Below are 288,358 nucleotides of genomic sequence, written 5' to 3'. Positions count from 1 at the left end.
AAGGGATATTCCATAACACCTGATGTCACACTGAGCAGTAAAAGGGGGGCTCTCATGGGGGAGGGTCTCTCCTGAACAACCGGTACGCGTTTTGAGGCCCTGCTTCCCGGGACGTGGCCAAACATCGCTCGTTGATGGGAAGTAGAGAATAACTTTTTTTTCCTTTCTCTCTGTGCTTCCGCGCGGCCTTGTTGTTTCTTTTGTTTCTCTTTCTCCCCATTCCCCTTTCCTTAATTAAATCATTCTCATCTCAAACCTCGAGCTCTTTGTGTTGTCTTTTCTCCCCCTTCCTCTTTGAGGAGGGGAGGAGTGAGAGAGCGGTTGTGGTGGAGCTCGGCTGCCCACTCGAGTAAAACCATCACAGTACCCCAAAATAATTTTCCTTGTTTTCCCATCCCTTCCTTTCCTACTTCAACTTTGCATCTCAAGAAGATTCTGACTCCATCTCTTCTACAGCAGCCCTTAGTTTAAGGCTAATGGAAAATGATCCATTCTTAGCCTTTTTTTTTCCAGGCTCAACAAAAACAGTTCTCTCAGCCACTCACATCTTTCACTGAATCCAGTCACTCCAGTATGCTTATGTTTTCCTTGTAGCCAGCAGCCCAAAAATGTATGTAGTATTGCAGATACTCTCTCACAAGTATTGAATAGGATAAAGAGCTCAGGCCCTTTTCTACAAAGCTACTTTGTAGATGGCTGGTTCCCAGCCTGTACTGTTGCATGGAGTTATTTTATTCCAGATGCAGGACTTTGCACTTACATTGGTTGAACTTCATAACATTCATGTCAGACCATTCTCCAGCCTCTGGGGTCAGTTCCACTCACCAGAATATTCTGTTTCTCCTACAACGCTGAGCTTGCTGAGGATGCGCTCCATCCCATTGCCCAGGTCACTAATGAAGACGTTAAGGGCACCTGCTTACCTGAATTTTGTAACAATGTGAGGGATAACTGTTCTTCTCTTTTATGATGTTCTCCATCAGAAATAAAAGGAAAATATTCCTACTACTACAGCAAAAGAAATGGAGGGTTGTTAATCTTGGATGTTTACGCATTTAGCCAAGCCACCAAAAAGGATATAGTAATTTTTGTGACACAACTGTTTCTTTCCAAGTTTGACCTTCAGATGGATGAATGCAGACTACTGTGGGATTTTTATTATTCTGCACACATCAAGTGTTTCTTGACAGAATAATCTGCAGGAAAAAATCTATTAGGAAAAACAAACAAACAAAAAACACAACATTTTTTTTTCCAGATTATTTGAGAATTTTCATGGCATAGTATAGAGTGGCTCATTCATAGATCTGACAAGAGGGGGCTACCTGGGGATGTCAGAGCAGGGCCTGGCATATAGGGCCCACCCATTGCCTCGGCCTGGAGCACAGCAGCCAGGGATAATGGGGCAACTCCAGCACCAGGCACTGGGCACCCTGGGGACAAGGACAGGCTGAGACCAGGTCACCACAGAGTCATGGAAATGTAGAAATATTAAGGTTTGAAAAGACCTCCAAGATCATCTGGTCCAACCAATGTCACCCACTAAAACGTGTCCCTAAGCACCACGTCCTACCTTTCCTTGAACATCCCCAGGGACGGTGATTCCACCACCTCCCTGGCAACCCCTACCAATGCCTGACTACTCTTTCTGAGAAAAAATGTCTCCTAATTTCCAACCTAAACCTCCCCTGGTGCAACTTGAGGCAGTTCCTATCACTAGTTATCACTATCACTAGTCCTGTCACTAGTTATCTGCAAGAAGAGGCTGGCCCCAGCTCCCCACAACTTCCTTTTCAGGTAGTTGTAGAGAGCAATAAGGTCTCCCCTGATCATGTGGGCCTTGGTGGAATCGATGGTCAGGCAGAGAAGAACTGCTTGAGACTGGCCTTGATGCAGTCTCCCAGTGATGGGGACTGATGGCACCAGGGTCTGAAATGAGGTCTTGGGCTGTGAGCAGAGTTGGGGGTTAGCCAGGTGGCTGGTGAGGGCCACTTGGGGCTGCTGGTGTCCTCAGGACCTTGGCACAAGTAATGATGAGAGGTGTCTGCACAGGTTCCAGGATGTTGGAGGTAAAAAAGGACTAGGAAAGGAAATTCTGACTATATGAAAGAAAGGGAAAGAAAAAACATCATCCTTTTGAGTGCTGTTCATAAACAAAAGTTGGGCAGGCTTTGCAGACCAAAGTAATTTCTGTATGTGAACTGAGGTTTAGAAAAATATGGAGGGCAAGACTTTCTTCTCTCTGTGATGCTCATTGGTACCTGCTAAGCACTATGTTGTAAAGGACTTGGACGCTCACCTGGTCCTGCTGCAATTGATCACTTCAAGGCCTGAGTGTACAGGCAGGAGAAAAGCAGAGAAAGCTGCAGTTGCTGATTATAAGTGCCTTCTGCCTGCCTCCAAAAGAGCCATCTGGATCATCATCACACTTTTAGGAAGAAAAGCAGGGAAGACAGCTATTCTAGTTTTATTCTAGTTTCTACTTTTTTAATTTTTTATTTTTTTTTTCTGTTCCTCACTTGTGATTCACTTCTACAGAGTAGATATAAAGAAGCCTCTGCCAGCAGTTATCCACCGCATTATTTGGGCAATCACTTTGCACTAGGCAGCTTTTTTTGCTTAATTTGTCCTTGAGACCCATTTCCTGATATTTTCTGCTTTCCAAGATCAATACTTCCAAGAAACATTACATATTTTTGTATGGCCCATACAATTCACTGTTTGATACCAGAGTAAAGTTTTTGATGTAGGATCTATAAAAATGCATGAATAAGTAAGGAAATGTGTATGCCTTACATGTGGTGAGAGAAATGGTTAGAAAAAAATCTTTAAATAATACAATGATGAATGCTTTAAAGGGAGCATTGTGCCCATCCATAAACATAGAATCAGGCAAGGAAATCTGTTATTGTCAACACGTTTGATTCTTGGCATTACTAATATCCTGTATTTCCATACCGTCAGCACAGTGCTCAGATAGATCCCAAATGACATGGGATACTTGTTATAACATGTGCAGAAGCACTTTTATCATCTCCTCCCTCCACACCTCCAGTTTAGGAATTTGTTGTCAAGTATCAAGGGGATTAGTTTCAAATGTCAAAAGCAGATGTGGGGTTATGAGCAAAGACCTTTTTTTTAAAAGAAATATATAAACCTGCATTTCAGACACCTTAGATAAAGGATTGTGAATCGCTTCAAACAATTCCTGTTTTGCAAAGCTATTTAATATTCTAGACTGCTGGTCTGCAGACATCCAAAAGGAATGCTAATTATCCACTTTTTTCCTCAGCTAAAATCTTCACAGAGGCTGACAGAAGGAAAGGCACTAGACTGTTGAACAACAATACCATGCTTTCAGAGGGAAAGACAACTATAAAATGTTTCCTGCAGCCTAATTCTTCTAGCATCAGCTGATCCTTTACCAGTCCCTACTTGACACCAATTAATCTCTTCTCTGTGGCTTACTATTCCTTAGGGCTTTAGCTGATATTCCTTTACTTTATGTTGCATTTAAAATAGAGGTTGGGTAGAACACATTGAGTCTTGAACACAAGAGTAATACATTTGAATTCCTCCTAATCTTATGAAATGTCTTTCACTGTAGACTTTCACTGGCCATCAAAGGTATTTCCAAGATTGCTAGTTCACTGGAAGATCTCCACCTTCTTTTTCTTAAAACAAGTGATGTCCCAACTAAAAAGCAGAGAAAAACTCATCTCTTACTATCCATCAAGCTAACAAGACACAGAAGTAATATAGCATAAGTTTTAACCTGCCTTCCCATCTAACTGCCAAGTTTAATTATTTGCTGATGGACAAAGCATAGTTCTGCTGTTCGTAACATGATTGAGGATTTCATAAAAATGAAGAAGAAAGTCCAGAATAATTCGGCAAGGTTTGTCAGGAGAAGTAATATCACCTCTTACATTCAAAAATACATTCAAAATTTGGACTTCTCATATCAGTAGCACACATGCACATAAGATTTTCTAATTTTCTGCCAAAGCATGTTAAATCTTTTGACAATATCACTTCATTTCACTTTGACTATCATATTGAAAGCAGTTTAGCTGTAATTGAGTAAGTATCAATATCAATATCCTGCAAGAACACTCTTATATATTAATGTCCTTTAATAATATACAGGTTAATATACATAACATAACCTATTGCTAATTATATTTTTCTATGAAATGTAGGCTCCTTATAGATTAGACTTTAAATTCACATTCCAACTATTGTTACTAAACTCCCTATTAGATGCACTTTGAGATCAGCCTATAAGTAGACTTGCAGATATTAGTAGCTTGAAGGTGTCTCTAATCACTGGAAAAATAAATTTTCATAGCACAGCCTTTAGGTGACACATACTCAAAGTGATATGTACTCTAAGTTGAATCCAAGACAATGCTCAGACCTACTGTCAGTCTTTCCTCTGTCTGGAGAAGTAAGGATTTGAACTGAATCCTTTTATATTGATGTAGTAAGACTGCAGCTTCAAGAGTCATGGTGATCTGATCTGATCTAACAGCTCATGTTCTCTGAAATAAAGAGTTTGGGCTTCTGTCTCCCTTTCTCCTCTTCTTCTTGGTCCTGGCCAGATACAGCCATCTCTCATCAGTTCTGAGCTGAACTAACTTACCAACTCTTACCAACCTACCAAAAAAAAAAAAAAAAAGGGCAGAAAAAAAGGATAACTATGAGCAAACATTGGACTATGACACAGAATTGTTTATGTAAGAGTTCAGAAAGTTCAGAAAGTGTCTTGCCAATGCAAAAATGGTGTAGGTTATGATGACAGGAGATGAGAAGGGAGAAAAATATCCAAGAGAGTAAATAACAGCCCTGCTCAATTTGGAAAGTACACTCTATTAAGACCAGACAAATGTTCAAGAAAACATAGGCTGAGGTTGCACAGGGAATAGTGGTTCTTCCCTTTGCTCCTTCTCTAAAGTAATTCTCCAAAGTCCAGTGTCCCTTTTTATGTTATGTTTACATTTTCTTCTAAATTTTCATCTCTTCTGAAAATGCTGTGCCTAGGAGAAAGGGCCAGTGGTAGGAACCAGAGCATATTCTCCTGTTTTCTCCATCCTCACAGTTCTACAGCTCATTTCAATCTGGGGCACTTTTCTCCTCAATTGTCTTCACTCTTCTCTTTTGAACTATTCTGATCTCTCTTGTTCCATCACCAGTGTAAGCTCCTAATTGCACCAGAAACATCTACTGCTCAGTTTTTAAATAATCTTTGCAATACACAGTCTACAATGGAAAAAGTTGGTGATGGGATCGTACGTTTCCATAGAGTTGCTCCTAATCATGTGCCCACTTTCTTTTAGGTCTTTACACTTTTACTCCTAAGTGTTTTTTCCTCACTTGTACTAATTCATCACTGAAAACAAAAAATATTATTTACATTTCTTTTGTATATGCTTAATATGGAGAATTGAAATAACAGCTGAGAAACTGTTTTGTTTCCTGGCCAATATGGCAAGTGTAGAACTTGTGGAGCAGCAGCTGAAAGGCTGTTTTTGGTTTTGGGACCAATTTGATGTCTTTTAGCAATTTTTTGGGCACCAATTCAGAAGACTCTGATTCTTCCCCCACCCCAGACACTAATCTGGTATCTTTCCATCTAAGCTTTTTGACACCTTTCATCTGTGGAAATCAATAAAGAAAATCTGAAAACAACTTATTGTGTAAAAACAAAATATTATGGAGATTCCTGATATATTTTTTTGACCTATATATGACTTCAAAATCCAACCTTTTCTTCTTCCATTGCATATTTTATAATATTTTATTTCAAAATTTATATATGTTTTATTTAAATTTTTAATTTCTTTTTCTTTTGAAGTAGGAATCTTAGAATGGATATGTTCCAGCCACTTTTTTCTGTGAATGAATAATTAGCAAAATTTTACTACAAAATTGGAAGAGGTGTTGCTGAGGCTATATGGATTTTTGGTTATAAATCTTCAGATATCTTTCATATGTCTGATTTCTTTAATGTAGTTTTTATAAAACTGTTATTCAGAAATGTGCCCAAAAAAACCCACATCGTAGCAGAAGTTATATGCATCTAAAGCCAGTGCCTTTCATGATAACCCTCTGCACGTTTTTTATCTGTCAACCACAGTTAAGAGATTGAATATATTGCTATTTCAATATCTAAAGGCCTTTGTCCAGTGAAGAATCTAATTCTAAAATAAGATGTATTACACAAACTTCCAATTATTAGGACAGGGCCAAGAAAACTTTTTAATTTTATGTGGGTATCAAACAATGCTTTAAATCATAATATCACCTCATTTTGTTTGATATAGTCTAGCCTTTTGCAGTTTCCCTTGAGCTCATGAACTGAACCTACTTATACTATTTTAAAATCTTTACCCACATGAAAACTCTGAGAATACTGAACTGATGGGTCAGGTCCCTTACTATTGCCAAGAAGATTCCTATGGGTTCCAGGAAGCAGCAGTGAAGTAGTGGGGTGAACCTTGATTACAGCTTGGTGCCCTTGCACACTGAATGTAGGTTTCAGGGGGCAGAAGTGCACTTTGTAAAAGCTGCAGTGTGAAGGGGACAGAGGAAGGTAGATTAAAGGCTGTGTGATTAGATGGCTATTACTTCTCCACACTGGGACAACCTGTCTGAGTTTTGATGTACTTTTGCTATGACCATGGTCTTCCAGTGACATAATTCCAAATAGCCATTTTGCATGGGAAGACCTTTAAAGCAATTCCTGTCTTGAGTGTTGTGAATTTTCATTTGGATTTCTGTGTAGGGTCTTTCTTGGATTAGGCAAAAATTTTTCTATGAAACTGCAAGAGTATCTTTTTACATAGACTTTTATTCCTTTACAATTTGATTTAAAAATTCTTTTCTTGGTTTATAACTTACAATCATATTCCAATGTGTGTTCCATTTAGTCCTTAAAGCTCTGCAACAGAGCACTAGTTCATAATTATGGACTTTGTTTCTTCCTTAGTTATTATTTTCCTTCTTTGCACCACTTCACTTAATCAATTTCACATACAAAGATTACCCCATTGGCCTGTCATCATTCAATTAATCAAAGAGAATGAAAAAGCCAATGCAAAAGGGATCCACAAGAAAACAAAACAAAACAAAACAAAACAAAACAAAAAAAATGATCTAGGAATAAAGTCATTTAATCTGAAAAAGCCTTTGCAATTGCCCAGACAACTTTCATGTGCCTTGGCTCACACTGCATGCATGCTTCTGTGTGTAAAATGAGAGGAAAGAGAGAGAACAAGTATGCAATCTTATATTGCTTAAAAGGAGAGGCAGTCAAAAATATGTACATGGTTAATTAAGGACTCTTCTCAGAAACAAAGTTAGTTCCATGAAGTTTACATATTGTTTAAGTTCGGTCTTCAGCTCATTATGTTCTATTGTTTATTAGATGGACTGATGCAGTCAGCTTGTCCTAACCTGTAGGACTTGTCATACTAAGTCTCTTAGCTGAATCATGCATAAAATTGAATACAGATTAAAGTTTTACCACTTGTGAGATTTTTCTGTCTTTGCATATGGTTGTTTTCTTTCCTCACTGTTGCTTATGTACCTGAGATGACACAGGTCACTGCAAATTTGATCTTGACTCTCTAGGGGAAACTGATTAAAAAAAATAATAATAATATTTTCCCATATTGACAAATCTCAGCAACCAAAATTTAGATGCTCCCCAAATTAACCCAAATTCATCACTTGATTTTCAGGTATATTATTTTATGGTTCTATGGCACAGCCAACAAGGTTGTTTTTTTCCACAGAGACAAAAATCAAAAATACTTGATATCATCAACAATTATTCTGGATGTTGCTAAAAGGTCTGTATGCAGTTATTTGTGCATGCTGTCCAATGATTCATTCCTTTTAGATACATATATTTAAAGTAGAAAAGAAATTTTTTTCTGTGAATATTTTGTAACTAAGTGGTCTCAACCAAATATGTCTTTTTTATTATTATTATTATTTCCTAGATTAATTACATAAGCAAATTTCACCTTTTTCTCTTCATTTACAGTTCAGTGGAACAAAAGAACTATGGCACAAAGTCAAAAGTCAGGGTACTGTTTAGAGGTGAGATATTAAACATGGGTATTTTTTATTATGTTTTTTATTTTATTGCTATGGGAGATATAATTTCAAGACTTTTTGTTTGTTCGTTTGTTTGTTTGTTTCTTTCTAAGTGGGTTTATTATTTATATTTGGGCAACCAATTATGAAAAATTTAGAAAACAAATTAATTGAAATTATATTCACTTAAAAAGAGAAAACCTGCAACTACAGTTCGTCACCTCTCCAGATCAGGATTATTTGCTATGATATCCCTCTTCTTTCTTATACAGTATTTTCTGTGTCCAAAGTACTAAAGTTTACCACTTCTTGGATGCTGCTATTCCATAATCCTCTCTATTAAGTGGAACATTGGATAATCAGACCTTCTTTTTTGCACATGTCAGAATAGGACTATTCCCACCAGTGAGTATTTAATTTTCTGTCAGTCAATGAAAGAAAACCTGTGGGTCTGAATCCTTTTATTTAGTTTGAATAAAACCGGTGGCAGTCATTTTAAGCAAAACTGGAGGCAGGCACAGAAGTAGACAGGTGTGAAGTTGGGGAGAGAGAAGAGAGGCTTCTCATCTACAATGCCCACTGTCATTTCATTTGAACTTAAGGACAAGCAAAAATCAAGACTGGTATAGCAGGGGGTGCTGCAGGGTTCTAAGTTCTTCATCACCTCACTTTTCATTCATTTCTAGATTTTAAACTTTCTTTTTTCTCATCTTCCATATTTTAAGATTTAGATATACTCTAGTAATTCATAGCTGTTGACATTACCTAGCTACATGTTGACATGTAGCTAGCTGGCTGGTTTTAAACTTAATCAGCCACCTCTACTCTCCTGGGCTTTTATTAGAACAAATACAGGGATACAGGGATAGTTTGTATGCAGAATACAGGATTTTATTTCTTTATTTGATTTGATGCAAGTAACTCGTCTTTGCGCAATGTGGGATAAAGACTATACACCATTTACTTCATAATTAAGTCCTGTTTGGAGTATATAAATTGGATGGAGCACTGAAAAGAAATAGTTTCCTAGCAAGAAACATTTAAGAACTGATTTATCAAATTAATCTTTATATCTGTTCCACTGCTTGGAATGTCATGCAGCAATTTTTAGGGGCAGCTGTAATGTGTGCTGACATATCAGCTGCAATTTTAAAAGTCTTTACACAATAGCAGATATTATATTATTTCAGACTGGCCTAATTCACTTACAGAGAGTCACAGTTCTCACCACAGGGAAAGTCAATTTCTTATCCCTGTTGAAAGTCTGAACATGCCTAAATGAAATCTCTGTTAGATTCAAAAGTTTTTCTCACAAATATTCTTTTTAGCTACATTTCCTTACTAAGCAGTGTGAGAGCACAGGCACAGACACTGGGACTCAGTCATCTGCATTTTCTTTATTGATAGAGTAGTCTTTCACATAGTTTTGGTCATCTGGAGCTCTCACAGATGATTTCCAGGCATACTTTGGGGTTACCACATGATAAAGATCACTCCTGATAAACATTTTGGATGAAGCTACCCTGCTCTAAAAGTAAAGAGAGTTCAACAATATGGACTTGTTCAACAATATGGATTGTGCCAGCTGATCAGAGAATGGGCTCTAGAGCACTTGACTGTTTTTAGTAGATATAGATTTTTAGCCTCATTTGTATGGCTGTATAGTACAGTAGAAGATTATTCTTGTAAAATGGCTGAAAGATCAGATGAATAGACTGTAACATATCTGTGAAGAAAGTATTAAAGCTTTTAAGTTAAAGACATAAATACAGGAGTCCAAAAGCATATTTTGGACTAGCTTTCAGTTATTATCAGGTCCTATTCTACATTGCTGTTCTGTAATCTGTTTAATTGAAAAAGGAAAAAGAAAATTTATTCCAGAACAACTGCTTTGCTGGCAAACTGAATTTGCTTCAATACAAATCTTTGTTAAAGTAGAGGTCTAATTTTTGAAAGACAGACTTAAATACATTTTATTGGAGAAAAAGACAATTCTACCACCTCAAATAACAGTAGCACACTGCAGAAATAATTTAGCCTATTATTATTTAGTTTCTACATTCATAGATTATACAAATGTTTTGTAACATGTAAAATCATAACTTCTGTGGTCTAAGAAGGCTACACAAAAATGTCTTTAGCAAGTACAAGCATAACCAAGGAGGGTTCTAATGTGACATCCTTTATAGATTTTTGATACTTCATTATGGAAAATGAAATATAAGGTGTATCTACATATGGCATTGAATTTTGGACCTATGAAACAAGAATAACCCTTGAGAATGTGATAAATGCATAATAAATAGGAAAAACAAAACAACAACAGCAACAACAAACAAATCTCTCAATATAGTGTAATTCTTCTACTCTATAGGAGAAACAGGGAATATGTAGTTGCAGGCCAAAGTCTTTTCCTGCCTTCTAATTTAAACAGAGACGGCATTTTTTATTGGAGTTGAACAAATTTTAGTGTTTCTGGTGTTTCCTGAGTAAGCTCTTGTGGAGCAATAAACACTAAAGAAGCCCAGAGGTCATTATATCTCTGAGCATGTCTAAGTTTTCTATGCTTATTCTGAGGTAGCTATCAAGATAAATTTTCAAGATAAATTACTTAATTTCCTTCCTTAAATCTGTTTTCCAGGCAAGAAGATACAGTAGCTGCTGCTTTTTTTTTTTTAATTATTATTATTATTATTATTATTATTATTATTATTATTATATATATATATATATATATATATATTATTTTTTATTTTTCCAGAGAGCTTTCACTTCAACAGACCAGCCAGACATCTCAGGTTAAGATATCTCAACATAATCATTGATACTACAGGGTTTGCAGGAAGTAAAATTAATACAGTGAAGGTTTCAGGTCAAATATTAATCTGCCTGACAGTAGTATGTCTGGAAAGTTTCATCTTCAGCATTCCAATTATACCTAGATCCTTCCCACCTGCAGGAACAGCACCTAACAGCACCAAATTCTAAGACAATTTAAAATTTAATATTTGCATTTCAAAAATGACAAGCAATAAATTTTATTTGATTATGTAACATAGTATATTTAGTATTGAGCAAGGACTAGAATGTGTTTTATTTTTGTTTTAACTGTTCCTTTGTTTGGTTTTCAAGTTTCAAAGAAAAGTCAGGTCTTTGACTCAAATTTCTAAAGTCAGTAAAAGATAATATCTCTATGCTCCGTGGCTAGGAATAGATAACACTCATTTGCTCTATGTACTTTGCAGTTTTCTATGCTGGTGTAAAATAATGCAATAGTAATTAAGTAATTATACTGTTCCAAAAAGCAGTTCATGTTTTATAGAAGAAACAACAACAAAATAAACAAACAAACAAATAACAACAGGCAGAAAGAAGGATATTAATACTGTGCTGCATACAATATGCACTGTGTCAATAAAGTAAAATATTTCTGTCATGAAAAGCTTCCCGTACAAAGAATGCAGGGTGTAACAAGTTTACCCACTTCACTTCTGGAAAATTCAAAGTAAGATGAATACAAAGTAAAAAACTTAATAAAATAAAATAAGATAAAATAAAATAAAATAAAATAAATAAAATAAATAAAATAAATAAAATAAAATATTAAAATAAAATAAAATAAAATAAAATAAAATGGTATTCATCACTTCTGTGCAAATGGTTGGGTATAATCAACTCACAGGGCTGAGAAGTGGAGAGGATTGTCTTAGAAAATGTATATCTAGAAAATAGAACATTAGGGAATAAAATATCAGCTATTTCAAAAATGTCTGAAAACCGTATCAGCTACCATCTTGTTCCTTTGAACATAATACAGCATATTTTATAAGACTCACATGCCCCGCACTCACAGGTGTCTATGAGCAGCCCCATGGATAACTCTTTCCGTTTTTTTTTATTATTATTATTATTATTATTTTCTTGTCCTCTTATAAAAATATACCTCCAAAATATCAAACAGTTTAAGTTCTAAAAACTATGAAATCAATATTAAAGAATGTCTTAGCTTAATTTTATATATTTACAAAGATCAATTTACAATTGTTTATTATCACATTCTTTCTACGACCTTTGAAAAACATCAGCTTTTATTGTATAAAAATTCTTAATTGTTCTTTACAATTCCCAAACTTTCTCTAATTTACCTGTAACTACCCAGAAAAACCTAATGAAAAATTATTTGGTAATCATCACATAATGTGTTGTTATTGACAGAAGAGCTAATCATTCATCTACTACACCCATCTTCTGTTAATGTAAACCTGTCAATTTCAACAGTTACAAAATTTATTTAAGAGTGAGGGTTTATCTTCATCTTTTTTGCTGTCATTGGTTTGGAGATATGAACTAATCCTCTCTTGTTGTACATAATTACACATATAAACCCAATATAATTCAACATATTACACATATAAACCCATATAACTCAATATTGTTAATATGTGAGTTGAGTATAAATGCAGAGTTATGTGTAAGGGTGGTCTGTTCTGCCCATAAAATAAGGATGGAATCAACTCTGGACATAATTTTGTAATTATTCCCTGATTGACAGTAGGCTCAATATGAGTCAGCAGTGTGCCCTGGCAGCCAAAACAGAAAACTGCGTTTTGAGGTACATTAAATCAGTGCTTCAACAGCCAGTCAAAAGGGGATTACTACGCTACATTTAGTACTCTCATTGAGTGTTATGTGCAGTTCTGGGCTCCAAAATATAAGAAGGATGTTAGGATCCTTGAATGCATACAGGAGACAGCAACAAAGCTGGTAAGAGGGCTGGAAGGCATGTCCCATCTGGAGAGGCTGAGGACACTTGGGTTGTCTGGTTGGGTTGGTGTAATTTAGGATACAATTCAGAAAAGCAGAAGAACAATTCAGGAAAACTCAGTCTGTTTAGGTGACTGAGAGATCCTATATATCCTGTAAGTCACCACCACTAACTTAAAACAAATGGAGTTACCTATACCTTAGCTAGTCATTCTCTCTTTATAGTCAATGGAGGGATGTAAGGGTATAAGTCATCTGGTCTATTTTAAAGTTAGTTTACACAGAGATTAAATATCATAAGTGTCTCAATTTCTCTCAGTGACTATAAAAGGAGTAAAACTGATCAGCTGAAATATACATGTTTACATCCTAGGTAATTAAATTAGCTGATACATCTCAAACCAGAGATCTCAAACAGCTACTGCTAAGGGCACCTGAACATGTCTGGAAACTAAACATTTGGGATGAAATTGATGATATATGCATGTATCCTTCCTCAACACATTTAAAAGATGTAGATAGCATACAGCCTTGTAATTAAGACCCAAAATTAATCCAGCTTTCAGGGTATCTTTAAGATGAGGGAACAAACCTTTTGTATGGTACAGTATGTGAAATTATCGTGGAATAATATGGACATTATTGGAAGAACTGAAGTTGGACAAAACTGGAATGGCTGAAGGACACAGAAATATTGGTTATAATAACTTCTGGGATGGAATGAGTTTTGTGACAAATTTTCTCAAAGTTCCACTCTGTGGCTTATTTTATTTATTCTATATATGTCCTGGTTTCAGTTAGGACAGTTATTTTTCCTCCTAGTAGCTGGTAGGGTGCTATGTTTTGGATTAGGATGAGAAGAGTGCTGATAACATGCTGATGTTTTAATTGCTGCAGAGCACTGCTTATACTAAGCCAAGGACTTTTCAGCTCCTCGCTCTGTCCTGCCAGCGGGCAGGCTGGGGGTGCAGTAAAAGCTGGGAGGGGACAAACCCAGGACAGCTGACCCAAACTGGCCAAAGGGGTATTCCATACCATCTGACGTCATGCTAAACAATATATAGGGGTGGCTAGCCGGGCTGGGGGGGCCGGCTGCTCGGGGTTGGACTGGGCATCGGTCAGCGGGTGGTGAGCAATTGCATTGTGCATCACTTGTTTGTACATATTATTATTATTATCATTATTATTTTCTATCTTAATAAACTGTCTTTATCTCAACTCACAGGCTTCACTTTCCCGTTTCTCTCCCCCATCCCAGAGAGGGAGGGGGGAGGGTGAGCGAACGGCTGTGTGGTGTTTAGCTGCCAGTCGGGTTAAACCACAACAATATAAAAGAGTTTGTGCACACGACTAATAAACTAACTGGGCCTACCTATGAAAAACACATATGTTTGTACTAGGTGGTTCTTCATAACATAGCAAGAGGTCAATTTGTGTTGCACAGGTCATCTTGGTTATCTGAGGCACCTCCATCACTGACATCACATTGGTTACTTTGATTACCTCATACATCTGAATAAGGGCCATTACTTAAGGCTTATCAGTCATGACTGTCACTTCTGTCAGTAACCACAGTAGTCCCAGAGAAGAACAAGAGATGGATTGTAATTTTAACATCAAAAGCTAGGATCTAAAATAAATTCCTCTATAAAGTAAGTTTTCATCAACTTGAAATAACAAAAGGCAAAAAAGACCTGAATATCCTTATTTAATCAAGTGATGTCACATGACTATAAGCAGGCAAAAATAATCCTAGTGTGCTTTAGGCAAAGTGATAGAAATAGAGAAGTGTTGATGCTATTATATAAGGTGCTAGAAAATTCTCCCCTGTAATACTGGATCCAGTTCGAAAATCGTGAATTTAAATTAGAATGAACTTGGAAAATAACCTTTATGTATATCTGCAAAACAAATGCGGAGATAATATATATGAAAAATCACAAATATCTGTAAGCATATATGGTGAAAACCATCAGGGAGAAAGAAGAGCTATTAAGCTAAAAGATACTGTTGGCACAGTAATAAAAATGTGTAAAATGGTCACAAATACTTTTAAAATGGAAGTTAGAAGATTTCTAATCACAGGAAGAATGAGTTCTGGAACAGCCTTCAAGCAGAAACAGGAGATGAGAAATATTAACCTGTTCTGTAATGAGCCTTGCAACATTTATAAACAGATTTTAGTTGCTTATAACAACAGGGAACAGGGCATTATGACCCACTAATTTTCCCACCTTATGTCCAAACAGCACAGGAGGTATTGGCAAAAGAATTATAGAGTCATAAAGTATCTGAGTTGGAAGGGACCTGCAAGGATCATCAAGTCCAACTCCTTGGTCCCTAAAGGACCACCAAAAAAATCAAGAAATTCTACTTGTTCTTGTAGGTGGGAAGTTTTTAGAAAACTTTCATTATTATGAACACTGGCAACATTTACTTGCATTATATTAAATGCATGTATTCATTGCTATTCTGAAAAGCTTTTAATATACTTCAGTGTTATTTTTCATTGTAACAGAAAAAGTGCACATTGCGAAGAATGGCATCCAGGCAGGTTTTGAATATTTCCAGAAGACTCCACAACTTTTCTTGTCAACCTGTTCCAGTGCTCTGTCACCCTCTCATGTTCAGGCGGATCCTCCTGTGCTTCAGTTTGTGCCCATTGCCTCTTGTCCTGTCATTGGGTACAACTGAAAAGAGATCAGCTCCATCCTCTTGGCAACCTCCCCTCAGATATTTATACACATTGTTAAGATTTCCCCTCAGTCTTTTCTTTTCCAGGCTAAACAAGTCCAGCTCTCTCAGCCTGTCACAGAACTACAGAATCATCTAGGTTGGAAGAGACCTGCAAGATCACCAAGTCCAACCTAACTAACACTAACAAGTACTCCACTAAACCATATAATTAAGCTCTACATCTAAATGTCTTTTGACGACCTCCAGGGATGGTGACTCAAACATTTCCCTGGCCAGCCTATTCCAATGCCTAACAACCGTTTCCTGGTACAGCATGTGCTCTAGTCCACCCATCATCTTTGTAGCCCTCCTCTGGATTTGCTCCAGTACTTCTATGTCCCTCTTGTACTGGGGAGCCCAGAAGTAGACACAATATTCCAGGTGTGGCCTCACCAGGGCTGAGCAGTGGGGCAGGATCACCTCCCTCGACCTGCTGACAACACTTCCAAATGCAGCCCAGGATACCATTGGCCTTCTTGGCCACAGGCCACAAAGCTGACTCATGGTCAGCCTGCTGCCTACCAAGACTCCCAGGTCCCTCTCTGCAGAGTTGCTCTCCAGCAGGTCAGACCCCCAGCCTGTACTGGTGCCTGGGGTAGGTCCAGGACCCAGCACTTGCCTTTGCTGAACTTCATAATGTTCCTCTCGGCCCAACCCTCCAGCCTGTCCAGGTCCCTCTGAATGGCAGCACAGCCCTCTGGGGTATCAGCCACTCCTACCAGCTTTGTGTCATCAGCAAACTTGCTGAGGTTGCACTCTGTTCCATTGTCTAGGTCACTGATAAATAAGGTGAACAACACTGGACCCAGTAAAATGTTCCATCTTTGTTCATAAGAAAAACAGTCCTTAACCTCTATAAAGTTGAATAGACCATGCTGGAAGTATAAAACATCTGCAGTATGTCATGTAATTGATTCTGTGTTTTGTTTAAGATAATTTTTGTCAACATATTTTTGCTTATTTATGTTTAAGGAGGATTAGAGTTACTTTTTATAAAATGAATAAACTCAGGAAACTAAAGTCAGTTATTTATTACTGTAGAAATAATTTTAAGACAATCTTTTCACAAACACAGTCACATCAATAAAATACAAGTAAAGGTTCTTATATTGCTATTGTCAAATAGTATGTTTTCTAGGTCTGGTTATAGGTGTTAAGAGTAATGTTATTAAATGTTATTAATAATTTCAATAGCAACATTGATCATAATAAAAGCAGTAAAAATAGTAATTAGACGTGTATTATCATGGTCTCAGTTGTATCACTGCTTCCTACACTGATTTTCTCTCTCTTCTTATTTTCAGTTATCCTTTGTTTTTCCAAGTTCAGACAGGTAGTTTGAGGTCACAGAAACTAAAAGGTGAACCAGATAAAATCAGTGTAAGGAATTTTATTCATGTTCATCTAATTGAGGACAAGGTCCTAAAAAATAACAAACATGCATTAGTGGTGATCCAGGAGACTAGGATAGCAGCATAGCTGGAGATGGTGGATGGCACTGGTGAACTGGAATTAAGATTTCAGTAAGGAGTGGTGCTTACTGCTGTGTTTGAGAAGGAAAATAGCACAAGCAGCATCTGCTTTCTCAGGTAAGTCCTATCATCTTCTCTCTGAATGAATTAAGTGTATTGAAGATTTTAAAGCTGTGGAACAGGAAAAGAAATATCAGGTCACTTGGCCCAAATCCCAGACTAGGTCAACTACTGCATCTAGAATAGAACCCTGAATTCCCAATTCTCAAAGGACTATACCAGCTGCTGGGAAATATAATTTCTTCACACAAAGTTTAAAAGAATCTAAGCAAGAAAAAAGAAGACCGTGCTTCTAAATTTTGGAAAGAAATATGTCACTTTGTCTTGTAAAGCCAAATAAATATGTTCTGCATATTTTTTATATATCAGTTCTAATTCTAGTTCTTATGCATTAAATGTTATAATACTTCATTGCTATTTGATTTTAAATGAAGCAAAATTTAACCACTATTGGAAAAGAATAAGTACATTTTTCATTATGGAACACCAAATTACTTTGTACCAATGTGCTGAAGTGTACATAAGAGTTGCAAGCAATCATTAACAGTGTATACAGATGTGGACTATTCAAACGGGTATGTCCATAAAGGTTGCCATATATTATCCATCCAGCTGATCACCAGTGCCCCTTTCTCAAATGTTATTACCTCCGCTTTAACCCACTAGCAGAAATGCTCATTTGAGCCTTTTCTATCTTCTAAAGTAAGAGGACATGGGGTGAGCTGAAATATTTTGGCAAATCCAGCTCACTGGAACTTAAGCAGAATAGGCAGGATTCACATATGAACATCAACTGCATCTGGAACAAAGAGAAATAACATGGTTTTCATCTCCAAGGCATACAACTAAGCAATGCAGTCTCATGGACTTTGATTCTTCACTAAATTTGTATGACAAGTTTAGAAATTATAGATAAGAGGCCTGGAGATCTTAAGAGACCATCTCTTCCCCTTTTATTGCCACAGAAAAAGTCAGATAATTCAATGTCAATCCTGACAGGTTCTTGTCCAACTTGTATTTCAATAGCCTCCAGTGAAGGAAACTCACCTTGCCCAGGCAATGCATTTCATTGCTTCACTAACCTTTCACTTAGAAGGTTTTTCCTGTCCTCTGATGCAATCTTCCTTGTGCTAATTAGAAATCCTTGTTCTAATCACAATGCATTATTCAGCTGGTCTACATCCCTCTCGAACCATACACTAGTACTCCAGCTGACACCTTACTAATGCCAAATACAGCAAATATTTCAGCTGAATTAGAGATATTATTCCTATTTACTTTTTTTTTTTTTTTTTCAGAAAAGCATAACATTCTTGATTTATGTCCAGCTTGTGAGCCACAGTAACTCTCAGATCTTTTTTTGTTTAGCCAGACAGTTTTCAATTTGTACTTGCAGAGAAGAATTTTGTATATGTCCTTGTGGAATTGCATCTTTTCTCTCTAGCAAGGCCCTCATCATCTTGATGTAATGTTAAAGTTAGCCCTACAATGAGCCAGAGATTGGACAGGTGAGTTCCTCAAACCTTTTTCAATTTAAATCATTCTATGTTTTTATGAAAAAAAAATTTGAATTTGAATTCTTTTCTCTAATGTAGTTAAGGGTTCCTCATATTGTGTCATTTACAACATTAATTAGTTTATTCTATACTTTCCTTCTGGTTATTACAAAAGTCTTTGCATGGCTTCTAATTCATCACAGACCCCCAGTCCAGTTCTTCTGGATAGATGATGAACTACTGCTAAAACACACGTCAAGCATGGTAACTCCCATGTAATAGGACTTTCAGTACCCCACCCATTCATGACAAATTAGACAAAACTGTAACGAGTCTGAAACCCTCCCAATGATACTGTATGTTCAGCACTGACTTCATCTTCAGGATACGTCTGCTTTCCCCAGACTTTTACCTCTGAATGGAAGGTCTGACCAAAACACTGCCTGAGTCCAACTCTTTCACCCTCAGTCCCAGAGGTAGATAATGACTTCTCATTTTTTGGCGTTATTCCAGACACAGCTGTTGGTTCCTACATGGATGAGTAGCATGAAGTAGTAGCCACTGGGTCATATGAGTCTCAGCAACATACCATCTTGGATTTAGAGTGCTGGCAAGGCATTTATCTTGAGACGTCAAGTCCAGTAGCTTCATGGAACACTTCAACTCTCTCAAGACTCAGCTATTAATTAATTCCATCTTCTTTAGAGTTTTTTACACTGCGTCTCATGACCTCTTGCTCTTTCACCACTGGGATTATTCTTGACTCACTCTCAGAGCAACCTCTGGTATCAGATTGCAAAAAGACATTTCATGGAGGTAGACACTTTGCCTTAAATAGAGACCATCAGACTCTAAGAACATTTAATCAATTTTTGGTTGCTTAAACCACTGTGGTTTTCTCTGTCTGGTCACCTTGTTCTTAGCATTCTCTGCACACATACCAAGGTAGTGGCATTTTCTCAGCCAGCTGTTCCTTGCAGCACTTCTACTTGTCTCTTAGAGATTCCATAACCTAGATTCTACCATGCCAGGTGGCTTCTCTTTTCTGAATGTTTATGGCAGACAGCTGCAGACCAAAGTTCCTGAAAATCCAGCTTAAGAACACCATGGAGATTTTTGAAGATCAGCCTGAATAGTTCACAGAATCACAGAATCACAGAATTTCTAGGTTGGAAGAGACCTCAAGATCATCGAGTCCAACCTCTAACCTAACACTAACAGTCCCCACTAAACCATATCCCTAAGCTCTACATCAAAACGTCTTTTGAAGACTTCCAGGGATGGTGACTCCACCACCTCCCTGGGCAGCCTGTTCCAATGCCTCACAACCCTTTCAGTAAAGAAGATCTTCCTAACATCTAACCTAAAACTCCCCTGGTGCAACTTTAGCCCATTCCCCCTCGTCCTGTCACCAGGCTCGTGGGAGAACAGGCCAACCCCCACCTCTCTACAGCCTCCTTTAAGGTATCTGTAGAGAGCGATAAGGTCGCCCCTGAGCCTCCTCTTCTCCAGGCTGAATAAGCCCAGCTCCTTCAGCTGCTCCTCGTAGGACTTGTTCTCCAGGCCCCTCACCAGCTTCGTCGCCCTTCTTTGGACCCGCTCAAGTACCTCGATGTCCTTCTTGTAGCGAGGGGCCCAAAACTGAACACAGTACTCGAGGTGCGGCCTCACCAGAGCCGAGTACAGGGGGACGATCACCTCCCTAGCCCTGCTGGTCACACTATTTCTGATACAAGCCAGGATGCCATTGGCCTTCTTGGCCACCTGAGCACACTGCTGGCTCATATTCAGCCGACTGTCCACTATCACTCCCAGGTCCTTCTCCACCTGGCAGCTCTCCAACCACTCATCTCCCAGCCTGTAGCTCTGCTTGGGGTTATTACGCCCCAGGTGCAGGACCCGGCACTTGGCCTTGTTAAACTTCATGCAGTTGACCCCAGCCCATCGGTGCAGCCTATCCAGATCCTCCTGCAGAGCCTTCCTACCCTCGAGCAGATCGACACACGCACCTAACTTGGTGTCATCTGCAAACTTACTGAGGGTGCACTCAATGCCCTCATCCAGATCATTGATGAAGATGTTAAAGAGGACCGGCCCCAGCACCGAGCCCTGGGGGACGCCACTAGTGACTGGCCTCCAACTGGATTTGACTCCATTTACCACAACTCTCTGGGCCCGGCTATCCAGCCAGTTTCTAACCCAACGAAGCGTGCGCCAGTCCAAGCCAAGAGCAGCCAGTTTCTTGAGGAGAATGCTGTGGGAGACGGTGTCAAAAGCCTTGCTGAAGTCAAGGTAGACCACATCCACAGCCTTTCCCTCATCCACCCAGCGCGACACTTTGTCATAGAAGGAGATCAGGTTCGTCAAGCAGGACCTGCCTTCCATAAACCCATGCTGACTGGGCCTGATCGCCTGCTTGCCCTTCAAGTGCCGCATGATGACTCCCAAGAGGATCTGCTCCATGAGCTTCCCTGGTACTGAGGTCAAACTGACAGGCCTGTAGTTCCCCGGGTCAGCCCTCTGGGCCTTCTTGTAGATGGGCGTCACATTCGCTAGCCGCCAGTCAGCTGGGACCTCCCCCGATAGCCAGGACTGCTGATAAATGATGGATAGTGGCTTGGCCAGATCCTCTGCCAGTTCTCTCAGTACCCTTGGGTGGATCCCATCCAGCCCCATCGACTTGTGCACATCCAAGTGCCGTAGCAGTTGATACTAACCAGAAAATGAAGAAAGCAACCAGCTGTAGTCAGCTTCCAGAACTCCTTTCTTTTTTTCTTTTCCATTTCCCCTTGCTTTCTTGTTTCTTCTAATGAGATCTGACACTCAGTGATTGCATTATATCGATACAGACTAGCATAACACACCTCTGGGTCTCTAAATCTCATTACAGAAACAATGAATGAAGCCTTGAAGCTTTAAACAGTGGTCTGTGTTTTCATGACTCAACTGCTGTGGATACATCCAAACTCTCCACTTGCTAGGTTTCGTGCCAAATGATGGCCTTGGTCCTTGAAGTGGATCAGTTCTTCACTCTATGTAACACAACAGCTGTACTGCTGATGAATTCTAGGAAGAAGGAAGTGATTTCTGAGAATAAAGACATCCCTTGTTTGACTGAGAGATGAGGAGCTTAGGAAATGTCACAAAACTTCACTTAACAGCTTTTACTTGACACTCATAAATCATAAAAATTCCTCATTCATGATTTTTCCTCAGCCAAAAGTCTATTTCTCCAGTTTGAACATGGTTTCTTAAAACTTCAGTAATTACTTCACTGTTGATATTTGTTTAAATGGCATAGTAATGAAAAGCAACTCAGCTGTATGAATACATGGATATACAACTAATTATTTAGGCCAGCACAAAAACAGCAATAAAGAACATAATGGGAAGACAAAGTATGGAGAGGGAAAAGATTAAAAGTTTTGTTACTGTGACAAAGTCCAATTCAAAGCTCTGAGAGACAAAATGTGAGAAGAATAATAACCATTAACTGTGCCAATGTGGCCCTGTAGCCATTGCTGAAATGATGTCCTAGGTATGTGTGGTAGTGGACTTAAAGAAAACATACATATCTGAGACATCACTCACAGAATGAAAATAGCAGAAATAATCACCTACTTGTAAATGTAGTTTCTTCTTTAGAGGGACCAATATCTGTTCAGGCAGCATCAGACACTCAGGGAATACTGTTAATTTCTGGTTTTGCCATTAAAAAAAAAAAAAAAAAAAAAAAAAAAAAAGCCAAAACACCTTTAAAAGATCTCTAAAATACTGGAAAGGAAAAGCTACTTTCATCTTCACAACACTCATTAGCTATCTTAATCTGGAGAAGGACATATGATGGTACAGTTAGTGCTATCTTCTCTCCATCAGCCGAAATGGCTTTACATATGATATGAGATTGTCTTCATTAAGGTTTACTTAAGAAATCAAATGCAGGAAGCAGAATTCAAAGATTCTGACCTTCAAAATTTGAAGAACTTCAAATGTTGTTGAGTGATATAAAACCTGCTATTCCCTAAGAGTATAACTTGTGACACTGTGAGAAAAGTACTCTCAGGAAGATTTGCAAAAGCCATGCTAAAACTTGATGATATTCAACGATGTGTGCAAGGAGAAGGACAATGTGTTTACTTGCTGTGGGGTTAAGGGGGTGGGGATGGAAGTAAAACTGCTAGCATCAGAAGGTCTTTAATTCTTTTTTTTTTTTTTTTTTTTTTTTTTCCTCCCTCTTTTCCTAAATCCCAGGATCAGCCAAACCTGTGTGTGCTTTTATCTAAGCTGAGTGACCACATTGTAAACCTAACCTCGTCAACATGCTGTAAATGGTTTGAATTAATTAATTTCCTCTGGAAATCTGTTGTATCCTGTATCCTGCTTTAACCCCCTATGAAGAAGGCCCAATGTGGAAGTATCAGTTAGCACCATAAGCACAGCTCAGTGACAACTCACTTTGTTGTTAATGAAAAATGGTTACTGTTCCATGCGGAAGCCTATTGATGTTAATATGTCCAATGCTCTTGTGGGCTAACATCTGGTCTGTGTTAGATGTTAATTCTAATTCTCAGTCAATATTTTTGGACACTGCTACTGTTGGCAATTTACTGATATTACCTGTGTGTTCTGCAAAGCTTTGTTTTGATGTACGTAAAGTCAATTTATTTTGTAATAATTCATTAATTCCACTTATTTCATCATGTTGGTAAGGCTTGTAAAGATCCACATGATTAATATCTACTTTCTTGTTTAAGCCCTGTTTGATTCTCTTAAATGTTCCCATTTGAAACACACCACCACTATTAGACCTGTTTGGTGCTCAAATCTTCCAAGATGTGGTAACAGGAGTACATAAAGACAAGACTTCCTCAACCTCCCCAGAATAAAACTTGTGAAACTAAGCCTTGGTGGTCCAAATCACAGAAGTAAAGGGAATAGAGCAAGAAGAAATATCCACACTTTTGAAGGTTCAGTGCTTGCCTATAAAGCCTTTATTTGGAAGACAGTTCCACTAATGCCTCATTCTTGCTGATTTTTCTGCCCTTTCCTGCTAGAGTTTGAGTATAAAATAATTATTTCTTATTTATTAGATAGTAAGGAAGGAGCTGCAATTTACCAGACTTTTGTAGATAAAACTGTATTGGAATCCATGCAAGTGATGCTAAAAAATGATAAAATGGTAGTAAGAGTATTTTGATATTTCAAGCAATAGTAAGCATAATTGATAAATTAATTGAATGGTTTAAGTTAAAAAAGGCCAGAGTGAAGATCCTGATAGAGCAAATGGCTAATTCAATAGCGAGAACAATGATGGAAGACAAAAATCAAGTTAGGAACAGTTAGTCTGGAATAATAATTAAAAAAAATAATAGTCTGGACATTAATAAAATAATTAATAAAAATAATAGTCTGGACAACTGGAATTGACTGGACAAAGAAAAAGAGATAGGAAGTGAAAAGATTAAGACTGGGGATAGCTCATGAACTTGGACAGGAGAAGACAGAGAAAAGGGAGCAGGAGTCAAGGCAGACAGAAAATTGAGGATGAATAAGGAGTTAAAAGAGGAGTTTGATAAGGGGCAAGTTAAGAGATTGGGAGTGGAGGGAGTGGTGGCTTCTTGGCTTAAGTCCCAGATGGGGCTGGGAACCAGGTGAGAGAAAACTTGGATGAGTTGAGGTTAAGTGGAGCATTTGTGAGTAGAAAGTGAAGAAAGAATGGATGTATGCTGACCCCGTGGGAATGGCTGGACCAAAATGATTCAGAAGAAGCACAATAGGGAGAAGAAAATCATACTGACTGATCAGATATGAAGATGGGACTGGTACTAGGAACCTGGTACCACTGAGAAGTGGGTGATGGTGGGGGAAAACAAATAGACTTGCTTTAGTAAAAAGTCTTATTTATTTATTTATTGTGCATTACTTTGCATCTTTAGCATTTTTATGTGGGACTGATGGTGGTGAGATGCACACTGTAAGTGTAATTCATTAGAATGGGTGCAGTGGTTTGCAACATACTGTTAAGCATTGAGATTTTAAACATCCTCTTTTATAAAGAATCCTTGGTTGCTATGGAGGCAGTTTCAAAAGTCCTTAGTTAGAATATGGGTTTTCTGCTAATAATAATAATAATAATAATAACAGTTGCACATTTTTGGCTCAAAGATGATAACCCAGATTAAAAAAAAAAAAATCAAAAAAAAAATCACTGAAGGGGTAGAGAATTAGAAAGTCAGGGAAAAGCACATTGCCCATAGAGAAAAGACATTCTCTAATGAAGGAAAGAAGAGACAGGTAGGAAACAAAGAATGCACATTTTTTGAATAGTTTCCACATTTTCCTGGTTATTTATTTACAGAATCAGAACAAACTGCATAGGGAGGGGAAGGGCATTACTGTCCAAAAGCTCTTGCAGTTAGGAAATTAGATCTGTGCAAACTAAACACAAAGTGAAAGCTTCAGAATTATCAATCTGTCTGTTCTAGCAGGCATCTTTCTTACACTGCTCAGAAGGGTGTCTGAGCAACTCTCAAGGAAAGAGAAACAGGCATTTCATCCCAAAGTGTTACTCTTTTCTAATCCTCAGCAGCAAGGGATTGTTTTTAGCATCAGCCTTCAGTTTGGGAATTTGTGGCTTAAGGGAAAGGAGAGAGGAAGGTGTAGGATTACCTTTTTTTTTTTTTTTTTTTTTTTAATTATTATTATTCTCCTTGATTGAGTTACACGCCTCTGTGAGTTCCAAGCCTTGGCAAGACCAGTGAAATATCTTGTCTCAGCCATTTTAAACTGGATAAACTGCATTGCTTCTGAGGTGTGCTGTTATCACTGAAGGCCCTGCATAGTGAGAGTGAGCTGGAGAGCCCATGGCTGAAGACCACATCTGTAGGCTTTGTGCTGGAACATGTAGAGAGAGTCTAGGCACATTCTTAAAGCCAGATAAGGCTGATTTGAACCCATCATGCTCTTGTTAGTGCTACAGCCCTGTTGTGTGTGAGCGTCTGAGGCTTGGGAGGAGGGGCACATACTGCTGTGAATGGGGCCCATGTGGGTGGACTAGGGCTGGAGAGCATATGTGAAAAGCAGATGTGGTGTGTGTTCCTGAGCAGAGCAGAGTGTGACAGCAGGGGCTTGGGAAAGAAGTCTCTGTAAAGACTGTGTTAAGATATTTTAATAAAGAAGTTACCTAGTGTAAATAAATCCATATGTTTTGTAATCCATAGTCCCATTCTGCTTCAGCATCTGGCAATATGGGGATTTAGCAGTGATAGAATTAATGGTATAACTTCCTATTATATTTAATGGGGGGTGTAAAACAATTAATGACTTATGTTAAATGACAGTTTCTAGAATAGTCTTCATTAAGGAAGGCTCACAATTAAAGGAGATTTGTGTTTGTTAAAAGCCAGAAAGAATTACACTAACCAATAAGAGCAACCTGGAAGAGAGATCCATATGCACAAGCATCTTGTCTTTGTGTATTTATTATTACTAGGGAGGTTTAAAACTTGTCACAAAAGTGATTCTGGGGGAGGGAAAACATATTTTGAGAAAATCTTGTTTTCTGAGTGAAAAGTATCTATTTTAACTAAGCTTTATTTACCTTTTGCAAATCTTTTCCTACCCTCTTAATTTACTCTCCCACAACCAAAAAATGACATTGTCATAAAAAGTAAGGGTTTTCTGGAAGGACTGGAACATATGAGTATATATATTTATTAGAAAAAAAATATGATAAAACTGTTTCTAATTTGCTTGCTTTAGCAGTAAACTTTCTCAGAAAAAAATAACTAATTATATCTTCAGTCTTTATGGATGTACTGGGTCAAGTAGTTTGTATACAGATTTCCTGTTTGCCCCTAGTTCTTACCCCATAAAATACTCACTGAATTTTCATTTCATGAAAACAAGGCACAGTTTCTAAGTGAACATTGTCAAGGTAATGTTTCATTTTTTAAAGCATATCATTCTTAAAACACAAGCTGAAAGTGCCACTACAGAGAAAATGGGAAGTTACCCCTTTTAATCATTAGGAACCTGACCATGAATATTCAAATATGCTGTTTTTTCCGACATTATTCTTGCTTCAAGATTGTGTTCACCACACTGTTTCTGAAACATCATTTTCCTAAGGTTGACTATATTTTTGATTATATAGGATATATTTTAAATGTCACTAAGAATGTTTTGAAATCATGCAAGTTCATAACAACGATAGCTGTAATAATACTTTAAGACACTAACAGAATCCTGTGTTCCTTCCTCAAAAGGGATCATACACTGCTGAAGGGATTTAAATAATGTTATCCAGAAAGCTGTCTATCATTTACATAGCTGTCTGAGTGGCCTGGCTGATAAAATTGTTCTGCAGTTTTCAGTCAGTTTGTTCCCAATTTCACACATCTGTCAGTTTACGAGGGGGAAAAATCCACAAATTTAATAATAATAATAATAAAATAAAGAAATGAAATGTGGACATCCATAGCTTGTTTATCACCACTACAATAGCTGCACGTATTCTGGAGAATTGTAGTCACCAAAGGGGTACAAAGTTGCACAGCTATTTCCTATGCCTGTTTTTGTCCCTTCAGGAAAAGGAGTGTTAGGACTTTCCTCTCCCAACTGGCTGGGTAGCAGAAGGGTGGGGTTAAGGAAATGATAAAAGGGAGTGAAATGTTACCTTATTTTTATAGTTTTGCTGCCAGTAGCTAGCCCTAGGGGAGACAGGCATATTGGTAGTTAGAGCTTTGGTCATGTAAGAGATCCCTGGATTTAAAAAGTGTTTTTGTCTCACTCAGCAAGGTACCCCAGAGGCTTCAGTGGATGCAAAACAAATGTGCTACATGCTGCTACAAATCTTTACATTCATGCTAGATTGAAATTCCCCAGCCAAAAAAATGCAGCCCTATGAGATTTCTACCAACAGATTGTTCTGCTGTGCATGACGAGGGCTGTCGGCTGGGCTCCCCCTGTGCCCCCGCTGGAAGGCTTGCTGAAGCTCTTCCACACTGACTGTAGGCTGGCATGGACCAGAGTGCCCAAGGCACCCAGGACCAGCTGCCAGATGGACCCATGTGGTGTAGGCTCCTTTATGGCTGCTGTTCTGTTGGGAGATTAGTGTGTCAGAACACCATCATATACCTCCCTGCCCTCAACAAATCCCGTTCATTCCCCTGACACATTTATACAAACCCTTTTCCCAAACAACTTATAGGGCAGCAGAGCAACTGCCTTTAGGTTGGCTCCTCTTATGAAACCTAGATGTTTAATGTGTTGCTCTATGCATAGGACTTGAAAAGAGATTGGCTTGTTGTCATTTATACACTCCCAGTTCCATTTTTCTGTCTCTGAATTTTGCTTCAAAGAGGGATGTGAGGACAGGTTCACCTTCTTCCAAGAAGCAGATTGGCCTGGGCCAGGCAGATTGCTCAGGTGTTCCTTGGGTGTTACATTCTCTCCACTCGTTCAGTTGTACAGAGAAATGTATGTAGCTTGCTTCCACACTTAATGCTCAGAAATCACCAGGTTTGAGTGTGTATTTGTTTCCCTGGGTCATATGAGCAAGGACTTGCAGCTGTTCTTTTTACCTCTCTGCAGTATGGGTCACTATTCTCTATCCAGGATCATCTACAGGGTTTAATGAGTTTCAGCACTTTCCCAGGCAGTGGCACTCTCCACTCAATCTCCACTTTCTATTCCACTTCATCATTGCAGCTTTGCTCTCTTACCACAGATCTTCACCATCTGCTGTAAGGTGCTGGTGAATGGTTTGCAGACATACCCTGAGCAAGGTCTTCTTAACTCAGCCATCTCATGCATGGTTTCCTATAGCCGTTAATGTCTGGACTTGTTGACATAGTTCCTTCCAGTACCAGTACAAGAAATTAGAAAAAAAGGCCAAAACTTGAAATATTAATGGTGAAATTTACATGTTGTGGTGCAGTAGCAGTATTATGTTATATATAGAAGAGAAAACAAAAACAAAAACAAACAAACAAACAAACAAAAAATAACACAAATTTGTTATAGCTTTTAAGATGTTATATAAGAAGAAAAAAAAACTTTAAGATACACACACTCCACCCACACCACAGCCAGGATTCATCTCACCTGTCTCCTCAATTACCCCGAAGTCATGATTATCTCATTCACCACTGATGAGAGATGAAGAAAAAAGTGGCCATGTGGTACTTGCATCCATATCTCTGTGCATGTTAGCTCTGCCACATTTTAATGAAGAGCATTTCCCTCCTTCCTAACAAATGTAACACAGTCATGTCTACCCCTGCTAGGCAGAATTAAGCCATCCTCCTCAAACACAATTGCTGGAGAAATACTAAAATGTCTATTTCTTTTCATCTGAACAGAACTAAGAGACACATTCTACTGGTTCTTCATCTCACTGGAGTGGGAAGAAGGAGACGTCAACTTTGCTCTCTGTGCTTTTAGTGTTACTGCACAAATGTATTTTCCTATAACATTTTTACTGTTATGCCCTAGGGAGAAGTGCTAGCAGAATCCAAATATTTAGATGTTTATTATCCCTTGCACGTGTATTTTCCATTAGCATCAATGGAATTTATACATGTACATAGGGAAAGGAAAATAAACTGTTAATATCCTAACAGAGAAAGGGAAACACAGGGCCCCCAGAAAACAAACTAGCTGTAGAGGGGAGGAAAATTATTTTCCTGAATTAATTATACATAACAGCAATGGAAAAGACCTGATGGTCTTGGATCATCTCTCTCTGCCCTCTGCAGGACGGAGGTATTTTATCTATGTTTGTCTCAGGCTCTGTGCATTAGCTACCCTTAGAGATCTTCAGTGACAGAGAATCAAATGCCTTCAGAACCTTATCACTGGCAGCTAATTACCATGACTGTCAAGAAATGTTTTCCTGATGTGCAACTTTGCCAGAAGGAGAACTGCTTCCTCTGCTTGGAAAATGCATGGGCAGTTACTTGCGCACTTAACTGTGACAGAGTGAAGGCAAGCAGTAACTGATGCTCCAAGAATGGAAAGGATTTCCTAGCAGGTCAGACTATAGAGTGGTCACAGTGAGGAGTGTTAGAGCATTACAAAATTCACAACTTTGCTCTACTTTTTGTGCTTATGAAAATAAATTAAAAATTAAGAAGTCAGTCTCATAACAAAAGAACGTACGTTGTCTCCAAAAGTCCCAAATAAAATAAGAATTACCATGGCTGAGTACTGAGTCACAAGTTTATCATTCCCCTGTTTTGATGAAGGCAGTGGAACAGTCATGTGTGACTTACCAAAATTTCAGAGAGGTGTTCTGGCAATTTCCACAGGCAAAACATTAGATGAAAGAACAACACAGCAGTATTTTTTCCTCACAGACTGGTCCTTCTAACATTTCATGTGGTGACTCCTGATGTCTCTTTTAATGTCTCGGTGACAGAAGTAGACACTTCAGATTTGCCAGAGCATGGCAACTGCTGGTGCCCATCCTTCCTCCCTAATACTACATTACAGACATTATCAGTGTAGCCAAGCAGCTAATGGGCATCAATATACAGCTCTGGGAAACTGAATGCTCTGATGCAGGCTATAACACCTCAGACGACTATTGAAGACACTGCTTAGCACAGAATAACATCTGAAAATATTTATGTTCATCTATTTACTGTGAACACCTTTCAGAGGAATAAACTATTCTGCATAGTGACAGACATTTCTACAAGAACGGAGCTAATGGAGTTGGATATATCACTACATCCTTTGCTGAGAAAACACACTTCTTCTAGACCCAATTCTTTCCTTGCTTGGGAAGTGGATAGTCAGAAACATATTCTGAGATGTGGTAAAATCTGAGACAAGTTTTCCATATTGTAAATTTAGCTAAGCTCATAATATTTTGGAATTTTACTGCAGTGCCTAACCAAAGTATTTCTCTCTTTTGTGTCATTAAACTAACACTAAAAACATTAGTGAAACTTAAATGAAATGGATAACTGACTCACTTCTGAAATAGTCACAGACTTGTATACTCAGAGGAATAAGAAACCTTAGATGTCAGGTTAGGAATAGAGCAATGCATTTGACTGTCTCAAATCAGGAGAGAGAAAGCCAGAGGAGAGCCTTGGTGCATTAATATTGCTAAGCATATTCATGATGTGATGATGACGCTGTTATTAATAGGTGAAAAGTAACGCTTTATTTTGTAAATATATTTTTCCCTGATATTTTAGCAGCTATATCTTTGGGATGATCATCATCATCATCCAGTTTTAAAATTCATTATTGTTTTTCCACAATGGAACCTATTGAGGTTTCCATATTATATTTCTAAATTGTTCTTGGAGGAATGAAGCAGATGTACTCATTCAGAACAAATGAGAACGGATAATTAAAAATAAATACTTCAGTAATTGCAAGGTGGTTCAACTAAAGTAACAAATAGAACCAATTGTGATTAATCAATTCAAAGTCATAGTTTGTTGTTACAAATTGGATTTGAATTTTATTTAGTCAGGGACAGGTGTATGATCTCAAGATTGCAAGTGCCAGACAAAGAATCTGAATGGTGAATTACCTGCACTCAGCATTCTCTTATTTTCAAGGGAGAGTTGATGCTAACCAATTTTGCACCAATAATTTCACTAGGATTTTAACATTTTTCTGGGATTTGGGATTTATATTTCCAGTGGGTAATTTTATTGCCTATCACTCAGACTCTATGCATAAGTATGAGCAATGAAGCAAGGAAAAATCTTACAGAGATGGAAGCACAAAAAGGCAAAGTTAAAAAAAAAAAAAAAAAAAAAAGTCCCTGTTTCGAGGAAGACTGATGAACATAGACAGACTGCTTCCAGAATTAAAAAGCTTGGAGTATTACAGAATTTTTGTTCACAGACGATTTCATGTACTTCTTTCCACAGCTAAAGGTTAATTCAGATAAAAGAAACGTAGAACGATACAAGTTAGGCATTGCACCATCCAATTTGTTGAAATAAGGACACAGGATTAGATTCCTTTCCCTCTTTCTGTGTGACTGAGAAGGATCACAAACCTCAGAAGGGCAGTGAGAAATCATACATTCCAGTAGCCAGAGCTACTTAGAAATCCCACTTTCTGAAACTCCAGCCCATTTCAAGCTCTAGGCCACCTCCAAGAGATCCCTCTATATATCTGAAATCAGAGACAAGGATTGTCTCTGGAGAAATAGCAGGTACCATCCAAAGTAATTGATCACAGCCCTTTAACACATGATGAGATGTTGCTACTGAGGTTTTCTGTAACAAAAAAGTGATTATAGTATTCAGACAAGGGGAAGTGCAAGAGCCAGATTCTGTTCTTCTCAATCTGAAAAGTTCTAAATTTATAGCTTCCACCTCAGTAGGCAGTATCCTCCTGGAAAGAAAGTTATTCTAACACTTCACTGGTTAGCAATGACATTGGGCAACTGTCTTGGTGAAGTTAGGTCATTGTCTAGAAAAGAAGGTAAGTTTAGCAGGACTTTTTCCCTCTGCAAGGAAAAAAAATTTGGAACATACATATTTAAATGCATATTTAGCATGAATGACTTGATTCAACAACATTATTATGACAATGTCAGAAAAAAATATAATGAAGAAATCCCAGTTATGAGGTATTAATTTCTCTCCTGCAGGAATATTCATTGTCTTCTGTATAATAACACTAAATAACCTCACTATATATTAATGTAGGAAGATAAAGTTCAATGTATTTTCCTGCTTCCTCATTTTTATGAGACCATTACTACAAAGCCTTCCAAAAATTATTACTGAAAATCAATTGCCCATAACTGAACTAAGGGAGTGTATATGTAAAAGTATTTTGGGAAATGTAATCTTTCGTGAGTTTGTAACATTTACACTTGTCCAGTCAATAACTGTTGATTTTATTCTGTATCTTTACTCGCTGGTCTTTCTTTTTTAAGTCTATTTCTTCTTTCATTGTAGGGCAATCATGAGATACAGTGATCAAACACAATCTTCAGAAGCAGTTTTTGCAGGATGATTTGTCAGACACGGTGAAAGGGATATTTAATTCTATTAAGTGAAAGGAATCTTCTCTGATACCTGAGAGCAATTCCTTGACAAGAAGAGGTTTTTATAAAGTTCGCATACCCTATCTTGAATATTATTCATTTTAGTGATGCTAAATACCAAAATATAAACTAAACTGTATTTTCAGCTGAATCTGAAGGAGTAATAATTTCTGTATGAATTAAGCACCTTGTTAGGTGTCTTTCAAAACAGAAACACAAAGGAAGCAACAGCTAATAGCAGAATGTGGAAAAAATATCAAACAGACTGCTGGTCCTCTCTGCCTCCACCCTCCCAGCAGGCTTCAAAGTCCACCTGAATGACTTAAAATATACCATTATCTTGTCTTTGCTACTTACAGCATTATAACTCATATTTTGTATCATCTGCTTTTCAGATTTTCCCCCAATTGACTTGTTTTATATAGTCTTCTTATCAGAATGAAGAAAAATTCAATTTAGTTTTATATTCCTTTTCTTCTAACTGTAGAGCTGATGTTGCCAATTTATTTAAAATCAGAGAAATTAAAAATGCAGAAGTTCAGAAGATGCCAGGAGATCACCTAGACCATCTTACTTTCTAGGAAGCATAAGAATATGTACACAACATGAATAAAAATTATTGAAAAATTTTGCTGCTTATCCCAAAATCTTCCTCATAGCACAAGTCAACTTCATGGGCTTGATGCTCCTATTAATTTCTTAGTGTCAGGAATGGAATTAGTCATCTGTTCCTTTCTCTGGGGTCACTATCATCTTTGGCAAGATTTCAAAACTCTTGCCAAAGTTTTTCCTATTTCTTCTCTTACCACTTCCTCTTCAGAGTTGAGGATGTTATTCGTGTGGCCCTAGAGGAGCTCTGTCCACTTAAAACAGCTGTAATTGCCTTTCAGTATTTTGCTATGTCTGCCCTCAGGAAATTTCCTGTAGTACTATTTAGAATATGAAAACTCTTGAAGCAAGTTGACCTGCTGATGGCAGTTGTAATTCTCCATCTTGCCCTCTGATCCTTTATTTTCACACATTTCACCCTATTTTAAGCAGGATTTCAGCAAAGGTCTCTTCCTAGCATTCATCCTTATCTGTCTCCCTCTTTCATCTGTCTTTGTCTACCATAAAAGTGTTTCAGGTGTCAGTGGGAATACATCTTTTTGTTGTTGTTGTTGACAGCTTCTGTTGTCCCTTTTTGCTGAGGCATCACAATAACACAACATGAAGATGAGGGGTGGCAGTAGAGTTGCTCAGCTTGCTGAGCACTGTATGATTTACTTGTGCTGTTAAGAGTATTATCTAATTTTTTACTCATACAGAAAATAGGAAAACAAATATTTTCAAAAATATAAATGTGTGTTTGTATACTGTTTCCTCTTTTTATTTTATTTTTTATTTTTTATTTTTTTCCCCCACAGTATCTTTAGTTTCTGCTTTTAACATTAGATTGAGCTAGACAGAACTGTTTCTAATCATCTTTTTTATGTAAAAGGCAATCTGTAGCCTTTTATCTTACAAAACTAGGCAAATGTATAGCTAAAGCAAATTTCTATGATATATGAAATTAATGCTACTGCTCTATATTAGGAGACATTTTAAAGATCATTAGGTACTCAGACCTCTGTTACTGTTCCCATTTCTCATTCACAGCTACAGTGTAGAAATGCCTTATGAATCAATGCATAAATACAGCATAATTTCTTCTTTGCTATCTCTTTCTTTTTTTTCAAACATTCTTCACATACAAGAATCCTGCCAAAATGCAGCAGAACATGAAACTCCAAAAGCCTTGAGTCACCAGGAACTCTGACTCACCTGAGAATCCAGTTCAGTACGAAGAAGTTCATCAGTCATTGAAATGCTGTCACCACCTGCAGCACACTGTGCTGCAGCTATTTAAAATTATGTGTTATTACAGGGCAGGGTGGGAAGAACAACATTTTAACCAACTGCACTTAGAAGGATTTTAAAGAGCTAGGACATATTTACTCCATCTGAAACTTTATAAGGATATTACAGATAAAATGCTTGGGGCTAATTAATGACAGGAGCTCAGGGTTTTCTTCTTGTTGCCTTCATCAACAGCTGTCCGTTAGCCCTATATAAATTCTTTTTTCATCAATAAATTCTGTTACTTACACTAAATGAAGATTCAAAAGATCTATCCACCTCGGATTCTTTTTGTGTATCTACATAAGCCTTGACACCTTGATGTTCAAATTCTTCCAACATGATATATGATAATCCGTATTTTACTGAGGGAGAAGAGAAGTCCAGACATGCCCAAGTCACACAGAAAGTCAGTCAAAATCCAAACGTTTAGCTAAAGTTTCTGAGATTTTGCACGGTTCATAATCTTACATCTTTTATAGCTACAAATACAAAAGCACAAAGCAACTATCAGCAGCTACTTCTTTCTGTGCAGGTAGAAAGCGAGTTTTTGATTGGTAAGTTAACTCAATGAAGCACTTCATGGAAGGTGTTATTCAAGTTCACTCACCCTGCCCCAGAAGTCTCAGGTTTTAATTCAGTAGGCTGTATAGCTCAAGTTTTCTGGCTGTGCAGTTTGTGTGAGCCTACATTTGCTAATACTGGATCCAAGTGCTCACAAATTCAGCTCAAATGATGCATCATCACAGAATGATGAATTATCGAGAAAATGTGATATAATAGTTATATTGGTTTTATCCTGGGTATAAAAAAAAAATTATACTTGACATGATTAAATAAGAGGCTTAAGTAGGTTACGGGTGATGTGTGATGCTCCCACCTCCTCAAAAAATAAAAATAAAAATCCCTGGCAGTCTGCTTTTTGGAACTCATACCACATTTGGAGTGGTTTGGGGCACTTTCTTTCTTGGTTTCAAGGCTTTCTGACAGTGTATTCAAAATTGACATTTTGACTGTAGAAATCGGGATGAGGTATTTTGAAAGGGAAGGAGCAGGACCAGGCCAAAAATCTGGGAAGAAGCCAGGCAAGTTTAGCTTCCCACTCCCACTGCTTCTCTCTTGTTGCTGCAAAAACACGATCCTTTGCTCAGTGACAGAACAGAAAGAACAGAAGGCTATGCAGATAGGAGGCAGAGACTGCTTATTCAAACAGTGCACTACATGTCCTCATCTGCCATCTCAGACAGTCTGCCACTGTAGGCTACTGTTAATTTTGCCTGTGACTAAATACGCACTGTTGGTTGGGTTCAAATTATTATTCTTTTCCAATGGAAGGGCTTTGTGAAGATTACCAACCCTCTCACAAAGCTGCAGGTTTCACCACTGAATGTTTCCTGTAAGTACTTCCAAATCACTAACAAACATTTAAAGATCTGTAGCATTACATGAATACCTGTCTGGATGCAGAGGATTCAGACTAATAGCTATGGGACTGACAGTTGCTGAATCTGAAATAGAGGAAGGGCTTCCTCTATTAAAAAATGTTAAAATCTTAGGAAATCTTAGAGAGTGCCTATGCAGCCTGGCAGTATTAGACTTTTATTGTCTTTTCCACACTAATACCTTGGTTTGGATGGTTAGTTAATTGTTACTGCTCTAGTTCAGGAAAACTGCCACTTCAGGATGAAAAAATATATTTGCAGCTCCTCTCTGAACACAGCGATGCTCCACAGCATGCTAATACATGTACAAGAATCACACTGATGCTATAAGCCCTGTTGCCAGGATACTTTTGCAAAACATTTTTCTTTGACTGTCAGTTGAAAATGGTGTGAAATAGCTGTTATTTGAAGTATTTCAAACTACTGTTCACTCATAATGCTTTAAGTAGCACAATAGCTAGAAAGCATGAAGTGGAACATCAAAATCTATATGAACAATGCTTACTATTAATATTATACTAAAGGGATGATTTCGAATCCCTCATTGTCTGACAGAGAAGTATGACCCCCCAAAGTACAATCCCTTTCAAAATTCCCATGCACTAATTCTGTCTTCCACCACTTGCTTTATAGGACTGCATTTTCATATAAAACAGAGTTTGGGTTTTGTAGATTGCAGGAAAGAGAGAAGACTCAGCTACAAGACCCATTATGCAAGGCAGGAGTAGATCTTGCAAACTAGCTTTCCCAGAAAATCCATTTTTGAATTTAATTTCAAAATTTCTCAAACATGCTCTGCACTAAGCTCTTCAGTGAGCTGCCTGGAGTGAGCATTCAAGATCTCAGAACATGACCTTATCATCCTGAATCTCAAAAGATCTGCTTCTATCTGATATTTTAAGCTAAAACACCCAGACAGAAATGACACCTCTATCATACACAGCGCAGAGTGCTCTGTGCAACTAAGTATTATGGGGAATGGGAAGAGATCATTCTCATACTGAACATGGCTCTCTGGTGAATTGCAAATCTATACACAAATCCTGGGGTAACCTGGCTGACAACAGTAGTGAAGTCTAAGAACAGACAATGACAAAACCAAAGGGGATATACTTTCTCTGGCTGATTTATCTACACCATGTAAGAGGTCAATCCTTTTTGCATCAGTCCTAGTCACAGTATCTTAGCTGTACTCATACTGTCTGTAACTGCAAGGACCTGAAGATCTTAGATTACAACAGGAGAAACTGTGGGTTAAGGAGAGCATTTGGCTTTGTGTAGCAGCTCAAACTGCTTTCCATAGCTCTTAAACATACATACAAATGTGCCATGTGAGCTGTTACTGTCATTACCTGTAAAATCACCTATGAGCAGACAGTCTGGCTAACTGAAAAGGTGCATGGATTCCTTCACATCCTATTTGGTGGCCCCAAAAGTAAAGAGATATAAAATCATTGCACCTTTACCTTTTATCTGATAATTAAATTCCAATTCTGCTGACATGAGCCAAGAGATTCAGTCTGCTGACATAGTGTAAAAGTGGATTAGAAAACTCTGTAAATAAGTTTTCTTTGTGTATAATAAAAATCTACAGAGCTTGTGCATGCAAGACTACTGTGTGAGCATTAATCCACAGAATGATGACAAAAGAAAAAAGGTAAAGCAAAAGGTAAACATGGGATTAAATAGATTTTTTTTTATATTTATAATAGGATACAGAGTATAAGGACATGAATTATTGAGATAATCCTGATAATACAGACATTGCAATGATACAGTTTTTAATGTGCATTCTCATCCAGGCTGTCATCCCAAAAGGCTCTAAGGTTTGGTGGATGTTTAGTAGCTATCACCAGTTTATTCTTAAAGTTGTAAAACACACAATGAGAGGCAGATTCTGCCTGCCTTTTTGCTCTGGTCCAATTTTGAGCACACAGACTGAACCTATTTTCCTTTGAGACCTGTTGATTTTCTGCCAGCAGTGAGTGACCCTTACTCAAGCCAAAAGCTAAAGATTGACCAGACTAGAGGAGGCAAAATCCAGTAAGATTATGTAGAGTATCCCTGTATTACTGGAAAACTGATTCCATCTCTCCTCTCTGGCCAGGCATGGCCCTTTTCAGTGCAAGTAACTGGTAAAATTGCCAAAGTTGAGTGAAAATTATTTGTAAAAAAAAATAGACCATTCCTGTTCCCTGAATACAACAGGAGCAAATAACACTATTCAATTTCCTTATTCAGAAACCCATACTTGCTTTCTTGATAGTCATACTCCCTTCTACCTTCTTTTCCCAAAGGAAAATAATAATAATAATAATAATAATTAAAAAAAAAAAACCTCATTCACCCTTGGATTCCTTATAGTTCCAGATGTTTATCCTAGAGTGTATATACACTCTACCAGTGTGTATTCAGGCCAGTGAACTCAGCCATCCAATCAGCCCTCCTGTCCTTTCTTAATTTAATTTGAATCACAACTTCCTTTACAGTCTAGTGCATATTTAATTGTTCCATGATTTATTCCCACCTAATGTGCTAAGCACATCCATTAACTCCAAAGATATCTGTGATTTCCTGTAGATCATGAACACACTTTCAGGATGCTGTCAAAATATTTCAGTATCAGACTGTCATTGCAAACAGGATGGCTGGTATTTTAAAGTCATATTTCTACCTTTCTTTGTCTGTGCCCATTGTACAAGGATTCTTTCTTTCAAATTTGGTATCTGCAGTGTGCTTCCAACCCTGTTTAAAGCTGTGACCAAGAGCACAACATCCAGCTGGTGGCCAGTCACCAGTGGTGTGTCCCAGAGGTAGATACTGGGGCCATTGTTGTTTAACATACTCATTAATGGCCTGGAGCATCAAATAGTGGAACTGGGACAAGTGGCTGATATATCATATTTATCTCAGCAGGAGAAAAAATGTGAAAATAGGAATATAATGAGATTCAGCAAAGGGAAGTGCAGGGCAGTGCACCTAGGGAGGAAAATCCACGTGGACCAAGCTGCGAGCTGACTGGACAGAGGGTAGATTTGAAGAAAAGGACCTTGGGGTGCACAGCAAGATGCCATGAACCTGCAATGTGCCCTTGCAACAACAACAAAAAAAAAAAGCCAAAAGGATCTTGGACTACATGAGGAAAAGTATTGCCAGCAGGGTGAGGGAGGTGAAACACATCCAGGGTGCTTGGTCCAGTTCTGGGCTTCCCAGTGCAAGACTGGAGCAAGTAGGAGAACAGGCCACAAAGATGATTAAGAGACTAAAACGTCTGTTGGAGAAGAAAAGCCTGGGAGCACTGGTATTCTTCAGCCTGGAGAAGAGAAGGCCTAGGCTTATATCTTATTGCTGTGTCTGAATATGTTATGTGGGGAGTAAGAGGACACAGCCAAAGTCTTCTCAGAGGTGCCCAGCAGCAGGACAAGCAGCAAGGGGCACAAACTACATTATTCATGTTTAAACACTACAAAAATATTTTTTAGCATGCGGATAATAAGAAACAGGTACAAATTGTTCAGAGAGGTTGTGATGCCTTTATTCTTTGAGATATTCAGAAACCAAACAGAAATGACCCTCAGCAAACTGCTCTATTGACTCTGCTCTGAGCAGGCAGCTTGGACTAGACGATCTCCAGAGGTCCCTTCTAACTTCAAATTTTCTCAGTCTCTTCCTACACTATCAGCTTAAGCTGCATATCACAGACCAGCTATTTTCCATTTTTTTTTTTACTTTAACATTCACCATCACAGTTACCATTTTGCGCACTATGGAGGTACTCTGAAGTACAGTGCAAAGGTGAGTCATTCTGTTCAGGATTACATTTACAAAGTGATTAATTACAGTTGCAAAAACTCACCAGACACCAATGTCACATATAAAGTTGTAGCACTTTTAATGTCTTGTTTTAATAAAATCATGGAAGAAGAAATTTTTAAGTAAGAAATTTACAGACAAATGAAAACAACTTTGGCGCACCAAATTGGTATCTAAGTTCCATTTCACTTTTATCCATCTTTTCAGCTTGAAATTCCTTACACAGAAATAGCATTCTGAAAATAAAAAAAAATAATAATAAATATTCATTAATCATTCACTAGTCTCCAGAATTACCATCCATGCAGCAGTAACACACTTTCCAGGCAAATTATTTACTATATCACTGTTCATCACTGAAACAACTTGAACAAGTTCAGAACAGCTTCAAGGCTTTAATACCAAACAGAGAGCAATAACAAACTGTGGAGATATGACCACTCCTACAAACACAAGTAAGTCAACATTTGGGAAGATCTAAGTTTTGTTAAAGTGTGCTTAATCCATAAATTCATGAGCCTGATTGGCTGGATGATAATATCCACATCTTACTCACATCAGCTATTAGAAAGTAACTTTTTTTTTTTTTTTTTTTTTTTTACCCTCAAAAATAGCAATTTTTTGACCACTCCTCTACATAGCAATTTTTTGACCACTCCTCTACATGCACATACAAACACTTTTACCTGCATGTCCATATCTAAAATAAACTGTGTAGTGACACTTCAATGCATGTTTCATTATAGAACACAGGAAGTCCCACACCGACATGCGAAAGAACTTCTTCACGGTGAGAGTGACGGAGCACTGGAACAGGCTGCCTAGAGAGGTTGTGGAGTCTCCTTCTCTGGAGATATTCAAGGCCCGTCCGGACACCTACCTGGGCAACCTCCTCTGAGGAACCTGCTTTGGCAGGGGGGTTGGACCCAATGATCTTTCGAGGTCCCTTCCAACCCCTACAGTTCTGTGATTCTGTGATTCTGTGATTCTGCTCCCTTATGTAGGGGTAAGAACAGCATACATTTCTGTCTTTTTCCTTGCAAAACAAAACCACCAGTTTCTAATTGCAAAGTTGTGACTTTGTTGAAAGCAAAATCAACAATTCTACTTTTTGACTGAAGTTCCCTGATAATCACAGTATTCTGGGAAATCCCAGAATTCCTCAGTCAGTAACAAAACATCTCTATTTTTAATATATCATGAATTGAATAATATGATGTCTGAGAAAGATAGTGTGATTACATGAAAATATCTGATGTCATCTCCATTAAAACATTAACAAAACAAATTGTGTTTGACTTAAAATCTAACTCATACCAGTGTATTTAATTAATGAGTGAGTTAATTAGCAAATGGTGCAGAGAAGGTTACAGAGATTTTATGTCACTTTGAGGTCAATCAGAGGAAATAAAACAATTCTGCCTGTGTAAGCAGATTGTATGCAACATAGGCAGAGATCATACAGACTCCTATCCAAGTTCCAGTCAAAATCACATTTTGTGCACATACAGGTAATTTTTCAGGAAATGACAGTGTTGAGTTCTTTGCTATATTTATATATGTTTCTGATTTATAAGGGTTTCTGCTACTAATAACACCAAATTGTTTGCTTTCTACATATTTGTTTTCCATAATTATCTAAACTGTCCAGGTGTTAATATATATATATAATATAATAACTGTAGGAATTTCTATTCTAGGTGAAGACAAATTGGTCGGGGAAACTGTTCATTCTATATTTTTTAAGTCTTATCCTGTCTGACTCTTAGGTTTCTCAGTTTTTACCTTTACTTCTGCAGCCCTCCCTTCAAACTGTATGTGCTTCTCTCATGACTCATCTTCATCCCTGCAACCTGTACTTGCTTCCCTCATGACTCATCTTCATAATTTTCAATGTACATCTACTGTAATTATCCACTGAAGAGAGAACCTCAATTTTAAATCACAAATTATTGCATTATTATTGCAATGAAAACAATCAGATATAAGCTCTGGTGTGCTTTGAATATACAACTAAGGAAACAACAGACAAAAATTAAGTCAATCAGCTCCATAAATCTCAAGAAAAATAATATTTCTATAAGTAGCCTTCATGGAAAATATGTGACTCAGTTTCAATATCATATTAATTTTATTCAGGAAAAGATTAATGTCAGATAAGTGCCCCTAAAATCATCTTCAGAATATTACTTATCTTATACATATTATTATATAAATTAAATATGTGTTTCTATGGAGGACACATCTGGCTATAACATGAAATTTGAACAAATTCCAGTAGCACTGCTACCAAAATAATTCATTCTAGTGATGGGAGGAAATGGCTTATAATCAAAGAGGGAACTGCAAGTAAAAATTCTTCAGATCCTCCTTCTGATACTGATATTTTGTGTCATCTTCTGGAAAGTCACTGAAGTAGTTTTATTAATGATAAAGCAGAAATTCTGATACTTGCTTCACAGGGGAGTTGTGAGGATGCTTATGAAATTCTTTGTATCTGCAGAAGAAAGTCACTGCATAAGTACAAAGTATCAACAACTTATTATAATTTCTATTATAAATAGCTGATCTGCCTGCTTTCTATAGGACAGATAATTCCTCATTCCTCCTTTATGGAATATAATCTTGTCACTCTGTTAAACAACAGTAAAATTTAAATATTACATATATTTTTAAGCATATCAATATGGAAAAGGAAAAAAAAAAAAAAAGAGAGAGAGAAAAGAGAGAGAGAGAGTGAAGTAGACTGCTCCCACCATCAAAGTATATCCTTTGCACATTCCTGGCACTACATCAAGGTTAAGTTAAAAGCAGCACTTGAAGGCAGTTGCATGTGGTGGATTGTACAACAAGGCTCATTAGCCAATGGTGAGTCTTATGTAAAGGCCTTTAATGTGGTACAATGGCATTTTTCAGCCTCTTTTAAAAGGGAAAAAGTTAATAATGTGAAAGTTTTATTACTTTTCTCCTTTTAAAGAAGTGCCTTTTTGTAGTGAAACATTGTGGCTAGTTAGAGCAAAAGCTCAGGGAATTTCCTTCACTCTGGGAATGACTGTAATTATACAAGGGGAAAGGACCACAGCAGTAAACTGGCAGCATACCAAGGTCTTAACCCCTGAGACATGAGGTGGAGAAATAGGTGTTAGCAGTCTTACACAAGTCCTTAAAGCATAAACATATGGTAAATCCATTACCTAAACTACAAAGAATGGAACCTTGCTAATAAACCTATTTACTAGGTTAAATAAATACTGAAAGTGTTTAAAAAAGGCTAGCTGTGTGACTTTTAAAAATTAAACATTTTTCACTTGTCAGGATTTGTTGTTTGGAATCTGTGAAACACGATGGCCCTTCCAACCCCATGAACACACACAGTCATGTCCTACCCCCTCGCCCCCAGCTCAGTGCTCACCACTACCACATGAAACCTACAGCATTTATCTGTGAATTGCTTGAGCCAGTGTTTGCGCTGACACACTTCTCCATCCTCCAACTTAACTGCTGGCGCTCACGATGACAAATATATTGTAGCTGGGATTCAAGCACCTTTTCGCCTTGATGTTCAGTCCTGTGCTGTATGGCATGTTTGTTTTTATCCAGCATAAATAAAAACTAATTTCAGAAGTAATAATATTTAGTAGGAAAAAAATACAAAAAAGTGTCCTCAGAAGTGACCTATTGCCAGTAGCAGTAGTATCAGTTCCATTGAACATCTTTGAATCATCCTTTTACAAAAACACTATAAGACAGACTGCAGAGGACACTGAAGCTATGGAGAGCTATTTTACAGAAGTAATACTAAACTGGCAATTACTTTGCCAATTAATTGCCCTTCTGCACAATGTGGAAATGGGATATCCAGCAAGACATTTTAAATCTTCTTGCAATATTTTCGTGGATTTGTAGCAAGGAGGTGGATCTGATCTAAAGCTAGCTGAAGTCACTGGACTGACTCCCCACTCTTTGAAATTGGTGTATGCTGATACTTTGGATAGCAGCATTGTGGTCATCCTTGCTGGGCTGCTGACGCTCTTTCCTGCAGAATTCACATGAATATGCCCTTTCAGTTACTGCTTTGTGAGAAATACTCTTTTCCTGCTGTCTGTCACAAGCACGACATGTGATCCAATTTGTGCTGCATCAGGTTCAAATGAAACATTGTTCAGGAAAGAAAAGAAAAAAAAAATCTTGTGCTTGTGGAAATTAAGTGATATTTGGTGACTATATTGACTGAAATCCATCTAAATAAGTGCATAACCAAACACAAGCCACTTGGGAGATGTATTATTTTTGCCCATACTCCCCACAAAAGCGGCCTCTGTAAATACACAGTCAAACATTAACGATGAACCTTGTCTGCCTCAGGTTCATCAATCCTGTGACTGTGTGGAATGCCACTGACACCTAGCATAAAGACCTTGTGGTAGCAGAGCAGAGAGTATCAGATTTAAAAGCACTGAATCACTATAATTTAAAATCATGTTATTATGGAAGATAGGTAACAAGCAGCAATTTAAAGAAAGTGCTTCAAATTATGTAATTATGATGGTTTCATTTAGAAAAAAAAAAGAAAGAAGGAAAGAAAAATAAAAAGGTCAGTATAAACCTGCAGATGTAAATGTTAATTATGTGATTTTTAAAGAGTGGCAATATATAAATATTTGCCTTTTGGTAATTTTACCTATTGTTTAACAAATGCTGAGGGAAAATTATCTGGTTTTGCAATAAAAATATATCAAAGCAGAAAACAATCTATGTAGATTACAAGGGTCACTCTTTGAAACAGTGCCATTATTTGTGAAGAACTCTTATCCAGTTGCTTATGTGACTTGATGTATTAACTGACAGCATCAATATTGAACTGCACTCAAAAAGAGACAGATAGAGAAAGCAAACAGCTGTTTTAACTAATGACATTCCAGAACCATTTAACTATTTCCTTTACTCTCAAAATGCATACATGTGAGTACACCAGGAGCAATGCAGAGCCCAGGTGGTATTGGATAAGAGATTTATTTAGGATTTAAACTGATTTCAACACTGCAGAACAGAACAACATACTTAGAAAAAAACTTTGGATGTGTTTGGAGAAGGTGACCCAGAAAGCTCTTTTTTGTTTGCTTTTCCTTCACCACTGCCCCCCTTCCCCCCTTTTTTTTGGCAAAATTTGCCACCTTTTAAGGTGACACAGACTTTTGATACAGACAAAAAGCTGGAACTGGATACAGATAACCCAGAGCTGCGAAGGCTGATGACCAAGTTACAAAGATGCAGATGGTATCAAAGCATCTCAAAAGAACAGTATTCTGCATATTTTTCATATGACATAATAGTTGCAAGTATAATGATGTGGATTTGGATGATAACCTGCTGGGAGGGCAGCACAGTCTTTACTGTTTTCAGATGATCCTGAGCATTCTTATAGCATCTGAGGGTGTTGACAGAGAGGAAAAGGCTCACAGCCCCTTCTCTTTACCACCTCTCCCTCCAAATGTGCATGGGGTGATAGCAGTCATTTGCTCAGGAGTCATTTGAAGTTGTCACTTCAGCTAGGCACAAAAGGGTGGGAACCCACTGGGCAAACATGGACATTTACACCTGAGACAGTCAGATAATAAAAAATCGTAGGATTCACCTAAAGGTTAGAAAGCCATGAAATGCTTGCTCTATGCAAGTGCTAACAAAGTGCTAACAGCCCAGGAAAGTCCTGCTGGGACAGACACCAGAGAAAAAAAGGAAAAAAACAAAACAAACAAACAAACAAAAAATATAGTGAATTTAGCTCTATGGTGGCAGATTATTAAAACTATACCTCACCATGGTTGTACCTCTGCCATGTACCATTACGACCATGGTTGCACCCCTACAAACTAGATAACCCATACAGAAGTGCTGTGAAGGCTTTGTTATTGTGCACGGTAAGTCAGGGGTACGCTAAAAGAGATCTCTTGCAGGCACAAAGTGTGAGCCATGGGAACCGCAGTTTAGGGGAGTGAACCACAAAATCCACATTTGGCCACTCAATCACATAAGAACTTGCAAGTTCCTTAGCAGTGTACATTAGGCAAGCATAGGATAAAAACAGAAATACTGAGGGAATGAATAGAACCTCAAAACTGTCCATCAACAGAGTAACCTAATCACTCGCTTGCAGAGCTAAGTTGCCTCTCCTTAGGCCCATGACATATAAAAGTCAGCCATCTCAGATGCTCAGCAGCTCTACTTCTTCTGTCCATGCCTAATATGCATTAAAACAAACAAACAAACAAAACAAAACAAAACAAAACAAACAAACAACAAAAAACTGCCTTTTTTTCTAAGATGTATCACCTAAGTCAAGGCTACAAGTAGGCATCTAAACCCAAGATAAAATGCCAGACTTCACAGGCATCTCTCTTTTCCACATCTCTTGGATGTCTCACATTGTTAATAATTCCAGTGCCAGCAGAACAACTGTTTCACAGGACACTGATCAGTTGGGTGTGCTGAGCGTTGAAACCTATTTCCTCCCATTCACTGTACTTTGAATTATGATGTCTAAGTTGGGTTGTTGAAAGCAAACTAGGCAATAGCAATAAGCTTAGTGCCTTTATGAACAGGACTTTGGCAAACCTGAGTGGGTTGAGCAAATTCCTTTTTTTTTTTTTTTTTTTTTTTTTTTTCTTAATTAACAGCGCTTCTGATGCACTGAGCTACATAGATGTCCAAATAAAGAGATGAAGAGATGAAACCATCTGTTCCTGGTGTCTCAACAACAGGGTGGCTGGAGACAAACATCACATACAACAGTCTAAATGATTTTAAGGTTAACCTTAAAATATACACTGCAGTAGGTACTCAATTATTTTCTTTTCAGATTGTTTTTAAAAGCACTATCTAATTGGGTACCAGAGCCTTTGATTTTTTCTTTCTAGTTTCTATACAGAAAAACCTAAATTCTCATATCTTTGAATATGATGACAAATCACTGAATTGATTATATTCACTGAATTGAATGTATTATGATTATGATTATAATCACTGAATTGAATATGATGACAATCACAATAGTGATTGACAAATCACTAATGATGTCAGCCATTACTGTATGCAATTTTCTGGGGGAAAAGAATAATTTTTTTTTGTAGAATAAATACTTAAAAATAGATTCTTTTTAACAATTCACTTTTTTTTTTTTTTTTTTTTCAGAAGGAATTATGGTATTTATAAATCAAATATAGTTGTTTGTATGTTCTGAACAGTATATTCTCCTTTCCTCAAGGCACCTGCGCTGCTACAGGCAATTATTTGCAGTGATACACAGCAGGTGCTAGTGAAGCAGAAATGTTACTTTAGTGTGAACTCAAGCAAAATAACACAAACAGAAGATCAAAATTTATGTTAGGTATTTCTAGTATCTTACATTAGGCTTTGCTTTTGTTTTCTACAGTTTTATAATTACAAAATCTGATTACAAAGAAAACTTATACTTAATTTTCTTCTTCGTTTAACTCTATTAACAACAGTGAAGTTAATGCAGCCAGAGTATTTATCTGAGCTTTTTTGTTATTTTGATACAGATGCCTTCAGTGGAAAAGAATACATATAAATCATAAAGTCAACTGATTATAGAGCAACCCTATTAACACACATTTTATGTATGAAAAAACAACAACAATAACAAAGTCCGGGTACCTGCATTCCTTGCAAATATAAAGCCCTTGATATTTTCCCTAGGTCTTTCAGATGTGTGAAGAATGTAGGACCAGATCTTTAATATCATAATTGTACCTGGAATGCCATTTTAAAACAAGGAAACATGCTTCATCAGTCACCGAACAGTTAGATGCACAGTCAGTCTAACGACATAAATTTTTTCCAGTGGAGATATTGTTTTTAAATGTGCAAACTTTTCTGCTCAATTACATTGTTATATAAAATGGCAAAGCAGATTTAGCCATTACTTTTTCAAAACAAACAGGTCCATATTCAATACCTCAATCTGTTTGTGTGCTTGATTAAATATCTCATAAACAGCTTCCCCTCATCTTTCTTACAGATCTTTTTGATTCAGAGACAGTGTCTGGTTCACACTACATTCTACTAGAGTGAAATAGAGGTGTGAAATTCAACTAAAGATTCTGTAACATAGAAACATCAGAGGATTTTAGGTCAGGAGTTTGGCTTTTAGTTTCATCATTACATTTTCTTACTCGGTGTACTAGACTGCTTAGCAATTCAGGTAGAATTGTGTCTTAAGATTGATTTTGATTTTCTCCTATTTTATAATCTTTCTAGGTATCTTGCTGAAAACCAAATTATGCTCCTAGGAAGAAATGAGCAGGTACTGCAGCAAAAATAAGCCTCAAGATTTTAAGTGGTGTGAAAAAGATAGTAATAGTATATAGTACTCAAAATAATTTTTCTGACAACATGAACAAAATCCATTGCATTTTTGTTACCTTTCTGCAAATGGCTGTCAATTAAAATAAAAGCAATCAATCTTCCAGAGATATTGCTGACTCTCAGATAAGAAGTTTTGTGTTGCAACTTCACCTGTTTCAGCTCTCCAGTGATGGAAGAATCCAAACAGCACAAACTGCTCCCAAAGGCCTAGACTATGAGATGTGGAAACCAATATTTTTGTGCCTCTATCCTGAATTCATAACTGGATGTCTGAAGAATCAATTTTCAGAGGTGTTGAACAGCCCTTGCCTCTACTGATATTAGCCTATTCAAGACAGTTTAGTTGGATTCAATCAAAAATAAGGTTCTTGCTCCCTTTCCCCAGGTGCAGTTCAGGAGAGTGTCCACCTTCCACTGAAGGCTTGAACAAGGAAGGAATTCTTCCTGCCAAATAACCCTGATTCCCCTTGACTTTTACCATAAATGCTTCTCTTCCTGTTCCAGTCTGCTAAAACTGAGTTCAACAACAGAATGTAATAAGATTAAGACTATATAATAAATAATATGCTGCAGTTTTATGACACAACGCATTATTGCAAATACCATTTCCACCAAGACATGAAATTTGATATTGGGAATGAATGTACAGTAAGTTCTTTGTGCAAATTAAGACCTGCGTGCATTCCTTATAAAATGCCAGAAATTAAAATGAAAAAGCAACATGTATAGCAGCTTATGTTTTTTTTTTTATTATTATTATTATTATTATTATTTTCTATCAAGTGGAATTAAAAGAAGTAGAATATAATTGGCAAAGAAAATATAACCAGCTTCAGAAGACTGTGTAATCCAATTGCTAATCGATGACTTATTTTTGTTTTCTTGGCATTCCATACAAATATATAAACTGCTTCCAATGTAGTCTAAGGATAAAAAAAGGAAAGGAATGTATATTACAGCAATAAGCGAAAACTACAAATTACTTCACAAAAGGACAAACCTCAGACCTGCTCTGTTATTACTGAAGCTAAATTTCCACTCTAGAAAGAGACGATGTGATTATGATTTGCTGTTATGTGGAATAAAAAATGTATTCAGCTACATGAGGAAAAGCAGTATTTAAATGTAACGAATCCAGTGAACTTTGAAGGGAATGTGGTCTTCAGGAAGCACCGATGTTAATCCAGTAGAAGGTTTGTTTTGTTTTGTTTGTTTTGTTTTTCTTGGTCAAAAAGGTGTTGTACTGCAAAATTCATGTATCTAAGTCCTTTTCCTATAAATGTTCCAAAGAACTTTTTCTGCCCTTGTAGTAAGCAGCACTAAATTCACCAGTAAGAGAAATCTACCACCTGCTCTTACAAAGGAGTGGGAGGGAGGGAATCTGGGATGTCTGATGAACAGAATGTGGGTGGACACAGCCAATATACAGTGTCCCATTGCCACTGTCAGAGGCATTGTATGAGGCTTTGTGCGCCATTAGTCTGAACAGTAGGGGATTAATAATATTCCTATGGAATCCTTCAGATGTGATTGGTACATGGCACATGGCCTAACATAGTTAGGGACAACGTCAAGTATTAATATGTAAAGTATAATATGTTATCTATGTTACAATTTGTTATTTCATGTTTTATACGGAGCAAACTATGCCTACAAAAAGATGCAGACTATGCATGAACAGAGATGTTTTATTTGAGATGTGGAAGATTAATCTGCTGGACTACCACCTATTTAAAAGAGAGAGACATTTTCACTCTCAGTCAGCTGAAAATCCCCTATCAGAATCAGAAGTCCATGATTTCAAAAAATCCCAAGAATCTGGGAAAGAGCAGTGGCCAGTCTGGAGAGAGAAAAAAAGAAAAACAAAACAAAACAAAACAACAAACAAACAAACAAAAAACCCTTGGCTTTCTGGAATGTTCATCAAAAGTTTTATTTACCATTTAGATTTAGTTGTGCTTTCTGGCAGCAGTGTTCATCATTGCTATCCAGTCAAATATATCAAATGCAAACAAAAGATATGTCTTTTATTTGTCACATAAAACCCTGGACTGCCCTAACCTACAAGATCTGTTTTAGCCCTACATACAGAAATAACAAAGGAAAGTAGAACCTTTCGCACCAGTCCCAGTTCTTTAATTAAACCCTGAAAACTCTGTAACAGGCTTAAAATTAACTCTTAGTGCTCATATATTATCTGAAACTTAAGCTACATCTTCTGGAAAGGACTGAGTTTTCCTCTCAGCCAATACAAATTAACATAATTGAAAAACTTTCTCCTAAGGAATAATTCAGTGCCATGAGATGATGATTTCAGTGATCTAGTTGGGATTGGTTCCTTGATGGAGCTTGAGCATACTGTTTGAACAGAAATCAAAGAAATCGCAAGTGCTCCTAAACCCTCCAAAATGAGACCACCATATCTGTTTGCAAAAAAACTAACTCCACAGTTCCTGAGGTCCCAGCATCTTTTTTTCAAATTAATGTAGCATCTGGCTCTGAAGACTCCTACACTCGTCTGCCAAAAAACAGCAGCAGCTATATTCTTGTTTCCACCTTCCTTTTTTTTTAGCATGGTCATTGAGAAGAGAGCAGCATTCAAGTTCCACCTCTGATAAATAGCCTTCTGCTGACCTGGGTCACGGGTGAGCAGCAGGGATCTCTCTTCAAGCTCAGTACCACACTTAAACATCTTCATGTATTTTGTCCTTATGGCAGTGCAAGTCCCACTGCAACGGATGCAATGAAATCCTAAGAAAGCACTGAGGCATGGATTTCAGGGGCAGCGGTGCTCATATTATTTGCTAACAGTATTTGAGAAAATGCAGAACACTGGGACAGAAGCAGTTTATACCTACAGGTTATATAGATTCCTTTGTCATCTGTCTATAGCTTATCTTAATTTTCTCATTGCAGATATCTCAACAACTGAAATTAATTAATTGATAGCAGCAACTGATATTTTGATATTTTCTTTAGTTTTCCATTCTGTTTGATTGGGTCACATGTTAAAAACAGACTAAAGAAGGGCATTTTTAAAAAGAGTATTATGTGAAAAGGGAAAAATCTTTATTTTTTTCAGGTGACATGCATTCCTACAACTAGATTTAGATCAGAGAGGACAGAAAATATACCTACATCCTTCATCTTCATATATATTGGAGCCATATACACTCAGTCATAACCATACCTATAAACAAAGTAAATTTTGTAATTGTACAATTATTTTTATATTTATAGATTCCAAAAAATATATTGGTATTATATATTTCTATATGTGGTATTATATATTTCTATATGCATAATAGTTATTATATATTTTCAGATGCTTTCCTGTTAAGGTAAGTATGCTATTGCACTGGAAAACCAGTAGGATATTTGGGCATTTCTAAATGAGTGTAAGAATTAATCAGTAACAGAGGTTAATTTCTGAGCATTTACACTCAGCTAAGCCAACATAATGAAATGTTCCTATGCTGGTATCTAGACCAATCATGAATAATATGTTTTAACTAATCCTCACCAGCTTTAGCCAGTGCTAAAAATTTAACCAGATTTTTTTTTTTTTTTTTCTCTCACAGTAAATAGCTATCGGATAATTTTCTGTGATGCCACATTTTAGTTGTATTTATAAATTATTTAGATAATTACAATTGTAAATGGAATACTTGACTGATTTTGTAATTAGGGAGTCTAAATTTGAAATAATTTATTAGGTCTTAATTTATGTGCTGTGAAATCTGTTAGATCATTTGCTAGTCAGTATGTTGTCTAGAATAAAGGCATTTCTACAAAGGGATTTTAGGGTGAGGGTCACTAGCATAATCAGAAACATACTCAGTCTGGCCTCCAGCTAAAGATTATATGCTTTTAAGTGTATTTCTGTTTTGCAAAATGGCCTTTTGAAGACTTAGCTATTTCAACAAAATTCCTTTTTCATATATAAAAAGAGAAAGAGCAATTATTTTACACTGTTTTTTGACTTCCCAGCACCACCACCCTTTCCTCTAGATATAGATGACCCAGCTGATGAAGTGCACTCTTGACTGACTTGTCTGAACCTCTGGAATGAAATCTTCAAAGTTAGGAGCAAAAGTTGACATTAGGACTAAGCAGGGATTTGATTAAAGATTTGAATTTACCCACACAATAAACTGAGCCAAACAAATTCTTGTCTCATGCACAAAGGCACACTTATGTTTTCCACAATGTAGAGAAGGAAATGACATTGGTTGCCTTTCAATTGTAATTTATTTTATTCATCCACTTATACACTTATTCATACACTTATTAAAACACAGAGGATTTGTCAGTATGTCCATTATAAAATCAGGACTGGGGCTCTTTTGTTGCTAAGCTCAGCTGTTACAAATGATATTTGAGTGAAGTCTCAAAGCTTGACAGCTTGTACAGGCTGCTCTGAAAATGAAACCTTATACTTTGAATGTACTTAAAAATTTGCACATGGGTAGCTTCAGGGAAAGGGTGGGACTAATGAATATATTGCTTTCGGCAAGATTTATTTGAACATATATATCTATATGTCAATATGTATGTATATGCCTTTTGTAGACATACGTAGACACCAATATGTAAATGTCAATATTTCAGTTAATCACATGCCCTACATAGTCAAGCAAGAAAATAGGCGTGATTAATTTTAACCCAAAGACATAAGATATCTAAAGTGATAAATGATGTCATAGGCACTCAGAGTACCTTTAAGAAGGGAATTAAAACTGACCAAGTTGTACTCATCTAAAGTGAAATGAGATGAATTTCAGCCAGTATGGTAGACTGGAATGACCTGAATCTTAATGCTCTGAAGGTATTTCTTTTATCCTAATAATTATGTGTTTAGGATTTTTTTCCATTGTTAATAACATTTACTTTAACAGTCAAGGAATTTAATCTCCATTAATATTTTCTACACATATTCTGTCTCTAGACAAAGATGGAATTTACCACTTTCGGATGATCTTGAAGTGTACATATTGACCTTAATTGTCTTCAGTGGGAATAACAAGCATAAAATACCAAAGAAGGGTATGTGTATGAGCCTTTCACTCTGTTACTTTTTTTTTTTCAAAATACTTTTACAAAATAAGCTCTCCACATACTTACATTCCTGACCCACTCAGCCTTGCTTTACTCTGTAACGTGCACTTCTGTAAACTCCTAATGGAGACCAGCTAAGAAACAAATATATATAATATTAGTGCACTCATAAGTAAAAGTGATAATTAGATTGTTTTCCATCAGGAGTCTTTTCCTTTAGTATGAAGAAAGCCAAAAATAATTGGAATATTAGGAAAACAAACCAGAAAAACTATGAATTATTGGCAGTAGTTTACAGAAGTGTCCTTTTAAATCTTGTGATTCACAGATGAATTTTAATCCATGATTTTACAGGTCATTCCTTAAATAATCATGACTTTTGCCATTATGCCTCTTTTAATGTTACCTTCTTTAAGAAATCTAGGCAAACAAACCTATCTGCACAACACCACAAGTTGGAGCAACAGGAACTCCCTTGGTGCCAACAAAATGCTTATAGGAAGACAAAAATCATGATTATTTCTTTTACATGCTTGCTATTTTCTGCCCTGCTCCTATATTACCTGGATTCCCAGGAGCTTTCTAACACTCAGCCAATAATCCTTACTGAGGAGGAGAAGGAGGGAGTATTACATGTCTGTGAGAACCTTTGCAGTTTGTTGTCAGTGAGTGAATTGGAACAATTTAGCTTTGAGGAAGTGATTTATACACACACATCCATCACATATAACCTGCTCTGCTCTGTTAACTCTCTGTTTGATCTCTGGAGGGTTGAGTAGATTAGGGAGGGTCTTCACACGGAGGTTTCATTAACAGCCAATTGGTTAACCTGGCATGACTCCTGTTTGTGCATTTGGGTACTTTAAAGCAGGAAGAAAAAGAAAAAGAAGAAAAAAAGTTAATTGGCATCATTATTTCCCAGCTCAGGAAACACCAATCATGCTGTAAGAGAGAATTTGTTTCCTATTTCCTTGATATTTTTTTTTTTTCTCAGTCCAGTGTAGAAAACAGAATTCAGGGTTATAATTTAAGCCATTCAAAAATGCTGACCACAACACGTGAATTCTGCTAGTGTGAAGTACATCAGTAATCAAAGAGCACATAAGCATCCAAAAATAAGCCATGAAAACTTGGCTATTACGATCCGGTTAACTGAGATAGGGAATTCATGCCAAATGACTGCATTTTTTAAATATACCAGAAGATTAATGACTCTCTGCTTACTATAACCTGATTGTTTGGAAGGTAAGGAGTGAATCTGATCAAGTCAAATGGTTTGATAGTATTACAAAACAAAGTTAAAGAACAAAGATGGAATCATAGAATTATATGGCTATTACTGTTATCAGTGGGAAACTTTGAGATACTAGCTGTGTATGGTTTTGGAACAAAATAACCGGAGTTCCAGTGGTGACTCCCTGTGCACGTGCAGTCTATGTGGTTTACTGAACGAGGATTAATGAAAGGGTTAAATTTAGTACTTCATGAAAGCAAAAGGCTGGTTTCAAACCAGTGACATGCTAACTATAGTTTTACAGTTCATAAACTTACAGAAGCATGTGAAAATTACTAGTTTCTCATTGGACTTAAAAACTTTGAAAGAAATAAATAAGTATCAGATGCTTTGAGTAAGTATGCAGAAAAAAATGACAGAGGAACAGTGTGGGCTTATTAGCTCTAACTACAACAAGGTGGAAAAAATTGGTAATGGTTATTAATATTGTATTTTTTATTTCAATGAGAAAAAGATCTGATGCCACCTTCTCTACAAGCTGTCACAAACTTTTAATTTTAAAATATTTATTGGTTATTAAGGAATACCAATAGTGCACTGTATATCAGACTCTATCCATCCAATACTTTCTCACCCTCCACCTCACAGATATGCAGAAAAACACATGTGCTTTGCAATATGCCTTGACATTTAACCGATAACAGACTATTTAGTACAAAGATTTGTAAATTTACTCTCTTTCACATTAAGGTTACAATTCAAGCATCACTGGCATTTGCAAATGTGGTGATAACACACAAGAGAGAGACTATTTGAGGGAGAGACTAGATTTAGGGCTTTGTGGATAAAAAACAGCAACCCTTACTGTATACAGAATTTTATTGGTGGTCAGATGCTTTTCCTGCTGAATTGTTTCCTGTGTTTCCTTTACCTTTCATTACCTTTCTTTTTTAAGCCTTTGCAAGAAACATACAACAGCCCTATCAGCTCAGTTCTGTTTTTTTCATGAGCTTCCCCAAATGAGCAGTCTGTTTTCCACAACAGCACAGATATGAGTACCGTCACTGCCTTGTGTGACCAAACTAGCAAACCCTTTTAGTCCAAAATAAAGCAGAAATATTGGTATCTATCAGAATGCTTTTGTTATTAACAATCACATCCCTGGATGTGTGTTTATTATCTATATACAGATATCCTATACATCGCTATATCCTCTTTATATCTTGAATTATACTCAATTTTCTATGGTGATGAATTATATTACCTAATATCAACAGCAACAGCTATAATGCCCCTCCAATATTATCACTGCTAACACTTTGCTATTGTTCCTCTGATTTTTATTTGTCTTACATTGTCTGTTATCTACAGATAAATTACCTGTAATTATCTACATTATTGTGATCAAATCAAAACTCTCCATACATGGGGCTGACTCTGTTCTGGACCTATACACCACCTAGGACAACAGGATTTACACACTAGTAGGACACAGAATGGCAGGATGCAAGTTCATTTTCAATTGAAGTCATTTTATTCCTGTGTTAGAAGGAAAGGAAAGTTTGTGATCTGTTATTTCTATATTTGATTTATACATCCTTAAAAAATTAATGTGAGATTGAAATTTGTATAAACATGGAAAGTTTAAAATCTTAAAAGTGATTTTTATAGTTTTGTAAAGGAAGTGGATTTTCTCTTATAAGGTTTTTCCCTGATAACATTAATTTCTCTGTGGTTTATAATGCACTTTTACTTTATGAAAACCACTACATAAGCAGTGTTTGTTTGTTTCTTGTATTGGAATTGAGCTTTCCACGTTGACTTAAGTGAATAGAAAGTAAGTATTGGGGTCTTTGGAGGTTTTGTTGCCAGAATAAGAAATGTCTCCTTTGTCATCTCCTGGCCATAGCAAGATTTGGATCTAGCCCCTTATAGAAGGGGAATTATGGAATAACGGGGATTAATTTCATTATGAAGTTACAGATGCTAGATACCAAATATTATGTATTTTTGGTGAAATCTGAACCTCTGGTGACTTTATTTCAACCCAACATGTTACAGTGTTTTGTGCAGGGATTACTACTGGATGTTGAGCAATAGGATGCACTGGCTTCTTAGGTCCATCTTTAACTGAATATGACTCCACAGTCACAACAAAAGGAGACTGGGGAAAAGACTGAAAAAAAGAGCTGTTAATCCAGCTGGGTAGATGTAGCCAACAGAGAAAGTTACTGCCAGAGAGTGATAAAAGGTGCAAGTAATATCTTGTCTGAATCTAGGTGCACCCAACCTGTGCTTTCACTTTGGAAAATAAATTTTAAAAACTAAATCAGTGTTTTTTCTGTATGAAAGATGGCATAAGGTTTTATTTTCATTGTTTTTTAAACTGACACCCACCTTCACCCAGAGCTAGCTCACACTGTGTTTAAACAGGGATTGATGCTGTGATGGAAATAATCAAGTGGAGCAGCTTATGCTGCAGCCGATTTCAAAGGCATTCATTTTGCAGACCATCAGCCTGTGCAGCAGCGCGGGAAGCGTTTCCTGATTTTACCACTACTGAGCAGCAGCTTGATGGTGTTTATGCATTGCTGGACCCCACTGGCGAGGAGACCTGCTGTCCTGGAGCACCAGAAGCGATGTTAAGAGGAATTGGTACAACTGACAATGGAGCTGTTCACAGCACCCGGGCTGCGAGTCCATCAAGCATCCTCTCTATCATGTTTATTGCTCATTACTCAGTTTTAAAGAGGTCTTTTTTTTTTTTTTTTTTTTTTTTTTAAATCCCTGAGAATTTAACTGCAAGACTGGCTTTTCTGATATTTTCCTTGCTCAGCAAAAACAACATCAGGTTCAACTGACCTCAGGGGGTCCAAGAGTTCACTGGTTATGTTTGTGTTAAAACTAGGTTACAAGGCTTATAAACTGCTATACCACAGACTGACAAACAAGTTTCTCCTCCTTGTTACACAGACAAAACAAACAAACAAACAAAAAACTATGGTGTCATTTCGTGTTGCATTTTTTTTTTTTTATCTCTATTAGGAGTCCCTTATCTTATACTTCGCCTGTTATCTGAAGCTGAACCCATACAGAGACTTAATCTTTGTGGCTTCCAGGTGAGATTATAGCACCATAAATACGCTTACCTCAAAACTTCATCCTCCTCCACTCTTGTCCTCTGACACTGCAACTTAGTGCTAAGCCAGGGATGTTACAACCTTTTCCAGGGCAGATGGGTGTCAAACACAGGAAGGCGATTTTTCTTGATCCTGAGAGGAAATTAGGCCATATATATATATATATATATATATAACAGCATGAAAAACTACCTGTCAAAGCTGTGTGGTGTGAAAAGACCAATCAACAGACCAGCTTATGAAGTCTTTTTTACAGGCAAAATACTGTAAATATTTAGAGGTCATTTAAACCTGATATAAATAAATATCAACTAAAGGTTGACAGCTAAAGGTAAGACTCATTTCCGAAACAGCCTTATAGAAACTTAGGGCCAAAGAATGTGGTATTGAGTGGATGTATCACATCCCCTATCATACACCAGCCTCTGGGAAAATTGAGGAATAAAATGGATTGTTAAAAACTACACTGAAGGCAATGGGTGCTGGGATATTCAAACATTGGGATACACATTTAGCAAAGCCCACCTGGTTAGTCATCACTAGGAGATCTGCCAATTTTTCCCCAGTCAAAACTCTTACGTACTGTAGAAGGGGATAAAGTACCTGTAGTACAAAGAACCTGCTGAGGAAGACAGTCTAGGCTATTAACGCCTTAGGCAAAGGCAAGCCCCTCTATGGGACTGCTTTTGCTCAAGCACCTGGGTGCACTCAGTGGGTAATGCGGAGAAATGGAGAAGGGGATTTGATGTTGGGTGAGAATAGCCCATGATTTGAACTGTACATTAATCGCTACAGAATGCTGTATGTCATCACTGCCATGGTTACTATATGTCATATCAATAGTTTTAAAGTAAGAATCACCCAGATTAATGAAAAATGAACTTTGACAGAAACCAAGACAGATACTGTTCAATAGTACCTCAAGAAGATTCTAAAGGGTAGCTACTAAAATTAAACAGCTTAAAAACTGGTGTGTTCAAATAACTTACATTCAAAGGTTTCAAAGACAACTTGCAAAGGGACTCTCTGATACATTAATGTTGATTTTCAATATTTTTCCTGTAACACAAGGGACATTGTAGAGAGCTGAAAGTCAGCTAATGTTGTGCCAATATTTTAAAAGGGCAAATACGATGACCTGGGTAATTATAGGCCTGTCACACTGACATTGATCCTAAGCAAAATAGCTGGCTGATACAGGACTTGATTAATAAATTAAGGAAGTTTAACATAATTAATGCCAATCAACATGGGTTTGCGTCAAGCTAAACTGGTATCTTTTATGATGAAATTATAAGTTTAGTTAAAAATGGAAGAATAGAAAATTCATATACTTAGACCTCTTAATGGCATTAATTTGGTGCTCTCTGATTTATTTATGTATTCATTAGCTAAGAAATGATGGTGATATAAATACAGCATCAATAAAACTATCCTACGAGTCTCCAAACTTAAATGCAAATAGACATGAATATCCAGAATGTGGGGTGTTTAATTATTTATTTTTCTGAATCTCACGAGTAATTTGTATCAATAATCTAAAATATATACACTAACTATATATCCATACTCAAAGATGTATATGAATCCATCAGTGTTAGTAACTAATAAGAGAACTACAAAGTGGTAAAAGCCACTTCATAACCTAATTATAAACAAGCACTTCAATCTTATATATGGCCACATGTGTATTAGTACCTCCTAGAATAATCTCCAGTTCTAGGATACAACCTCAAACAGTACCTGGAATTAAAAAAAAAAAAAAAAAAAAAAAGAAAGAGAGAGAAGGAAAGAAAAGAGACTCATCAGTGAATTATCAGCTGAGCTCAGTTTTCCATTATGATCCTCTACTCCAAAGGGAAAATACAGTCGGACCTTGCAATCAGTTCAGAAGTACACTTGGAAGCAAAAAAATTCAAGAAAATAAAAGCATGTATTATGCATATGAATTTGAATATTAGCTTCTCTGATATGCATATGATCCCTCCTGCTCCCCCCCCACCCCAAATGTATACAATAAAATAACCATACAATAATATGTAATAACATGTAATTTTGCCTCGTTACATAAATATACTTGTATCTGGTAGGTAGCTTCCTATAAATCTCCAAATAAAAGTTTTAAACCTAGATTTCCATTTTGCTCTTAAAACAAACAAAAAAAAGACAAACAAAAAAAAAATCATAAATGGAACTTACATTTTGTTCTTCCTAGGCCAGGGTGAGTTTAGGCAAAGCAGACTAATCACTAGTGCTCAGAAGATGTCTTGAAAATCTGAAGAATATAACGGACCAAAATTTCCAACCTGAGCTTTAAATTCCTTTGCATTTACATTTTAGTCAGACACTTAACTTTATTTAAATGCATTTTTCATTGCATCTATAAAATATTTAAGTTTTAATATATACAGTATCATTATCCTACACTGTTAGAAGCATAAAAGCACATGAAAGTAATAGCTCCCTTGACATACAAGGGGATTAATGTGTACAAATTGCATTTTTTGGTATTCTATGAACTCACATTTCATGGACAGTCCAAATTTATAGATAGGGAAAATCCCTCATCCAGTTTCAACTTCATATGAGCTTAATGTAGGAACATGAGGTATGTGTGGTCCTAGTATCACCTTTACAAATTAGATTTCAAGATGGAGATCATTGGAAAGTATTACTTGCAGGATTTATATATATATATATTTAATGTTAGCATTTATTTTTTACAGTTGAGAGTCTGGTCTTTTCTGTGCTGGTTCAGAAAGTTTCAGCGCATGCTACAGAACTAAGCATTTAAGATAGCTGTTTAGAAAAATAGAAAGCAAATTAAGTTCAAGAATTAAGACTTTTGGTCAACAGCATACTATCTTCTAGATTTCTGTGAGTTAAACCTTCCATTAAAAACTGCACTGCTAAAGATATACATGTATAAAATTGATTGTCATATGTATCTCTAAAAAATCCCCTGTATTTGTAGACACGAACAATACAATCCAACAGTATTACACAGCCCTTTAAGGGTACCTCCCATGATCCTAATATATTAGCAGGAGTAGAGTTTTATGTTGCTACAATTTCTTAACTATGGAATAATTTAGCTCAAATAAAATGACAACAACTTAATGTTGAGGCCAATTAAATTGTTTACTTCCAAAGGTAACATTTGAAATTTACCATTTTGAAAACAGTTGCAAATATGTATGGCTATAATTAAAAGTTTAATCTAATACAACAGCAGAAAGTGGTGCCTAAAGAAGAGTGCTGGCTATAATTCTTCATGAGGGTCTCTCTCCCAGAAATGCCGTAATGTCATTCCCAGCTAACATATGGTAGCAGTCAAGCGTGTAATCTAGCTGGGAGTCTCACTGGCAATACAAACACGTTACATCCTCCCACTCTTCTTTAAGGACATATCACTGGGCACTTAGTTAATAAAAATCAGCATTCCTTCAGTTCCACCCCAGCTGTCGGAGAGAATTTTTATTTGGCATGAAGCATGATTGATCCGGTTCGGTCCAACGCTGGCTGATCCTTTGTTTCTAAGCTATCAGTGTGGATATGAAATAAAGCACCTCTGCTTGCCCTGGACTCAGCTGTTGCTTTTGAACCACAGACGAAAGGAAAGTGTGGAAAATTGTCAGTAAGTGAGAGAGATAATATTTCCTAGACTGGTAACACCATCAAGAGCAGGAGTCAAAGCCATCAGGTTCTGAATGCAGTTGACTGCAGCTTCTTGCTTTGATTTCTGCTTCAGCACTTGAATTGCAATAAGCTTCAGTCCAGGGCTGGAACATCTTATGAATCAAAATTTTGAGTTTGAAGACGTTGTTTTCCTTGGTTCTTATGGACGTATTTCTTTCATGACACCTGCATACTGTAATTAAGCTATGGTCCAAGAGGAGAGGAACAGAAAATAAATTTTTACGAGCACCACTGTCATTGATTAAAAAAGCAAGTTTTAAAGTCTCTAAAAAAAACATACGCACTTCAGAACACAAGATCTTTTGGAGAAGAAAATAAGTAAAGGAAGACCCTTCCTAGACCCTTACACGAAGTACTGGCTGTGCGAATCTGACCTGTGCTGTAAGACAGAAAACAAAGCACAGTCCTTAGGTTAGTCCTTTGCTGTTGGCAGAACACTCCTTACACAAGGAGGAAAATAACGTGCCTTTCAAACAGTGCAGCCTCAGTTGGCTGAGACTATACACAAAATCAGCCACCTTGTCCTGCAATTTTGGTATTCCCAGAAGTTCTTGATAGCATGCACATGTAGTGCTATCACCCATAATTGACTGCAGGACTTAAATCATGGTAAATTTAAGACTAATTACACATCCTTGCCACCATTGAGGAATTACCTCTCAGGGCACAAAATCTGTTTATACTCACTTCCAGCAAATTCTAGGCTAAGAAACATAGGTAAAATGTAAAACCATCTAATTCTTTAAGTTTAGAACTCCGTTAAAAAGTGATTACATTCAGCATCTTGATCCACTACTTGGTTTCTCAAAACAAAACGAAGCAACCAAACCAAACCAAACCAACAACAAAAAACAACAGCGTATCTATCTAAAGGACAAATTGTTTGGCACAGACAGAAATACATCTCTCTACTGTCTAAAACAGGAATCATTTCCACTGTCATTTCCAGTCTGTTCCTGTGATATATAGAATGATTGTTCAGAGAATTCTGGGATCATCTTAAATTCATGGCTTCCTTCCTTAAGCACACTACTTGTGTATCTTAGCCTGCCTCCTTATTCATTTAAAAAGAATGCTTTTGTGCATAAGAGCACGTATAATTCCCTCCTTGGAGAGGCCGTGAGGATCATTAGCCATTCCAGACAGGACTGAGAAGGCATCACTTTGCTTTGGGAAAGCACTTGCACACCACAATGATTTTGCAAGGAAGTGACAGACTCTGCCATGTGGTTCCGATTTTTCTGCCCATGTCAAGTCCAGAATGACTTTCAGCAGCCTGCTGCTGCTCCTGATTTCAGTTCCTTATTAGACCTCACGTTTCCATGCTGCCTCAGAGGAGCACTGCCCTGCTGTACCTCCCCTGCATTAATCTCCCCCAGCTTCTCCTTCCTCACACACTAAAGCCAATTTGTGATATTAGTTCCCTAAAATGACTCACGGATAGCACATTTTGCTGTAAGAATTGTGCATTAAAAATACCTTTTAAAGTCTGTCCGGCAAACATAACATGAGTGCTTGCTGCTGATAGAACAAGAAGCATTCCTCTATAAAGTAGAGATAAGCAAGGAGCACTTTAACACTGAAAATTGTTTCTCATATCAGCAGCACCTTTGGAAATTAACTCATTGTTAAAAACTTTATCTGCTTCAATTGCTGGGAGTGCTGCAGCTCCTCTCTTAGAAAACATAATCACATTTGCAAGACCTAGTTTCAGTATGAAGTTTAATTGGTTTAACGCAGGAAATAGCCTTGTGGGCTTTGGGATTTCTTCTTCAAACAAATGAGTGAGAGACTTGAGTTTGGTATATATTCTCTAAGGTGTGGCTGTTGGAGGCAATGCTCTGCACACCAGAGCATCTCTATCACAACAGAGGACACACCAAAGCTTCTACCCGAGCTGGGAACTTAAGTATCTTATTAAATATTTACAAACATTTGGAGCCCGACTGGCTCCATTTAGGGGGAGGGAGGTGGAATTATTCCCTGTGGCATTTATTACTATTTTGTTCACTGCAAACCTAACGTGAATCAGAATATAACTGAAGTTGGGATTTCTGAATGAGCTGTAGCCTGATACCTCACTGAGATACAGATGCTTCAGTGAGAGGACTTTATCATGGCACACCAAGCCTCAGCACTTTAATTTGGTCTAGGTGATAGGAGTAAGCAAATCAGTAAAGAGAATTTTTATTTGGTGCACACCAATTTGTATAGTCGAGAATATCACACGTTTAAGATTTTAAGACACCAATCTGAAAACACAAAAGCAGAGCTCCTCTGCCTCTCCTCATCACTTCCTACTCCCCCAAAGGCAGTGCCTGACACAGCCCTGAGGGTCTCATAACCTTGAAACCATTGCCTTGGTGGGCATTGAGAACTTAAATCATGTCACTTACAGAGACACTCTTGTTTAGAAGATGATTTTCAAACTGGCAATTTAAACCTCAGTCAAGATTTTATATATATGTATAATGTATATATGTGTGTATATATATTTATTTTAGGAAACTTTCGTTTCCTCCTCATCCTATCACACTACTTTTCCTCCCTGGGCCTGCTTGATTTTCAATAGCTGCAAACTGAAGGGAGCAATGAATCCATGCCAGAGATAGAGAAGTGAAAGTTAACTCAGCAGCAGAGTAAAAGGATAGGCAGCTGAATACACACATGGCTGACAAATAGAGGCTACTTTAGTGGATCTCTTTTCACAAAAGAAAACGAAGACTTTTAAGGAGGTATTATATGGGCTTGACGAAAACATTTCATACACAAACTCGTATTTCTGATTGTTTCAGTAGCCTGTGCAGTGTTTAGACAGTTTCCCAGGGATTTCCTGCTTTACTAAAGAGACCGCATCCTGAACATAACTCATTTAAGTCAAGTAAAACATGGGGAAGAAGCTTCTAATAGCACAGGCATTACATTGAAAAAGTTAAGTTTAATTGGGAAAGATTAACAGCAACCTTTTCCCACTTTTAGCTATAAAGACTATGTTTAAGTCCCGAGGTTTTAAGGTCACTAGGAAATGTTGTTTGCACATACATATCAGAAGAGTTAAAGTTCACTAGAGACCACTGAAAACTGAGTGTATTTTTCATGTACTGAGAATTAATGCTTTAGAAACTTGGACTAAATGAAGACACTAACATAAAAGAACCACATGGCAACAATGGCTGTTGGTAGAATTCTTAATCACAGTTTGTGATACTAATAGGAAAACTTACAAAACTTTACTAAACTTCATTTTAAAGTAAGTTACCTTTTCATTGGTTTAGGACATTACAAATACTACCAGAGATCTCTGCTTTTACATTCTTTCTGTAAATCCTGCTTCCTTTGAACTGTTATGACCAAACACTGCTTAAACTTATAAGAGAATGAAGAGCCATTTGAGTGTTTTTTTCCAAAAAGGTTAAAACTCAATATCACAGAATCACAGAACAGTCTAGGTTGGAAGAGACCTCCAAGATCACCGAGTCCAACCTCTGACCTAACGCTAACAAATCTTCCACTAAACCATATCCCTAAGCTCTACATCTAAACGTCTTTTAAAGACCTCCAGGGATGGTGACTCCACCACTTCCCTGGGCAGCCTATTCCAGTGACTAACAACCCTTTCAGTAAAGCAGTTCTTCCTAATATCCAACCTAAACCTCCCCTGGCGCAACTTTAGCCCATTCCCCCTCGTCCTGTCACCAGGCACGTGGGAGAATAGACCAACCGCCACCTCGCTACAGCCTCCTTTCAGGTACCTGTAATGAATACATTAGTATTATATTTGGCAAAGGTCTGCTTAACGCACAGCCATATACTACTACGTGGTAACAAGTTTTTTGCTGCCTATTTTGAAACACTTAAAAATAGGATTATTTAGAAAAATTAAATTTCATACCCCAAAGTTCACAAAAACGGTATTACAGTAGAACTAATTACTTAAAACCTGCATAAGACAGATCAGCATAATGCTGATATGCCCAATACAAACACCAACAAAATTTTTCTCTTCATTTTATTTTTCTAACTCTTGCAATAAATTGAACTAACACACTTATTTGATTAAAAGGATGCTGGTTCCCAAATTTGTCTGACCAATACCTTCCAAATCATCCCTTTTAACCTTCATATATTGCAAAAAGCATCAGCAGAGGAAAGTTGGTACTGGACGATGATTCTGCAATGCTTCAGTACGTTTCACTCAGAGGATAACATATGAAGTATGAGTGCAATGGTAAGATAATTTATGAAGTATGCACAGTACAATATTTCTGTGTTAGAATTTTTCAATTAAGCTGTTAAATAGATCGGTTTAGGCAACTGGAACTATCCTAAGGTTGTGATGCTGTTTAAATGCTTTAGGCTACTTGAATCACCTATACTAAACAGGCAGGTACAACACAACACCTATAGGAGGGAAGCTTGTAGCAATGTATCCTGAGCTATCTACAACGTCTTTAACTCAGTATTAACAAGAATCAACTGAATTCCAACAATCTGATAGCCCTTTTTTCTGCCAAATCTTAGACCAAGCAAGTTTTCAGGACAAGAGAAATACCCTGCTATATACCTTAACAGTCCAGTAAGCAACTGTGCTCAGCAGATAAAAGGTACATTCACGAAGAATATGCTGAGTTTTCCAGTAACAATAATCATTGTGAAAAACTATGTAGTTGTTTCATGATATTCAGTGCATTAGTCTTTAATATATCACTGCTGCAAAGAAGTTATGCAAATTCTTGCCAACCTCCACTGACATGAAGCAGATTACTGCATCCTTTCACTTCATTTTCTCCATCTGTGGATCTCATCCCATTTGCAAGAAATCAGGAAATATGGTTAAGGAGCATGAAAAGTTGTAAAGTTAAAAATTACTTGAATAAAAACTGATTAACAGCTCTCCCATCATTCACTGAATAGGTTGGTAGCAGCCTTGCTTCCAAGCAACTTGTCAAAGAAGTTTGATTGTTAAGAGAAGCTCTTACAAAAGCCATAGGTTTTCTTCTCCACACCCCTTGAATATCTTCAGTTTGTCCACTAGCAAATGCTGGTGTTAAGAGTAGTTACAAAAAGGTTATTTAAGTGTCCCTAGCTTTTATACTTTTCCCTATCTACAAACAGAAGAGTATGCGCTCCTCGGTGAAGAATTCACCCTTTGAACTCACCACCCCATTTTCCCCCTTTCTTATATTTATCTAATCTACATGAGATGCAGTTATTTTGCTAACTGGCTTAAGCAGGAGCCCAGCTTATAGCATTATACAGATATTCACATATGGAAGTGACCACAGGCCAATTACCTTTTCAAATAGACTAGGCACATTTATTTGTATGTGTGATTCCATAAACATGAGAACACTGGAGTATAAGTTTGTATTGCCAGAAGCAATTTTGCCTGCTTTCACAGTAGCAAAATAGAACCATACTTAAAGCGTAAGAGACCAGTGAACTCCTGCCTTTGGAGTATACTAAAAGGGGGCCCCAGCTCAGCAATTTGGACGCTGAGTGGCAAACACCATCTGTATCCTTTTCCCTTCCATAAAAGGAACCTTTATAGGAGTGTAAAGGAAAACAAAGAAAGATTACTACCAGTAGTTATAAATACTCAAATAGTTAATCATCCTCTAAGAATGTGAATTCTCTGAAGACATTGTGCTGAAGCAAATGAGTCAAAAATACAAACCTATTGAACAAGGGTGCTCCACTAAGTAAATGAGAAACTAAAAGAGACGAAGAAAAAGCTCACACTATCCCAATTTTCAGATGTTATTAAAATATACCTAAGGGAAAAACAAAACCCGACAAAAAAAAAAAAAAAGACTTTAAAAACAGTAGTTTCTTATTTTACTTAGACTAATATTGAATTTCACATATTTCCCCCTTTTGGTCAGAAATGCCAGAGCACAGCAAGCATACCTACACAGGATTATTTTAGAGCTCCAAAGCCAGTAAATTGCGACAAATACTTCCATGGGGCACATGTGAAAGCCTATCTTTCCATGCTGTTTTCAGTTAGTCAGCCCTAGAAATCAACACTGAGAAGAAAAATAAACATAGCTCTAGCATGTACAGTAGCAAGAATTAGTGTTGTATCCAGACAAGGAATGAGCTATTTAAACCAGAAGTTGGTGGATTAACCATGCTAGCAGCTTAAAATGCATGTTTATTCAAGCTGAAACAAGAAGTCAGTCAGTGAAGCAAGAGCCCTTCATTGCCAGTTTGTACTCCATACAAACAGGTCTAATAGCTTTAAGTTCTTTTTTGTTTAGGAGTTTGTTTGTTTCTAAGGAAAACAGAAAAGGGGGAATATAATTGACTCAATCGGAAGCAGTAGGCTGCTATACTTGCAGCTTCTCTAGCCATACATGAAACACCAGCACCACCATGAGGTAGTCAATGGTTAGTTAACAAAAAAGTTAGCAAAAATAACATCGAAACACCCCTCCCCCTCCAAACTTCCCAAATGTAAAGCAGCTTACATTTATATATATATATATATATATATACACACACACACACGCCAGTACAGAGACACACACAATAAGACACTCAGTTTCAACAGGCAAGTAAACCAGTACCTACATTTCAGCTACAAATGGCTTATCACTTATTACTACTATGTGATAAGGCATATGTATTCAGAAATAAAAGATAATAAACATGCTGGGATTTCATGACAGGGACCATTGTCTGAACTTATTTTAGTACAATTCCATTTGGCTTTCTAAATGCTTCATTTTTTAAAAAAATGAGGAAGTTATGCTTTCTAGAAAATGTGTATTTCCCCTGTAGTGTTTTAAGATAGCAGTAACTAAAAATAATATAAAGAACAAGCTATATCCTTCAAAATTTAGACATTTCATCTAACTACTTTTCTTAGGGCAGAACGGATTTTCTTTTGAGCATAAGTTATGTTCTTAATATCTGTTCTTAAAAAAAAAAGTATGCGTTTGGGCAATTTGGTTATTTCAGTTTCTACACCAACAAGTTTAAAATAGACGTCAGCATACACCTAAAGTAATTTTCAATTCTGACTGAAAAAGATACAACTGAATAAAGCAGTCCTAAATAATCAGTTTGACATCATATGCTTAAATCTGGATACTCAATAGCCAATTTGAAGCATATCGGCACTTAGAACAAACGTGCAAAATGTTCAAAATATTACTCCCTAATAAAAAGATCAATGCTGGTAAGATTTTGACTACATGTACATTCCCCCTGCTCACCGACCCCATCCTCTTCCCAAATTTGAAAGTTATCTGAATTAAAATGCACTTTAAAGTGAACTAGGTAAATTAAGTGAAACTCATTTTCACACCATTTCAATTTGCAAGCATGCATCACCTGTTTTCTCCTGTATTTGGAATTATTTTTAGCACGGCAATAACTTGTGGTTCACATATGATCAATAGATTTAATTACGTTGGCCTGATGAGAAAGGACTAATATAACAAAAGTTAGTCCCAAATTCAAATGCTAAGTTCCCCACACACCACCCCCTTCTGTTAAAATATATTTAAGGTGTTAGAGGAAGGATTTCACCATTAGCAGTTTATGATCAGGTGACACCACAGAGTCACACCACATTTCATATTGAAATTTACTCAACTTAATGATAAATCCATGTATTTTATTAAGCTAGTTAGGGCTCTGTCTACCTTCTCCAAATAACACTAGGGGGATGGGGGCATGGGAACATTTATTTACTCAACTGGATTTTTTTTTTTTTTTTTTTTTTTTTTTTTTTTTTTTACAGTGTCCTGCAAGCAGATTGAAGGTTTTTGACTTTCGTGACTAGAACTCTTCACAAAGAATGCAAAAAGGTTACTTCTCTTCCTGGTTATCAGGCATTCCCAATGACCTTTGATGTTTTAAGTGACAGTATTTGCAGGTAAAGTCACTGAAGTTTTCTTAACTATGATTTGGGGAAAATCACTAGAGAAAAACTTAAGTTAAACAAAAATCAAATTAGATAACTTCATCTGAACAAAAAAAAGCCACATGAAAGCAGTGTGAGAGGCACTGAGTACTTTAACCTATACTACTACTTCATGACAGATTTTCATGCAGATTTATAAACTGCTTTGATACTAATGCGTTACTTCTGTATAAACTCAAAATAAGAGAGTTCTTTGTACAAGATCAGCTGTAGAAGTTTAAGACATCAACTTAGAGAAATCCAATCTTAGAGAATCAAAACACTCAGCCTACATTTTGGTTTTGGGATAACTCAGTTTCAAATATATACTTCAGGAAGTTTTTTTCTTTTACTTCAATATCTTAAATATAAGCAGCTATCTACAATTGAATGCACTTTTAAATAACAGCATTAAAATGACAGTACAGAATTAGTGAAATTATTTTTACATACATTCTACAAAGAATTAAACTGTCTTCCAGATTCAGATTTGCTTAACTATACTTGTATTAACAATAAATCAAAAAGCTATGGAAAGAATGATTCTGCAAATTAACTCTTAAGGAAAGACAAAAGACAATCAACAGAAACCATTCTGTCTTTGATTTCTTTTATTTTATCAAGAAAACAGCTAATACAGAGTTAACAACGCTGAACAAGCTGTTTATCATGCAAGAAGTATATTGAATTTTAATCCTTTTCTTACTACTGCTACTCAAGAGACAGTACAAGATTTTTGTATTTGTAGGGTAGAACATTTATTAACTCAAGCCTTGTCTCAAGTGTGACACAATCAGAATGTTCTGAACAGCTGGTTAGGAAGATAGCCAAGATGCAAGAAAGATGTCTGAGCCTCCTTTTCAAGGGCAGCCAACTCTTGTACTGTAGGTGCCAGAATATCCACATGGCCTTTATAGAGTCCACCTGCCAAAAAAGACCCAGTCTAAGTGATGTGTTCAAAGCCATTTGTTAGCAGAACTTGTAACATTCACCAACAGTCATTCAGAAAGGTTCAAAAAAAGTTTAAAAATATAAAAACAGGCATAAACACGCTTTCGCTGCTTGCAACCCATAGGCTGTATGGAACAAATGCACAAGTCAGCAAAGAATTAACTTTTTTTAACCTATCAATTTGTCATTATGAAGCAGAAAACCAAGAAACTACATACTGTATAGCAGCATAACTCAAAAGTTTTTTATTGCTTACCACCAAGGGCTCTTTTCTGCCCATATGTAACTTTCCCATCAAAGTCATCTACTGGCACTTTTATGTCTGGTTCAATTTGGGCAATAGTGCAGTTTAAGTGTTCTTCAATCTCCCCCAGCAACTAAAAGAAAAATTAAATTAAATTACACTTATGGTCTAAGACTCCAGTTATAATAGTCTTTTTTTTTTTTAAAAAAAATGCTATTGAAATAGCTTCAACAAAAACTGTATATAGGAAACAATGTGGGCTTGGAGACTGAAGACTAGTTTTTTTTTTTTTCCAAATTCAATAAATTATTTACAGAAAGTATAATTTGCAAAGTCTTCTAACCTCCTCTTCAAATGAAACTAAAGTTATAAACACCTTGAAGATAGATTTCTACTTCAACTAAACAGTTAAGACAGGGACTATAATCCACAGTCTTTTAGAGGAAATCACAGAGTCAATCACAGAAAGGTTTGGATTGGGAGGGTTCTTAGAGATCATTTATTTCCAACCCCCCTGCCATGGACAGGGACACCTCTCTCTAGACCAGGTTGCTCAAAGCACCATCCAACTCGGCCTTGAACATTGTCTGGGATGGGGCATCCACAGCTTCTCTGGGCAACCTGTTCATCTGCCTCACCATCCTCATACTAAAGCATTTCTTCTGAATATCTAGATCTACCCTTTTTTAGTTTAAAACCATTACTCCTTGTCTCATCAATACAATCCCTGATAAAGAGTTCCTCCCCAGCTTTCTTGTAAGCCCCCTTAAGGTACTGGAAGAACATTCTGGTCAAGCAAAAGTTTTACCTGCATCTCATTGTACCATATAGTACAACCTCCTTCTTCCTTCAGTCTAGTATTGTAACATCCTTTTCCACGACTACTGCATACATGATACCAAACCTAGAAATAAGGGAAATCAAGCTTTTAACCTCTGAGAAATAGTTTAGTATATTCATTTTTATAGTTCTAGCATGGAAAATAATCCGGCTATTTTTCCAGAGTTCATTTCAGTTAAGGAGGAAAGAAGCAGCAATTTTCCAATGCAGGCTGTTAAAGTCTGCAGGCTGTGGATGGAACTTCAGTAAATAACATCTGTTCGATTTCTCTTTGGAATGTAATTACCTTTTCTTTTTCTTTTGCCACAAGGGAGATTGCCAGACCCATCCTGAAATAATGGGGGTAAGAAAAGAGAGAAAAATGCATTTCAACAACTACTGTCAACTTATTAAAAAAAAAAAAAAAAGCCCAAAAATGTATGGTGTCTTGAATGCATACATACCTTTCAGCTCTGCCCACTCTCCCAATTCGGTGAACATAGTTCTGTTTTTCATCAGGGAGTGTGACATTGATAACTGTAGAAGACATGATCCATATTGTATGTGCGTGCATGCATATGCGCGCACACATTTTAAATACGTGAGCTAATGTCACAGACCACACAACGGAAGTAAATATGCTTTTGATCACTGCACTCCTTCTCCTTAGCCTGTATACACACTACCAAATGTGAACCTAATGTTCTGTTGCAGCAGTTACAGGTGTCATTACCCACCTGCATCACCTACATTTAAGGCTTCCACCATAAAATTTCTTCCCCATGATTACTTACCAGCCACGTACCTGTTTTAATTAGTTGAAAGGACTGAAAATATATTAACACCATATGGAAATTCAACAGCTTTGTTTAAAAGTTATGTCTTACCATAGGGAACACCATGAATATCAATTCCTCTAGCTGCAACGTCTGTGCAGATCAAGAAACGGACATCTCCCCTCTGAAAATATAGTTAAAACAAGTGGTGAACTAAATAAACCAAACCAAAATCCAAGCACTTAAACGGCAGCTCTTCCCATTTACTGCACGTTGAAGGCGTCTCTGTACATTTACAGAATACTCCAGTACAGAATACTCTTCCGTAGTACAACAGTGCTTTTTGAACATGAATGGCTTTGTCAGGTTACATCCTTACTTTTTCTCCAGCAAGATAAGGCAAATATAAATCATTACATGTATTTTTTTAAAAAAAATCAAACCCAACAGTTTAATATTTAAACTTCATCTGATTTGGATTTTAATATTCAAGATCCAGCAATTTTAGATAATAACCATCTGTTACAGAGCTTAAATTTAGGTTTACTTTTTACTTAAAGTTAACCTCTACCCTATCACTGAAAACAATGAAAACTCTGAAGTCGTGTTAACTGAATAGGTATTTCCACCTAAAGAAACTGCATCTTGTAATTTTATAAAGTAAGTTATAAAACATCTACACCCAATTTAATTTAAATTGAGGGCACATATTAACATACAAGGTATGACTTGAGATATTAGGAAATGAGGGAAAAGCCTGCTAGAGCCTGCTGCATTACCTTAAATCTTTCCAGGTTCTGTTTTCTTTCTTGAGGTTTTCTGTCACCATGCAGACAGACACATGAGAACTGATGTCCCTTCCTATCAGGGCCTGAAAGAGTTACTGTGCATTAGTAACATCATATATAAGGTATGGCACAACATGATACAGGAGGGAAAGAAATACACGTGGGGAAAAGTCTCAGCTTGGGGGAATTTCATTTTTTTTTATTATCATAAAACAAACTTTTAGTTACTGATACAGGCATTGGTAGAAAACAAAATAATTAAACACCTTTCCTCCTTCCTCACCAGAAGGGTTTTGTGCAGACATCTCCTCACCCCTTTCTAGTCTAAACGTCCCTTTTATCCCCAGATAAATCTCTTCAGCTTTGTCCTTGTGTGTCCTATTTCAACCCTCTTGGTGCTCTCATATTTCTCCTTCTATGTCTCCTCATATTTGTACTTCTGTGCATCCTCACATTTCCTCCTGTGTCTAGAGCAACTACCTCTCATTCTTACTTACATTTCAGTAGAGGCCCCATACACCGGCCACATACAACCATTTGAACATTGGTTCAAATTTTGGTGCACAATGGGTTGTTTCTATCCATTTCAAAGCTGCCTAGAACTGGTATTTATGGCCTCCTCCCACACTGGACTAAGCCCTGACTTTTATACCCTATGTTAAAACATTTGGGCAGTCTTATTGGTGTAATATCTGAGTATCAGTGACCTAATAATGAAATTGTCTTTAAAATAAGCAGGGAATAGAATAGAGTTTCGGTGAAAATACTACCTCCGCCCTGTTGGATGAAGTACTGCTCCATATTATCACAATCTATTTTTGTCCTGCAGAAAATAATGGCTTGGTCCATCTTGTGCTCTTTGATTGCCCGAACAGTGTACTCTCCTTTTAGAATTTTGATAGCTTCAGACCACATTTCTAAGTTAAAGTAGAGAAGATATGTCAATTCAATTATTTAAAAATACAAAGAGCCTTTGAACAGCATGCATTTAAAGACCCTCTAGCCTTTGAGTAGACAGGTAAATGTTTATTAGCAGAGCAGGTGAGCTACACCTTCATTTTTTTTCCTCCCTTGTCCACATATCCCTGCTCCATGGTAATGTAATTCAAAAAGAACAAAAAAAAAAGACTCCATTTAAGGTGATTTATAAACAAACATTTGTAGTTTACACATCTGAAAAACCATGTATTTAAGTCTACTATATAAATCTAGAAGTGAAGATTGAGGAGCATGCCTCAAGACAACTATCCACTATAATTTAGCTTTATTTCAAAACAACTACAAAGAATCATTTAACAAGCCATTATTTAACATGTGTTGCAGGTTACCTGGAGTGTTAGCACCAGGACGTGTATTGTCTTTTGCATGTACTTCATCAGTCTAGGAAAGAAAAAAAAAAACAACCTTCAGCTACTTTATTGTAGCAGTAGCTAAACCACATTCAATCACAAGAATAGGGGAAGAAAACCTACAACCAACTACTTAGAATTTACTCAATGTTTTTTTTATAAAAACCTGCATCAGCCTCTCAGCTCTGTGAAGACTTTCCTCAATCAACCCATTAGTCACTAAAAATCCTCCTCCTGTTCATCTGCAGGCCTTAAGAACCAAATTCCAGACACAAGACCAGCTGCAATTCATTTATCCTTTTGAATGGAATCAATTGCTTACACTCACAATCCTGACATTTCAGGTACTGTGACTGTTTCTAGCTAAGAAATAATTTTAAAATGAGATTTAATATCCTAGATTTCTTTTTAAATAAAATAATGGAATTGATGCTGTTCTTAATCATCTAAAATGCTTAAGACAGCAGGACTGGTTCCATTACATAGAGAACTCAGATTCCAAAGTTCACACTAATCGTCCACTCCAAGTTTAAAAAAAATATTCAGGCATTAAACGTACCATTCATAATACTATAACCTGAGAACATAAACATTAAAGAGCCTTGAACTTAAAATAAATAAAATATCCTTTCAACTAAATGTTTTGTTGGTAAGACAGCAGAAACAAACCAATAAACACGGCAAAGATATTCACCCTTTTTTAGTTAAACAACTAAGAGCTAGAAGATAAATTTGAAATGTAGGCATGTGTTACCTAAAAAATTTTTAATTTAAAAAAATACAGAAGAGAATAGTAGTGCTATTCTGGATTTTTGTACATGCCTATGAAGTTCTAATGTACTTCAATTTATGAATAAATTCATGCATGCAATGGAAAAATCCCGACCTCTTTAGAATTGAGTTCAGGTGAAATCATTAGACAAATTGGTTTTCTGCTGTTACATGCAAAATTTTTTTTGAAGTCACATGAAAAACAATTCCTTGAAATCCTTCCAGTACTTAAGACATATTACGTAAAATAATTCTTTAAATATCTGTATTCACTTCAAACTCCAACTTTTGACCAAGCCAAATAGATTTAAATCCACAAATGAAGAGTACCTTGAGGAACCAAAACCTCACAAAACAGAATCACAGAATGCTTGAGGTTGGAAGGGACCTCCACAGATAACCTAGTCCAACCCCTCTGCTCAAGCAGGGTCACCTAGCGCATGTTGCACAGGATAACATCCGTGCAGATTTAGGCTACCTCCACAGAAGGAGATTCTACAACCCTCTCTGGTAGAGTTCTGTGGAAGAGACAGAAGCTGTAGAGTTCTGTCTCACCTTAAAATAACAACCTCAGGGGAGGGGGGCAAGGCACAAAATGTGTATGCACCTCCCATGGCAGACGAGACTAAGAATTTTTCTTTTAAGATCAACTGCCTTTGACAATGAAAATCATTCTGGCTTTACAGGACAAGAAATCCTCACTTGGATAATGTCCAACAACATACCAAGTAAAACCAAGTTATTAGACCACATTTCATGGAGGAAATACTTAACTCAATTTAAGTTAAAAAATTACTTTTCAAACTTATATAATTTCATGCTAATCTAAGCATTCTGTTCTACCACCAGACAAGTTAATCTACCTTGAACTAAAGAAAAGTTTTGAACATAAACACAAAGCTGGTTCATGTAAAAAAAGGTAATAAAATTCTTCATGTGGATCTGAAAGCAATGGAATAATCATTGCTAAATCATGAGAAAGTGGTTGTTCCTATATTTTACATTTATATCTAATATAGGGAAAAATCCAAGTGAAGTAAACTTATGCTAAGACTTAACCAAAACGCTTTAATAGACCTAACAAAGGAAAGTTCCAGAGATAGCGAGGTGTTAAGGACACCTACGGATCCTAAGCACATATGAGTGAAATACAGCTCCAGGTTATCCAGAACTTGAAAACTAAAGGCTTCAACAACAAGCTTTCCACCTGAACAGGTATCAGTTAAATGCAGAATTTAAACCCAAGATTCAAATGCAGTTTGAGATTAAATCCATTCCTCTAAAAATTCACATAAATCTTTCTGTAAAGTGCTTCCCCCCCCCGCAAAGTATGTTGGGAAGTTTACCTGTCTCATGAATGATGACAGCAAGGAACCAGTGAAGCTACAAACCATTAGCTGTGAAGTGACTGAATAAGCAATGCGGTGCCATTGCTCTCTACCTCAGAATGGTAACACTACTCCATCAGGATTTTCCCCAGTCATGTTCATAAGACTGTACCATTAAAAAACAGTGTTGTGACATTACAAACATCAGGCTGCTAACTAACATGGAACAAACATTTCAGAAACACTAAACTTTCAATAGCTGGCAAAGATCCTACAACACTGGGCCTCAACTCTGCATATTTAATAAGTAAAAACTCACAAAGAAGTGATCTAAGTTTCACTTATAAACCACTTACTCTGATATGATTCTTGCCAAGTCTTTCCCAGAGTTTATCAGCTTTTGGATTAACAGGCACAACTACATGGTGTACAGTTTCAGGGACGGAATCTTCTCCTTTCAGATCAACCCAAGTGGGAAAATGCATGATCTTTTCAGACAGCTTTTTCACATCAAAAGAATGCAGTGTTGCAGAACACACAATCACCTGAGAAGAAAGAAAGCCACATGAATACCTCTGAAGATCTGATCCTCCTAGAACAAAAAAAATACAAAACAAAAAACACAGCAGAACTGGTAGAATATTATGTGGTAGCTGAACAGCACACTGCAACACAACAGTGTCTCCCAAACCAGTTTTCATCATCACAGCATCTACTCTGCTGATGAGTCAAGACAAAGTTACTCAACTATTGACTTAAAGAAACACAATTATTTAAGAGGAAGAAAGCAAAATTTCTTAGATATGATTATTAGAGCATTAGAAGGAGTTAAGTAGCCACTCATTTTTAAGATACATTTGTATCATGTAACCCAAAAACTGATAGACACTGGACTTCAGATCTAGGATCTTAAAAATGTATGTTTGCAAGTAATTACTGAACCTAATGAACAAGTGCTACTTGTGGACAAGAGGTGTAACAAAGAATAAACAAAGAAGAAATGTTCCATACCATGCAACAGTAAACAACTGAAAGCAGCGCAGACAACAAAAAACAAGAACAAACTCTATACCTGAAGTCGCTTTCCATCTGAGGTTATCTGAGGAATTTGACTATGGATCCTGTTTATGAAGTCTGAATAACCTTGGAGAAGAAGGCCATCCTGCACAGGAATAAAATGAGAAAACGCTGCAGTTCTTATCTGTCAGCCTACATACCTCAGTCAAATAACCAACACACTTGTAGTCTCAGAGTTCTGCTCATTTAATTAGCTGAACAGGTCAATGTCTATCCAGGATATTACTACTACTAAGGAGGAAAAAAAAGAAATTTCAGGTGCAGTTGCTATGCTTCAGAAAAAAGTAAGCATCTGCTTCAGCTGCTTCTCCTAGGCATTTTATCTATGTGAACACTCAGTTATACTACAAAGGATCCAAGCAAGAAAGAGACACTCCTTCAAAAGCATTCTGAGTAGGACCTGCTGGGTAATCAAAAATGCTTATCTAGTCTTTGTCCTTTCCAGTTTCCTAAACACTGTGCTGGACAGAGACAGGGACTGACTTCACTAATCTTATAAATACAGCCTGAAATATATTTCTCTATTGCATAAAATTCAAGCAGCTTTACAGAGAGGCAACAAGAGAAAGGTATGTAGGTTTACTACACTTAGAAATAACAAGGAAATTAACCTGGACTACTCTAGAAGTAGCTGACTTAAGCACCAAATGCTACAGAGGAATGTTGTTTCATTATATCTTTTAATATTATATTGCAGTTGAGAACAGAACTTGAGTATCATTTAGTTCTCTACATACAGCTTCATCCAGAACGAGGAATCTAACTTGAGATAAGTTAAGTTTTCCTGTTGAGACCAGGTCATCCAGTCTTCCAGGAGTTCCAACGACAATATCCACCTATGAAATACAGAAGAGCATTAATTGATCCCATTGCTAACTTGGAGGCACCACCAGCTTTGCTTAAACTTCAGTATGTGATACAATCAGCAGGGTGATATCCTATTTTCTATGAATTATAACCACAGATTGCTAGAATGATTTGTATTGGAGGGACATCTTGTGGTCATCTGGTCCCCACATGACATATATCACAAGCAAAGGACAACTTCCAATTTGCTTTATAATTCTCAGGATCCTGCCCAGTAAAATTCTGACATCTTCAATATCAGAGACTCCACAAGCTCTCCAGGTAACAGATCTGATTTTAAATAGGAATAAAATAAATCCAAGTATATTTCCACATAAAGACAGTTAAGGTCTACCAACCATGGAAATATTTTAAGATTTTGCAAGATGGAAGGGCTCACCATCATAAATTTATTGTATAATCATTTAGGTTGGAAGAGACCTTCATGATCATCTAGTCCAACCCATCACCTAACACTAACAAGTCCTCCACTAAGCCATATCACTATGATTCATATTGAACTCTAGCGATCTTCCAGTTCAAGCCTGCTTAGGAGAAACTTCTGATTTTGGCAGCTAGAGACACTGAAAAAACTCCTTAACAGTGACAGAGTCTCACTTTTGTGCATTGAATAAAGGCACAGCTGTCCCTAAGGGACAACTGAATTGACTGTACATTTCATGCTGCAGAAACTAAGCTGGTTCCTCCTGTGCAGGATTGGTTTTTGGTGTAGCTTGAACTGGACAATTGCAGACCAGTTTTATTTGCATACATGTAAATAAGTTAGTAAGAAACTTGTCTCTATCCTGATAATTAACAAGAAATATTAAGTTACACTTCTATTTAAAAATTTCCAGCAGTACTCAAGACCTAACAGAATTTGATCAAATACCATAAGCATTTGTAGTGAGAGTTGCCATGGAAATGAAATGAAAAAAGCTAGAACAGTACAATATGAGCTTGCTATCAGCTGCATGGTCTCTTTTTAGCAGGTTTACAGAAGTTACAGGAAGCATTATTACTGTTCTCCAGGGACACGAGTTATTTAGAACTTAAACTATTAAGTCATATGAACAAAAATAAATACAACTTACTCCTTGTTCCAGCACAGAGAGTTGATCTCTAGCAGCAACCCCACCAATAATCAGCAGTTCCCTAAAATGAACATTACATCAACATATTTTGACATTTGTTAATTTTTTGTTATATTCGGGAGAGAAAGTATCAGGCTGAAGATTGATTCCACTATTAATAGATAGTGATTAACATTTCTGAACAGTAATTAGGAGCAAAATAGTAAAAAATAAAAATTCTTCCTCTCATATAGCATACGGTACTTTAATTTAATAAGATAAAGTTTTAAGTTGTATTTTAATTCAGTTATTTCATTGTTGTATTAAACAATTAACACTAATTTCACCATTAGAAAAAGGATCTGTTCCTTAAAATTCACTTCGTAAGTTCCTTGTGTTCTTGAAAGCTAGCAATGCAGATAACCAAGCTAAATTAATCTTACATCATAACTTGTCTCTCCCTATTACTACTAACATGCAATTCCATTAAAAGCACTCTTGTAAACTGTATTTTAATACGTGGACACTTAATATTTATAAGCACAGTTTAAACAGGAACAACTTTAGACTAAAGCATCCTGTAGGCAAGCTTCTTTTTTTGTTGTTTGGATTGCAACCCCATGCTTTTAAGTGCAACATTTGTGCTGTGAACACTAATGTAAGCAGAGCAGACCTTGTATATAGCCATCTGTTGGAATCTGACTACAGCAGAAGAATTAGAAGGTTGATGGCTAGCAGGTATTGTTGAGACTATTATCAGTAGCACTGCAGATTAAAGGTCCACGTAGCAACAAAGCTGAACACCACCCACCACCAAGTCATGTCCATTGACAATGTCATGAACACAACCCAACACTCAGATGCACTGTTACCTTAATTTGGGATTATCAACATATTTTTTGAACTGCTTCACATTGTTCAATGTTTGTTCTGCCAGCTCTCTTGATGGTTCAACAATCAATGCTTTTGGAGCATTTGGAAGGTTCTGTGTTTGAACCACTTGTGCATTTCCTAAGATTAAAAAAAGCAATTAGAGACAAACTATATACCTATCCTGGAATTTATTATTGTAAACAAACTTGTGATTCTAAATATTCCATAAAAGGGAACTGTTATTGCTTTAGATTAATATTCAGAAATTACAAATAGGTAATTACAATGGTATACGGATTTTATCTCAGAGCTTAAAAACCAAACACTTCTTTTTCAAGTAACTCATTTAAGAGAAGTTTACCTATCTGAATTTCACACGTAGGACTACTTGCAATTTAAATTGAAGACAACTCTCAAGACTATTGAAAAAGTTTTTCTACCACAAAGGTGTTAGTATTCTAAGACCCTGAGTACAGTAGAAATTAAGAAACTGAAGTGATCAAAATGCATATTCAGACACAACCTGAATACACAATGGAGAAACTTAAAGGTCAAACCTTACCTGCATGTTGTGATTTTACAACACTACCATCAGGAGCCTTGCAGAGACCAATATAGCCATCTTTTGGTGGAAACTTGAAGTCTTCTTCACCAAAATTGAATTTCAATTCAGCATTCTAAATTTCAACAAAATCGTGTCATACAGATTCAATAGACCATGTGAAATTGTTTTTCATTTTACGAGTAGCTTCCCCCATGAGAAGCCAGCTAGACAAAGAGGTGTGTGTGGAGATAAGGGATGTGGTATGTTTTCCCCTCCCTTCACATTCCCCTTCCCCAAGAAGTCTAAAGCCTGCCAGACAGTTTGTGCTTTGTTCTAGTTCTGAAAACTCTTATTCTACATCAAAATATCCTAACACTTAAACATAAAAATGTTTCAGCTTATCTGTTTTATTCGTATTTGATGACTAAGCATAATTAAAAAAACACATCAAAGTATTTTTTTTACATTTGTACATTTCTCTGACCAATAAAAAGATGTGCTAAGCCCTTTACTCATAATCCCATAGAGACTGAAAAAAATCCAAAGACACACTACTAGATTTACAGAATGTTAAGAGTAAATGAAACAGGAAACTTAAGGGTTTAGGCAGACCACTTATAACTTTAGCACTTTTAAAGTTACTTTCTTATCTCTGTGGAATCACACTATACTGAAGTTTAATAAAGCCAAGATAATACTTGCTCCAAGCTATTCTACCGTTACATTCAAGTTTCAGTATTTCAGTTTGAATTAAGATATTCAGTATTTAGCTTGAGCAGTCCTCAATGCTAACACACTGATGACCACCTACAGTAGTGGACTACTAGTGCACAGAAGGAAACAGAGTATAAGTTAACTACAGCAATTGCTCTACCAGAGCTAGACCTGTTTTCTGGAACTTGCACATCTGTGATATTCCTAAGTTACCTTCAGTACACAAGCTGCAAAGAGTGCCTGGTTCCTTAGGTGTGGTGGGATTTCAAACGCAAGGCCAAGGTCTTTCCCTGAAAGTAGGGGTTTTTCAGTCAGACTCTGCATGTATGCACATCCTCCCTCCCCAGGCATGTGAGCATCCAAGTTAAATTACAAAGAATAAAGTGAAAACTTACCATTTTTGGAAAATTTTATTTGTCCTTTATCTATATCTAGATAACATCCAATAGTATCATGCATAGTGAATTCCTATAATGAAAAGAAGTTTGTGAAACTCAAGAATTTGGGGGTTGTTTAGTGTATTAAGAAAACAAAGCTTACATTCTGTCAACTTCTAGAGTCTTCATTTTTCTCCCTACTAAACACTTATTTTTGGAGAAGCAAGTTCTATTTTTATCCCAATATTACTATCGCAAACAACATTCACATTTTTGATTAAACATCTTCAGTAAGCTGCGCAATTTATCTTAGATATTAAAACTTTTATTGATGCTATAAGTTTGCTCAAATGCTTTGACAATGATAAATTCAAGACATTTACCAGGAAGAATTCTGTATTATGAAGACTTGCATTAATCATGTGTTTAGTAGACAATGTAAATCCAAGTTTAGAGCATCAAACATTGATAGAAACCTATCTTCTGACTACTGAAAATACTAACTCTTGTAGGAGGTATTAGATGCATGCTACATATTTAAATACTTCATTTAAATCATTTAAAATCTTCTAATTGTAAAGGCATTTAATAAAAACTTATATACTGTTAGTGCTTTTCAAGTTCAACCAATCAGAAGTCACATAAAAAAACTGAAATAGCAAACACTGCAAATTTTACAGTATTCACAATTTGCTAATACCACAAAAAGACATTTATACTGTGTTCTTCACATTTATATAAGCTATGCTTAAACATTCATGAACATAGAATGCACATTACACAAAAAACACTGCTGATATTTCTGGTAGACATTTTCAGAAGAGTGTATCAAGTAACAATTTTAATCATATATCCAACAAACTGGCAGAAATGGAACCTAACTATATACCTTATTGGCATACTTCAATACCTTACTAGCATTAAAGTATGTGTTTTAAGTTTTTTCGGGACTTCAGTTGCCAGTATACAGGCTTCAATGCCCTTACTTTGACATTGACCAATGCCTACAGATAAGATGTTGTTATTCAAGCTAACACTGAAATAAGTCAAGAAATAAATCCAAGAGATCAGTTAACCACTAAACTTTAACACGCAGAAGAGCTTTATCTTCTAAATAAATCAACATCATTGTGGTCTAGCCACTATCATAAATCCAACATACTAACGGCTTTTGTTAGATCTGGTTAATGTGCTTTTGTCCAGAATTGCTTTGAGGTTTTATAGTATTTTTCCTTAGCAACTTTACCTTAAAAAGTTAGCACTGCTACAAAAGACAATTGATTGCTACAGCACATAACCAAGATTTAAAAATTCATTAAAAAACCAACATGAAGAAATTGAGAAATTAATTGCAATATTTTTATCAGTTAGTAATTCAAACTTACCTCACCATAGCTGTCAAATTGCTTGTTGTGAGATTTCTTACCAGTGCCACCAAATCCAAAACCAAATTTATCAGTGCCTGAAAACAAGGCACAGTACAGCCTTTTACTGTTTGGCTGACAGGTTACATTCCTTCCCCACACCTCCCTCCAGCTCCTCTTTGTTCATTATCATTTATATTGCCAACTGAAACTTTTACGATGTAAATAATAATACTCAGTGCTAACTGAAGACTCCTAGTTTGGATGGATTCTAAAATATTTGTACCAGTATACTGATTGATTTTACTGGTCTCATCTTCATAAAGAGACCGAAATAAAAGCAAGAAGGTCACAAAAGCCATAATCACCATCTACACAGATTTCTTCTTACAAGCAGAAGAAAATATGTACAAGTTTTGAATTCACTGATATTGCTAATCTTCCCAAGGAGTCCCCTCTCTGCAAGAGGAGAGCAGGATTCCAGCTATTCCATAATGTCTATAGGATTCCAGTAGATCCACCCTCTTATGAGGAAACTCACCCAAATCTAGCGATGCCTGCATAGTTGACCAACCAACTCTGCACAAGCCTTGATCATGACAAGAAACTTCATAGTAGTATTTTCCTTTAAGAGAAAAAGGATCAAAAAACACCTTAATTTCAATTTCATTGAAGTGGTTCAGTTTGACAGTCCAGAATCACCCAATGTCTAACATTTCCACCCTCTGCTGTAAGTCATACAAGTCCCTACTGTGTTAGGGTGAAAAGGTTCTGTAGGTATCTATGTATCTGGATGGAAAAACATGCATTGGAAAACAGCAGGCCTAAGAGAGAAAAAAGTACATGCTCAGAGGTCGTATGTGAAAGCCTTCATAGAACTGGTAAGCTACTGAGATACCTGTGGTTCTCCAGAATCCACAGCATTTGATTAAACTCAAAACCCCAGGGGTCTGCCAAATCTGTGCAAGACCACCAGCATGCACTAGCACTGACAACTTGTTGTATAACTTGAACCACATTCAGTTGATCGCCACGTACAGTCTACAGGATTGTGTGCATACCTGATGACAACAGACTGCTCAAAGGTCTTTATGAACACCCACCCACAATTGAGTCAGTATGACTCTGCTTCCAACTAAACAGTTGGGATCGGCCTCCCAGCTCTTACTCCAAACAGATAACCATGGAATCTGTGCATGCATCTGCCTGTGTGAGAAGTAATTGAAAGTACTGTGTGAAAAGCTATTTCCTATTCATAGCATCTTAATTAATAAAATATGTTCTAATGAACCCTGGTTATGGATTTATCACCTCCGACTCAATCCCCTATCAGGAAAATGCAATTTACAAAATAAGGAGAGAAAAACAAACTGAAGCATTTGACTTTCCAAAGTCTTCAGCCAGCGGTAAATTGAGTAATCGCACATTTGCTTAGATAGACAGCAAGTTTTAAATGCAACTGTCTACATTAACAATAGGCGACAAGTGGGTGTTTCAGCTGGGATTTTTAGGAGCCTCTGAAATACACTGTTTTATAGCTACCTTTAGTCACGCCTCTAGTTGCTCTGCATCCATGCCATTCTTTTACTTCCCTGCTTTGGCAACACAGACCATCTGATCCAATTGCTGAAAATGACAAGACAGTTTTAGTTGAGAAAATGCTTTTTTAACAGCTTTTTAAAGAAACCTTTGTACATATTTTATTCTTTTTGTTTCACAGTGTGGACATTTCAAATACAAGAACAATTGTGATAACTCACCAAAAGCTGATCCTCTATCATATGGGTTCATCTGCCATTTATTGAGCACTAAGTTTGAAAGACAGAAACAGAAAATTCTTTAAAGCAACAAGGTAAGCCTGGAGAACTCAAATTCAAATTTCACATTGTCTCTGCTATCTAGCTTAATATTTTGGGAAGGCAGCCTTATACCAAATCAATTCAAACCTCTAGGTCAGCAAAGGCCTAAAATCTTGGGTAGCGATGCCTAATGCAAAGCTACTCTATGCAAGTTTGAATTATTCCATTAAAAACAGCACAGATTAAATTGCTTAAAAATACAACTGAAAACAATGAAGACACATAAGGTAAGCCAGAGCGTGAATCAACTGCACTGTCAACAATGCAGCAGTTGTTATAACTAAGCTGAAAGGTTAAAACTTCCATTAACATTTTCAGAATTTTGTTTTTACAGTTATTGTTGGTGACAAGTCTCAATCTATAACTATTACAGACTGAACATGTTTACTAGGTTTCAAGTCGCAAGTCTATTTAAAATGACATATATATTAGACACTTGCATACTGTGAGAATATCATGATTACAATCCATACTATATCAACAGGTTCTGGCCCTGCATATTGCCATCTCAGTTCAACATTTCCGAATTCAAATCTGCATAGTCCAATGCATCCCAGTTCTTTGCACAAACATCATTAAATTTATATTTGTAATTTTATATTATCTGAAGTAATTGTATTCTATTTATATTATCCCAAATTAAAAAAAAAAGAAGTTTTAATGGCAAGTCAGGCTACCTTTACTTTGTTGTGTTACGGAATCGACATGAATTAACAGCAGTCTAAACTTTGGAAGCGGGATAGATGAAAGCTCACCTGCTCCACCAGTTTTAATAGTTGCTTTCCCTTTCTTCCCTTCCATCTGGTCCTTCAGTGTTTCATAAACAATCTGGATAACTGGAATGCTAAAAGCCTAAAATATAATGTTATTTTCCTTCCACAGTCTATATAGGTATTTCCATATAAGCAGGCATTCTAGTTTTCAGCTGCAACACATGCAGGTTAGAAACACTTTTAGACCTAAGCATATGCTTAAAAACACATTCAAATGTATGCATGTTCTCTGTGTAAGCATACACAAATAAACACGATGTCTCTCACCACATAAATACTTCTACTTTCTACTACTTTCTATTAGAATTAAATTTGATTACTTACACCAGTTTTTCCACTGCCTGTTTCTGCAGCCTACAGGAACAAGAAATCACAGTAATCAGTTACAGCTTTCTCAGTAAGGATTGTTCTACAGTTCTATTTAATGAAACTATAAATTAAGGTTACTTTTACCTTTTACTTTTTTTAAAAAAAAAAAAAACACAAAACCTTTCCAATGGACTTGGAACATTGAAACTCCCAAAATTCACCAGGAGAGCTATCTTTACATGTGTCTGAGCTCTCAAGGTGCTACAAAAGATTATAGGAGGCATTACTCCGATTATGGATTCAAGAATAGATGTACAGAAGGCATGATAAAATCAGGTATCTTTAAGGTTATTAACACTGACACACTTGTTGAGACATTATTTGTCATGCTCCATGCAGTTCTGTGTCAGGTGAAGAGTAGACTAGATGGGATCAGTTAGCTTTCACTCATGTAGCAGTGCTTGTCAAATTGTCAAGTTGTCAAAAACTAAAGCCTAAGAAGAATGAATTCCATCTGCAAGAACAGGTGGAAACACACCAGAAGCTCAATGTTTTTTAGTTCAAGGATGTATTTCTCCACTTAAGGACAGAAGAGCTAGTGTAACTACAGACCCTTCTGGAAAGAAGGGTTCTGGAAACAATGCACAAAGAACATTCTGGCAAGAGACACGCTTCCCTGGAACAGGGCTGTCCTGCATACATACCATCAGCACATCACCACCTCCCAGGATCAATGGGATAGATTCTGCTTGAATATCTGTAGGAAGACTACAGGAAAGAACACATCAATACAAAGAGAAGTTATCAGAAGAAAAAAAAGATTTTTGCTTACACAAGAACTTAAAGATATCACTTTAACATATCAGTCACACAAGATGTGAAATAGCAGGTGAAAGTTATTCTTCCTGGTTTGCTGCTAAGGAAGTGAAGAGGTACAGATGTACACAGAGGGTTTGGAATAGGTGATGTGCTTTGACAAGAACTGACAAGTGGATGCCGTGAATTCAATTGCACCCTGACAAGATGTCTGTATCTTACCTCTCTATGCTAATGGCAAAAGGAAAAGATTAATTATTGATTCCCAGATCTCCCTTCCAGTATGGTTCACCTTTAAAGCCACTTACATAGTCCTCATTCACAAAGTTCCTACTTAATACTGGAAAATAAATTAAAGGAATAAACGTAACTGGCATTTTGAAACCATCTCAGCAAATTAATGCCAAGTATACAGGAAAAAAATTACATAAATTAAGACTGTCCATACAGATAACCTTCATTCCAAATGTCAATTCAAAACAAGCTTTAAAATAATGAACTTCAACCAAATAAGCAACTAACAACAGGAAGAGTAACTCTGGTAAAATGACACACTCAGTCATCAACCCTGAAGAACACAATTTCAGACCACAGTTTGAAGAACACTTACTGAACATGCATCATTTAAGTGACAGTATTCCATACAGCAATCCCACAATACATAGTATATAAATAAGAAGCACAGGGGCTTTTATCAAACAAATAACACTGAAGTATAAGCTGTCATATTTTACTTGTCCAAGCTTATGTCTTACGACTGCAGTTACAGTTTGTGATCTTTAGCCACTCACACTATGAGGATATACAGGAGCAATGCTAAAGGGAAACTTATACCTCTGCTGTCACATTACAAAAGAAGTGGGTATTTTAAGAAGCATGTGATACATCACTGAAAGGCAAATTGGATTTTGCCAGGCCCAAAGGTAAGCCTACTTACAGCCAATCCATCTCCTCCACTGCTTGAGCTATCTCAGGCATAACACCCATTTCTGCAAGAAAAAAATAATAAATTAAAAAACAACAACAACAAAAACAAGCACTGTTAGTTACATCAACATAGCCGAGAAGAAAGTATCTACACTCGGAAATTTTCAACTACAGACAAAAATAAAGGTATATATTATGTTCTTTAAGCAACCTTTACATACTAGTCTTCACACTGTCACTGCTAGCTTTCCACACAGACGTGGCACACCCATGCAGAAAGCCAGCATGTGACAGTGTGTATATATACACACCAAGAACTTGGTTGACGCATAAAGATGCATGCAACCAAAAATTATTCTTACGTTTGCTACAGTATTAGGAATACTATTAAAAAACAGGGGAATGTTTTATTTGTATTATTTTCAGAAAATTTAAGTTTTCAATGATAAGTTTTTACTCCTAAAGCCTAAGACAACCCACATAATTAAAAAGCTTTTTCTTAACAACAAAAATTACTACTAATTGCAAATTAAAAATAAATCCCTTAAACATTCTTTCCACTTTTAATACATTTCCCGTTTATGCTGATTAAGTTCTTCTAGCGTGTACTGAAATAAAATAACTAGCAATGACACTATGTAAGCTTTTCCCCAATATACAATAAAAATAAGACTGTCAACCACCCAAACTCGTCTCCAGATCTAAAGAAGAACTTCAGCATTTTCCTTGATGATGATGTACCGTGATTGGTTGTCTGGGTGTGTATATGGGGGGAAGGGAAAAGACAGTACCAATAGCAATGTGTGCTACTGCAGGAATAAATTCTTACATTATGGTTTAGATAGACATTTTAATCATGACAAGGAACTGGTGTTGTTTAGTCTGGGGAAGAGGAGGCTCAGAGGAGATCTTATTGCTTTCCACAACTACCTAACACAGGATGGGGTTGCTCCTAAAACGTTAGGAATCACTGCAATGCACAGAACACTTATCATAAGCCTCTTGTTATAGAAACAACCCAGATTAAGGAATCAGCCCAAACTTCCAAGCAGCCCCATTTACCAGGTGCACCCATGTAACATATACATTAAAACACAGCAAACCCTGTGGGGTGAGAACGCCTGCGGGCCTGCCAAAACCCGGGCAGCCAGAAGAGCACCTGCGCCTCCATGGGCCTGTTACGTAGCGAGGCACGTACTGCAGCGAGCCCCTATCACCCACCGGGAACCAGCTCTTCCCCTCCACCCCCACAAGGCCCCGGAAGACGCAGACCCAGACCCCAGAAGGGCCACTCAACGCCTAGTCACCCCCGGCCCTGCCCCGCACCACGTACCCGAGAACGCCGCCATCTTGGCACTGCCAGCTTCCCCGCCCGCAGAGCGCAAGCGCAACCCAGGGCAGCCACTTTATGGCGCCGGGGGGCAGCAGGGAGCGCCGCGCCGCGCGTTCCGGCCCCCGCCCGTTTGTGTGTGCATCGCGCATATAGGTCCGGACTGCTACGTGGAGAAGGGAGAATTATTATTTTTTTTTGGTGGATTTTAAGTTTTTAAGGGCACACTCAGGTGACCCGCTTACGGCTTTCTCACCTTTCTGAAAGCCTGTTTTTTTTTTTTTTTTTTTTTTTTTTTTTTTTTTTTTTTTTTTCTTCACATAAAATCTCAGCTATGTTTGTGATACCAAGCCTGGTATCCAGAACTTTACACAGAGATATTAGAGTCAGGAGAGGTGTTTCTTTAGTTTATGGCGGTGGTAACTTATGATTTAAACCATGAAGTGTCTGTTTACAATAAGAATTTGCTTTACATTTACATGCAGCACTGTAACCTTCAGTGAGTTTGTTGACTCTTCTCGTAGATAACTAGTGATAACGCTAGAGGGAACGACCATAAGTTGTGCCAGAGGAGGTTTAGGCTGGAAATGAGGAGACATTTCTTCTCAGAAAGAGCAGTCAGGCACTGGGACGGGTTGCCCAGGGAGGTGGTAGTATCACCGTCCCTGTGCGTGTGTTCAAGGAAAGGTTGGACGTGATGCTTAGGGACATGGTTTAGTGGGTGACATTGGTAGTAGGGGGATGGTTGCACCAGGTGAACTTGGAAGTCTTTTCCAACCCTAACGGATCTATGAAGGAGTTAAGTCCGCCCGCTCCGCGGAGCCGCCTGGCGCCAGCGTTTAGGGCTCCGCCAGCCACCGTCGTTGCTCGGGCGGTGGGCGGGGCCCGGGCGAACATGGCCGCCGCCGCTGCCGGCGGGGAGGGGGCGCGGAGGGTGGTGGGGATGGCGGCCGGGAGCGGGGCAGAGGAGGGCGGCGGGGAGGAGGAGGAGAACGTGCTCTACGACCTGCTGCTCAACGCCGAGTGGCCTCCCGAAACGGAGGTGCAGGTGAGGTTGCTACTGCGGGATTGGGAGACGGGACAGGCCACGTCAGCGGGTGTGAGGAGGAGGAGGAGGAGGAGGAGGAGGAGGAGGAGGAGGAGGAGGAAAGCGGGCGCTGCACGGACGGGCGCAGGAGCGGGGTGAGCACCCAGCTCCTGCTCCGTGCCCCCGTCACGGTGCCCTGCCCGGCTTTCCGTGGCGCTTCGTTCCTGCTCTGCCTCTGTCATCCTCAGAAAAAGCTGTGCTGACAGCTATGGAAGCAGTACGCGTGGAAGTGGGACCGTTGTTAAGGTTGCCTGGTATGAGGCAAAGCGGCTCCCTGTCCGGATTTGCAGGACAGAAGAGTTACATCTGGATTTTTATACACGAGTGAAAAAGGAGGTTCACATGGCTTTGCATCTGTAAGGCACTCAAGTAGATGGCAGAGCTTGAAAAATGGGAAACTGTTATTTTATAAGTTTTTGCTGGCGTTCTGCCTATTTTGTTACCGTGGGTTACTGGAAAAGCTGAGATGTCCATTCGTCTTCATTGGTTCTTCTGTGGTGGGTTGACTTGAGCTGGCTGCCAGGTGTCCACTGCACTGCTCCTTCTCCTCAGTAAGACGTGGGGGAGACAATCTGATGACGAATTCATGAGTTCAGATTGCTGACCAATTACCCTCACAGGCAAAACAGACTTGGCTTGGGTATAACTAGTTTAATTAATTTACAGTTGGTAACACAGTAGGGTGATCACAGAATCACAGAATAGTCTAGGTTGGAAGAGATCTCCAAGATCACCAAGTCCAACCTCTGACCTAACGCTAACAAATCTTCCACTAAACCATATCCCTAAGCTCTACATCTAAACGTCTTTTGACGACCTCCAGGGATGGTGACTCAACCACTTCCCTGGGCAGCCTATTCCAGTGACTAACAACCCGTTCAGTAAAGAAGTTCTTCCTAATATCCAACCTAAACCTCCCCTGGCGCAACTTTAGCCCATTCCCCCTCGTCCTGTCACCAGGCATGTGGGAGAATAGACCAACCCCCAACTCGCTACAGCCTCCCTTCAGGTACCTGTAGAGTGCAATAAGGTCGCCCCTGAGCCTCCTCTTCTCCAGGCTAAACAGTCCCACCTCCCTCAGCCGCTCCTCGTAAGACTTGTTCTCCAGACCCTTCATCAGCTTCGTCGCCCTTCTCTGGACTCACTTGAGCACCTCCATGTCCTTCTTGTAGCGAGGGGCCCAAAACTGAACACAGTACTCGAGGTGCGGCCAGGTGTGGCGGTGATGAGAACTAAAACATCATAATTCCCCCCCCCGCCCCAGGGTGAGCTTTGGTCTCAGCTCTTCTACCTCTTTTCTTCGTCCCATGCAGGGCAGGGGAATGGGGACCACAATCAGTTTGTAATGCTTTGTCTGCAGCTCTGCTGCACCTTCCTTCTCACACTTCCTCAATGCAATGTGGCATTCCTCCCATGGGATACAGTCCTTCATGAATTGCTCCAGCATGTGTCCTTTCCATAGAGTGCACTCCTTCAGGATCAAACTGCTCTGGTGAGGCTTCTTTCCACAGGCAGAAATTGCTGCCAGGAACCCGTGTGGGCTTTCCATGGGCCGTAGCTTCCTCCAGGCCACATCCACCTGCTCCACCGGGGGCTCCCCCACGGGCTGCAGCGTGGAGATCTGCTCCATGTGGGACCCATGGGCTGCAGTGAGACAGCCTGCTCCACCAGGGGCCTCTCCATAGGCTGCAGGGGAACTTGAGCTGCGTGCCTGGAGCACCTTCCAGCCTCCTTCTGCGCTGACCTTGGGGGCTGCAGTGCTGCTTCTCTCACACTTTGTCATATGTCATTCTCCCAGCGGCTGTTGCACGCCACTTTTATTTTTTATTTTTTCCCCCTTCCTTAAATCTGCTCTCTGAGAGACCCAACCAGCATTGCTCACTAGCTCGGGTCTCGCCAGCAGCGGGTCCCTTTTGTAGCTGGCTGCAGCTGGCTCTGATCTGACCTGGGGCAGCTGCTGGGCTCTGCTCACAGAGGCCACCCCTGCAGCCTCCCCCCACCACCAAAAACCTTGCCATGTAAACCCAATATAAATTTGCTGAGCTAGCCTATCTCTAGCTCAACTGTTGTCTGATTTGAACATAGAAGTTGTAAACAATGTGGTTTTATCTATTTCTTGTATTAGACTTTCAAGTCCAGTGCAGATGTTAATGCATTTACCACAAAAAATAGATTATCAAAGTACTTTAACAAGGTTTTATGTTTAATGGGAACCTCTGAACAGAGGAGATACAGAAGTGTTGCAGGTGGAAGACTATATTTGTTCATAACAAGTTACGTTCTTCCACATACATACTTACATGAGGGAACAAACTTTTTTTTTATGGTGTTATGGTCTTATGGAATAACACCTCATTCTTTAGGTGATCATGACTTGGACTTTTTAACATTTGTTTCTTCAATCATGGCTTATTCATTCTCTTCAGAAAAAAGTCACAAAAGGATCCCTGCTGTATTTCTTGTAGAACTATTTGGTTACAAATGAGTGAGGGAAAGCAGAAAGGAAAAGGAAGTTGAAAGCTACATTGAGAAATCAAATTAGATTTCTTCCTATGCAGTCATCTGGGATCCAAAGCAAGGCCTTAAACCAAACTTTTCTCTATAGATTTTGCTTTATTTTTCTGTTATCTCCTTTGGGGTGATTCATTTTTGATTGCAGAAATTCTGAGCTCTTCTAACTGTAATTACACCCACTGGAAGATTGATCCTGAGATGAAAGTGTAAAGTTCTATTTGATACAGTAGTAGATCTTGCATGGATTTTTTTTTTCTAAGTTGGAACCCCAAATTAGTTTTAATTTTAGTTCTTGTTGGTATTCTCATTTGTCTGTGTTGCATTTCCGGAGACGTTTTCTGGGGGAAATCAACAGACACTTGTAAAGAATGAGTGCAAGAAACTGACAATGCCCACATGGAGACTGGTATGGAAATTGAGCAACCTGTATTCAGTGCGGTGATATGATCATGTATAACGTGTTTCTTGGGAATCCAGAAGTACCTAACAAGAATGAAAGGAATTATTGAGTAATTCATCACTGAAAACTGAATGAGACAGTGGTTCTGTAGGGGAGTTTGCAGCAGAGGACTCAAAGAATCATTTGAACCATGGAAGTACAGGTAGACAACTTTTCTACAGTAAATGTGCTGTTTGTCTTCTTGGCTATATCACTTGATTCTGTGGTGGTTTTTTCTTCACTGTCACCTAATTTTTTAACATTCTTTAAAATTCTTTATTTTTTTCATTAGACTCCGTAGGCTTACAACAAAATCTGAACTGAAGTAGGTATTTAGTCAGTGAGGAAGTTACTTGGATTTTATTTCTAGAATTCTCTAGGAAAGCCAAACTTGAACAGGCAGGAATGAATTAAAAAATAAATACATTTGACAGGGGAATGCATTTACAGATCTGGTAGCCATTACTGTATCTGGGGTGGTAGGACTGTTACTGCAAAATGTAAAATTCCAGTCTTCCGAGTGTAAATCAGCTTTGTGAAGGGTTAAGATGTGTGGAATAATAATGCAGTTTAGTCTCAGGAGCGAGCACTAAGAATACTCAGGAAAAAAATTGTAGAGAGTATAGTAATATATATAGCAATAAGTATAAGCAATATTTGGAAATGTTTTTCAAAAAAGCTTTTCTTAATTAAAAAACCTTATCAGACTCTGGTTTTTAAATTCCTTACGAACACTTGCAGTACCCCAAGGTACTACGATAGCTGTGACAAATAATTTGTAGTCTCACTTCTTTTACTTTAATGTCTTGTTATTTACTGTTTGATCAACCTGAATTTTGGACAGTAGCTATTAGTACATCTGTGTTGACTTCTCGTATGCTGTGAGAAAGTGGCCTGATTATTTCAAACACTGTTTCTGGATTACAAACTTTGTACAGAAAAATGCTAATATTTACTTAAGTATTTTAAATTTGGGAGCCCAAGTATATTTTTAAACACACAAATACTCCTGATTTTTCATGTTTGTGTGTCCTTCAGTGCTTGCTGCCCTATAACTTGGAATAAGAGGTCTGAGTATCTTAGATAACAAGTAATGATACGCTCTAGTGTTACATACTAAAGGGAAGAAGTAATTCATTCATTACCTACTTTAGTGCTCAGTTTGTGATGCTCTAATATTTTGAGTAGGAAAGTATATTTTGTGTGTAATGTCTTCCTTATTTATTATCTTATTTGTGTAATCTGTTTTTCCTAACTTCTTGCTGGCTTCTAAAAACTTTACCTTTTTTACAGCTAGGAATATACATCCTATGTTTTGTGTTTCATTTTTCTGTGTTTGAAGAGTGCTTTTATTTATGCAATAGTTTGGTCCTCCCCCATATGAAAGTAGAGCAAGAGTGCTGGAAAGGCTGTACAAGGCTGTTGAGTAGATGCAGTGAATTGGATGGCTGTGGTAACCAGTACAAATTGTCATAATTTTTACTTCAGTGGTCTTTTTTTTTTAAAAAAAAATATGTTTTTCTGGAACTTTCATAAGCAGTCTTTATGTAGCTTAGCAGTTATATATTGGGATAGTGTGTTGAACACCAATTGCTTTGACCGTTTTCTGGGGATTATAGTTCAATGTGGCATTCATTTGACATAGAAAGAATGATATGTAACACCTTACAGGAGAACCTAGTCAGAAGACAATGTCTTTTTTACTACCCATAGACCAAGGCAAAGTTGAATCAATAGATAATTTGTAGTAAATTTTGTTTATTACAGGTTGGCACTTACTGAATTTATTTGGTTCTATAGCCTGCTTTAGCTTATGTGGCTAAATGACTCACTAAATAAAGTAGAGAGTAATTGAAAATATGTAAGGAACTTCTGGCTAGCAGGCAGCTTACATTCTATCAGTGAATGCTGATTGGATATAGTATGGATGCTATATTTAAGTTAAAATTTATATCATAGTGTTTGACTATTATTGTTGTAATTGCAGCCAAGAGGCAACAGAAAACATGGTGCATCGTTTATCATCACTAGAGCAATTACAGGTAAATATGACTTGTTTTTATGTTCAGGACTCATCAGAATCATGTGTCAATTGCTTGTAAAATTTACAGTTTATTCTCTTTAGGGTGGCTAGTATATTGGAAATAGAGCGGATAGATGTATTTTTAGAAAGATACTTTCTGATTATCACTATTCGTATTTGTATTATCACTATTTGTATTTAGATTTTGTGAGCTCTGTTTCCTCTGTTAGGTTATTGGGACAAAATAAAACATCTAAAAAGTGTGGAAGTCCTGTTGTATTTTGCAATATGTGTTTTTCTGTTGATCATTTCTTAAAATTGTGCTATTTGCTATTTAGACAATTCTGTGAGGAAGCTTTATGATATTATGATCATTGCCAATTCAGCTCTTGGTTTATGCATTAGCTGAGTTGTGCTTTCATCTCTTAGGCATTTCTCTTAGAAAAAAATCAATACTCATCTCTGATATTTTTTTTTTAATTTAACATTTGCATTTAATATAAGGATTCATTGACCAAGAGTAGAGGTTTCTTCTTGTACAACTTTTTGTTTTGTGAGACCTTCTGAAAATCTGTGTACAGTAAGCTGAAGAGTGTTTTAAAACAGCTAGGGATTTAATTTTTGCTTGCTTATTCATTTTTGTAGGTCCCGCATTGTTCCTGCTTCGATATATCTGGTACAGGTAGGTTTGAAAATAATGTTTAATCTTTTTATTTGGTAATATTTTGATACCTTTTTGATAGAAAGTTATTGTTAGTGACAGTAAAACTGAACACTGCTTAGAATATTGTCTTTTCATCAAGTGAGGTTAAAAGTACTTGAGTTGCAGCTGAAGCCTATCTAGAAAAAAGTAGTGCATGCTAGTTTAACTTTTTGGTTTTAAAAGTAGTCTAAGTAAACTTGCAGTTGGAACATCCTCCTTCTCAAAACATTTGTTCTTCCTCTCGACTCCCAGTTGAGATACTGCAAGTGAAGCTGTTTTAAGCCTCAATGACAGGTATGATGGCATGGCAGGGTGTGCTTCTATAGACGTTATAATTTGTACTATTATTATTTTTTTTTAACAATTCAAACTGTTGTATGAAATGCTTTGTAAGTAATTCTGATTCAGAAAACACTAAAATGATCCCTGAAACATACTGGAATAAATACAGTGCTTCTAGAGAATTTTCATCTCTATGATTATACCACTCTGTTGATGCCCTTTGCATATTTGAAGATATCAGTTCTCCCTTTTTAGAGGTATTCTATTTTTAAGGTACGAAAATGGGCTATGGTGTTGCTCACTGTGAAGCAGTACTCTAGTTTAGGTCAGCAGTCTATGCTGTTTTCCCTGTTTCTGGTGTTCAACTTTATTTTGTGCCTTTTTGTGTGTGTGTTTATGGGTTCCATGCCATCATACAAGCCTGGTTGTAAGGATTCAGTTGCAAACAGAATGAACTTACTGATTTTTCTATATACTGGTAGTCATACTGATGGTCTGTTTTCTAGCATTTAAAATTGATTCTAGCTGCCATTTTCATGTATTTATAAAATATGGTTAGAAAGGAGGGGAAAAAAAAACATGAGTATCAAACTCAGACGAGGTTCCTCAGGGTCCAGCTAGGTATTGAACATATTTAAGGATGGAGATCCCAGAGCTTCTGGACAGCCTCTTCCACGGTACGACCGTATTTATAGTGAATAATTCTTTTCCTTATGTCAGCTTGTAATCTCCCCTGTTTTAAACTTATCAGCATTTCTTGTGCTCCTGCCTTGCACCTCAGTGACTCTCCTTGGAACGTTGTAGGTTCCAGAGGGCTTTGGTTAGCTCTATCTGAAGCCTTCGCTTCTCCAGGCTGTAAGTCCCTCACCCTGTCCTTGTAGGGCAAGTGCTCCAGCCCTCGGACCATCTTGGTGGTCCACCAGTTTATTGGTGTCCTTGTGGTAAGGTACCTCAAACTGGCTGCTGACCAGAGTCTGAAGAATGATGAGTAAATAATCAGATCCCTTAAAATGTGGCTATGATTCTGTTAATTCAAATAGGGATGTTTTTAACCTTTGATATTGTCAGGGTACATTGCTGATTCATGTTTAGTTGCTAAAACTTCCCAGGATATTGGCTGTCTTACAGCTAAGTCACCTCGTGTGTATATCTCAGGTACTGCTACGTGTATGTTCTGATTTGGGCTAATATTTTTTTTTCAGCCCTGCGAAGTTTTCTCTGCCAAATGGACTGGTTCGTCTAGTTAATAAGCAGATAAACTGGCAGCTAGTACTTGCAAGGTAACCAGCTTATGTGTTTATATTCTTTCAGTATTTGGTAATAGTGAATATATTAATACTCTCTGCCTTGCCCACATTGATAGCAATGTTGAATTAGTAACGTGCTAAAATAATGTTACTCTTCTTGGTCAAGAGAACTATGGGAGGCATTCAGAGGTAGCCTTGGGAAAGAAAGGTCAGTCTGCTATCTAGGGGCTTCCACAGCTTTTCCCTTCTTTTAAGGCATCTTTGATGCATGTCTGTATGTACTTTTAGCATTTTAGCAAAAGTAGTTTGCAGTGTATCCTTCAAATTGTATTCAGAACTTGAGTTTGATCAGCTAAAAACCTATAACTTACAGGAACATAAATAGTTTATTTTAAAATCTGTGGAAAGTGAATGTATACCCTCAAGCTATCTGCTGTTGTTTGTTGAGGGAAGAAATAAGAATTCCAAGGCTAGAAACAGCTGCTCTATAGTAATTTTAGCAGCATCATTGAAATCACTGGCTTTCAAAAGTAAGCATAAACATATGTACAGAAACATGGAAGTAGTATGGAATATTTTAGTTTATCACTAAATATGATCAGTGGTTTAGCAAGACTTATGTATTGAAAGGCATAGTGATTCTGTGAGGGAAAGGATGGTGATTCTGTGGTAATTCTTTTGATGTGTGACATGCCAGCTACAATGTTGTATGTTAAGTACAAAGACGGGATGCCTGCTGCTAAGGAGATGGCCTGACTTGCTGAAGTATGATAGCTGTGTGTTTCAGATAAAGCAATACAAAGTCTTCAAGTATTGCTGGTATAAATGTATCCATAGAAAACGTCTGATTTTTGACTTCCCCAGCAGTAACATTTTTAGGCGCTGCTTCTGTTTTCTTAGTGCTGTTGTTAAAGACTGACATACGTTTTGGTGATGTGAGGGGAATTCTATTAAGACACTTTTTTTTTGGTGTAAAAATTGATATTTTCTCTTTCATAACAATTTGGGAAATTTATATTTAACCATTCAGAAAAGTACCTGGAGCTCTGATCCACATTCTGAAAGGACTGGACTTTAACTGAACTCTCGTGTCTTTATTCTCCTTTTTCAGCAATGGTAAACTGTTGGCAGTTGTGCAAGATCAATGTGTAGAAATAAGGTAACTTCTGATTATGCATTGTTTCATAACCACAGTTGTAGAGTTATGAGAGTGTTTGTAGTGACTTGCTAACCATAGTTTCAAATACTTTTTTGTTCTTTTAGAATGCTCCATATATTCTGAAATTAATCTATGGGATAATCTTAAAATGTGTTATCACTTAGAAAGCAAAAGCCTTTATTTCTTTTTAGGTCTTGCCCACTCACCATTTTAAGAACAACTCACACCCAAACAGCAATTATAAACGCTATGGAGAAATATATATAAATACTTACCTGTATTTCCCTCCATGTTGGGATGTGTTTGTGTGTGTTTTATTTTTTTATCTCTTTAAGATGTGAAAGAAATGCAAGGTGGTTCAAACTACTAAACTCCAATTCATGGTCTTTCTAACCTTTGCCTTGCCATTCCCCCTTAAAGTGAGAAGAAGTGAGACAGGGAGCTAGTATTACACTTCTCTGTAGAATAGCTGGCGTGTATAGTACTTCACCTTACTTTACAAGTGATATGAATTGCCATAAAGACTCACGTTTTCCTTTTTCCTTCTGTTCTAACAACAAGCTTTCCTTTGCCAGTTCAAGAACACATTTAGCTGTAGAACAGATCTTGATTGAGTATGTTTACTTGCTTCACAAAAATCCATTTGCTAGAAGGTCAGACCTTCCATTTATATGTAAAAGAAGCAAGTGTATGAAAATTGTTCAATCACAAGTGATGTGAACACCATAAATGTCAGCTTATAAACTATAGAATAAATCTTGTGTTTCAACTGTATTAATGTAACTATATTCTTGCATTGTTTCTAAATTGTAACTTAGAGAATACTGACTAGCTTAAGGAAAAAAAACCTACACAGCATTTCAGAACTTCAGCATGAATTTTGAACAACATTACTGCTAAGTAGGGGATATTATTTTTTTATGGGTTATATGGAGGGTTTTTAAAATACTGTTGTTACCAAGACTAGCTGCCTAAGGGTGAAGGCTGCTCTCTGTCTTTTTGAACAAGTAGTCAGGCCTTTGGATTGTGCATTTAAAGTATTCTTATAGCTCTTAGTTTATTCTGGAAAATGGAATAAGTGAATGTGTGTGTGTAGTCTAAATCCATGAATCTTATTCTGCAGGTCTGCAAAAGATGACTTTGGATCCATAGTTGGAAAATGCCAAGGTAATATTGCAACCTCTATACAATTATTTGATGTGGTTGTTGTTACTTATTCATGTGTTGCTAAGTGCTGGTACTGGTTTGCTAACTTCTTAAAAGTATTGTGAGGAGTCTCTTAATATTTTTGCTCTGTGATTAGCTCAATTTCCCCCCCCCCCCCGCCCCCCCCGATTTTTCACATTGATTAACATACAGCACCTGAAATGAAGTGATAGTGAAATGAATGGATTTTGAAGGCACAGTGGATGTTGGAGTTTTTTTCTTTTTCATGTACATTTTTGTTTTCTTTTTAGAAGGTACATTTATAATGATGACAGGAATCATGCAATTTTTGTTGCAGATGTCTTTTTTTTTAATTTTAAGGCGTTACAGTTCTCTTTTTCTTATCCCTGCCTCCTGACACAGCAAATACTATTTTCAAAAGTAAGTAAATGAACGATAGTCTGTCGGGCAATGACCATCTATAGAACTAGAGGTTCCAAACCATGAAAGTTACTCTGTACAAATAAGTTTAAAGCTCACTTAAATTCTTATGTGCTGTTTATTAAACACTGGATGAATTGGAGGTTGTCAGATGTTCCAACACAGTTGACTTTGTTGTGACTCAGACTGTGGCCATTGACTGGTGAAAGAAACTTTTTTTTAAAAGAATGTTTTTCCGTTTCTGTAGTGCCAAAAGATCCTAACCCGCAGTGGAGACGGGTGGCCTGGAGCCATGACTGTACGTTACTTGCTTATGCTGAGAGCACTGGAACTGTGAGAGTTTTTGACCTAATGGGTAGTGAACTTTTGGTCATTTCACCGGTAAGTGCTGTCTTTGAATAAATTTGTACAAATTTAACTTTTTGTAAGGATAAAGGGTAATTATGTTTTTTTAATCATGGCATACTTTGGTATTAAGACTTACAATATGAATACCATGCATGGATATGCTATGAAGTATTTATCATATAACGGTTATATTAAAGTTAACTAAGTTTAAGTTGTGTAGCATATGCAAAGCATATCCTTTGTGATGTTTTATCTAGGCAGAGTCTTCATCTTATCTTAGTCAGAATTGTGGTAGATCAGCAGGCACATCAGGTTGTGGAAGTACAGAATCTCCTGCTTGGTGTGCGTGCAAATGGTCATAGTTCGTAATAGTAGATGAGAAATCTGCAGTTAATGGGCAGATTCTTTTATAAATTGAGGAAATATTGCCAATAAAGCAATATGATAATTTTTTCATTGGTAGGTATGAGAGCATGTTGCACCAGACAATTACATGTTTTGTTTTCTGGATTCAAAGGTTGCACTAAGCTAATTTGTCTTTAGCATATTGTCTTTGTGGACTTTTTATTAATAGGCTTTCTTTACAATCAAGATCAAAGGATTATATTTTGTTACTATTATAAACTATGAAACTTCAGTTTTTTAAAACATGTTCACAAAAATAGCAAATTTATTTTCTTAAAGCTAACCAAAGTACTTGTCTTTTTTTTTTTTTTTTCTTTTTCTTTCTTTCCCTGCCTTTCTCTCTCAATGTCTGCATTTTTGAGTAAAGACAGCAAGTTTTCCAGGAGATCTGAGTTATGCTGTTGCTGGATTAATCTTTCTAGAATACAAAGCAAGTGCCCAGTGGTCAGCTGAATTACTTGTTGTTAATTATCGTGGAGAGCTGAGAAGTTATCTTGTAAGGTAAGCACAGGTTTTGTCTTACTTTGAGAAGATACCATGAACTTTAAAAGAAATCTTTTCCACTCTTTAAAGAAAATAAATCTATTTTTTTTTTACGCCCATACATAGTGTTGGAACAAATCAAAGCTTCCAAGAAAGTCACAGTTTCAGCTTCAGCAGCCATTATGCGCATGGAGTAACAACTGTCATTTACCATCCTGGTCACAGGTAAGTGTTTTGTTTGTTATCTGCCAATAATATGGAAATGATGAACAAAAGTGGCAAAATAAAACAGGAAGTGTGTTGAACATGTTTAAAAAGGAAGGGAGGAGGTATCTATTTTAATCTTGGTATTTAATAAATCAGCAATAACAAGTCACATATTGCTGTTCCTATGAAAGAAGGCCTAGTTGGTGGTCTCACTTTACTAATAATGAGTAAAGATACTGAGGGAAATTCAGCTTCTTGAATGAGACAATTGGTACACTCAAACACTAGAACAAATGACATCTAGCACAGTTGTGAACTCCAGAAGAGTTCATTATAGGCATGTATATCCTGTGAATAGGGTATCATGTCTTTAATATTAAAGAGTCTAGTTAAGATCTAAGTAGATTTTATTGCCTCTATAAATGAAATTATGCAAAAAGAAGAGCTTTCTTTAACTTCTTAGAGTTTCTGTTTTTCTTATTTTGGAATTTTTTTTTGCCTCAAGATATGGTATTTGTTGGCTATTTGACTAATTTTTCTTTAAGAGTTCTTTAAATTGCTTTAAGTTCTTGAAGATAAATGCTTTTTTTCTTGACCTGTCTAGTGCCTTAACTTGAGAAGACTAACTTTCTTTTGTAACAAGCACAGGACTTGATCTCAATTTCTTCGAAATAAACATTTATTTTCTGTTTATTTGCAGTTAATACTGATATTGATGAGAGGGAGATATGATGGTCATGGGCTATTCAGTCATGTAGTATACCTTAATTTCAGTAATTTCTGCTTTTTGCAAGATGTATTCTTAGCACGTGTACTGAAGAGTACCTTAAGCACTCTTTCAGAAAGGCTTGTTCTACGCTTCTTCAATGAAACTGTAGCTTAGGTATAGAGAAAACAGCAGTGGGAACAGGTCTGAGGTATTTGCCTTGGCAGTCTGAGTCAGTTTATCTGTATATTTTTGATTCTTCAAGTCAGTTTATCTGTATATTTTTGATTCTTCAAGAACACAGCATTTTATTTATCAAATGCAACACTTTGATAAATACAGAAAATTGTTTACTTGTTGCATCATTTACTGTCTGATTGTGTTGCATTAGCAGCATTTTTAGAATGTCAGAAATAGCTTCAAAAGACATGTCTGAATTTGATGGGCTTCAGGGCTGGTTATAGTTAGCTGCATTTTTTTTCCTCCCCTCTGGATTTGATTCCTGGACTTGTCTGGTCCATTTTTCCCTACTGTTCTAATTGGAACTGCCAGGCTTTGGTGTTTGGAGTTGTCTTGTGATGCTTTTTCCTTAAGTAGTAACATGTTGGGCACAGATACCAGATTTGAAAGGTGGACTGATTGGCTACCTGGTCTTGCAGCAGATGTGGTTGGAATAGCTCTCTACTGGCCAATTCCTTCTGTTGAAAATGTATTTGGCATTTTTATATCTACTGGTTATATGACAAGATAAACTTGGCAACTTACTCTTTGATTTCTTTTAAATTGTGAGAACCCCCTTTCTCAATATTTTTCTTCGATTATAGCTACTATGATTAGATTTGTCATCACACTTTACTGCATTGTTTTAAACCGAAATTCGGTTTGGATATAGAATACTAGAAGAAACTCTGTTAGAAACTTGTTCTCATCCTTCAATATTAAGTGAGATAGTAATCTTAAGGAAAAACTTGTTGATGAGAACTAACGTTCTCCTAGCTTATACTGAAAATTAAACTCTCAAAGTAATGGTTTCCTCTTTCTAACTGCTTAATATTTTATTAGTAATTCCCCATATTTCATACTCAGTGTACTAAATTTAGAGTTTTTAAATAGTAAGTCTGGATGATGGAGCTTTGGTAGCACTCTGACCAGGCAGCAGAAACATTTCATTCTTCCCTTTAATCACACCAGGGTTCTTGACAATTGCTTCCAAATGTGTCTTTTCTGCTCCTAATATTAGGAAGGAAGTAGATTGATTCTAACAGTGCAGTTGCGAAGAATGTTTGTTAATATTCAAACTGTGGTCAAATAATTATTCTGATTCTATTTATATGTGGATGTGCTTGCATTTGATTTTGTGTGTGTCTGGGCAAATGATACCAGAACAGTTAAACTGTTAACATAAATGAACCCATCAACAAGTAAGTAGCTGAAATAGAAAATCAGCTGATGTAGTCTGGAAGTTGCTTTGTGTGTGCTAATGACAACTTCTTGCCACAAAAGTATATAATAGGAAGAAAAAAAAAAGACTTCAAGTTTTGTGTTCATTCTTTCATCTCACTTCCAACTAATAGTTTTTGTTTTCCCACTATTCCTTTATGATTGTAGGTTTACATTTTAAAATATTAGTATGAAGTAAAAGCAGCATTGTCTCCTGTTCTTTTATGCTGAGAACACTTTATTCAGAATATTAGTAATTAAAATTAATTTGTGGAAGCTTATGGTCAGCATATTCTTTTGCCAATATTCTAAAATTTTCTATCATGGGAAATGCCCTTTCCTGACGTGAAAATATGTGGTTATATCTGCTGCTAAAGCAATAAGTTTCTGTAATGTGTGTGTATTACACATTCAGCAATTACTTGTTTTTAGCAGGAAATATTGTGACCCATGAAAATAAAAAAATAAATCATAGTCCTCCATGATCGTAGTATCTCCTGGTATGTGTAATTAGTTGACTTGCTTAATAAAGTTGAAAATTGATACTTTAAAGAACTGACATTAGAGACCTGTAAATTCATGAGCAGAATCACTTGTTGAAATTAAGCTGTTGTTTTATCTGAAAAACAGTTGGAGGGAGGCAGTTGTCTTAAATTGTGTGTTGAAGAAAATTTTAGATACATATGAATCCTTCAAAGTTTCCATTTTCATTAATGTGAATTTTGATCACTTAAGTTCAACTTTGTGGGCTTTTTTGCATTTCATTTAGTTTCAGAAAGTGCCGTTTTACAGATCTATCTCTATAGCTTGTAGGCCTCGACTTACTACACTCTATTGCTATGTGTTTGCCAGTTACCTATTAAACTGCAATAAAATAGCAATCAAGAACTTAATATATCTAATTGAAAAAAAAAAAAAAGTAAGCATATGATAATTGCAAAGAAAATCTTTCAGTAGGGAATGTATCTGAATCTGTAGGAAAACATGAAATGGTAGCTTTGGGGAAAAAGTATAATCTTGAGTTTTACTGCTGTTGGAAAAAATCTTAATTTAGATGCTTAAATGCTTGCATTTCCATGCATTCCAGCTTTCATCTGTGATGTAACTTATCAACTTCAGTTGATAAAACTTAAATGTTTGCTTCAGTGTGAGCTCTCTGTAGGCTCTAATGGAAGTTTCAACACCTCACTTATTTTGTGTACTTTAATCTGGAGCTGAATGCTTTATTTCAGGGTTATCTGCAGTTGCTTCAGAAGGAGTCTGATGTTAGAGCCTAAAATGTGTGATAGCTTTGGGAGATGAAGGTTTTAGATTCACTTGAAATCTTGCTTCTTGTTGTACCGGAATTGATGTGTGAAAAATTGTGTAGAAGTCTGCAGGTTTATTTTTGGATACCTTAATTGAACTTGCTGTCCTTGAGACCAGTAGTATATTAATTACCTTTAGTCCAACTTTATAGAACCCTGGAAAACAGAATATAATTGAGATACTGCAAGGGCAGCCAGATTTCTGAGACTAAAAGGAACCTCTAGAAATCATCTAGCCCATTCCCTTTCCAGCAGGGTCAACCAGAGCAGTTTGATTAGAGCCATGCTTCCCACATTCCTTCTCCTCAAGGTATCTGTACATGTTCATAGGATCTACCCTCAGACTTCTTCAGGCTGAGCAATCCTAGCTCTCTTTGCCTTTTCTGGTATGACAGATGCTCCAAGACCGTCATCTTCATGGCCCTTTGCTGGATTTGCTCCACTATTATGTTCTTGTCTCCTATACTGGAGGGCCCAGACCTGGATGCAGCAATCCACATGTTTTACCTGTGCTGAGCAGACTGTAAGGATGACATCCAGTTCATACTGGTGTATGTGGTTATTCTTTCCCAAGCATAGGACTCTGTGCTTCCTGTTGTTGAACTTCATTAGGTTCCTACTGGCCTATCTCTCCAGCCTGTTGTGGTCCCTCTGAATGATAGCACAATCTTCCATTTCTGCAACCCTTTACCCAGTTTTATATCATCTGCAAACTTTGCCTCATAGTTCGTCTCATTAATTAAGCTGTTAAACACTATTGGCCCTGGTATGAACCTCTGGGGTACACCACTAGTGACTGGCCTCCAGGTGGGCTTGGAGCTCTGAGGCACTCCCAGCCCCTCATCTGTTATAAGGTTACTGAACCTAATCTGTAGCTGCAGATCTGCCGGTGAAGCAGGAGCCTCTCTCTTGGTGCAGGATTTGTTAGCTTTCTAGCCTTTGCCATTATGGGAGTTTCCATTTCCCAGTCTGATAAACACAGGGTATGCCTGCCACCCACTTCAGTACGTCTGGGAGTTCAGGATACTCCTGTATCCTCAGAGCAGAGTCTCAGAGGATCCAGCCAGTCTCCTTTTCTCGTCATCTCTGATGCTGCAACAGCCTGCTGCCTTCTTTCTGCAGCACCTTTTGCCTGCTGAGAGAGACCATCACCAAACACACATCTCAGAGGCAAGGATCACCTGCTGTCTGTACCCCAGCCTCTAGAAGAGGCCTCGATCTGAGACCTACAGGCCTGTCTGCATCCCCCTGAGGGACCATGGTCTGAGGCAAGGTGGGTGCTGGGCCTCTGCCCTGGGCTTCATCACCACAGCTGCTAAAAACGTGTACAAGGAGTTTCTGGTCCCCCTTTTCCACCAACTGCTGCACAAGTCACTGCAGCATCTGTTGGCTGTTTGCTAGGTGTGGTGCTTACATAGGCCTTTTTCTAGCACTTACTGAAAAGGTTCCTGACCCTCCCTAGTCAGGAGACAGCTGGAACAAAAGCTCAAAGCACCCTTTGATCAGGAGCAGATGTTAGAACTTGTTGAAAGCTGCTAGAGATTGCTAGAAGCGAGGCCCCTTATAAGTATCTCTTTCCAGTGTTGTCAGGGACCATGAAGTTCTTTAAACATTTCTCATGAGTTGTCTGGTGATCCCAGAAGTATGTAGAAGATGGGGGGATCTAGAAATGGAGCCCAGAAACAGCTGCATGCTCTCTATGCTGTATGCAGAAAGCATCTGCAAGAATAAAAATTAACACACATCATAGAGTATTAAGTATTAAAGGATTTTGCATTGATCCTTATGTCAATATCAGCATCGTGGATAAAACTTCCCCTTCCAGAGAGTTACTAGTAAGTGTCATTTATTAAATTAACGTTGCTTTGTGGCCCATATGGAGTCACATAAACCTACAGCTGGTATGGTGTGATTTAAGAACCCAAATATTTGTCTAGGAAAAGAAATATCCCTTCGCATTTTGGGGAGGGAGGATGTTGGGGGAATTGTCGGCACAGTATTTTCTTTAGACTGAGACTAACTTAAAAAAAAAAAAACTCTCTTGTTGCTATTCCCAGGCTACCTGTCAACTTGTGTTATTTTGGAGTCATCTCCTGTCTAGTGCTGAAAAAATAATTGGTAAACAAGGCTGGATCTTTGCTGAGGCTCTCAGGAGTACCTTTCATTTTCTTTTGATACCAGTTGTGTTATTCATCATAATAGTTTCTGCCCCCGCTGTTGCATTTTGCTCTCTGAAAAGCTTTTTAAAATTTTAAGTACGTGCTGCCATGATGAATTTCTCTGCAGTCCTGGGAGAAGGCTTTTTGTCTTGAGGCTTTGTGTTTTGTGTATGTCTAAACTGATATGACATCTTCATTCCAGCTGTCATTGAGTTTCATTTATCATAAAAGATACTTCTGAATTATAAATATGTTGCACTGCATATGACAGTTCTTTCCAAAATTTCTTTGAAAAGATTTATCTTGATGGAGTTTATGAGAGCTAGTTCAGGCAGTTTTGGTGCTACTGTTGTCACTACTATTGACAGCTCTTCTCTTGGTCTTTGTGCCACTGTTTGTCTCCGAGTCAACTCTGGCACAGTGCCATCAATTGTAATTGAATTTAAGTCACTACTGCTGTTGAAATTTTTAACTCAGTGGCGTGTTGCAATGGAAGTTGGAGCTTACAGAAGAATGTAAATGCCTATGGATGGACAAGACTACAGAAATATTAATTGTCCAGAGGTTTATGCCTTCCGTCTTTTGGTTATTAGGTGTTGACAACCGTGCTGTGGTGATCTCATGAAGTCTGTGTTTACTGATTTATTTATTTTTTTTTAATTTCATAATAGTCAAGTTGTGAAAGAGATGGATATGAAACTTGCTTCCAGTGATTTTTTTATCACTTTATGCATAATGATCTACGTAACACTGATTTTTGCCAACATCTTTCAGAGATGTCAGATGTAATTTTGTGTTCACTGATGCTAGACTGTGTGCTCAGATGTGAGTATCCAGATATGTTTATTTGTGGTCAGCTAGAATGGGCATGACATCATGCACAACAGGGTAGATCGAGTCTATTGTCCTGAAACTTAGAGCTGTTAGGAGGAATTTCATGTGGTGTGCCATGTCTCAGTGTCTTAGTCAAAAGATCTATTTATTTGTATAGTTTTTGTACTTATGTGCTGTGAGGTATTCGGAAAATTGTTTCTTTCGTATTAAGCGCTGTTCTTCAGAAGAACTATGTATCATGACTAAAAGATGGCTTTTGCACAAGATGGGGGCAGTTCTTACGTTCCTCGATCAGTGGTAGTGAGTCAAGCTTCAGTGATAAAGTGGTGGGAAGCATGGGAAAGTTGCAGTAGGGAAACACAAGGGAGAAGGGAAACAAAATAGGTGGAGAAGAGAAATGAATGGATTATTAAGTGTATGACATTTAATCTGTGATTTCTTTCTGTTTTCTAAGGGCACTCTTCCCCAGTAATCAGTTTTAGTCCACTAGAAATACTCAGCTCATATGGTACATACCCATTAAATCAATACCTATTCTGAGGAGTATGTTATGAAGAGATTTAAATAAATTTCATGTCTAGTCATAAAAAATACAGAGAGCTTCTTCACTTCTATGCTAGATATTACTCAGTTGCCTGGGTAGCTAAAACTGGTTAAGATGTTTTCATACAGTAATGTTAAATTACTGTTTGTTATGTAGGTATAGCAGAGAGACTTTTGTTAGTGAGATGCAGCAATGAATATATATTTTTGGAAGTACACTCAAATGGCAGATGACTGCTATATGAGCTTCAGCCGCTAGGTGGTAGAATATTTCAATATTAACACGAACTTTGAAGATAGATAAATGTTCTCCAGGCTCAACTTCTGACTTCGATCTATGCTTTTTTTTTTTTTTTTTTTCCCAGATATTTTCCTTTCTGATGGGTTGTTCAATAAAATGATGCTTCCAAACAAATGTAGACCTCTGTTCTCAAAGTTTTCATCAAAGAGATCATAAGTTAATACTAAAACTGCCTGTTAAGGTCAAAGGGCTCCAAGAGAAAATGTTTTGATACATTCTAGTTGTAATAAACAATAGTATTGAGTGTGCCTCAGTTTTTTTTGTAGATAGAATCTAGTGTGTGTAATGAAATTACTGTGTGCGTATTATAATTGATAGAGTGGCTTTAGAAAACAAAATTAAAAAATCCGTTCCTGCTTTGATCTTCAGTTAAAAGAGAAATACCTTTTGTACCACGTACTAGGTTTCCATTTATTCATGCTTAAACAGAATGACTAGAACTGTTCGTAAGCTTAAGTTGTAATTTTTATTGTTCTTTGAGAGTAGGGGAGAATCTCATATTTGTAGCCAGATGTATTGTATTTTAAATGCTGGGGGTTGTGCCTTATTTGGAAAGCCAAAGATGATAGGGATAAATGGCACAAATAAAAAGAGTTAACCAAAAAATATTTAAATCTTTCTGTCTGTGAATGAACAGCCTGATGTATAAAGCTTACTGGGACTGTTAGTTGTTGTAATGTACTGAAAGTTCTCGTTACTACAGGCAGATTGCTGTAGTTCTGGCTTAAAATTTAAAAGCAACAACAACGCGTTTGTGTATCAATATATGAAACCAATAATGTGCCTTTGTATATTTTACAGACTTTTGCTTGTAGGAGGCTGTGAAACAGATGAAGATGGAGTATCTAAAGCAACTGGTTGTGGGATATCTGCTTGGAGAGTTCTATCAGGATCTCCCCATTATAAACAAGTCACTAGTTATCAAGATGACATTAGAACAGTAAGTATATTTTTCTCATTTTGTTGGATGATTATTGTAATTAGAATTATCTAATGGGAAGTTCTGTATGTATCTCTTCTTGAACAATAAAACCTTAACTCAGTGTTCTGCTATTTTATAAGTAAGTTATGGTGTGAATTTTTAAAAATCTCTTTTCTCTTCCAGCATTTGTTTCTTTTCTGTAGTATGATCTGAACTTTTTAAGTTTTTGATTATGGCTTGTGGATTTTTTTTAATGGGTCAAACAAAAAAAAAACACAAACCAAATGTTCCTCCTACCCCCGCAGTTTGTAACATGTAAATATGTGAAATATGTTGTGTACTGGGATATGTCACCCTTTTTTTACTGGAAAAAAAATATATATTTGCCTGTTCTGTGACTTAATAAGAAAAAGCAGTAGAACTGAAATATTAGTTTGTCCAACTCCTGACTTCATTTGATTCTGATAGAAATAAATGTTTGATTTGGTAACAGCTACCATGTGGTAGTTTGTGAGTGAATGGCAAGGAACTGCACCTGGGAAGGTTCAGACTGAACATGAGGAAAAATTTATCTGTGGTGAGGGTGGTCAAACAGATTTCCTGGGGAGGTGGTTGATGCTCTGTGCCTGTCAATGTTCGAGCAGCATTTGGATAATGCCCTCAGTAATATGCTAACTTCTGGTTAGCCCTGAAGAAGTCAGTCAGTTGAACTAGATGATCTTTGTAAGTCCATTCCAACTGAACTATTGTATGAATAAATAAAAGGATACACTGAAATCAGCTTATAGTGCTAGGACAAATTCCAATATTTATTCTTATAGCAATTGCATTAAACAAAAGCGAGGTCTTCATGGTCCTCATTTCATTGCAATGAGTAATGCTTTTCCATCATATGATACATACATACCCAACAAAACAGGCAAAGTTATCCTTGCATTATTTTAAGATAGGTAGTTTTAGGGAAGCTTAAGAACTTTGAAAAATTGTTTTGCTACTTTAAATTTGACTTAGCTTTTGGTGCATAAAATGATGTATGGGATTCTTTCATTTCATGGTATATTTCTGTTCTTACAGGCACAGAGAAGAGGATTATTAAGGATTATGAGTTTAAGATTTTACAGCAGACGGGGAACAGAACAGGTATTAAGGTGTAGGTCTACCTCAGAAATGTATTCTACTAACATAATTGTCCATTAATGATTGCCTGGGAGACTGATTTGAAAGGAGTTTTTAATTTAAGCAACTAAAGAATTTACATTTCTATAAAGCTTATCAAAAATAGTAAGCTTTTAATTTTAAATGGAGTAGCTTCTGTGGCTTTTTTGAAAATCCTATTAGTTCATCTCCTGAAGCTTGAATGTTGGTGTTTCCAGCATAATGACTGGAACAGTTTTAGTGAAGCAGAGTTCAATCTCAAATAGAATGTAAACCTTCATTCAAAAAGGGAGATGCAAAAAGCCACCTAGTTATTTGGTAATGAATATAATGAACATTGCATGTGTACGCTCTAAAAGAGACTTCGTTGTTGTGCTGATCCTCCTCAAATACATGCCTTGAGGGGGGGGAACGAATATCCCCAAACCAGCTGCTTCCACTACCTTACTCCTACCTGAAAACAAACAAAAACCCACTTCCCTTACAGCCCTAAATTTTCATACATTAAATTCAAATCAATCATTCATGGCTTAGATAGGGAAAATGGAGACTTAATTGTTGCTGTCTGTTATGAGATACTATGGAAATGTTTTCCTAAATAGTTGCAAAAGTTTATGATGAGTCGAACTTCTACTAGCAGGATGCATGTGAAACTAGCAAAACTGCTGATCAGAAGCAATTTGTTCTTAAACAAACACTGGGTATGTGTCTTGTATTCTTTTCTCCCTTGACAGAGTGAGCGGTAAGTCTCATCAGATTGAAGTGGTGGCTTATGCCTTCTATGTTTCTAAGGTTTTGTGCATAGTACTTTCAGCTTTCTTCTGCATGCCTTTGGGGCTACCCATGTGGTATCTGCACCTCATTCTCCTGTCTCTTATTTAGTATTTGTGTATAGCCTTTGTTTGATTCCCTCACCTTTCCCTCCTTGTATTATTTTTTTAGAAAGCTTTCCCCATGTGGTTTACAAGGAAGGAGCAGTAAAGAATTTACTTCCCACCCTTCACTGTGTCCTGTGGAGAGAAAAATGGCTTATATGAAGTTATATGGACTTGGGAAATAACCTTAATAGATTTTTGGGATGTTTAGGTGACTAGTTAAAAGAAGAAATTGGATGCTTGGTTGGAGGGGGAAAACAGATCTTTCTGAATCTCTCTCAAGGGTAGAATGGGGAGAGTTTTTATTTCCTTCACTGAAAATATAAAAGAGAAGGCTGAAGTAAAGTGGAAGTTTACTGGAAGGCTAGTACTGAATGTAAGTGTGCTAAACTTCATCATCAGTGCACTTGCCAATACCAAAATTACCAAGGAAAGCAGAAACTGTTGTTACTGAATGTTTTAATCTAATTTCTGAGCTTACAGTTTAGATCTGTGAGCTATATTTTACATTCTTAGTAGGAAATTGACAACAGTATGATGATGTGACAGGCACAGCAGCTAGGGGACTTGGTTTTAAGAACTACCTGTGTTTGGATTAGATTGTTAGAATTGGTAACTTAAATGGCAGTTTTAAAATAGGGAGTGCCAACCTACTGAAGCTTTAAATGTCTTGTTCTGCAGTTCCCTGAAGTTGACAAGTTGTTTACCAAGGCAGCATTGACTGCTTTGCCAAAGGACTGATTAATCTTTGTAGATAGCAATGCTTGGGTTGTAAATTTGAACGTATTAGCAGCCACACGGCTGCTATTTAAGCAGCAATAGGGTTGTTACCGATACTAAGTAGATATTTAACCTGTGTTAAAATCTGTGGTATGCACCATTGACCGTTCATCTTAATGGATTATATATTTTAGGTATATGTTTCTAAGTCTTCTAACAGTCTCTTGTTCTTAGCACTCTGTGCATGCAACTTGATTTGTAAAAAGAGAATTACCTTTAGTAGACATGCACTATCCTTGAGAAACTAGAATACAAATTGCACAAATTACAAATACAAATTTACACTCTAGATAATTAAGAACATAATTGGAGAACACTTAAGAGTTATGAATATTAGAAAAAAAATATAATTTGCTTTAAAAAAAATCTTAATATGCCTTCCATTTTGTGTAAAAGCAAATTGAAAGCTTGAATTTAAGCAGTGCTCTCAGTAAGTTGCAAACCAGTCAACAGTGTGAGAACAAGGAGCAGATTACTTGATCATCATTGTTTCTGTGGCATAGCTAGAACTTAACACAGCCAAAGAAATAAAATAATTATATTAATAAAAAGCTAAAATAACCAAACAAAATAAAACCACAAAAGAAGTCATCTTGAAATGGTATCTGTTTTTAACTTGCTGTAGATTTTGTATTAAAACTTCTTGATCATATTGAAGTCCAGTAACTCATCTATAGTTCGCTTATGTTGAGATTATTTTCCAAGAGGGGAGGATGTTGCTTAAAAATTGATTAGTGTCAGACTTGAATAGTTCTAAATCCTAGATACTGAGTATTTAGTGTTACTATAGGATGAATGTTTATTAAAAAGCATTTAAAAGTGAGCTACGCTAACAAAATCAAATTCTGTGATTAATATAAAGTTTTGGAAATTTACGTGCTTCTCTTTTTCAGTGAAGACTAGACTGAGAACCTGATGGTGGCATGCACAAATGAATCTAAATTCTGTTTTCAGAAACTGTTATGCATTGCCAGGGCACTAAGTTTGGCTTTAAACACCAGTGTATATTTTCTCTGATGGAAATAATGTAGAGATGCGGTTGTAATTGTAGAGGAATTCATGAATCCTTAATATTAAGGAAATGGTTAGGAGCAAAGGCACTACATTTTGCCTGTAAGGAAAACGTCATCCAGGAGAAGTAATGTAATGTTTTGTAGCTTTAAGGTTTACTTACAATTGTTGAATTATTTCTTCAGTATGGCCTTAATCTGATATTTGGCCTATTGCTGCTTCCTCTGTTGTTACCCAACCAAAAGTCTGCTACCAGGGAGAGAGAGCTGAGCACTATGCTGCATTTTGGTAGCCATCTTTCTTGGAAGATGACTATGTAGGCAGGACAATAGAAAACTGAGGCTGCTGAATGATTTCTCTAAACAGATGGTTTAAAAACAGCCTGCAGACTTCCTCCTGTGTTCTTAGGTTTTATTTATTATATAGAATGTGATGAAGAAGTTCATGTTCTCAGAGTTTTGTTAGCAGTTGTAGAATTCTTCATTTATATAGGTAGTTTTTACTTTTCCATACTTTTCCAATTGTTGTTTTACCTTCATTTTAACTTTTAAAAAAAAAAAAATTAAAGCATATTCAGTTTTCAAGTTGACCCCTTTTTTTTTCCTGAAAAGATAAGAGATTTTTGTTTTTGCTGACAATGTTTGGCAGGATGGAATTTTCAAGATGAATCTTTCCCCTGATGGAGCTCTTCTGGCAGCTATTCATTTCTCAGGAAAACTGACAATCTGGTCTATTCCATCTCTCAGACAACAAGGAGAATGGGACCAAGCTGACCAGGTAAGAGGGACATAGGTGTTTAGAAACTTGTGGTGTATGTTTTAATGCGCTGGAGATGTGTTTTCCTAGGAGATGAGAGAAGTTCAGATGACTGTGCTTTAACTGCATACTGTCATTCCAGTAAACTCAGGAGCCTTGTATTCTGACCTGGCACTTAGCCATGTTGAACCTCATCCCGTTGGCCTCTGTACATTGGCCCATCTTGTCCAGGTCTTTCTGCAGGGCTTTCCTACCCTCCAGCAGGTCGACACTTCCCCCAGCTTGGTGTCATCTGCTGAGTTAGAGTACACTCAATTCTCTCATGCAAATAATCAATAAAGATAATAAGGAGGATGAGCCCAAACACGGACCCCTGGGAAACAGGGTGGGTAACTGTAGCTTAACTGTAGTTAAGCAGTTGGATCTGGTTAAATTGTATTAAGGAAATGAGTAGTGTATCTTTTTCTTCCTTTTACTTCTCTCCCCTTTCCCCTTCCTTAATTTAATTGTTTGGAGAAAAGTTCAACTCTTCAGCAGGTGTATGTTTTATGATCAGGAAAGGTTTGAACTTATCTGGGAGTGTTTTCACTGAAAAATGAGTGGGTCAGGACTGAAGTAAATACGCAGGTTGTCTGTGTTATAAAAATCTTCTTGCATATTAATCCTTCTGTTTTTTCCTCTCACGTTTATGTAGCCAGGTTATGATGAAATCAACCCAGACTGGAGTCTCTCTAGTGAAAAAAGAAAGAAAATAAAAGGTATGTGATGCAGTTGAATTGTTACTTTAAATTACTGTGTGGTTAAAAGTATTTATACACATATACAAGGATATGAAATGGCTTAATTAAATCACAATTAGGGTGGTTGACAAGATTGTATGTACGATTTGAATTCGTAGCATGACATAGCTAAATGAGTGTCACAGTATAGTTTTTTAAAATCCTCTCCTAGGAATATTCTTGTAGCCTTAATCGTAAATAAGAGGGTATTTCAGCTGGTACAGGACTTCATTTATTATTAATCATGTGATTATGACTAGAATGCTGAACAGTCAAGCAGTTGTCTTAGGTTGTATCAGAAGCTACTACATCATAATATAATGACGAAATTACAATCATTATAATACATTTTTAGAGTCCACAGTCTAAAACCTAAATTTACCTTTACCTCTTCTGTCAATGTCAATAAATCTTGAATGCTAACAGAATATAAAGAGATTACTTCAAAACTCTGAAATTAAAGGGCTTTCTGTCCTGTGGCTGGTTTTACCTTTGGTCAGTATTCTGTTCTTTTCCCAAAATTCAAGTAATTGCATGCAGCCATCTATCCCCTAGATAGTGCATGACTCTTCCAAGAGTGCAGACATCAATAGCTATTTGTGATCCATTTGCTGATACTTCTAAAAGCTCTCTGCTTCTTTGTGCTGTTTTTCTTGGTGATTTTTTTTTTGGGTTAATTCTTCTGGTCTTTATGGGTAGCCTGCTAACTAAGCACTGAAGTAGCAGAAAAGTAATCAGCTGATCTATTTCTCTGTCCTTTTTGGGTAATGGTTGGCTTTTATTAGAGAGGTGGGTCATGATAATGTATTAAATTAAGCTAACTCTTTGAGATGAACATTTTTGTCCTAATACCCAATTATTATAATACAAACAATCTTAGAAGTGATTCCAGCTTCCATCCTCATCTGTGGTAATTTTTTTTCTTGTTGGTGCTTAAATTTTCTTAACAACCAAATCTTGTAGGCTGTTTCAGGAGCCTTGTTCACAGTTGTCACTTGTCCCCAAAAGCAATGTAACTTGTTCTCAGTTTCATCAATATAACATTCCTTGCCAGGGAGACTTGATCAGGGATGGATTGGGAAGTATAAAATATCAAATATCTTTATCAAATATCTAAATTCTGTCACGTTTTCTGCAAGTAAATCAGTTTGCTGTGAACTTTTTTCTAAATATTATTAAAATAATAATTAAATATTAAAATAATTATTATATTATTATAATTAATTTTATATTTTATATATTTTAATTTAATAATTTATTTTTTAAAATTTAATTTAATTTTTAATTTAATAATTAATAATTTAATATTATAATTAAATAATTAATATATTATTATATTATTATAGTTAAAATATAATAATAATAATAATAATAATATTTTCTAAATAATATTAAAGAAGAATACTTAGGTTAAGTCAAAAATTGATTTCCCCCTCCTCCCATAACAACTTTAGTTAATGCAGAAGTGATTTCAGTAAACTGCAGTTGTCCCAAAATGCAAACTTAGTGAAGTAAGGATGCATATAAAATAATAAAATGTTTGTTAAATTAGGCCATCAGATGAAATCTTTTAATAGAAGCCACTTCAGTTCTTATCTGGTGTTTAAAATTATCTTATGTTATGCTTTCTTATTTCTTTCTTTTAGATAAAGAATCCTATTACCCACTGATAGATGTAAATTGGTGGGCACATAACTCTGTGATTCTGGCTCGCTGCTCTGGTGCGTTAACTGTGTCATCAGTCAAGACGTTAAGAAACTTGCTGGGAAAGTCATGTGAATGGTTTGAGAGTTCTCCTCAGGTCACTTCAGCTCATGATGGAGGATTTCTAAGTCTGGAGGTGAAGAATACACACTTAATTCTGGAAAGCAATAGAAATAATTCAGTTTTGTATATGTAATCCTAAGGATGTTGTGTGCATATGTATGTTCACGATCATTAATAGGAAAAGTGATTCTGCTTCCTTATCTCTAGGCAGACAATTCTGAACATCCTGCAATTCAACTGTCTTTAAGTTACTTGGCAATTAAGTTGTTATATAGACAGCAGATGAAAAAACTTGTAGAAGCCCGAGTCTGAATGAAGGGAAAGGAAATTCTGCAGGAAACAGTTTGTGTCAACAGTCAGTTTTCACTGCTTCTTTGTTAGTGCATTTGAAGAATACTGCAAGAATGTTGCACCCCTCTCCCATTTTGAAACAGGTGCCTCTTGAGTCTATTTAAAAGAAATACGGAACAAATTGAAATTAAGATCAAGTTGTGCAAGGGATTGATCTTTTTTTTTTTGTTAATCCTTAGTAGGATTCCAGACAGGAGTAGGACATAAATTTGGTAGTGAATTTAACCAGAAGTTTTCTTTGAAACATAACTGGCTGTTTCTTAAGACTTGCACTAAAATAGGCCTTAAACATCTTAAACGAACAAAAAAAAATATTTGTCAGAATATCTCAATGTGTACCAAAGCTTGCATGTATGTTTTTGGAAAGGTTTATTATTCTAGAAATCAGATATAGCCAGTGACTTGCATGTTGTAGGAAGAAGAACATAAGGAAGAATAGTCTGAGATGACATTTGTATTGAAAAGAAATACATACTTGTGCTTAGCTAAGAGTTGAAAACATTCTCATACACTGGTGGAGTAAGCTATGTAACAGTGTACTGAGATTAAATATGTCTCCATAGTTCTGTACGCTCTGGGTGGTGTAGGATAGTCTATCTAGTGCAATAGTAGGTTACTATTAACAAAACTTTGCCCTTGATTTAGTAGGTAAAGGATGAAGTCTCAAATCAAGGAGAATATTAATCAACCTGAGAAGTAAAGGGTTTAAAGGAGGAATAATGTTGATGCAGAAATCTGAAGTTCTGGAAGCGCAGGTGTACTCTATTCTCACCAAGCTAAATGAAATATACTAGGTGGAAACTTTGTATTCTACCCCTAAGAATTGTTTTCTGTGCAGTGTGAGATAAAACTTGTTCCAAAAAGATTACGCTTGGAAAGCAGACCTGGTGATGAAGATGAGGGAGAAGATGACTCTGACTCTGATGATGAAAATTCTGCAAAGGACAGATACTTCAGCTACCTGAAGCAAGGCCTGTACTTTGTGACAGAAATGGAACGATTCGCTCCACCACGAAAACGTCCACGTACTATTACAAAGAATTTCCGCCTTGTTAGCTTGAGGTCCACAACTCCAGAGGAGCTTTACCAGAGAAAAGTGAGTATTGAAGGGAAGGTTGTATCTGATAATGAGCTTTACTTAGACGTATTTAAAAAAATACTTTAAAAAATACTTGTTATATTAACAGTGGAACTTAGGCACGCATTTCTAGGGGGTTTCATAGCTGAAAGTGGGCTATATTATCTAATGTAGGTGACCATTGTTTATAAACCATAATAATTCAAATAAGATGTTTGCAGGTAACTGTGCTTCGTTAGTGTTGGAATTGTGCTCATGTGAGTGTTTACAAATAATGGAGAGGCTAAGCAGAGATGTTGAAAGAAATTAGTTCAGTTTGTTATTGTCCAGAGAATGGGTTAACTTACACTCTGATATTAATGTAATTGGCATGCATGTTTTTTCACATATAATGTACATAAAAAGTAGTCCTTGGACATTTTTATCACAGAAGAGATGCTTCTTCATCTTGAAGACTATTCTAGGCAGTACTTTGTTTAGGATATTTCAGTTCTGATGGCGAAGCAGTCAAGTCTAATAGTTATTAGAGTTTCCAGGAGATGCTAATGTCATACTGGTTGCATGAACTTCCTCCTTTTTATTGAGAAAGTCTCTGTTTTTCTAAAGGCTTCTGTCAGACCTGGGTCTTACTCATTCCTATCTTATAAGCCATTCACTTTCCTACCTGCTTAAGCATACCCATAGTAATTATCCCTCTACCCGTTTCAACACAGAGAATTAATAATTGATTGTTTAACGTGGAGACTTTCATTTTCATGTGTTTGCTTTTCAGATTGATAATGAAGAATATGGAGAAGCTCTGTCTTTGGCTCAAGCATATGGCCTTGATTCTGATCTTGTTTATCAAAGGCAGTGGAGGAAATCAGCTGTTAACGTCGCTTCAATTCAAGACTATTTGGTGGGTTTGTTTTTGTGACTTTTAGGCTTTCTTTTCAGAATGCCTTTGTTATCTTTACAGAAATTGAATTGTGTTCTAATTTATGCAACGTAAATTGGTGGCAGTTTGGAGAGCTGTCCTGCAAATTCCATTTGTGTGTCATGTGTGAGAGAGTGATCTTGTTAATTTAAATGAAGGCTTGATTCAGAGACCTTAAAAGTTAATGGAAATCTTTCCTTTGGAATATCTTCTAATTGCAGTTAATAGCTCTAATATAATCTCTTTCCCACATGTAGCAGTAGATTGTTTCACGGCAAATGAATAATAATTAGAAATGGAATACATTTAAATAAAGTCCAGGTATTTTAGAAAATCATGTGGGAATGTTAAGTTGGTATCCATAGCTATTGCAAAGGTTGAATAACAAAATTTATATTAAATCTGACCTGTGGCTGGACTGTTTCAGTAAAATCCAACATGGGTTTTCTTTGTTTACCTAACTCAGCAGACAACCATCATCAAAGATGCACAACCTAATGGTGCAATGATGCAAAATCTTCTATGAGATCAAGAGAAATAGCAAGTAGTTTTATTTATTTCAAGTCATATAAAATGCCAAAATAAGATTTTCGAAGTAACCATTCTCCATATACTATGTCATCTCAACTGAAGATTGGCATATGAAGCCAATAATACTTTGTGACCACTCTGTGTCTATGGTCATCTGTGACAGAAGAGACAGATATTGAGAATAACTCAAGCCCTGTTGGGGAATGCACGAAATCTATAACATCTGTATCTTTGGCCCCAAAACATCACATTTGATACAGGATAATCAGGAGTGATACTAATTAGGGAGCAGAAATAACAATTTATGTTGAATTTATGACGAACCTGATCTCCTTCTATGACCAAGTGACGCGCTGGGTGGATGAGGGAAAGGCTGTGGATGTGGTCTACCTTGACTTCAGCAAGGCTTTTGACACCGTTTCCCACAACATTCTCCTCAAGAAACTGGCTGCTCTTGGCTTGGACTGGCGCACGCTTCGTTGGGTTAGAAACTGGCTGGATAGCCGGGCCCACAGAGTCGTGGTAAATAGAGTCAAATCCAGTTGGAGGCCAGTCACTAGTGGCGTTCCCCAGGGCTCGGTGCTGGGGCCGGTCCTCTTCAATATCTTCATTGATGATGTGGATGAGGGCATTGAGTGCACCCTCAGTAAGTTTGCAGATGACACCAAGTTAGGTACGTGTGTCAATCTGCTCGAGGGTAGGAAGGCTCTGCAGGAGGATCTGGAGAGGCTGGACCGATGGGCCGAGGTCAACTGCATGAAGTTCAACAAGGCCAAGTGCCCGGTCCTGCACCTGGGGCACAATAACCCCAAGCAGAGCTACAGGCTGGGAGATGAGTGGTTGGAGAGCTGCCAGGCAGAGAAGGACCTGGGAGTGATGGTTGATAGTCGGCTGAATATGAGCCAGCAGTGTGCTGAGGTGGCCAAGAAGGCCAACAGCATCCTGGCCTGTTTAAGAAACAGTGTGGCCAGCAGGGCCAGGGAAGTGATTGTCCCCCTGTACTCGGCTCTGGTGAGGCCGCACCTTGAGTACTGTGTTCAGTTTTGGGTCCCTCGCTACAAGAAGGACATGGAGGTGCTCAAGCGAGTCCAGAGAAGGGCTACGAAGCTGGTGAGGGGCCTGGAGAACAAGTCTTACGAGGAGCGGCTGAGGGAGCTGGGCTTATTCAGCCTGGAGAAAAGGAGGCTCAGGGGTGACCTTATCGCTCTCTACAGGTACCTCAAGGGAGGCTGTAGCGAGGTGGGGGTTGGTCTGTTCTCCCACGTGCCTGGTGACAGGACGAGGAGGAATGGGCTAAAGTTGTGCCAGGGGAGGTTTAGGTTGGATGTTAGGAAGAACTTCTTTACTGAAAGGGTTGTTAGACACTGGAACGGGCTGCCCAGGGAAGTGGTTGAGTCACCATCCCTGGAGGTCGTCAAAAGACGTTTAGATGTAGAGCTTAGGGATACGGTTTAGTGGGGACTGTTAGTGTTAGGTCAGAGGTTGGACTTGATGATCTTGAGGTCTCTTCCAACCTAGAAAATTCTGTGATTCTATGTTCTTGTTGTTGTGAATGGTCTGCTATGATCATTTGTCATTTGTGCGCTCTTTTGCCATGTAAACTCTGAGGGAATTATGTTTGTTTTTTTTTGCATTCTTTGCTTCTCTTTGTATTGGTGGGCTATATTCAGTGACCATTGATTTCCTTCAGGATGCAGTTTCTTGTGCTGGAGGCTTTTCTTTAGCTAGTAAACAAAGTCGTAGAGAGCCCTGCAAAGAGAATTAACTCCATTGCATTAACTGAACAAAACAAAGTCCACATACTGATTGAACAGAACTGTAGATTGTTTGTGGGGTATTTTCCTCATCTCCCTTTTTGTTTGGTGTTCACGTTGGCCAGTTACCAGATAAACTTGATGTTTTCTTAAAGTCTTCTAACGTGTTTCTTCTACTTAACATTTCTGTTTTTATTGCTCTGGATTGAAACATGTAACGTTAGGCCTATGTTTTTGTCTTGGACAGAGCAAAATTAAGAAGCGTGCGTGGGTTCTTCATGAATGCTTGGAAAGAGTTCCAGAGAATGTGGATGCTGCGAAGAAGTTACTACAGTATGGCTTGAAAGGCACAGACTTGGAGGCTCTTGTGGCCATAGGAAAAGGAGAAGATGGTGGAAGGTTTGGGAAGAGTTGTTTTTTTTTTTCCTCCTAAATGAACTAATAGTGAAAATATTAAGATGCTTTCACAGGGCATTGAAAAATACAGTGCTCTGAATCAAACTATTCTATAGATGTCTACAAGGTGTTTATTCCCATTTTACCTTTGATAAAGTACTTTTATAATGAGTTTTCCCTTATGTCTGGATGCCCGTTGTCTTTTCCATTACAAAGAACTTCTGATGTCTTGATTTTTCTGAGAGACTGTTTCTGCTGTCTCTTCTGGTAGCTGCAGCTACTCCCAGTGAAGATGTTTTATTGTATGTCTTGATTGTTGTGATAACATTCTGTTGTTTAAGTGGGGAGGGGAGCAAAGCAAAATGCAGTGGGAGGATTGGGTCAGTAGGTAAATGTATGCAGAGACAATTCTCTTTGGCATTCAGTTCCTGGTGCAGGAATAGGATGTTCTCTCTTCATCCAGTGATCTATTACAATTGTAAGTTGTAGAAACATTGCCCATTTCAGTGTTACCTGTAGACTTTAGAAGCTTTTACCACCATAGTTGTGGGTATTTTTTTTTTTTAGAGGTGGGGGTTCGAAGAGTTGCTTCTCAATGCCTTTTGTTTGATTGTGCTGGGCGTCTTAAAATAGCAAAATTCAGTGTTATAATTTTCTATGAAAGTTTAGATTTTTAGTCAAGACAAATAGAAAACTGTGTCAACATGCTTTTTCAGCAATATGTTCTTCATATCTTTTCTTGTTTGTATCAGTGTTGATTTGGTTGTTGTTTATGTCCTCCAGATTTATCTTACCAGGTGAGGTGGACACTGAAATTCCCTATGAAGACTTCTTGTCAGCAGATGAAGAAACAGATGCTAGAAAGGAAAAAGAGTCCAGGAAGCATCGAGAACTGCTGTTATCAGTAAACTTTTCAAAGTAAACGCAGTGTTAAGCCACGTTCTATTCAGACTTGTAGACTTACTATAACTATGGAGTTGCAAGAACATAGTTATTCTTATGTACGTTATTCGTGATAGAAAAGTGGTGCAGTGTTTTATTTGGTGTTATATTTTATTGAAGTTCTCAATTTACTTCACTTCTCAATATTCTCCAGTGCATGAAATCATTGGAATATGTAGCTGTTGTCTTCATATGTATACGATATACAGTATCAATTGTAAATGTGAAAATTCTTGCTTTGTTAACAGGCTAACGCTGGAACAAAAAGAACTCTGCCGTAGCAGGCTGAAGCTGTTAATTTATCTTGATCGCCTTGAAACCTACGAGGTAAGGGAACTTGGTAACTGACTTAAGTTCTTTTGAATTGTCATTACACAGATACTCCTGTAACATTTTTGTCGCATCGTTGTATTTTTTTGTATGTTATAGTATTAACATTCATAGTCTTGTTGAAATGTAGGTCTCTCACTTGAGAAATGTAAGCTGTTTTCTGTTCAGGTGTGGTGGTTTTACTTGGGTGGGTGGCTGAGCTCCACCACAACCACTCTCACTCCCACTCCTCAAAGAGGAGCGGGGAGAAAATAGGATGAAAAGGACTCAAGGGTTGAGATAAGGATGGGGAGATAGCACAGTAATTATTGTGACGGGCAAAACAGACTCAACATAGGGAGATAGTAAGATTCATTGTCTATTACTAACAATCCGGAGAAGCGAGAAACAAAGGAAAGAAACCAAAAGCACCTTCCCCCCCATCCGCCCTTTTTCCACCTCCCCCCACCTGAGCAGCACGGGGGAATGGGGTATGGTCAGGCTATAGCACTTGTTCTCCGCTGCTCCTTCTTGGTCACTTTCGTCCCCTGTGCTGTGGGGTCCCTCCCACGGGATGCAGTCCTTGCTGAACTTGAATCCGGCGTGGGCTTCCCACAGGCAGCAGCTCTTCAAGAACTGCTCCAGATATGGGTCCGTACCACGGGGTCCATCCCTCGGGAGCAAACTGCTCCAACCTGGGTCCCCCACGGGCAGCAGCTCCTGCCAGGTCACCTGCTCCTGCAGGGTCTCCTTTCCATGGGCTGCAGCTCCAGCCTGGCATCTGCTCTGGCAGGGGTCTTTCACAGGCCGCAGTCTCCATCAGTGCAGGTCCACCTGCTCTACCATGGTCTCCTCCACGGGCTGCAGAGTGGAACCCTGCTCCACCGTGGTACTCCATGGGCTGCAGGGGGACAGCCTGCTTCACCATGGTCCTCACCACAGGCCGCAGGGGACTTCTGCTCCCTACCTCTCCCCCTCCTTCTTCACTGACCTTGGTGCCTGCAAGGCTGATCCTCACTCCTCTCACTCTCCCAGCTGCTGTGTGGCGCAGTGTTTTTTTTTTTTTTTTTCTTCCTGTCTTAAATATACTCTCACAGAGGTGCAAAACAACATCACTTATTGGCTCAGCTCTAGTCAGCAGTGGGGCCCTTACCAAACGTTCTAGATCTTTCTCGCAGAAGCCACCTCTATGGCCCCCTGCTACCAAAACCTTGCCATGTAAACCCACTACATCAGACTACCTCATTTCTTGTGCTTCAAGGTTGCAAATGGCTAGCTTTTAGCTTTGAGAAGCATAGCTGGGCAGAAGCCTGTTTTGAACATATTGTGGCTGTCTGCCAGCAAAACACAGACTGTTTTCCCCTTTTTCAGGAATAGTCATGTACAGTATAGAGTGCATGTTAGCTGGTATTAAGTGCACTTGGCATTTACACATGAATATGACGTTAAAGTAAAATGTCAGAGGGGAAATCTGATGTGTCTTGAATAATTGAACAGTTTTGAGTGTAGGAAATAACTTAAGCAACAACATGAAATGTGGAATTGATGCAGGATTATTATTGCTTTGAAGCTCCCTCAGTCAGTCTAATTAGGAAGTACTATTCAGATTCTCTAGTAAATCTTATTTTTCTTTCATGAGTTATGGAAGTGAAACTTTTTGGAATTGAAAACTATGTTTTGCTTAGTTTCTCTAAACTGAACTTTTGCAGTTGGTACCATTTAAGTTGTGATTTTTACGAAATCCCTTTGTAACTAATGTTGTCTACACCCTAATTCAAATAATGTAGAGAATTGCCATAGCTTTAGTAAAAAACAAATGTTTTTCATACAGAGATAAATTTTTTTTTTAAAAAAAAGGAAAAACAAAAACTAACCCCTCTCCCATGTTTTCCAGGTATAACTGATGCTTCATCATTGTATGATAAACACATTTTTTATGCTTTTGTAAATCTTGTATAAAAAAAAAGTCTTCTCTAATATTTTTTAAAGGAAATCCTTGGAGGACCTCATGCAGCTAAACAGCACTATGATGGTGAATTCTTCAAGAAGTTCAGAAATCAGAATATTGTGCTTTCAGCACGAACTTATGCTCGGGTATTAATATTTTACCGTAATGTACTTTTTTGACTCTTTGACTTAAGTGCATATTTTTTCTGTTGAACTTGGTTGAATCTCAATGGAAATTTAAGAATTGGAGGGTGTATTTGTTTGCATTTATTTATTTACAATCAGTGACCCTGAGCTAATTCTCCTTATTGCTGAGGAAAATCTTAAATGTTGTGTGATCTAAACTTACATTACTTGCTCAGTTTCAGTCTGTATCAGCCCTAAACTAGTTCCACAACGTATTGTTTTTCTCTTTAGGAAAGCAATGTCAGAGCCCTGGAAATCTTGTTCACTTTCCATGGATCAGCTTTGCTTCCACATAGACAAGCAATTCTCTCCAATTTCCCGGAGACTACTTCACCACATGAATATGCTTTCTTGTTGCCTGAAGCTTGGTAAGAATACATCAGTTTAAAAAAAAAAAAAATTAAAAACTAAAAGTTAGCTCTATACATAAATTGGTTTCCATTTGTGGTGATCTGCTGTTAGTTATTTCCTGGAGTCAAGAGAGCAGTTCTGTCTTTGTTTTCTGTTTTATTTTGTGCCATTTATGGAAGCTTTTTTTATCTCTTCTGGTTATTTACAAGCAAGGAAGCTAGCTTTACTTTTCTCCATTACCCAAAAGAAGAAGCATGTCCTTTCCTGATGTGGAACTACCTGTATTTATACCTGTAAAAATCTAAGTATGTAAGTGGTTTGTAGTAACAGCCAGCATTAAGAGGCTAAAAATACAAGTATTTAGCTCCTTAGAAGGAACGTAAATATTATATTCTTCTGGATTTGTTTCTAAATGCAATTTAACCTTTAAGGAGGCAATAACTTCAAACTCATTAATCTTCTTGTCACTGATTGTTACTCTCTTTACAAAGGTAGAATTAGAAGAAGTCTTACATCCAGACTTTTCATTCACTTGAGCTTATAAATGTTAGTTTACTGTCAATTTTATGTTAATTATTCATACAAATTTTCCTAAGTGTCTTTTTGAACATCGTAATAATGTTTTGTGTATTAATTAGAAGAAATTTTTGCTTCTAGGGTGATTCTTTCAAACACTTCAGTACAAAATTAGTTTTGAAATATATTGCTCAGTTCTTATAAGGAATTGGGGAAATTTCATTATTTAATATTTTGCATTGGGACTTTTGAAGCCTTTTTTTTTTTTGAAAGATACTTTTTTTGGAGTAGCTAATAGATACTTATTTTTTATTTGTAGTCTTCCAACATTATAGCTAGAATTTTCACTTTGAAGTTTTAACTGTACAATTTTGAGTAATTCTCCATGCCGAAGAGTTTTTATTCATATATTTATTCCCCTGATATTTTTCCTGGTTTATAGTGCTTATCACTTTTACCTTTTCTGAGTAGAAATTAGCCTTTATTTCTTGATATCAAGTACTTTTTTAGTGCCCTTTTTATCATTTTGATAATATTGGGAATGCATTATTTATGTTGTGAAAACACTTGTTTTACCTTTTTCTGTAAGGTGACAAAATCACAGGAAGAAACTACTGCAATGTTTATAAAATTGGGATGATAGATTCTAAATTTTCTCTTTTGTTTTAATAAGATTTGTAGTCTGAGAGGGAGGGAGGAAGGAAGGCTTTTCTGAAATGTTACGATTTTTTTTGTTGCAAACAGGCTTTCCTTTTCTCTGAAAGATTTTTCTTTATTTTTATTTTGTTGCTGCAGTTGCTTGGTTGGTTTGCTTAAGAAACTGACTTATGTGCTAGCAGGTAATATTCTAAGGTTTAAATATTAAAATATTTCACCATTGTTCTAGTAGTGAAGATGTGAAGTTATGAGTTAAAAACTTAGTTTTGTCTACTGCTGAAGAATGGAAGTATGTAGTTTGAATCTTTATACCCCTGGCAGATTGGAGAGAACCTGGCAGTGCTAGGATCAGCAGATATGTTCAGGTTTGTGCTTTTCTGCAAGTTCAGAGTAGATAACACTGTATAAGTGCAAAACACAAATGAGAACAAATAGCACGTACACAGGAAATACTCATTAGATTTTTATACATCTGATTTAACCTTGTTTCTAAAATTGTTAAGCATGTTGCAAAGCTGATTACTAACAGTATTGCTAGACACACTCAAAAAAGCTCTATCATATTAATGTAATAATATGAAATATTTACTAATGAAAGTATCTATGATTGAGAATAATCTACGAATGAAATAAACCTGAGTTTACTTAAGTCTAGACTTGATTTCATATTAATTTTAGTTTTTTCTTAAATGGAATAATTTTTATTTTTCTTCCAGTCAGCTTCTGAGAATTCACATGAATCAAAATGCATCCGTGTGAATCAAATATAGCTTTAGTACTTCATGATTGTAAATGAGTTTATTAGGTCTTTCATTTCTAGCATAATTTTTTTGAAGTGGGAACTAGTATGAACAGAATTGCTGGCAGTCCGTAGATATGCAGTTTTTGCTGTGAATTCCGCTTTAGAAGAACGTGCTGTGTAGCTTTACTTCTCTGTAGAACAGAGCATGCAGATAAAAATTTGTCTTAAATGAACTGATTGAACAAGGTTGTGATTCAAGTTATGAAATTATTTCATTCCCACATAATATTAAAAACTTTTGAGTGCTGACTGTAATAAGCATGTGAACAAAAGGAAAATATTGCAAAAGGGAAGCAGGGGGAATAAAGTACTGCTGGGAGTTTTTCCTATTTCCTGTGTTTATGGAGCACAATAAAAGATAAGAGAATTGGTTATGAGTTAGGCTTCTGAGGTGGCTTATTCTTTCGGAAATTCACTTTGCTCTGTGTTCCTACAGTTAGTTCGTTCATCTCTAGGAGAATCTGGATGAGGAAAAAATTGAGAATGCTAGTAGGTGCTGCCTTATTTGAGCATGAGGCGAGTGAGATGGGGCAAGTAGGCACCTCTAGCTTTTGACAACAGAAAGGCATTGGTATATAATTGTTTGCTGTACACCGCCACCGATGTGAATGCACATAAAAGTGCTGCATCTGAAGAATGCATTTTTATTTCTCATATTTAGATATGAGAAATATTTTTGTAAAGATTGCATTATGACTGTCATTTCATTTTTTTTTGGTGCTTCAAGTTAAGCTGTAGGTAGTAAACTCAGTACTCAGGGAAATAAATGCCTGTTTTGCTAGCGCATCCTATAGAGCGTAAAGCAGGTTTCAGTCTTGTTACAGGCACATTATCTACGGTAGGATGGCGTTAGAGTCTACTGTCTCAAAAAACTTTAAGGCTTAATCAGTTAACAAGAAGTTGGCATAACAAATACAAAAAGATGTAGATTTTTTTTTTCCGTCTTCTGGGTCAGGTTGTTAGGAAATGTGTATTTTTTTTTCCTTGTCTGCTTGTAAAACATCTCAGGTGATAGATGTCTTTTTTTTTTTCACAATTTTTACTGCATGTTTTGTAGCTTAGCACCTTTTGGTGATCACTCTCAGAACTGTTCAGGTTTCTAGTGACTGATTTATGCATTCATGAGAATGTTTAAAAGGACTGGGAGTTACATAACCGCAACAGCTCCCTGAAGCTGAGAAGGAATCAGAAATACTAAGATACACCCATGGCTCTACATGCCTGTCAACTTCAAACCAACACTGTGATGGACTGAAGTTACCTAGTAATGTGTTTTGCAGGATTGTGATTATAATGTTTTTCTACTTCTTTCACTTTTCATATTATTTCTCAGCTTCTTGTATAATGATGACTCCTGAATCTGTAACAGGTCTGCGTCATTGGGATTCATGTTTCTTCTCAAAGATCCATCAGGTGCAGAGTCTTAATCTGTCAAGAGAACCAGTGTGAGGGTTATACAAGTTCATGTATTCAGAGCAGTTGATAACTCTTTCTAATCTCTATTTTAATAACTGTAGCTAGCATTCTCAGTTTATGGTTAAGGCTATTGCCCTGAGGTTTTTCAAGGTGATCTCATAGGAATATAATGCTGTACTGCTGTTGTAAATACATAACCTGAGTCTTCTCATTCTCTTTTAATTTTCTTATCCTTATTACATTTAACTGTTATGCTGCAACAATACAGTTCACACTTGAAACTCACAGAAGTTGGGAAATTCAAATGTATGGCTCCCTCAATAGCCATAGTTCTTGTATATTGCACATTTCACCAGTAGTAAAAACCTTCACTTTAAGATAGGAGAGGCATATAGAAGTCACTTTTTTTTTTTTTTTTAACTCTGAACTTCTACAAATACTGTTTTTCAGTCATGGCTTACAGTGAATTTTTAATGGAGAGTTGTGAATGAACTCCATTTGGCTGATGCTCTGGGGTAGGAATGGAAATATCTTTTAAAAACTTAAAGTGAAACTTTTAAACACTGAAAAATTCCATGCTCGTCTGTGAGCAGAAAAATACTATGTAATTAAACTGTGAGGTTTGTAAGCAGTTAACTTTGCCTTTGCAGAATGGTATATTCTCCTGAATGAGGTCTTTAGTTATTGCCTGTGGCACTGCAGTCTCAACAAAGTGATTCTATCTTCATGTCTTCTTTTCTCAGTATGTAATCAGTGTGACTGAACATCTACAGAACTGTTAAATATAGACTACTAGTTGTCTCATACTAGTTTTTCTCTTCTGCTGAACCGCTTTTGTTCTTAAAGTAGTTCAGAAGTGTTCATCTTTAAATAATTCATCCCATGGTCAGTTTTCTTCTTTTTGTTTGTATTCATTTGTATAGCGTTACCATGAGATAAAACTTATGCCATTCTTATTTATATGCAATCCTTAACACAAAGGGAAAGAGGGGGAAAAGAAAACACAAAGTGGTTCAGAAGTAAAGGATCAATGTAGTTAATACTAATTTCAAGGATATGCTTAAAAAAAAATCACAAATCTCACCTACTGCGAGTTAGAAAAATCAGGTTTTGAGGGGAAGATTAAATTTACGTGACAGTATTCAGCCTCCTCTTTGGACTGACTTTTGGTAGGAGTGCAGAAAGTTCTTGTGGTCTGTGTAAAAATTAAAGCAGTGGTTTGGAGGAAGATAAGCTCTTCTGAAAACTGGCATATGTGGGGATCTGTGGATCTTCAGGGACAAATCCCTTTGGCTAAAAGGATGCTGCAGAAAGTAAGCTGGTGAAATTATTGTAGGTATTAGTCTTGTGGATTTTTTTAAAGATGAGAATGAGAACTTGAAGCAATGGAGAGGCTATGGAGAACATGAGCTGTTGACAAGGGAGATGGGAAATTTCACAAGAACTGCTATGCTTAGGCAGAGCTGCCATTCAGAGGGACCTAGGCAAACTGGAGGAATGGATCAGCAAGAGCTCTGGGGAATTCAGCAAAGGCAAAAGGAAAGCCTTGCTTTCGCAAGTGAAGACACCATTGCAGCAATAAAGGATGGAGACTGACTAGCTGGGCAGCAGCTCTGTTGAAAAGAGACACACAAGCAGGTTATCGGCCAGCAGCATGTCCTGGCAGCAGAGAACGCCAAAAGTGTCCTGGCCTGCATGAACAGAAGCACAGCCAGGTGGAGATGGAGCAGTCAGACTACAGCACTCATTCAGCTGCATCTAGGATACTGAGGACCCAGTGCAGGAAAAGATATCAGTGAATTGGAGCAAGTTCAGAAGAGGGACATTAAGATCCCCAAACATCTTGAGGGCTGGGGGGCTGGGTTTGTTCAGCTGGGAGCGGGTCACAGGGTTGCCCAGCAGCAATTTTCTAATGCCTTACTGTATAGGATGTGTACAACTGTGGCTGTTGTTTGTAGACGTAACAGGATTTTCTTTTTATTTCTGGTGTGTTTGTGCCTAACTTGTCCTACCTCCATCTGCCATGATGCATACTGTTTTGCATGTGTACTCCTGAACTGTACCTTGACTTGGCTTCTGTGTTATTCTCTGAAATTGTATTGCTGTTATTGTCTTGTTTGTAGCCTTTTTTACAGAGTGTAGGATCAAATCTCTTCCACAAACATTCATTATGCTTTATAAATGTACAGTACTAAAGAAGTATTTTCACTATGAGGTAGCAGACTGGGAGTTCACCTGTGTCTGTAAAGTAGCATATTTTCATTTTGTGAAAGCTGTTCCCTCACAATTTCAGTTGTATATATCAAAGAAAAACACAACCGCTACCACCATCACCAACAAAAAAAAAACACAACAAGCTTCTAAAATGTTTTTGAATAGTGTTGATTGACATTTCTGATACTTAGATTATTCAGCCCAGGGTGCTTTACGAGGAAAAAGTCTCCTCTCTTTCCAGATTGCATAAGAGGATAACCAAATCATTAACAAGTAATTTCATTTGTTTACGCAAAATCAGATAGTACGTTTTTCTCTGGTGGCAGAGTTGCTTCAAAAGACCTGTCACTGAAATGTGCACGGTAGGAATTCTGAAGTGTAGCTAACCGTGGCAGCCAAAAGCTGCTGGGATACCTTTTCCACCATTTAATGTGGATCAGTTTTCCTTAACTGTTCGATGCTTTTAGCACTTTGTTTCAGGCACTAGCTGTGCTTTGCTGCTACTTAATTTTTCACATCATATGTATACTCCTTGAAAATGCAATGCCTGCCTCTCTGCCTATCGCTTTTGTGTCATGTAATATATTGAGTAATGGGAAACCTAAAAATACACATAGTCGATTCTGTAGTTGCTTACTCATTCATTACTAAACTGTCCCATGTCTGCATGCAGTACGAAAAATACAAATGTGTACATATAGCTGTTTCAGACAATGTGTCTGGGATGTATTTCTTACTGTATTTCATCTGCAGTTCTAGAATGATTATAATATAAAATTTTCAGAGCCATAAGAATTGCAGAGCAACAGAAACTGGGATTTATTTTCCCATTGGAAACAGGGAATGTATGGAATTTAACAGGAGCAAATACTGGATTCTGCACCTGGACTTATGGACAGACTGGGGCATGAGAGACTGGAGAGCTGCCCCACAAAAATATTGAGGGCTTTGGTCAATGGCAAGATGAATCAGAGTCAACAGTGAGCCATAGCTGCTAAAAGGGCCAACCGTACCCTGGGGTTCATCAGGCGCAGCACTGCCAGCAAGTTGAGGGAACGGATTGTCCCGCTCCTCTGTGTGGTGGTGTGGCCTCACCTCCAGTACTGTGTGCAGTTTAGGGAATCACAATATAAGAAAGACACAGAACTATTAGAGAGTGTCCAAAGGAGAGCTGTGAAGGTGGCAAAGGGTCTGGAGGGGAAGATGTAAGAGAAGAAACTGAGATCCCTTGGTTTGTTCAGCCCAGAGCAGTGTCATCAGGGGTCAAAGAATATTTGAAGGTTCAGCATTTTATATGGCTTATCACAAAACATATAGGAGATTATTTAAAAATAAAATTTAATAAGATAAGAATTAAGTACATTCTTCAAACAATTTTTGAGTGGATAACAAAACCATTTGAAGGAAATTTTGCTGTTCAGCATTTTTCCTATATACCTTTTCTCTTAACATATTAGTCAGTACTTGTCTCATTTAAATGCACTGTGTGCTATTCCAGTATGTAACATGCAAGCTTTCAAATACAGAATTAGTATTTTCTCATTTTTTTTTTCAGGCAATGAGAGATAAAATTTAAAAAAGGCAAAGATTCATCTGCTCCCCAAATATTTTGAAGAAAAAAATCCACTCTTTTCAAAATGTACATGTCTTTCAGCAAAAAGATACTGTTTCATAAGTGTGTTGGGGTGAACTGATTTTTGTTTTCCAGGCTGGATTCAATTTGCACAGTTATACAAAGGAAAACTAAAATAAATCAAATCCTCAGCGGAAAGAATCTCAGACAGTTCCCCTGAATGAAATACATTGAAAGAAAGAAGAAGGAAAAATAAACAAAAACAAAGCAAAACAATATAATCAAACACAGAGTTACCATTGGCAATAGAAAGAATTGTCCTTGGAGAGAAAAATAATCTGCAGGTTTGAATGAATGCAGTTGGTAAGGTACAGAAGCTACAATAGCATGGGCCTCTTCTATCAAAGCAAAGAATGTGAAGAGTTGGCAACCTGATGCAAACAATAGAGTGGAAAGAGCAATAAAGGAAAAATCAGCTCTTTTTGCAGAAATAGAGTTGAATACATCCCTCATTTGTCAATTTACTGAGCACCAATCATATTTACTCTAATGTTTTAAAAAAAATAGACGGGGGCATGGATGGGAGAAACAGTTGCTGAGAAAAGAAGAAAAAAGGCTCTACAAAAAGGAACTCCTAGGTAATCTTTGTGTAGAGTTAGGTATGTTGCACCTGATAGTTTCTTTTAATTGGAAAAGGATGCCTGCCGTAGTGACTGTAGAGATCTGTTCCAGCATCTGGAATTTTGGGTGCTCACTCTGTTTTTAAGTACAGTCTTTGACCTCTGTGGAATTCCAGTTTCTAGAGCAAAGCTGTAAAATTGCATAGCATAGGCGGAGAGCTTAATGAATGCTCGATGCAGTAGCATAGATTGTGTGTTCCCCATACAGCAAGCTACTTGCGCATGCTGAATTTCCTTCCAGACCAGGCAGAATTATGTATTCTGTGCTGTAGTTCTGTGTGTTCCAGCGGTGCTAAGTTTGCTGCCTCTGTATTGTAAACAAAATAACGGTAGAAAAATGGAAACCCTGCCTCTTAGCATATACTTACTTACATTCCTATCTCTTCCTCTTCTCAGTCTCATTTGCATTCAGTGCTTTTGGGTTTGCAGAATGCTGTGGTTTTTTAATGCCTGAAATCTTTCTAAACTCACTGTTTCTCAGCTGATATCAGTCACAATTCCAGAGTTTTGTTACTCTTTTCTGCATGTGTTGTTGTAGTTACTGATATAGAATTTTGAGGGAAGGGGGTGTCTAAACTAAAACATAACTATCAGTTAAGAAAAAAAGCTTTGTGGTAAATGTTGAGATAAATACAGCTCTTTAATTGCCTTTTTTTTTTTTTTTTTTTTTTTTTTTTTTGTCTTTGTGAAATGCTTAGGTACCTTGATCTTCTATCCTTTGGTAGCATAAATAAGGACTGCTTTATTTCAGTCCTTGTGTTAGAATTGATATGCAAAGGGATTTTCTAAACCCTTTAGAAAAGAGCTCAGAAAAGAGAAAGCAAGGAAGGCAGAATGCAGTCAGATAGGGGAGAGGAGGGAGTTGTGAATTTTTTTTGAATTGCTGAGGAGGTGAGTGAAATAAGCAGCTCCGTGTGTGTGTGCTTTGTGAATTTAGCTTGGGAAGAAACATGTCTGTTAAGACTGACTTCTTAAAATTGCATAATTCTACTAGGATAAGATACTTTACAGTTACACATTTTTTTTGCTGTTGTTTTCTTTAAGCATTTAGAGAACATAGGTGCTGATTGCTATTTGCTTCTTGCTGAGAATGTTAAAAGTCTGAAATTACTTTCTCAGTGTATTTCTATGGTGATCCTGAATACTTCTGAAATGGCAAATCAAGGCAGAGCAGAAAATAGTTTCAAAAGAATTTTTGGTCGCTTTTCCATACACCTGACTCAAAGTATTTAACTTTTTCTGCTGTGAGAAGGGGAAAAGGATGGAATGAAAGTTTCCATTTAAGATTGCACTGTGTGATGACTTTTTCATGTGAATCAAAAAGTCTACTCTTCAGTATTTTGTGGTGAAGTCTCCTAATAAGCTTTTATGAAAAACTTTTGAAGTAAGCTTATAGAACTTCTCGAACTGATGTGTATGGGCAACTGTAGGTTTCAGTCCTGCAAAAACCCTTTGGTGAAACATGAGATTGGTCTTGCTAGATTTGGCCTGAAGGCAAATGGCCAATAGGCACTGCGAAAGGGGAGGAAAAAAAGTGATATGGGTAAGCACATTGCCACGTTTACCTGAAGTTTCTCAAGAAACTTTAACATATGGCTCAAATAGTCCTGAACTAGGTATTTTCTAGACGTGTAATTAACTTTATGACACTTTATTCTAAGACTTGATATTGTGAAACCAAGTACGCATTTTTTTTATCCTCTGTTGGGCAGTAGGTAGTTAAGAGCTTACATGTACATGGTATAAGCTAGTATCTGCTGCATTTCATTTTGAATGAAGCCCTGCTAGTCTCATCAATACTTGTAATGTTGTAAGAAGTAAAAACAGTGAAATGCCATTTTCTATTTAAGTGACATGGAAAAAGTAAGCAGCTTCATTAAAAAAAAAAAAAAAAAAAAAGCACATGAGTTGGTTTCTTTCCTCCAACACTTCTCAATCTGCTCAGGCTTTCACAAAAGGAAAGATCACGCATTTCTTACCTGTGGTCATTTAAATTGTCTGTCTCTGCACTTTACCACTTTCCCTGTATCACATCCTTTTAAGTAGAGAGGCCGAATTGCACATCACTTCCTCACTTAATGGTTTTTGGAGGTAAAAGGAAGGGAAACAGAGGAACTGTCAAAGGGAGAAACCTGGGAATAGTAATGGACTCAGATCTTCCTCAGCAAGTTGCCATTTTTTTTTTTTTTCACATCTCATACGGAGGGATAGCAGCAGTATATTTAGCCCTTTAAAAAAAAGAAAGAAAGAAAGAAAGAAAGAAGATGTGTGTCAGTTTTGAGAAGTCTTTGCATTACAATTCTTGGAGGCAGAACAGCAGTTAGAGTATTAGTACGTGTAGTAAAGTTTGGGGAAAAAAACTGTCTATATCATGAAATCAGAGCTGCTGTCCTAAAATCTCCTCTTACTGTTGTTTTGCAAGGGTAGTTGTAATACTTTGGCTTAGAATTGTCTGTGGCTGAAGGATAGCTGGTATTAGACCTCAGATGACAATTTTGCAGGTAAAGCTGCAAAAAAACTTGTAAATGGCTTCTAAAATGCAACTCTTGTTTGTTTTCTGCTGTCTTCCCCCCTTGCCTTAAGAAGCTGTGTTAATATTAGGACAGAAAACACAACCCAATCTGAAACATCTTCTCAAACCTACTGTGAAGTGGACAGAAAAGTGTTGCTGGAGAACCTATGAAAAGTAGTGGTCTTGGACAGTAAAATTTTGTCCATTTCCTTTTTTGTTTAATAGAACATAGAAAAGGAGAGCGTTATTGATTATAATATAAAGACCTGCCCATCTTGATTTTATATTTTAGAAGGGAATGTTATTGCACTTTGGCTTTTTTTTTTCTTTGATGTTTCAGCTTGTTCTCTACAAACTGAGCCTTCCATAATAAAGTTCTCATGTGTGCCTTATTCATTTAGTTTATGAACCCCGTTTTATATATTAATATTTAATTAATGCAAAATCTGTTATTGAAGACGTTAAGAAAACAAACAAACAAAAAAAAACCACACACCTGAAATGTGTGCATCTTTTCTGATGCAGTGCTTCTTTCTGATTAAAACGTAATTGTGGAGGCCTTTGTTCAACTTCATGTAGCTGAACTAGAGTTGAAATGGAGACGTTACTATGCCTGAGACATAAGAATTAGTTGTTTTCCATTTTTTACTTCCTCTCTTTTCACTTTAGTAGCATACAGGCCAATTTATTGCTTTACTTCTACTGCATATATCATGTGGAAGGTTGGAATCACAATGGATAAAACACAGAATATTATTGTGCATAAAGCAGAGAAAGGAAGGATGGGTGACCTTGGAAAAATGCTTGTGTACACAGGGAAGGGCAGTTAGATGCTTTGTTTAACATCTTTATATGCATTTAGTGACTTGCTAACTGAGATGGAGTTACTGATTTATAGTTTTTTATTTTGATTCTTATGTTGTGAAATTGATTTGTGTATTGGAAGAGTGTTTCTTTTTAAGCTACTATGTTACAATGCTGCTATTCAATAGAGTATCAGATAACTTGTAAATAGGGATTGTCCATGCAGTATTACTAATGCTTTTTTATTATCAGGGTTGGGAGAAAATGAATGAGATTTAAAATATCTCATTACTCCAGTGTGCTGAGACTTGAATGCTTTTACTTTTTATGTGGTTTGTTTCTTATTTCTACAAGTGCCGGAGCCTATAAGGCTCTTCCCTTTCTCCTTAGTTTATGTTCCGCATGTCTCAGTATGGTTTTCTCAGGTTTCATGCTGCTTAAACAAGTAGCCTACAATAGCAAGCCGAAACTAATCGTTCTAGTAATAACTTGTGCTGTTCTTAATCTCTATCTCAAATGGACTTTTTTCTTCAACCTCAGTATGTAGAAAATGTTTCACTTCAAGTGTTAGTAGTCAGAAAACCATGTTAAACTTAATTGTGAAGATCAGTACAGCAGGGCATATCTTGTTTTGGTTCAATACAAGGATGTGTGTTAAAAGTTGAAAAATTGCTTTTTTTAAAAAAAACAAAAACTGTGAAGATTGTAGGTTATCACACATTCAGTCTTCTGTGGTAATGTATGAAGTCAGGATACTAACCATGAAGCCGTAAAGATTCTTTTGTAGTGACTTTCTTCTTTTAAAGACGTAATCAGTAAGAAGATGATACTGAATTTTTTAGTGTACCTTAAATGACACAGGTAGAATATGTGTTTGTACAGATAATATCCTACAGGTAAAATTGTACTTGTATAGTTGCATTAAGAAGTGATAAATTTAAGGAACTGGCACTGTAATCAAATGACATGCTTATCATGAATTCACTGAAATACTTGCATGTACTTTGTATTCCATTAATTGAATGTCATCACTTTTTTCACTTTTTTTTTTTTTTTTTTTTAAATTTGCATTCCATTTTCTGTTACATCAGTTACAAGCAGGGAACATTGAAAATTGTTCCTTGGAATGAACAGAAACATCGTGAAGAAGACTGGTGTGAAAAAGCAGAATGCAGGTAGGTTAAAATGCAGTAAATAGTAAGATTAATTTCTCACTTTTGTGCATGCTAGTTTGTGTTTTGAGCTTTCTTAATGATATTGGATGACCAAGTAGTCTTTACATTACACTGTTACGTTCACTGATTTTTGTGAAGAGTATCTTACTGGAAGTTGTAAACCATAACATTTTCATAGCAGCATTAATGGATCGTGTAACTGCCTTTTTGTGGGAATAACAGATGGAAAGCACGAATTAGGCATACCTGTGTCTTTAGTAGAGAGGAATCTATCTTTTGTGATCCGTCTTACGTTTGGTATTTCCAGTTAGTTACTTTGCTGATAAAAAATAAATACTAGGATTGGCATTTTGAGTCCCCTCAAATTACTGGTGCAATGATGGGTTGATTTGTACTGTTCTTCAGAATGACCTAAGTTTTACGAAAAAGACTAATGTGAAAAAATCTAAGTAAACGTATGCTTATACTTAAACATACTTTTTTTTTTTTTTTTTTTTTTTTAAAGGATGATTGTTGAACCAACTTTACAAGATGAAGGCGAATTTCTCTATGAAACACAACCGGAGTTACTGAAGTACAGGACTACTGAACTTTCAGTAGAGCTTGTGACTGACTGGTATTTGAGCAGAGCACAGGAAATTGAAAAATATTCCATGCAGGTGAGAATAGTGGTGAGAAAATGATGATGGCTGTTGCAGGCTGATTAGTATTCTTCAGTAGAAGCCTATCCTAATGGGTATTAATGGGATGCTTTTTCCCAAGTCCTTCAGAGTACTCATGCTTGCCCTGAAGTTCATGGGATGCTTTTTCCCAAGTCCTTCAGAGTACTCATGCTTGCCCTGAAGTTCAGTCAGGTAAATAATTAATCCATAGGAATGAACAGGAAGCCTTTAGATTTCCTTTCACTTGACTTGCCGTAGCAGACAACACTTTCAGTCAAAGAAACCTGCTTACCATTGTGTCTTGTATTTGTAGTTATGTAAAGGGAGGGAATGTTTTGAATGTGTATCAGGAAACATGGTTTATGGTGTCACATAGTATTAGGTCGTATACCAATATGTGGTATTCAGAAATGTCACTGTCAAATGCTAATTACTGAGAGCAGCCCTGAGAAGGACCTGGGGGTGCTGGTTGACAAGAAGCTCAACGTGAGCCAGCAATGTGCGGTTCCACCCCAGAAAGACAACTGCATCCTGAGCTGCATCAAATGCAGCATGGCCAGCAGGTCGAGGGACGTGATTCTCCCCTTCTACTCTGCTCTCATGAGACTCTAACTAGAGTGTTTGGCTCTGTGGCTTCCAGCACAAGAAGTACATACTAGAATGAGTCCAGAGGAGGGCCACAAGGATAATCAAGGGTCTGGAGCATCTCTCTTATGAAGACAGGTTGAGGGAATCACAGAATCACAGCATAGTCTAGGTTGGAAGAGACCTCCAAGATCACCGAGTCCAACCTCTGACCTAACGCTAACAAATCTTCCACTAAACCATATCCCTAAGCTCTACATCTAAACGTCTTTTAAAGACCTCCAGGGATGGTGACTCAACCACTTCCCTGGGCAGCCTATTCCAGTGACTAACAACCCGTTCAGTAAAGAAGTTCTTCCTAATATCCAACCTAAACCTCCCCTGGTGCAACTTTAGCCCATTCCCCCTCGTCCTGTCACCAGGCATGTGGGAGAATAGACCAACCGCCACCTCGCTACAGCCTCCCTTCAGGTACCTGTAGAGTGCAATAAGGTCGCCCCTGAGCCTCCTCTTCTCCAGGCTAAACAGTCCCAGCTCCCTCAGCCGCTCCTCGTAAGATTTGTTCTCCAGACCCTTCACCAGCTTCGTAGCCCTTCTCTGGACTCGCTTGAGCACCTCCATGTCCTTCTTGTAGCGAGGGGCCCAAAACTGAACACAGTACTCGAGGTGCGGCCTCACCAGAGCTGAGTACAGGGGGAATTGGGGTTGTTCAGCCTGGAGAAGAGAAGGCTCCGAAGAGACCTTACAGCAACCTTCCAGTACCTAAAGGGGGCTACAGGAAACCTGGGGAGGGGCTCTTTTTGGGGGTATAGTAATATGACAACGGATAATCATTTTAAGCTGAAAAAAGTGTTGATTTAGGTTATATGTTAAGAAGAAATTCTTCAGTGTGAGGGTGTTGAGGCAGTGGAACAGGTTGGCCAGAGAAGCTGTGGATACCCCATCCCTGGCCAGGTTGGATGGGGCTTTGAGCAACCTGGTCTAGTGGGAAGTGTCCCTGCCTATGCTAGGGTGGTTGTAACTAGGGGATGTTTAAGGTCCCTTCCAACCCAAACCATTCTATGATTCTATGTAGTACTGTCACAGTTGCTTCTTGGCAGGTTTATTGTATGGTTGTGGAACTATCAGGCAGCTTATATCTGCATTGTTATTTTCTTAATGTTTTAAAAATGTGTGAAGTTCTGTGTGGTAAAGATAAGCAGTGCAAGTAGAGCTCATGTGCACTGTTATTTTGTTGCTTCTCAAGCCCGTCTAGCTGTATGAAAAGAAGGTTAGATGGAAGTATCAATATAAGTTAGTTCTGGTCTAGTTCTTCTATTTTTCCAAGTTTGCAGTTGTTCAGGCAACTTTAATCTTAATTCCCTGTGATTAACAGCCTATCAGTAGCTATGGAAATAAAAGCAACTTCCAAGGATCAATTAAATTAATAACATAAATGAGATTGTGCTCTACTGTTCCAGACGTATGTCTGCCTTGCTGAATATGTACAGTCAGTATTACATTCTTAGAAATCAAAGCAGAATCTGTCACATAAAGGTATCTTCAGTCACTGATTATATTCTGTGGAATGAAATGCACCAATTAAAATCAGTAATTCATGGACACCTGGAAAAGTCACATTACACACAGATATACGCATAACTTCAGTCAGTTAACTGATGAATTCAGTTTCAAGCAATCCTTAATAACCCATGGAGAGAGATGAGCTGCCTTATTTCTTTATGACCTACATAAGGAATAAAAAAATATATTTTTCTTGTTTATGTGCATCTATAGAGCACACCTGGGCCAAAAGGCCTGTAATGGCATCACCCACCAAGGGTAAGCATTTTATTTGGTCTTTATAAAGCTGAGAATAGCAATTCATATTGAAATAGGCAACAAAAACTTATAGGAAAACAGAATCCCCTATTGAGCAAGGGGAACAAGGAAAGAAGATAGTTACACAAACAGGACATAGACTGGACTTGTGAAGTTGTTTTTTGGCAAACAGTTGCACAGCAGGGTTTTTTAAAATTATTTTTCAGGTGGATTGTGCTCTGTCCCTTGTTCGTCTTGGCATGGAGAGGAATATCCCTGGTCTGCAGGTGCTCTGTGACAATCTGATCACTCTTGAGACAGTAGTTTATGAGACTGATGGTGATCGAACTTTAACTTTAAAGGAGCTAGTAGAGATGAAGGACATTGAAAAGCTGAGACTGTTGATGAAGAACGTAAGTATTTTGTACAGATCACTAAGTGTACCTTGATTTCCAGTAGTTCAGGTTACACTAGAATCCCATGTGTTTAAAGATATTGCTAGGGGTTGATGTTCTTCTAATGAACCTCTACCTTTAATTCAACAGGAATCTAGCACTTAGTGGGGTTTTTTGTTCGTTTTGTTTTTTTAAAAAAAAGGTTTAGTGGTTTAGTTTTCTTAAAAACGTGTTCTTCTATCCTAGGCACAGGATCAAACATCAATAAATCTAATAAATCCAGTGTTGTTAAAGCTTTGAATTGCTTTTTCATTGGCCTTTTCTATAGGATCTTCAGTGTAGCTGTCAGTGATGCTGCAGATAGACATTGAATGTTTTCAATGGATGTTTTTTGATGCATGTGAATGTTGGCAAAAAATTATTAATATTTGCCTCTGCAGCACGTTTTTCATCTGTGTATTCAGCCTGCACGTGGCATTTCAGAATAGGTGAAATTGCATCTTTTTTGGAAAGTTTGGAGAATACCTACCAATAGAACAGGGGTCTGAAATAGTTAAAGAATATTTAAGAAATAGTTAAAGAATATTTAAGAGGAGCTCATGTAGCTATTCATAAGTACTGAAAGTAATACTAGTCTGATGGGGATGCAAGCCAATCATCCTGAAACTGTAGGAAAAGGAGGAGAGCTTGGCATTTGTCAGATAATGGGCTTTACTTGTGCACAGCTTGGTCTTCTCACACCACTGGTATCAGTAAGATGATGAATTGTTTCAGTACTTCATGACGCAGTGCTCTGTGCAGCAGTGGCGAAGGTCAGGCTTCAGCCATATTTTGTGATAGGTGGAGATACTGTTTCAGTTTTCTTGACCAAAATGTTCTGTGTTTTTTTTTTTTTTTGTTGTTGTTGTTGTTCATTTGTTTTGGGAAACAAAACTGACTTTGTTCTTTTTTCCAATCTCTGTAACTTACTGTGCTTTATAGTCCTCTGATGAAAAATATGTGAAGAATGTTTATCAGTGGATGATCCCTTTTCTCCACCGCTGTGAAAATCAGTCCCCTGGTCTGGCAAATTCACTCTTTAAAGAATATTTAGTAACATTAGCAAAGGAAGACCTGACTCTGCCTCTGAAGATTTTTCAGAGTTCAAAACCTGCTGTAAGTATAGAATCTTGATGACTTTACTGGTTTCTTGGGAAATTCTTGTACTGAAGAAGTGAACTCAAAAATAGGATTAGTATATTTTCTAGATCAGATAGATCATCTCTACACTCTTCGCTTTCTTTTTGGACGTAACATTTGTTGTGTTTTAGAAAGCATTAATCAAAAGTGTCCTTTATGAGACTGTCAAGCTAATGTAATTACTATTTTGACCTACTAGAGCTAAAAAATATTGCAAAGGCTCTTGAAGTAATTTCCTGGTGATGTGTTTAAAATAAATTTTTGGCATAAGCATTTCTTAAAAATTGGGTATGAGAGAGTTTTATGTTCTCACTAAGACTTTTTTCCTAAGGAATTTTACTAGCAGTAGATTTCAGATGATTTCCCCCTGCAACTCTTCTTCTCTTTCCCCAACAAATGCAAAGAATACAGTGGGAGCCATAGAGAACAGTTCAGTGAGCAAGGGTGGAAGTTAAGTTGTGTGATCATTTCATGCTGCTTGTACAATTTAAATAATTATTTTAGTGCATGTACCATATGTTTTTGCATACCTTTGAACATTCTAAGTGTATGGACAGAAATCAACCAGTGAAGGAAAAACACATCTTTTTATATATATTGCTGTGTTGTACATGTTAAACAGATTTGACAAATGTTTGCAGCACTTCCTTCCTTCTGACCTGTACCCTCTCTACCTCTTAAATTCAAGTAACATATAATGACATAACTGAAATAATTCTGGTCCTTCATTATCTGCACTGTAGGAGACTAGCTGGGTTGTTTTAGATCTTGTAACTTCAAAAGAAGCTTCAGTCCAGGACTTACTGATTACAACCACGAGATGATTTATTTACTTAGATACTTTCTATATTCAGAAGAAACTCAACTGCTTAATTAGAAACAAAAAAAATACATACAATGGAATGCTTTCTTTTCCTGTTAGTGTCAGCAAAAAATTATACCTGAGCAAGACCAGCTTATGATTACAGCATTGGAATGTATTTATAGTTGCGAACGAGATGACCAGCTTGCTCTCTGTTATGATATTCTGGAATGCCTTCCACAAAGAGGATATGGGTAAGTATTTTCAGCTAGTTATTTGTAAATATTTTAGATGTTAAATATTGTTGTAAAGTAATACTTTAATAATAGTTGCTACATCCTTAGAGGGTATGTAATTTTACTGGAGTATTCTGTTCCTATCTGAATTATATTGGTTATATGTATATACATATGCGTGTGTGCTCTGTATGTCTGCTACTAAATAATGTAACAATACATTATTTAAAGCAGTGCAGACCAAAGCTCCTTCTGTATTAGTTCTTTAGTCTTTTATATTTTGGTGAATTGAGACCAAAGGATAATGTTATCTTACTAGTCTTGCTGGTCTTGTTACAGTTAGTGGTGTCTTGCGCTTATCAGCATGCGAGAAAGGTTGTCATATGGCAGACCTGTATGAAAGACAGGTAATTGTTGAGGAAATGACTGTATGAGGAGATACAAGGTATTCTCCCAGTTTCTTTGACATGTAGGAAGTGGAGATCATGTAAAAAGTCAAAGGACGTTATTTTTGGAGACTGAGGGACCCTTTCAATTTTAGTTATCCTTCCAGTAAGAAGCCAGCAGTTTTAATCTTTTCAAGCAAAGACGTGTATTTGATTCTCATCAAGGAACTTTTCAAACTTTGTACTGCTTATCTTGATATATTCTTTCTACATAGATATGAAGATATTAAAATCTTTTTTTTTTTTTTTTTTTTTTCCTTGTATATCATTTCAGGCCTGAAACAGATATAACTAACACTCTTCATGATGCGGTAGATGAATTGGAACAAATTCTGAGGTATTTGATTTTGCTAACATAATGTATTCTTAAATATGTCACTGGGTATAGCTAAAAACCTTACTATGATTAAAAAAAAAAAAAAAGGCAGCAAGAATATTTAGTTTGTTTTCAGAGATGCCAACATGGTCATCTGTAAGATGTTTATATTCAGAACTTTAAACTTTTGAGTGGTTTTTGCTTTTTGAATAATATAAAAATACACAAAGTTTGCTTGGAATAAGTCTTTTTCTGGAGGGGTAAGAAGGTTATTTCTAAAATATCTGGGATTTTTTTTTTTTATTGTGACATACTGTAATACTTTGGTGAAAAACTGAAAACTGTGAAGATATTTTATCACATTACTGTGTTGTGCATTAGCCCTGCAGTTTTTTTTCAAGTAAATAACGTTACTGTGGCTAATCCATATTGTTGCAGACTTTACACTGTTTGCATTTGCAATGTGTTATTTGATAACAGCTGTAAGACTGCAGCAGCAGAGGTAGTTGTACAACTGTGCAGAAATGAAAAATATTTACCATTTATTTGCAGTGTGTCAGAGTTGTTGGAGAAGCATGGACTTCAGAAACCTGTTTCCTTTGTGAAAGACACAAAAGACAATGCCGAGGAGGCACGGAAACTGATGATTAGACTGACAAGGCACACAGGCCGCAAGTTAGTATTCAACTAACTGACATACCTAACTATTTTTTTTATAATAGGGAACTGTGCTGTTTAAATTGAACACAGATTACATAAAACACATTTGTTAAACCGATGATTAACATGATTAGTGTTTTTGCTGCATTCTCCACTTACGAAAATCTCTGTCCTGCTTCAGAGTTGTTTCAGTGTGTTTGTGTTCCAGTAAACAAGCCGAAAAGACATGCTGGCTGCTGCAAAACACAACAAAAATGATGGACGGTGAAGTTAACGTGTTGTAAATGATTTTCTTAAAGACCTATTTAATTTTATGGAAAGTGTAGGATTTGTAATTTTTTTTGTTGTTTTGCTTTCTCAGGAGCTGGTGTAACGGTAATTTATTGCTTTTATGTATTGATTATACTTCTTATTTTCAATATAACTTTTACATTTTTCTGTATAAAAACTACTCTATTTAACTGGTCTTCTAAGTGTGCATAAATTATTACACAGCTCTTGGCATAAACAGATAAAAAGAATGAATCCTGGTTAAAACAGCCATCACTGTGATTTTTTCCTGCTTAAACATGCATAATGTTTTATTGTTGGTGATAGGGTAGTACTTAGCTTGGGCATGCTGAAAGCTTTTTAAGACTTCTAGAAACCCTTCTTATGAAAGATCAAGTCAGTGCTTCTGTAGGAAAAATGTTGATATTTCTACTTCCTTGTAGAGACACTTTGCTTTGTAAAAGTGAAAGCTAATATCAGTTAAGAAAATAACTACTATCTGAAATAGTTCGCGTAGCTTAAAAAAGTGATTTTTCAATCTTAAGGTGATGTCCAAAAACCTCCAATGTTTTTTTATTAGTAAAAGTTTTGATGGTACCCAGGACATTTTATGGGAAATACTGTGTTTGACCCATGATTCCAGAGGGTCAAGAAACTGAATACCATTCTAATTTTAGGAAAAGCAACTGTAGTGCTGTTCTCCTACAATTGCACAAAGTCGATTAGTCCTTTGAGTTGGCCTACAGTAAACAGCACTTTAGTGATCCTCGGTTGCTGTTTTAAACTTCTTTTTACCCTGTTGCTGTTAAGTCAGCAGGAAAATAATACTTCCAGCTTTCTGATATCTGGTGGAAGTAACCAAAACCAACTGGGGGATTTTGATAAGGATTTCTAAAGATCCCCATCTTATTCCACAGAAAACAAACAGCAAAAACAGTTTGGTTACTGGATTTTGTCTAACATTTTTAACCCATATTGTTTAAATTGTAATTAATATTAAGTCTTCAGTCTTTATAAATCATTTTTAGTTAAAGGTCCAATTAAAGATAGAAATAGCTTTTGAGAAAGCATATTTTTTTGTGATGAAATTGTAGTATTATCTACTGCTTTTCTTTACATTTATTGAGAAATGGAATATTTAATTTCAAAAATGTTTGTAGGCAACCATCAGTCAGTGAGACACAATGGAAGGAGTTGCTCCAGGATATGTTAGACATGCAGCAGAAAGTATACACGTGCTTACAATCAGATACTTGCTATGAGGTGAGTTTTATATTTTCTCATTAATTTATGTCTCATGTAAGCTACAAATTCTCATTTTATATTGTTGCTTACAAATGTAAATAATTTCATGTGTTATTACTTGGTTGTCTACTGAGTTGATTATTTTTAGTCAGCGCAAACTTCCTGTGTTAATACATTTAATCAAAAGCTGCTCTAATAAATATCCTGTAAAATACCTTTTACTAGAGTTATTATTATTATTTTTTTTAAATTGTGTCAACTTCTTGAACCTTCATATGTCATTTACAGATGTATTTACAAATACTGTAATGGAAAGTAAGCAGTCTTTAGCTAAATGATATCTTCAAGTAATCTTTTCTTAAACATGAAGTTCTTGTTTGATAATATCACCCAAGATAATCTTGTTTCATAATATCACCCATGTATAATTTTGGACTTTTTACTCTATGCAATTTAATTAAAAAAAAAAAAAAAAAGGCAAAAACAAAATAAAAAACCATGAGATGGGAAATCTGATTTCATTAAAGGGGGAAAAAAAAACACACAAACCCACAAACGTGCCATGTACATAAACCCCAAAACTATGTCGTTGTTTGCAAAGGAGGAGAGCTATTAAACTGATAAAGAATTTTCTATGGAATGTACCGCTTATTTCTATTGTCACTTCATTGTACTAGTTTATTACAGATACAGTGCCATACCCACTAAAATCTGTTTAAATCTTGACATCTTTTAAGTTTAATACAAGGTTTTTTTATTACAGTTTTCAGATTTAATTGCTTATGGCTGCCAATCTGATTAGCCCTTGGGAAGAGTTCTTGAGGCAAATTAGAAAGAAATAATGAAGGAAAAAAGCAAACGGGGTTTAACCTATACATAAAATTTGACTCTTTCTCTGCAGTTTGAACTTTGAAGTTGCACAAAGATCTGCGATGTATTTGATGTTCATGGTTTTGTGATAAGCTAAGGCTTAGTGTACTTAGAATTTTAAAGTGCATTAAAAAATAGAGTATTACAGCACACTGAAAGTGAAAATACTATCTTTTCCTTTGCTATGATCTTAATGTATTTTTTTAAAATATATTTTTTTAACCTCTGGACCATACGATTAAAAAAAGGACAATGAAAGTTTTTTCAAAAATGATCTAGGATACTGAAAATGCTTTGAAATGTAGTGTTATATGCAATTGTACTTCGATAACTTTAAAATGGAGAAATTGATTGGGCAGTAAGGGTTTGCCATCACGTTGAAGTGTGTATTGGGATCTGTTAGCATGATGATTATTATATTTTAATTGTATGCAGAATGAGTCCTGTACTCATGAAGAAGGATTTAATATCTAAAGGTCTTGAACTAAATTGTTGTATGTATGTGAATGTTAAGGAAGAAGGAGGATCAGCTCTCAATGACTTTTATTTAGATCATTCATCTGCAGGTTGAATTGATAGGGAAATAACTTGTAAAAAGTGTTTGGAAATCTAACAGTAGATTAAATAAGCCTTTTCTATCTCTGGCAATTTTAATTTCCAAGATTTGAAATTTTAATAATTACTTTTCATCTTTCACTGTTCCTTGAGGATTAAATGGATGCTGATCCAAATTGTGTAATATTTATAAAGCACTGAACTATGTTCCTTTGGTGTTCAATTGCAGAGCATGAGATAGTTTGGAGAGGTTCATCATAGCGAAGAAATACTTTAATTTGTTATGAAATTAAAAGCCTTTAGCAAAGGCCATATTGTTGCAGCTGCAGTATTTTCTGAAATGGCTAAGTACATATGTTGCTATTTATTAGAACTATATTGAGCATGTTTAAAAAAATTAGGGAACTGAGATTGAACCTCTTACAGGGGGCAAAACTTTGACCTAAAATTAAATGTTTTGTGGCAGATATAGCAGTGTATTAATATATATGTTATTTGAAGATAATAGTGATTCAAAATTAAAGACAAGTTATATACTCAGTTCTTAATACTTTGAGTTTCTTCTGGAGTATAGGATTCGTTTCAGTGTCCTAATACTGACCTGCCTGTTCAGCTACTTGCATCCCATTAACACCTCAGAAAATAGGTGTAAATTTCTGATCTTATATTTTCTGAACTCATACTGCAAATAGGCAAAATAGGCAGTTAATAAGCTTTTTCTTTCTTTTCTTTTCTTTTTTTTTTTTTTTTTTCTGCAGGAAGTAGAACTAACTAGATAATAGCTATTTTTAGCTTTACTTAATAAACACATAACTTCTACCACAGAGAATATTCCTGTAATTTATTTTCTACTTGGACTGAATGTATTATTTGGACTTCAAAAATGCTTTTATTCAAAGGGGTCAGTTTCATACAATGAAAATATGCTTACTTGAAGCTGTTGCTACAGATTATTAAACTACTATTCTTCCTTTTAGATATTCACAGAAAGTCTTTTATGCTCAAGCAGTATAGACAATATCCATCTGGCTGGGCAAATGATGCATTGCAGTATTTGGTCAGTGGATCAACCAGTTTCATCGAAAGGGAAACCACAGTACAAAGTCAGCTATATGAGAAGTATCGAACTAGTTCTGGCTGCTGGCAGAGAATATTTCAATTCTTCAACCAGTCTGACTGATAGCTGTATGGATTTGGCCAGGTATATTTACAATTATCGTTTATGTAAATACATACTTTTATTTCAGTTTAAACTTGACATTTCTTTTCTTTGAAATATGTTGTGAATCTTACATGGATCTACTTCTCTTTGTTTAAAATTGTGTGGTAAATGGAAATATCTTTGGTTTCTGTAAGATTTCCCCCCCCCCACACACACACCATACTTTGTGTGTGTGCACCGTTGCTGTCCCTCGGTTGCTGGAATGATCTGTTACAGAATTTAGGTTGAAGAGAAGCATGTAGGTTTCACAGAGGATAAAATTGTTGTGTGTCATTGGAACCTTTTCCATGTTACAGCACTGAATTGCTGTTGTGGCCCCCAGTTACTACCACAATGGAAAACTGCATTTTGTGGATTCTTTAATTTCTTTTATATTGGTCCTTCCCTATTCTGAGACTTCCTCTGAGGCTATGCGTATTTCTTTGTTACATTGGTATTGGTCGATAGCCAGCTGAATATGAGCTAGCAGTGTGCTCAGGGGGGCAAGAAGGCCCACAGCTTGTATCAGAAATAGCATGGCCAGCAGGGCTAGGGAAGTGATTGTCCCTCTGTACTTAGCTCTGGTGAGGCTGCACCTTGAATACTTTGTTCAGTTTTGGGCCTCTCACTACAGGAAGGACACCAAGGTCCCTGAGTGTGTCCAGAGAAGGGGGTATGAAGCTGATGAAAGTTCTAGAAAACAAGCCTTATGAGAAGTGGCAGAGGAAGCTGGGGTTGTTTAGCTTTGAGAAGAGAAGGCTCTGGGGAGATTTCACAGTACTTTACAATTACCTTAAAGGTGGTTATAGCAAGGTAGGGATAGGTCTGTTATCCCAAGCACCAAGTGATATGACAAGGGGAAGTGGTCTCAAGTTGTGCCAGTGGAGGTTTAGCACTGGAATATGTTAAGGGTTGGACTAGATCATCTTTTAGATCTAAAAGACCATCTTCTAGATCTAAAAAAAAGACCATCTTTAGATCTAAAAGACCATCTTTAGATCTAAAAGACCATCTTCTTAGATGGTCTTTTCCAACCTGAACGATTCAATGATTCTGTAATCAAGAAATAAGCCAAATAGTTCTTCAAAAAGGAATTCAGACAGAGCTTTCTATGAAGGAGGCACAGTACTTAACAGTTTTACATGTAGAGGTTGCAGTATGGGTGTTCATTCTTGTGTTAATTTAGATATGGAAGTATTTAGCAATATGAATGCAAATAGGTAAAATGGTCAAATATTACCTGTCAAAGGTTGATGATGCCTTGGCTTATCCTAAATATTTTAAATAAAGGTATGTCTTAATATTGATAGCCTTTTTTTTATTCTAGTAATTCTCCTTTTCATTGATCTTGCTGCTTCATGTTAATCCAAATGAGTTTCTGTTTTTCCTTGAGGCACTTATTTAAAACATACAAGCACATAACCAAACAAAAATAGTTATATTTTATTTACGAAGGTAGATGTGTCTTTTAAATACTACTTTCCCTTTGACATGAGTACATTTAAGTAGTAATTGCAAGAGAGATTAAAGTATTTTTCTTCCCCTCAAGATATAATTCATCTTCTTGACCTTCAGTGATATTTATGTATGCGTGTTCAGCAAACCAGCCTTTAACCAAGTAAGACAGTCAAATAGTTCGTAACTAGTTTTCCTTTTCCACACTTGTAAGTTTTCCCCAGTAGAACATTGCTTTATAGATCGACAAATCATTTATTTTCCATTAAGATTTAAAAGAATGTTTTTGCAGTTTACCTTGAGTTAGAGGGTTATGTTCTATATAACTTAATCAGAAAATGACAGAAAATGTGTTTTTTCCTATTCATTCTCAGCTTGTGCTCTCTCCCATCCCAAATGGACACACATAGACACATAGACATGTTCGCACATAGACACAGATTAGTAAAGGTATTATTGCCTTAGGTCAAAGTTGGAAGGCATTCACTTTCACAGTATCAATTATAAGGTGTTAGCTCTATTTATGTTTTTGTTGCAAACCATTTTTCTTAAACATGTATTACTAAAAACTACATATGAACATAGTATACCAGTGAAAGTTTAAAATAACAGATGATTATGTCCATATAATATTCATAAAACAAGTGCATATTTTATTTAAAGTTTTATTTACGGTTACATGGCACTAATAATTGCATACAGTAATTCATCTTCAGAATAACATTGTATATTTTTTTTATCAGCTTTGTTTTCATTTTCTGAATCTAGCTGAGGAAGCTGAATTTGTGACAAAGGACCTTAAATTTTGCCTCCAATCAACATTTTACTTTTATCTTTTAGGATATGACAAAGCTGAAACCCAGTAATGGTTATGAAATATTCCCCTAAGTAATTCCGTATGTAAATACATATGTCTCAAATGTCTTTCATTCATTAAATCTGTTACAACTCTAAATTGAAGGGGATTTAGGCATTGATCTTATTACAAATAAGTGCAAAAGAGTATGGCTATCCAAGAGTAGAATTTGTTTAAAATGTTTAATTGGCCATAACATAGTGCCAAATAGTTATAATGTGCAGGATCAGCAAGTATTTTGACATTGACAACAAGTTACTCTTTTTTACTCAAGAATGCAGAAGTTATCTTTTTCCAGAAATTTAGACTTTGAACAACTGCTTTTACAAAAATTTGTTTCCTTCCTACTAGGTCCTGTCTGCAACTTATTGTAGACTGTCCAAGTGCTATTCAGGAGGAGCTAGATCTCATTCGTGCTCTTGGCTACCTTGAAGAATTTGGCGTGAAAATACTACCATTGCAAGGTACTGCATATTTTTATTCTTTATGTGATTGCTTGAAACACATGCATAAATGTGCATGGCAAATAATTAGTTATTTTGTGATTGTTGTATGAGTAAAATAAGGGGTCATTTCAAACAGCTTACAGACACGTAACTTAAAATTACTAAAATACATAAATTCAGGTGATGTCTGTGATTGTGGCTGGATATGTTGTAGTGTTATTTAACTTAATGTTTATAGATATACTTCCAAACTCTCTTTGTCTACACTGTTGAACAAGAAATATGGCAGTGAGATTCATTTATACAGTCTTTAACACTGGTTCTTGGTGAGGCCGCACCTCGAGTACTGTGTTCAGTTTTGGGCCCCTCGCTACAAGAAGGACATGGAGGTGCTCGAGCGAGTCCAGAGAAGGGCTACGAAGCTGGTGAGGGGCCTGGAGAACAAGTCTTACGAGGAGCGGCTGAGGGAGCTGGGCTTGTTCAGCCTGGAGAAAAGGAGGCTCAGGGGTGACCTTATCGCTCTCTACAGGTACCTCAAGGGAGGCTGTAGCGAGGTGGGGGTTGGTCTGTTCTCCCACGTGCCTGGTGACAGGACGAGGGGGAATGGGCTTAAGTTGCTCCAGGGGAGGTTTAGGTTGGATGTTAGGAAGAACTTCTTTACTGAACGGGTTGTTAGACACTGGAACGGGCTGCCCAGGGAAGTGGTGGAGTCACCATCCCTGGAGGTCTTTAAAAGACGTTTAGATGTAGAGCTTAGGGATATGGTTTAGTGGGGACTGTTAGTGTTAGGTCAGAGGTTGGACTCGGTGATCTTGAGGTCTCTTCCAACCTAGAAATTCTGTGATTCTGTGATTCTTCTTCCAACAGTGCGTTTGTGTTCAGATAGACTCAGTCTCATCAAGGACTGTCTTTCTCAGATGTCAACAAACTACAAGCAGTCTGCTAAGCTCCTGGGACTTGCGAATTTGCTGAGGGTTGCAGGTAAGCTGTTGGAAGGCACTGAGCTGCAATAAAACATAGAGTTGTGTTATGCTCTAGGACGTTTGAGCTGATCATTAGAATGTGTTTTCAAGGATACCACTAAAAAGCAATCTGAAAAAGCAGTCATTGGGTCAGAATGGAATATTTTACATTAATGAAATATTTTACCTTCAAGCTGGTCTTGAAGACAGCTTTTCTGACCTTCTGTTAATACCTAAGGAAAAACTCTGTCTAATATGGATCTTGAGTAAAAGCTCATTTCAGACTAGAGGAGTTGCAGGTGAGAATATTTTGTTTTATAGACAATTGGTAGTACTAAAATTCCAGTAAATCTTCTTGTCTGTCAAATAAAGTAATTTGATTTAATAATAGTCCCATTTAAGTTGGGGGAAAAGTCATCTCTGTCTGTCTAACAACTGAAATTAATACATTTATTTATGCTGTGTGTATATTCTTTGTGCACTAAAGCTAATGTTAGCTTAGTACTCATTTGAGAAGCTGAACACCTTGAAGGATTACATCTTCAGTATACTTTTTTTTTAATGACTTGCTGCTCCGTTTGTTAAATCTTCTAAGATTTTTTATTTTCTGTATTTTGGGAATCTTAGCAGTGACAATCATTGCATAGTATTATATATAGGGGGAGTTGGGTGTGATATTATTAGAGATACAGCAGTTAGGACTTTGACCTATTTTGATAACTGGGTCCTGAAGAAAGAAATCAGTGGAGGCATAATTCTTCCTCTGTGGTAAGCAGTGGAGTCCTACTACTTGAAGGATGGTATAGGGGAGGGCATAGTACCATATTAAGTAGTTGGATCCAATCTATGTAATTGTTCTTTTTCCATGTAAATCTCGTGTTCTGTGGAAAAACTAGAAATACAGTCAGAACTTGTCTTTTTGTTTGTTACTTGTAAGACTGTTAGAAAAAAATATCTCCATAGTGATTCATAAGACAAGATGACTGTACAACTCTTCCCTTCTCTTGTCTGCTTCTACCCACATCAGGTTAAATCTGTTAATTTTTCCTCTAAATATGTTGGTTTCTTTAGGCTAATGCATCTGTTGTCTGTTTTACCTTCTTTTTGAATCTAAATAATTTTCTTCTGTATAAGAGGAAGAAAAGCAAAATCCAGTGTGATTCTATGAAGCTTAAAAGTACAAGTTTTTGTCCAGTAGTGTTTAGTGTTTTAGCCGTGGCATAGAACCTCCTGTGACCTGGTATGCATCTTTGAATATGGAATAAACTTGTAGCTCCCATCTCCAGAGACTGAAGGATGAGGGACGACATAAATTAAGTAGAGAACTTTAGCGAGTACATGTAGTGCTTGTTGAGATTGTAGTGCCTGTGTACCAGCTTTCCTTTTCATTGCTGTCTCAGTAAGTTTCTAAATGATGTTTTCTAAAAGATTTAAAGCCAGATGACAAAATAGACCCTGATTATGTCTGGACTGGAAAAAAATAGAAGCTGAATGTGTGAGGTGGTTAATTTTTACTCAAGTAAGTGGTTTAAAAACTACTACTTATGTTACAAATTACATAGTTATTCTAAGAGTATTGGGTTGTCTGACTTTAACTGTTAATGCTGATGGTTGTTCTTGTAGTAAGTATGGAATTCTACTGATAAGTGTATATTTCAGGAGTTCATCTTGGTAAGGAAAAAGCTGCTTTAACAACGTGATTTTCTTGACACTTAAGCTAAATAAACAATTAGCTCTGTCACTTTCCATGATTTTTTTAATAGAGTGACATTTCACTGAAAGCAAAAATAGAAAGAAAACATTTCTAGTAGTGACTTTCTGTGATGGTAGGTGTGGGTGTTTTTTTTTGTGTTGTTAGTTTTGTTTTTCTTTAAATAAGTAGTTTTATGCTTCTGTGATTAGAAAACATTTCACTGTTTCTGAGGAGTAACTAGTCATAGTACTTATCTAGAAATACTCTTTTCTGTACAGGATATTAATTTATAAGCAAGACAAGGATTCAGCATGAGACTGGCAAAGTTGTGATTGTTATCTGAACTTATTTTTTCTTTGAGATGGGCTATGGAAAACATTGGTTTCTTTCATTTTAAGAAATTCAATATTTCTTTAATCTTTCTTAGTTTTCCTGAGATGTGAAAGCCATAAACTGCATACTATTGTTATTGCAGAGATGTTGTGCGTGGTATTCCATCCCATTGACTGGTATCCAGAAGAGGGTCAAAAGCTCTCAATAAGCATACAAAGAATACGTGACTGTCAGTGTTATATATAAAGTCTTGCATGCAAATGCAATAATTTTCCATCATACTAAAGAAAGAGGTAGAGCTTTGCTCTACGGTCCTCTGTTGCTTCGGTACGTATCTTCAGTGAGCGCTGAAACAGATAATCTGACACAGGGTTGAAGGCTGCATATGATTTTAATGGCTAGGCTAATAATCCCCTTAAAAACTGATACTAAGTAGAATGCTGACTTAGCCTTACTCATAATCTGCAAATGAAGATACTCTTAAAATTTAATAGGCAGTATAAAAAATTAAATAAAGCAAGACATATAAAAAGGGCATTTCTGTATCTTTCAATTCGTAATTTCACTTTTACTGAGTTGCAGTTGAAGACTTTATGGCTTTAGCTGTAAGACTGATAACACCCATTAATATTATTCTATAAATCAGTTTGTCGCCAAAAAAGCAGTTTGCATGCACACAGTTTTTAAGATTTGTGAACCAACAAAATTCTAAGCCTTCCTTGCAGTTTTAAGACACCAGGTTTAAAATAGCTGGGAAAGGGCAACATGATTTTTAACAGGTTCTGATGAAAGGAAATGGTTTAATGGAGAGATATAGGGATATGTCTCGATGCTGGAGAAAGAATCTAGAGATTGAACTTTATGGACCTGCTCACTGAAGAATTACATAAAGCACTGTTGGAAGAAAGAATTGTAAAAATGGTGAAAACCAATTAGGTTGACAAAAAAAAATGCCCTGATTTATGAGCCAACTTTGCTGTGAAATATGTAATTTTGTCTTGTGGAACATACCTGTATCAGTTATGCTTTCTCAGATCTGTTGTCCTTTCCATTCCCACCCCACCATTGTAGAGTGCTCTCTCTTGCTTTGTCTGCTAATGGTACAGATTTTTTCCCCATGGCCCCCATCCCATTATATATTTTGAAAGACCTGCTTGATACAGCCATTCATAGCTATATAAATTTTAAACGTGTGTACATAGGGAGTATATAGTGCACGGTATATTATGCTACGTATATCATATAGCCTAAAAAATATGAGTTTCTAATTTCAACTCAAAGCTCAATATTCAACTCAATATTTTAATTTCAACTCAAAAAGAATGCATCTGCTGTGCAGACTAGGATAGAGTGCATGTAGTCATCTGAAGGAGCTTCAGGAGCTGTGTATGGTTTATTTTAGAGAACAGCATTGAAAGCAAGTAATGCTTTGAGAAGTACAAAAATAAATTCTAAAATATTGCTTAGGTAGTGATATATCAACAGTTTTCTTAATTGCTTTAAGGTATTTGATCAATGAGAGTAAACTCTATTTAAGCCTCACATCACTACCTCCTCTAAATTAGGCATACAAGTGTTATCTTAATTTTGCAGATGGGCAAAGTGAGAGAATGAGAATGTGCTCAGCATGACAACCAGCAAACATGCACCAGGTTAGGGAACTGGAGGTGCCCTAAGTCTCACGCTCCTTTCCTAATCCACACACTTAAGAAAGAGCACAAGAGAATTCATGTTATGTAATTACTTGCTTACAAAATAGAGGAGTGAAAAAAGGGGTAAAAAACATAGCTTACGCATCAGAAATTAACATCTTCTTGATACGCAGTAACAGTAGAGAAGATCTAGGGAGCATTGCTATTTATTGTGACAATTTTTGATTCAAGATCCCTGGAAATATTTCCTATTCATCTCACTCTTTTCTCACAGTTTCCTTGTGGTAATGTAGTTCCTTTTAATATTTGTAATATCTAGTAATTTTAAGCTTTGCTTAGATCCCTAAGTCAGCTAAAACTGTATTTTTGAAATCCATCTTTTTAACACTGACTTTCTTGCCTATGTATGTAGAAGTAACCATACAGATGGTCTGTGGTCTTGTAAATGTACCTCACGTGGAGTTTCTGGAGTATATGTATACCATTTTGATTCCATTTGACTTTTAAGTTTTCTGATGTGATTAATGTTCTTTGTTTTATTCACTCACAAATAAAACATTTATCTTATGCAAAATGTCTCAATTGGCTTTTTTAAATTATACTCAAATTAGATTCATTTTTTTTTTTTTAAAGTATTTGACCATACTGTATTCCCTGCTCCCCACCCAATGACTTTCAGTCATTTCTGAGCTTCCATATTTTTCCTCTCATTTGTAATGCCATCTTTGCTTTTATCAACTTCTATCTGAAAGCTAAATGCTGTAACAAAAGGATGTGGAAAAACTATGTATGTAGAAGAGACCTAAATCTTACTGAGCAAAGTAACCCTTAAAATATAAGTGCGTATTTGTTATGACATAAGGAAGCATTAGTCCTAAGCAGCAGAACACACACAACAGTTTTGCAAATAATAAAAGGGAAATAAAACTAGCATGTCCTTTCCAGTTTCTGAATTTGGTTTGTTTGAGTCTGGATGTCAGACATTAACATTAAGGCTTAATGCAGAATTACTTGGTGTTAAAATAATGTTATCACTTTAATGGTTTGCCTTATGTTAGGAACCTTTTTTACATCTTGGGTGTCTATCAGAATGGCAAGGGCAACAACTTAGATTCAAAACCTTTCACTTTTATAAGGCTTTATTATTAAAAATCTCTTCAAATGAGGAGTCATGAAGCTGAAGCAGTGATTTTTTTCATGTCTGAATAGATGACTAAGAACATGCTGCTAATCTGCAGTGAGTCGTATTTTAAGTGACTGCACTGTTGAGGCAGTGAAAGCCACATGAAAAAGGGTTCGAGCTGTGCGTTGCGGGGTATTCACTAGTCGTGACAGAGCTGACAGTTAATCCCCAGCATAACAGTGTGCATCAAGATAATGGAACTTTAAATGAGAGAAAAATGGAGATGAGATAAAAAGTATAGCCATGGACTGGCAGGAAAACAACCCTTATGTTTTATGCTTGTGCTTTTGTAAAAACACGCAGAGATGCATCTGCTGCATCAAAATTAATTAGCTAAAATGGTGGGGGGGAGGGGGGAGGGACTTGGCAACATATGACTGCTCAAGCATATCTAAGAAGAAAGCAATTCCTTGCTCCAAGTGTTGCTTGACTCTCCTCCAATCCCACTGATTTTTAAGTAATAATAAATAGCAGTGATTAGTTGGTTTAGCAGAAATCTGACTAACAATAGTTTCATTATTTCTATTGCCTTTTGCTTTTGTCTGCTACTTTGACAAATCTCTCCGTAAGTAGTAATGCTGTCAGGGTGAAGTGGTGGGCATCAGAAGGTGAGTGGCAACTACAAATCGTTTGCTTACAGAATGACAGTTCACATCTAGCTTTTGTAGACAGATACACCTCTTTGTCATCTGTAATTGCTTTTGCCTGGATAAGAAGTTCCCTGGTTCCAGAGGGCAAAATTTGCAGCACAAGAGCCTTGGGTGTGATTAATTTGCAACACCATGTGTTGGCAGTATATAGGGCGAGAGGCCAAGAGATGGAAATGATGGGAAGCCAAAGTGCTCTCCCAGCTGAGTTAGTCGTGATGGGCTGGGATTAGGGGAATCTTAATTGAGCTAAATAATTAGAGTAACTTCACTTCCTTGAATGTCATTCTAGCACAACTGCTACATCTTATCTTTCAAGAAGGCTTTAAAAACAAATTTGGTTTGCCTATGTTGATGATTCTGCAAAATAAAAATAACAACTATGTAATTTAAGAACATGTACTGTTTAAGTGGTTTTTGAAACTGGCTCTGTTTAACCTTCTGAAATATTTGCATTTCATAAGTTGTAGTAATACAGTTTCATAAGCCAGTGCCCTTTTCAAATGACTGTCAGCAGTGACTCCATAAAATCACTTCTAATAATAGGAGAGAAACATGAGGAAGAAGTTTGCATTGAAAAACCCACTCACTTTTATTGGTTTCTTGCCATCCCTCCATCCTAAATTAAAATCAGTAGTGTGGAATTATTATTCCTGTGAATGTTCAGTCACCTGTTCATATGGTACATAGATAATGTGGACTCTGTTTTAGCATGAGACTGGACCAACTCGTTTCAGTAAAGTAAATAATTCCTAATTTCTTGTGTTCACTCTAAATTGGAAAAAGCTGTTAAAAAATAATAAATACAGATAGCTGATAAAGGGTGACAGGAATACATGCTATTTGTAATTGATTGTAACTGACTTTGAAAAGGAGATGAGTTGTCTGATTAGATTTTCATTTGTGAATGCTGATTTCTTAAAATTAAGGTCAAGATATTTGTCCACAGAGGTTGTTACTGAAACTTCAGTTAGAAGACATCAGTAGTATCTGATGTGTTAGTTTTGACTCATCCTTTGGGGAGTAGACATTGTCCAGGGGATCTGGTGATCAAGATCCATGTATGATGTAATAAAGTAGTTTCAGTTCTACTCTCTAAATTTAGCAGGGAAGGGATTTTAAATGCTTGTCTTTCACGGCTTGGGAATCTTTGTCTACATGAAGTGGCAGTTTAAGTTAGGGGCTTTGCTTACTATAACAGTATAATTATAAATATCATTTTTTTTCTATTGCAATTCACTTGAAGTATTTGTTTCTATACATCTCTCATCTTTAATATCAGTTTTAATCTGTTTAATCTGTTGGCTGACACATAAATAAGACTGCATATGCTTTTCTTCTAAACTCTTTTTTAACCTAGACTTAACATGTTATCTATGTTATTTCTTTAGCTGGCTATAATGCCACTTTTTTTTCCTTTTTTAAAAATATTTATCTGTTGTTTCATATTTAGGAAAAATAAAATGATAATTTTATTTCCAGAAGGTGGTATTTTCATGTTGTGGCATATAGTTTTCTTAAGAAATAAAGTAGGAAGCTTATGTTGATTATTTCTTCCAACTAATAAAAATGTTCAATTTTTTGTACAGGAGATGACCAGATGGAGAGAAAAGGTCAAGTTTTAATCCTTTTAGTGGAACAAGCTCTCAGTTTCCAGGACTACAAAGCAGCTAGTATGCATTGCCAAGAGCTCATGACTGCAGGTGAAGTAAATAAACGGGGGCTATGTGGGGTGATGGTGGTTGGAAATCTGAGTTCTGACTCTCAGCTCACTCTGAAGTATTTTACTTTACATTGATCCATTTCATTCAAAAATCAACTTCATTGTGCAAGTCAGCAGTATGTCAGCTGTAGAAGGCATGTGGTATGTAATATGGTAACTCCCATGTATGTCATAGACCTACAGAATTAGCCACTGGAGCAGCACTGTCTTTCTAAATGTGGTTTACTGAGATCTCTCAAACGGTATCATGTAATGTGATTCAGATAATCCCTTATTTTTTGTGCCAGAAGCTCAAAAATATATCCCATTAGGGATTCAATTTTTAATTGTTTTTTCAATGTTTTTTTTTTTTTCTTGTAAGAAAACAGAGGGAATATAATATAAATATAATTTGTCATGTTGCTTAAATCTCTTACTTTCTGTGTTCTGGTATTATGTTTTTTGTTGATGGTCATGTGAAACACTGTTGAGATTAAACAGATATTGGTATGTATGCATTTGGTATCATTTATACACAGTCATGCCTCTCTGTAAACTTCTGTATGGAAATGTATTTCAATATCAGGTTGTGTTTCAGCTTGCAAAAGTTCATTCATATACTATAAGATCTTACTGTGCAGTTACTATCCCACTTGTTTATCTCTTGAAATAATGACAAGAAATAAAAGTTTGTTAGGCAGCTGGGTAGGAATATTGCTGTTAGTGTTCCATCCAAAATAGGCTTATAGTATTATTGGCTGTAATGGTAAGTGCTGACTTAGGTTTCTTACTAAATTGCATAGAACCCTGATTGCCTGTTACGTGTGGTCACCATGGTAGACCCAGCCAGTATCACTGAAAGTCAGTAGGGCAGGCATCCAAATGGCTCGTTGCTGCCACAGGGATATGCGATTGGCTGGAGGTTGTCTGGAGTCACCAAAACTTGCCTTCCAGTGAGTCCTCGTTAAAGGATTCAAAGTAGGCTAATGTGCAGGTCTTCTACACTTCTATCAAAGCTCTTAAAATATTTGTGCTATTTATGTAAGTCTTGTATGTGAGGTTATGAATGAAATTAAATGACAATTTTATGTCAAGATGCTAAGGAGCGTGGGTTTTGCTTTTCTGGCTCTTTCTGTCTCAGGATTGTGAGGGTATGTGTAGAAACTGATGAATTGAGGTTCTTTTAATGTATATTAAAGCCACTCCTGTAATCTATTTAATATTATGCACTGAAGTACATTCTGATTTTCATATTGCAATATGTAAAAATATAGTGTGTAAGCTTACAGATTTGTATTATAATGATATTTACAATATGGTGGCAGTGAATCTTATATGTATTTCAGTCTAAAGTTGAGTTTCCATTTTATGGAGCTTTTATGGCCCCTTTATCACAGGCTGTGTTGGTAGGAATGCCACATGCCATGCTCTTGTCTCATCCAGTGAGAATTATGTGGATTCCTCCTGTCACTTGTGAAGCTTGCTTAACTAAGTAAGTTTTGTGTTCTCTTGTAGGTTATCCTAAAAGCTGGGAAGTATGCAGTCAGCTTGGGCAGTCAGAAGGCTTCCATGACTTGCGTATGCGTCAGGAACTCATGGCTTTTGCTCTGACACACTGTCCCCCAAATGCCATAGAGGCATTGCTGGGAGTTAGCAGCTCATTGCAAACCCAGGTAGGTATTTCTGAAACTTCTTTCATGCGGTTCAATGCTTACCAATGCATTAAAGGGAAATTCTCATTTTTAAGTTTCTTTCCTTAAATTTGTCTGCCTGCTGCCCCCAGCCTCAGCAAGTATATACTTTTCCTACGCTATTTTTCTACTTTTGCTGTTGTATTTCAGCACGAGGTCTTTTTAAACCATTTTTATATGATGGCTTCTCAACTAGAAGTACAATTATATCCATCTTCAGTACTTTAATATCTTAATTTATTGTCTTGTTAAATGTTCTATTTGCAAATAAATTTAAATCATTTTTTCGGAAGTTTTCCAGGTTCTGTCAACTGTTTATACCATGTAATCTACTTAATTAAATGTCCAATTAAAAGTTCATTAAACATCTATTCTTATTTTTATGGTATGTGATGAAATAATTTTCTCACTAATTTAATCATTTGGTAATTCTAACAAATATAACACCATTTTTATTTGAGCCATCTTTATTAACTTTGCAATGACTGACTCTTAGCAGAATCAGCTCTTAAATGTTCATCAGATCATATGTCCATGAGAATGATTACTGTGACATTTAAATGCAAGTTACGGCAAGGTGACATAGCAAACCTATTTAAAGGTCTTATTTTGAAACTGCAGTGCAGTAATTTAGGTTACCAAAAGGTGAATTTCTGTTCAGTTTAGTTGTGGTTTGGCTTACATGCTATGTCTAAGTCTGAATTTTTCGTAAATCACTGTGAACTCTTAGACAGCTTTCTCTGTACAATATAAAAATCTCAGAGAGCTCATGTTCTGTGTCTCAAGACACAGAGGAGAGGGTAGCAATAGATAAAGTACTTATGCAATCTAATAAAGGCAACTCCAAGTGCATATCCTTTTACTTTACAAAATTTCTGCTGTAGAAGAGCACATGCGAAATATGGGAAACATAAAGGCAGTTTTTGCAGCCTCAGTAACAGGATAATGTCAGAATTAAGTGCTACAAACAGTTTGAAATGAACTCTAGCTGATACGAACTATTTACTTTTATTTACTTGTGTTTTACTATTTATTTTTTTCATCGTGAAAGCACTTCAATTTGAAGCAGGTAGGTATAATTACTACTTTCAACACAAGTGCACTCTTTCCAAACTTGATACCTGTACAATAAAGAAATAAAAGCTTGTTTCTCTCTCAGGTACCTATACATAGAATTTGAAGTTACGAAAACTTCTGGTGCTGTATTAAGCAAAAATGTGTTAAACTTTCTCTCAATTCATTGCCCCTGTATTGCTGTCTTGTTCCTTCTAAAAGCTTATTTTCCTGTTAGTTGTAATGCAGTACAGCTGCTCATCCACTAGTTATTACCCTCTTGCATCCTACTTTTCCAAGGGAAAAAAATTTATCCCCTTCATTCACAAAGTTTGATATTGAATTGGTTGCTGGGGGTTCTTTGTTAGTACAATATGATTTATCACAAACATTCAGTGATAATTTATTTGATACTTGCCTAAAGAAGCCAAACCCAAGTCATGATTTCCATGAAAGAATGCATAATCAGTTTATTCTGCAATTACTTTCTCCAAAAGCTAAGCATAATTTTTTCAGCATTCATCATAAATGGCCTTGTGTTCTGTTCAAATGTATGTGCCTTACTGAGCAACCTGATCCAGTGGGAGGTGTCCCTGCCCATGGCAGGGGGGTTGGAATAAGATGATCTTTCAGGTCCCTTCTAATCCAAACCATTCCATGTATATAGGTAGATAAACGCAAAAAATCTTTATCAGAAGTTTATGGTAAACAGGTGATACTGAAAGACCGTAACTGTCTTTTGTGGAACTTCATTAATCTACGACCTGCTGAAGTTCTGTTCATGTGACACTTGTCTCTGCTTGCCCATCACCTTAGAGGTACAGTTCCAATAATGAGTATTTTTCATGCAAGTTCTTCGCTGACATGGTACAGAAACTTACAGGTAGTTTAAAACAAACAAAACAACTCTTAACAATCAAACAAAATAAATGCAGTTCTTATGTTGCGTGGAAAAAAAATGTTGCACAAAAATCACAGAGAAGGGAAGGTCATTTTGCCTAAGGACTACAAGAGTGAGAGGAAGTTATATGTATGTTTCCTTCTCCCTCCCTCACTTCTTGTTTTTCTGTCGTGGAACCTTTGCATCAGAATTTCTTGGCTTTCCTATGACATTGGAATTATGATTCATAATGATTATTTGTCTGGTAAGGGATTATATTTATTCTGTCTCCGTAGATTCTTTATCAAGCTGTGAATTACCAGTTGCTTCCTTCAGAAGGAGATGAGAATGTAAATACCTCCATACCGTCTTCGCTGATCAGTAGGGATACAGAGGTAAGCTTTAAAGAGTTTTTAAAGTAATGATCGCGTTCTGTATTATGTTGAAGAACTGAATCTGAGTGTGTCATCTACCCTTTTACTACAAAAAATATGCAGCATTAAAGGCTACTAATTAAAGGCTAGTAATTTTCAGTCTTAGATTATTTTAGGTTTACCTTTGCTTACATATTTTTGCATAGTCTGTTCAGATTTTTGTTGCTTCTTCTCAGGCAATTGTAGCAGCACCATGGGGGGGGGGGGAGGCAAAACATTTGAAAATAAATGAAAATAAACCCGGGCTATGCATTTAATTCAAAAACATATCGAGTTAAACTTTTTTTCTTTTTTACTGTGCATCATGAGGTATGTGATGTCTTCACCATTTTTTGACTTTCAGATATGTGAAATAATTTTATAATGTGCAAGATTAGAAGGTACATCAACTCTTTAAGCTTTGTGGAGAATAGAGGCAAAGGGGGAACTTTTCATGTTTATAATTTTAACAAATCTAATTTTGTACATGTATGATTGGGACTACATTTTTCTCTTCAAAGATGATGCTATTTACTGTTTCTGAAAGAAATGACCATCTCTTTCAGCCTCTACAGAGAGTGGAAATTATAAGTTTAGTTTAAAAAAATATTTTGAAAAAGTAGATTTTTAATGTAGTTTACACTCTTTATTTTTCCCTTTCATCTTTTCTGTTCAAGTTTTCCTGTAGATTATAAACAAATCTCAGGGTGGGAGGGGAGAAATGTTAACCTTAAAGTAGGAAGAAGAGTAAGAAGAAAGAGGTGGTTTGAGTTGTGTAGCTTGGCTTTTTGAGCAGAATATTTAAATTGCAGCCGATTTCTTATCATTATTCCGTTAAAGGAGTTTTTACCAACGACAGCTCTAGATGGAACATGTTAGTCTTTGCATTTGGCATATTTAACACCATGTAGCTAAATAATAAATAAGTCCCTGCCATGTTATTGGAATGGGGGCAGAAGTTCTGAGTATGTATATATTTTATGTATGCATATTTTTGTGCATACATACATGCATATTTCATATAAATAAATTATGTGTAAACACATACATATACATATTTCCATATATATATAAAAGTAACAATGGGAAGGAAAGTGAAACATCACTGAAGACATTCAGTGAGGTAAACCTTTACCTTATGTATCTAGAATCATTGCCATGAAGAAGAGGTCTGTTTATTAGCATGAACACATTTTATTTTCTGGGAATTGGTAAATAAATTTATCTGAGAGCAAGATTGTCAAATAAATGTTAATAAAATTGTGGAGCCTTTTGATTAGGGCATGTATGCATATTTTAACAAATTGTAGCATATGACAAATTTGTCACACATCATCCGTAATATGCTCTAGTACTATCAAATGTTTGTTGTGACAGAACAATTGTATGCGCATATAAATGAATTCAGAAATATACATAAGGGTTTATCAGTCTTCAGTAAACTCACTAATTAGCTTCATTATCAGTTCAATTTAGATATCTGAAGCAATTTTAACTATAGTGAATGATTTGCATTTAGAAAATTATTCACTCTTATTTCATCCAATATCTATTCTTTTTTTTTTTCCCCTTCGTTGTAGTTAGTTGTCTACAGTTGGAAGTCTGCACACAGTAGACTGGGCAAATGTGTATGGTGCAGCATTACGAGTTTTTGTTGTTTTTGTAATACAGCTTTGTTTTCCAGTCAAATGTTACAGTATGAAATGAGGTCTGTGTATTTGTTAATTTTAACTTATTATCTGCTCCCAGTTGATTTTTATGGGAATTATAGCTTCTTTCATTTCTTACGGTATTTTGCAATGACACAATAGGAAAAATATCCAAAAATATTTAGGCACTGAATAAACTTACCTTTTTTATAGACATATGAAATGTTAGAAGTTCAGTATGTTCAAAAATTCTGTCTCTGATGTAACTGAATCCCGTAACTGCAATCGCTGTAGTTGCACGTCACATAATTCTTCCTGCTTCTTGCCTTCATTGTCTCGCACAGAATTTCAAACTATAACATCTTTTTGCCTTTTTACTCCTTTCTTTACTTCTGTTTTGACTTAAAACATCCCTTTCTTAAGGACTTCACAAATGTTCTTCTTCCTCACTTAGCGATAACTTTTCAAATTAATGCTCAAAACATGATTTTCCATTGAACTAAGGTTAATTAGGGTATATGTTTTTGGGCATTTCTTTCTCTGTTACTTTGAAAATACCTATCTGTTAATCAATCAACCTTTCTATCTAAAAGATCTCTTTAGAGATCTTTTTCTACCTCTTTTTGTATTGATCGTTAGTTTCCACTGCCATTTTCCTGTGCGTTTTCCATCAGCTGCGGGTTATACTTTTCAATTATTCTTTTTTTTTTTTTTTTGGATGTAGAGGAAGAACTCTCTATTCATGTCTAAACTCATTTATCTTTGTTGTTTTATGGCTCTTTCTTTTTTTCCAAACTTTTTTTTTTTTTTTCCCCCCATGAAATTTGCAGGAATCTTGCTAGCAGCTGGCTACGTTTCTTCACAAGTTATGTGCAAATGTGTCACCTAACATAGCTGTCATATTGATTTAAGTAAGTCTTTGTAGGAAATTCCTGACTGCTACAATAGAGATGCACATAATTATTCTGTAGGAACTCATGCATTTACTCTAGTATGTAGTACTTCATGACCAAAACACCTGACTTGTCACTTGTGATGGAACTCAGTGGAACCATTGGAGAAGTTTTCCTTTTGAAGCTACAGTGACTCCAACGTAGCAGAATATTTTGCTTATTAAGTTTCCTTCATGCTTACTGTTCGTTCTCTTTGTAGTATGCTGCAAGTGCCTCAGCAATTCATCTAGTGCTGCACAAACTATCTCAGTGAGAAAAATTAAGGCCTTGATTCATTAATGTTAGCAATGATATTTTGAAATGCTTTTATTAGACTAAAATATAATTCTTAGTTGTGAGATGCTGTGTTGTATATAAGCAGTAAAAACAATAACCACTGTAAATCTTGCCTTGTAAATGAGCTCTGACGTTGTGCTTGATCTGCTTAATACTTAAAACATGCATTCTGTCCATTGTAAATAAAATCATTATCTTTTACATATGTGAATGTGAAAACTTAATTACTGTATACTGTCACAGTAGCACAAGATAAATTAATAGTTTCAAGTTTCCTTGGAAAGGAACTTTTGATAGGAGAGCATAAATGATTTGAAGATACTCTTCTTTAGAAATTATAGGAATTTTTTTCTTAAATGTTGCTTAAAAGAAAAAAAATAAGTTCCTACTGAGAATTAGCATCTTCTTTTCTTTTTTGGAACCATGCACTGAATCTGGAATCTTTTTAAATACTCGTGTATGTTAAATTGCTGTGTCATGCATCCTTAACGTTGCTGATTAGCAATGATTAGGGAATGTTTTACTTCTGCAGTGTACTCAGGAAAATGTTCCACTTGGAATCTGTGGAACTTAAGGGCAAAAATAGTTGCAGTTTCAAATAGTTATGATACATAAATCTTTATATACACACACAATGATATGCATGAGATTAACAGGAGCTGTGTTTTGTGGCATAGTAAATATACTGGTTTTAATTCTGTAACGACTAAATTAGAATGCTCATAGAAAGAGGTAGCTGTAATTCTTTATGGTATTTTATGCATTAGGTTCATTTAGCGTCACTGAACTCTTGTACTGAGGAAGTGAAGATCTCAAGGTGGAACTCCATACTTCTACTGTGTAAACTGCTGCTGGCAATTTAACCAATGAGGCACAGAGAATAATGCAACTAACCAGCCGTTAGGTGCTTGATTCACTTAATTACAGATACCAACAATTTGAGATGTCCTAAGGCATCTTTCCTGTCCTTTAGCTACTGACCCAAAAAGTCTAGGTCCTCTTGTCAGATCTATGAGTGTTAGGCAGGTATCTTAATTACTGCCATGTATCAGACAGTCATCAAAGCCGGTGTTTAAGTAGCTGAATGTAATCCATTGTCTCTGCTTAAGGCTGCATTACTTTCTAGTTTGCAATGACAGTAATAGACTTAGTGAGACCTTAGACATCCAGTGACACCTGAAGGTTATAATCTGGAGCTGGATCCTTTCTGTAGTTTCTCATTTATGTTTTAATTTATCTGAACTGGACAGGAGTTTTGATGTAGACAGGTTCATGATAGAGGTGTTGTACAAAAATGGTAAAAAAAAATAAAAAAAAATAATAAAAAAAAAATTTCAAGACACAGAACAGGAATGTACAGTATACATGGATGCATATGTAAAAATACTTAAATTCCTGCTTTCTGATGGGAATACCAAAAAGCGAAAAATGAAAAGGAAAGCTAAGACTTGATGTTTTGTCCAGTAAGTAGAGTCTGTTCCACCTTACTTTGTGTAATTACATAACCTTTAGGTAACCTTTCATATAGTCAGCCTATGCAGGTTTTCTTTAACAGATTTTAGTGTTAGCATTTGTTTCCTTTTAATGAGGTGGGGATTGGGCTCTTCTTACAAGCACCAAGTGGTAAGACGATGGGAAATGGCCTCAAGTTGCACCAGGGCTGATTTGGGTTGGATATTAGGAGACATTTCCTTACTGAAAGGGTTGTGCAGCATTGGAGCAGGCTGCCCAGGGGTGTGATTGAGTCCCCATCCCTGGAGGTCTTCAAGAAACATGTAGATGTAGAACTTAATAGCATGGTTTAGTGGTGGACTTTAACATGATGTTAAAGTTTGGACTTTTAGAGGTCTTTTCCAGCCTGAACAAATCTATGATTCTGTGTTTCTTCACAAGACTATTAATGCATACGGTGCGTTAGTAATATGGTTTCTGCATGTTTTGACCCTTTCACCTTGTTTAACTGTCATTAAAAAACAAACAAACAAAAACTATGTTGCAGGTGTTTTAATTTATCACTGTTCTGTGGCTTATTTAAAAAAAAAAAAAAAAAAGCAAACAGTTGGCATTGCTTTTTTTGTCCCTGGGTTAGACTGTTTGGGGGAATATTTTAGTATTGTAGCTGTTATTTTAGCTTATCTTGATGACTTACAATTTGTTGTCTGAGTCTGTTTTACATAAAGTTAGATTCATAGATTTTTTTTTTTTTTTAGCTGCTATAAGAAAATTTCCCTCAAAATCCCCAAGCTATAATAAATTACTGAAGTCATAATTAAAGGGCATAATTAAAGTTATCCTATTAAACAAGATCTTCAATAATCGTTAAGAAATCACTTAGTTTGTCAGAGGTTTATTCAGGATAGCACAGAGTTGTGGTAAGTGTTGCTGTTCTAGGTTTCTGTTCTAGTTTTCAGATGACACAATTCTTATTTGTGCAGAAAATACGGTAATGGTTAAAATTCCATTTAGTAAAATCAATAAATCCTTATCAGAGTTTTTCTGATAATGGTAGAACTATACCAGCATACACTCTACTGAAGGAGCTTTATTTTTGAAAATGTTTTTCTCAAATGCAGTTGGAAACTTGGAGGGGAAAATAATTATATATATATATATATATATATATATATAATATATATATATATATAAAAAATTAAAAAAAACATATATATATATATATTTTTTCCCGAGTTAATCCACAGAATCAAAGTGACATAAAGCAACCAGGCAGAGAAATTAGTGTTTTGTATGTAACATTTAAAATACATAACAAAAACCTGTAGTGCAAGTAACATTAAACAGTGTTTATTAAAAACAAACAAACCTAACAAACAAAAAACCACAGTGTTGATTATAACAAGAATTTTTTAATTGTTTCCCCTTCCCCACCCCTCATAAAAAGCCACCAGACCTAGGCTGTTATATTGCTATTTACTTTTCAGAGGAGTAAAAACTCTGGTGTGTTGCGCTTAGCATGCTCTTTGTTCATTTGGTGACGAGTTCAAATTTCCAGTCTAGTTGGCTAGTTCATTAGTGGTATTGCTGTGAAATTCAGAAAATAATTTTAGATAAAATTGAAAAAGAAGTGAATAAAATGCTGAAGTCTTAGAGGCAAGAAAGACATAAAATGGGCCTGTTACTTTAATGATCATGTTAAGGCAGTGTATAATAGAATTACGGGTACTAAAAATAAGGTTGTCTGCAGTGAAATTTTACCTTGAAGCTAACAGATGTTTTGTCAATTAAGTTCCTGTGGGGCATTGCTCACTTGAGCATAACTCGGTATCCTTTTGCTTTGATGTCTGAAATTTTGTCACAAGTTAGTAAGCTGTGAATTAATACCTCCCGCTCACTTATTAGTTATGCAGGTAGAATTCTTCTATTTCTGTAAACTTTGGTGTATGGGGAAATGAATAATTGAACTGTTATGAAGAAGCATTGGAGATAAAGTGGTTGAAATATACTGTATGGAGGGGAATATTTATTTTTTATGTAGCTGAAGGCAGTATTTACATTAGCATGCTAATGATATGGTTCTATTCTAATGTGCAAGTTTTGTAAAGCATGCAATGGACATGAACCTTTCATGGCTGGAATAGTAAGTACAGATCAACCAAAATGGATATTTTGAGTATTAATTAAATGCTTTACAAGAGGAAGAGCTGATGCAGAAACCTCCATTTGCAGACTGTCCTCTACTTTAACTGATTTTAATGCGAGTCTGCTGAGGCTGAGTGAACACATTTTGCGGGACAACATACATATGTTGCAGAAGCAGCTCAGGCTTGAGAATAGGCTAGGTCAGGATCTTGGATTCTTTTTCACAGTCTGTTAGGCTTGCTAGATTTGTACCTTGGAAGTGCTCAGGGCAGAATTTCAAATCTTAATACATACTCACTTGGTCTGGAGATGAGTGTTAACATCTCTTCATCTTTTCCCCACCGAAATGTGAGGATTTTTTGTTGTTGTGATGTGAAGGGACAAAGGGTGGGGTATGCCTACATTGTCCACCTTTGTCTTGTGATGATGCTATTTTGCCTTCAGTGTGGGGAGCTCTGTTTGCTGCTGTAAGTGAAGTTAGTCAAGGTTGTGTGATGAAAACATATTACACTGAGAACTCATCTCAATAAATGCTACCTCTATTAACATGAGATTGTATCTTCTATCAGCTGTCTTGAATTAGTGATGATTCATTTTAGCATGCTCAGTCTCCTCATGTATTATAGATAGATTTGTTATTTTAATAGCAATACTCAACAATTATGTAGAACATTGTCATTAGAAACTTTGGAATTATACACAGCTGATATCTATGGACACGTGATATTATACAAGGGGCACAATCTACTGATAATGCTACTCACTGCAGATTGAGACTTAAATCACTTTTAACTTTACTTTTTTTTACAATATCTGTTGCCTAAATTAATTAACATTAAAATAAATTATTAACATAGTGTGTGTAAACTAATGTGTTTTGGCTTTTAGGTCTTTAATCTAGTTAAAGCATGAGTCTAACGCTTGCCATTGTGTGTTGGATATGCTCACAGGATGAAACCACGGTCTCCTCTAGCCAGTCCGCAGATTTGTTGTACTGGACGACAACAAAAACCATGAAGGTGTTGTCTAACACAACTATGACTACAAAAGCCATGCTGCATGCTGTCAGTGATGGACAGTGGTGGAAAAGATCACTAACTTATCTTCGACCGTTACATGTAAGGGATTGCTGATATGTCTTGAGATACTTACACATTCACTGCTATGTTAGAATAAAAGCAGGGCTCCTTTGTAGACACACCTGACAACTGAAGACCTCAAATTGTTAAGTTAACTAGAGACAACAAGGGACTATTTGCAAGCAAATCCCAATGAAAGAATCCATCTAAAGGAGTTACCTATTTTTTTCTAATATGTTTTATTATTATTATCATAATTATTTTTAGCATAGTGTGAGAAAGCATAGTTTAAACTTCACAGAACTTCAGAACTTTAGGGAATAAAGCACAGTGAAGTCAACACTTTACATAATGTCTATTTATATTCCAAGCTCTAATACTGCTTTTGATTGTGATTCTCTCTGAATACTGAACTTGATTCAACATTGCTTTATTTAGGATGACTCTTGTCTTGATCCCAGTTGAATTCAGGGATCTTTCCATTTACACGTGCTTCCCTTCTGAATTGCAGTTAAAGACTTCGTAGTGAGCTTTTTTTTTTTTTTGTTACATCACACCTATACTTGTTTTTCCCAGGGCCAAGAATTTGGAGATGTGTTAAAAAGTGGGCCTGGAGAAAATGCCACTGTGGAAAAGCAAGGCTGTCATCCATTTTATGAATCTCTAATTGCTGATCCATATGTTGCAGAAGTAAGTTTCAGTTACAGAATTCTGAATTGTTATTTTTTTTTCTGTTGAGATCTTCTAGTTAAGTAATGATATGGATTTTATATTGTTTGTTTGTCTTGGAAGGATTTGAAATTTTGTGCAATAGTAAGAAAAAAGTCTTAAACAGAAATGAAAGCAAATGCAGGAACAGAAGTTGATAACTATATCTGATGTAAGTGAACTAAACATAACTGTATACTAGTGCTCATGCATCAGTTATCTTATTTTACTTCTAGTCTGAAAGCAGCTATGGCACATACCAGAACAATTCTTTGGAAAGCTTTGCAGAAGTATTGTTGAGAACAGAGAAACTGACAGAGACGAAGAGTGAAGGAAAAAATCTACTTCCAACTACAGAAGGTATGGGTATATGTGTATTCACTTCTGTATTTAGTTTATATAGTAACTTTAGGAGAAGCTATAGTTAGGTTTAAGCATTATGTACTATTCTCCACTTTTAAAGTGTTCTTATGTTGGTAAGTAGTCTTGATAGAATTAGCTGCAGTTTTCAAGAATAGTGGTATTTCTAAAAGGAGTTGCTCAGTAGAGAGTAGAAATCTAAACTCTGAAAGTTGGCTTTAAATAAGCAGAATTGTTATTTGAGGGCCAACAGGGATATGTACATTGTAAAGGAAAAAAAAATATTGAAGGTTTCCTGTATACTATAAAATAACATAATTAAAAGGAAATTTGCAACCCAGTGTTAATATCCATGTGTTATTCATTTGTTTAGGTCCTGTGCCATTGTTTATGCAGGACTTAGTATTACAGGATCATTAGAGCATTTTGATATGTAACTGCTCACCTTCAGTTTCTGGAATCAGTAGAACTTTGTTTTCTTTTGAAATTCCTAGATTTTATAGATTATACTTGGTAATTTGTTAACTGAAACACTTTCACTTTTTAGAAGCAAAACAAAACAACTACAGTTGTTTTTTCTTTTTGCTGTCTCCTGCTGGTGTAAGAAATGAAGTATTTAAATATTTACATGCTGTTACTGTCTTCTGAAGAGGTCTGTGTAATATTTTACTCTATGGGAAGTTCTGCCATGAAAAATGAGTGTATTTAATCACTTGCAAATTTTCAAGTGAGGCTTGCTTTATAATCCATACCATTTTATTTCAACTGTTTAGTGAAAAACAGCATATCTGTTTTACAGGTATACAATTCTCTATTTTTAGATATGTGATGTTTCTACAGATAACTGGTACTGTTTTAATAAACTAACTGCGAATTAGAGGAGGTCGGCATCAGCAAGTTTGAATGAGGATACATTTACTTATATTTTTTACCTTTCAAACTTTTTCAATGCAAAAATAATTTTAAGTCTGTACAGGTGATCTCTTATCTTAAATTCTGAAAGCTTGTGATGCCTGTGTCTTAAAGGGGAGAGGGAGGCAAAGAGTAAAACACATTCATTGCTTTTTTATGGCAAATGATGTTAATTGGCAAATCCTTATTAATGCTTCCTGCTCCAAGCTGAGTAATTGGAACTGCTCGATTATAGTTCAGTGGGTGCCTTTGAGATCAAAATTTCAGGTTTTGGGACTTGAAGAAGAAAAGAAATTTTAGATTCCAGGTTTAGTTTTTGAACTTCTACCTTCCTACTGGAAACTGGACTACTAAACATCAGTTGTATCTCCGAAGATCTATGTGGGAATTTGTGTCAAGGGGAGTGAAGGAAAAAGCTGTTTTAGAAAAGGCATAGAAAAGATGAAATGAACTTGTTCTCTGATTCTCTGAAATACATTCTATTTAGAGGAACGGTTTTCTGTCAGCTAATATCAATAAGAGAACTTCTAAAGAAAAGCTGTATTGTGTATTTTGCCAAATATGCATGATTTCAGTTCTCACTAGACGAACAAATTATGTAACTTACAGAAAACTGAAGTAGACTTCTGTTCTTCCCAGATGGTGATAGCAACTAGGAATGGCTCAGTAGTAAGAAAATGTGTTCTGGTGCTGCTCTTTGTGGTGGTTTCTATAGTTTTAAAATGTAGTAGTTAAGCCTTCAGCAATATAAGCTGTGCTACAACTCACTATAATGAAGGAGGCAGTGGTCACTTGGAGAACTTGAATGATTGCTGTAATACACTAAATACATGTATTAGTTCAAAACTGTCTTGAATAGGTGAGCAGATTTTATGAATTATTACTAGTACTCATTTTGTGATGATAACAGAAGCAGTTGATCTCTTTTTATAATCTTGTGAGGCATGCTGTGTGCTTTGAGAGATGTTACTACTACCCCATGAGGTTCTGACCTCCCCCTTAAAGTGTGTAGTTGTACACGATCATCCATTTTTTTTCTGATATCAGGATTTCATTTTTTGTTCTAATCACCTTACAGTATATCACTTAGCACATTGTCTTAGGAGAACTTGAAGTACGCATCAAACTCTGTTTCTAATATTATAGCAGTGCATTGCTCCAGTTGTGTGAGAAAGGCTGAACACCTTCCCCAGAGGAAATGTGTGAGATAAAACTCAAGATTAAGTTTGCTGCTGCTTTGTGGACATAGGATTTGGTATGGTCACAAGCCTTGGACTTTGACCTTCAATTGACCTTCTATTATCACATGCTAAATGAACAATGATAGCTTTCATCTTTCAACAAAACTTCTAGGTATTGGTGAATTAGCTTTTACAAAGAAATAACTTTCTTCCCCCATTTTCTATCCAAACAGGCTTTTTCTGTTCGACTAGTGATGCTTGTAAGAATGTTTAAAATAGCTTAGCTTGTGCTCACAATACAAAATACCAGTTTTGCAAACTAACTCATAAAGATTTTAATATTAGATATTTCCAAAGTTCTATTATTTTTGGTTGGACAGCATCCAGGTTGTTTTGAATGCAACAGAAACAAGCTGTCAGCAGCAAGAAACTGTTGGTAGGACCTCTTTGAAGCATAGTTCCTGATGGACAGATTTGTATTTGCAGTAACTTTAATGTTGCCATCCAGACGACCTCTGCGATGCCTTGTCACGTAGAAAATTTGCTTGTTGTGTGTGGCTGAGGGCCAGCATGTAAATCCACTAAATCAGTCTGGTGGCAAATTAATGATAATCTGAAAATTGTAAGTGATCATTCAAGCCTTTTATAACTTATTCTTTGGAACAAAGAATTCACTGGGGGGTCTGTGTCTGTAAAATAAAAATATTTCTTCCCAGCATGCCCTTAAGAGTAGTTTATGCAATGTGGAAATAAAGGCATTTGAGACTTTTTTAAACGGTGCAAAGAGCAAAGCTGTGGAAAGAGGGGTTCTGCTGCTTGGAATAGAAAAAAGTCCATGAAAAATGAAAACAATATTTATTTTTTTTCCTTGTATATTTAAAATTCCTTAAGCACTTTCTGATCCAGGTCTCCTAAAATTTTTGAAGTTGCTCCTGGAATTAATAATTTGCATTCTGTACCCCTAAAACTAACTATTGAGTGTATCATCAGAATAATTATTTTTGCAATTGTTTGTTGAAGCTGCCATGATAAACATGGTGACACTTTAAAAAATATATAAATGAGAGATCCTGTTATTAATCAACAAATCTTGGGCACTAGCGTTGTGTCTGTGCCACTGTTAATTCGCCAATTTGTGTAAAGTAAAATATAATGGTTTCTATTTTTAAACTAAAAAGCCCTTATCTCAAACTTAGGAAAAGCAAATATTTTTTTCATTTGTACTGGAAGTCTATGTTTTTTAGAATCATTATTCTTTATATTCATTTCTACTGCATTCTTGTGCTGAAATTTCTGTTTGCAGTATGTGGCAGGAGCTGGGGAGTTATTGTTTGGAGGTGGTTTTGCATGTGTGTGCTTTTTTTTTTCCCCTAACTTTTTGTTGAGTTTCAATTGAAATGTAAATATCCTAGAAGAATGCTAGCTAATCTGATTTGAATCACTGTATAAAAGGTTGTCGTTATTTTTCTTCTCTTTTCCTAAAACCAGAAGTGAAAAGCAGATATAAGAACTACAGTGTCTGCTTCAGTAAAAAGACATGAATTTTCCCATTCTTCCAGGTTTCTTAACTTTGTTCATAATAACTGTTCATTTTCCTCAGCTACTTTCTTTCTAAGCTTAGCATTAGAATTTATTAAAACAAACACGAACATTCAATTAAGGAAACTTCTCATTATCTGTGTGTTATTTACTAAATTAGCTCATTCTAGTTGGTGATACCTTTCCATCGACATAGTTATTCAAACTTTAGCTTAACTAACTGTACCAAGTTACTATTTGTAACTTGTCAGTTGGATAATATATTTTAGGTGTACCTATCAGTGGTTTATTTAGATTATTTCTTAGTGACATTTTACAGTATGCATGATCCAGATCAGCTTGTTTCTCTCTAAAGTTTCTGGGAATTCTCTTGCTTATTATTTTTGCTTAGTTTCTTACTTAAAAATGTATGCTACTTGTTGCTCTTTATTTTTAAGATGAAGGCTTTTAATATAGATTCTTGCATTCAGTGATAAGTGAATTAGAGCTCAGGCTTGAAGAGAAGACATTTTGTGACGCTCCTCTGGTTGGTATTTTGTAATGTTCACAGCATTATACCACTGCCTTGACTTTACAAGCAACGTGTCTACTTGTTTTGAATCATTTCAGATGGTATTTCAGTGGCTTTGTTTAGCATCTGTTACTGCACAGTCTCATTCTTGTTTGGTTAATGCATGGAACACTTTGCCTGGAAGTCAAGGTAAAGCTGCACTGCAGTTTAATTACATATTATCAGTTTCTGGATTGCACTGATTAGTGTTTAATTAAGTATGTATAGGGTGCTTCAAGCTAGAGTCTAATAAAATAAAGTTAAACTGAAAACATTTCATTTGCTAACTGTCAAGGCTGGATGGGTCAGTAATCAAAGCTTTATTTCTGTTCCCTGTATGTTGCAGTTCTGCTACAACTGGCAAGTGATGCTTTACCAAATGATATGGCTTTGTCTCTTGCCTATCTACTTGCACTGCCACAGGTATGTTGATAGTGATTTCATATATATATATATATATGTATATATATATATATATATATATATATATATATGCTTCTGCCAGAAAAGATTATTCTGGATTTCAGAATTCTCTAAGAACATGTAATTTCAGTAGGGCTTGAAAATTTGCCATTGAGATCAATTAAATATAAATAGAAAGGTTTGGGCTGATGCATTTAAAGGTAGCTCTAAACAAATGCTGTTGGACTGCTTTATGAGCATGGCACTGGTGAAACGACACATTTCATAGAAGTTAGACTGCCTGACTGACAATTATCTGCATTTCAGAAATGCAGGTAATGCCTTTATTGTGTAGAAGGGAAAGACATAGTTTGGAAATCATTTTGGTTAAGTGTTTATGCAAGGGGAGAAAAACATAATACAGAATTATCTTTGTGTGGGGGGGGGAGAGGAGGTTAGTGACTTATTTCTGTGCCAGAAAAAAACATAGAGTTATTTCTAAATCACAGCAAGGAGCTTTTAGAAAGTTTGCGCAGTTAACATTGTATGCTTGCTAATTCTTTCATCTAAATTAATGCTCTCTTTCTCCTAGGTGGTAGATGCCAACAAATGCTTTGAAAAGCAATTGCATTCTGCATTATCTCTCCAGCTGGCAAGTTATTACTACAGCCTGCAGATCTATGCTCGTTTGGCACCATGTTTCAAGGACAAGTGCCACCCTCTCTACAGGGTTAGTACTTTTTCTTTTTAAAACCATATTCATTAATGTGCAGCATTAAAGCTATTCTAAATAGCCAGTACATGAGTTAAGCCTGTTAAGGAGCTGATCTGACTTAAACTGTGAACAGCCTGCTAAGTTATGCATAATTATTCTTCCACAGTGCTGTAAACAGGCAAGTACTTGAAATTCTCTGGAAAAGTATATTGTGTGTTCTTGAAGCGTAGTATCAAGTGTCATTGATAGGTAGTAGCACTAGCCATCTTCAAAGTAGCTTAGAAACACTGAGCAATAATGTGTATAGCCTATTCTGTCATCTTGCAGTACTGATAAAGGACTTCCTAGGATGAGTCAAGTGTCCATTTAAGCAAGAACAGGGCTGTTCGAAAGTTTTTCATAGCTTTTCCTGACGTTTATTGTTCTGTATTTTAGTTCATGTATGATGTTTTTAAAGTTCATCCTCGTTCATTGAAGAAATGGTTCATTTCCTGTGGCTACTGTCTCTGTTTCTGAAATGGCACTGCTCTGCTTCTTACTCATCACTTGTGATTAAGGGAGTTTAATGATAAACTTGAACTAAATATGCAAGGTGACATACACGTTTGGTAAAAACCCAGGTTTCTTAGTAGGAATTAGAATTGGTGCAAAAGTCAGGCTAATGTAAACTCTTTTTTGCCACTCCAAAAGAGCCCTATTTGTATTCACAGAATTCAGAAAGTTCTTTCCTCCTGTCCTGAAACTCTATGGACTGTTTGGTTTTCAGCTTGTCTCTGCTTTACAGCTAAAAGACCACTCTAAATTCTCTGAAGAGAGAGATCACTAAGCACCATCATATCTGGAAAAGAGGAGGTATTTTCTATATTCAGAACAGCTCATTTTTCCTCTATGGTCAGAAAAAGCCTGTTTTGATACTAGCCCAGTTCTGCTGTTTGGGAACCTTTCATGCTCTTGCAGACATTTTCATCGTGATATCCTGTTTAGAAACTAAAGGAAAAACTTAGCCCAGAGCTTAAATTTGTGGCACTAGCAAAATATGTTGGTTAGAGGAATTCGTTCATGTTTAAATAGCTTTCTTTTGAGCTTGCTGTTAGGCACCTTTGATAGAAAAAAAATATGATATTTTTGTTATCTTAGCTTCTGTCTTACAAGCAAAGATGGACAGTTCTGTTTTATGAAAGAAGATATGAAGCCTTTTGAAAGAATAAGTCAAATGCCCTCATTTTGAAAGAATGAGGACAGATGTTAAAACTTAAGCCATTTCTACTCCAGTTGTCATTTAATAAACAAAATCATTTCAATAACACCATGTAGTTTATCTCCTACTATTATGATCTTCAGCTAAATCTATTATTCCATCTTTCTGAAATAATGTATGTGATTGGATTCTAAGTGTGGATAAACAGTAGCTTCTAAATTGTTTGCTAAAAAGATTTTATTTAAAAAAAAAAAAAAAAAAAAGATTGAGTACTCAGTAAGAAAAGAACCTGGGAGAAGACATTTATTGTTACCAATGCTGAAATATCCAGTGTGGGACAGTTGGTGAAGTTGAAAAGAAATAGTAACTGATACTTTTGAGCAAAAAAATCTTTTTTCCAGGCACACACAAAGGAAAAAAAAAAAAAAAGACAATTTCCACAGCAGAACAGACATTTGTTTAAATGAACTGGTAATAGAACGGCTCAGCTTGCAAGTTGTTTTCCTCAATGTCACCAAATGCTATCCATGGGAATAGATATGTTCGTGCCTTTTATATTTGTCCCTTATGTTTGAAGTGATTGTCCCCCTGTACTCTGCTCTGGTGAGGCCGCACCTCGAGTACTGCGTTCAGTTTTGGGCCCCTCGCTACAAGAAGGGCACGGAGGTGCTCGAGCGAGTCCAGAGAAGGGCTACGGAGCTGGTGAAGGGTCTGGAGAACAAGTCTTACGAGGAGCGGCTGAGGGAGCTGGGACTGTTTAGCCTGGAGAAGAGGAGGCTCAGAGGCGACCTTATTGCACTCTACAGGTACCTGAAGGGAGGCTGTAGCGAGGTGGGGGTTGGTCTATTCTCCCACATGCCTGGTGACAGGACGAGGGGGAATGGGTTAAAGTTGCGCCAGGGGAGGTTTAGGTTGGATATTAGGAAGAACTTCTTTACTGAACGGGTTGTTAGTCACTGGAATAGGCTGCCCAGGGAAGTGGTTGAGTCACCATCCCTGGAGGTCTTTAAAAGACGTTTAGATGTAGAGCTTAGGGATATGGTTTAGTGGAAGATTTGTTAGCGTTAGGTCAGAGGTTGGACTCGGTGATCTTGGAGGTCTCTTCCAACCTAGACTATGCTGTTATTCTGTGATCAAGAAAACACAGAATCACCTCACTACAGCCTCCCTTGAGGTACCTGTAGAGAGCGATAAGGTCACCCCTGAGCCTTCTTTTCTCCAGGCTGAACAAGCCCAGCTCCCTCAGCCGCTCCTCGTAAGACTTGTTCTCCAGGCCCCTCACCAACTTCGTCGCCCTTCTCTGGACTCGCTCGAGCACCTCCATGTCCTTCTTGTAGCAAGGGGCCCAAAACTGAACACAGTACTCGAGGTGCGGCCTCACCAGAGCCGAGTACAGGGGGACGATCACCTCCCTGGACCTGCTGGCCACACTGTTTCTTTTACAGGCCAGGATGCTGTTGGCCTTCTTGGCCACCTGAGCACACTGCTGGCTCATATTCAGCCGACTATCAACCATCACTCCCAGGTCCTTCTCTGCCTGGCAGCTCTCCAACCACTCATCTCCCAGCCTGTAGCTCTGCTTGGGGTTATTGCGCCCCAGGTGCAGGACCGGGCACTTGGCCTTGTTGAACTTCATGCAGTTGACCTCGGCCCATCAGTCCAGCCTCTCCAGATCCTCCTGCAGAGCCTTCCTACCCTCGAGCAGATCGACACACGTACCTAACTTGGTGTCATCTGCAAACTTACTGAGGGTGCACTCAATGCCCTCATCCAGATCATCAATGAAGATATTGAAGAGGACCGGCCCCAGCACCGAGCCCTGGGGAACGCCACTAGTGACCGGCCTCCAACTGGATTTGACTCCATTTACCACGACTCTTTGGGCCCGGCTATCCAGCCAGTTTCTAACCCAACGAAGCGTGCGCCAGTCCAAGCCAAGAGCAGCCAGTTTCTTGAGGAGAATGCTGTGGGAAACGGTGTCAAAAGCCTTGCTGAAGTCAAGGTAGACCACATCCACAGCCTTTCCCTCATCCACCCAGCGCGTCACTTGGTCATAGAAGGAGATCAGGTTTGTCAAGCAGGACCTGCCCTTCATAAACCCATGCTGACTGGGCCTGATCGCCTGCTTGCCCTGCAAGTGCTGCGTGATGACTCTCGAGATAATCTGCTCCATGAGCTTCCCTGGCACTGAGGTCAAACTGACAGGCCTGTAGTTTCCCGGGTCAGTCCTCCGGCCCTTCTTGTAGATGGGCGTCACATTTGCTAGCCGCCAGTCAGCTGGGACCTCCCCCGATAGCCAGGACTGTTGATAAATGATGGTAAGCGGCTTGGCCAGCACCTCTGCCAGTTCTCTCAGTACCCTTGGGTGGATCCTATCTGGCCCCATTGACTTGCATAGATCCAAGTGCCGTACCAGGTCACCAACCATTTCTTCATGGATAGTGAGGGCCACATCTCTCTCCCCATCCCCTTCCACCAGTTCAGGGTACTGGGTATCCAGAGAACAATCGGCATTTTGAAGGGATCTGTACAAAACACATTTTGAAGGGATCTGTAGTTCTGCTGGATGAGGGCTTGATGTTTTCCTGATACCTGAAATACTGTTAATACCTGCACATCAAAACAGAATCATAGGTTTACAGAAATTCTCATTATCATCTTTATACTGTTGATGAACCAAAAGAACATGAGATGGAGAAAATCTATTTCTGATGAAGTTATTACTTTGTAACAAGGAAAAACAAAGGAATTTTGGGTAAAGTACTACTGTATTTTTGTACCACAGACCATTAGATTTTGAACTTTAGTTGTTAATACAATTTAGACATAATACAGTTTAGGGCATCTGAGTTATATTAATTTCTTACCCTGAGGGAGACATTAATAGAGTTCTACAACTAAATAAACCCACAGATAAAGAACTGTAAGAATAATGCCAGAGAGAGAATAAAATTTTGAAAAATAGACTGGGTGGGAAAAACATTCTGCTGCTGGTGTAACTGTAGAAACCCTTCTCAATATTCTTTATATCCATTTCCAGCTCTGACTTCAGCAGAGTCTTCCTAATTCCAACTCTTCGTCTCTAGGCAAGATTTCTGTGTTCTTCTTCTATCGTAATGAAAATCTGTTTGTATGAAATTCATCCTCATATTCCTTTTTTGTATGTTCTTTTTTTTTGAGCTTAGTAGTTGGCAATGTGTCACCATGGCTGAGTAAAGCTGCTCTTGCACCTGCTTTCTGTATGTGCTCTGTGGAAGATGTCTCCAAGTTACTCTGTGGTTCTAACTTCAATCAGCTCACGTTGGCCAGTATGGCTTTTTAGAAAACTGACAGGTGAAATCTCATGGGAGGCTACTTTAAAGGCTAAATCCAACCTCATAAAGTCCAGCATCTTTATCTTGCTGTTTACCTTCCCTGAAACTACTGTGTTTTGGTCCCAGTAGCGAAGTCTGATACTGAAAATCATTCTCCAACTTTTTTCCTTCACCTGTATTGTTGTATTTTTCCTTGTTGCCTTTCCAGCAGGTTTTATTTTCCAGGGTAGTATTTTCCATGGGAACCGGGACCCTTGATCTTACAGTTCTTTGATGGATTTTGTTAATTTTTTCTCAATCAAGTCATCTGTAGCCCTTAATTCACTACAATGCTGCTCTTTCTAGAATCCCTCTAATCATGACCCAGATTTTTTTCTCTATCACCTCTTCCATAGAAAGGCGCAATGCATTCAAGCAGCCTTGTCCTTACACCATATTCACTGTCATCTTTTCTCCTGTTTGTCCTATAGTAGGCCAGCACTCCTCCAGCCATTGTTCCTTGACTTTTCTTTGGGTTTTGGTCTCCATTCCCTTTGCGATTAATTTCAAACCTTCCTCACTAGGATAGGTTGGACCTAGCTCACCCAATGTCTTGCCTGATAGAATCCATTCCTCCCTGTCTCCAGATGCCTGTTAGCCAGTAGTGCTTCTGAGTCTTGCTAACCAAAATCAGTTTGTTTAGAAAATGCTGCTTGGTTTTGCATCTTTCTTGCATTATATGTCAAAAGTTTAGTCTAGTGTAGACTAAGATATATTATCTAAGAATACAAAGTTTTATTGAGCATTCCGCCCAGCTGCCATGTTAATTTGCCACTCACAAATTCTTGCTCATGATGAGAGGAGAACCTGTAGAACTGAGAAAGAAAATTCCCGGATAATTTTATTTCTGTTAACAGCTTATCTCCTCATTTGTCCTTTTCTGGTGATCTGATAAGTGACCAGCATTACATATATACAGGCATTTGTTTTCTCTAAAAAGGAGTGAATAGTTTAATTACCCTAAGGTTAATTGTTTTATTATGTTCCTGCCTGTCATTGACAGACTGTTGTTTCTGTCTGCTCACGTCCTTCTTTGTAGATCTGTGCTCACGCTCACCATACTGCCCTCATCACTGTGACATCTGTAGTCTTCAAATGCATTGAGTGGCTGTGACAAATACGTCATGAGTGGCTTATTCTCTCTCATCTCCTTTCCCATAGGGAAAAAACAGTGGAGCACTTTTTACATTGCTGCATGCTGATATGTGTTTACATACACATTTTTTTCATTAATGAAAGCAAGGTCAAAAGGAGTGTGCTTTGAATTTGGCACTGAATGCACAGAAGTTTGTATGGATCTCATGGGAGTTCATACTCCAGGCTTGACCTAGCTCCCAACATGGTTTTGTCACTTATTTGTATTAGAGCGACCCTAATTATGGATACACTTCCATTAATTTAGTGAAGCAGGATTCCTATTCATGGTCCTTACACTACAATTTTAGGTATTATTCTCAGTCTGCAATATTGAAAATACAGACTTACTTTGAACTCTAATAAATATTATGTAAGAAAGCTATGTAGAGGAGGCAGAGAGGCAGATCTTATGAGCTATGAAATGTACTTCTTGTGTTCTATCGGTTCTAATGGTATAAACTATTACATGGCACTGTAGTGCAGCCAGAAGGTAAGTCTGTACAGATGAGGTAACCTTTAGTTGGAAATGAAATGATAATGATTTCATGTTTGTGTTTAATAATGATAATAATATCCTATCACATTCCTAAATTATGAACTTAACTCAGTAGACATAATATATGCTTTTTTAGTCTCAAACTGGATTACTGTACATAAAGTTTTACTGGAGCTTATTAACACTGCATGCAGAACCAACAAACGGATTCAGACAGTCTCATTTCATTTCTTCTTAACAGCTTTTTTTTTCCACAAGCTAGCATGAAGTCAGTGGTTAAATGGTTGTGCCCTTTATTATTGGCTTAAAACATGCCTTCTTCTATTGATGTTTTGCGTCCTGATTCAAGACCTTGCCTCATCTTTGCCCTTCTTTCTGTTCAGTTAGTGATGCTGAAAACTAGAAAATTTCCTTTGGCAATATATCATCTCCTGTTTACTTCACTGCTTGAGTTTTCTGTTTTATGTTGTGCATCAATTTCAAGTTTCTATGCACTTCCTTCTCTTGCTGCTGTTTTTGGCCACTAATCTTTCTATATGCTATGCTGCTTGCATGTACATTGTAAGTTACTATTACCCATTAATACCTGGGAAGAAAAAATAAATAAGTATCTGTGCATCTATCTAGCTCATTTGGCATATGCTCCTGTTTTTAAGTCCAATGTATATCTGATGGTTCTGAAGACAAAATTGGGAGAGACAAGAGTGTAACTCCTTGAATCTATGCTGCTCCATTCTTTCTCCCATTGACCTTCCTGCATATGTGTAGAGTCTGTGACTGGGAGGAGAGCCAAGGAGAAGGCATCATGAGTGAGACTTTAACTGGCAGTCTAAGAACTGATCTTGTGTGAGTGTTGTGTTGCTGGTTTTCTGTTTTGTTTTTAATACTAAAGTAGGCAAAGCACTGTATTGACATATTGTATGGCATTTGAATAATTCGAAGAAATTCATTAGAAAATTAAATGTTTATTGTTCATCCCTTCTCCAGATTGTCAGTAAGAGATTCTGGATAAAAGTGCTGTCAGAATCTGCACTTGGAGGATTTGCTGCTAGCTCTTCCCTATCCTGAAAAGTGGTCACTAAGCTTTCACCTTTCTTTTCACCAGGTTTTCAGTTCTTAAAAAGACCTTTATTCCAATCCCATGACAACTTTTTCTTGACTGGACTTTGGTGGGAAAACTTATCAAAGAATTTTGGAAGGTCTTTATGCTTGTTGTCTACAGGATGTTCTTTATCCATGTGCTTGTTGACATCCTTGTAGCACTCCAGCAAGTTAATGAGGCAGATTTCTCTTTACAGAGGCCACGCTGACTCTTTCCCACCAAACAGTTTATGCATGTGTTCAGTGGCCTTATTCTTTATTATGGAGTCTGTGATCGTAGCAGAGATGGAAATCAGACTCGCTGGTCCCTGTGATGATCCTCTTGAAGTCCATTTTTCAGATGGGTCTTGTGCTCTGGCACAGTGGTTATAACATGTGTTGATGCACCTAAGTCTGTCATTTAATGTAATTTCACATTTGTGTTTCTCGAACTCAGGGTGAGAATGCCATCTGGTCATAGTGGCATGCTAGCTCATTGACTTCTTCTTCTATAGGGTTATCCATTCCTACCCCTTTCACCTTGTCACCAAGTAATCCTGCCAATTCCCTAGCTGTTCTCCTGATTTTGAGCTACTTTTCAGAACTCATTGCTATCAGCTTAGCCATTCCTTATAAGATACTTTTTTTTTTTTAGCCCTTTTAATTACCTCTTTGACCTGTCACATTTTGTTACTTTTCCTGTGTTTTTTTTTTTTTTTTTCATTTATTTATTTATTCCTTAGTGATTTATCAACAAACATGCTTTCTCTTTCCCTGTCTTTCCCCAAGCTCACTAAATGCTACTACATGCAAAGGCTTAAGACTCAAGTAAGCTCTCCTGAACTAGCAGTCCCTGTGGAGGTTTTTTAATGTCTTTTGGTATCATCCCTGAAATAGGAAGCCAGCAATTAGTGACATTGCAGTCACAGCATGACAACTATGTCCCTTTGGTTGAAGTGTGTTTGATATAGATAAGCCAGTGTTTTGCATATGCTCATATTTTGTTGTCTGTTAAGCACAAAACACTACAAAGCATCATTTTATTTCTTCAAGGTAAATTATACTTAAAAAAGAAAAGAGATTATTGCAATATTGCTCACTTTTATTTTGCGAGGACTGCATAAGCTATTCTGTTAAATCCCACTTCTGAAAGCAGAGCAAATGTTCTTAAGCCAGCTGTTCAGAAATACTCTTTTAGAACAGAAGATCTTAAAACCTTGAATTTTCATGGAAGTTTGAGTTCTAGCTTGCCTGTGTTCCTCTGGAGAGTTACTTATGGACTTTCATGCCAGGGAGTTGGGATAACTTCTGCTTTCTCTCTTGCAAGAGGTTTTGTTCCTTTCTGAGAGAGTATAAAGGTGACTGCCAGCTGTTTGAAGCAGTCTTTTTGTAGTCAGTTCACTTTATCTTCTCTTTTACTTTCCACTTCAGATGACGGTATGGTTTTTCAAGTTTGCTTGAAAAATTAGCACTGAACAAACAAACAAAAATTACCATCAACATAAACAGCTAGACAACTATTTCAATGAACTAAAGGGTTCGGCATTTTCTACTTTGAATATGATACTGCTTCATAATTTACAGATGAATGTAAAGCTGTCAACAAAATTAATTTTTGCAAGCAGCCTGATTGAAATTTTATGTGACATGGTTTTTAGAATATAAAATATTTTAACAAAGTGTTATTCATCTGGATTGTCAATATAAGTAAGTTCGGAGCTACAGGCAGTCTTCAGTTCCCGAGTAAAGAGAGTGACCTCTTCTGTCTCTTTTTCTTTCCGCCTTCCATCCCCAGTTTGGAGAGTTGAGGACATGTTGGTTTGGTCTGGATAAATTTAGCCTAAGAAGCTTTTCAGAAAACTATCACAAGGAAGGTGGTCACTGAGACACTCACTGAAATAAATAGGTGTTTTGTTATGTTATGTAGCTCATGGAATAGTTTTCAACCTTGAAATTAGTAAAATACAGAAATATTTGCATGTACCTAGTCAGGTAACTACAGTTAAAAGGATATGGTATTGTACACAGGAAACTAAAACAATATCATGTTGTACACAGATTTTACCCTAGGAATGTATGCTTATTTCAGAGTCTGTGTATGACTGAAGCTGTGGCCATGTAGATCAAGAGTAAAGACATATTCTAAAGGAACATCCATAACGTCATTTATTATTAAAATAAATACATTTTTTTTTGTAGAGAAAAGATGGATGGTCTGAAGGTTAGAATAATTACCAAAATTGAGACATAATTTAGTGAGAATAATGCTGACTGCAAATGGGAAAAGAATTATGTACTATGAATTCAGTAGTTGACTCAAAACTATGTAGTAATTTTCTATTTTCAGAGATGTTTTTATTTGACATTTTAACTTTGCATTTATCATGTGTTAGTTCCCCTAAAGCAGCTTTCAGTTGAAATGATGAGATGAGTTTTTCTACTTAAGTCTGACTGGTCAGTATCCTACCCAATATGAGAATCTGCAAGAGAACATGAGAGAAGAGAAACTATCAAAACATTTTCTCTTGGGACAGATTATTCTTCACTCTTGCTGGAAGAGCTGATTGAAAACAAAGCAAAAAAGCATTTAAAACGGCACTAGAGCAATTTGTTTGACTCTTCAGACACAAGTCATTTAACATAATTGTGGAAGAAACTGCCTTAACAACTTTTAAAATTATTTTTATATGTTATTAGCAACAGCAGCCACTTGCATTTTTTTCCTGCAGCAGTACTGGCTTCTGTATTAGAAATTATGTTGACTTAATTTAGAGGTTTTGCTTGCACTTTTAAAATAACTTTTTTTGGTCATTATTTTGTCTGCTGTTGGCTGTTAAAGGATCATACATTACTTCTGTGGCCAAGTTTTATCTGCTAGGAATTTATCATAAAATATATTCAGTAAAAGCTGAAGACAATAATTACTATGGCATGCAGGTATTTACATTACATTGTCTACAAACACAGCGGTTATCCTTTTTGTCTTCATGACTTCATTTTGTCATGGATAGCTGTTTGACCTTAAAATATGATGTATGCATGAAATAAAATTTGTAATGGCATTTTATTCCTTTTTTTCATATTCTGATAATTATAGTCTGCAATTTTGCTACCTCTGCAAATAGAGCTGAAAAAAATCTTGTAGAACATGATTCCTCTTAATAGGTGTTGTGCATTCCTTAGCCCAGCTCTACTACCAGCTTTAGTGTAACTTCTGAAACAGAAATAAAATCAACAGGTAATGTATTTCCAATGTTGTGTACAAGCAAGATCTGATGCATAATTCAAAGCTAGCAGCTTAACTCTGTTCTTTTTATTCAGTCTCTCCTAGGGGATTTGCCTGCAGAAAAGATTCCTGGGATTCCTGGGATTCCCATCATCTTTACTCGTACCTAGCATTTTAGGCAACCTCTTCTCCTTAAAAGATCCAGGTAGTTTCCCCACATAGTGATCTTGAAGCAGCAGCAGAGTATACTGCCTGCCTTCCTAATTCCATGTGTTTCAGCTTTCAAGCACGATGCTTCAGCATCGCTTATTGCAAACACAACGCATTCCTTCTGTTAAGAACTAAAACAACCAAATATCTATTTTCTCATTTTTTTAGTCTAGTTTTGAAATACTATCATTTCCAAATCCTTTCTAGCTTTTGTTTTCACAACTTATTTTTAGTCATAAAATGACAGAGTGTTTGTGTGAAATTTCATTCCCTACAATATGTTTGCAATTTGAATGGTTATTGGATGTTCACATTGCCTGATAATGGAAAGAAGCAGGACTTTGGAAATAAAAATTAATTTCTTCCAATTCCTTTGAAAGTGCAATTGCTTTTTTTGCAAACTGTTTACCTGTACTATTATGTTCCTCTCACAATTCACCAGCTCTTTTGTTTTTTGCTTTTTTTTTTTATGAACTAGTTTACACCAATTTCACTGCAAATGTAAATTTTTTAATAATTTCCCTGGACATTCAAATAACATCAGGACTGTGGAGTCCTCAGTCACCTGTGTACTTCAAGTGTGTAATCTCCATTTTGTATGATGTTATATGAGTTGTAGCCAAGATGTTTGAAAGTTGTTTAAACTTGGCAATTTTAAAATGAGAGCTTCAAAAAGCACTGACTTTTAAACTGTGACCTGGGAACATTTGTTTTATACAGACATAGTAAAATTTTAAAATGTTCTATTTCAGTATATGGGGGGGGGAAAGAGAAATTTTGATAAAATCTGTGGCAAACGCAAGGAGGGAAGTTAGGGAATTTGAGTCCACAACTCCACTCCCAGATCTATAATAATAACCAGATCCATGTTTTGAGTACAGTATGAAATAGCAGGTTTGTATCATCCATGTGCAGTACTGTGCTGACAAGCATTTTTTTAAGAGCATGAACAGGTTTCAAAATCATTGTAACTAAATACAGCCGAGACATTTAAGTATGCTACAAAAGTGCCTGGATCATTTAAGATTATAAAAACCTGAAATTGAAATTTAATATTGTCTGCATGTATAAGTAGATGCACCTATGGCTTTGATAATCGAGGATTAATGTCTCATTTCATCTCTACTTCATTTTATGTTAGTTTGTACAGCAAACACGTTATTCTGATGCATCTTGTAGCTTATAAAAGGTATTCTAGTAGGTATCCTTGTATGTTGACTTGATGTGGTTTCATGGATGGATGATGAGATTTGCTGCTTCCTGATCCATGAGTGTTCTGTTGTGTATGTAGCTAGAGGACAAAGAAACATGAGGCATCCTTGCATCTGCATCCTGATAGTACAGCTTTTAGTTCTGAAGTGTTTTGGGCTCCCAGTCATGAACTTTAGCTTTTGCTTTGAGCATATCAAATGTGAGACAGCCATGATCTGAAAGACAGGCCACCCCAAATTAATATAATACTGTGTCATCGTGGTAATATATTCTTGATTCACAGCACAGCAGGCTTCGTTAAGGACAAGTGTTACTGATGTAATTAATGAAAAGGCATCCTATGGAGGGATTAATTTTACTTCTTGAGTAAACACGCATGTGTAAACTATTTCCTATAAACCATTTTTTTTTTTCTTTCCCAGCTTCAGTACTTGGAAAAACAAACAAACAAACAAAAAAAACAACATCTTTTGCTTGTGTCTCTTTTTTTCTGTATTTGCTTGGATCAGATTTGTAGGACATTGAATCTCTTGCTACAGGGACTGTGGCTTTTGCTGCAAGCAAGGATTAGGGAAGAACTCTCCTCTCCTTCCTGAAATATATCAGTGCTTTCCAGAGGTGTGGTTTGCTTAGAAGCATTGCACATTGGCAGCAACTAGAGTAAGGATGATGATCAGTGTGCATCAGTGTCTGTAGCAGGAATTTCATACTCTGCACTCTGGTATCTTGTTTTGCTCATGTGCCATCATCTCCTGGGTCTGCTAACTGTTAGTGTTTTGGGTGGTGTACATGGCTTCCTCTGTTGCATGATCTTTTTCTTCAGATCACTTAAAATGTTTTGAAACACATCTGGTTTTACAAGGATCTGCCACAACTAAAACATTCTCTGTCTTTCCATTCAGATTCCTATGGCTTACTATATTTGCAGCTTTTGATCACTACCTTTTAATCATTACATTACTCCAGAAAGGTCCGCAAAATCAGTTATGTATTCATGGTGATTATGAGCAGATTAGCCTAGATGATCTTGGCAGATTTTCTCATCAATGTTCCTAATCATTTCTGTATTGCAATCTGAAGATTGTTTACATTAAAAACAAATAGAAATACTCCTTTTTAGAACAGTTTGAAAGTTTATTGGTCTTAAAATAAGTAAACAGGCTACATAGCTTATCATGATCCAGTGTCATCAATGACGTACTTAGATTAAAGCTAACCTTTTTTTTATCATCATTATCATTATTTTTACTGTAGCTGTAAAGTTGTTGCCACTTCAGGAGAGGAACAGGAGAAAGACTGACTCATATTCCCTTTTTTTCCTAATGTGTATGGCTGAATGAAGCATTTTAAAAGGATGTGAAAGAAAAAGGAGGTGATTAAGTTGGTGACAGCCAACGTGGCTTCACTAAGGGCCGATCATGCCTGACAAATCTGGTGGCCTTCTACAGTGTTACAGTGTTGGCGGAGAGGGGAAGAGCAACTGACATCTTCTACCTGGACCTGTTTAAGGCACTTGACCCTGTCCCCCATGATATCCTTGTCTCTAAATTGGAGAGACATGGATCTGATGGATGGACCACTTGGTGGCTAAGGAATCGGCTGGATGGTTGCATTCAAGGAGTTTGTTACAGAACAGCTGGGGAGGGACTCTTTTTCAGGGGGTGTAGTGATAGGACAAGGGGGAATGGTTTTAAACTAAAGAGGGGAGATTTAGATGAGAGGTTAGGAGGAAATCCTTGACTCAGAGGGTGGTGAGGCACTGGAACAGGTTGCCCAAAGAAGCTGTGGATGCCCAGTCCCTGGAGGTGTGGAAGACTAGGCTGGTTGAGGCTGTGAGTAACCAAATCTAGTGCGTGGCATCCCTATCCATGGCAGAGGGGTTGGAGTTAGATGATCTTTAAGGTTCCTTTGCCACCCAAGCTGTTCTATGATCCTGTGATTCTTTGACCTGCGGGAGTCGTTGGGTTCTGCTCACAGAGAGCTGTAGGGGTTGCCTCTGCTACCAAAGCCTTGCCACATAAGTGCAATACAGCATTCTGTCCATTTGAACTAGGTATCTAATGGATGCAGAAGTATTTGTGCTTTTCTTTTCATAAAGTTATATTATTAAAACGTGGAGATGTTAACGATTATTTAAGACTATGACATGCAAGTTCTGAATGGTTCGATACCTGATGCTTCAGATGTGTTTTCTCAGTGAGCTTGTCTTGAATACCGAATAATTGCTGCACAAGCAACATTGTTATTTAAGAAAGCATTTTAAAACAGTGACACAGATGACAAATTAGAGAGAAGAAAATCTGTATGATTCACTTAAACTGTGTTTTGAGTTTTGCAAACAACTGCAACTCAGGAAAAAAGTTTTCATGGATTAAAAAATAAAAGGCAAGTAGAAAAACTCACATTGATATCAGTATAGGCTACTGCATGGAGGAGGCTGTGGGATTTCTCTAATGTTTGATTTCACATACTTGGATAGTTCAGAGTCTACATCTTGTAAGGGATGGAAGGGGACAACACTTGATTGAAAGATCTCTGGTGAAAGAGTTCAACACAATCCTTGGCAAAGGATCCCAATTAATAAAGAAAACAACAAAAACACTTGCTTTCTTTAACTTTAATGTGTATATCATAACTTACCAGATATTAGATTTCATACTTTGATCGCTTATCTTAAGGAGTGTGATGAACTTTTTTCCAGTACACGTGTAAAGATACACATACATGGGTATTCATGCAGGGTACGTTCATATTGATCTTTAATTATGTGATTTAGAAGTTCAGTCCTCGTAATAGTCTGTCGGTGTTGTTTTGTGTTGTGGTAGTACTATACCACAAAGTGCTCCTTGATCCAGGTTTTTTATTTTACTTTAGTTACAACTTGATATTGAAACAAGGTAGAAGAGGTTCAGGTAAGAAAAACAGTGAGAAAAAGTATTTACTAGTTTGATATACGGCAGTCTTGGCAGAACTGCAGGCTTATTTGTAAGTATTATTTGGCAAAAGTACTAGCAGGAGAATGATAAGCTGATTAGATAGCCTTAAGGTGCTCCTTTGAAGCATAAACAGACGATGTGGAAGATAGCACAAAGATGCCTTTAGGGAGATGTGACACATGAAGAATGAAGGTTGGCAGCAATGACAGATGTCAGATTAGAGGGCTGCAACTTGGTCAGAATAATATGTTTGGAAGTCAGGTGGCAGAATTTGTTTTTGAAAAAAGGAATTTCAAATTTATAGCCTGTGTTTGGCCAGTGTGTTGAAGATAAAGGTGGAACAAAAATAAACTGTTTTGAATCTGCCTTAATATTATTTATAAGTTGCTCTTGTAAATACTCAAGTTATATTCAGCCTCAATCTGAAAAACTTGGTGCTGTGCAGGAAACAATAAAAAGTGTTGTCTTCTCATCTTCAGAAGCAATTTTTCAAGGAATTGTTCTGACAGTTGTGTTTGAAAATATTTTCAAGATCGTTTTTGTGTACTTCATGAATAATCCCATATGCTGTGCAAAGGAAGAAGACTGCTGACATTGAACTCTGCTTTTCTGCATGGAGAGAGGGGGAACCTAGCTAAAGAGACCAAACTTACCCACAGAGGTTGTCAGAGGCACCTGCCTTTCTTAGTGGATTGTACAGAGGATTGAGGCAATTATGTTAAACAGTTTTCCTCATCTTGCTATGATTTTCCCTGTCTCTAGTGTTCTGTTTTCTAGTGTATCACCTAAAATTAGATACCAGGGTATATAATAAGCAGCAGTGTATTGGTTTCCAGCCAGTGTAATTGCATTGTAGAGGCACTGCTCTGCCTGCCTATCTTTTTTCTGAGGTTTTATTATTCTGTTACCAATCTCTTAAACAACCTTGAAAGAACTACTGATGTTGTTTATAAAATCAGTGAGTTTGCAATGTTTAGAAGGCTTCAGAAAAAATACCATGTGGAGAGGAAAAAGGATGCCCTGTGGCATTTAATATGACTTTGTGAGCAGTGTGTCAGCTAAGACTTGAAAAGGGGGGAAAAATAAATCAATTTAGAATGACCATCAAGTCACAGAGAAGTTCAAGAATGTCTCAAGGTTCAGATGTTTTATATGTTTTTAATTTTCTGTACACTGTAGTTAATGTTTGTAAGTTTTAGCTTCTAATTTAACAGAGCCATTCTGTAGTAGTAAAAACAAAGTATATTGTCTATTATTTTCAAAATATTATGAGCACAGCAGTTAAATAAGTTCCTGTAGAAAATTTTGTCACTACAGTTGGCATCCCAAGGCATTTCTTGGTGGCTGATCACTGTGAAGCCGTGTAGTTCAGTATTAGGTGCTGGGACACTGTAGGAAGCACTCCATCCTCAGAGGGTTTGACACAGAAGTCGTGGTGCTGCCTTGTGGGCATTGTGCTGCTGGTGGCCTTGTGGAAGAGAGAAGGTGTTGATCATGCTGAGTGATGTATCAGACACAGCTTTGTTCTAGTGAAGGGGCTTAGACATAGCTACTGCCCAGATTTTGAGTTGCATGTATTCCTTTTCCATTTCAAACATGTTTACTGTATTCAGTTCATGTTCTAATTCGCTATGTGGGCTTTTGACTACAGAAGTTAGTGATGGATTAAATATTCACTTGATGCAGAAAAGTAAGTTTTCCTTGTGATGAAAGTTATTCTGTAAAAAAACAAAAAAGGTTACCCTAACCGGTGGATGATCAATATTTAATTACTTGAAGATTTCAGTGTTTAATGTACAAAATGAACGTGTGTAATTTGCAGATCTTTGAAAGTACCAGTGCTTGATATTTAAAATGCTGCCTTTTGTCAATTCTGCAAAATAAAAATATATCAGAAAATCAGCAATTTAAACCAAACCAACCAAACAAAAAATAATCCTATTTTAGAGTACCGCTTCCATTTTTTCTTTTGAGGTAGTCTGTATTTATGAATAAACTTATTTGTAGTTTTGTGACTGAGAGATTTATAAAGTTTTCTTTATAAATTTTATAAATAAAAATAAACTTTATAAGTTTTATGAATCAGTTACCTAGCTTAACAGAAATAAAAATGAGTTTTAAAAACAAATTCAGTCACAGTGACATACTTTTAATCTTAGCATATTTAGGTAAGTTTGTGTGAGTTCTTGTAGCATATAGTGTAACTCTAAAACATTCCGAAAGGACAGGTTTTAAAGTCATAGCGAATACTCCTTACCTATTGCAATATATATGCACTTGAGATTTCTCAAAAATGGAAAAATATTTCCATTTTGAACACCAGAATCAATTATGAAATGGTAATTTTTTAAAGGAACACGTAGGATATTTTCAAATTTGTTTTCTGATTTTTTTTTTCTTTTTTTACAGGCTGATCCAAAAGAGCTGATTAAGATGGTCACACAGCATGTTACGCAGTATGGCTATAAAGAGTGGCCTGAAGAAATTGCAACTTTGATAAATCAGTTGCATTACTACAATGAACGACTGCTGGATTTCACTCAAGCTCAGATTCTGCAAGGACTTGGCAAGGGAGTAGATGTGCAGAGGTTCACAGCGGATGGACAGTACAAGAGAGAAACAATACTAGGATTGGCAGAGTAAGTAAGGTCTATTAAGTTTTCATTATTTATTTTTAGATGGAATTACTTTAAGCTTTAAAGCAGGAAAGCAAATTGAAAGTAGGGCTGACCTTTAGAAGCAATGATAAGTTGCAAGTTCCTTCATGTATTTACACTGTAACACTGCTACAACTGGGGCCTTTGCAATTCAACTATTCCACTTAAATGAAACATTACTCAAATGTTTGGGTCGATAACTTTTAATGGAAGATAGAACTCTAACTTCAATATTAGCAGTTAATAAACATAAGGTAAAATCAGGCATGTATGAAATCAGGGCACAGGTGGAGGTCTGTTCTCTTCCTTTCATCTTCTGTATGCCTGCCCTTGAAATCTATTAGGGTATGCACAAGAGTCATTTTATAACAAACTATAGCAAAACAAATTAATAAATCTCAAAACCCCAGCTTCTTGTTACTGATTTTAAATGGTAAATAAATCTGTATTTTGTTAGTAATTAAGTTAAAACTACTCTGAATTACATTATATTTTTTGTAATCACTTGAAATGACTGAAGCCTCCATTGTGCCTATTGTTCTGATATTTAGAATGCTTTTCTCTCACCTTTAAGTTATCCAGAATAGGAAAAAAAGGGTAAGGTGTAGGATAGGAATGTCTTCTCATTTTAAAAATACATTTTATTAATATTTGCATGCAACCACTCTAAGGTGTGAACAATATGTGAACTCTATATGTTTTGAAGGCAATCCCAGTTGAATTGCCACTAGACTGTCAAAGGGTTAGTAAAAATGAGACTTCAGTGCTGTATTAGGCAGTTGCAAAGATCCAATTAATTACTTGTTCAGCTCACAGCTTCCTTGTTTTAATCTTCTCAGTTGACTCCTAATCTACATTTTCTGATGAAAACAATGTGCAAATTTAATATAATTATGTGGCATATTTTTTTCTTGCTTGCTTTTGAATTATCATTAAATGGCTCATGTTTTGAATCTTTTATGAAGTGCTGTTTGCAGGAACAAAACCTGAAAGAGATGGTATCTTACTTACAAAAAAGCTTTGTACTAGAATGAAGAATTTGTTTGCTAAAACTACTTAACAATTTATGTCAATATTATCTTCCATATTTTGGCGTATTCTCATTAGAGCTTATTACACATTATTTATCAAACATTTAAAGGTTGAGGTACCTCACAGACTTAATCAAGGCTAGTTCGTAAGCAGTGTTCAGTTTGGGCAAAATAATGCAAGAATATATCTGGGAAGTAATAAAGGAAACTAGAGCAAGACTGAACTGGAATTCCTGAGTAATCAGCTGAAGTTCCACGCAGCTTTAGGCCAACCATAGTGTATAAACTTTCCAAATTATTTTTCACTTGTGACAAGTTCCCCCCCCCCCCCCCACTCAACTACTGAGGTTTTCAGCCTATCACTGCTTCTGCTTAAATATTTTAATTGGAAACTGATTTTAATGAATATCCGTTTTTTCCTTGTCTTATGTAACTGAGCTGAAATACTTTTGTTAGATTTTTTCTGTGTGTGTGTGTGCCTGAGTGATCTGGATTAGAAAATTTGTGCAATTACGGTGCAATTGGAATTTCCATAATTTAGTTGGTGATTATTGGGTTCTCAGAACGATTTTGATGCATATGTAATAGGTTCCTATCCAGAAGACTAAACCAGAATATCCTGTATAAAACCTCTTCCAATGTAAGGTAGCTCTTAATAGTGGCATTAGTTTCTGAAACACTGTGTATGCTTTTGATACATTGCTCTGGTCTTTTTTCTGGTGCAGACATCTCTCTTTCTCCCCAGTGCTTTGCAGAACTCAAACAGCTGTAGCCTTCCATTTTGTTTTCCTCTTTCAAATATGAGACTTAAAGGCTCTTAGCTTAAATCTTCATTTCTCTTCTCCTTTGTTTTTTTTTTTGTTTCGTTTTAAGTCTTCTGATGATGGATGCCTGGAAATGTCAATCTCACTTCTTTTCATTATAATTGAAACCAGTCCTGGTTGTAATGCTTTGTAGTTGACTGATGTGTACAACGATTGTTAGTGCAGATGTGCATTTGTATAATACAAAATAGGTTTAACAGAACAACACTGGGGGGAAAAAAAAACAGCCCTGATTTTCCAAATGCCTGTTTCTGGGAGCTTGGAGATGATCATCAAAATTCCAGCTGAGCAGCACGGCACAGGCATATTTTCAGGTACTTCAGCAATGCATGCTAGCACACAGACAAGACATGGCTAAGACCCATTCACAAGAACTGCTCCTTTATTTGCTTACTTTTGCACCAATCTTTGAGCTGTAGTAGTGTTGTGGTTTAACCTGGCTGGCAGCTAAACACCACACAGCCGTTCGCTCACCCTCCCCCCTCCCTCTCTGGGATGGGGGAGAGAAACGGGAAAGTGAAGCCTGTGAGTTGAGATAAAGACAGTTTATTAAGATAGAAAATAATAATGATAATAATAATAATATGTACAAACAAGTGATGCACAATGCAATTGCTCACCACCCGCTGACCGATGCCCAGCCCAACCCCGAGCAGCCGGCCCCCCCACCCCGGCTAGCCACCCCTATATATTGTTCAGCATGACGTCAGATGGTATGGAATACCCCTTTGGCCAGTTTGGGTCAGCTGTCCTGGGTCTGTCCCCTCCCAGCTCTTGCTGCACCCCCAGCCTGCCCGCTGGCAGGACAGAGTGAGAAGCTGAAAAGTCCTTGGCTTAGTATAAGCAGTGCTCTGCAGCAATTAAAACATCAGCATGTTATCAGCACTCTTCTCATCCCAATCCAAAACATAGCACCCTACCAGCTACTAGGAGGGAAAATAACTGTCCTAACTGAAACCAGGACAAGTAGCTTCAGTGGATTAATAGAAAATGAGGTTAACTTCAGGCTTTCATCACTTAACAGATTGTTCTGTTAAAGCGCAGTAACACGAACGGTTTTTACTATTTGTAAGACACTTAGAGGTGTAGCTGGACACTCATGCTTCCTTTTAGTCTGCGAAGACTAGGAAAGCTTCTGGTTGTAAACTAGGAAAAGCTTTGATTATCTACATACCAGTCTACATACCAGATTTCAGGTGTTGCCACTAAATAAGTGCTGCATCAGATAAGTGCTGTGATGCATTGGTTCATGTTGGTTATCATTTTGTAACTTAAAGGAAGAATGATTTTTTTCTGTAGCAAAAAGGTTAAGCAGAAACCCAACTGTTACTGAGAACCAAGGTGTATGCGGAACAGGTATTTGTCTTTTGAAATATCTCTGTATTTTGATTCTATTTCAAAATTTTCCCCAAATGGACCACTGAATATAGAAAATGAAAGAAGGCACACCTTGTATATTTTTATTTAACAATGGTTTTAAACTGGTGAATTAAATCTAGTTTCTTGGTTTAAGAGAATAAGATTAACAAGAAATCATGCTCTTCTAATGGTAATACTTACTGTCCTGTCTCTAGGGACTTAGTGTAACTTTTCCTTGTTCTGTTTCATGGCTGTTTTCTACAAGAACACTTGAAGAAAATGTATACAGGATTGCTGCTTCTTTGGCTCAGCGATACAACGTCCCCCTTTGGGAAGTTTATATGACCCATCTGGAATTTTTATTCACTGACAGTGGGTAAGTTTTCTCTGTTGCAAATTCACATTGGATTCTATTACACAGAAATATGTCCTAATCTGAGAGAGAATGGCATTATACTGGGGGCAGATTTAGGTTTGTGTTTTCATATTTCTTGCATGTGGTGTTTTTGTAACCAGCCATGAAAATGTGTTACAAGCAGGCATAAAAGTCCATGTGCATCTTACTGTTGTAAATATCCTGGGACTTTGGTTCAGTGCTTAGGACATTCAAAGCCGTGGAAACCTTTCCACAGCTATCGAGTCCTTGATAGCGAGGTATCTTTTATTTACTTTACAGTCCTTCGGAATAGGTTGTGAATTGTGATAACATTTGTTTATTTTAAAATAAACTTTGATATTCATTGACGTCTCTTCTAAACAGTAGCAAAGGAAATAACTATATTAGAGCTTCTTAGTTGTGTTATTCATCTGTGTGTGTGTATGTTTGTTTTTTTTTTTTTTTTTTTTGTGGAAGCACTTTTCTACAAGAGTTCTTTGGAACTTTTCTAGACTACAAGATTGTGGCAGATCAGACTTGGCACTGATGGCAAGGGGGATTCTTTTCTTTTGCATTCCAGAGTTGGTTCAAGAGCCTTTTTTTTTTTTCTTCTTTTGAGACTTTGACATCTTGTCACTCAGACAAGTACTTTTAGCAAATTGAAAGAGAAATAAACCATTTCAATGAAAGCCTAAGCTACTTGCCTGAATAGTGCATTCTGGTGACAGTGATGTAGAGCCCCATGTGTAATATAGCAGCTCTTATCTACTGTTCTGACAGACATGATGAAATTAGTTGGTTTCAAATTTAAAATTGCGAAAGCAGCTGTGCCTTTCAGCAGTACTTCTACTTCTCTTAACATTAACTATTAATTGAAAAGCATTAAAATGTTTTATAGAACATGAGGCACATAAAATAAAGCCTGATAGATTTTGGTACATGGTCTGCGAAGGTAAAATAACATTCTGGGATTCCCTTTGCTTCCTTCAGAAAACAGAGAAGATGCATCTTTGAAGTGCTGATGCTACTAAATGAATTGGTTCTTTAAACAAAATAGACAGTTAGGTTGTAAACCTGGCAATAGTGGGGTGAATATGAAAGAACCAGATCACTTCTCTGCGACTAAAATTCTACAGAAGGTGTTTTGCACTATTTTTCTGTCACTTCTTGTTCTGTCCTCTGTGAGTTAGTATTCATAGAATTCTGAAATCACCAAAGTACGAGTAACGACCTTTTCCCTAATGAAATTCAAAAAAGTCTTGAAAATTGATATATAATAGCATAATATGCTGCTGAGTATGTTTTTGTTCTATCATAATCTCATTTTAAAGTTGATTGACAGCATATGGCCATTACAGTATATTTTACTCTTGGGATTATGGCATTAATAATGCATGCCTCGTTATGCATTCATTTTGAAACGAAAAGAAGTTTATTTTAAGACTTACTGCATATTTGGTTAAAGAGATTATTTCTGTAAGCCACTTTATGTACAGAGAAGCTCAAAAGAAGCACTTACATGGTTTATATTAACTATTTCCTTGATTAGTTGGTAACAAATAAACATGTTTTCTGTTGTGCTGTGAATTTGAACTTGATGAAAATTGCACATAATTACTGTTTTTTAATTAATTGAAAACTTAATTGTTTCTTTTGGAGGATCTGGTCAAATTTGATTGCCAAAGTGTATAAAATGCTTTTTATAATTTCAGCAACAAGAAATTTTATGTTCATCTCCCATGGATTCTATTCCATAATCTTTCTGAACAGCATAATGAAAAGTTTTTTACCTTTCTTGCCTTTTTTTCACCCACCCCACGCCCTCAACAAAACAAAAGAGGAACATAAACCACACAGCAAAACTCTGTCAATTCAAAATTTAACATCTCAGAGTTCAAACTACAGGCTGGATGGTATGCAAAGAAAAGTGTATTCAGAACTTTCAGATGTCTTTCTTGATATAAATCAGTTCTAAGTGTCAGTTTTGTCTTGCATTAAGAATATTAAGAGTGAATGACATTTTATTTTCATTAGTAGCAGACATTTTTCCCTTAGTATGGTAGAACCATTACACTTAGCAAACAACTAGAATCTGGAGACTTAAATAAAAGCTTACAAGGTTAGGTTTCTAGCCTGTGGGCTAAGTTCTAGCCATAAAGATAACTCAAAAATAACTTCTCCATTAGAAATCAGAGATTAATTTTAAACAGAGAGAGGGTTGTCTTCAGTATTTGCTGTATGAAATTCATCTTTAAGAATGAAACTTAGATTTATTTTACTTGGATATCAAAAAGAAACACTACTTTTATTGTGGCATATATACTGAGGGCAAAATGATGTCAAAATTCTAATTTAATCAATTGTAAAGGTAGAAAAAAATCAAATGTGATTAGAAGGCATCAAATCTCAAATTGAAACACACCTACCTATGGTGGCCTATGGCTGGATGCTGGGAAGAGTCAGTTTGATGCTCATCCGTAGGTGACTTCTTTCCTTAGATTTTAGGTAAAATTTTCTGTTGAGAAATGTATAAACTCGAGATGAGACTTCATTGATATACATCCATTTTTATCCCTATTGAGGGGGGAAAAAAGGAATGATTGCATTCAACTGTCTTTTATGTAGTCTGAATTCATGCTGTGAATGAACTAATGCGTTCATTTCAAAAGGGTCTAGAAAAAAATTCCCAGCAGTGAGACTGGCTGAGGTCAACCTGAGATTTGTTGGTATTTTCATAAGTTTTCATGGATGACAGTTTGAAGGTAGCATAATAAAACTCAAATTAAATATGCTAAGTATGAATGATAGTGTAAAATAAATAAACTATTCGGCACGAGCCAATTTTCAGTGATGCTCTCTCAAAGAATGCACAGGTGCTCATTTAATACAGAAAATAAAATGTAATAGAATGAGAGAACGGATTGGGCTGGAAGATTTTTCTAACATCTCTCAGCCACAAGTGCTGTGTGGATATTTCTGCTTTTTTGTTATTGTTGGCTTTTGTTTTGTTTGTTTGTTTGTTTTTTCAAGCAGAAGCTTAAAATTCCTATACATGTGCACTGGACATGTCTACTTTTACATATACCTGCAATGAGGGATTTCAAATGCAGCTTTGAATCACACTTCAGTATGTGTCACCCTTAATCCGCATGTCCAAGTAAACAAATAATATGATCAGGAAATGAAGGAACTCCTTAGTTTCAATTCTCCATAAACAGAAGCTATCTAAACATATATGAATGATATATAAGAGATTCTTTCAGAATCTCTTACAGAGTTGAACCTTACTGCTCAAACAAAGGAAAGTATTCTTCTTTCTCCATAAGGGTTGAAATGAAAAGGCATTAATGGCATGTCCATGCCTTTAAAGCAGAATTCTTTCTAAATGCAGGTTATCTACACTGGAAATAGAAGAAAGAGCACAAAGTCTTGGTCTTTTTGAGACTTTGAAAACAAGTCCTGAAACCTTACATGAACACATGGTTAAATATGTTTACCCAAGTATTGAAGGTAGAGATCATCAGCGGTTGCTTTATTATTTCACACTCCTTGAAAATTGTGGTTGCTCAGAATTTGTGAAGCATGCTGTGAAACCTGAAACTCACATTCGACTCCTGAAAAAATTCAAAGCAGTTGCACCAGGTAGGAGAGTTCATTTTTTTTTTTTCCTAGCTGTATTTATTATTCTGTTATGAGTGTTGACATGGTTATGTTTATCTAATTTATTCTTGCCAGGAGATTATTATTATTTTTTTCAATGAGCATATCAGATGCCTGCAAGCAATTTGGTGGATTAGTCATGCAGATTAATGAAGAGAGAAGAAAGAAGGAAGAGAGAAGTTCCTTCTCTTTGTATTACTGGAAATTTAAGTTAATTTTTTTTTGCCTACCATGATAAATTAAAAACAGATTTCTGTTGGTGATGCAAGTCAGAATTACTAGCAATGATGTATAACGAATTTTTAAAGAAAAAATACTGATATCCTGGAGCATAATTTTTAAGGCTGCAAGTTCAACATTAACTGTCTTAAGTCATTTGAGATTATTAGTTTATCTTTCAAAAGTCTAAGTTACATAATATATCAAGAACTTTAAGCATTTTTGTAAAGAGGGTTATTTTGTATTTTTTTCTTTGATGTTACTTTTTGCTTTTGCAGAAATACATTAGTTATTCCTTTTACATTATTAGACAATACATATGAAAGAGAACTGCTGGAAAGTATTTTGAAACTTTGAATACCATTTTCAATTTGCTTATAAAGTCAAGTATTGATAAGATACTATTAAGATGAGCTTTCATAGGATTTATATTTAAAAAATTGGCCTCATGATTCCATGTACTAAAAATATCCTTGCATATTTGAAAATCTGTGGGTTTTTTTTGTGTGTGTGTATCAATATATGAAGTCAAAATATGTTCCAGGGACTGAAAGATCTCATATGGGAGATCAGCATAAAATCCTGGCGTTATCTGCATGCAAACCTGTCTTCCTCCTCAGTCTGTCAATATGCATGATTGAAAATTGAAGTGGAGCAAGAGTTTTTCTAGTTCCGACTGAATTGCACAGAAATGTGAAGAGTTTGAGTACATTTAGTTATTTAACTGAATAACTTTGAAAATAATGAATGACTTTTATTTCATTTGGCTTTTTCTCCTTCTGTCAATAGGTCTTAATTACAAAAAGCTAATAGATGAAAATGAAAACCCTCTGGAAACGCTGGAGCCCGTACTTACGAGTCAAAATATCTTATCTATTTCCAAACTGGCTCCCAAAATTCCTAAAAAAGATGGCAGTATGCTATCACCAAGCTCTCTTTATGCTGTCTGGTTACAAAAACTTTTCTGGAACGGTGATAACCATCTCATTAAAAAAATACCGGAAACCATGGATGAGTGGCTACATGCATATGATGTGTGTTCCAAATACTTTGACAGACTTGATCCAGATGATATCATCACTTTTATTGATGAAAGTACCTTTTCTTCAAAAGCTGTCACAAAGGTAAGCAGATGCATTTGAAAAATTTCATACCTAAGGTGAAGCACGGTTGATGTACTCTCAGGGAGAAATTCTCAGCAAATCTTTGCATTTTTCATTTTACAGTTTTTAAAGATAAATTCGTAAAGCTACCTTCCTATAAACCTCTCTTTTCTTTATAACCATCACTGTATAAAATATATGTATATGTATATATAAAGGGGTTAGCTCTGAGGATCAGAGAGATTTTCACAGAACCCCAAAGTCCCAGCATTGTGGTTCAGCAGAGAATAAGATACTTTTCTTACGTGTTTGTTTTTCACTTGTGCTGATCCTAAAATTCACTGTGTAGCAGGCTTCTGTTTACTACCAGGCTTTTGCATTCTGAATATGATACTCCACAGAGAGGTGTTCCGGGCCACTGCGTATGGTTTCTAGGCTCTGTAATAATGTAAATTATAAACCCTGTTGTAATTTCCATCTGGCTGAAAGCCTGTTATTGAAAGGATGTACTTCTGTGTCTGTAGCATATACTACCAGATCTACAGTTTATTGTTGCCCAGTGAAACCTGTTGGTAAAGGTATTTCTAACATAAAGTTATGTTAGAAATAAAGTATTATCAGCTGTCTCTTACACCTCTTCAGTGGAACCGTCGTTGTGATTAGGTTTTCAATCCTTTGTATCTAGTAAACAAGGACATAAAACTATCAGAGTGTGTTCAAAGGAGGGCAACAAAGAGGGTGAAAGGTCTGAAGAGAGAGGCATATGAAAAGCTGCTAAGTCCCTTGGTTTGTACAGCCCAGAGCAGAGCAGGCCGAGGGGAGGCCTCATGGCGGCCTGCAGCTCCCTCACGAGGGGAGCGGAGGGGCAGGCGCTGAGCTCTGCTCTCTGGGGACAGCGACAGGACCTGAGGGAACAGCATGGAGCTGGGACAGGGGAGGGTCAGGATGGGTGTTAGGAAAAGGTTCTTCACCAAGAGAAGAACCCCGTAGCAGCCTGCTCTAGCAAACCTGCTTTTGCAGGGGGGTTGGACCCAATGATCTCTGGAGGTCCCTTCCAACCTGTACAATTTTGTGAAGATTGTGGTCAGGCAGTGCAACAGGCTCCCCAGGCTGGTGGTCACAGCACTGAGCCTACTGGCATTCAATAAGCATTTGCTCTTGAAAATATGGTTTGATTTTGGGGTTATCCTGTGTGGACATAGGAGTTGGACTCAGTGATCCTTGTGGGTCCCTTCCAAACAGGGATATTCTGAGATTCTAAATATTCAGATCTACATGCCTATCAGGAAAAACTGACGGTCATGCTGAGGTTTCAGTTGCCAAACATGACCCTGAACTGAGGCAGCCAGGGGATGACTATGCTCTAATGAGAAGGTAATAATGTCTTCATGTATGATTGCTGCTAGTGACTACTTAAAACTTTTTCTGTTAATGTACCTTTCAGGAAAATTTCTCATTAACCGTGGATGAATGATGAAGGGAAAGGTTGGATAGCCTCCCCACTGCATGTGTTTTGAAATGTTTTGCCAATTTCTATTTAGGATTCTAACACAGTTTCTCTAGTCTCTTAAGATGAGTAGGAGTAAAGGGAAGGAGCTGTTGATGGCTCCTTCAACGTTATTGCGGTTGCTGTCCAAGTAGACCTTTTTAGCAGAAACCTGCCAGCTTTTTGGATGAAACTTAAAGTCATAAAACAAACTCAATAAGTGTTTGAAGCAGTTGGTCAAATCAGCTGATTTAGTATCTACCATGCACTGGGTTTGGAAATGAAACAGCTATTTGACCAGCTTGCAACTAGCCTTCCCTTAGAATCCAGTTAATGATTGTGTACAATGGAAAATTATTGTAGTAATTCTTGAAAAAGTATTTCTCAGAGATCTCTCTTCTCTAACTTTCATCTGAAAAGTGCTTCATACATAAAAGCTGCCTTTTTGTTTGCACTTTTTACTTAAAATTTTATCATGTTTTGAAGCAGTGCTGGTCATGCGATCACTGTTTAAACTCTCTAAATCAGCACTTTCTTCCCAGCACAGTTCTATGGCCAAGGACATACTATATCGGTTTCTTGGTCCCCGAACACTTCTGTACATTTCCATATTTCATGGAGGTATTGATACTTAATACAGGTAAAGGACTGAAAAACAATAACAATAATAATAAAACAACAACAACAAAAAAACAACCATTATGATTATCATGCGTCTGTAATCTCACTGAGACAGAAAAGTTTTTTTTTATTTTTTTTGCTTTTAAGTGAACCAAGCTTAAAGTGAGAAGTGAGATAGTAGAAGTAGGATTTTTAGAAACTGGTCCTGGTTGTCCCTGTTTGGGAAGGGGTTGGACCAGATGACCTCCAGAGGTCTCTTCCTACCTCACCCATTCTGTGATTACGTTGATGGAATCCCAAGTTTCTGTGGAATTAAAAGGGAAGCTGTTTCTCTCATGTCAGAGTTGAATGTTAATCACTGGCAGTAAGAGTGGCAGGGTCAGGGTCTTCGTACACGAGTAAATGTTGCTTGTACAATACTTTATTGAGAAATACTTAGATACTCGTAAGGAAATGGGTTTCTGCAATGAATTTTCACCTTAAAGAGTGAAATCTGTTGAGCTGAAATATTGTGTGATACTCCTTCACTTGAAAACAAAAACAGCTTTTTAGGACTTTTTATCACACATAGCCTATAAAATTAAAAATGTTTTTAAACTATAAAAACTTTTTAAAAGGAAAACTTAACTTCAGATTCAAACAAAAATTGAACTAGCCCCTAAGCTGTTTTTTGTCACAGGGTATGACACCAAATCTCATTACTGAACTGACTAGAAATATGGAGGATAGCCATTCACATTTGAGAATAAAATAATCAGAGAAATGAAATGTTAGTAGTGCAGCAGTTCAGCTCTATGCAAATACTAAAGCAAAATTAAAACGGTCTTGGGAAGAACCTGTATTCTTTTTTTTTTAATGCTTTATTATTGTATATGCTGATAGCTTAGTGACTTATAAGCATGCAGTATATTCACACTGTTTTCTAGGATATAACAGTTAGATGGAGTACTTCAATTGTTTGCCTTTTGCATCTCTCTTAATTGCATTTTGAACATTAGAATATACAATAGAAGAGGAAAAATGAAAAAGGTAAATGTTTTAATCTTTTATGAGGTTTACAAAATGGATACATAAATCCATCTGTAGTCATTAAATTTTAATGTGATAAGAAGACTATCACCTTTTCTCTGCTTATAGTAAAACCTGATGTTGAGACCTTGTTCAAGGTAACAAAATCATACTTAATTTCTATTAATGGGAATGGAAATGATTCATTTTTGAACTGTATCCTGGGCTGCATAAATAGAAGTGTGGCCAGCAGGTTGAAGGAGGTAATTCTCCTTCTCTGTCCTGATCTCACGAGATCCCACTTGTAGGAGTGCATCCAGTTCTGGGGTCTCCAGTACAAGAAAGACATGGACCACAAGAACGATGTGGACATATTGGAGAAGGTCTGGAGAAGGGCCACAAAAACATGCGGAGGGCTGGAGCACCTCTACTGTGAAGAACAGTTGAGAGAATTGGGGTGGTTCAGCCTGGATGAGAGAAGGTTCCAGTTAAAACTTTTTCCAACTTTTCAATATGTAAAGGAGCTTAATTAGAAAGATAGAGAAGGACTTTTTATAAGGATGTGTAGAAACAGGACAAGGGGTAATGGCTTTAATATGAAAGAGGGACGTTTTAGGTAACATCTTCAGAAGAAATTCTTCATTATGTGGGTGGTGAAACACTGGAATAGGTTGCCACAGAACTTTTGGATGCGTCATCATTGCAAATACTTAATGTCAGGTTTGATGGGGTTTTGAGCAACCTGGTCTAGTAGAAGGTATCCCTGCCATAGGCAGGGGGGTTGGAACTAGATGACCCTTAAGGTGTCTTCCAACCCAAACAATATGATTTTATGATATCCTTTGTATTTACTCTGTTTATACTGGCAAGATTTCCTTAGTTCTTCCCAAAATGTCCTCCCATATTGCTTTTAGTATTAAATAGCAGTAGATAATTGCTGTGATTTACAGCACCAGCACTAAAACATGAGAGCAACGCCTACATTTTCACCACGTATTTTTAGCGAAAAGTAATATGCATGTATATATAAAGGCTGTAAAATATTCCACTCGCTATTCTTTGTAAACCTTTCTATGGCTTTACAAGTAGGTAAGTTAATTCATGATGTAAATATCAAATTGACTTTCTTAAAAAGAATGTTTATAGCAGCTTAATTTTCCTCTTTTTTATGGTAAATCAGCCTCTTTCCTATTCAATACCATACAGATTCAAGCTTTGTTTTCTATTTATCGTGTAATTTGACTTAAAAATTAAAGTTGTTTGCATGTCTTTGTCTGGTATACCAGTAATTAAAACAGTTGATGTTAAAGTATGTAGTACTGTGGGCATGGGCAGAGGAAAGAAAGCATATTGCAAGCATCTTTAAAATGGTACTTGAAATTAAAAATTAACAAATTATACATGAATTTTAAAAATCATTTCAGACTTTGTTTTGGACTTCCAGCTGAGGCAGCTGTGTTAAGAACACAGTAATCTGCTGTATGGGTTGTCTGTATAAAGAGTATTTCAATCTGTATCTGTTCTTAAAGTACTTTTGGTTTCTGGAAGCTTAGAAATCGTTGCCTGGTTTCTATTCTGAAGTGCTCAGTTCCATTCTGACACACAGGAATGACCCCTTCATGCCTGATAGAGGCATAGTGGGAGACTTCATTCAGTGTATGTATAACTCTGTATCCATAAATTCATTTCCATGAGAAGTTTTAATGGGAGAAAAAAAACAAACAAACAAACAAAAAAAAACACTTTCTTGTTTTGGTTTAATTTCTACCTAGATACATGCAGTTGTAAAGGTCTTTCAAAATAGTAACTTGCTGTTCTATATAATTTCTGCTTTAAATAAGTTGATTTGAAAGGAGTTTTTATCTCACTCACATCCAATCTGTTGTAGCCTGCACTATTTTAAAAGTATGTGAAACTGTAATATGATTCTTTGAGAGACTGAAAAAAAACTTGATAACTGCAAAATCTTCATTGCAGTAGTAGCATGGTGTAGGTTGTATGTACTGGCAGCCCACCTGTGAAGTAGTTGTGGTAAATGTGCAAGCAGATCAAAGTATACGTGGCCTAAGTTGTAGACCTCCAAGTGGTCTTTGCTTATGATCATAGTGTTGGAGATACATTTCAAGCCATAAACTAAACCTAACAAAACTAACCTTAAGGTAATTTTCAGTGTTTGGGTTTTTCAGTTCATGTTGTGGAATGATCCCCAGACATCTCTTAATACAAAATTAAAAGAACAAAAACAAAAAACACCACCAACAAAAAAGTGGCAGTCTGCAAAAATCACAAATCCTGTTTGTTAAGGAAAGTTTGTCCTATTGTGAGTCAGATTCAATGTCAATAAAAGAAAGGACAACAGAAGAAAGTAAATGGAATACTGATATTTTTTTGAATAAATGACTACTAAGAAATAAGGTTTTTCCTCCTAAAATATCTCAGTTTTGTACAATACTGTAGGAAAGTGGAGCTATCTGAACTCTAGACACTGCTGTAATACAAATAGTAGCATACAGATAATAATAATGATTAAATATTGAGCAATCTCTTTCAGCTGACAGTTGAAGCCAGGATAGAAGTGACTAAGAAGGCTATTAAGGCGGTCAAACATCTTTCTGAGAAATCAAGAAAAAAACCTTCTGAGAATGGCATGGAAGATGCTGAAAATCCATCTGTTGCTTATGAGAAAACTCTGAATCACTTGCAGCAATCTCTTGCTCATCTGGAAACACTCACTCATAGTTTTATCACTTACTTGAAAAACAGTGAACAGGTAATGGTCACTGATTGCATGCTTGTTTTGAGTGTAGCCATAACTAGCAGTGATGCATGTCAAGCTGCTGTCATTTTTTCTTAGTGTTTTATAGCTTTGTTTTTGTTGACCCGGTCTCTTAAAATTCTCTTCCATCAGTCTTTTCTGTTTTGTAGTATATATATTATCTTGGTAGAAATAAAGACCCTGAATGATATGTACCTGTAAATAAAGAGTACCCTGTTTCACATTTAAAAATTATCTGTTCACAGGATGTGCTACAGAAGTATGGCTATTTATATGATTTGTCAAGATCAGAAAGAGAAAAAATCCATGACCAAGCAGTAACTATGTGTATAGATGGTCAACCCCTGGACATGATACAACAGTTGATACAAGTTGCAGTTGGAGATCTAGGTCTTTCTCCCAAGGACATTGTCCAATGTGCTATTAAAAAAATTATATGTACTCTAAGGTAAGTCTACTTGAATGTCTCCTGCTTTTTTTAAAAAAACAAAACAAAACAAAAACATATAAATATATATAAAATGTTGAGCGCTTGCTTGCTTTGAATGTCTGGATTTTACAGAAGATTGGGCAGTGAGAAATGAGTTCTTATGCTTTCTGACCTATAATTTTATATTTAGATAAGACAGTTATATTTCTCTGAGTTTGGGAAGCCTGGGCAATCTGAACAAAACAAGCAACATAGCTCATCCTGTTCACTGAAAAATGCTTTTAAATTTTAAATCTTGGCTTTACAAAATTGTTCCATTATGTGTATGTTTGTACATTTATGATTTTTTGGCAAATTTATGATTGGACATAATTCTCGTTTTAAGAACAACAGAATTAAAAACATGTTTGTTGGAGATAGTGTGTACATGCTTCTGCAGGTATTTGGGCAGCAGAGGTCTAGCAACAGCTGTTGCCACAACAGCTAATTCTACAGGAAGTAGTAAAATTTCCATCTTTTGAATAACTTGCCAGGGTATTTTGGGGAACATTTTATTTTTTCATTTTTTATAACTTTCAAGCTTTTGAGATGTGTGTTACTTTAAAATCATGAATATATAGGCCATAAATCTTTGTTCTTTGTTCTCTTAAAGAACACTTCTTTAAGTTTTTCCTCTTCTTCCACCTCCCTCTGTATCACATTCAACCCCCAAATTAAGCATCAAGCCTAGTTGTTCTATGCTTCCTGCAGCATTTAAAAGCAGCAATAATTAAAAAGCAAACAAAATACACAATTAGCTGACTTCCTGGACAGAAACAGATTTCTGATGTGAGGAAAGACATTTATTTAATCAACTTTATCAGTGTTGACACTTCCTGTTTATTGCTGCTGATGGCGCTGTCACAGAGGCATTCCCTGCCAGAAGTAAGGCTTTATTTCTGTCTTTTTCTAGAATTCACAGCTCCAAAACCTCAGCAATTGTCTTTTCCATTGTATTACGGAAACCAAACCAATCTGTTCATACAACTCCAGCAAGCTGAGTCATCTCTAAAGTATAGAGAAAATGCAAAATAACTAATTTCCATACAGTTTATACTTATGCATCCTTGAAGATGAAACAAGTCGATGGTGGCTATCTTAATCTCATTATCAGAGAGTTCAGAGTTTATGTTAACTTCACTACAATGATCTTTTTGTTGCATGATAGTGTGGCTTCTAAATTCTAACACTTCTGAGAAAGAATCTATAGAACTACTGTAATCACGGTCTGTTTCTTCAGTACTTGTCATGTCTGAAGGAAGGAAGGAAGATTCCTGTATTGAAGAGCATACTGCCTGTTGGGTTAGCAGCAGCCTCTATTTAGTGTATGTAATGTTTTCTAGCCCAGAAGGGATGTTGCTTTCATTCACAAGTCTGAGTCTGAAACCAGTTTAATTTAACTGGCATTTGAGAGAATGTAATGTCTCTGGGAATACAGAGCTGTTAAAAATACATGTGTGTGAACATAGTGAAAATATGGACACAGGTGAGGGAAAGAAAAGAATATTTATTGAAAAGCTGTTCAGTGAAATAAGGTGCTTTTTATTCGTTGTGTTTAATGCTCAGTCCTAGCTGAGCTTGCCATTTGTAATACCTCCTATAGTTTGGTAAGAGATTTGGCAGCTTTTATAGCCATGGTGACTACGAAATTCTTTTGGCACACAACGTGCGACTTAAGTTAGTATGTTTTTTGAGGTTTAACCGTTTTCCTGCCACAGTGTAAGGCACTATCCTAAGGATAGGTTATTTATTAGGACAGTGAAGTAATAGGGAATGTGGTTTGTGGGCTCAAATGACAATCTACAAGGTGAGTGTACATTGATAATGGTTTGTTAGGATTGAATAAGCCTGTGAAGATGCCCTTGTTCTTTAACAAGGTTTAGGATATTTGAAAGTCCGTGAATTTTTGTAGCTACTTAGGAGCAACCTGTCCTCTTTCCTGTCAAGGAGTTAGCAGTGTTCAGCCCTATGACTTAACATGATTGAATCGGAGTGTCTTTCTGGATGTTTTCTCACGTAACTTAACCAAAGTGTATATTCAGTCTCCATTGCTGTTGGACTAGAGCTGAGATGTGAAATTCTGAAGGAAACAAACAGAGAATAAAGTTCTAGGGTTTCACATCAGTATTATTATTCACGTTGCCAGGAAAAAAAAAAAAAAAAGCACAAGTGTGTGTGTGTGTGTGGTGGTGGTGGTTTTTGTTTTTTCATCATGGTTGACAGAATACCGATCAGCTCTGTCCTGGTTTCAGTTAGGACAGTTATTTTTCCTCCTAGTAGCTGGTAGGGTGCTATGTTTTGGATTAGGATGAGAAGAGTGCTGATAACATGCTGATGCATCTTTTTTTTGGTTATGTTCTTTCTCCTTCAGAGCAGCATAAAAATACTTTTTTTGTTGTTTTGTTTTGTTTTGTTTTGTTTTGTTCTTCTGTAGTCCAGTGACAGTAATTCATCAGGGATTTTTATTTGTAGACGCTGTCTTGGATTTGATGTTGCAGAGTGCTACCTCTGCCTGGCTGTGTCTTTGATGTACTGAATATTCCAAGTGAAAGACCACTGTATTGATGACCTAATGTGATCAGTGGAAAACTTATTGTATTTTTTTTGAGGAGGAGTGGGGATGGGGGATAGGGGAGAAGGTAATTTTATATCATAATAAATGAACAGTTATTTCTCATTTAACTATCTAGAACTCTCTTTTGAAGTATTTTTGTTCCAAAGATCTGTATGCAACACATACTAAAGACCATTCAACTGTTAGATGGCTGTTAAACTCTATCACTTTTAAGACCAGCTTAGATAGATAAAGCTTTTGCAATTTATTTGATCTTTTTGCATGTAGAAAAATTACACGTGGGTAGGATGATCTGAATGCACATACCAGAAACAAATATAGCATGGGAAATGATCTATAGCTCTACCTATTTTTTTTCCTTAGTGATAATGTGTATAATCAGATTAAAGAGCCACAGATAAAAAGAAGGCAGCCTGTCAAAGCATTTGCAGCCGTCTTTGACAGAACATGAATGTCTCCTGTCACTCAGTTTGAGTGTTCATTAGCATCCTCAGGGATGGTAAAGTTTTCTGCACAGCAAAATCAGTAACATTGTCTTTCTTGTCTGGACATGTCCATTTGGTGAGGAGTAATTTGGCTTTAGATAATCAAGGTCCTGATGTTCCTGGCTGTAATATCACATCTGGACTGTGTGATACATCTGGATATAAAGTCTACTTAATTCAACTGTAGTTATTCTCATTAATATGCAGACTAGGATGGACCTCTTGAATTTCTCCTTTTTACTCTTCTCCATACTAACATATTTGCTTTTTATATGCATTGCAAAACTGGAATGTCTGAAAGTTTATTTAATAAAGTTTTTGCATACAGACCACAACCGATAACTCCTAATCAGTACATAAAGAATGGAAAACCATTAAACCATTAAAGAATGGAAAGTGCATCCCTCCAGTGGAAAAAAAAAAAAAAAAAATGGAAAGGCAGAGGAATTACTTGGAGGCCTCATAAGAACTTAAAAATACACAACTTTTCATCTGGTGTGTGATGTGCATTCTTTTGACAAGTATTCCTCTTTATAAATACAAACTGATGTTAAAAAAAAGTTATAAAACAAGATACTCCAGTTAATTTACTTTTCTCTGTTCAACAGGATGAGTGGAAAGTTGTATGGTAGGTAGTAGTCACATAATGAAGTATGGAAAGTTTGCCTACTTCAGTGGTAAAAAGCATAAAGTAAAATCCAATGTAGAATAAAAAAATACTTGAAATAATATCATCCTTCTTATGAAATTCAGCAAGATGATAATATTATTAGGTAGACTCCCTTTAAATATAGCAAGCGTTTAAAAGAAAGGTGGTGACGTCATCTCTTAAGCCTGCTGGCTTTGATACCATTGCTGTGAATGAAATTGGATGTATCTCTACCCTATGTTCAGATATTAGCTTTCTAGCCAGACCATAACACAAATCAAAACACATTAACCACAGCATTTTTGTGCAACACTTTAACTTCAGGGTTCATGGGCAAAAAGATGTGTTTAAAGAAAAAGTCTTGCCTGTGAACCTGGAAAGCTGAATTATTCTTCAGTAATTGTAACATTTCAAGGGAAAACTCTTCACATTTTTTTTTTTTCCTGAGCTTTGATATGTTATACAGAGAGGTTATTTTATGTAGTAATTTTTCAAGAAAGAAATTCCTTCGACAATTAGCATTCAGAGTAGTGCTTGTAGGGTTATAACACTGAACTGGAGTTTCCCTGGATTTTCCGTAGCTATGGTGACAGGGAATGTAATTAATGTACTGTGACCATAAATGAAGTAGGCCTGTGTGGATGTGAAAAAATGTGGTAGTGTCTGTGATTTACCTGAAACTTAAGCAGAGACACCACTTCTGTGACTGAAAATATGCATCCTTCCTTCCAGTTTCATAACTACAACCCCGCTTCAAACACAGTAAAATATCTTCTGTTACTAAAGTATTGACTGACTACTGCAGAAGATTCTTCAAGAAAATGTTGCCTTTGTGATACATTAAATTACTTTTTGTCTTCATGCTGGGTTCTGCACCTGGGATGAAGTAATGCCAGACATGGGTACAGACTGGAGATGAGCTCAGCAGAAGGGCACCTGGGGGTGCTGGTCAGCAGGAGGCTCAACAGGAGTCAGTGGTGTGCCTTGGCAGCCAAGAGGACAAGCTGCATTTTGGGCTGCATCAAACACCATCATAGCCAGCTGGTCAAAAAAGGTGATTCTCCTCCTGTGTTTAGCATTGGTGCAGCCTCACCTCATGGCTCTCCGCAGCTTCCTGAGGTGGGGAGGCAGAGAGGGAGGTGCTGGTCACCTCTCCCTGGTAACCAATGCTAGGACATAAGGGAATGGCACACAGTTGTGCCAGGGGAGGTTTGGGCTGGACATTAGGAAAATATCTTTACCATGAGGGTGGTCAAACACTGGAACAGGCTTTCTGGAGAGGTGGCTGATGTCCGGTGCCTGTTGGTATTCCAGTGTCATTTGGACAGTGCCCTCAATAGCACACTTATATTTATGGTTAGCCCCGAAGAGGTCGGGCAGTTGGACTAGATGATCTTTGAAGGTCCTTTTCAACTGAACTATTCTATTCATTTTTCAATAGTGTACAATATGACAGGCTTAATATCTCTCATACCTTCTCAGAAACAGTAACTCTTGTTAAATATAACATAGTTCTTTGTCTAACGGTATAATTTCAGAAGCAGTATTGTCCAGTTCTGTTAACTGCTTTTATCTTGTAGAAAATCTTGTATTGGTATATATAAAATCTCTCTAACAAGGCATATCTGAAAACTTCGTACGAGGACTTCGTATTTTGTACTTCCTTGTTTGCATATGGAAAAAGCTACTATCAACAGAAATGAGTTACTTCTTCAGAAGAAACCATGGGCTTCTGAAGAAGGTTTTGGTAATGCTGGTAGTCTAATTAGACCTATCTAAGATTAAATTTATTCCATGACCAAGATCACTCATGTTGTGTATTGGAAACTTTCCATGATCCCTGACTTTAGGAATGTTCATGGATGATGAAGAGAGGTTTTGTATCGTGAGTGAGGATCTTCTATTTAGGAGTCTATGTAATCAGGGAAGACAGTTTAGCTGTTGAAGACATTACAGCCTCCTTCATTTGAAACTCTTAAATGTCTTATCTTAGATGGTCAGATGGTTTTTGTGTTTCATGAAATTGTGGAAGTATTCACCAGGCAATGAGCAGGACAGGTTTGGTGGAAATTTTTAATTTGTATTTAACAGACTGAGCACCTAACTTAGGAAGAAAGCAGATTTTTCACCATCTCATCTCGTTTGAGCAGGGGTTCTTCAGGGAAATCTTGCAACTTGGTATCTTACAATTTGATAATAATTCTGACAAAAATGACTGTTTGACATTATGGCTTCTTTTCCCCAGCTTGGAATGATAACACCAACAATGTATTACTTGCTTACTTTCCTGATATTTAAAGGAAACAAAAAATAGAGAAAAATAAGGCTGGAGAAAGAAAAGGATTATCAAGTATTTATGATGAATAGTATAATTAGGTTAAAAGACTTAGATGGATTTAATTTATTCTCCTTTCAAGCATTCTTTGTACTTTGTTGCATTTGAAGAACTTGATTAAATATGCATCACTTTTTCTGAAACTGAACTGAAATCAAAATAAGCCGTTATCAGTGTAATTACACCAGGCTTATACCTAGGAGTTTTGAGATGAATGCTGAATCGTATGTTGTTTAAAACATGCATCAAGTAGCATATAATCTGTATAAAAAAAATAATCATTAATTATATTTGATTCTGTTAGTAGCTGTTAATTTTTAAATCATTAAGAACAAAACAAACTTGACACAATATTTGTCTCGTGGACTGTAATCTCTTTTTAGTTTCTGTAACAATTCTTGGGAAGTTCTTGGGAAGTACAGGCAATATTAAGCTTTAAAAAAGTGCTAGCTTTAATTTCTTTTGCATACGTTTGTAGTATAGATAGCTCTAATTTACTGCTCAAGATTTGCCTCTTTTTCTTTTCTTCTCCTTGCCTCCCTCACCATAGAATTGTACCTGCCCGTGGATGACGAACTCTAAACTTTGAGCAAATTAATGTATCTACCATACCCAAGAACTGGCTTCACAGCTGTACTGTCTGAAACAGTGGTTTGCTGTTTTCAGAAATGTCCATCAGCTTTTGTGTGTATGTTTCTATTTACCCACGTTTTTCGAAGTGCTCAGAACCTGGTTGCCATAGGAGCTACAGACTCATGTCTAATTAGAGATTAAGGGCTTTTGTAAAGCAAGTGCTGGGACTGTTCAGAATCAGTCTGAAAAACTAAAGAAACCCAGAAGCTAAGGTTTGCTGGTCATTCTTCTTTCATATGAAATTTACATAGGTACATTTAATGTAATTTGGAGCAAGTAGAACTATTAAGATCTCCATGGCCCGTCCCTAACTGCAGCGTTCTTTTCCATTTCAGATAACTATCGTTCTCTTCTTAGTATGTAAGATTTCTAAATATTCCCCTAGTTTTCTTTAGATATGCAATATCTGTATGCTTTGTTGATGTTCTTTTAATACAGACTTACTAAAAAAAAAGAAACAAAAAATAGTACAGAAAAAATTAAAGCTGGCCTATAGAGAGGACATTAATGAAGTGACTCTCTGGTAACTCTGGGAATATATTGTAAATTTTATTGGTTTTTCTATTTTAAAACAAATTTGAAACCACTTCTTAATGTTACTTGCAATGAATGGTTACTTTAATACTGCTGTTCTTTCTATAATTTCCACATTTGTGCAGTGCTGGTGTAATCTAAACGTAGAGGGTTATGTTTGTTTCATTTTACGGAGCATTCTGATCTGTTGTGTCTCTGTGGAAAAATACAGACTTTTCTGAGACTGAAATATTTGACTGGACAGACACTTTCCCTCTTTGGGAATCTGGAACCCTGGATATTTCTTTACCATAAACTATAATTTGATTATTTCCAAATATTCTGAAGATGTTTTAAATATATGGATTTAAACTTAACACTTCAAAAATTTTCTGAACTACCATGTGACAGTATTGGTATTAACAATAGCACTTCTGTGATGATCCCATCCAAGTAACAGTGTTTTTAGAGGAAAAGACTGGTGTTACGAGCTTTTTAGTCTTCATACTTTTGAGTGTGGTATAATAACACAAAATGAATGGTAAGGTAAAATGAGGTTTAGATTTCATTGTGCAACAACATATCTTGTATCTGTTCTGAATGGAGTCACATGTTTTTTAATCTAGTGCTGTTTGCTGAATTGCTAGTCATGTTAAGTTTAAAAAAAAAATGCATACAGGAAGACATTAGATTTTAAGAATTCAGGTTTGTATGCCATACAGTATAAACATTTTTAGGCAAAATATTTACCTTTCTGAAATAATAAATGACAAAAGTATAAAAATTAGTAACTCTTGGCACAAAATCTGTAAAATACGGATTTTACAGTTTTTTTATGGATTTTACGGATTTTTTTTTTATTATTATTATTATTTTTTTACAAATTACAGTCAGCTACAGAGTATATTTTTGCTTTAAACAACAATCAGCAGACTCTGGACTTTTCTTTTTGTTTTAAAGAGATATAGTGAGAGGCTGAAATTTTTAGTAGCAGAATAGCTTTGATATGCCGATGAACAGTAGAGAAAATACACTTTATCTCTGGGTTTTGAGTCATCCTTAGTAAACTGATTTTGGAACTGTTTGCTTGCTTTCCTTCATTCAGTGCAGCATTGACAAACTCTTAAGATAGGCAAAACTGTTGTTTTTCTAGTTCAGTACAGTCATCATTGCTACTGAAGTGAAGCATGAAGAGACACTGTAATTTATTGGCATGCCAGTGTGAAATCTCTTCCTCTCTCAGCACTGAGTTGCATTTCAAATTTGTTTCCCTGAAAATGTTAGCAGATAAAAAAAATCACTTCCATAGCATTAGTAGTGAAGCTTTTTCTCCTATCAGGATGATTTTTCCAATATTCATTTTTCACCATGGAAGAACAGTATAGTTTAACTGGAACATCTGTTGGGCAGGCAGTATGATTCACACTCTTCTATTCCTACCCATGCTCAATAAGTCAGCCATGGAACAGCGTCCTACTGTTCCATGGCTAGGAACATGTGGGAAAGAACCCTTTCCCACACACTGTTCTTGACCACGCATTCTCTCCTTTTTCCTTTCGTTGCTTCTGTTAAGCATGAATCAGCAGAAAGGATTATTTTGACATCAGGTTACAATCAAGTTGATTTAAACCAATAATGATACAGTAAGAGAATATTTGGAAAGAAAAGATGGTGATGCTTATATGTCATTTGTTTACTTATTATTGATGAGATCTTTAAGGCCATAAATGTGTGTTTTGCTAGGCCAATCTGTGTTAGAAACGTTAAATGTTAACTCTGTTTTCTTTCCAATTTCACTGACATCTTTTAGTATTTGTCTTTCCCACTTTTCTCTTGTTATTCCCTGTATTGCTTTGACACAAAAATAAGGGTACTAATCAAGCTGGGAAATTAGAAAACATCCATAATTGCTGAACAATTAATATGTATCCTACAATTGTACAGATTTAGATACAATGTTAGGGACTTTTCATGGTGTGTTTTGTTTTACTTTAACAGAGCAAATGGCAGTTCTTCTATGTCAGTGAAAGATCCACTTGGAATCCTAGAAGGCATTGTTTCTGCAGTGCATGCAAGTGTTGAAAAAGGGTAAGAACTTACTGTATGGATTCTTTGGTTAAGGCTTTGAAAGATACATCTCATGAAAGCCTTGAAGGTACAATACTGAATATGGATCTTTTTTTTTTTTTTTTTTTTTTTTCCCCATGGGTGTATATACTGTGTTTGAACTTTATTTTCTAGGATGTTATTCTGAACAGGTTATCACTTACAAGGTTCAAAATCTGGGGCCTGACAGAAGCTTTTGCTTGATCATTAGGAAGAAAGCAACTCTGAACATAAAAATTACGTAACTTTATTATGGTGATTTGAGGAAATGATATTTCTGCTCTGACTCTTCTAGAAGTAGAGTACTTAATTGCTGTTGTTTCAGTTTATTATATACCATGCAAATAACATTGGTTCACTTCAAATATCTGAATTTAGATATCAAACTTACCAATATTTGTAAAGTAGTGCAGAAATAATTTCATAAATGCTTATCCCTATTTTTAAATTCTCTTGTGTGGCTGCCCTTATTTCAGCTCATATAATGGTCTGTCTTACTGATGTGTTTTCCACTGCATTTCTGTTAAAAGCAAGGAAGAAAAAAAATCAACTTTCTGTCTAGTTGTACAAACTAAGAACTTGTATATAATAATAATAAAATATCCATGTATTCTCTAGTATTCTCCATGTATTCTCGTATCCTCTAGTAGCCAACAAAAGCAATTAAATTGTAGTGTGGAGACTCCTTCACTGGCATTGTATAAGTATTGGATACTGAAGTAGATTCACGTCAAAATCACAGAATCATAGAATATCACGAGTTGGAAGGGACCCATAGCCATCATCAAGTCCTGGCACCGCACAGGTCTATTCAAAATTTTAGACCATGTGACTAAGTGCACAGTCCAATCGCATAGTCCAAATTTACAATAAATGTCATTTACAGTATTACAAGGTAGAATGGGAGAATCGGTAGTATTTTTTTCCTAGATGCCCTCTCTGGAGTCTTTAGATGTATAATTCATCAACATGTAACAGTTAAAACAATAACCTGGAATGAAAATCAATGTGATTACAAGAAGTTATTTACATTATTTTGTAAGTTGTTCTTATTTTAAACTTCAGCTATTCAACTTAGAAAATATAAATCTTCCCCTAAGGAAAGCATGTATAAATATCAGGTGTGAGGTCTGCAAAACTCTAGAAATATTCAAACAGTTCCTCTTAATTCCTAAATTTTAATTTACAGTTTGAATGCCACCTGTTTGGCTGAGGCATGTCTAATTTAGCTGAAGTTCTGCGTTGAACAACATAATTCAGACAATATAAAAACTAAACAAAATTGAAATCCTTGCACTCTGAAAATCTAAGCTGTCAACGTTTATTATTTCAGAGCTGCAAGACAGATTAAATTGGTATTTTCTGTCTGATACTACTTTCCCATCTGTCTTGTTAAGACAAATAAGAGAACATTAGTTATAAATCACACTCCACCTGGAACCACTTTCTTGATTTTAAATAAATAAATAAGCTTTACTTTGAAATACTACTGAAAAAAATATCAGAATAACTGATTTGTTACATGGTAGTTTAGAGCCAGTAAAATACAGAACACCTTATTCTGTCTGCAACTAGCTGGTTGGTTGAGTTCATGGTAATCTGTATGCTCTAAATGCTCTCACATGGTTAGGATGTGTTCAGTATAATACACTTCTTAAAATAAAAAACTTTATTAATAGCTTTTTTATTTCTCTAAGTCAGGAAAATAGCAAAAAAAAATATTATTTTTTCTTTTAACATTTTTTCATACCCTCTAGGAGCTATGGGCATTTTGTAATCATTATCATGTTAGGACATAAAGTAATCCACCTTGCTAAAGATGATATAGGAAAATAAACAAGAAAAAGCTAGAGTCATAGGAGACACTACTGGTTTTACATAATGTCAGATGGTGTGCAGGTATAGGCATTGATCAGGACCAGTCACAATAAAAAGACTCTTATTTTTAAGTGCTGAAATTTGGCATTATTGTTATACATTTGGCAGTCAAGGTAGTGTAGGAGATATGTTACTGGGTAAATGGAGTAAATGGAGTTCTATAGTCTTTACATGGTTATTTGAATTAAAAAAAAAAAATCTTCTACCACTTAGTTTCAGGCACCTGGTTTATGAGAGTTGGCTTCTCTTCTGCCTCGCAAAGGCTAGCGCTTCGAAAGGTAGTCCCGCTTCTGTGCAGGCATCTGTAGGGTGTGATCATACTGCTCATGGTGTTCTCTGTATTTCATACAGTGATTTTTGAGGGATCCCACTTTTGCACATACTCATCTGGGTTCTAATTCTGTGTAACACAAGAATGTTTTATGAGTCCTCTGATGAATTCTTTTATATATTGAATGCAGTTGTAATAACTTTGAAAATACATGTGGGTAATATTTTAATTAGGAATACTGAAGTCTGTTTAACACAGTATTGTTTAATTACAGGGATAAAGTAGTTTCTTCAGATGACCTCCTGGAGTGGTTGAGACCTTTCTGTGGTGATGACTCTTTACCAGTGAAACCTCGCATCAGAGTATTGCAAATACTGGAACAATCTTTCCATCTCAGTGATGAGGATAGCAAGCTGCTTGTGTACTTCAGGACGCAAGCTGTTCTCAGAGCGTGCTGGCTTGAAACAAAGGTATTAAAACTGACTGCTGTAAATAATAGCATGAGACTGTTCTTATGCAGGGATTATATGTTGAAATGTGAGTTTGTAGTACGTGGTTGGGATGTCAGTATGAGAACTAATCCTACATTCCTTTTGAATCAGGTATCTAATAAATAGTGATTCTTTGAAAAACAGAGTAGTTAACAGAGCCCTCAGCTTTTGTTTGGGATCAGGAGTACGTAATACCAAGCTTGATCAAACACCAATGATTTTTCTCTATGGCATGCATTAAATTTTTCAATTTTTAATATTATCATAGAATCATAGGTTGGAAAAGACCTCTAAGATCAAGTCCAACCATTAACCTAGCACTGCAAAGTCTAAAAACCATGTCCCTAAGCATCACATTTGCATATTCTTTCTTTTCAATTTTGTCATTTTTACTTTCCTTTTTATCTATTTCTTATGACATTATAGTAAGAATTAGTGAGAACTACTGGCTGCTGTTTCTTTTTTTCTGGGCTCTTCATGTACCATTCTATGAATGTATAGTCAGAACATTAGGGACATGCTCAGCTGGAAAGAGTCAATCTTCAGGGAATGCATTTGGTCATCGTTAGAGGCTGGTATTGTTTCTTTTAGGAGGTAGCACCTAAGGCGGTAGTTTCTTAAAAAAGCTCATATCTTAACCTGTCCAAGTGAGAATTTTAAGTCTTTTTCAGTGTGAAGGCAGGAAAAATAAGGTAAATCATTGTTGAAAAAAGTTGTTCTAATCTGTTTATCATTTATTCTTCACTCAGAGTGGCAGAGTGCTTCTAGTCCAAACTTTCTAGTCTAAGTCAGATTCATTTTCATTCTGAATTAAAGGGCTAGAAAATGCCAAGCTTTGATTTTTTTTTTTTTTTTTTTTTTAGGCATATGTAAAACTTAATCTTAAGACTAGTAAGGATCTTATAGTGAAAAGTTTTCATGAATGAAACTGCTTGAGTTTATGAAGTAGAAAATGGAAATATTAATGAATAACAACAACAACAAAAAAAAACAACACTTCTTTTATTCATTAAATTTTTTAACTGCTACATTTCACAACTCATTTTGGTGAAAAGATTAATATGAAAGTACATATTACTACAGAGGTTCTACATTTAGTCTTCTAGGTACAGTGAAAATACACAAAATGCTTGTTGGGAAGAAATGTTCTTGTCTTTGAAGCTTGTGCTGTTTTGAAATCATAAGAGTATCATTTGCTGCACATAGAATTATTAAAAATCAGATAATTTTCATCAATTTTTTGAATGATTTTTATATGATTCTATCAGTGCCTTTCCCCTTCTTTCTCCAATGCTAAAGCCTTCTGGAGCTAAAATATTTTTAATATTTCCAAACAATCTTTGCACAAAAGCATTTTATGTTCATTTAAAACAAAAGCACTATCTCAGTTTTTATGTGCTGTACTAAGACCATCCAAGGGAATAATCACCATAGTAATCTTAAAGAAAATGCTTATCCCTTGGCTCCTTTAGAAATTACTTTTTCTCTTTCATTCACAATAATATCAGCACTTAACTCCACAACCACTCTTTGGATGTCTGTGATTGGTTTCTTCATCTTCAGTTTCTTTTGTTGTTAATATACAGTGTCCTGTGTCAACATTTCTGTTGCCTACAACCCTCTTTCCTAGTCAAAAGCCTTTCAAATCCAAAATGTTCAACTAGGATATGTTTTAATAAATAAATAAGCAGATAGATAACAGCCTTCAGCCATATCTGTAGAAGAAAAAAAGCACCTGTATTTGATGGAAACCTTGTGAGTCTCATTACACTTGTTTGAGAATCATGTAAGATGTAAGATGACTTATTTTTTCCCATAATCTGATAAGTCAAAATGTGCATACCTTTACAACACAAAGCTTACCTCTGTTTGTTTTTGTTTTGTGATGTTTTAGGAATTACTCAAATGCATTGCATATGCTGCCGGCTGACATGTAGCTCACTGCCCTCCAGGACCCCCAAGGCCCTCCCAGCAGTGCTGCTTCCATGCTTGTGCTGCATGGGACGGTGCTGTCCCAAGTACAAGACTTCACATGTATCTTTGCTAAATAGTGCAATTCTTGTGGACCCAATTTTCCATCCTGCTTAGGTCTCTCCATATTATACGTCAGTAATTTCTGGTTTTTGAAGTGGTGGATTTTCAGAGTACTTCTACTTTGGAGCAGAAAAACACACCTGGTTTTGGTGAAGGAAGCAGTGTGCTGATATTAAGTAGCACCCAGTTAGCTCACAACAAAGAGCAGTTGATCACTTCAACTTCTTTTCCTGATAAGTAAGCAAGTATTGCAAGAAGCCACATAGTAAAAACTGTTACAACTGTGCTAGGCAAGCTCAAACCTTTCAGAGCTAATTATATGTGCCATACAATGCTGTAATATAAAATTCTCTATATATAGTATTTAGCTAAGTTCAAAAATAGTTTTTATAGTGAAAGTTACACTTATACATACTTCATACTTATACATACTTCTATAAAAATAATTGTTTTTTTCACCCCAGTTCTTGCCACAGAGTGCAAGCACAAGAGTCCTGTTGGAACACACTTAAAAATAATTCTAATTTTCTTGTCAGTTCAAGCTAAATGTGATGGATGGGAACCCTTTGTTTTGAGTGAATATCTAGTGCTAGATAACTAATGAGTGATGTAGACAGAACAGTCATATTAGTTTGTTAAGTACCAGTAATTGAAGTTCAGAGCTCTTCACTAATGTCCAAGAAAACAAGAGTGATTAACTAAACTATTTTTATTTTTATCTTCTAGTCGTGTGATGTCAAACACTAGTCTAGAAGATGGTGCTAGAAGATGGTGTTAGAAAGGGGAAAAAATGACCTTATTTGATTGAATTTGTTAATTCTGTGAATTAACAAACGGGAGATAGAATAATAAGACAGCACATTGGAGAAGGCTCTGTATTTTTGCTAGATGCATTTCACAATCCTTCATGATACATTAGTAAAACAATAACACTGCATAATTCAGTGGTTGAATGCTGAAAAGTGAAGAGAGATTTGAATCCCAGCTTTTGGGAAAGCATTAATTAAGTTTCTCATACACAGGTGAGTGCTTCAAGTGTGAGGATGTAAAAGCACCCTTGTGAAGCGGAACTTGAAGCACAGTTTAAAAGTTCTATCAAATTGCTGGGTAAATGCAGTTTGACCCGTGGTAAAACCAGGTCAAAAGTAGACATAAGGAATCACATCTTTCAGAAGTGTGCTCAGACATGCTGATCTGTCTGTTTTGTCTGTAGGTATCTGTTTCTCTGATGTAACCACAACTTTGTTAAATTGCTCATCCTTTCTCATCCCACGAAGTAGTAAAACCCTTGATCACATTATGGAAAAAAAATGGCAGGGGGACAACTGAATGCTATTTTTAACTAGAGGGCTGAATTTAAAAGATTTATTAATGAAGTTTAAATGGTAAATGTTTCAAAAATGTGTTCATGATCTTGCTTCCAGCCTGTTCTATCTGTACTTGGTCGGCTTTTTTGCCATGCTTCTAGAAGATCCCTCTTTTCCTCTACCATTTCTTCATACAGAAAGGGACACCAAATATTGTGAAGGTTGTATGTGGAATCCTATTGAGTAAAGATAAGTTTAATGATATTGCAGTGTTCAATTACCAGAAAATGTGTGAAAGCCACCCTCAGAGTGTCTACTAATCCTCTTAGTCAGGCTTTGCATACATCAAAGGGAGACTTAATATTTAATTATGCTGTAGGTGCTGTAAGTAGTGGTCCAACAAATCAATGTGCTGCTGGGAAACAGGCCAGCTCTTACAAAATTAAAAATGTACTTTATGGAAGCAGCTACCTATCAAATGGTCAGAAACACGGCAATTTCCAGTTCTATAATGATTAGTTAACAAAATTAAAAATTCAGAGGTCCTCATTTTTCAAAGGCTTGAGAGTCTTTAATTCACATTCCAGTAGCATCCCATCCTACTGGAAGAAGGAGGCATGTGTTGTTTTAATACCCTTGATGAATTTTATCTGAGTTCTTCAGGTTCTGTAATTTTCTAGTTAACTGGTGCATGAAAAATATGGGTCAAAATACTGACTTTTTTGTACATTAAAGAAGTCTTGGGTGGGAGGTGAGAAAAATGTGGTTTAGAATGTTCATATCAAACTTTAGCTTTTATTCATCTAAGATGAGAAATGCATTTGCTTTCAAATCACTTGTAAAAACCTAGTCTGTAATGACTCGCATCAGTGTCTGACATGTAAAATAACACCAAGCTGGTTACGTGTGTGCATAGTCATTCAGTACAGTGAACAGTTACAGTAACAAGAGTTTTTTTCCCCAGGAAGTTGCAGTGATATTAGCAAAGGTTCTGTAGGTAAACCAAGGGTTAGTTTAAGACAAGAAGTTAGGAATTGTGAAGCTTATATAAGACACATCTTGTCTTTAAAGGATTGTTTAATTATTATGCAAATTGAAAATGTAATTACTATTTGCATACTACTTAAATGCAAATAGCTTTGTCATTTAGAGAAGGTAATCTCATTTAGCCTTTCCCCTCATATTGTTAAGTTTTTTTTTTTTTTGTGTGTGTGTGATCTAGAGGGCATAGGAGCTGCTGAAGGGCTAAGCGCGTTTTTTTTTTAATTCTAAGGGATATCTAATACAAATTTGAGATCGTAACTTTAGGACCCTTACTTATTTTATCTGTTATTTTCAAAATTTAACTTTGAAACGTAACTAGATTAATGTGTGTCCGATATACACAGCCTCCCCCATTTACAGTTCCTTCATATAGGCCATTTATGTACGTTGCATGGAAACTGTATGTGTCTCAGCAACCTTTGTAATACCAACATTAACATAATGACTTTCTTAGAACTTGTTTATGGCTTTCAAGTCTTCATTGTCTTTTTTGTCTCTCTTCCCCAGTGTATGAAAAATATATGTTTACTTTTTTTTTCCCCATGACTTCATAAAGAAAGGTTTCAATGGAAATAGTTTTGTCACATGATTTTCAGCTTTTACCTATTGCTTGTATTTGTGTCAGCTAGATTGGAGCACAAAGAAGCAAGAATTCCCAAGTCATTTTGCTGGAGGCATTTATCAGCTTTCTGATAGCAATGACCTGCATTTAACTTGATTTGGCTAAATACAGGTGAAGGAACACTATCTGTTTAATCCTCAGCCATTTTTGGTTGTGAAACATGCTTACTTAGAAGAAAGATTTATGGTCCTATCAACTTTGAGTAAATTTATTAAGATGATGTTTATAATTCTAGAGACATTGTTTCTCCACTGGTAATGCATAAAAATTAAGGTTAAGAAATTAAATGTAAGTTTTAATTAATATTCTAAAACACTAATTTCCATTTCCTGAAGATGCAATTTATCCATATGAAAACATCTAAATTGTATTTTTTTTTTTTCTGGAAACATAAACTGCTGTAGTGTGTATGATTGATTAAATACTTTAGGATGCAAATGAAAAATTTTCCATTAACTGCACAAGTAAAATGGATAAGACAAAGTGAAGAGAGAAGCAGTATAGCTTGAGTGAACATGACGGTTTCCAATGCAAGACTTGGGTAGAACGATACTCCATGGCTACTGCAGTTGCTTTAGAGGAAGATAAATGTGCTCTGGAGAGAATTCATGTGGAATAATTCACTTTCTGTAATAGGTCTTTTGTAATGAAGGTATAAATGAGGAATGATTTAAACAATTGCATATTGTGCTTTTATCGCAGCTTTAGAAAAATTAAGATCCCACTAATGAGATATAAAGAGTTAGTATTATGTTGCAAAGAAATGTGTGGGTAAACGATAACACAACCTTAGGTTATGACTTTCTAAATTTGTGGCACTGGTCATACAGCACTGAGGGCAAGACATACTGGCACTGTAGAAGGATTTTTATCTCTTTGTGATTTTGTATATGTTGTTATTCCATATTTTATAGGACAGTAAAATGAGAAAATCAGTCTCCTCTGTGTACTTTGCCACTTTTTTTCCCTGTTGCTTACATAATCCAAGTAAACAATTCCAGTCCTGTTATCTCACCCCCAATTTTTTCTGTTTTCCATTCTCACCTCCATCTGAGCCTGCTGTGATGCACAGTAAACCTCCTGAAATGAGATAATTGGAGAAGGAATGTGATGTCCTTGTGGAAATCAACAGTACGTGCATCCAAACACCTCGATTGTTCTTTTGACATCAGCTGTACGTTAAATATAGGTCTCTGAATTTCAGTCAGTGAGGCTTAGGTTCCTGTTTTGACTTCACAAGGCAATTCTCTAAAAGCATCCATTAATTTGTGTAAGCAAAGAAGCAGTCAGAAAATCATCAGAAATTCTGCTCTTTACCATTTCATTCTAAACTGTTTTTTCCATCAAACACTGATGCTATTTTAGAGGTCTGTAAACTCTGTATCATCTAAGGATCCCTTCTCAAGTGTTCATTGAATAGTTGTTACTTCTTAGGCATTTCTAGCAGTTCATATTCATTGAAAGAGATTTTCTTTTCCATAAGAAAAGCAAGTGCTTCACATCTAACCTCTTTTACAGTGTATATAAACACTAGTCCTTTTAGCTTTTCAAAATGTAAATGTCTGATGTTTATGAGGGCTTTTTTTTTTAATAAATCCTAGTTTTTGGTAGGTATCACCCCAAAATTCCACCAGTCTGCCATTTAGAGGTTCTTTTCCATTACTTAGAATTATGAATCTAAATATGTTGTCACTATTATTACATACAGACTCATCTGTGACAACCGTTAACTGCTATGACTATGACTACATCAAATCAAAAAGAAAAGCACCAATTGTGCTTACGTAATGCCGTTCCGTATGACTGTTGCATTGTGTTGCCTACTTGTTTCTGATCCGTTTTATGGCTGTAACAGACTTAGTCATTTATTTAAATTCGTACAGCAACAATAATTTTGTGGTATCCATTCACTTAACACTTTCAGTGCTCCTGGTCCAGGTCTAAATATGGATAAATAATAGAGAAATTTTACGTTAAAAATTAAGTCTATCATTTATTTTATTTTGATAGATACTGAAATATGACATTGAGTTAGAGTCAGTATCAACAAACTGTTGTTTCTAAAGGCAGGTGTTTCAGTTTAATGTGTGTTTTTCTTTATAAAAATGCCTCCTAATTTGTCATTTTACCCTATATGCAGAACAACATTTTGGAACAATTAATTTTGACAAGTTTTCATTTACATGAAAATGTTTTTTTAATATAATTTTTCCTTTATTAGCAAGAATTGCAGACTTTGATCATCAAGACAGCAATTACGTTTACTGTTGAATACTGGGAACTTGTGCATACACTGCTCTCTTAATGGTAGTGATAATCAGAAAAGGTAAACTGAAGAGCCACTTGCATCATGGGGAAAAATACTGATGCTAATTTAACAGCTTATATTTAAAAGTATTATTTAAGGATTAAAATCCTGTTATTTTCAGGCTGAATCTTCTATCACCTTTTCAGTTTTAAATGTAGAGTATCTTTACCATACATAGACTGTGAGGTATGAAACAATGATTAATAGCTGGTGCGTGCAAGTAAAATGGCTTGTGTTTTTAAGTTCCTTGTGTTGCATAGCTGTTTTTTTCATTTTTCATTTTTTCATATTAACTGACAGTTAATGTACATTTTAAATTATATGTAGGTTAATCTTGTGTCTTTCAATTCTAGCCAGCTAGATATATACATCTTTTAAATGCATTTTTTTCTTTATTCACTCTTATCTATCTATCGCTCAATATCTGTGTGCAGTCTTCAGAGGTTTTCTCTGTGCAGATTACGACAGTCTCCTGTAGAATATAAATGAAAGGATTTTATTTTCTGTGCAAGTTAGGCATTTTTATGCATTAGGCAACGCATTTGTGTTTACTGAATCTATATGCATTTCTTAGAAGTTAGTGAGCTGCATGTCAAGCAGATAAGGAATTAAGCAATATATAAATGAGTTTGGAAGAAAAAGTTTCTTGGGTATTTCTACAAGACAGGGAGCTCAACATGTGGCTAAGCCTTTGTTTAAGTCCTCACCATTAGGCTTTTTGGTTGGCTTATTTTTAAACTTGAATCCCATAACTTGCTTATCCTGATCAGTGACTTTAGTTTGAGCAGGATTTGGCCTGTGACATAGTGCACATCCCTTCAGTATCTGTGTGCAGCAGGCTTTCAGATGTGCTCACCATTCATAATCCTATTTTAATATGTGCAGTCTGTGGAGTCCAGCTTTGGGGGAAAGTACAAAATGTCTGACCTCAGTTCTCCCACCTCTGGGGTAGGAGACATGGTTTGTGAACACTAAGTTTGTCACAAAAAAAAATAAATGTGACTTTGGCTTTAATTTCACGTTGATTGCTCTAGCAAGATTAATGTTTTGACAGCATACACTCCAGTCTTTCAGATAGTGGCTGTTTATCCAAAGTCTAGGTCTGAAGTTGTCATTGTTCTTTTTTTTTTGAGTTCAGAACATGGGTAATACTGCAGCAAGAGCTCTTGTCCTATGTGCTGTCTTAAACTCAGATGAAGGGGAGATCGAGAAGTAGGCCTTTGCTTTGAATTGCCAGCTCAAGTTATTAGTAATGGAAATGAAAAGTACTTGGAATGGGGGAGTGAGAGTTGGTGGTATTTTTTGTTTGTTCTTTAAGTGGAGAACATGGACCATACAACATTATAACACAGATTTACTGATTTTCCTTAGTAAGTATGTTGGTTTTTGTTAAATAAATGTTCCCTTCAAATAACAGAATTTTATTCACAACATTGTACAGGCTCCAAATGAGAGTTTTTTTTTTTTTTTTTTTTTTTCCTACAGTTTTTTTTCATAAAATAGAACTAAATCTTGTCATTATGTGGGGGCATCTGTGAGCCCGGTAGAACAGATTTTAAAAAACTACCCATCTCTCAGCTGTGACTCATTACCTTATAATATGTTTCCATTTATCAAAACTCAAAATGGATTGGGTGTAGGATTATCTACATATGAACTTGGCAGATGGAAAAATCACATTTAAAACTGGCATGTTCCTCTGCAACGAGGGTAATATATCTGGAATACATTTCTGAGAAGGTAAAGCTCATCTATGCAAAAGGAAGGATGGACTTCTCAAATGACATACCTATGAATATTTTTTGTATATATTTTTTTCTTCTACAGTGGTATGGATAAACTAAACATTTTATAATCTAGACCACAGCTTTCTGTGGGCATTTTCAAAAGTAAAAGTTGTCTTTGCCCTTCCAAAAAAATAGGAAGTAACTATAGTACAAAGTCTGGAAGCTCACATGGAGGAAGCTGACATGGTATATGGTAGTGCTTCACATTAGTCATTTGGCAGTATGCCTTGTTCTAGGAAGTCTTTTGAATTTAATTCTAATAAAGTGTGTGAATATTTATATTATACAAAGCATGGTGCTGTATAATTTTTCTTTAAACTATATTTCTTAACTGCCTTTAATTCTGTATGTGGCAGTAATGTGCTAGGACATAGAGCAAAAGGTACTATATCAAATCATTGTTCAAAGTTTTGGTAAATACTGGGAAAAGAACTTTATGGATATATGAGGTTTAAGATTAAATCTATAAAATATATAAACAGAACTTTAACCTCATTATCTGCAAATAATTTTGAATTGTTTATACATATTTTAATACATAATTGTTTATCACCTGTGAGTTTTACTACTAAAGCAAATACTGGCTTAGCAAATGTGACTGATCCTGTCTCTCCCAAGGACGGATTTCTGTTCAGTTTAAGATGGAATTCTGCATTATGAAAATAGTTGGGTTCAACCGTCTTTTTACTGTGAATCTTTTCTACTCTTGAGGTCTCTGAGCATTGCATTTCTGCTGACTTTTGTTTCCAATTCTACTGTTAGAGAAGAAAAGTTAAGTACTTTGGGCCTTATTGTATAAGAAATGAAGGCTGTAGAAATAAAAGCAGATGTAGATTGAAAAGTATCTAATTTCAATTCCATTTAGCTTTTCAGTTCAGGTAGAGAATTAAAAGATCTGGGTTTTGTTTCGTTCAGTTGCCAATAGTTACTAATAGGTGAGGGACCACAGTGTTAGAAATCATGGGCATTTCAGTGCTAACTTATTATTTAGAGTTCAATAGCACTGAATTTTGTTATATATGAGAGAAGTCAATAGAACCAGAGCAGATTAAATGTCTCAGTTTAGAACAAGCAAGTATGAAAATTAACAAAAATAAAATAATAAAAAGAGGAAGCATGAGAGGTTCTTATTTCATGTGCAGAATGCATAGAGAGAAAGCGTAGCAGAAGTGATTATGTTACTAATGGAAGTATTAAGACTCTTCCTTTGAGAACTACCCATTGTTTTATTCACAGAATAAGAGTGTTTTACACAGCTATGAAATTACTGATGTATGGACGTGTTGTGCCTTTGCTTTCTTTGTAATGTCTTAGGATTTTACTTCTATTCAGCTACCTTGTGAGAGTACACAGTTCATGTAATGAAAATGATAGGCTTAACGTGAGTCCCTGTCTTCCCTCAATTTCACTTTGAAACTGCAGATAAAATATTGTTGGCCCAGTGTGTTTTCATAACAAAAAATTTAATAAGTCCAATCTAGCCCAATATTCTGTGTCTAACAGTGGTCAAAAAATGGCTGTGGAAGGAAAAAAAGGAAAAGGAGTATGTGTGAAACTTACCTGATCATTGCCCTCATCTCCAGGAAGTCATAGAATCACAGAATGGTTTGGGTTGGAAAGAACCTTAAAGATCATCTAATCCCATCCCCCCCCACCAGAGGCTGGGACACCTCACACTAGACCAAGTTGCTCACAGCCCCATCCAACCTGGCCTTAAAACAAGTCAGAGTCACGGGAATTTAATTAGGAGTGGGAAGTGGAAACGGTTATGTGTGTCAACAAGCTCTAAATTCAAATATTACCAGAGCAAGATCTAGTAATTGGAATCTGAAAGCAAAATGAGGAAGAGCTACCTTTTGAGTGATAGGTGGGGATAACCAGGATAACTGAAGATACCAATCATATGCTTCCATGTTAATTTTAAGTTGTAAACAAGTCAACAATTTCTAACTTGCTTACTTAGATCAGAAGAGTAAGTCTATCAGAAAGCATTCTAGTTCAAACAGAAGGTAGTATTTTATTGCAAGTTTATTGGATAAAATTGTGCATAGTATGTTGTGCATAAGTAGGTCCACATTTCTCCTCCTCCTAGGTGTCTCTGAATTCTAGTGTATGTCTTGCAAAACAGATGACTAATTTACTTTTTTAAAAAAAAAAAAAAACAAAACTCTTTGTCTGACTGTGGGTGAAATCTGTTCATAACCTGCCTTTAATTAGGTACCTCAAACCATTCATGTGCAGCTCTGCTCTCCTGGTTGATCATGACTTCTGCATGTGCACGTTCACGTGCACTCTTGCCCATGGACAGGAAGGCAGAATAATTGTGAATTATTCTTTTTCACCTCTTTCTACTTTTTCCAGCCTGACTCTGCTGTGTCTCTGAAGATTTCACTCGCAATCACAACCTAAAAGATTTCTTTTTAGAGACACCCTGGTTTAGAAGTAATGGAATGCTGATAGTGTGCTGGCGACAATATTACTTGTGGTTTTGCCCTTGAAAGAATTTAATGTTGCTCTGGTACATGAGGGTTTTGAATAAGATGTTTCAATATGTGCTTTTGCTTTTGCCTTATTTTACAAGTATGTAATGTGTCTAGCATCAAGGTTGACGGGATGTCTAGCATCTTTAAAGAGTCTGAAGAGAGTGAAATAAAAAAATAGTGTTTAAAAGCCCTTAATCTTATCTTGACAGGGTCAGTAGCTGTACAGTTTCAGGAAGAGTTGTACATGTCTGCCCTTTATTATAGCTGATGATTTTTAACATTTGTGTTCACACTCTTATATGAATGTATATGATTTATATAAGTTATATCTCTTAAATGTCTTAATTTGTAATATTATGTCCTTCGTAACAAGCTTTTAACTATGTAGCCCTGATGATTTACCTATTTAGATTATATTGTCTTTAAAGTAAGACTTTTATTTTTGTGCTGTCAATTGTACAGAGATGCCAATTACAGAATTCAAGTCAAGTTGTTATTAATCCTTTCAGTCGTTGCTTATAAATCATATTAAGCCCTGCCTAATGACTGGAAGAAGCCTTAGCATCAGCATTCCCTATCTTGAATCCAAGTAAAATTCTTCATGTCAGATCTGCCTATTATTTTAAAATGTAATGTAGATAAAGTCTCTACCACTGGAGCTTGTGGTGGGGTGAATAAATAAAAACTTAATGCATTCTACAAGGGAGTCCAAACAAGTTGAGAATGTATTGTAGCAGTAAGGGGCTACTCAAACGCCTGTTTATTGTTTCTATTTTTGATGCCTTATTAATTCAAACTTACACTGCAGTGATGAACATGAACATATTTTGAGATACTTACATTTACAATCTGGCATATGTAACAAAATGAATTTTATAATCATGTAAAGCAATAGGCTGTTGGCTGCAGCTCTTGGAAACCAAAAATATATACCTTTAATATCAGGAATTGGTTTGAAGCACAAATGTAGGTTTTCTCAATATACAATCAGTTAAAACAAAAATATTCTGATTTTTATGTCCCATATTCTTTGGTTACCAACACCCTTACCAATTATTTCCTTAGAACATTAGTACTGAACAAAATCTGTTGATGAAAAAAACGAGGCTCTGCCATGCTTACTGAGAGTAAAAGATATATGCTGAACAGATTTGGTTGGGCAGAAGGAGGTAGGGTGTGTGTGTGTTTGCTTTAGTTTTCCTAGTCATCACTCTCATATGTAAGCAGACAACATTTTGTATTTTATCTCAGGTGAAGGATTGGCTGATTCTTTTCCTGGATCTTTCTATTAGCACTTCTGTTTGCTTAAAACACTCTCTAGGTCATCAGCCAAATTGGTTGGTGTCAGATTCTCAAATAAAATGCTTTGTTGCTTAAACTACATTGCAACTCTGTCAGATGTCTGTCCTCCCAATGTAGGAAAACATTATATAGGGGATAGTTATGCCTCTGGGACACAATTTAGATACAGCAATATATCACTGTTGCTGTAAATACAGATTTAAACTAACTTCAAGAGTGAGATAATGTACTGAACTAAACTGAACACATGGCTCAGTTACCGAGTGTCTTGGTTTCAGTTAGGACAGTTATTTTTCCTCCTAGTAGCTGGTAGGGTGCTATGTTTTGGATTAGGATGAGAAGAGTGCTGATAACATGCTGATGTTTTAATTGCTGCAGAGCACTGCTTATACTAAGCCAAGGACTTTTCAGCTCCTCGCTCTGTCCTGCCAGCGGGCAGGCTGGGGGTGCAGCAAAAGCTGGGAGGGGACAGACCCAGGACAGCTGACCCAAACTGGCCAAAGGGGTATTCCATACCATCTGACGTCATGCTAAACAATATATAGGGGTGGCTAGCCGGGCTGGGGGGGCCGGCTGCTCGGGGTTGGGCTGGGCATCGGTCAGCGGGTGGTGAGCAATTGCATTGTGCATCACTTGTTTGTACATATTATTATTATTATCATTATTATTTTCTATCTTAATAAACTGCCTTTATCTCAACCCAGAGGCTTCACTTTCCCGTTTCTCTCCCCCATCCCAGAGAGGGAGGGGGGAGGGTGAGCGAACGGCTGTGTGGTGTTTAGCTGCCAGCCGGGTTAAACCACAACACCGAGTTATTCAGTTACAAACACAAAAGTTATCTTTACCAGTCATATAAGATGTCCCACAGCTTTATTTACCCTTATTCTTCAAGTGTACCATCTTTGTTTGTTTGTTTTTACAAAATACCAGTTTTCAAAAGCTGGTAGAACACAACTTTGAGGGAACTCTTCATATTTGGACTCTCATATGTGTTGCACTTGGGTCTCTAGAAAGCAGTAACAAATCTGTGCAGTAAGATGATGAGTCAAAACTTAGTGCTCTGAAAGTGGGTAAAAGTTTCAACATTTTGGACAGCTAATACATTTAATCTATAGGGGAAGAGAACTATATATAAATCTTTGAAAGATTTTATTGTCAGGCAGAATACTTCGATGTTTTATTAGAGGAGGGATTGTAAGTGCATTAAGGTGGTTGTTTTTTTTTCCATACTGGATATGAAGAATGTGCATTCCAGGATTGTTCTGAATGCCTGAAGCAAGATAAAGGGTATGTTTGTGTCCAGATAATGTACTGTTGAAGAGATTACAAGTACCTCCACCAACTGCCAGACACCCCTTATTTTTTATACTTCAGCAGTAAAAGCACCCATGCCCCTATACTTCATATTTGGTATATAAAACAAAATGTTTTAAAAAGCTTGTAGGAAACTTCTTTGATATAATGCCCTAGTAATAAAGTGATGTGAGAACTAAGGTATTGTGGTCGGTTGATAAATAACTGGACTCCAGAAAATAAATAAAATAAATCATAAAGTGTTTCGGTTTTCTTAAGGTTTGCAGGTTACAGCAAGTTCAGTGTAAGACTTTCTCTGTAGGGAAATGGATGATTGAAGATACACTATGTTAAATCTCATGAATCTCCTGTTAACAAGCAGACTGTAGCTACTTGAGGAAAAAAATAGTGCTTTTGATGGCTAAAGTCATGTAAAGTCATCTTAAAACTGAAAGTCCTGCTTTTCCTTTTCCATTTTTGCTCTTTCATAGGCCTTTCAGATCATCTGAAGTTCAAGTGTACTCCTTGCTAGCTTGCTGTAGGCCTCATTAACCTGGTTAGTGACAGACTCTTCTTTTCAGGCCCTTCTGCTACCAGGGGTCTGAGCAGTTTGTGGCAGGTTATCTGTGCATAGCCTTGAATATTTTAGAAGGATGTTTTTGTTTTTAATTAAGAAGAAAAATAAAGGGAGGTGCAGGGGAGCAGGAGGTATTTATACTGCCATGGTTTTAAAGATGAACATACTACTAGAAATGCAGTGCCTTGTTGCGTTGCACCCTTTAGAGTCATCTGAATCAATCATTCAGAGTCACTACAAAGAGTATCTTCAGTTAAAATGGAATTTTTAATGTCTCTGCTCTTTTGCTGTGGTACTACAACAAGATGACAGGCTTAACTATAACCTTGTTGACTTCATCTCAGCTAACTCTTGGTTCTTATAAGATGAAATGTCTACCTTTTAACACAGACCATGCCCTGTTTCTGTTGCATTAGATGACTGCTTCCTCTCCATGCTCTCTCTTAGCCTTGGAAAGAGAAGAGAATACAGAGGAAAATCAATGCTCCTAATATAAATGTATACACGTGTATATTTTTATACATCTATGTTTATTTTAAAGCTTATTAAAATTAATATTATATATTAATATAATTAAGTCAGTTTGATGCCTTGCTTCAAGATTGTGCTTCCTTGTAGTAAGGAGCTATCAGTTTGTGTTTTTTGGTGGTTTGATGATAACTTTTATTTTTAGAGAACTGTAAGGAAAGAATTAGAGATAGGATAAGTTATCATGTCAAAGTGGAAAGCTGTGTGGAAAATATTTAGAGAAACTGCCTTGGTTTACTACATAACAGTTAGTATACCTTACAGGTCTTTTAACTTAAAATAGACTCTTCTCTTTTAGAAAAATAACAATATATTGAAAGTAAGTTTTTAAATTTTTGACTATTATCTGTGTTTCCGTTGCACAGTGTTGATCTGCTTAGGATTTTTCTAGGCATGCTAGTGGGTAAATCATATATAGATTTCAATCATCTTGATTGTAAAGACATACACTCCAGTTAAATACAGCTGCTTCAAAGAAGGTACAATTTTAGACATTGTGCAATCTTGTTGAAACCAGTGGGACTACTTATCAACATGTGATGTGAAGTGTGTACACAACCCTTGCAGAATCAGCATGTATTTGATGATGTTTTCAACTCAGGAATACTTTTGGAAATATTCCTGATACAGTTGACTGTGTGGTCATTGTCAGAAATGCTCATGCATTCTTGCTGCTAAAATTTAGGTTTACCTCTGAATCTTAGCTTTTCGTTTACAAAAAGAAGTTCTAATAACCATATTGTCAAAGGAATGAAGTAATGCTTAAAACTTCCTTGAAACACAGGAGTTTATAGAATACAGAGCGGCGCATCTATATTCTCTATAATAAGGTGATGTAAAGCAGGGAAAAAAGATGAGGTATAAAAAGATGAAAGAGTGGGAAGTTTAAGGTAGGATAAAGCTAGTCTTTTGGGGGTGGGGGAAGAAGGTAAATATACTTGTCATCTGCCCTTCAACACTTATGTATTTTCCATTTTTACTCCTTCATTAATCTTCCATTTCCTTTATCCTCAATGCTACATTTTAGATCCCCACATTCAACCTTAAAAGTACACATGCTGCTGCCTGTGTTGCTACCTTTTAATCTCACCTAGCTCACAATAAATGGAAGCAATGTGCATTTAAGATGTCGTATGAAAAGTGAATTTTGAATAGTTCTTTCTTAAAAACTATGAATAATGCTGTGGAACATTCACTTTATTTTTACTGCTTGTAGTGTGAAATGCAGGCAATTTTAAAGAGGCCGTAGAAAGAAACGTTTCAGAAATACACAGCATGTTTAAGAATAGAAAGTTAATTCTCCTTGATCACATTAATGTGTTTTGTTATAAGCAATTATGTTGCAAGGATCCAGCTGTCCAAAACAGTACCTTATGATGTCAGATTAATTAGCATTATAAAAATGTAAACCAGTCTTTAAAGATACATTATTATGTTACGTTACTGAAATTCAGTTCACATTGAATAGGATATCTGACGTACTGTCATCTACTCTTTACTGCAAATAACTCAATTTCTGTGGCAACTCTTCTCATCCTTTAATACTAATAGTATTAAACACTCATGTGCCATTTCTTGCCCTTTTTATGTCTATCATTAGAAAGAGTTAAACATTCAGTCTGTGTTTTGAAGTAACGTGCTGTTCGTGCAAATATCCTAAAATGTACTTAATGGACCATCCATAATGCTAGCTGTTTGGTCTAAAAACTTAGAACTAGTTGTCTGAGAAAGGAGTCTGGGGACAGATCAAGTCATCTAAATGCTAGATTTGCTAGACTGCTAAATATTTTCAATCCCTAAAGGGACATGAGACATCCTAACCTTTTACCTTTTCCTGTTCTTCTCCCTTCTCTTTTCAGCTATGTGATTTTAATAGTGAAGATAATCATATTTCATCTCAGCAAGTATAGGTGGAATTTAGGGATATTACAAGTGGGTAGGTAATTGATATCTGCCGTGTGACATTACAGTACAGGGAAGTATTTTAAATGGAGAGATCTCAGAAAGGTTTCTTCTCTATCTAAAATGATGTAGCATGCGGTACTTTCAGATATACCCTGGAGAAAGAAGTAAACTTTTCAACACTAAATATTTTAAAGGCACAAATTATGTAGGCAACTCAATAAATCCATCAGTAATCTGTTTTCTACCCTCTTTTGAAAAACTTGCCCTTGATGTATCAGAGTCACTTTGAGAGGATGGGAATACAATCTTTAATCTTTTAAAGTAGCTGTAGAACTAAGGAAAACTTTGTCCATGTTTGAAGTCTTAGAACTACTTGAGCTTAAACAAAAATGTTAACATTTAATGCTGTGTATCTTCAGCTGAATTATAAGATGTAACTGAAGTGTTTGATATCCTGGAAGTTTTCGAAGTTTGGAGGAAAAATTCAGTGTTAGAATGTGTTAATAACAGAAAGGAAGCTACCTTGTTATTGTAACAAATTATTTTTTAAACTACAAGAACTTTTGTGTGTCAGGCAGACAAGGAATAGCTATTTCATTTGTGAAAGCCCTCCTAGCGTGATACCCAAACTCTTAAACAGAAGCTGCTTCTCGTTTAGCAGAAAGTTGGTTTTCATTTAGAGCAACCTTCCTTCAATAGTCAGACTTCGAACTTTTTTACCATGCAAACTGCAGGCAGTAATTATCTGTAATAGAACCTGTCATCAGCTGAAGTGTATTCAACTTCTTACAGCAGCTGTGTGTTTTGAACTGAGATGGACACTTTTCCTGAGACAGAGTTGTCTGGAAGCTTGCTGAAGTTTTTTTTTTTTCTTCTTCATAAGCTCAAATAGCTATACAGAAAAACACTACAATGCTTGTCAGCAAGCGTTCTTCATTGAGTAAATGAATTTAAATTAACTTCCAGTACTTTTTCCGCTGGGAGAAAAGATTAGATGATACAAATTCATGAAAAACTATTGAATTCTCAGAGATAAGTGAGAGTGATATATTACAAAACTAATACATATATAAAGTTGGAGAGCAACTTTTTGTTCACTCAGATAATAGGATCATATCATAGAATGTCTTGGGTTGGAATGGACCTTAAAGATCACCCAGTTCCAACCCCCCTGCCATGGGCAGGGATGTCACCCACTAGATCTGGTTGCTCAGGGCCTCATCTAACCTGGTCTTGAACACCATCAAGGATATAATGGCAGGACAAGGGGGAAAGATTTTAAACTAAAAGAGGAGAGATTTAGATGTTAGGTGGAAATTCTTGACTCAGAGTGGTGAGGCACTGGAACAGGTTGCCCAGAGAAACTGTGGATGCTCCATCCCTGGAGCTGTTCAAGGCCAGTTTGGATGAGGCAATGGACAACCTGATCTACTGGATAGCATCCCTGCCTATGGCGGGCGGGGGGGTGGGGGTTGGAACTAGGTGATTTTTGAGGTCCGTTCCAACCCAAGCTGTTCTAAGATTGGTACTATACATGCCCATTATTTAAAAGTATATATTTATATGAAGAAAACTAAATATGAAGATTTTTTGGATGTTTGAAGAATGCAGATGTAAGACTCAACTAATCAATTAATGTGCTTTTGTGTAGGTATATTATTTTGGGAACATACACCTAAGTCATTTCCCATTTTTTGTGTGCTTTCCTGTTTTATTTACATGTAATTGAAAATGAGAGGTAAGAAAATGGCTTTCTGGGAAAATTACATTGGCTGTGTTCCTGCATTGTTTTACAGTGGTGATGTCCATTACCGATAGCTTGTTGCTTTTAAAATTGTAATTTTAAAATGTTCGTTTTTCTTTCAGGTAGAGATAACAGATATTGAAAATGAAGAAAAAAGGTACAATCTCTTCCTGGGACTTCTGGAATCTAGTCACAGCCTCTCTGAGTTTCAGCACTTGGTTTTACTCCTTCAAGCATGGCCACCTATGGAAATGAGCAACAGGTGAGTATTTCTTCAAGCAAAAAAAAAAAAAAAGTTTTATTGATTGATCATATCACGTAACTTTCAGTCAATGAGTTCAAACATGGTTAAGAGGAGTATGACCTTTTGAAAAGATCATTTGGGGAAAATAAATGGCTTATTAAAAGTAGAATTGAATCAGTTTCTGGTAGAAGGTATATAGTATGCATCATGCAGAAGACAGGACAATTTTATTGTCTGAATTACTGCACAGGAGGTTTTTCCAAATACTTGAATTTAGAGTTACATATTTTACTCTCACTTTTGCCAGTATGTAGAAAATGTCTTTGAAAGCTAATGTTCATATGTGGCAGACAATCTGTATAAGGTCTGTGTAGGTAGTGGTACCAAGCAGTGGTGCTTTTATTTTCTTGATCCGATACCTATCATTTCTGTTTCTAGATGAAATATCTGAAAGCGAAGAATTTATACTATGGCACGACAAATACAGAAGATTCTAGCCCAACAATTTAAAATGAAAATAATTGTTTCAAGTTTCAGCACGGCACCCATCAGAATGGGTATTTATTGAAACTGTTTATCGAAAATCATGATTTGGGACTGTACTGGATCTGCCTGGGATGTTAACTTTCCCTGCAGCAGCCCATACAGTGCTGTGCTCTGCACTTGCAGCTAGAACAGCAGTGGTATCACACCGGTGTTGTGTCTGTTGCTGAGAAGTGCTGGCACAGCATCAGGATTCTCTCTAACGCTCCTAGGGGGTAGGCAAAAAAGTGAGAAAGAAACATCAGCAGGGCAGCTGACCTAAACCAACCAAAGGGATATTCCATACCATATGATGTCACACTCAGCAATAAAAGGTGGAGAAAGGAAGAAGAGGGGAGGGGTGGGCTCTCGTTGTGAAAACCTCTGTCCTCCTCCCAAACACCGGCTACGTGCATTGAGGCCCCGTTTCAAGGATGTGGTCAAGCATTGCTCATTTGTGGGAAGTAGAGAGTAATTTCTTTCCTCTGCACTTCCACATAGCCTTTACTTGTTTTGTGTAGTTATTCCCTTTCCCCCTCCCTTTTTCCCTTTCCCTTTTTTCCCTTTAGTTAAATTGTTTAATTAATAATATTTCCTTAATATTTTTTTCCTTTAATTCAGTTATCTTTATCTCAACCCATGAGTTGTTCTTTCCTTTACTTCTTCCCCTCCTCATCTAAGGAGGGGAAGTGAGAGAGCAGTTGTGGTGTTCAGCTGCCTAGCACAGTAAAACCACCACAGGGACATCTTGACTACAATTGTACTTACCGTTTCTTTTGTTTTTGTCTGTGACATCCTGAACACACTTAATGGTAACAATTTTAGTTGTTCCATTCTGTAACAGTCTCTGATTTCTAAGATAAAAGGATTCATACAATCTTACGTTAAGGCAAAAGTCACACGTCCTTCAAGTAGAGCAGTAATATTAGTATACTTTCTGGATAGCCAGTTCAATGTAGCATGTTCTGTCTGACCATATGAAGGTTAGAGACATTAAATTATACGTTCTTTGGATTGCTTTGAGGGCATTGATTGCAACCTGTTTGAATTTGGGGACTACACTCCCCAAAGTGTTTATGTACATTGATTTGTCAGAAAAGTTCAGGCAACCTTTTTGTGAATGATAATTCTTTTTTTTGTACTTGTAGAGAACTGGTCCATTAGAATCTAATCTATAAAGGTTATTCACCTTCAAGCCTGCATCTTGTGTGTGATTTCTGGACGAAAATTAATCTAAATCCTACATGACAGTTTTATGAACTAAATATTTCCTTCAGTGTATTGTGAATTAAAAGGATTGCTGTATGATCTGTCACAAATTCATATTCCAATTTTCCTCTTTATTTTTTTTAATTGTATCTGAAAAATTTTATGCCTTCCGGTGTGTGGGGAACTGTCAAACTTTGTTCAAGGTAGTGTTTAGATTAAAAAAAAAAAAAAAGTTATGGAGCACAGGGTAAAGTGAAATATTGCTGCAAACAATTAGCAAAATTTTTGGGGGGGCTGAACAGACAGTCTGAAGATTTTGTGAAAGCAGAACACTTATAAATAGACAGTTCTTGTTTACTGTTCTGTGACAGGAAAAAACATTAAAATTATTTAAATTTCTCTCCTACTTGATGTTGTGCTTCTTCAGACTCTTTGTCAAGTGAAAAAGAGAAAACAAAATAATGATTAAATGTTATTTGTATTCACAGCTAACAGTGGATTAAATTTCAGAGGTAGGATGCATCTTAGTTCCGAGATCTTGGAAGTCTGAAAACTTGTACAAAATACTTTGAACACCTATATTGTAAGTTATTTAGGATCTAAAGCAGTGTAGCTACTAGACATATGCATAATCTCAATTCTGACCTAAAGAAATCAGTGTAGCTAAGATAAGGGGCAAGGTAACTTCTATTATCTGTCTCAACTGTGTTCATCTCAGTTTTATACAGTGGAGCGCACAACTAAATGCAGCACTCCAGGTTTGTCTCACTAAATGCTGAGAGGAGAGGAAGGAGCACTTTCGTTGACCTGATGGCAGTGCTTGTGCAGCCCAGGTTGCTGGTGGCCTTCTTTGGTATGAGGCTGTGTTTCTGGCTTGTCCATCAGGGCCCTCAAGTCCTTTTCTGCCAAGCACCCTTCCAGCTGGTTGGCCCAGCCTGTACTGCTGGTTATTCCTCCCCAGGTACTGGACTTCGGATTTCCCTTTGCTGGACAGAGAGAAACGATAGAAAGCTTGTTACTCCTCTTAAGGTCCTTCTGAATGGCAGCACAACCAACCTATGTATTGCCCACTATTTTCTAGTTTTGTATCATCTGCAAACTTTCAGAGGGTTCAGTCTGTCTCATCATCATCCTGGTCTTCAATGATGAAGTTAGAGTATTGGCCCCAATACCAACCCCAGGGGTGCACTGCTAGTCACTGGTCTCCAACAGGACTTTGTGCCACTAATAACAATCCTTTGATCCTGGATGATCGAAACCAGTTTTGAATCTACTTCTCCGTCCATTTATCTATCCTACACTTCATCAGTTTGTCAGTCAGGGTATTATGAGTGTTGTAAGTGTTGCTGAGTGAAGCTATGTAACATCAACTATCATCCAGTCATTTCATTGTAGAAGGCTATCAGGTTGGTCAGGAATGATTTCAACATTTGAAATCCATGCTGACTAATCTCAGTCACCTGCTTACCTTCATAGGCTTGGAAATGCTTCTAGAAAGATTTGCTTCATCTCTTTACCAGAGATCAAGGAGAGACTGACTGGCTTGTGTCTTAGCACAAAGTCTTAAGGAACAAACTGAAAATTTATCCTGTGATTTGATTTTCATTTTTATTTTTACTTTTTTTTTTTTTAAATAATTTCTGTTACCAGTTGAAGTTCGGTGTCTTTCTTCACTGCTTTGTCTTTGCTACGAGGCATTGGAAATCCTTCAGGAGAAATTGCCCCCTTCTTTTTTACTAGTAGTAGCTACCTACCTTTACTGATTTCATGGAGAATCTCTGACTCATGATTCCATAACATGATTTACAGTGCAGGCTCAGGAAGTTTTCCTGAGCTCAGCACTAAATTCGCTTTCACTGTTCACAGGGAAACAAAGAGTAGTTCAGATTTCCAGATTTCATTGAGTTTGCCTAAAAGTCTAGACAACCAAAAATTAAAATAAATTTGATTATGTTAATAGTGACGAAAACTAATTTTTTGTTTGGTTGTTGTGGATTTCATTGTTTTTAAAGGTGGGGGGGTCACAGGTTGCAGTTCCCACTGTTGCTTTATTCTTCATCTCTCTCTGCTAGCTAGAGGAGTAGGAAAGACCTTGCAGTCTGTTCTCTTCCCTGCTTTACCAGTGTTTGGCTTGAGGAGAAGAAAATTCAGGTTACATCTTGAAAGAAGAGACAGAGATGTTGTTTTCCTGCCCTCCTCTCCTAACCCTCCTCGTTCTTTTCTCATTAGAAATGATGCATCTCTAGTTTCTTTGTGTTTCTTTGTGGTGGTGGTTTTGTTCAGTTTTCCCTTTCCTACTAGAATTTGTCCCAGTAGAAAAATTTATCAAAGGTGGGACAGTTTGCTCTCTCCTGAGGTCTTTGTGTTTATGCTCTCATTCCTTTTCTGTTAATATCTGTTTTGTTTCTGTTATTAATAATACTTGCAAGGCTAAGTGCTTTATAAATCCTGTATCTGCAGGCTTCAAAGTCCCCCTGTTTTTACTCATTTCAAGGAATTTTTTACTGCTTTCAAGGAATGTGCCTGGTATTTTAATAGTAGTCAGAATTATCATAATTATGATTGTTGTAAATTATTTTTCCTCCCCCTTAGTTGTATAGGCTCAGTCATCTATGTTTTGCAGTCTTGTGTTTTGGGGGGGAAGTGTTTTTGTTTATTTGTATTGTTTTTTAATAAGTCTAATGGACAAACAATACATTACAAGAACTTAACCTAAATTAAAATCTAGGGTAAAAAATAAATTATTTTTAAAAATAAAAGTATAAAATGTGTATCTTTTTGTCTAAAGGAGTAACATATTTGGTGTGCAGAAGCATTCTGAAACAGATTTTTGGCATTCATAGTAAGTGTGCTGTCATCAGAATGAATTTGCGTGAACTCAAAACATCAATAGTTAATAATGCTCTAGAAATGAAGTGTCATCCTCATTCCACCCTCAGTCCTCCTACCTCAAGCATGATTGGCTTTAAAAAGTCAGCTACAGCTCTCTTTAGTACCCTTCAGTATGAGAGAGCATTCATTTTCTAAACTCTTACCAAGCTGATAGTTAGATCTTTGCAACTCCTTATTGTTAGAGTCAGCTGGGAATAGCTTACATTTCATTTTCATTATTTTGAATTTTATTTATTAATTTTAATTATTTTGCTTTGTAAATCCTGGAGTAATTCATGCCAGCCAAGAAACAGAGGGTATTTTGTAAGTATGATGCTCCGCAGCAATCAAAACCAGCAACAACAAAATCTTTACTTCCTGCCTTCTTTATCTGAGCCCTCTCTCCTCTCTCTCCCTGGTGTCATTGACAGTCATTATCATACGCTTATCTCTGCACGTTTGGCAAGGCTGCTAGCAATCTCTGCTCTGTTCTGGTGTCTTCTCTTCTTGCATTACTCATAAATTCTCTCTTTTGTCTCTGTTGCATATTTCATGTCAGTAGTGTTCAGGTACCCTTACAAGATTTTCTTTTTGTAATTGTTCCTGAAACTGTTGCTGAAAAACCTACCTGGGGTAGCTCAGCTGGAATAAAACAAGAACTCTTCCGATAGTGGGTTATTCAGCAATCCCATTTTTTTAAAGCGAATTGTATGAAGAAATTGTTGAGTAAAGAAGAGAACTATAAGCAATTAAGCCAATTGTTTAGCTGTATGTATTAGGGTTTTGTTCAATCTTTACTTATTTGTTCTTACTTTGCTGCAAAAAAAGGCCTTTGATGCTAACTGATGGTTTATTTCAAATGTAATGATATCTGCAGGAACTAGGGAGTTTTACTCTTAGTCATCTGAATACTTAAAATTTTGGTTTTCAGCCTAGCAGTAAATATCTAATACTTAAAATTGAATATCAAACTAGAAAATAAAACTTACATTTTGTAAATGCTCAAAAGGAAGGAGGAATAAAAGAACTGAAGCTTGGGATTTTTTCTTAGTAGCCCTTACTATTTTTTTTTTTTTTAACTTCTAATTAAAAAAAAAAAGACTTCTCTGAGAAAGATCAGTCTGAGGGTGTTTTTGTATTTCAAAACACTGACAAAAGAATGGCCATGTTGAGGAATCACTGAAGGTGACTTGGTTCTTTCAGTCAATACTCAGAAATGTATGTATTTTTTAAAAATTGGTGTTTAAACCCATGTTATACATGCATGCTTTTCCATCTAGGTGTCTCTCAGTCTCATATTCAGATGTCATTTTAAGCGCTTCATAAAGACTTCACAAGTCTTCATTAAAAAAAAGGGGGAAGAAAAAGATTGACAGTACCTGAAGCTCTGCAGTCCTTTCGAACTTGCTGCCTACATTCAAAAGGCATTTTTTATATTCATTTCAAATATTGATAAGGTGTTTTGGAACTCAAAAAGACATGATTTTAGGGGCTCAATAGCTTAGTTCACTTTATTTTTCTTAATACAAAATGTCCCCCTAAAGATACTTTTGGTTTGGTGCAGGAAAATAATGCCTTCATTGCAAGTTTGTGAAAAAGTTTTCAGCATGGAAAAAGTAATTGACTTATTTATTTAACCATAAATAAAAATGGTTAAATTAATGAAAGAAGAAAACTTAATTCTGCCTACAGTTGTCAGATTTTTTGGTGACTGAATCTTGTTTTTATGTAGAAATGGCAGATGATGTCTATTTGTTAGCAGACCACAGAAGGTCAAATATGTATAAGGAAAATTATAATTTTCAGAAATCACAATTACATGTAAGAAAAGATTTATATATGTAAAGTATATATCCGATGCCTAACTTAAGTCTTGCCATCTGCAGGTTTATTTATTGGATGGCCTTGCATCTTTCTGGCTATATCTAACTTTTCTAACTGTTCTATTTTTTCGTAACTATTTCTAAATGTGCTTTGAAGTGTGATTTTTTTTTTTCTTCTTCTAATGGAAAATTCTTTAGGTTTTCTTAATGTACTCTGGAGGCAGCAGCTATAAAAATGGAAATTTGCGATGACTCTCCATGCCTCTAAGCAAAAGATGGATCACATAGCAGGAGCTATTAATTTAGCCAGTGGCAAAGATGGAGTTGCATATTGTTACTTTTTCTTCTCCTGACCTTACTGGGGGTCTGTAGATCAAGTGCATCATGTTTTGCTGGTCAGATAAGTTGGCTTCTTTGGGTCCAATCCATCAGGTTGGAAGGGGAGGAGGAGGAGCTGTGCTGCTCCCAGCCAGACTCCTGGCAGCAGTTTGTTCAGTGACTGTGACTGATGGAAAGGCTCAATTAAGTTGTCAAAAAGAATGAAAATCACGACTTCTACTTAGTCTGCATTCAAACTTACCTGCTCTTATCATCTCTGTCTGGTGTTTGTGTTAGAATATAATGTCAGCTTCCAGTGGAGCTGGTTTTATTTACAGTATGTACTTTCAAAAGTGGAAGCTGAACAGGAGAGAGCTTTATATATGTATGAAATAGTAGGTATTAGCAGTTGTCCTCTACTAAATTGTCAGACCTATTCTTTGTTATGTGTCAGCCCAACTGATTTTTTTAACAGACTCCATTTGCTGCTGTAGTTACTATGTTACTTTCAACAATTGGTGCTAAATAATACCATTGAAAAGCAGCACTTTCAAAGCACTTTACTGTTCCTTTCCACTTGTGCTGGACAAGTATCTTAATTTACAGTGCACAGTAAGACCAACCTGCCAGATTTGCTCTTCCAGTGATTTTTTTCCCTCTTGAAACAAACTAAAATAAAAATGTATCCTGCTTTTTTGGGATGTTGATTAATGGCCAGAAATTGATAGAGTTTTTTTTTAAAAAAAACACCTTTTGTGCCTTCCTTTACGTATGCAGAGATGAACATAGTGGATGTGTTACTGTGGCTTTATGTGGTCTTGATCTACACTGTTAAGTGTGATTTTAGCCCATTGTAGAAGTGTATTGAAATTAATTAACTTAATTCACCTTAGCAAAATGGCAGTGTGGATGTGTTCCAGTGTTACACTTCACACTCGCATTTAAAAGCTCCAGTCTGCTGCCCATTTCTGTCAGTACGTCCAGTCCTAGCAAGTACACCTATCACTACCAAAAGTAGCCAGGCATCTCCATGATCTAGCAAATAGCAGCTGTGGGCCAAGAAATGTTCCAGCAATGAAATTTTATAGTAAATGTCACCTTTGCCAGCATGCATGGTATAATTTACCTATGCCTACTCTCTGCCTTCTGTTTAAGGCTGACCGTGTAATGGTGATAGCAGATGAAGTGGTATTAATTTTTGTGTCCCTTGCTACAAGGATATTATGTTGATCGAGCGTGTGCATTGATGAGAAATGAAGCTGAGAGAACTGGGACTGTTTAGTCTGGAGAAGAGGAGGCTGAGGGGAGAGCTCATTGCTCTCTATGACTACCTGAAAGGAGGCTGCAACAAGGATGGTGTTCTCTTTTCTCACATGATGAGTGATAGGATGTGAGGAAGTGATCTCAAGTTGTGCCAGGAGAGGTTTAGATCGGATTTAGGAAGGATTTCTTCATGCAGAAAGTGACTAAGCATTGGAATGGGATTCCCAGGGGATGTGGTGATGTCTTCATCCCTGGAGGTATTGTTGACGTGTAGACGTGACACTAAGGGACATGGTTTAGTGATGGGACTCAGTAGGTCATGGTGGCTGAACTTGGTGGTCTTAAAGGCCTTTTCCAACCCAGGTGATTCTAGGATTCTAACTTCTATAAGGAATAGAAAGGACACTTTAAATATAATAAAGTTCATAATAATAAAGTATCTACATCTGTATCTACTAATGGAGAAGTACAGTTGCATATAATTTCTCTCTACATAACTGTTTGTATGGGCTATAAAATGGGTTTTATAGAAAAAGATATTTTTTAGATGTTTATTTTTGTTTGCGCTTGTTGGACCTGAAAATTAAAATTTGAGTCTTGTAAGTTTTTTCTCCACTAAGAAGCTAGACAGGTACTTGAGAGACAGATGCTGTTAGGATATGATCAAAGCTAAGAAAATTAGGAATTCTGGATTCATGTCACCACTCCCTCAATACTACTTTGCTTGGGAAATTAGCTGGTACAAAGAAAGGAGATGCTTTTCCTATGGTGTTCCAATTTAATCCGTCTTTATCTAGTGTGTGATTCTTCAGATAACAGTATGTCATAATTCAAAATACTTCTAGTAACTTTGCATTGAAAGAAGGATGGCATCAGCATAGTAACTCGTCTCAAAACTTTTTCCTCTCTATTTCATGAAATCGTACTTTAATTCTCATACATGTGCACAAACTTCAGAAAATTGTGTGTGTGTTTATATGTATATATGTGTGTGTGTAACGTATAAACAATTTTTTTTTTTTTTTTTGTGGGCAGACTGTGCACAGATGGTAGTCCCTGGGTGAAGCTGGGAACTGCTATGCTACAGAGATGCCCAGCTGAGGAAAAGGAGAGCACAGGAAATGAAATTTTGAAACTCTGCCGTTCTTTGTATGACACTAAGCACATGCTCCCTGTTAAGGTAAGTTTTAACACTGACTTTTGTGGATGAGAGTCCTGTTTTGGGGTCCCAGTGCAAGACAATGTTGTCATACTGGATCAAGTCCAGTGGAGAGCCAGCAAGATGATTAGGGTGCTGATACACAATACATATAGAGAGGCTGAGAGAATTGGGTTAATTCCAACGTTAGAAGAGATGGCAGAGGGAGATCATATTGTTTTATAAAAATGTGGAAGAGAAAACATGTAGAGGAGACAGAGCCGGTTTCTTCTCGGTGATTAAACAAAAGGCAAGAGAGACAAGTTGCAACATCAAAACTGTTTATCTACAAGGAAAGATTTTTCTCTGCTAAAGTGGTAAAACGCTGAAATATGTGATTGCCTAGAGAAGATGTGGATTCTTCATCCTTGGAAGTATTCAGAAGGTATTCAGAACTTGGCTGGATCACGTCATGGGCAATTTGATCTTGTCAGGCTGGCTTTGAATTAGGAGCTAGCTAGATTATCTGACCTTTAGAGGTCTGTTCCAGTGTAAATTCTTTGAAGTATTTGTAGAAAGGCTTTAATAATGCATTGCCATTGAAATCAGTATGGCTAAAGCTGTTCATTAAATAGTCAGTAATTTTCTCTCTTATAAATGTATAAAGGTTTAGTGAGGAATCCTTGAAAATGTGTTGGTAATAAAAATTTATATACAAGCAATTATTTTTGTAATAACCGTGTGATATTCTGTCTTGCTCTACTGTGAAAGCATACTTCCATACAAGCATCTCTACAATTATTGAAGCATTTTGTACATAAATATTGTATACTAATCAAGACAGGCTTGAGAAATGCTTCATAAACATCAAATAACTTTAGAGTAGTCCTATGCATATTTTACTAGGCTCATTAATTGCTTATAATCTTCTTCATACAGTCACAATCTTTGCTATAGAAAACAGTTGATGTTAAGACCAGAAGCAGAACAGAAAAGATACATTCTGTTTAAAATAGATGGGTGGTGGTGGACTGTACTTTTTTTTCAAGTTAGACTGATTTCAGTTCAAAATCTGTGTAAAACACGACTCCATAGTGTCAGTAATCTGAAAGGGTGCATACAATTAAGTCACTCACTTCATCGAAACTTCTGGTTGAAGACAGGTTTCTATAACTTTGGGACTGGTGTTAAGTGTATATAGCTTTTCTTTACAGGATATTGAGTGCTGCATCATAGCATGATCTTATATGTGCATAGGAGTAGTGAAACCTTGCCGAAGTAGGCTAACTGACATTAGTGAACAAGGAAGACAAATCCCACTGAAGGTCATCATTTTATAGCAGTCAGTTTACCGAGAGTTCCGCTCAAGAATGGATTGTGATTTTCTCACCTTTCTTAATTAAGTGAACTTTTTCTTGAATTCCATAACAAGGCCATTATTTACTGACTGTTTTGATGTTGTTTGGCAGCTTTAGTTGGAGGTGCCTTGTTTTTTAAAGGTATAGAGTGTTGGAAGAACCCTACTTATGGGTGTGAATATACAGATGCAGTATAAAGGTTTATTACTAGTAAAAGTTACTTCATGTTTGAGGACCAGACTGGCTTTACCAATTTAACATAACGTTTTTTGGCTAGCATGTTGTACAGCAACAGAAGTTGCACCATGATGTTTGATGATACTGTTACCTACAAATACAGGCTGTACTGTTTTAAGTCTCTTCTTGGGAAGAAGGGAAATGACATGGGTAAATTTAAGTAACTTAGTTATACAGACAGCTACAGTGCTTAAGCACCATACACTTAAGTGTACAAATTAGAGAGATGAGCTTGCATGGCTAAATAAGATGAAAACCTGATTGCTGACAAATAACCTATTTAGATTGAAAGGAGAGACCTATAATGATGGAATTCTAAAAACATTTTATCACTGTGGATAACATTTGCCATTCTGAAATGCAAAAGTTTTGATGGAAATTAACATTTAACTTCAAGTCGTGATGGTCTAGAAAAACTTTCTTTAGATGCAGATCTTATCAGAAAGCATTCTCTTTTTCTCTATCCTTCCTCCTGCTGGTCTTTCTAGTTTATTTACAGCCAAGATCTTTTTTAATGTCTTCTGGGGAGTTGCATAGCTTTAATCTTTGTATCTATATATGTGGGATTTTTGTTTGGTTGGTTTTATTTGCATTATTCAGTGGATAGAGTTTTTTATTCCTCTTTGTTGAAGTAAGCATTGTTTTACTTGCTTGGAATGCACATCTGTTTGGACTATCTGACATCTCCTGCACTGCCTGATAAATAAATCTCTTTAGAAAGGGGCAAATTCTTCGTCCCCCTAGTATGTGTTAAAGTGCAACTCCTCTGAATATCTCATGTTTTTCTATCAACCTATAGGTCAAGTGTCAGTTAACATAAACACTTAAATAGGAGAATGCATCTAGTCTCTTATTTGTAATCTCTGGGGTCTTGGTCTCCATAAGATGCTTATCATGTAGAGTAATACGGCAGTCAGTTGATTTCCTTTTGTTCTATTTCTGTAGCTAGTTATTCATGCTTTTTATATATGAATTTACTTGGTATGTTTTTCTTCATTCATAGTTGTCTCTGATCATTTTGTTCAGGTAATTTTGAATTTAAATGCTACCCTTTGAGTCTTTTGACACAATACTGTTTGTACTCATTATCCAGCCATTTGAGCCATCCATGAAAACACTGAATAATAGTGGACCCAAAGCAGACTCCTATGAAATTCATTTGATATGCCTCACTGCCATTACAGTGAACCATCAATAGCTGCATAACTAGTTAGGAAGCAAATGTTTTTTTACAAAAGTTTCAGCTACATCATGGTAATCTGGATTTTGTTTTAGGACTTTCCTTGTCCCTCTTCACAGGCAACATCATGTCACCTCAAAGCACAGCCTCTCATGGCAGGCATACAGATACTAGACTGCTTTCCAGTACTATTGCAGAGAGAAAAGTTGCTTGCGTTGCTTTTCAAAAGTGCTCAGAATGTTGGCTTGCTGCATAGGTTGGATTTCCAGTTCCTGCCCAAAGCAGCAGTGCAGTAATTTGTGAGACATAGGAGGAGATGATTTTACTATTTGGACAGTTTTCTGTGTTTGGCACATTTTCCTGTCACTTCAGTTGGAAAAAGGGATGAAGGCCACTGCAAGGGTTTGCAAGTTGGACCACACAGTCCTGCACCTTATATCCTCAGTTTCTCTGACAGTGTTTCATGTGACGTTTTTGAAGTCTTGCTGAGTTCAAAGTATACCATAGTGATTGCTTTATTCCTAACTATGATACCTGTTGCTAGGACCTGTAGGAAGATTTTCCTTTTTTTTTTTTTTTTTTTTTTTTTCATTGTATGTTTTGATGGTTTTCACAGACTTGATGTCTAAGAGGTCTACGGTTCCTTCTTTTCCTCTTGTACATCTTTATTCCATGTCTAAAGGACAGGCTGCATTTCTTTTTCAGTTTTCTGAAACTAGTCTTTTTCTCAAGAGTGATATCTCTTAACTTGATTTATTATATCTGTAGGTCCTTTGGGATGAATTCTTCAGTCCCAGACTGAATTTTCAATGCTGAAGTTTCACCCGTTGTAATTGTCAACTATTTGTAGTTTTAGAGGGGACAGAAGCTAATAAAATGCTCTTTTGATTTACAAAGAAATGCGTAAAAAGGAGCATAACAATTGTTGGAATATACTTCTCCTTAGAGAGAAATGATGGATTATCTATAGTTGAACATTTTTTGTAGGTAAGACTGGATATCTGCTGTCTCCTAGACTCGTAATGAGGCACAAAGTTAGTCAAGTTGTATGACTGGTAACTACCTGAAATCTAACGACCTTTGGCTTAAAAATCTGCTAGGGTAAGGTAAACCAAAGTTAACTGAATAGCTAAGCATTTTTTTCTGTTGAGGCCTTTACGCCTCTATTACAAACAAAGCAGATTGCTTTAGAAAATATCCCATTAGAATGTATAACCAGTACTAGGGCATAATCTTGAAGCATCTAAGAAGCAAACAAAACAGTGGCATGTCATCTGAGTTAAATGTTATTGCTTTGAAAATAAGAAAGTTAATATCTGTATTATTGCATTTGCTTGCTGAGTAATAGAATTTTCTTTATTTTAAAGAAGTGCAATGAGATAGCAAATGAATTCAACATCTGCACCATTGGTCTCCCCGACCTGTTGCTTTAAACTTGTATTGTACCTAGTTTCCTTTCCTTCCTCACACAACCAAAAAATATGATTTCAGGTTCTTTTAGAGCCTTTTTATAGTTATGGGTTATTTCTTATGGCACTGCTCCTCCATTTAATTTTGAGGCTTTCAGGCAGAAAACGTTACCAAGTATGGTAAAATTGCTGTTTTGTTCAGGTTCTGTATCTTATGACTCAGAAATTATTTTTCTGAACATAAGCTGCATTTATTGCCATGGATACACCTTTTCAAGAAAAGGAGACTTGTAGAGTGAGTGAATCTCTAACTTTGCATTCAGTAGGTTTGCTGGTATGTCAAGCATACTGCTTAAAAGAAATACAGTACAATATGAAATTATCAGAAGTTTAAGAGTATATGACTGATCAGACAAAGTTTTAGTGTATTTATTTAATCTTCTTATTCCTTGTTCCTATATTCTTATTCCTTGATCCCTTACTGAAAACATTAATCATCAGTAGCAGCAGAATATAGGTTTAAAGGAACAAGTCTGGGTAAGAGAACAAATATTACATGAGTGACACGGAGCTCAGTGCCGTGTAATTTATCCTGCTCACTGCTATTTCTTGAAGGTATACATTTAGAAGAGGCTGAGCAAAGTGCAGCTAGGTAGCTTCCTATACCAGGTGAGATCAGGTGATTGGGCATTACATGACTGTAGAAACCTTTAACATCTTTGTCTTTGAATAGTAGCTGTGACTCTAAAAGCCTGGAAATTAAAACCATGCTGCTAAAAGTGTGGTTGTATTTCAGTCATCAAATTGTACTTAACATTTTGTACCAAATTGTACATTACCAATTATACTTAACATTAATCACAGAACTCACAGAATCACAGAACTGTAGGGGTTGGAAGGGACCTCGAAAGATCATTGGGTCCAACCCCCCTGCAAAGCAGGTTCCTCAGAGCAGGCTGCCCAGGTAGGCATCCAGATGGGCCTTGAATATCTCCAGAGAAGGAGACTCCACAACCTCTCTAGGCAGCCTGTTCCAGTGTTAAACTTCAAAAGATTTCTAAAAATGGTTTGCATTCCCTCAATGTAATATTTAGCTGATGAGATCTTTTGGTAATTGATGTTTTTCTAAGCGTTGCGGTGAAACAAAGAGCCCCTGGAAGATGTAGGTGCCATTTGCAAGGTGACAGTGCTACGTAATACCCAAAGCACTCGGTGTGAGTTGTCCCAAACACAGTACATGTCGGCTGGATCTCAGTGGAAAGCAGCTGTTAGAACGAAATCCTTGGAAAAAAAAGATAGGGAAGTCATCATCTGATGTATAACAGTTTGTTAGTCTAAATACTTTTTGATGTATAAATAAATCATTGCCATGTTAAGGAAAAACAAAACCACAGGTTACTTGTAGGGTTTTTGTTTTGTTTGTTTGAGTTTTTGGTTTGTTTTTAAACTGAAGTTCAAGTTAAGGATTTGGAAACATAGTTTTTTTTTTTTTTTTTTAAAGTCCTTTTTTACTGCATCAACTTCATGATGCTAAATTTGTGCTCTATTATAAAAATGAGAAGTTATATGAAAGAGGGAAAGGTAAATTACTATGCTTTCATCACGTGTAAAAGTTTGTATAAAGTTTGAAATGTTTTTGAAACAGAGCTTTATGGTGTTGCACTTCAGTATGTACTGTTATTTCCTCTTTGTTTTGTTCCACATTTAATTGAGTTACAGAAGTATCACAGGTGTCTGTTAAACTTCTTTCTGTGCTTTGCAGTATTTCACTAAGCACAAATATGAGTCCCAGAGAGGGCTGTGATGGCTTTGTTTCTCTTTCAGTGAAATTCTGGGTTGTAATGGTGATTCAGTGCCTCATCTTAATGTAACTAAGACTCAACTTATAACCCTGTATTCCACATTTTTAAAAATTTAGCTGTTCACGTTTCCAATGATTTATTTCCATCAGGAACTTCATTTGTTTTAAAAGTTAGGTTTTCATTTTTCATTTGACACAGAATTTTCATAAATTTTAGCTTGAGTTGTGATGTTAATATCTCCAGAGATCTTGCTGAATGAGTTTACTTTTATTTTCAGTGTATAAAAGAATTATGTTTGTTGCTGCTTAACCAGTCCCTCTTGCTGCCATCCCTGAAACTGCTGGTGGAAAGTAAAGATCAAGATCTTCATGCTGTGGCACTGGAGCAGATAACAACTGTTGCAAAGGTATGAGCAGTTGAATTAATCAGCTTTCAGAGTTTAAGGTAATAAATTAGCTCTTTTATCTTCATATTAGTAAGCAGAGACTATCGAGACCCTTATCATTATTAAGATTTTCCACAGCTATTGTGTACACTGAGCAGTAACACAGGGCTTGTAAGATCTTTTCTATATACTTGAGGTGATTAAAACTGACAGCATTTTCTTTAAATTACCTAGTGTGCTATTGTAAGTCAATGTGATGGAAAAGAAACGATGTGTTATATGAAATAGATTGTTATCTCAGTGTGTCTATTCTTGCACTTTATTATTTTTTTGTAAGTGATAAAAGTACAAATAAGTTAGCGTGTTTCTGACAAACTTGGCATTGTTCATATACACATTGTAAGCTGCTAACAACTTTTTGTTTCGTAGAAGGGATTAAATTGTATGCATGTTTGGGGATTTTAGGTGATTCTAAACATGTTATTACTTGATACTGCAACAGAGTTTCTGGAGGAAAAAAAGCTCAATGCTACCTCTTCTTTGGACAAGAACTGCTATACATTACTACATATTTTCAGTTGTTGAAAGTTACACAAATGTTTTTTTTTTTTCCCCCATGTACTTACTTGTCAGTTAAAAAGTAAGGCCTAAAATGACAAAAGCTAGTCTCCTAGAAAGAAAAATCACTTGCTTGTTTGTTTGCATGTTTTATGTGTGTTTGTTTTGTTTTTGTTTTTGGCCTCCTGAAAACTGAGATGGGTTTAAAACCTAAAACTTTTAAATGCACTTTTGTGCATTTACAAGCTGAAAGACTTGCTTGGATTTTGTTAGCCATGGTTGTATGACAGTATAGTTGTCTACGTACTGCAAAAGTGAAGGAATGGCTTTTCTTTCTTGCTGGAAAACTTTACAATATTATATGGTTCCCATATAATATTTATTTATTTGGGGGTTGGACCTGATGATCTTTCGAGGTTCCTTCCAACCCTTCAATTCTGTGATTCTGTGATTTAGGAAAACCACATCTCTAATATTTTTGAATTCTGTACTGTCTCTTAGGGAGCTCCTAGTTGCATATTGCAATACAAAATAATAATTGAGGTTAAATTTCCAGTATGCTACTTCAAAATAAAAGTGCCTTTACAGAAACAGAAATGAAAACTTGTACGTGTTTTTAAAATAAACATCCTCAAAATGCAAAAACTTTAAAAATGCAATATATTGGAATACAGATTGAAAATGTAACTTTTTTCTGAGATTAAAAGTATGCAGACTTTCATCCATTTCTGAAGGAGCCTTCTCCAGCAGGCTCTTCCTTCCAGTTATGTGTTGCAACAAGATTTTCAGATTCTCTGGTTACAACAAACAGTGCAGTCCAACCCCGTAGTTTGACACCATCCCCTGTCTCCTAGGAAAGATATGAAAAGAAAAGCAATCCTGCTTTTCCCAGGATTCTACTGTAAGCCTCTCATCCTCACTTGGTTTTATCTGCTTCCCCTTCAGGGGGCCTCCAGACCCTGTCAGAGAAGAATCTGGAAGTATTGGCTTCATCTCAGATGTTGCTAATTTACCTTCAAAAGTACTGTTATTGAAACAGATGGATCACTAGCTTCATGGAACATAAATGGACATCTAAAGTGTTTGCAGGGAAGGTAGCAGGGCGTGTTACATGTATTACACGTGTGCTTGTATCAAAATCTGAATATCATAATTAACATCTAGTATGAATTGGAAGTATTTCCTAGTTGAGGCTGTCGTTCTAAGGAAAGAACCTCAGTTTTTTATGAGGCTGGTCCCATTCCCAGTTCTTTATACAAATGAAACACAACATTTCTGATTTTTCCACAAAAGATACCTTTATAAATATTAACCACCAAAACATGGATTATCGTTAGTATATCAGTAGTTTTGTTTTCACACCTACAGTTGTAGATTTTGGTCTGCAAAGCAATTTTTGTAACTGTTTTTAAACAAGATGATCTTAACAGAAAAGGAGCTGGAGATCTTTTATATACATGCACTTTCTCATCTATATGTTCTGTTAACCTTTTAAAATTGACTTTTTTGTTAACGGATGAAAGCTGCTGAGTTAGTGATTAGCTCTCAAGCTTCCCAGCAGGAATTTATGTCCGAGTACATTTTATTTAACTACTTTTAAAGCCCAATGCTGTGCACTTTCTGAATGGCTGCTAATTGTATTGCTATCTTAACTGGCCTTTTCTTTCCAGTGTGCTGCGGCTTTTCATTTCCTACAGTCTAGGTTGATTATATTATATTGAACTTTTAGGGCCAGGAACCATGTTAACTTCTTACTAATATAAAACACTTACTACACCTATGCATTCCTAAAATAACGTTCTTTTTGGCCTTTTTATGTGAGAGGCAGTTTGAAAAACTGTTCCTATTTTTTTCTTCCAAAATCAGTATTAATTTGAGCATATACTTCTACACCAGTGCTCCATAACCTAGAATTTTCAGTGCATTTAGCTTTAGTCTAGTATTTCATCTTAAGTCAATGAAAATGCAACTTGATTTCTTTCCATCACGCATAGTGTTTAGCCAGTACCTTGAATGTGAGATTGACCACTAGTGTTAGAAAAGCAACTAGCACAGAAGAGTGCCATGCTAAATTTGAGAGCAGGGTGGTTTCTTGGATGGTTTAGAAACTCTCTCTTATTCCTTGATTTATATGCATCTCTTGTGATTAAACTAGTTGGTATTTTACCAACTAAAAGTACGTATACTGCTTAGCCATGTCAATGTTTATTCAGTATAATTTTATATGCATACTTTTTGCTTTTTAGCAATAGTAATAGAACTGTTAATGCTTCTTGTAGAATTTTTAATTAATTTTTCATAGGAAGCCCATTTCTGGTTACATTAAACAGGAAAAGGACAAATAACATCTGGCAAAGGGAAATCATAGCTATTGATTCCCCAACATAGCATTAAAACAACTCTCTGATATGGCTGTGAGGAAAAATACAGCACTTGCTTGCTGATACGATGTATTAGTTAGCCATTTGTTGTATGTTGCTGACAGCTTTATGGATGTTTACAGTTAAAAGGATGATGCTGAAGTGCTGATACTAAGAATTGTATAGCTTTTGCCTGTAATAAAACGACCAGGATTTTGTGTAAGCTTTTTTGAAATTGCAGACATCTCTTTTTATTGTGCATCTTCTTATAAACTGCAACAATTTACCTCTTTTGGATTACAGAAATATCTTTTTTTTCTCTGTGGTGTGTGAGGAATTAAAAAAATGTAAAAAAGTTTACTTAAGCTTATTATTGCCAGTGGGATTTAGTTGGTGGTTCACTTGATTATCTTTCATAGATCAAGATTGATATTTTTACTTCTGACAGAGAAACTAAGTGTTCTGCTACCTGTTGGTAGGTAAAATGGAAGTTGACAGTCAATAAATACTACTTTTACAGAAAGTAGGACTAGAAAATGTTTTTAGTTAATCTAAAATAATATTTCAGTTTATATCCTGTATTTTCAATGTTGAAGTGCTAAGACTACCTTTACAAAATGATTTATTGAAAAATGTAATATGAAAAATCATGAAGAATGTGTGAAATTAATTTCCAGTTATTTCTCCACAGTTTCATTGCTTGTTTGGCTGCTCACTTCGTGTGGCTTACCTTTTAGAAGAAACCTTGTAAAATTATGCATTTATAACCTAACAGTAATCTCTCTCTCCTTACTTGTCTAGTTGTTTTTAGATCTCTTCATTTTCTTGCACCCTTACTTGTTTGTCTTGTAGCCATACAGACTCCATCCAGGAACAAAATCAAAAGCATTTTTACCTCCACTAGTAATGCAGAGCTAATACTCAAGCAAATGGCCGGTTCAGTTCTTTTTAGCTGTTATCAACAGCTCTTATTTTTCCATTAGTATCCATATTTCATAGTGCATGGGTTTGGTAATGCATAAGTTATGGATGACACATTTCCTGTTGCTACTACCAGACTCTCTAGACATAAAAAATGCTAACAGGGAATTGTCCAGACTCTGACTTGTCCTTTACTGAAGCAGGCAAAGGGAACCTTCTGACCTCCTCTTGCTTATCTGAAGTCATCACTACAGAGAGATTTATTTCAAATATGCTATGTACTATCAAATATAGGGACAATATCCATGTAGGCTGTAATAGCAACCAGTAGAAATACTGGATACTTATATGAGATGTAGTGTTGGTCCTGGAGAGTGGAGCCACATGATTTTTTTCACTCAAATTTTCAGAATCCTCAGTGATTTACCAGTAAAGCTTCTTTAGATGCCTCAAGTTGCTATTCCTAGTACTCAAAACAGCTGTCACCTCTGATAAAGCTGATTTTCACCTACTTGTTTAGCACAAAAGGTTGTTGAAAACATGCAGACTCCCTGCCTTTGCTTGCCCAGGGGAGCTGCTGTCTTGGTGGAGCTGAGGGCTTCAAGCCTGAGCCCATTTGCAGTTGGTAACATCATTTGTGCTGATGGCAAAGCCCCAGGCAGGCACGCTTAAACCTTCCTAATTATACACTGACAACACCAAGTTCAGCGTAAGACACAAACTGACATTCTGATTCAGAAATACTGCAGTCAGCGTAGGGGGTAAATACAGGTTGTACAACTGCTTCTTTTTCAGATCATTTGCCAAGGGTGTTTCAGAAACAGCTTGAATGTGTCCTCCCTAAGAGTCTGGGATGAGGCTCCTCCCGCTCCTGCTGAGGATATGCAGAAAGAAATTAAGACTTGTGGAGAAAGGAGCGCACGTGGTCCTCACTTCTGTGCTTGTTGAGGGGAGCCCTGCTGGGATGTGATTTTTCATCAGCAGATGCAGACTCTTTTATAAATTTTGCATTAAAGAGACATTTGATAAAATGTACAAACCCTGTTTGAAGCAGATTGCTGTAGCACTGCAGTGGCAGAAATGATGAGTGCATCTGTTGCAATCATCTTTCTATGTTGGCTCTGGCTTCTTAGATGAATATGCACCTCTGTAGCTGGGAACTGCACTGATCGTCAATCTAAAGTGAGCTAGTCATCAGAGGTAGCACTTGAATTCCTACATCTTTAATGTAGATATCAGCCAATATCTAAATAGGTACCCATGTCAAGGAAAAAAGTCAGGATTTCCTCTCCTTAGCATAAGTATCCCCATTAGTTCTTTTCCTTGTACATATGCACAGTGTGTGTGGGCATCACACTAAGTTGGCACTGTCAAATCCTGCTGAAGAAGAAATGGGTACGAAAAAGTAAAACATCTCCAATTTAAGCCTTCCAAAAGTAAAAGGTTTTACACTAATGAAAAATTTAGCACCCTCAGCATGGAAGTCTAGGTAGAAGCAGTGATTTTTCTCCATCGTATATACTGTTTGTCATCGTTGTTGTTTATGGTTTATTCACATGTTCACACAAGATGGAAAGTGGCTGTGAATTCATTTTGCAGAAGATGCCTGCACCTGTGAGACTTGCTTAAACTGCAGTCAGCTGCATTCCACATCACTGGAATAGTGTTTATGGGGAGTTGGCTATAACGTGCTGGAACCAGTGTTTTAAGACTCACGACTTGGGATCTTGGGATGGTAAGGGCATGCATACGCAGGCAGATCAGTGGCGATTCATTAATAAGACCCTCCTTTGCTTGCTGTCCAGAAAAAAAAAATAAAAAAAAATAATAATTAAAAAAAAATCTTTTTAACACTAGGTTGGCAAGGTTGCTTTTTACTAATTGTCTTAACTGAGTTTACTCTCTGGTTTAGAAGTCATGTCAAAAGGGTTAGCTTGAAAAAGAAAAGACAGTAAAAAACTTAAGACTCCGTGTTTACCATAGGCAAAATATTTGGTATGCATGCTATGTGTACGTTCTTGCAGCCAGTGTGTGCGAATCCATTGAACATTTCAAGTATGGTCAAAATGGTTAGCAAACAAAAATAACCTCTAAGATTGTTATGAATTTATATGTAAAAATGTAAAATTTTGAGAATCCAAAATCCATAGGAACTAGTGTCCTGGCTCCAACAGGGAGAATAATCACAAGTCTAGTGAAGAGTAAGAATAGGGGAAATGTACATCTTCTTGTTCTGGGTTGCTCTCGCAACTTCCAGTTATTTTTGGCTCTACATATTTATGTACTAAGTAACTGCTAGTTGTTTTCTTTTTCAGTTTTGTCCAGTTTCCTCTTTAAACATGGATGAGCTTTTACATTGTGCAGTATCATTTGCCAAAGAATTCACCAGTGTAATAAAAAGCTATTTTCTTTTATTTACTCTGAATCTGGTTCTGTTAGCTTCGCTTGATGCTTGGTAATTCTTGTTTTATGAGAGAACGTTTAATCAGCCCCCATATACTCTAATGATGTTGAAATCTGCTTATACCCTCTAAGCTGCTGCTTTTTTAAGGTGGAGGAGTCCTAGATTTTTGAGTTCTTGGGCAAACACCATATTATAAACTCCGTAGAGGGAACGGCCTCAAATTGTGCCAGGAGAAGTTCAGGTTGGAAATGAGGAGACATTTCTTCTCAGAAAGAGCAGTCAGGCATTGGAACGGGTTGCCCAGGGAGGTGGTGGAGTCACCATCTCTGGAGGTGTTTAAGAAAAGGTTGGACATGGTGCTTATGGACATGGCTTAGTGGGTGATATCAGTGGTAGGAGGTGATTGGACCAGATGATCTTGGAGTTCTTTTCTAACCTTGATGATTCTATGATTCTATAATATATATATTCTATATGATTCTATAATATATTATATATTTACTTTTAAATATATGTTGTGTCTATATTTTAGAGCAATGCTTGCATTAGTGTTTGCTCTAATTTAAAATAAATATTATAGTTATAGAGTGCATTTAAATTGTTTTTTAAAAAAATCTTATTTTTATAGTTTTATCAAAGTATGGCTGCTCAGTATATAAGCTGTATTAATTGAGATTTTAAAATACACATTAATTGACAGTCTTCACATAGGTTTGGATAAGTAACTTCCACGAGTGCTTTTTTTTTTTTTAATTTAAATACTGGCATGATCTGGAGTTGTAAAAGTGATAAAAACATATAGTCAAGTTTTTGGTGCCTATTTTTATACAAATTCCTCATTAAACCTTGGCTTCTCTGCATTCCTCCCACTCCTGTCAGGCACCACTTAGATTTACCAAAGCAGTGCAGAACAGGCCCCAGGAAATGTGTTCAAAGGATCGGATTTTATAGAACCACAAAACTATAGAATGGTGTGGGTTGAAAGGGACTTTAAAGACCACCTAATTCCAGCCTCCTGCCATGGGCAGGGACATCTCCCATCAGACCAGGTTGCCCAAAGCCCTATCCAATATGGCCTTGAACACTTCCAGGGATGGGACATCCACAGCTGCTCTGGGCAACATGTGCTAGTGCTTCACCACCCTTACAGTGAAGAATTTACTCCTAATACCTAATTTGAATCTCCATTTTTTTTAGTTTATAGCCATTGCCCTTGTCCTATCACTACATTCTGTGAGAGTCTCTCCTCATCTTTCTTGTAGGTCCCCTTTAGATATTGGAAGGTCTCCCCAGAGCCTTCTCTCCTCCAAGCTGAACAACCCCAACTCCCTCAGCCTGTCTTCATAGGAGAGGGGCTCCAGCCCTCTGACCATCCTCATGGCTCTCCTCTGGACTCGTTCGAGTATGTCCACGTCCTTCTTGTGCTGGGGGACCCATAACCAAACACTCCAGGTGGGGTCTCACGAGAGCAGAGTAGAGGAGGAGAATCACCTCCCTCACCCTGCTGGCCACGCTGCTTTTGATGCAGCCTGGGTTATGGCTGGCTTTCTGGGCTGTTGCCTTCTTGTGTTTACAGTCACCTGGAGACAAATACATTGCAAAGGCTTCCCCTTTCAGACCAGATTTTCAGACAGCCTTGAGGAGTCAGACAATTGTAAGTGTTAATCAGTTTAAACCTACTGGACTATTCAATCTTAAGTGTGGACTGCCAGACACAACCAAGAGTGTTTTATATGCTCTTTTGTTGTGTATAAAGGCACAATGATCTTGTTCATGTGTGAGTACAGATGCATTGCTCTGCTTCTGTATTGCACGTGGACATCTTTATATCCATAGTGTAGCTCAACGATTAATGGTTTTATGCTGAAAAAGGTACATTAGTTTCAGACTTGTCTCTCTCCAATTTGTAGGTTTTTGGCATGTGAAATTGCACTAATCTATAGGACTTTTCATTAACTGAATAATAGCTTAAAAAAAAAAAAAATTAAATCAGACCTCCCATCTGCTGTTAATCTCATTACTGTAATTATTGTTTGTGGTTTATGTCCATAAAATTAAATACTAAAGGGTTGGGTAAAGTTGCATCCTACACGTTGGTCAAGAATAGAGCATATGGAGCTCAGAAGTGGGGCAGAATACCCCTCCAGCCTCCCATTTCAGAAGAGATGAGAGCTGTTTCGATAATGGCTTATTGCACTGTATGGTATGCTACACGATGCCAATACCAGGAATTTTATTATCTTCAGAAGGAAAGCATCTCAGTAATTAACATGAAACAATTTTGAGGAACTTTTAAATAATGAAAGACTTAAGAGTGGGCAACCTGAAGCGTGCACAACCCTACAATTGTTAGAACCATTCTGAATACTGGGTCTAGAACTGCTGTACACCGTTGCAGTTTAGCTTTGTAAACCATAAGGAGTTTATGTAACTAATTGTGAAAATGCTGAAGACTTGGAGGAAATTGTTTAAGATTTCAGCCATGATAAAGCCATTCTGTTTTTTTGGAAAACTTCTGAAGTTTGAAAGGAAGTGAAAATTGTAAACTATAAGGAATAATTATGTATTAATCAATTAAATTAATTAAAGGTGATAAACAGTTGTTGGGAGAATAGCCTCACCTGGCATCTTTTATCTGAGGCTTTGTGCTTGATAAAGTATAGTATTTCTTATGCTATGATATTTCATGTTTTGTCTTTTTCCTTTTATAACTATAATTGATGTTGTGTGGAGTGTGTCTTTTCCAAAAGGGAGCAACACATAATTTTGTTTCTTATCACAGGTATGCTTTCAGTCATCATACTTTCACATAAGAGAAACATATATTCATTAGTCTAAAATGATTTAGATACAATAAAGGCCTTTCTTCTAAAAGAATTTGTCATTACTTCAAAGGAAGGTCTTTCTTCTGAAGCCAGGGGCAGATTTCTCATTCTCAGATTCAGATCCACTTCCATACAAAGAGCTACCTGATAGTTCCTTATGAACCTACTCTTCTGTATGCAAAGGTAATATCGATTCCTCCAAATAAGTGCCAAAATTTGGGAGTCTTGTAATGCCAATCATTTGAGGGAAAGTTACAATCCTTTCTGGCTTATGCCTTAAGGATCCTGTTTCTTTGACTACGTGTATAGGGAAACCTGGAGAGAGTAGTTTCCCACATTAGATGGTCTGTGTTAACTGGTGTGCATGAACATGCAGTGTATGCGTCTGAGTAAGAAAGATACTTACCAGGAAGTTTGGTTTTCTGAACTGGTAGATCATAGTGATGTTTAATCTTTCTAATAAATAAATACTGCAAAATGTACTGCAAATTGATAGTTACATCTCACTGAGCAATGGTAGTGGAAACTTCATGGAAGCAAGAACTGGGTTATAAGCAAGAAGTGCGTGTTACAATGTGCTCATGGTAAAGGTGGGGGCAAGCGTTGGATGCTGTCTGTTACACATGAACAAGAGGAAGCAAAGCTCTGTGCTGTTTTAGCTTGGACTGAAACAGAGGCAAGGAAACGTTACATGTCTAAAAAGCATCAGGATTAAGTGCTTTGTGATGATAATTAGATACAAAATTGCTTAAATTCAAATGTCAGTGTTGTGTCCTGTGGTTAGTCAACAGTTGTAGCTGAATTGGTCTTCAAGTGGTACCAAATCACAGGATTTTTATTACTTGCTGTTACGTATGAGACATGTAAGACGATACATCGTTACAGAAAATGAAACAAGGGCTAGACAGACAAACTTTTTTAAAACAGAAGAGTTGCTTTGTAAATACAGGGATTTAATTGCTTTATTCGTAAGTTGTTAGGATGCAGTCATATTGACTATTGTCCGCCATTTCTTTGGTCCTTTTTGTGTTACATGTATTGTTTTATTGCACTTCTTGAAGTGATATGACACCTAAACTAATCAAAACACTGCATTTCAAGGAACCTAGAAAAGACTTATATAAGACTTCCAAAATGAACTGAAGTAGAATTTAATGTGTTCTGCAATGTTATTTGTAAAGCGATAGACCAGATTTTCAAGAGAATGTGTGCTCTCATGTATCAAATAGCCTCCTTTTTTTCGGAGGCATCTAGCGTGTCTCACAGAAATAGCAATTGTGTACACCAAATCTTCTTAAAAATAGATTGTATTCTGAAAACCTAGTCCTTGTTGTGAGTGCTGAAACTCTGGAAAATCTGTTTGAGTCTGGGAATGTTGTCAGTATGGAATGTAATATAGCATATTAATGAAAATGACCAAAATGTAATGTATTCAGTTGTGACCTTCCTCAGGGTGTCCTTTTTAATATGGAGGTAAGTGGTTTGGTCCATTCAGCACTGGGGACTGAGAACCTGTGAAAACTTGATAAACCTTTTCATGTAATCCTAGCTCCGTTATTAAACACTCCTATTCCTTAACTTCTTGCAGGTCAAGTATTTATACTAAAGCAATAGAGACTGCTAAAGATGCATCTTCGCATATTCTGAAATATAGCAAGTATGTATCACTGTTATTAATCCATTCAAAGTACTTTGTCATCTTGCTTTCAAGGTCTCACTGTGCAGATAGAGCAGTCATGGCATGTTCTGGTTGATGGATGTATCGAGTAATTCATTTTTAATTACTATGGATTTTTCATTCTTTGTAGGTTGATGATTCCAATTGTGATGCTGAACTACTTTCCCTGCTCCTCAATGCCAAGTTAGTGGTAAAGTGCATATCCACTGCATTCTATCCTCACCTTATTGACCACTTGCTGGCTAACCAGGAAGAAGGAGGCTGGGATGTAGAGGAAATAGCAAAACAACTTAAAGAAGCAGGGTTCAGTGCAGAGGCAGGGTCTCTCTTGATGGCTCATCGAGGAACTCATCCTGCACTCAGGACTTTTACTACTGCTCTCCAGGCTATTCAGCATTGGATCTAAAAACACTGGATTTATAGATTTCTCAGTCTTCTGGAGATCATCTACAAAAGGGAGAAATTGTTGTTCCAGTGAAGTAACAAAGTTAGCTATCATTACCTACATTTTGCAGAAAATTCAAACAGCACACTAACAGTGGATTCCTATATACTTGTAATGTTTAATAATATATATATTTGAGTGGACAGTGTAATTCTGTTACATACTAGCGAAACATTGAATATGATTAAAGTTTTCATAAAGGAGAAGAAAGTTAAATGATTACACTGACATGTAAATGAAAAGTTAGTACTCTGACAGGTTATATACAATTTGTCTTAATTTCTGTAAGTAATTTACTTTTTGTCATAATGTAAAACTAATGTAAAAATACAAATAATATGGAATCACAATGAAAATTAATTTCTGAGAATTTCAAAACCTTAAAATTGAGTATTGTGCAATGTTGTTGCCACAGCTTTGGTTTGCAATAAGTAAAATACTTTGCATTTATTGTCTCTCATTTTCTCCTTCTTTTAGATAGCTAAATATTTTCTTTAGCTACTTTTTTCTGAAATTCCTTTTTTTTCTTAGTGATGGTTATTCATAGGGACAAGAAGAAATTATCTATGCTTGTGGACTGTTTTAGTCTTAGAGATATTTTTCTCTACAATTGGGAAGCCCCATCTCAAACTTTCAGCATTTATTTATACCTATTATGAATGTACTTTTCAAATATTTCCAAGACATGACAATTTCCAAATGCTTTTCTGTCTTAGTAAGTCAAAGGATTTCTGATTTGTTTTCTATGTTTTTTTTTTTTTTTTTTTTTTTTATTAAGGGCATTGTCTGTTTATTACATTGTCTGTACTATCAGAAGGTTTTGAAGTTCCATGTGTTAATAGAAATTTCTTGTTATAATGAATCTGTAAATCTTTTCCCTAATTTTGTGTCCAGATCTAATTTTGATGTAATAATGCACAGAAACTTTGAACACTGTAGGATCACAGTATAACACACGTTGGAAGTGATATCTAGGGGTTCGACCTCCTCACTGAAGGAGTGTTAGTTTAGTGTCAGAGCAGGTTGCTCAGGGCTTTATTCAATCAAGTCTGAAAACCTCTAAGGATGGAAGCTGTACAACTCTACCCCAGGCAGATTGTGTCCCCACGTTGAAAAGCTTTTTACATAATACTTTCTTGTTTAAACCTGTCTTGCTTCAGCACCTGCCAGTTGTCTCTCCTTCTCCCACCATGCATGTTGTGAAGAGCCTGGCTCCATTGGCTTGATAGCCTTCTTGTAGGTATTGGAATGCCACTGTGGGGTCCTCCATAGCCTGCTCCCTTAAGAACAAACAAAATCAAAAGAAGAAGTGGGAAAAAAAAAAAAAAAAAAAAAAAAAAAAAAAAAAAAAACACCTTAAAACCTTTTACTTCAGTGATTGCAGTTCATAGATTACTTAAATGGGTGTATCACACCAGCACTACAGACACTAGTGATGAATGTAGTTAATGCTTGTAGCAGTCCAAATTCAGTGTAGATGGACAGTGCCGGTATATTTTACTGTTTCCAAGACTAGCTCAAGTCCAAGCCTTCACAGGACATAGAGATACGTGCTGAGAGTTCAACCCAGCAGAGGGATCTCAGAACTAAAAGTTGAGCATTATGGCCAATGCCCAGCTGCCTGGCACTGCCTGGGTCTCAAGTAGGACTGAATAAATCTCCACTGCTGTCCAGGGCTGACGTTCAGCTAATGCCCTGGGTGTCTCCATACTCAGTGCTGTGGAAAGATTTAAATCCTGGCAAATAGGACTGTAGTAATCTGCAAAGGGAGCTCAGGGTCAGGTTGCCACCCTGCTAATAAATAATCTCTCTTGGGTTCCAGAACACTCTGCAGGAGTTTAAGCTAATCCTAATGGCAATAGAAGGAGCAGGTTGAGGTGTGGTTGCTCAGTGTTTCAGCAGTAACATCTGATTATGAACTTTCTGGTTTTTGGAGTAGCCAGGCCCTTCATTGTGCAATGTAGTAATGAGCTGACTATCCTGAGTAGTTCCTAAATCTCTTTTCCCAAAATGTCAGCTTGAATCATAAAGAAAGGAGAGGAGTGGGTTAAGAGCTTTAAGTAACTGTTTTGTAACAAATTTATATTACTGAGTTCTCTCCTAAGCTTCGGGATTTAGTAATGGATAATTATATATTTGTGGAACCACAACAAACACTTGTTAACATCATCTTTGACTTGGGATCTGTTTTGTTGCATCAGCTTGAGCAGACTGTGAAAATTGCTCAGATGTTTGCCTTGCCACCTTACTTTAGCATTCCTAACGAGATATTTAATAGTGCTTTAATACTTGAGATTGTTAACTTTTTTTGTACTTGCTGGTCACAGCTGTCCTTCAGTATTTTGAGGAAGATTATCTCATCCATGTACCTAATATATATATATATATTAAATTCAAATGTATATAATTCAGGTATATTGTTTTAACTTTGTTCTCTTACACTAACAGTCCCAAGAGCCTCAAAATAGCACAACAAAGAATTGCAGAGATAAGAAAGGAAAAACTTAGAAGATGAAGTGTAACTGGAAATCAGCAGATGCAGACAAACTGCAAGACATACCTCCAGCAAGAAAACCTTGAATTATTCCACAGAAGATATTTCTATATTTAATGATGTTTTCTTTTTTGTTCTGTTTTGTTTTCAGGTTAATCGGTAAGTTTGTAGCTGGCTTTTCTGACTATTCTCTTTCAGGATCATGAAAAGTTAGTGTTTAGTGTCACTTCAGAGCTGAGCTGTAGATAAAGCTCTAATGAGTGTTATTGATCTTCTGTCTGTGTTCTGTTTTGCTGGTGTTAAAAATCCATGATAAATGTTTTCCTTCTAGCCAGAGCTACTCCTGATTTATTCTGTATTCAAAACTTGCATCGGTAATGAACAGTTTTACTATATACATCCAAAACTGATTAGCCCATATTAGTATATCTTCCAAAATAAAATGGAAATTAAAAAATAGATTAAAGAAGAGGCACATAACAAGGATACGTGTATCCCAGTGCTAGCTTTTTATATCTTCTGGAAGATAGAGCAAATGTTTTATATTTGAGGCTCTGGGAGTCACCAAGATAGACTAGCCAATGCTGTTGTGTTTGGAGGATTTCTTTTTTTTCTTTTAGTTAAGGAAATCACTTTGGTATTATTAACAGTATTTAACACAAAGTAAAACCAACGCAACACAAAAGAACTGGACTGGCACTTGGGAGTCAGTTTTATTTTGTAATTTTTATTTATTTTTGTACAAATACAAACTCGGAGATGCTTATGTTGACAGAAGTATGAGAATAAAGAGTTCAGTTGTATCTCTAGGAGCAATGCTCTCTAGGGCAATTAATCCTTTTTTGCCTGAAAAGCATTGATGTTGTTTGCATCTTCAAAGAACTTTATGCTGCCTGGTAGGTGCACCAAAGCAGCAAAATATGTCACCTTTCTTGTGGGTAAATAGAACTAGATTCAAGAGATTCAAGAAGAAAGATCACAGTTCACAATTTCTTTCTCCACTGGAAGTCATAAGTGGAGCCAGTATGTCCTGCAACCAGCTACAGAGCGGTCACTTCTGTATTTATAAACAGCAGCACAATTCAGTGGCTGGGGTGGCCACGTTTGATTCATTTAGTTTCCTTGTATAGGAATCCCTTCTGTGATTTATTGTTTTTGGCATTTTGCACTGTGAAATGATGTTGAGAAGATGGCCATAGAATATGAATACCTTCATCACGGGTAAAACTCCTACACTTGAAAAACATGGTCATTTTTCAAGCTTGCTTTATTTATCTCTACTTTCCCTTCAAAATACAGCAGTCTGGGCAAGTACGCTGTGCAAGGTCAGGTTTCACATAAGGGCATGCAGTTAACTATTACAACAAAACAGGGCTCTAGGTGACACCTTGGGCCATTTCCTTCTGGGAACGAAGGCAGGTTTCTGCCCTGCCAGGTCTCCCAAAGAATGTGTGAATGTGTGATTTTGCAGAAGCACAGGATAATGGTTAACCACATAAGAAATGAAGATTTTGCCTGCTTTCACCTGTCAGTGGGTAGGACCTGAGCAAGAAAACTCTAGCTGGAGAACACATCAGGAGCAGGGCGACATCAATGGGGCCATGACAATTGAAGGAAGTGGAAATGGGAGCCAAGGCAAGCATTTTGCTAGGGTTACATTTCACTGCAAAACACAGAAAGTAACATCTACCAGCTTACTGGTTTATCATACTGACCAATGATAGATTCTGAAGGAAGGAATGAACACAAAACTAGAATTTTCATCTTTAGAAACAGATTTATTATTGCATCATTGCCCACCATGTGTGTCACAGTTGCTGCTTAAAAATTTGCAGGTTTCTACATTCTCACATTTTATAGAACGTACATAGTTTTAGTAAAGCCCTTAAGCTTGTCTCATTTCCATGGTGGTATGTATTTTTTCTTTTCCCAAAACTGTCTCATGATGTCTATACTCAACTTGTCATAAAACTCTCTGGTGGAAGAGCCACTTCCTTTTATACACTTTCATTTGTTTCAAACGATGCCTCTAATAAAAAATGTTTTTCAATCTGACTATTTTACTGTTACTGAACACCTGAGGTAGAGTTTGCATAGGATTGTTCATTATGGCCCTGAGCTCTCATTCTACAGTCATCTGAGATTACTTTATATGTTTTTACATATTATTTTAAGATTATTTTTTACTTGTATACATTAGCCTGCAGTTACAAACTGGGGACCGTTTACCACTGTATTACGCAACCAGCAGGTTTCATAAAGACTTTCAACAGGTTTTCACCCAGCTGTCATTCGTACTCAAAAACATGTCTTCATCAGCACGCTTTGACACCTTTACTATTAGCCCCCTTTTATAGGCACAAAATAGTAAACTTAATTCTCTTCAAATACAGGCAGTTTTTGAAAGCAGCTGGCTCATTTTGTTGAAGATGAGGCACATGTATAAAAGCAGGAGTGGAGGTGAATGTCCTACCAATGGCCAGAGGCAGGCTCTTTTAGCTTGGTTAAATGGCACCACTCTCCACAAGAGCTCATTTCCCTAAACTTTCATATGCCTGTCCTCAGTGGTTCTGTTGCCCTTGGTGGAGATAAAGTGCAGAGTTTCCTGTAAGCCTTTAGCAACATAGCTGCTGGGCCTCATCTTTTCTTAGAGATCAGTAGAGTTCTTTTTCTTACCTACAACTAGTATCTTCAGTAGGTAATTAAAACAGCAAAGAACTCATAGGAAAAATCCTTCTCTAAATCTCTCTGACTACTGTGACCTTCAGAAACATGAAAATCTTATTTACTTTGATTTCTTCTTATAGTGATAAATTTTATCACTCTTTTTTCTTCACTAGCTTTGTGATCAGCTAACAAAGAGAATGGCTTGGTCCTCATGCTAATGACTGTGCTATTTTTCCTTATTGACTGAACCTTCTTAGGATACAGTAAGCTGTGCAAACAGAAGATAAACTCTGAGGTATGTCCAACTCAGTCATAGCTAGGTCTGACAACCTGGTCAGCATTTCTAACTAAAGAGTCTGTGTGTACTTTCTGAAGCTGCCTGACAGTGGGTGGCAGAGACCCTAACAGCTTCCCTGTTGCACAGCCAATTCATCACCAAACACCGCTTCCTTTATCACATATCAATAGCAGATATGACTGATTATTATTATTATTTTTAAATGTACAATCAATTTATACGTGGTTGTTACTGAAATAGTCTTAGAAGCAGAAATATCTGTTTCAGTCATTGGTCAGCGTGCCTAGCTCCAGCAAAGCTGGGTATTGAGCAGATTGGTTCTTCTGAAGACACAAAATGCTGAAATGTTCCTTGGCAGTAGTTGGTGCAAGCCAGACTCTTTTCTCAAAACAGAGGTAATAAAAATAAATAAATAAATAAATACTCCTGGTGCACTATTTATAAGGAAAAAGAAGTAAATGATTAGTGGCAATATCTGAGGAAATAAGATTTGGCAGTGAAAGTCAGTACATATAAACCTTAGTATAAAAAATGTGATTACATTAAAACTGCATTGTCCACTTCCCTTATATTCCTCTCCCTCTGAAATCAGCATCTTCTGCCAGGCTGTGCTGATACCATGGCACTGGATGTTTTCCTGGCCTACCCTCACTTACGAGGCACAGGAGCAGTGCAACCAGCCTCACACGAGCTCTGATTTATAGCCCAACATCATTTGCAACCCAGATACAGAAAGCTGCTTGGCAGTCTCTTTCTGCAAGAGTCTTTATCTGCATAATGTGCATGTAAAATATTTATTCTAATGAGCAAAGCAGATGTATGCTGTTTAAAAATAAAAAGTAATGCTTGAAAACAAATAAGCAGAAGGAGTTTAGTCTAAATGGGAGAACAATACAGAACGCAAACTGCGCATGAAACCGGGGGGTGATTTTAATTAATCTGGTAATACCATCTGCGCTGGCTCTGGCAGCAGAGGAAACAAGGCACAACAGTATCTGAATGCAGCTTTCAACAGTATGTGTGTGATATATAGGCAGTATCCCGTGTAATTGTCAAAACGGACTGGGACTGCAGTTTAAGTCACAATTCTGCAAGCGATGATGTGACTGGTTCCATTCATTTAATTGCTTAATGAATGTTTCTCACAGTGCTGTTTTAAATGTTATTCCTAATAAAGACGTTCTAGGGAAAAGTGAAGCAAAACCTAACCTCGGCTAATTTGGACTTTGGAGCTATAATTGCCGCAGCTGTTCCTTAGCAAAACCATCCCTCTTTAAGATGCATTTTGTCAGTCTTTGGCAATTTCTTAAAGTGCTGGTCATAAATGCCAAAAAAATACCAAGTGATTGTGAGAGATGACTTCATGCATGAAGTAAGGTCCAGTTTGAGATGGTTCAAGATTCGAGATGGTTGAAGATTTAAGCATTGGGTTATTAGCTTCATATCCAGGTGTAACCTGCATTTATTCAATGACTTGGTAGATCTCCAGAGGAAGGAAACTCCCAGGTAAATATTTAAATTGTTTGTTTAGATCTCTCTTGTTCATAATGATGGAAGAGCAATGGGCATGACCACAACAAATAGATCATGCTTTAGCTGTGGGATTTTCTAAATACTATATTTAACACACACAATTCAGGAGTTTAAAGAGTTTGTTCTAGAGAGGAATGAGAGTAGTATCCTGCTAATAGAGAAGAGCAACTCAGGTATGAATGAAAAGGGGCTGTAAGTCACCAACTGTTTGTAATTACAGCTCTATAAATAAGCTGTTGGTTCCTTCAGATCATTTGACATGTAGAGGGCAGTACTTATTATGGTGGTAGTCTTTGGACTACCTAGTAAAGACTCAGACCGGGAAGCACTGTACCTCTGTGACTCTGCAATATAATTTTAGCACTATGGGTTAAAGACAGTGTGCTTAGAGAAAGTAAGAAATGAGCACATCACAGTAACATATGCATCATATTTGCATGGATTCTGCCCAACATTTCCCTGTCCTTACCAACATGTACCATACCAAGCTGAAGATGTCCTTTAAATTTTGTCAAATTGTGTTTCTTTCTTTCACCACTTTTAGCTACTGAATATTTGCTCAAACAAAATATTGGTTTTAAGTGCCAATTAGCAGGGGAAAATACTACAGGCTAGGGAGGACAGACCACATCTGATTAAATGTCAGTTCTCTCCTTATGTCCTGGATCTGAGCAATCTGACTCTTTCATCCAAAGGAAATGGAGGCTTTAAGGTTAGCTTTAAGCATATATCTATAAATGGGTATTTAGCTTTGGCTTTCTCAATGTCTTTTTGGAGGGGGTGTGGAAAACAGGGTATTTCCTAAGATTTTTGTAAATGTCAATCAATGTTTTATTTGGCACTGATTTTTACCTTTGGTATTTCACTCTGGCCTCCTGATCTGGACAGAAGAGTAGGGAAAAAAAAAAAAAAAAAAAAAAAAAAAAAAAAAAAAGAGAGAGAGACTTATCTCTGAATCATGGGAGTAGTTTTCAGAGGTCCATTAAAGCCATCAGAGTCCTCTCTGAAGCCAGAAAGAGTAGTTCCATTTTAATTTTTTTCTTCTTCTTAACATTCTATAATCATATTTATGCATAAAATTGGTAGCATTGAATAAAAGAAGGGTAAAGAAAAAATAACTTTTGCATTTACCACTTTTCTAACTGCAAGAACTTTTAACTACAACATGTTTACATCTAATTCAATGAAAGGCTAATAAAATACGATTTAGTTGCCCACACAAGGCCTCTAAAAATAGTTTTTGTTTGTGATAACTTCGTACTGCAAGATCCTGCTTTAAATGTGATGAGCATTATTCACTTAGATTTTTTTTTTTTCTCCATACACTTAAGTAAAAATGTCAGAGATATAAGGAAAGAGATTATAGGTTTTGCTTGTGCCAATGTTTCAGTTCTGTCTTTACTGTAGTGTAATGCCTCTGAAGACTGAAGGGCTCTTTTATACCCAGAGCTGCAGCTCAACCTGTTAAATTTCAGACCTGAAATACAGGGATCACTTTCCAAAGTGTTTCCTTGTTCATTCAGGTGCTCACTGATCTGAGTGTATCCAACACCTTTTGGAAAAGGCTCAAGGTCTTGAAGATTATTAACAGTGGAATGAAACAGAGAGCAGAATCAACTCTCAGTGTTAAACTCTCTTCTGTTGCTATGACCTAAAACACTGACAATGCTCTGCATCCTTCTTGTCACTTTTTCATGCCATTTTATGGCCTATGATTTTTAGCAAAGGTTTAAATACTGCTCTATACAGTTGGGAGAGGTCTTTGACAGCATGGAGTAAGTATTCTTCCTGGCTTGCAATACCACTCTGATCTATTGTCCTATAGTTGATAGAGAAAGCCAATTGCTACCAACATCTAATTTATTTGAGAAGGCCTCCTTTCATTACTATGTATGTTAGTTATTGCAGCTACTAGTTTCAGCTTCTGGTTTTAATCACAATTTGATAATTAAGGATTAATTCTGCAGGAGAATAAAAATCAGTAGACTGGATTTTGTAATCCTGAACACCTCTCTAGCTCCACCAAATTTCAAATCTACAAAGGCTTAACCAGAGGAACATGCCTTGATAAAGCAGCACCATAACTGCAGGGAAAAGAGTAGTATAATTCCTGGCATCCTTAGGATAAGTCTGAATAACACATCCTCTGGTGCTTACAGAGCTGCCACTGAAGATTACTGAGAAGAGTTGCCCAACCTTGCATGGGAGGTGGTGGTGGGCAGCCAACATCTCAAAGCTCTACTTTACTGTTAAGATTGGTTTAACCTGAGAGCTCTCCCTTCTACCAGAGATTAACATTGTTGTGGAAAATAACATTTTGGGGGTGTTTGATGCCAAGAGTTTCAGCTTTCAGTTCTCGGAGCTGTCAGCTTTTCTAGGTCTTAAAAACTGCAAATCAGTTTGCATTGCTCAATACATTTGTAACTTTGAGATGTTGACCTTATGGGATGAAATTTCACTTACCTGTTGTTTGCAGTTAGTGGATTGTGTGGTGAACTTTAAAAAACAAACTGTGGGGCAAATGAAGGAAGACATTATGGTTGCTCATTCTCTTTCAGTCTAATTTTTCCTTACTGGGTTGAAGAATGTTAATACTTGTTACCACTCCTCTGTCCACAGAGGTGAACATTCACAATTTCTGGCATTTCAGATTGCTTAATTTTTGGTAGTAAACTAGAGTCACTGTCTCAAAACTGTAACTGTAAATTTATTGATGTATTTTTACTAGTCACTTTTTGAAATGTCATCTGAGAGAGGACTTAATCCTACACTCCAGTGAAGGGGATATGTAGCTTTAACAAATGTAGCAGAACTAACCAAGATATGAATCATATTCTTTTTCTCCAAGGACTCTGGAAGATGCAATATCTTTTTTTTTTTTAAAGACTATATTTAGGCATGCATCTTCCTATTTGTGGAGTTTATAAGTACAAATAAGGTGGCTGTCCAGAGATGTTCAGGGACTTTGATGCTGGGCCAACCTGCTGCTCTGTTTTAGAGCAGCCACTAGGAAATGTGCCTTCAGCCAGGTTGTAGCTGCTCCCTTCAGAGATGTGCTAGAAGAGAACAGCCCCTTTGGCTGGTCTTTCTACCACTTTTAAATAATTTATTTCATAAAGCATAGAGAAGATGGACTGGAGAGAATTAAGTTTTTTTTGTGTGTGTGTAAAAATTGCCTTTAATTTCAGAGTAGTTGTGTGGTTACTTTGTTTTTTGGCTGCCTACCCTAGTTTTGCTTTGTCTTCTAACCATAGCATCCATGTAAACTGGCTGAGAGCTTCAAATATTTTGTGACTGAAAAAAAAAAAAAAAAAAAAAAAAAAAAAGAAATATAGTGCCCTTGTTAGAGCTATTCCAGCCATTTGTAATGAAAACTTAAATGGATGAATGTAGCTTGGCTTTCCTGTTTCAGATAACTTCCATGTATCAGACATGTCCAGATTTTTACTGATTTTGCTTATTTGGAATGTTTCAGTGACTATTTTTACACACGAGTTTTATTGTCCTCATTCCAGACTGCTTATGAAATCCTGTTACTTATTTAGGCTGCCAGATTTTGTTGTTGTTGTGTTTTGTTTTATTTTTTAATTAAAAAGTAAGGATCATCTGACTAAAGCTGTTTTTTTTTTTTTTTTTTTTTTTTTTTTTTTAAAAAAAAAAAAAAAAAAACACATCAGAATCTGGGATACATAAGTAGATATCCCTGTGAACAGCAGCAAAAAAATGCCATGTACAGATATTTAGAATAAAATTACTGAAAAAGAGCTTCAAACCCCTCTGCCATGAATTCATGGCTTGTATTCTAAAGGGTACTTGTGAATACTTTTTGAATAAGCTTGAGGGAATGCTGTGAAATAATCTGCCAATAATTAGATGATGTTGTTACATTGGTTCATTAGGTCTGTGTTTTGATTTGGCAGTGATTTCTTTCTGGCCCGGAACTAACTCTTACAATTATTTTCCTTGACCTGTTTGAAGTGATGGGACCTGCCCAGACATGTTTACATAGGTTGTCAATGTTTAAAAAGATGAAGTAAAGCTCATTCCGTTAAAAGGGTGGGCGTAGTGTTCACTGTTCCTGTGGGTAGGTAGAAGTTAACAAAATGTCATCCTGACTTGTACTTTCTCACAAAGATCTGATGATTTTTTCAAGTTTCTCTTTCACAGGTCTGAATGGTCCAATGCAAAGAGTATGGTCTCAGCAAGGCCTTCTCCATTTGGACCACCTGAGAATCCACAACTGAGACCCATCCCAGGCTTGGGTATGCTGGTGGTCAAGAGCATGGTTAGGAGAGACACAAAGCCTGGAGCTTGGTAACAGTGAGGCTCCAGGGAACTTTTGAAGGAACATGTTGACAGCTGTGAGATTTCTCCACTGAGATTTTTCAGGTGGGCCAACAGATTCTTTGGACAGAGAATCAGTCCATGCCTATGTAAGGGTTAAGGTTTGGGTTCAGGTGGGGAGAGAGAAAAACCTAGGTCTGCAGCTAGTGTGTGACTGGAGGGGTCTTCCAAAGGAAAGGGTGGGCTCCAAAACTTCTCCTCTTACAATTTTTTGACCTTGGACCTTCCTCTGGATTCCTGGATGAAGGATATCAGCCCATGCTTAGGTATAGGATTTTTTGTAGGGCCACTGTTGTGGTTTATTGGTTAAAGTCAGTTCCTGCTTAGCTCTGCAGTATCATGATTAGTCAGCCTCTTACCTGGTTGTTTTTTTTTTAAAAAGTAGGTAGAAAGCATATCCACCTTCAGCTTGGGCCCCATCTTTGACTACCCCATGCCAATTTTCTTCACCATGACACATGTACCTACTTTTCAAGGCCTCTTATCTCACACCAGGCCTGTACACAACCTTCACGCCAGGCCTCCACACAACCTCCTTATCTTGGTCATAAATGTATCACTTCACACAGAACAACCACTTGTTTCTACCATCTATTTAAAACTATGGTTATACAGTATAGAGATAAGCAAAGCAAAACAAAACAAAACAACAAAATTAGATATAGGTATGCTGCTTGTTACAAAAATGCTGTTACAGCTAAGCAAACTTAAACAAAGCTCCATGCACGTCAAGGTAAGTTCAAACAAAGGAAATGAAATAGTCTCAGTCCTGAAGCCTTGAAAAGTCAGTGCAAAACATGTGGGCTGTTACTAGAAATGGCAATAGTGGGCTAGAGATTATGTTGCTTATGTACAAACTGTTACTCAGTAAAGGAATGCATTAATCTCACATTAACTACTACTGATATATAAAAAAAAATTGTGTCTTTTATCTCTTCAATTGTTAATTCTTTCCAAAATAGAAATGTTATAAAGTCCTGTACTCTATGAAAGCCAAAAATGTCATGCTTTATTTTTATTTTTATTTTTAACCAGTTCTCAGTTTTTTTTTTTGTAGACAGCTAAAAGCTTATCCCTAAGAAGGAATTAATTTACATGGGAGAAAAGATTGAAAAACCTTGATACTGAATACAAAAGCCCATTCTAGCTCTGTCATGTTTCTGCAATGTAGAACGTAAAGCCCCTTGGTATGACGGCAAGGCAGGGACTTCACTGCATTTTTGTCCTGGTTCAAATGCATATATCTGCATTTTTCTAATCTTATTAGGTATCCTACATTCCCTGCATATTCTTCATCATCATCTTGCTAGAAACATGGTAGCCCTATTTTAAGTACAAAGTTTCATCTGTTTGCCTTGGTTGCTTTTATAAAATGTGAGAAAAATCTTTTGCTACTAGTTTTAATATCTCTTACAAATTTTAATCAGCACAAGTTTTGTCAAGTATCAGTTTATGCTTATACATCCTGAACTCTAAGATTCATCTGTCTCTGCTAATTGAGCCTTTTCTTCATAGCTGCTCCTGGACTTTGAGACATTATTTTGTGTGACTTCGAATCCAAGTTCTCATGGATATCCTGGTATACTTATTCAACATAACAACACAGAACGCTTAGTTGAGGCAAAAAAAAAAAAAAAAAAAAAAAAAAAAAACCGCTATCAAAAATTAAAAATTTGGAATTAAAAAAAGGTTTTTTTTTTTTTTTTTTTTTTTTTTTTTTTTAATCTCCAGAATAAGTGATGCACAGTATCTGTTGCCACCCTTCTGCTGTGCTATTTTCAGAGTTAATGTGGGAAGAATTCAAAGTCTGATGCATTTAGCAAATAGCCAGTTCTTGCTCTTAAAGATCATTATTTTAAGAATATCTATCAGGCTCTTGTGAGCAAGCAATTACAAATATATTGAATAAATAGATTCCTTGCAGAAATTAATGCATGTTTATCTCAATAGTTACCTGAAGCAGAAGCCAGGTCAAACATCTTCAATACCAAGAAAGTCAAACCCATGACAACAGATAGAAAATTGTCTCTGCATTATAGGATATTTACCTTGCCATTCTGTTTCAAGTAGTGATTTGACAATAATAGTGGTGGCCAAATTATAAGCTGTAGCAGGTTCTAAGATGCAACCATCAGCAAGTTAATACCAAAATTCAGCCTGGAGAAGAGGAGGCTCAGGGGCGACCTTATCGCTCTCTACAGATACCTTAAAGGAGGCTGTAGAGAGGTGGGGGTTGGCCTGTTCTCCCACGTGCCTGGTGACAGGACGAGGGGGAATGGGCTAAAGTTGCGCCAGGGGAGTTTTAGGTTAGATGTTAGGAAGAGCTTCTTTACTGAAAGGGTTGTGAGGCATTGGAACAGGCTGCCCAGGGAGGTGGTGGAGTCACCATCCCTGGAAGTCTTCAAAAGACATTTAGATGTAGAGCTTAGGGATATGGTTTAGTGGGGACTGTTAGTGTTAGGTTAGAGGTTGGACTCGATGATCTTGAGGTCTCTTCCAACCTAGAAATTCTGTGATTCTGTGAAAAGCTATATTTGCTTCAGACTGACATTCGTATCTTCTTTACTTCAGCCTCTTTCCAGTGACACCAGCACTGGAAAACATGAGTAGCCGGCATGGAATAAGAGAAAGTGTTGCAAGGAAGGTCTTTTTACATGTGGAGATGCTGCAATGTCATGCTATTGATCACATAATTCCTATTTATTTTGTAGACAATTTCAATGACTGAGCATCCATGGAATCCTGTACATATTTTAAGAATATGTAAAGCACAAAATAAAGACACTCTCCACAGAAAATCAGGCCTACTACTTCACTGTCATTTTATTGAAAAGTTTTGTTTTATGCAATTTTCCTAAAAATGTAATAGCAAAATATCCCTTTCTCAAATTAACTCTTAGCATCTTGGAGAATATCACAATATTGTTTCCTTATGATCTCTTACATTTTGAAAAAGATTTAAAAAGCTCTCCAGCTTAAGAAAATATTGTTTTGTCAGATCTTTTCTCTTTTTTCCCTTTTTTGAACACCCTCTTTGGATTTTGTCAATTTTCATTTGAAATATTGTACCATAGTTAGGGCCTTGTCAGTACTTTGCAGAATGGAATAGTTACTTTTCATGGCCTTCATTCAATGTTCCTCTACCTTCATTCCAGAATTACTTTAGCTCTTTTGACAACCATCTCATGTTCTCTACTTATTTTGTTTGTGGTTTATTGTAGCCCCAGCTACATTTAGTATTGTGTAAACTGTTATTCTCATTTTTGTATTTGCAACTTTTTTTTTTCTCAAATGAACCCTTTTTTTTTTTTTTTTTTTTTTTTTTTTTTAAATACTTCAAGGCACTTCTTTGAGTGCCTTCCTAAGAGGCTTTAAGAGAATGTCCTTGAAAATCTTTAAGGCATTTGTAGCATTGTAACATCCACAAATTGTTTCTGGTCTATCAACCATGTCACTACTGGAAAGTCAGAATGTAATTCAAGACCAATGACAGATCTTCCATTTCATCTCCTATCTTTCCAGGCTAAAAGTAACTACTGATAACTATTCTACAAATATGTTCTTTTCTTATTATTTTCAATTGGTTGTGCAAGTTCTTATTATTAACTTCACCTAAATGATATTTTCCTAGTTTTTCTATGTAAATGTTAAGGTCAGAAGCATTCCTAAAGGCAAGGAATATATGTCAAAGTACTTCACACTACTCCAATAGCCCTGTTAGGGAAGTAAATTTGATTAGTGCAATTACATGTGTTTTGGACAATCCATTTTTATATTTCTTCCCATGTTAATATCAAGTAGCTTACAAAATAATTTAATATTTTTTTCAGCTTTCTTTCAGATACCAGAGTTTAATCTTCACTTCCCTGGTGATTGCTGGATTTTTTTTTTCCTTTTTTTTTTTTTTTTTTTTTTTTTTTTTTCTTTTAAAGTTAGTTACTGTGATAACTTTTTCATCTGGAAAATCTCTTATCTATCTTGGGCTCTTGAATATAGATTTGGACGTTGCTTTGCCTTGTTTCTTAAATACCTAATATAAATTTTCATGAGGCTTAGCTGTCTTGACTGTATCTCACTTTCTCACTTATCTTTAATGAAGTCTTTCATTGTTTTGGCCTGTTTTACTATTGTCACTTAGAAATGCTAATTGTGTTGAGTATCTAGTCATGTTTAATCTTAGGAAAATTGGAGCAAAATGACACTAAATATTTCAGTTCTTTTCATCATCTGTGATTTTCTGTCCTTTGGTAATGAATGTTATCTTTGTTTTCTTTCTTTCCTTTTTTTTTTTTTTCTTTTTTCTATTTTATTTTTTTGATATCACAAAATTACTTCTCTTGCTTTTTTTGCCCCCCACCTCCCCACTTCCCTTTTCATTTTTTTTTTTTTTTTTCCCGTGTCACACAAATAATAAACAGCGCTGCCCCTTGGTTTTCTCTGTTTGTGTTTTTTTTTTTTTTTTTTTTTCTTTTTTTTTTTTCTTATTTTTCCTTCTCTTTCTTTTTCTCTTTTTCTTTCTATTTTTTTCTCTCTTTTTTTTTCTTTTTCTCTCTTTTTTTATTTTTTCCTCTTCTTTTCATATTGACAGTTCTGCTGCTTCCTAATTTAATCTTTTTCCTCTTTAGTAATATCTAACTTAAATTCCATCACTATGAGTGGACAAATTGTTTTACATTTCTCAAAACTCATTTTTACATTCCATTATATCAACAATTGCTCAATATAATGATGTTCTTATGCAGCTTTTAACATTCATAATGTTAGTACTCTGAATCAGATTATTTGATTATAATTATCGGAATTATAATTATTATGATCTTGCTTAGATCATTCAGGAAAAATAAACATCCTATCGTAAGTTCCTAAACTGCAAAGATGAGCCCCTATGTTGAGAAGCTAATCAATGAGAAAATTTGTTTTCATATTTTCTTTTTTTTTTCTCTTTTTTTTTTTTTTTTTTTAAGAACTGTTTATGGATGATCTTGCTAAATGCTTTTAGGGAATCTGAATTATCTGTATCAGCCAGATCTCTCTGCCCATACACTTTTTGACTCTTGCAAACAAGCTTAATCTCTCCCTGATCTGTGGAGATCAATTTATCACAAACCAGTATGTGGGTATCTGGAAGCCATCACCGTGCATGGCATTAGATCTCCTTTGCAAATGTCATGATCTTCTGAGAATTCTCCTCCTCTTTTGCATGAGTATTGCGAGCCTGGAGTGGGATTGCTCTACATCTCTGGACAGCATTTTTCTTTTTATTCATAAAATCTACAAATAGGAAACTACATGTAGAAACATAGTCTTAATAAAAATGGCATTGATACTGCATCCTATAGAGCCACTTGAGAGACAGAAACCAATTCAAATCTTGGTTGGCTCAGTCTTAGAACTACAAGTCCCCTTCACTAGACTGTAAAGAATATTTCGGGTGCCAGTAGTCCTCAGACAGGCAAGCAGAATATGAGGTGCCTCGGTTCCACTGATATGAATGTGAACTAAGAGCTCATCCTGCTCAGAAGCTGAGAAAATTCAGTGATCTACAGTTTCAGGACTTTAAGTATCTTTGAAAATTGGATCCATCAACACATGTTGAGATGAATGGATCTCAACACATGTTGAAATGTGGAGATCAATGAGCACTAATTCTGGGAAAGGATTCTCTATGTGTTATACGAGGGAGAGAATTAATGTTCAAGTGATTTTTGGCACAAAAGAACTAGAACTAGATTATGAAATCCAAGAGGTCCTGATTCCCGCATCAATTTTTGAACTGTCCTTTTCCTTCTGTTGTTTCTTCTAAACTCAGTGACCTGTAATACATTTTACTTCTTTTTCAGTGACCTCTGGTGTTTGTATTCTTCTTTTATTTAGTTTTGTTCTCTTCTTCCTTTTTCTGGCACTTTATACACCAAGGTCTCCTTTAGCTAAATCCCTTTGTCTCCTGTAATGTTCTTGCTGACTGATCACATTTAAGAATGCTATTCTGTCCTCCTATCAAAAATGCTCTTGGTTTGCAATGCCCTTGGTTTGTGATATTTATTTTAGTCTCCGTCTTCTTTTCCTTTATATATATATATATATATATATATATAAATTCTAAAAATCTGGGGTTTATTATTCCTTGAAACACACACCTGCAGTGGTTTCCATGGCAACATGATTCTGCAGCCCCCAGCTGTTTCAGTCCTGATTCTTATTAGCGGTTTGCTGGATGCTGGTAAAAGCGCTGCTGGTTTGGAGAGGCGACCTTGCAGCTGATATCACAAGCATTTAATTGCTTTGAAAGTGCTTGTCTGGTTGCAAGTCCATTCCCTTTGCCTGGGAAGAAAACAGAAGTCAACTATGGCTATTTAGTAATCTCATTTCATTAGTTGTGCTTTGCTGTTATCTTTGCAATTACAGGCTTTAGTTGATAACTCATACATAATCCAATTATTTCTTATGATCTAAGCACATTCACATTTCTTTGGTTCTTCCTCTGCCTTTCAGGAAACTTGATAAATAACTGTATTCCTGTAAATAAAAAGTTTAAATAACTAAGAGTAGACAAATACAGGGTGGTCTGTTAAACCTCTTAATTACTTTCATTAAAATACTTCCATTATTTCCCTGAAAGTAAAGTCCTTATTATTTTGAGATGGGGTTTTGAGCAGAGATTGTATTGAATTACACAGTTATCTTTGTCTGCTCATCTGTCTTAGTTTTATGCCTCTCATCACAGAGGAATCTGAATGTCTAATGAAGAGAAATAATCAGTAAGAATTCAAGGAGAAAATAAATCTTCTGCTTAGGTCCCTTCGTTTCTAGAGGTAAAAATCCAGTGGATTAAGGCCCATTACATTGTTGCCAACAAAACCATAGTATTGTAAGGTCATTGATGACCATATGTATTTGTTTCATTATTTTTCACAGACAAAATAGAAAAGAAAAGCTGACACTATTAAAATATAAGTAACCTATTCTACATTTTATTTGTAACTACTTTTGTAATTTCAAAAAATGAAATATATAAAATTATGTGACTAAAGAAACATAAATGCACATACTATTTGTAGCCCCAGTAACATCAAAAGTAGATTTTAGCTACAGGGAACACTTTTGCCAGTCAAACAAAAAGGAAAAAATACAACAGAACAAAACAACAAAAAAATGCCATAAAACCTGGTGTCAGAATATGAAGAATCAAGTTATAAGAGAAAGCCATAGAGACAAACTCCATGGGAAACTGGGAATTTTAAGATGACTTAGTAGGAGATTTTTGAAATCTAAACAGAACCCAGATAAAGCTAACTAAACCACATTTTCAACCTAGCACGAAATACGAATTAATTGAAACTGAAAATTTTTCATTGAAAAGGGTTGTTTGGATGTTTTTAGTCATTATAATCCTTTAAAAAGAATATAAACTTTACTTAAAAATTACTTTCCAAAATGAATTATGTTGATTGTATTTACAACAACATTAAATTGTAAGAATTCTTCAAATGAAATATTATCATTACGACAAACAGCTTTATAACAACTTTTGTTTTGTTTTCTTTTGTTTAAAATTTGTCTCCCGTTTAGCTTCACAAAACTATATGGGACAGAGCAGAACACTAGTCCCCAGTTTTTGAATATGCTTATAAATTTCTAGATTTTTTTTTCTCTTATAAACTGTAAACATACTGAATTTATTTGTGTTGTACATGAAGGAATGAGAGTCTGTGAACTTTAAAAGAAAGTGAGTGAGACTGAATGATCAATTTTGATCACTCTTAATATGAAAGTAACATTTAGTAAAGTTTCTGGTGTTTTCCAATTTGCTTTTTTCCACCTGTTGGAATGAAGCCATGATTTTGAATTAAGAATTTTTCCTTTCACTTTTTATTGAGATTTTTGATGACAAGTACATTGATTTTTATTAGGTCAGATAAGACCATTACAAATTGTTCTTTAATGTTGCCCATGCATTTCATTGTACAGTCATAATGCCTTGCTCTTTCCTTAGGGAAAGAAATAGAAAAAAAGAAACACACACACACACACACACACACACAAAAAAAAAAAAGGCAAAAAAAAAAAAGGCAACAACAACAACAATAAAACAAAACAACAACAATAACAACAAAAAGACAAAACCAACACCCTTTAATTCCTTTGCCTTCTCTGGAGATAATCTTGGCATTTGTGAACATTCAATATGTTACTATTTATAATAAGGTATGTTTCTGTATTTGTGCAAACACTGAAAAGAAAGACGGGAATTGACTGAAGCAGGTAGTGTTAACAGCTTTAGCATCACTCAGTTTTTTTGAGATGCCATAAAAGTGTGTGAGGGCAGGCATCTCTTTAGTAACCAACAGAAATTTTCACTAAGCAAAGAGAAAAAAAATGTTGCTCTCCTCTAAGAAAACAAACAAACAAACAAACAAACAAAACAAACAAAACAAAACAAAACAACAGCAACAAAAAAACAGCAAAAACCACCACCAACAACAAAACCAGTCTTGTATCCACAAATCAAACTTGATTCTCCTCTCATGTTACCCAGTGACCTAAAAAAATATTCAGCAACTCAATCGTACAAATTTGTGTGCTTTT

General features: G+C 36.5%; 2 protein-coding genes and 1 long non-coding RNA gene across 4 annotated transcripts; 2 read left to right on the top strand and 1 right to left on the bottom strand.

Moving 5' to 3' along the window:
• Positions 1-69,826: 69,826 nt before the first annotated feature.
• Positions 69,827-89,279, bottom strand: DDX1 (DEAD-box helicase 1). Its single transcript, XM_035321804.1, has 26 exons — positions 89,145-89,279; positions 87,822-87,873; positions 86,773-86,836; positions 86,084-86,113; positions 85,742-85,838; positions 84,888-84,935; positions 84,670-84,753; positions 83,669-83,752; positions 83,149-83,225; positions 81,782-81,854; positions 81,600-81,676; positions 80,691-80,805; positions 80,128-80,266; positions 79,277-79,337; positions 78,074-78,172; positions 77,332-77,421; positions 76,616-76,804; positions 74,140-74,191; positions 73,582-73,728; positions 72,803-72,894; positions 72,135-72,207; positions 71,712-71,784; positions 71,555-71,597; positions 71,237-71,332; positions 70,441-70,561; positions 69,827-70,157 (listed from the first exon to the last, which is right to left on the bottom strand). Exons 1-26 carry the CDS (start codon positions 89,158-89,160, stop codon positions 70,027-70,029), a joined length of 2,223 nt encoding a protein of 740 aa, XP_035177695.1. The 5' UTR covers positions 89,161-89,279; the 3' UTR covers positions 69,827-70,026.
• On the top strand, positions 72,549-84,777 carry LOC118164344. Its single transcript, XR_004749452.1, has 3 exons — positions 72,549-72,683; positions 75,448-75,451; positions 84,768-84,777. It is a non-coding gene; the product is annotated as an uncharacterized LOC118164344 (long non-coding RNA).
• Positions 89,280-90,016: 737 nt separating the features above from the next.
• Positions 90,017-268,891, top strand: NBAS (NBAS subunit of NRZ tethering complex). Of its 2 annotated transcripts, XM_035320544.1 has the most exons (52): positions 90,017-90,189; positions 95,169-95,223; positions 95,850-95,886; positions 97,392-97,469; positions 98,548-98,595; positions 99,719-99,762; positions 100,430-100,563; positions 101,303-101,436; positions 101,545-101,643; positions 109,717-109,855; positions 110,912-110,977; positions 114,307-114,435; positions 115,109-115,172; positions 116,840-117,033; positions 118,150-118,407; positions 119,162-119,287; positions 121,838-121,989; positions 122,770-122,904; positions 123,177-123,255; positions 125,227-125,331; positions 125,602-125,738; positions 137,987-138,070; positions 138,576-138,729; positions 141,345-141,530; positions 142,494-142,667; positions 143,614-143,747; positions 144,450-144,512; positions 145,044-145,166; positions 146,582-146,684; positions 149,069-149,292; positions 151,955-152,067; positions 152,917-153,030; positions 160,109-160,222; positions 161,737-161,894; positions 164,142-164,240; positions 171,684-171,851; positions 172,389-172,502; positions 172,757-172,880; positions 177,409-177,485; positions 178,057-178,194; positions 195,437-195,666; positions 199,164-199,274; positions 202,666-202,916; positions 203,943-204,277; positions 209,923-210,141; positions 210,393-210,595; positions 219,805-219,894; positions 222,336-222,531; positions 241,609-241,748; positions 250,772-250,916; positions 257,138-257,266; positions 268,122-268,891. In XM_035320544.1, exons 1-52 carry the CDS (start codon positions 90,037-90,039, stop codon positions 268,395-268,397), a joined length of 7,155 nt encoding a protein of 2,384 aa, XP_035176435.1. In that variant the 5' UTR covers positions 90,017-90,036; the 3' UTR covers positions 268,398-268,891. The 2 variants fall into 2 exon arrangements, with proteins under 2 accessions (XP_035176435.1, XP_035176436.1); XM_035320545.1 differs by lacking the exon at positions 171,684-171,851 and having other exon boundaries at positions 241,609-241,750; positions 250,774-250,916.
• The last annotated feature ends 19,467 nt before the right edge of the window (positions 268,892-288,358 follow it).

The sequence above is a fragment of the Oxyura jamaicensis genome, chromosome 3 (genome assembly GCF_011077185.1).
Source record: "Oxyura jamaicensis isolate SHBP4307 breed ruddy duck chromosome 3, BPBGC_Ojam_1.0, whole genome shotgun sequence".
In the NCBI taxonomy this organism is placed as follows: domain Eukaryota; kingdom Metazoa; phylum Chordata; class Aves; order Anseriformes; family Anatidae; genus Oxyura; species Oxyura jamaicensis.
The sequence above is the reverse complement of the archived record's forward strand: the minus strand, read 5'-3'. Positions and strand labels throughout refer to the sequence as shown.

What these genes read in the sequence shown, in the direction of transcription:
- DDX1 (XM_035321804.1), bottom strand. An exon ending in GTGGAGGAGATGGATTGGCT is followed by an intron (nt 86,837 to 87,821) that starts GTAAGTAGGCTT and finishes TCTTTCCTGTAG; the next exon opens with TCTTCCTACAGATATTCAAG. An exon ending in GTTGATAATCCCAAATTAAG is followed by an intron (nt 79,338 to 80,127) that starts GTAACAGTGCAT and finishes TGTTCATTTTAG; the next exon opens with GGAACTGCTGATTATTGGTG.
- NBAS (XM_035320544.1), top strand. Translation starts at nt 90,037, where the DNA reads ATGGCCGCCGCCGCTGCCGGCGGGGAGGGGGCGCGGAGGGTGGTGGGG. An exon ending in CTTCGATATATCTGGTACAG is followed by an intron (nt 95,887 to 97,391) that starts GTAGGTTTGAAA and finishes TTTTTTTTTCAG; the next exon opens with CCCTGCGAAGTTTTCTCTGC. An exon ending in GCAGCTCATTGCAAACCCAG is followed by an intron (nt 161,895 to 164,141) that starts GTAGGTATTTCT and finishes CTGTCTCCGTAG; the next exon opens with ATTCTTTATCAAGCTGTGAA.